Source organism: Thalassophryne amazonica, chromosome 8 (genome assembly GCF_902500255.1).
Source record: "Thalassophryne amazonica chromosome 8, fThaAma1.1, whole genome shotgun sequence".
NCBI lineage: Eukaryota > Metazoa > Chordata > Actinopteri > Batrachoidiformes > Batrachoididae > Thalassophryne > Thalassophryne amazonica.
In genome coordinates this window covers 16631607-16851606 of record NC_047110.1, presented here as the reverse complement: position 1 = coordinate 16851606, position 220000 = coordinate 16631607, and the positions used below count along the sequence as shown (strand labels likewise).

Genomic DNA, 220000 nt, shown 5'->3' with positions numbered 1-220000 from the left:
CACACAGTACACACATTATACAGACACACAGTACACACATTATACAGACACACAGTACACACATTATACAGACACAGTACACACATTATACAAACACACAGTACACACATTATACAAACACACAGTACACACATTATACAGACACACAGTACAAACATTATACAGACACACAGTACAAACATTATACAGACACAGTACACACATTATACAAACACACAGTACACACATTATACAGACACACAGTACACACATTATACAAACACACAGTACACACATTATGCAAACACACAGTACAAACATTATACAGACACACAGTACACACATTATACAGACACAGTACACACATTATACAGACACACAGTACACACATTATACAAACACACAGTACACACATTATGCAAACACACAGTACAAACATTATACAGACACACAGTACACACATTATACAGACACAGTACAAACATTATACAGACACACAGTACACACATTATACAGACACACAGTACACACATTATACAGACACACAGTACACACATTATGCAAACACACAGTACACACATTATACAGACACAGTACAAACATTATACAGACACACAGTACACACATTATACAGACACACAGTACACACATTATGCAAACACACATTACACACATTATACAGACACACAGTACAAACATTATACAGACACACAGTACACACATTATACAGACACACAGTACACACATTATACAGACACACAGTACACACATTATGCAAACACACAGTACACACATTATACAGACACACAGTACACACATTATACAGACACAGACACAGCACACAGACACACAGTACACACATTATACAGACACACAGTACACACATTATACAAACACACAGTACAAACATTATACAGACACACAGTACACACATTATACAGACACACAGTACAAACATTATACAGACACACAGTACACACATTATACAGACACAGACACAGCACACAGACACACAGTACACACATTATACAGACACACAGTACACACATTATACAAACACACAGTACACACATTATACAGACACACAGTACACACATTATACAGACACACAGTACACACATTATACAAACACACAGTACACACATTATACAGACACACAGTACACACATTATACAGACACACAGTACACACATTATACAAACACACAGTACACACATTATACAGACACACAGTACACACATTATACAGACACAGACACAGCACACACATTATACAGACACAGACACAGCACACACATTATACAGACACAGACACAGCACATAGACACACAGTACACACATTATACAGACACACAGTACACACATTATACAAACACACAGTACACACATTATACAGACACAGACACACAGTACAAACAGACAGACACACAGTACACACATTATACAGACACACAATACACACATTATACAGACACACAGTACACACATTATACAAACACACAGTACACACATTATACAGACACACAGTACACACATTATACAGACACAGTACACACATTATACAAACACACAGTACACACATTATACAGACACACAGTACACACATTATACAGACACAGTACACACATTATACAGACACACAGTACAAACATTATACAGACACACAGTACACACATTATACAGACACACAGTACAAACATTATACAGACACACAGTACACACATTATACAAACACACAGTACACACATTATACAGACACAGTACACACATTATACAAACACACAGTACACACATTATACAGACACACAGTACACACATTATACAAACACACAGTACAAACATTATACAGACACACAGTACAAACATTATACAGACACACAGTACACAGATTATACAGACACACAGTACAAACATTATACAGACACACAGTACACACATTATACAGACACACAGTACAAACATTATACAGACACACAGTACAAACATTATACAGACACACAGTACACAGATTATACAGACACACAGTACAAACATTATACAGACACACAGTACACACATTATACAGACACAGCACACAGACACACAGTACACACATTATACAGACACACAGTACACACATTATACAGACACAGCACACAGACACACAGTACACACATTATACAGACACACAGTACAAACATTATACAGACACACAGTACACACATTATACAGACACACAGTACAAACATTATACAGACACACAGTACAAACATTATACAGACACACAGTACACAGATTATACAGACACACAGTACAAACATTATACAGACACACAGTACACACATTATACAGACACAGCACACAGACACACAGTACACACATTATACAGACACACAGTACACACATTATACAGACACAGACACAGCACACAGACACACAGTACACACATTATACAGACACAGACACAGCACACACATTATACAGACACAAACACAGCACACAGACACACAGTACACACATTATACAGACACAGACACAGCACACACATTATACAGACACAGACACAGCACACAGACACAGTACACACATTATACAGACACAGCACACAGTACACACATTATACAGACACAGACACAGCACACAGACACACAGTACACACATTATACAGACACACAGTACACACATTATACAGACACAGACACAGCACACACATTATACAGACACAGACACAGCACACAGACACACAGTACACACATTATACAGACACAGCACACAGACACACAGTACACACATTATACAGACACACAGTACACACATTATACAGACACAGCACACACATTATACAGACACAGTACACACATTATACAGACACAGTACACACATTATACAGACACAGCACACAGTACACACATTATACAGACACACAGTACACACATTATACAGACACGGCACACACATTATACAGACACAGTACACACATTATACAGACACAGCACACAGTACACACATTATACAGACACACAGTACACACATTATACAGACACAGCACACACATTATACAGACACAGTACACACATTATACAGACACAGCACACAGTACACACATTATACAGACACACAGTACACACATTATACAGACACACAGTACACACATTATACAGACACAGACACAGCACACACATTATACAGACACAGACACAGCACACACATTATACAGACACAGACACAGCACACAGACACACAGTACACACATTATACAGACACAGACACAGCACACACATTATACAGACACAGACACAGCACACACATTATACAGACACAGACACAGCACACAGACACACAGTACACACATTATACAGACACACAGTACACACATTATACAAACACACAGTACACACATTATACAAACACACAGTACACACATTATACAGACACAGTACACACATTATACAAACACACAGTACACACATTATACAAACACACAGTACACACATTATACAGACACACAGTACAAACAGACAGACACACAATACACACATCCAGACACAGACACAGCACACAGACACACAGTACAAACAGACAGACACACAATACACACATTATACAGACACACAATACACACATTATACAGACACACAGTACACACATTATACAAACACACAGTACACACATTATACAGACACACAGTACACACATTATACAGACACACAGTACACACATTATACAAACACACAGTACACACATTATACAGACACACAGTACACACATTATACAGACACACAGTACACACATTATACAGACACAGTACACACATTATACAAACACACAGTACACACATTATACAGACACACAGTACACACATTATACAAACACACAGTACACACATTATACAGACACACAGTACACACATTATACAGACACACATTATACAGACACAGACACACAGTACACACATTATGCAAACACACAGTACACACATTATACAGACACACAGTACACACATTATACAAACACACAGTACAAACAGACAGACACACAATACACACATTATACAGACACACAATACACACATTATACAGACACACAGTACACACATTATACAAACACACAGTACACACATTATACAGACACACAGTACACACATTATACAGACACACAGTACACACATTATACAGACACAGTACACACATTATACAAACACACAGTACACACATTATACAGACACACAGTACACACATTATACAAACACACAGTACACACATTATACAGACACACAGTACACACATTATACAGACACACATTATACAGACACAGACACACAGTACACACATTATGCAAACACACAGTACACACATTATACAGACACACAGTACACACATTATACAGACACAGTACACACATTATACAGACACACAGTACACACATTATACAGACACAGTACACACATTATACAGACACACAATACACACATTATACAGACACACAATACACACATTATACAGACACACAGTACACACATTATACAAACACACAGTACACACATTATACAGACACACAGTACACACATTATACAGACACAGTACACACATTATACAAACACACAGTACACACATTATACAGACACACAGTACACACATTATACAGACACAGTACACACATTATACAAACACACAGTACACACATTATACAGACACAGTACACACATTATACAAACACACAGTACACACATTATACAGACACACAATACACACATTATACAGACACACAGTACACACATTATACAAACACACAGTACACACATTATACAAACACAGACACACATTATACAAACACAGACACACAGTACACACACACAGACACACAGTACACACATTATACAAACACACAGTACACACATTATACAGACACACAATACACACATTATACAGACACACAGTACACACATTATACAAACACACAGTACACACATTATACAAACACAGACACACATTATACAAACACAGACACACAGTACACACATTATACAAACACAGACACACAGTACACACATTATACAAACACACAGTACACACATTATACAGACACAGTACACACAGACAGACACACAGTACAAACAGACAGACACACAGTACACACAGACAGACACACAGTACACACAGTACACACATTATACAGACACACAGTACACACAGACAGACACACAATACACACATTATACAGACACACAGTACAAACAGACAGACACACAATACACACATTATACAGACACACAGTACAAACAGACAGACACACAATACACACATTACACAGACACACAGTACAAACAGACAGACACACAATACACACATTATACAGACATAGACACACAGTACAAACAGACAGACACACAATACACACATTATACAGACATAGACACACAGTACAAACAGACAGACACACAATACACACATTATACAGACACAGACACACAGTACAAACAGACAGACACACAATACACACATTATACAGACATAGACACACAGTACAAACAGACAGACACACAATACACACATTATACAGACATAGACACACAGTACAAACAGACAGACACAGTACAGACACAGTGCTACAGACATAACATATACAGAGTATCCACACAGACGTTTTTGTAGTATGTAAGGTTTCATCATACAGTAAGTATGTATATATGTAGTATCCATGGGAAACTGACAAAATCTGAATACTCTAAGACTACATCAAACCTTGCACAGTACACACACACACACTTTTGGTCATCATGCATGACCAAAAGAAGCGGATCACGCACGACCAGGAGAAGGGGCTCACGCACGTCCATGAGAAACGGATCACGCACCACCAGGAGAAGGGGATCATGCATGACCACGAGAAGCGGATCACGCACGACCACGAGAGGCGGATCACGCACGACCACGAGAAGCGGATCATGCATGACCAGGAGAGGCGGATCACGCACGACCAGGAGAGGCGGATCACGCATGACCAGGAGAGGCGGATCATGCATGTCCACGAGAAACGGATCAAGCACGACCAGGAGAAGGGGATCAAGCACGACCAGGAGAAGGGGATCAAGCACGACCAGGAGAAGGGGATCAAGCATGACCAGGAGAAGGGGATCATGCATGACCAGGAGAAGGGGATCATGCACGGCCAGGAGAAGCGGATCATGCACGGCCAGGAGAAGTGGATCGTGCACGGCCAGGAGAAGCGGATCGCGCATGACCAGGAGAAGTGGATCATGCATGACCAGGAGAAGTGGATCATGCACAAACGGGGGGAGGGGACCATGCATGACTAGGAGAAGCAGATCATGTAGGACCAGGAGAAATGGATCACGCACGACCAGGAGAACAGGATGGGACTGGATTGAAAGGTTAAAACTTTAATGGTCTTTTGTAAATCCAGTAGCACCAGCAAGTGGAGAAGAGCTTTGTGGGCGATATCGAGAGGTGTTCAAACCTAGCTAGGGTAAGGTGAAAGACATCAAAGCAAAACTACATGTTGCACTGAGAGCCAGTCCCATGTTTGCAAACCTCGCCCTGTGCACTAAACCCACTAAACCCAAGGGGTTACTACACCTGTTAGCTAGCGAATGGGCTGCACCTACTGTAAAGATACCAAAAATGGATCATTCTGTCAGGATCTGTGGAGATTACAAAGTTTCCATAAACCCTCGGTTGGAGGTAGATCAGTACCCCAATCTAAAACCACAAGACCTGTTCACAAAGTTTGCAGGAAGTGACAGATTCACAAAACTAGATTTGTCACAAGGTTATCAACAAGTGGAACTGAGTTCAAAACAGTACTTGACAATTAACAGGCATAAAGGCCTGAATAAGGTTAACAAACAACCCTATGGAGCTGCCAGTGCACCTGCCATCTTCCAGAAACTGATGGATCACGTTCTACAGGGGTTAGATGGAGTAATATGTTATTTAGATGACATATTAGTCACTGAACAGAACAGAGAACACCACGTGAAAAACTTGGAAGAAGTTCTAAAAATCGTAAAAACCCCAATGGTCAAAACGACCCCCTGTGAGCAAGCACTTGGCAACAGTGGGAAGGAAAAACTCCCTTTTAACAGGAAGAAACCTCCAGCAGAACCAGGCTCAGGGAGGGGCAGTCTTCTGCTGGGACTGGTTGGGGCTGAGGGAGAGAACCAGGAAAAAGACATGCTGTGGAGGGGAGCAGAGATCAATCACTAATGATTAAATGCAGAGTGGTGCATACAGAGCAAAAAGAGAAAGAAACACTCAGTGCATCATGGGAACCCCCCAGCAGTCTAAGTCTATAGCAGCATAACTAAGGGATGGTTCAGGGTCACCCGATCCAGTCCTAACTATAAGCTTTAGCAAAAAGGAAAGTTTTAAGCCTAATCTTAAAAGTAGATAGGGTGTCTGTCTCCCTGATCCGAATTGGGAGCTGGTTCCACAGGAGAGGAACCTGAAAGCTGAAGGCTCTGCCTCCCATTCTACTCTTACAAACCCTAGGAACTACAAGTAAGCCTGCAGTCTGAGAGCGAAGCGCTCTATTGGGGTGATATGGTACTATGAGGTCCCTAAGATAAGATGGGACCTGATTATTCAAAACCTTATAAGTAAGAAGAAGAATTTTAAATTTTATTCTAGAATTAACAGGAAGCCAATGAAGAGAGGCCAATATGGGTGAGATATGCTCTCTCCTTCTAGTCCCCGTCAGTACTCTAGCTGCAGCATTTTGAATTAACTGAAGGCTTTTCAGGGAACTTTTAGGACAACCTGATAATAATGAATTACAATAGTCCAGCCTAGAGGAAATAAATGCATGAATTAGTTTTTCAGCATCACTCTGAGACAAGACCTTTCTAATTTTAGAGATATTGCGTAAATGCAAAAAAGCAGTCTTACATATTTGTTTAATATGCGCTTTGAATGACATATCCTGATCAAAAATGACTCCAAGATTTCTCACAGTATTACTAGAGGTCAGGGTAATGCCATCCAGAGTAAGGATCTGGTTAGACACCATGTTTCTAAGATTTGTGGGGCCAAGTACAATAACTTCAGTTTTATCTGAGTTTAAAAGCAGGAAATTAGAGGTCATCCATGTCCTTATGTCTGTAAGACAATCCTGCAGTTTAGCTAATTGGTGTGTGTCTTCTGGCTTCATGGATAGATAAAGCTGGGTATCATCTGCGTAACAATGAAAATTTAACCAATACCGTCTAATAATACTGCCTAAGGGAAGCATGTATAAAGTGAATAAAATTGGTCCTAGCACAGAACCTTGTGGAACTCCATAATTAACCTTAGTCTGTGAAGAAGATTCCCCATTTACATGAACAAATTGTAATCTATTAGATAAATATGATTCAAACCACCGCAGCGCAGTGCCTTTAATACCTATGGCATGCTCTAATCTCTGTAATAAAATTTTATGGTCAACAGTATCAAAAGCAGCACTGAGGTCTAACAGAACAAGCACAGAGATGAGTCCACTGTCTGAGGCCATAAGAAAATCATTTGTAACCTTCACTAATGCTGTTTCTGTACTATGATGAATTCTAAAACCTGACTGAAACTTTTCAAATAGACCATTCCTCTGCAGATGATCAGTTAGCTGTTTTACAACTACCCTTTCAAGAATTTTTGAGAGAAAAGGAAGGTTGGAGATTGGCCTATAATTAGCTAAGATAGCTGGGTCAAGTGATGGCTTTTTAAGTAATGGTTTAATTACTGCCACCTTAAAAGCCTGTGGTACATAGCCAACTAATAAAGATAGATTGATCATATTTAAGATCGAAGCAGTAAATAATGGTAGGGCTTCCTTGAGCAGCCTGGTAGGAATGGGGTCTAATAGACATGTTGATGGTTTGGATGAAGTAACTAATGAAAATAACTCAGACAGAACAATCGGAGAGAAAGAGTCTAACCAAATACCGGCATCACTGAAAGCAGCCAAAGATAACGATACGTCTTTGGGATGGTTATGAGTAATTTTTTCTCTAATAGTTAAAATTTTATTAGCAAAGAAAGTCATGAAGTCATTACTAGTTAAAGTTAAAGGAATACTCAGCTCAATAGAGCTCTGACTCTTTGTCAGCCTGGCTACAGTGCTGAAAAGAAACCTGGGGTTGTTCTTATTTTCTTTAATTAGTGATGAGTAGTAAGATGTCCTAGCTTTACGGGCTTTTTTATAGAGCAGACTCTTTTTCCAGGCTAAGTGAAGATCTTCTAAATTAGTGAGACACCATTTCCTCTCCAACTTACGGGTTATCTGCTTTAAGCTGCGAGTTTGAGAGTTATACCACGGAGTCAGGCACTTCTGATTTAAAGCTCTCTTTTCAGAGGAGCTACAGCATCCAAAGTTGTCTTCAATGAGGATGTAAAATTATTGACGAGATACTCTATCCCACTTACAGAGTTTAGGTAGCTACTCTGCACTGTGTTGGTTTATGGCATTAGAGAACATAAAGAAGGAATCATATCCTTAAACCTAGTTACAGCGCTTTCTGAAAGACTTCTAGTGTAATGAAACTTATTCACCACTGCTGGGTAGTCCATCAGAGTAAATGTAAATGTTATTAAGAAATGATCAGACAGAAGGGAGTTTTCAGGGAATACTGTTAAGTCTTCAATTTCCATACCATAAGTCAGAACAAGATCTAAGATATGATTAAAGTGGTGGGTGGACTCATTTACATTTTGAGCAAAGCCAATTGAGTCTAATAATAGATTAAATGCCGTGTTGAGGCTGTCATTCTCAGCATCTGTGTGGATGTTAAAATCGCCCACTATAATTATCTTATCTGAGCTAAGCACTAAGTCAGACAAAAGTTCTGAAAATTCACAGAGAAACTCACAGTAACGACCAGGACGACGATAGATAACAACAAATAAAACTGGTTTTGGGACTTCCAATTTGGATGGACAAGACTAAGAGACAAGCTTTCAAATGAATTAAAGCTCTGTCTGGGTTTTGGATTAATTAATAAGCTGGAATGGAAGATTGCTGCTAATCCTCCGCCTCGGCCCGTGCTACGAGCATTCTGGCAGTTAGTTAGATTTTTACTGGTTATTGGTGGTCTGGGAGCAGGCACCGTCTCTACGGGGATGAGGTAATGAGGGGATGGCAGGGGGAGAGAAGCTGCAGAGAGGTGTGTAAGACTACAACTCTGCTTCCTGGTCCCAACCCTGGATAGTCACGGTTTGGAGGATTTAAGAAAATTGGCCAGATTTCTAGAAATGAGAGCTGCTCCATCCAAAGTGGGATGGATGCCGTCTCTCCTAACAAGACCAGGTTTTCCCCAGAAGCTTTGCCAATTATCTATGAAGCCCACCTCATTTTTTTGGACACCACTCAGACAGCCAGCAATTCAAGGAGAACATGCGGCTAAACATGTCACTCCCGGTCCGATTGGGGAGGGGCCCAGAGAAAACTACAGAGTCCGACATTGTTTTTTGCAACGTTACACACCGATTCAATGTTAATTTTAGTGACCTCCGATTGGCGTAACCGGGTGTCATTACTGCCGACGTGAATTACAATCTTACCAAATTTATGCTTAGCCTTAGCCAGCAGTTTCAAATTTCCTTCAATGTCGCCTGCTCTGGCCCCCGGAAGACAATTGACTATGGTTGCTGGTGTCGCTAACTTCACATTTCTCAAAACAGAGTCGCCAATAACCAGAGTTTGTTCCTCGGCGGGTGTGTCGCCGAGTGGGGAAAAAACGGTTAGAAATGTGAACGGGTTGGCGATGTACACGGGGCTTCTGTTTAGGGCTACGCTTCCTCCTCACAGTCACCCAGTCGGCCTGCTTTCCCGGCTGCTCGGGATCTGCCAGAGGGAAACTAACGGCGGCTAAGCTACCTTGGTCTGCACCGACTACAGGGGCCTGGCTAGCTGTAGAATTTTCCACGGTGCGGAGCCGAGTCTCCAATTTGCCCAGCCTGGCCTCCAAAGCTACGAATAAGCTACACTTATTACAAGTACCATTACTGCTAAAGGTGGCCGAGGAATAACTAAACATTTCACACCCAGAGCAGAAAAGTGCGGGAGAGACAGGAGAAGCCGCCATGCTAAACCGGCTAAGAGCTAGTAGCTGCGCTAAGCTAGCGGATTCCTAAAAACACACAAAGTGAATAATGTGTAAATAATTTAGAGGTGATTCAGCAGAGGGAGTGCTTTAGTTAAGGCACGTGAAGATTACACTGTGAAACAAATCGTTATCTAGGTAACTAGATCAATCTAACTGCGCAGATTAAACAGCTAACAGATACAGCAAAACACCGCTGTGCTCCGGAACAGTAAGTGATACAATACCGCAGTGAGAGCCAACCACCAGTAGAGGCAAGCAAGAGCAAAAAAGCAAGAGCAATATCGACCCTGTCAAACAAAGTGCTACGACACTTTAATCCAGATGTGCCACCACGTGATGCTTCACCAGTAGGTGTTGGGGCAGTGATTTTCTCACCACTTTTTTGGAGTGATGAAATTTTATTTGAGTATTTGTTTGGATGTAAGTTTACTTTGATCAGTGATCACAAGCCATTGCTAAGAATCTTAGATCTAAAGACGGGAGGCCCATAGAATTAAAAAGGAACATTTGACAAAACATAATGCAGTGGGAGGTTTGTCATTACCTAATTTTATGTATTACTATTGGGCTTCCAGTATCTGGACGATCTCCCTTCTGCTTGATGATTCAGCCGTTCTTCCTAAAGGGCTGCAAATGGAATGGGAGGAATGTCTCCCTTATTCAGTTGGAGCTGTATTGTTTTCATCTATGCCTCTAACTAGCGCCCATTTTAACAATAATTCAGTATTGTAATTCAGAGCACTATAAAAATTGTGAAACAAATTATTAGTAATTTCAAACTCAAATCACTCTCATTGTGCCTGCCTATTACATACGAGGTCTGTTAGAAAAGTATCCGACCTTTTTATTTTTTTCAAAAACCATATGGATTTGAATCACGTGTGATTGCATCAGACAAGCTTGAACCTTCGTGCGCATGCATGAGTTTTTTCACGCCTGTCGGTTGCATCATGCCTGTGAGCAGGCTTTGTGTGAGCACTGGTCCACCCCTCTCATCGTTTTTTTATTGCGAATGTCTGAACGATTTGGAGCTGTGCTGCATCAATTTTTTTCCAGAAACTGTGAGAGACCTCCAGGTGGACACCATTTGGAAAATTAATATGGCTTTCAGGGACGATTTTATGGGGATTACACAGATTAAGGAGTGATCCAGACGGTTTTTCCTTCCCCATGTCGCCAAGTGCTTGCTCATAGGGGTCGTTTTGACCGTTGGGGTTTTTCTGTAATTATTGTATGGCTTTTGCCTTGCAATATAAAGCGCCTTGGGGCAACTGTTGCTGTGATTTGGCGCTATATAAATCAAATTGATTTGATTTGATTTGATCAGGGAGGCCAAAACATGTGTCAGATGACGCTTTTCAGCCATATGTGAGGCGAAAATTGGATTTGTCTGTGGAAGACGATTGCCTGCTTTAGGGATGCAGAGGAGTTATTCCAGAAAATGTGAAAAATGTTCATTTCAGAGCTAGATGACAGCCACTGGGGCATGGTAAAAATAAAGTCTTTAGCAAGAAGCTTAATGTGGTGGCTTTCATTAGATCAGGATATTGAAATGGAAGTAAACCAGTGTGACATCTGCAAACATCAGTGGAGTGTTCCTGCTGCAGCACCAATACACACATGGAAGTGGGCATTAGGTCCATAGGAAAGAAGACACCTTGATTTTGCAGAGTCCAACAAGCAAATATTTCTTGTTGTGATGGATGGATACACCCGGTGGCCTGACATCATACACATGCAGAATACTACCACATGCAAAACAACTGAAGTCTTGAGAAACGAGTTTTCTGTTTATGGGTTGCCCAAAGAGGTAGTAATTGATAACGGACCTCAATTCATTGCAAGTGAATTTGAGACATTTCTGAAGTTGAACGCTGTAAAGTATATCAAAACTCAATCCTACCATCCAGCCTCAAACAGTTTGGCAGAAAGGCTGGTGCAAAATTTTAAAAGGTCCTTAGCTGAAAGCAGAGGACTTGGTGGTATGTTGTTGCAACACTGCATTGCAAATTTCTTGTTTGGTTACCGAAATATGCCACAGGTGACAACTGGGAAGACACCAGCAGCACTCTTTTTGAAAAGACAGATCTGCACCAGGTTGTCTTTGCTGAAAACAAATTTCTCTCAAACTATCCAGGATTGACGTGCAAAAACGGTGCAATAAAAAGGGTGGACTCCAGAGTTTCTCTGTGGGACAAGCAGTCCTGGTTCAAAACTACAGGGGAGGGGAGAAATGGGTGAATGGTAAAATTACCCAGGTTTTGGGTCCTGTCACGTACTTGGTGTCAGTAAATAGAAATTGCATCAAATGACATGTGAACCAATTATTGGAAGAAAAAGAAAATTCTGATGATGTCAATGTCAATAATGATGCCTGTATGATTTTGACACTGAACTGGATGTTGCAGAAAATGAGTCAGAGGACATTACAAGTGCACTGATAACTAATAGTCCTCAGAATGATGTAACTCAGGTCTGGGTGAAAATGGACCAAACATTGCAGAATCCTGTGGATACACAGAGGTTGGAGCATCCAAAAAGAAATGTGAGTCCTCCAACAATGCTTGAACTGGTAATGGAATGTAAATAAGAGTGTGTGTAAAGAACTGCACATGTAATGGTTGTAAAAAGAAAAGAAACAAGTGCAGTTAAGGTCTACAGGGGAGTACTGTGGTATTCTAGAAGATTCTGATACTGCAGTAACCAGAGTTACCTGCAAGGGCACTAAGTGCCAATAGGAAAGGTTGTGACAGCAGTGCAGCCAGTCGCAGAGGTGAAGTGAATAGAAGGAGACAAGACGATTGTTTGATTAATTGCTGTAAATAAATGTTGATAGTTCCTGTGCAGCATCATTGTTTCTTCAAGCTTACTGAACCTAAACTGAGCGGTACATGACGCTAATGACTAGTGATGTTACGTCTGACACTGAAGCCATGAGGTTTGTGTCGAGCAGAGGGGGCGTGTCCAAATGAAGCCGTATCATATTGCATTTGATCACGTGACCAAAGGTAAAAGAGGCCCCATTTCAGTGGAAGCACATGACTGTCTCCTTCCATGTTTTGATTCGCTAGGACATACAGGATACTTCCTGCTTTGATCTGTGGAGCATCACTGACAGTAGATTGGACAGCATCGTTTTGGATATGGAACCACCAAAAAGCAAAGGACATCTTCAATTTGGGAGCATTTTGAAATGACATTTCCCAATAATGTCAAACATGAATAAGTCCATCAGATGAAATGATGGACTTAATATGTATAGTATGTCGCGGGCATGAACGCGCAAAGCTCTTCAGCATCTCACCATGTAATTAGGTCTAGGGATGGGTATTGATATGATTTTATTGATATCGGTGCCATTATTGATTCCGCTTATCGATGTTTTTCCTTATCGATTCCCTTATCAATATCTCATGTGAATTTTCTGTATACTAAAAGTAGGCTTTACAGGTTTTCTATGTCAACAACATTTTATTGAGTCTTAAAGTAAATAAATATCTATTCTGTTTTAATGCTTTCGGAAACAGGAAAAGCAGTAATTAGAGGGAAAATTATTTCATGTTCTTCTTATAAAAATAAAACGGTACATAAATTAGAAAATGACCTTGAAGAAACAAATTAAACATTTAACAAATAAATATGCTGTGGACACAAGTGATCAAACTTTGTCTGAATTAAATAATGCAAAATTCCAACTTGACAATATTATATTGAAAAAAAAAACAGAGTTCCTCATTCAACAACTTAGATATAATAATTTCGAACATAATAATAAATCAGGTACATTTTTGGCAAATCAACTACAACGCAATAAGGAAAAATCAAGGATAACATCTATCAGGGATCAAGCTGGAAACTATACACAGTCGCCACAGGAAATTAATCAGATATTTAAGAACATACTACAGTAATCTATATTCATCAGAGAATACACCTAATCCAGTAGATATCCAGTCATTCCTCGACAATCTAAATCTACCTCAGCTATCTGAAGAGTGCACAGATACATTAGATACACCTGTAACTATCACAGCTTTGAACAAAATGCCTAATGGTGTTGTGTGTTGGGGGGTGTGGCTGGACATTTTGGTGTTCTTTTCTTTTCTTTGCTCTCCAGGTGGCATGAAAACTGATTTGTCTGTGGAGAAGGTGCTGGCTGAAGAGTTCTTCACCCTCATCAACATCATGTGCAGCACCTGTGAATGGTGCTCACGTGCAGCCTTAAAGACTTTCAGCTGAAGCAGATAATTGGATGGCGTTCTGCATTTAAGTCATGTGTGATTCAAGCAGAATTGCCGGGAACTCGACCTTGTGATGTTCGTTTGTGAGACGCTGAGGACCGCGCCTGGGTTTGACACATCGAGCCCGTGAAGCAGGAAGGGTGAGGGACACATGCTGTCAGCACACATCAGAGGTGATTAAGTGTTTGACTAATTGTTGATAGTAACTTGGTATTTTGTTACGCAGTATACTTGAATTGTGATGAGAATTGTGCAGCTTGCTTCTCACTGCTGTGGCGTGCGGACAAGTGATCCTCCACCTGTTGTGAGAAGCTGCTCATTTGCATAAAGCTTAAAATACAGACCTGAATGTGTTGCTGATAGTGTGTGTCTTTTGAAGGATATTAGTTGTAACTGCTGACGTACCTCACCTCTTCTATGCTTCGCAGAGAGTCGGTTTGTCGTGTCCACCTGGGGGGGTGTTTGGCAGTGGTAGTGGGTCCAGGAGCGCCGGGCTTCAATCCTTTTGGGCGCTGGAGAGCGTGCCAGCCTTCACTCCACCAGAAGGACGCTATTTTGGTTTTTACACTTTGTTGTGCACCAGCGGGTGAAATAAATAAATTGTTTTTGTTATTGGAACCGCTTTCTGGTTATTTTTAGCGCTGGGTTCCGTCTGACGCAGGTCCGCTCCTCAACCCGCGTCGACACATAACAGTAGTTCCCGGCCATTCCATAATAGACCCAGCGGCAGAGGCGGTTCCTTTTGCCGAAAAAGTTCAAGAACACTTGGAGAAAATATGGGAGCAATTACAGCATCTCGCAAACCAAATTAAACAAACAGATGCCCGTGTTATGGAGCTTGCAGCGCAAGCCATTCCGCTTCCTGCTGCTCCAGCTGCGGAACCATCGATACCGGTGCAGATAACTCCGTCACCCAGAGATTCGGCGTCCGAACCGATTATTTGTCATCCGGAGCCTTATGCGGGAGATGTCGAAGCCTGTGCTTCGTTTTTGATGCAATGTTCTCTGGTTTTTGCTCAGCGACCGGCTTCCCTCTTTTCTGATGGGAGCCGTGTTTCATATGTGACAAATTTGCTCCGAGGTGACGCCTTAGCTTGGGTCACAGCGTTGTGGAGTAACAACTTGTTAGGATCCTTTAAGGATTTCTCCCGGGAGTTCCGACTGGTTTTTGACCATCCGGTGAAGACGAATACCGTTGCCCAACGGTTGCTGAATCTCAGGCAGGGGAGGCGGAGTGCGGCGGAGTATTCCGTGGACTTCCGGATTTTTTCTGCTCAGTCAGGTTGGAACGCCGCAGCTTTACGAGGAGTGTTTGTAGATGGGTTAAATGAGTCATTAAAAGATGAGCTGGCAGTCCGTGACGAGCCAAACGATTTAGATGAGCTAATATCGTTGGTGATTTGTCTAGATGATCGGATGAAGGAGCGTGGACGCGAGAGAGGGCGGCCATCAGAGCGGGTTTCTTCGTCTCGGGGCTTTCCCCGACACAGATCTGGGCCGCCTCTTCTTCGCCCCACTGAGGCTCCTCCGATGGGACCTCTGGCTTCTCTTGCTGACGAGCCCATGCAGCTCGGACGAGCGGAGATCACTGTATTGCCCCAACATATAAGCGTCAAGAAAAATAATGGTGACGTATCTCCAGGTGTTCTGGGACAGGCAAAATAACACACACACACACACAAAAAAAAAAAAATCTTGTATGGGTTAATGTTTTGTTTTCTTTAAATAGGGGTTATAATTTGTTTGGGGAGTCAGTGGCGTGTCTGGTGGAGTGAATGTTAGGCGGTTAGAAGCCCGTCTGGGCTCACTTGATTGTTGTTTTTTATGTGTTTTTAGGTATTTTCTGTTTGGGTTGTTGGGTCGTTTTATTTTGTTGTTTTTTATTTCCCTACATTCCTAACCCCAACCTCACTTGCCCCAAGACCGTTTGGGTTGTGGGGTGGTGCAGGTTGGTCACGCTGAGCGTTCTCAGAAGACCTCTGCACCTGGGGGGGGGGGGGGGGGGGGGGGGGGGGGGGTGTTAGGGGCATTTTTCTTGATTTGGTTAGGGCCCGGTTCCACTCCAGCCTCGGTGAGCCTTTGTACCGTTCGTCATTGGTGTTGCCGGGGTGTGGTGCAGCGGGAACATACCTCAGTCGGAGGGGTGGGCCGATCTGTTGCCGTTCGCCATTTCGGTAGTTCCACCCCTCCCGAGAGGCTGGGGTATGGTCGAGTTGGGGCACCGGACGTATTTCCGGTTTTCCGCTGCGCCTTGGGGTTGGGGCTGGGTTAGTTTTTCCTGTTCCCTTCCCCGGCTTAATGTTTTGAGCCGTTCGCCAAAATTGAGCCACAGAGGGGCTCTGGGAGGGACCTGGGGTCTTTCGGGGTGCCGGGGAAGGTGACAGGGTTTACGGTTGTTTTATTTGCCCCCGGGGTTGTTTTTGGTAGTCCTCCGGGGGTTGGATTTTGATTTTGTTTTGTTTCCTTCCGGGTTCCACCTCCAGGGTTGATGGGACGGTCCTCTGGGGGGGGAATTGGCTTGGGGCCGACTAGCCAAGTGTGGCCGGGTCTGGGGTTCCGGGGTTGTGGGGAGGGTACCTCCTGGGGTTGATGGTACGGTCCTCTGGGGGGCGCCGTTTGCTCCATGTACACCTGGGGACCTTTGTGGGATTCTGGTTCTGGCTGTTCCTCCTGGAACTGGCGGTAAAGGCCTTCTGGGGGGGGTTGGGCTCTGCAGGTCGTTCTGGGGGGGTTGTTTGTTATTTTTCTTTTATGCATTTATGTTTGTATTGTGTTTGTGGGGCTGTGTTGGGTTTTTGCATTTGGGTGTTTTTCTTTTCTTCCCGGGGTTGGATGGGACGGTCCCCTGGGGAGGTTTTGGGTGGGTTTTGTGTTTTTTCTTGTGTGTTGGATTGTACTGGGGACTGTTTTTGGGTTTTTGTTGATGCCAGCCGGCCTTCCAGCTGCGGTGCCCTGTCCTGCTGTCTGTGATGGACCTTGGGAGCGTTGTGCTGTCTGCTTCCTGACGAGGACCCCGGAGGGAGGTGCTGTTCTCGGGCCTGGTCTGTTCGGTCGCCGGGAGGCTTCCCGTTAAAGGGGGGGTACTGTTGTGTGTTGGGGGGTGTGGCTGGACATTTTGGTGTTCTTTTCTTTGCTCTCCAGGTGGCATGAAAACTGATTTGTCTGTGGAGAAGGTGCTGACTGAAGAGTTCTTCACCCTCATCAACATCATGTGCAGCACCTGTGAATGGTGCTCACGTGCAGCCTTAAAGACTTTCAGCTGAAGCAGATAATTGGATGGCGTTCTGCATTTAAGTCATGTGTGATTCAAGCAGAATTGCCGGGAACTCGACCTTGTGATGTTCATTTGTGAGACGCTGAGGACCGCGCCTGGGTTTGACACATCGAGCCCGTGAAGCAGGAAGGGTGAGGGACACATGCTGTCAGCACACATCAGAGGTGATTAAGTGTTTGACTAATTGTTGATAGTAACTTGGTATTTTGTTACGCAGTATACTTGAATTGTGATGAGAATTGTGCAGCTTGCTTCTCACTGCTGTGGCGTGCGGACAAGTGATCCTCCACCTGTTGTGAGAAGCTGCTCATTTGCATAAAGCTTAAAATACAGACCTGAATGTGTTGCTGATAGTGTGTGTCTTTTGACGGATATTAGTTGTAACTGCTGACTTACCTCACCTCTTCTATGCTTCGCAGAGAGTCGGTTTGTCGTGTCCACCTGGGGGGTGTTTGGTGGTGGTAGTGGGTCCAGGAGCGCCGGGCTTCGATCCTTTTGGGCGCTGGAGAGCGTGCCAGCCTTCACTCCACCAGAAGGACGCTATTTTGGTTTTTACACTTTGTTGTGCACCAGCGGGTGAAATAAATAAATTGTTTTTGTTATTGGAACCGCTTTCTGGTTATTTTTAGCGCTGGGTTCCGTCTGACGCAGGTCCGCTCCTCAACCCGCGTCGACACATAACAAATGGCAGGGCTCCGGGCCCAGATGGCATTCCTCATGAATTCCTGAAACATTTTTGGCAGATACTGGCTCCACTATTCTTTAGAACTGTTTCAGAAATTTGGGCTAAGGGCCCTGTCCCACTGGGGAGAGGATTAATTGCGCATGAATTGAGTATACAAATTGCAGGCGTTTGTTGTCGTCCACAACAAAAATGGCCAAAAATGACAAATGTCCCAGTATGAATTACGGATATATTAATAATATATAGTGAATATATGATGAACAATCACGATTATATAACGCATGTAGTGAGGAAACTGATCCGACGGCAGTATTACAGGTGTATTATGAATGCATCGCGCACGTGTTGCGTGTGCACGGCATCTGCATTGCGGTCATAAAATAACCGCACTCGCTCTTTTCAGCATCACTATTCACATCAACAATACAGCCTCTGGAGCAAGTGCTGGACTTGGTCAAGATGATCACAGAGTTGTTCTTGTTGTCATGCGAGGGTTAACTGTTCATGAATTTGGGGAGCGGGAGGGGGGAAGCCGCTCGGGGTGTGAGACAGTGTTTTTTTTTTTTTTTGAGAGTGTCACAGAAAACAGATTTCAGCGTGAGCTGTGGCTAAACAGGAACTCTTCCTTTTATTGGTGTTAAATAAAAGTCCTGGAGGAGACGTGATTGCAGCAGCTACGTCTTTGTGGATTTACACAGCCGGACCGGCACTGACTGGCAGGTATGTCGCTTTCTGCCACATATAGTACTTTGGGTTTACATGATGCGTTTCTTATGCATTCACAGATTGTCCGCAAATCAGCTGCAAAGCAGATGTAATAAAAATGCTTTATTCATGGCCAATTTGTATGCATTCACTGCAACATATTTTAATTTGTGATGTGGACATGATAGGCACGATATATATCTGTTTTTATATATATCTGTTTTACACACTGTCCCGGTTCACTGCCAAGCTGCAAATCCCCATCAGTTGTGGATATCAGTGGTTAACGGCAGATATACAGCGCATAGAGTGAGTATGTACTGTGTATGAATTGAGCATATATGGAGTATGTAAGGCAGATGTCATCTGCATCCAGATTTTTGAGCTACTCAAAAATCCTGGCTGCAGACATGCGTGCCTCTGCGGATGATCACGGGCGTGTTCGAATGACGGCCGACTCATATAGGCATGTTACACGGATATTGCGGATGTTTGGCGAATATGGGCCAATTTTGTGTGCAATCCATATGCAAATCCTCCTAAACGCCAGTGGGACAGGGCCCTAAAGGTCAAATTCCCACTCATATGAATACTGCAGCAATAAAAGTTGTATTGAAACCAGAAAAAGACCCTACTTTGACCTCAAATTGGACGCAGAAAAAGATCAGGAAGGGCAGAAGGGGTCACACATGCACACCAAGTTCACTCACGCACTACATACCTACTGTCTTGCAAGAATCAATTGCATATATGTGTAATAATGTACATAAATGGTTCTGCCAGTGTGGCATTTACCATTACTATATATGCAGACTGAGGGTAAAAAAAAAAAGTAAATAAATATGAAATTGGTCACTGGATCCTTGATCTCTGTACTTAAATAAAATCTACATCGTGGATCCTTGATCTCTGGACATAAATAGAAATAAACAAAATCTGTAGTTTTTGTCAAAGGCATTTCCTTTCAGACATTAATGGCAGGAATGTCACTCCATACCGCTGAGCTGAACTCAGCTGGCTGCACATCAGCATCAATGACGTCTCATTTTGGGAGGAAAAACAGGTTTTAGTCGATTGTAGTTTATTGTTTGTATTACAAGGTTTGGAAAGAGGTGTCATTTGATTTAAAGGCAATTCCCTTTGAAGTTATTAATTCCGACTGGACTCTATCGTTCTAACTTGACTCGGCAGAGAGTGGCGCAGCGTTTGGAGCCGTGCGAACGGAACACAGGACGATTCTCGTTTCTTGCCTGCAACAAGACAAGAGTCCCAGTTAGTGACTTTAATCCACACAAAAGAGAATCAGAATTGTCATTTTTAAATGGCTTTGAGAGGGGTTAAGAAGGGGACTTGCCGCTTCAAAAAAGCAGCGAAGCAATGAACCAACGAAGCAGTGAGTCAGAGCACTTGCTACCTACAGTAAAATTTGGAGGTGGTTCCATCATGCTGTGGGGCTCTGTGGCTAGTGCAGGTACTGGGAAGCTTGTTAAACCTCTGGGGCCGATGCCGTAGTATACGACGGCTAAGACCAAGCTTTACTAAATTATAAATAACTTTTGAATGATATGAGATATAAACTTACTTTTTTTTGCTGAAAAGTTAACTCCACGGACTTTCAAGCCAGCCATCTTTGTACTCCTCATAGAAGCTGTGTGATATATGCGCAATGTGAGTGTCCAATCGGAATTGGTTCACCGTCACATGGTTTTCCAAAATCCAATTGTAGGGCAGATTTACCTCACGTGAAAAGCCAAAGATTGTTTTCAGGAGTGATATGTTAATAGCTGGCCCATTTGAATAGCCCCCCTGGGTGCTCCAATGAGTACATACTATTCCAATGCACCCTGCGCCATTAGGTACAGCAAAAGTGAAAGCAGACGGAGAGCCTCTGATGACAATCTCACATGCTCAAACAAAGAGTGTGGAACTATCAGGATTGCTCCACTAGTTTGCATGTGAATGTTATAGGATAACTCTGTTGCTTTCTCGGCGTAATGCACTGTTTACCATATCAATGGAGCGAGGGGGAGGGCCGCTCCTCAGACTGTAAGGAGCCAAAGTGGGCCAAAGTGTGAATGAAAGCAGCACAGAACAGTCCAAAACATAGTAGAAGTAGACGTTTGTGATGTAACCTTTGTGTAATAACAGACAGAAAACAAACAAAACACATAGACCATTTTGTATATATTGTTCAAAATGTGCATTTGTGTTTATTGTTTGAACCTTTTAGTTGTACAGTCTTTCACACAATACCTCAAATTACCTTTATGAAGTGTCAAAACAGCTGTTTATTATAGTTTGATGTGTGTGGAAAATTATTTTTCGCTTTATTTTTTCCTTTCTTATTTCTGATTGTAAACCTTTATTACACTTATAAAACAAAACAAAAACATATATATTCTGAAAGCACAGGTTGTCCTGAAAAAAGGAGACATAAAACTTGATTGTGGGATACAGGGAGAGCTGTTAACAGCAATAATAAAACATTTATGCCAGGCGAGTGAACTGTCCAAAAATGCGCTCATACCCCAGAGGGTTAAAGTTGAGGGTAACATGGATTCCAGTCAACATCAGCAGATTCTTGAGAACAATGTTTATGAATTAGTGACAAAGTTGAAGTTGCACTGGGGCTGGATCTTTCAACAAGACAGCAACCCTAAACACTGCTCAAAATCTACTAAGGCATTCATGCAGAGCAACAAGTACAACATTCTGTAATGACCATCTCAGTCCCCAGACCTGAATATTATTGAAAATCTGTGGTGTGATTTTAAGCGGGCTGTCCATGCTCGGAAACCAACAAACCCAACTGAACTGGAGATGTTTTGTAAAGAAGAATGGTCCAAAACCTTCAACCAGACTCTCATTGGAAGCGTTTAGAGACTATTTCTGCAAAAGGAGGATCTACTAAATATTGATGTATTTTTTCTGTTGGGGTGCCCAAAGTTATGTACCTGCCTAATTTTGTTTAAAGAATTATTGCACACTTTCTGTAAATCCTGCAAACTTCATTTCACTTCTCAAATATCACTGTGTTTGTCTGCTATATGGTATATTTAACTGAAATTGCTGATCTAAACAACCAATGATTTATAAAGGAAAATCCTGAAAATCATCGGGGTGCCCAAACATTTGCGTACAACTGTATGTTGATTTTCTAAAATTAACCAGTCAATGAAATGAGTGGAATGGAGGATGGTTGGGGTTTTTTGTGTGTGCACATGTATGTATATAAAAATCTATAAATTGACAACATAAACACCAAGGAAACGTCTTGCACATACAATATAAATACTCCACAAACTAGCATTTTCCTAATGTTTTTATTGGTGAAGCTTCTGTCAGAGAGAGTGTTTTCAAAGTCTGGAGGAATTATATCGAGGAATCGCCTGAGCTCCAACATTGTCAAGATACTTTTATTCCTGAATAACAAAATCAATAAAACATGCCCCTCCCACTTGCCCAATATCAATCACTTTCCAATCATAGAAGCACTTCCTGTCACTACAAAAAATGTCACACAGCCCTGGAATAGCATTTATGTTATGGACATTACATTCATGTGTGTGTTTGTATATATATATATTTTTTTTGGGGGGGGGGGGGTGTTTCCAATAATTCACGTAACATTTTCAGTATCATTCATTCATTCATTCATTCATCTTCTACCGCTTAGTCCATTTAAGGGTCGCGGGGGGCTGGAGCCTATCCCAGCAGCCATAGAGCGCAAGGCGGGGTACACCCAGGACAGGACGCCAGTCTGTCGCAGGTTTTCAGTATCATTGAATTTCAAATTTATTAACCATACCTAATTTAAATATTCTGCCATACTGCTTGCATCACTTTATCACGATCAGTGGTATAGCCTGCGTGTAATATCGCAGTAGGGCTGCTGTACATCACATGATCATATGATGTCATTAGTCTGTAATAGGCTCTTAAACAAAGCCTTGAGTAACGAACCTCCCAGTGAAGTAATTGGCTGGGAAGCTTCGACACATCGACGAGGCTTCATCATTTCACCATCACTATTAATGACTTCTAACACGTCTTAAAAAAAAAAACATGTGAACGATTAAATCCAGCAAGAATCACTGCTTTAAGGCATTCGTCTTGGTTAGATCATCAACCGCAGTCTGAAAATAAGCTTAAAGCTCATAAATAATAAAAATAAAATCTTTGTGTTTATTGGCAGATCACAAACCAGGTTTAGAAGTCCATACTGCCACCTACTGTATTGAAGTGAGTGGAATCAAGGCATTATTTATTTTAAGTCAATACAACACAAAACGTGACAAAATAAAATGTTCAAAAAATATCTATTAGGAAACAAACAAAAGTTTGATCTTTTTAGCACAATCGTATAGCATCTCTTAAAGACTGACGTTATACAAATGCTGACTAATGACTGAACCTGAGGCTGTGCTACGAGTGTAAAACTTATTTTCTCAAACCTTAAATGGCAGAATCTAACAACTTCAGTAATTATTTTACTTTCTGCATTTATAAAAGGCATGTTTTGTTGGGTGGCTGAAACACATAAGTTGGGAACTACTGGAAGAAAAAAATTGAGCACACAGCTCCAATCGGTGCATTTAGGCTCTAAGTAAACGACAGCATGCACAGAGTGCATAAGTCCATCAAGAAAAAACTCTTAAAACTTGAAACCCCACAAAACAACAACAGGGCCTAAGAAAAAACAAACAAACAAAACAAATCAAGACAGACTGGTTAAGGGCTATAAATAAGAAGGTTTCTTGATTTTCACCTGGGCGAAGCCAGGTACCACTGCTGGGTATGAAAGGAGAAGAAAAAAAATAATATAAACTATGAATTTTATCTTGTGTAGTTTGCATTTTTTTTTTTTTTTTTTGTAATTTAATATTTTAAAGCACTACATATATTTTACAAGAACATTACCACCCTTGAAACATAAAAAACCCAGTAAATATTATTGTGGTAAATGAGGACATAGTTAAATACAGACTTTTGTTGCACAGGAGTCGGTGTTTGGACAAAAAATAGGTGCTACTTTATATGTGTATTTTTAAGTGAACATTTCTGCAGGACTGCAACTGTTATCATTTTTAATAAACATGTTCTTTGATTCATCAGTTAATCTGTAATGAAAAACTAAACAGAAATATAAATCTAGTTCACAGTGACGAAACACAAAGCACGAAAGTGGAACAAGAGAATTTTTGACATTTTTTCAATCCGAATCCAAATGTTCTGTCAGCCTTCAGACGTCAGTAAATGTGTCTCACACACACACACACACACACACACACACACACACACACACACACACACACACACACACACACACACACACACACACACACACACACACACACACACACACACACACACACACACACACACACACACACACACACCAGTGAAAGCAGTTGTACAACTTACTTGTCGGCCTCTCAGGAACAGCCAGTCGAGCTGCAGAGTCGTTGCCTTCTGTGGTCTCCTGTCTAAAGCAGCCCGTACAGAAACCCCGGCCCCGCCCACCCCCACCCTCCAGTGGCCCCCCCAGCAGCCCAAGAGGAGGCCGGCCAGCATTGTGACCTCGGGAGCTTTGATCCACCCCCTGAGGTAGGAGCTCCTCGCTGTGGGTCTTTAGGTGTGTCGCACCAACAGGATGGGAATATTTACTCAAAGGTGACTTTAGTTCTCCATGTCGGCCAAAGGTTCACACTGTTCTCCTCCGAGCTGCTCCTCACAGCCAATAGAAACAGAGGAGGAGGAGGAGATCTGGTGCGATGGCTCAGTCATGCGTTGAAGCCATTGTTGAGCCTGGAGGCCGGCCTGAAAAGGAAAAGGACCACACCACTCATTCTGGTGTTTGAGTCCAAAGTACAGAAGCATCTACACACTTGTGTCAACAAACCGAGAACAGGCCTTAAAGCGGCGTGACGCGCTTTTCCTGGGTGCCATCGGCTTCAGTTCATTTGTTGATACCTTTAAGTCTCCTGAAGGCATCAGTGAACTGTAGGACCATTCTGGGTTTTTTTTTTTAAATCTTCTGATTCAGAAAATGACAGACAGTAACAAAAACGTTGAGAAGTCGACTCCTCGGTGTGTAACAACTGATCGAATCACTCGCTGAGCATCACAACCTGCACTGCAGCTCAAACACATGCTCGGTGTGGAGTCAGGGCTGATTCTGGACTGTGTCTTGAGACCACACAGCACCAGACTCCACGCGTAGTCAAATCGTCTCGGCGTCCTTTCACCAAGGCGTCATCGCGGCTGGAGGAGCCGTTGTTCGGACACGTCTCTGCGACTCAAAGAGGCTCTGTGTGTCCACACATCTGTAGACTCAGCTGGTGCTTCTTTGTGCTACTTCAGCAGCACCAAGATGGGAACAATTTCCAACATCTGGGTGTCTGTAGATTTCAGCAAAATTACACAAAAGTTGTTTGGCTGATTTTCAGGAAACTTGGAGGATCATATGATGAAGGGGAAAAAAAATAAAAATAAATGAATATTTGCTTAACTTTCATGCACCAGATCAACATTTAAAAACTATTTTGTTTTGCTTATATATTCTAACATATATATGAATGTAACCTGCTGAACAAGTTGCAGGGACTAATCTTATCATCACATGCATGATGGGAATTAAGAGCAGGTGCGGTTGACGTTACATGTAGCTTGAAATGAGCCGGTTTGGCAGTTTCTTTCATTCCCAAAGTCGAGGTCTGGCAGCCAAAAAGGCTGCCACTTCTGTCAGCAGGACCTCTCAAAATTCAGTTCACATTGTGCCGGAGCTAGGTGGTGGTCGGAGATAACAGCTCTGACCACTTGCCATGATGGAAACACGTTTGTTTTTTGTCTTGCGAACGCTTCGCTAAGGAAATGAGGTTAGTCTGATGATTTAGCCAGACTGACAACAAATATGAGTAAAGCAAGTGCTTTTATGCACTTTTTTTACGCATTTTGTGAATGCAGAAACGCGCACCCGATATTAAACAAATGAACCCTCGTGCACGCTCCGCTGCGGAAACGAGATTATCTTCACGATCAGTGGGTCAGAGTCTGATGATTTAGCCAGACTGACAACAAATATGAGTAAAGTAAGTACTTTTATACATTTTTGTGGTTTCTTGAGGCATTTAGTGAATGCAGAAATGTACTAAACCCTCTCAAAAGCCAACACTTCCCCCTCCCACTTTAATTTAATCTTTATTTATCCAGGTTAGTCCCACTGAGATCAAGATCTCTTTCACAAGCGAGACCTGGACAATGATAATGTTTCCAATTCACCTAACCTGCTAATCCTATATGTAAAATACTTCCAACAGAAACTTCTTTCAGGCCTAATATGGCAATATGTTTTATGTTTTTTGGTCATCTTTTATGTCATCTTTAAAATTAATCCAGAATATGCCAATGTCACTTAAATGGACTCATTTTCTTTCTTTAAAGAAGCAGCTACCAATTAAGTTAGGCCACCAAAGTCTGCCAATAAAAATGTTTATTCTAAGAGGAGTTGAATTGGTTGATCATTAAACTGACTTATTTTCTATGTCAGGTATTAGTTAAATTAAGCTTAAGTAAATTAATAAAATTAATGTTTTTATCCAATTACTCGATTAATCTCCAGAATAATTGATAGAATGCTCGATTACTAAAATAACCGATAGCTGCAGCCCTAATATTAATAATGTTATCATGGCCTGTCAACACAGTTCCACGTCATCCCTCCTACAGAGTTAGATGGTGATCAAGTAATAATATGTATATTACAGCGGTGAGATCCGTTCAGCTCTGAGCCTCTGATGCGTGCAATCACTCATTACTGCCCATGAGACCACGGAGAGGCGCAGCTACCTGTGGTGTCACAGATATGATGGGCATAATAGTTCACATTATTTATGTCACTCATGGGAAGAAATGCAAATGTATCTGTATTGTAAAGTCTTTTATGGCTATAAATGCCTGTTCAGATCTGCAGGTGCGTGCGCTGCACAGTGGCACACGGTGCTTTTGGTTTGGTTGCACTCTTCACCCACTGCACATGATGAATGCTTGTCACATACTCGTACGTTATTACATATCAACATTTCCTTTGCCCTCCCTGGCTGAGGTCCAGTGGAGGTGGACTTACGTGGCACAACATGTCGGCAGGCTTTGCCGTGACTGATCCATCTCAGAGCTCAATCAACCGGGATCAGATTGTTTCAAATGCTGTTATGACACCGTCAGAATATGTACACTCAACAAAAATATAAACGCAACACTTTTGGTTTTGCTCCCATTTTGTATGAGATGAACTCAAAGATCTAAAACTTTTTCCACATACACAATATCACCATTTCCCTCAAATATTGCTCACAAACCAGTCTAAATCTGTGATAGTGAGCACTTCTCCTTTGCTGAGATAATCCATCCCACCTCACAGGTGTGCCATATCAAGATGCTGATTAGACACCATGATTAGTGCACAGGTGTGCCTTAGACTGCCCACAATAAAAGGCCACTCTGAAAGGTGCAGTTTTATCACACAGCACAATGCCACAGATGTCGCAAGATTTGAGGGAGCGTGCAATTGGCATGCTGACAGCAGGTATGTCAACCAGAGCTGTTGCTCATGTATTGAATGTTCATGTCTCTACCATAAGCCGTCTCCAAAAGTGTTTGAGAATTTGGCAGTACATCCAACCAGCCTCACAACCGCAGACCACAGGTAACCATACCAGCCCAGCACCTCCACATCCAGCATGTTCACCTCCAAGATCGTCTGAGACCAGCCACTCAGACAGCTGCTGAAACAATCGGTTTGCATAACCAAAGAATTTCTGCACAAACTGTCAGAAACCGTCTCAGGGAAGCTCATCTGTATGCTCGTCGTCCTCATCGGGGTCTCGACCTGACTCCAGTTCGTCGTCGTAACCGACTTGAGTGGGCAAATGCTCTCATTCGCTGGTGTTTGGCACGTTGGAGAGGTGTTCTCTTCACGGATAAATCCCGGTTCACACTGTTCAGGGCAGATGGCAGACAGCATGTGTGGCGTCGTGTGGGTGAGCGGTTTTCTGATGTCAATGTTGTGGATCGTGCTGGCGGTGGGGTTATGGTATGGGCAGGCGTCTGTTATGAACGAAGAACACAGGTGCATTTTATTGATGGCATTTTAAATGCACAGAGATACCGCGACGAGATCCTGAGTCCCATTGTTGTGCCATACAAGAACATCACCTCATGTTGCAGCAGGATAATGCACGGCCCCATGTTGCAAGGATCTGTACACAATTCTTGGAAGCTGAAAATGTCCCAGTTCTTGCATGGCCGGCATACTTACCGGACATGTCACCCATTGAGCATGTTTGGGATGCTCTGGACCGGCGTATACGACAGCATGTACCAGTTCCTGCCAATATCCAGCAACTTCGCACAGCCATTGAAGGAGTGGACCAACATTCCACAGGCCACAACCTGATCAACTCTATGCAAAGGAGATGTGTTGCACTGCATGAGGCAAATGGTGGTCACACCAGATACTGACTGGCATCCCCCCCAATAAAACAAAACTGCACCTTTCAGAGTGGCCTTTTATTGTGGACAGTCTAAGGCACACCTGTGCACTAACCATGGTGTCTAATCAGCATCTTGGTATGGCACACCTGTGAGGTGGGATGGATTATCTCAGCAAAGGAGAAATAATCACTATCACAGATTTAGACTGGTTTGTGAACAATATTTGAGGGAAATGGTGATATTGTGTATGTGGAAAAAGTTTTAGATCTTTGAGTTCATCTCATACAAAATGGGAGCAAAACCAAAAGTGTTACGTTTATATTTTTGAGTGTAGATTGTGATCAGATGACACGAACTGCACATAGACCGCCGTCAGATGTGCGTCCCATCTCGACAGTGCCAACAGTATTTTGAACTGTGCAACACACTCAGGACAGCTGAGTGAATGGGACCAACTATGTAGACTGCTTAGAGACTTCCGTCCGTCCGTCTTCAGACCGCACCTCAATACTTCCCCATTGAGGCCGGATGTGTAATTCCGGCGCCATCCAGCCTCAATCGGTGTATGTGTGACGGGGATAAAAGTGCAAAATAATTCAAGCACTACTCTTTAACTTGGCACCACGGTGGCTTAGTGGTTAACACTGTTGCCTCACAGCAAGAAGGTCCTGGGATCGCTTCCCACCTGTTCCCTTCTGTGTGGAGTTTCTTCCCACATCCAAAGACATGCAGGCTAGGTGAATTGGAAACTTTAAACAGACCACAGGTGTATGAATGATACAATATGACTGCCACCCCCCTCCCCCTATGACCCTTAATGAATGAACACTTTAATTTTTTTAACATTAATTTATTAATTTGCAGAGAGTTTGTCAGTTGCCACAGTGGGTCAAAACAAAGGGAGTGGGGGTAAAATGTGGCCCGCAGGCCCAAACTCAAGTCCTACTTCATTCAGACACTTACGGTTTACACAAAACTGATCAAACCAACATGGGGACACTGAGTGGACAGTGGTGCCTCTGTTTTGACAGCCAATTAAAGCCAAAAATTAAAGCTAGCAAATCACCAAACATGTCGTCATGTTATGCTGGTTTTGGCGCACCATGCTGCTGTTGATATTGTTTTTCCGCCTCTGAGTTAGCCAAATTTAGCTGACCTACAGGCACGGTTATAGCTTCAAAATGAGATTGACGAGCTAGGTTGCAAACAAATACTGGATTCTGCTATTTAATCAGGTATATGTTTGAGCCTCTTCCCAGTTTCTGATTTTCCAAAATAATTTAACCTTGTGGTGGCAAAATATTCACAAGGCGCGGCACAAAGTCAATGAATCACTCCAACTGTTCAACAGTGAAAAATCCTACTACAACCAAACAAATGAGTGACAAAAGAGAAGATTACTATGTCTAAAACTAATAAAACATTTCCTGGTAAAGGTCACAGCTGTACACAACAAATTATTACATAAATCCCAGTTTTAGTGCATGTGCTCCATTCAAATAAAGCTTCTTGTTTTTACCTGTTTAATTTCTTCAGAGAGACTAGTTAAATGTGCTTTTATTACAGGTCAGAAATGATCAAACCATACAAGTTATCCAGCTGTAAGTCATATTTTTAAAGACATTCAAATGCTTTGGCAGAATGTGGCTTTAACTTCCAACACTGGTAAGCCGACCACACAGTTCATCTATTTACACAGTAGACACGCATCACAATTAAAGCAACTCCTTAAGCACTTTTCTGTACAATTAACAGAAAACTATGTTTAACAAAACGAAAGAAAAACAGTCTATGTAGATCTATACTGAAAGCTGTGACTGAAATCTAAAAGTGAAACCAGAACATTGCGAGAAACTGCAGACGCCAAAATATTTGCTTCACTGTTTTTGTTCACAAGCAAGTTTCACACCTAAAAATAAATTATAAATAGCTAAATTCATTGGTAAGTAATTTAAATATGTGACATTTGAGCAATTAATTTTGAGCAAACAAATACATCCACAAGGTCACTATAAGCCTGACAGAAAACATATTTTCGAGTTTATCTCTGTGAGCTGGCAAAACAAACAAAAAAAAGTTCTTTAAGCTCCTGTATGATCATTTATCGTTGCAGTCATCGTTTGGTCAAAGCAGCCGATCTTCAGTCCAACAGCACTTTATCTACAAATGGGGGAAGAGGTAAAAACGCTGACACGTCATCACTGAACAGCATCTTTCTGGCCTCAAAGCAGTTAAAATTCTCCCAAAGTGTCTGCTCACTTCTATGTTCTGGAGCTTGGACCCGAGTAGCAGACACAGATGTCCTTAGGCACCCACAAACCGTTTTGCTCTTGATTTACTCTTGTTTTTTAGTCATTTAGAGAAGGTGGGGCAAAAAGTAAATGCCATACACTTACAATGGGATCCAACAGTTTCCTTTTTCTCCTCCCTTCCTCCTCACAGCAGGGGAGCAATCACTCGACTTCATCAACCTGCCTGATACTTTAATTACAAAGGTGTTGTTTCTCTTCAAAGTCATTGTGGGACATACGCAACTAAACTGAAAACAAAGACGGTCAGGCAGGTTCGGACAGACGTGGTCACACAGCCGTCTCCTGGTCTTCTCGCTGGATCATCTGATAATGTTGCCGGTTCTCCAGGTAGGCAGCCAGTTCCTGGTCATCAGCCTTCTCAGCACATTGTTTAGGTGTCTCACCCTGACAGAAAGGCAATTAGTATGTTAGCATGCTAAACAAACTGAAAAGCACTTTTATTAGTAAGTAAGTCCCTTCGGCTGCTCCCTTGTTTGCACTCAGGGTCGCCACAGCAAATCCAAGGTGGATCTGCATGTTGAATTGGCACAGGTTTTACGCCGGATGCCCTTCCTGACGCAACTCCACATTACATGGAGAAATGTGGCAGGAGTGGGATTTGAACCCGGAGCCTTCTGAACTGAAACCAAGCGCATGAACCACTTGGCCACCACTCCTGCTGAAAAGCACTTTTATTATTATTATTATTGTTATTATTACTACAACCTACTACTCAAAAAGAAACGCAAATAAATAAAACTGAGAAACCAAAAACAAAACAAAATCCACATATTACAAGATATTAGAATATTGTGTTTCATTTCAAGATTGACAATTTCTGCAGCATAAACACCATGAATCTCTGTCTGGTTGAGTACAGCCAACTACAGTACATCCAGAAAGTATTCACAGTGCTTCACTTTTTCCATATTTTGTTATGTTACAGCCTGATTTAAAAAATTGAATAAATTCATTTTTTCCCCTCAAAATTGTACTCACAACACCCCCTAATGACAACATGAAAAAAGTTTTTTGGAGGGGGAAATTTATTAAAAATAAAGTAAGGAATCCCATGTACATAAGTATTCACATCCTTTGTTCAGTACTTTGTTGATGCACTTATAGCAGCAATTACTGTTATGTGGGCCGCTGAAGAGGAGGTACTGCTGGCCCACCACCACCAGAGGGCGCCCTGCTTGGAGTGCGGGCTCCAAGCACGAGAGGGCGCCAGACCCAGAAGAAGTGACAGCTGTCACTCATCACACCAGCTGTCACTCATCACACCACCTACATAAGCCGGACTGCAACTCCACCTCCCCGCCGAGAAATCAACTACCGAAGAGGTAATTTTCTCTGCTGACTTAAATCGTTGAGTATTAATCTGAACTTCTTTTGCAGCCGTTATCCTGTGGTGTCTGCCTTATCTGTGGGATTGGCGTTTGGTGTGATCAGCGACGGCTTCGCTTCACACTCCAATCAGATAAGTGGTAACAGGAGCTGCTAGTGTGTTCCTACTTGGAGGTGGAGGTTCTCCCTCCTAACTGTGTACAGACTGTGGGATTACTGAGTGTGCGAATTCACACTCATCCATCCTGTCTTTGTTTCTGCCAGCAGTACCAGGGTCGACAGCCGAAGACAGAGGCCACCTGGGGACTCGGGACTTGGCGGCTCCGGTGTTCTTCAGGCCGTTGGTGGTGGAAGCCGTGTGGGACGCGGCTCATCTCTCGTCGGGGGTCTTCTATCTTCGAGCCTGCCCACACGTCACCTGGTGTTAATTGTCTATTTATATTTTGTGTGAATTTAGTTGTGTGTTGTCACAACATTAAATTGTTACTTATTGGCTTATTCATTGTCCGTTCCTTTGCGCCCCCTGTTGTGGGTCCGTGCTACGACACCTTCCCAACAAATTACAGCCTCAAGTCTTCTTGAATATGATGCCGTAAGCTTGCTGCACCTATCTTTTGGCAGTTTTGCGCATTCCTCTTTGCAGCACCTCTCAAGCTCCATCAGGTTGGATGGGCCGCATAAATAGAACTGATTATTTACAATTGTGTGTTTTGTGAAAAATAAATACATGGAACAGGTTAACATTGTTGAATGTTTGGTCTCCAAAGTAAAGGCCAAACAAGGTTGACACCCATTGGATTTTATGACATACGCGTATGTTACCCCATAACGTGATAAAGCATGACAGATGGTGCAAACTATTCCTTTTTCAAACCCTATTAACTAAACCAAGAATTTGTATCACTTTTTACCAAAATTGGAGTAACTGACTTTTGACCCCTGTACAAACTGGAATTGATCTTTGTCATCATTGTCCTGTTTTTCCAACATAACTCCATAACACTCACTTGTAGATAGTCCAAACTATACCTTTTTGCAATCTTTATGACCAGAGAAATAATGTGGTGTAATTTTCAATACGATTGGAGCATTTTTCAATATTCATCTTGAAAAATGGTTGCCGTGCCAACCATAATGAAACTTCACAATGGCTCAACATCCAGTTTTAAATATCTTTGGCTACATCTGTGCCAAATTTGATGCTTTCAGCACAAAATGTATAATTGTTATGGAAAGTTTACCTAAGCTGCACCCCTCTATGAGTGTACTCAATAAAACACTTGTTTTCACTCCCATTTCTCATTAACTGTAATGAAAGATCTAACTCCATTTGAGTAGGACTTTACCACCGAGCAGTGTGTTTGGGATCACTGTCATGCTGGAAGACCCAGTCACGTTGCATCTTCAATGCCCTCACTGATGGAAGGAGGTTTTGGCTTAAAATCTCACGATACATGGCCACGTTCATTGTTCCCTTAACACGGATCAGTTGTCCTGTCCCCTTTGCAGAAAAACAACCCCAAAGCATTGAGCGCCTTGGGGCAACTGTTTGTTGTGATTTGGCGCTATATAAGAAAAAAGTTGATTGATTGATTGATTGATGTTTCCACTCCCATGCTTCACAGTAGATATGGTGTTCTTGGGATGCAACTCAGCATTCGTCTTCCTCCAAACATGACAAGTTGAGTTTTTACAAAAATGTTCTATTTTGGTTTCATCTGACCACATGATATTCTCCCAATCCACTTCTGGATCAGCCATATGCTCTCTGGCAAACTTCAGATGGCCTGGACACGTACTGGCTTAAGCAGGGGGACACGCCTGGCACTGCAGGATTTGAGTCCCTCTCTGTGTAGTGTGTAGCCTTTGTTACTTTGGTCAAAGCTCTCTGCAGGTCATTCATCAGGTCCCTCCATGTAGTTCTGGGATTTTTGTTCACCGTTTCCATGATCATTTTGACCCCACGAGATGACACTGTGTGGAGCCACAGATCAAGGGTGATTATCAATGGTGTTGTATGTCTTCCATTTTCTTACAATTGCTCCCAGAGTTGATTTATTCACACCAACCTGCTTGACAACTGTGGAATCACACTTCCCAGCCTGGTGCACATCTACAATTTTCTTCCTGGTGTCCTTCGACAGCTCTTTGGTCTTCGCCATGGTTGAGTTTGGAGTCTGACTGTTTGAGGTTGTGGACAGGTGTCTTTTATACAGATAACAACTTCAAAAAGGTGCCATTAATGCAGGTAACAGGTGGAGGACAGAAGAGCCTCTTAAAGAAGAAGTTACAGGTCGATGAGAGCCAGAAATCTTGCTTGTTTGTGGGTGACCAAATGCTTATTTTCCACCATAATTTACAAATAAATTCTTTAAAAATCCTACAATGTGATTTCCTGGAATTTTTTTTCTCATTTTGTCTCTCATAGAGTGTACCTACAATGAAAATTACAGACTGATCTCATCTTTCTAAATCAGAGAACTTGCACAATCAGGAGACTGACTAAATACTTTTTTACCCCACTGTATCCATCCTCTGACTTGTCTTCCTATCAGGCTGTGAAAGTGATGATTTATATTAACAATAATACTTAGATTTTGTTTGTCCATTTACTTATAGGCTCTGAACATGGATGCACTGAATATTAAAAAAATATCAGTTCATGTCAGTTCATGATTCCTAAGTGGTTTATGTGATGCTTTTGTTGTGCTGCATTTTCACGACAATAAGTCACGAATGCCATGAATCTAAATTCACAACCAAGGGTCATATTTGGGCCGAAGTGTCACGTGCCGTCACGAACTCTTGCGACCTGTTACCACATGTTACGATTAATGGCACAAATCACTCGCGCATCATTGAGAATCATCACGTGAAAGCGTGTGCCAATTCGTATCAGTTCTTGACAGCCCTGTGTCGATTTGTGACAGTTTGGGCTCCAAGAACCATCAAGAATACACTACGAATGCTGTCACGGTCTATTGCAAATCACCACTAATCAACACGTATCGACACGCTCAGTTGTGAACTCCACGAACTGAGGGTGATTCGTGACATTCGTGGAAGATTTTTTGGCAGTCTCCACGGATATGCTCCACGGATATCACAAACTGACACGCACTGTTAAGAACTCTATTCAGAGCATTAAGTCACATTACGAATGTCACAAATGACGGAAATATGACATTCGTAACGCATCATGCCTATGTGTAAACGCAGTATTAAAGAACTTGAATTCAAGTTGAAAGTTGACACAAGTACCGAGGAGGTGATGGTCTAGTGGTTAAGCCTTGGGCTTTGGACCAGAGGATCCTGGGTTCAAATCCCAGCCTGACCGGAAAATCACTAAGGGCCCTTGGGCAAGGTCCTTAATCCCCTAGTTGCGCCCGGTGTGTAGTGGGCGCCTTGCATGGCAGCAGCCTGACATCGGGGTGAATGTGAGGCATTGATGTGTAGAGCGCTTTGAGTGTCTGATGAAGATGGAAAAGCGGTATATAAATGCAGTCTGTTTACATTTACAGGTTGATTGCATTATTTCAGTTCCACCATAAAACGGTAAAAAAAACCAAAAAACAAAAAAAAAAACACTACAGTTTTGTTTTCAGTATCAGATGAACAAACATCTTTAAAATCTTGTATAAAGAAACCTATTTTTAAAATATCAGCTTGATGCTAACAATGTCTCTAACTTCTATGACATAGCAAGTTTCATAATAATGATGATCAATTGTGACTGGAGTGTTGTCTGACTTTAGATGGTATGGACGGATGAATGGAGAGACAGAGTAAGACTGTGAGGAGCAGAGAAGGAAAGACAGGAAGCTTCAGCGCTTTTCTAATAATGAAGTGAAGCTCGGCACCACACCAACACTGGACACACTAAATAACACATGAACTCTTTTCATTGCTGGAGAGGGGGGGGGGGGGGGGACACACTCAGATTACGGGCTGCTTCCTGTTACCATCGGCTTCACCATGGTAACGGTGAGCCACAGCTATTGTGTGCGTCGGAGCGAGGCCGGGGATCCTGTGGTGCTTCGGTTCTCAATGACACACAAGATTAATCACTTTATAGAAGTGGGTCAAATCATGTGGAGATCCATTTAAAATGCGGTGGGACGGTGCAGGCTGGTGGCGAGCACTGTGCATGAGAACACCAGAGAGAGGAAGCAGCCGCTTTACAGATCCAAGCCATCACCCAACAAGGACGACACACGTTCGAGAGCCTTCCACCACCAACGCACACAGGTCTCATCCCACAAGAACAAACTCTGCTCCTTTGTTAATCCACACCAAAACCCTTTCACCGTGTTTATGAATGCTGTTTCATGAGTTTTTGAGTGAGACGTGGATCAAATCATAACCTCATTAGCATCGCCTAAATAACAAACAAATAAACAAACAAACAAAGCAGCAGGTTTGGGTTAGTCCCTCATATCAAAGAGGGACAGTGTGTTTTGTCAACAAACACAAACAAACCAAAAGTGTAAACACATGCTGTGTTTGTCTCAAGGTTGAAACTCCAACCAGGAATGGTGAGGAAACGCCCCCTGTAGGATGGTGTGGGTACGACGTAACTCCAGGTGATATCCGGTGTGTCTGTGATGTGGAGGTTTTGAAATTTGGAGCAAAGCTTCTCCTTGGTGTTGGACTCTACATACCCAACACTGCCTGGGATCAGAATATTTGCTGTGGTTATAAAAAAATAAACAACTTTCTGAATGGGCCAGATTTGAAACACAGCTTCACTTCAGTCTTTGTCAATTCATACTGAAGGTTTGTGGCAGTTATAATTCATACTTAAAACAACATCCTTGCATTGCTGATCATGTCTAAGGCATTCAGACAGCGTGTTCACTGTCATCCCTCAAACATGTTAAATTTTTTTCTGCATCAAGTACAGGACGCAGAACGGAAGTGGTTTCAACATAAGTCAGGGCAAAGCAATGGTACTCAACGTGACTAGAAGCCACACCCTCACAATACAACATTACCCAATGCCAATTTATGATTCCTGCTGTGTTCCATTCTTCCAGAAGTATAAATCACGCAGGATTGTTTTTATAGCATGTACACAATGCAGTGAAACTACACGCTCAAAGAGCTGCAGGTCCTCCCTCTAATTGCCAGAGACTCTGAGAGACCCTCAGAGAGACCCTCTAATTGCTCCTCTCAGACTAATTGCCAGAGACAGGACATGTCCACATCCAGTAAAACGTCCGGACATCTCCAGTCCAGTCACAGACAATTCGTTTGCAGACGCACATGTGAACAATAAAAAAAAAAACTGGCTGGCTGCAGGCAGTTCCTCGCTCTCCCCTCAAACTCTCTCATAATTGTGTTAAATAAAAGGACAAAAAAAGGACATAAGTCCTGCTCACAGACTGATTGCCAGAGACAGGACATGTCCACAACTCCAGATATCTCCACATTTACTCACGGACGGTTCACTGCACGCGCGCGAATGCAGCTTGCGGTCAAAGGAAGAAAGATAAGCTATAATAGAAATCAGAGCGCAGACCTGCAGGTCAGCACAAGAACAAATATAAACTAGGAGAGAAATCAGAGTGTCGTCATGATGCCACATGAAGCAACTTGAGGCAGACCCGGTGTGAAAGGGACTTTAGCAAAAAACATTTTATTCACCTGTTTAAGAGTTGGAAGGATTGGCACCTCCGAGTAGTAATACATATAAAAATAATAACATATATTTAAAAATATTAAAAAATTTCAGGAAAATTAGCCCCTTTTCAGGTTGAACAATGATTAAAGACAGATTATTTCAGCAAGCAGAGGATTTATGTTGTTACATATTTTTCCAAAAAGGCTTCTTCAGGAACTCAAGCCGGTTCTTTGGGTTAACTTTTGTTCCATTGCTAATTACATAAACTCTCATCTACTTCAGGCAATGGAATCCAGGGATAGGACCCGACCTGATGGACCTCATGGCAGACTTACTTCTCATTCTGGTTTTCTATTATGTCTGACTTCCCAACAGCTGAATATGGAATTCTTTTGTTAGTTATTTTCTGCAGCACATTAACAAAAATAAAACTGATGCGAGACTTCTTGTGATTGGCTGAATGTGTTGTGCAGAGGTTTGACTTGACTGATCGCATCATGTTTACCTGAAGATCGGTCTTCATTAGCGATGCACCAGCCTCCACCAGGAAGTGACAGATAGTCCTCTGACAGCAGGAGGCTGCTTTGTGGAGCACCGTCTCTCCTCTACAACATAAAACACACAAAACATTCAGCTTTCAAATCTCCACAACAGCTGATATGGAGATGAATGTCTTCTGGCTTCTTGGGTCAGAAGACAAAATTATAAAAAAAGATGCAGAATTTCACTTACGTCTCTTTTTCTGTTACATCCAAATGAGATGTGGGCACTGAATGCAAAAAGATAAAAAGAAAAAACAGAGTTTACAGAGAAGAAAGTGAAAACTGATCAATGACTTGGAGAAATGGGTGGAACCAGGAAGTTCATGGTTTTCCAGATGCTTCCATTAGGAGTCGCCACAGCAGATCATCTGTCTCCATCTCACCCTGTCCTCTGCAGCTTCCTCTGACACACAAATCACCTGCATATCCTCCCTCAGTACATCTGTAAACCTCCTCTTTGACCTCCCTCTTCTCCTCCTGCCTGGTGGCTCCATCCTCAACACTGTTCTCCCTATATACCTTGTGTCCCTCCTCTGTACATGTCCAAACCATCTCAATCTCACCGCTCCGACTTTGTGTCCAAACCTGAGCTGTTCCACTGATATGTTTTTCCTAATGCTGTCCATCCTCATCACTCCCAAAGAAAATCATAGCATGTTCAGCTGTGCCACCTCCAGCTCTGGTTCCTGCTTTTTCGTTAGTGTGTCTAAGCGGTACAACATAGCTGATCACACTACTGATGTCACCTACTGCCACCTTTCTCCACCCACTACAACCTGCCTACACTCTCTTCACGTCTGTATTATACTCTCCATTACTTTGAAGTGTTGACCTTATATATTTACATCCATCTATCTTAACTACCTCTACTCTTTGTAACCGCCTATTCCACCAAGCTCTGTCAGACTGACATACACATGTACTCCGTCTCATCTTGCTTCTACGGACTTTCATTCCCCTTCTCTCCAGAGAAGGTCTCCACTTCTCCGTGCTTGTCCCAACATATTCTCTGCTCTCACTACAGATCAGTGTCATCTGCAAACTCATATTCTGTGCAAATAGGACTATTACCAACAAGAAAGGGCTCAAAGCTTGCCCTTGATGTAATCCCATCTCCACCTTGAATGCATCTATCCTTCCTACTGCACATCTCATTGTTGTCACATTGTCCTTACAGATATCCTGCACCACCCTCACAGACCTCTCTGCCACTCCAGACCTCTCATACAATACCACAACTCATCTCTTTTCATCTCTTCACAAGTTTTCTCTAGATTCACAAACACACAATGCATCCCCTTCTGTCCTTCTCCATACTCCATCTGTAGTACTCTTTCTTGCCATGAAACCATATGGCTGCTTGCAAATCTTTATCTCTTTTCTCACCCTAATTTCCACTACTCTTCCCCATAACATGTTGTGACTGAACAACTCTACACCTCTGTAGTTAGTGCAGCTCTGCACATTATGCTTACTCTTGAAAATTGGAACCAGTATATTTCTCCTCCAATCCGCAAGCATCCTCTCACTTTCCAAGAATAAAGATAGGTTAAAACATATATATCAGGGATATACGAGGGCTGTCAATAAAGTAACGGTCCTTTTTATTTTTTTCAAAAACTATATGGATTTCATTCATATGTTTTTACGTCAGACATGCTTGAACCCTCGTGCGCATGCGTGAGTTTTTCCACGCCTGTCGGTGACGTCATTCGCCTGTGAGTACTCCTTGTGGGAGGAGTCGTCCAGCCCCTCGTCGGAATTCCTTTGTCTGAGAAGTTGCTGAGAGACTGGCGCTTTGTTTGATCAAAATTTTTTCTAAACCTGTGAGACACATCGAAGTGGACACGGTTCGAAAAATTAAGCTGGTTTTCAGTGAAAATTTTAACGGCTGATGAGAGATTTTGAGGTGATACTGTCGCTTTAAGGACTTTTCACGGTGCGAGACGTCATGCAGCGCTCTCAGGCGGCGTCATCAGCCTGTTCAAGCTGAAAACCTCCACATTTCAGGCTCTATTGATCCAGGACGTCGTGAGAGAACAGAGAAGTTTCAGAAGAAGTCGGTTTCAGCATTTTATCCGGATATTCCACTGTTAAAGGAGATTTTTTTAATGAAAGACGTGCGGAGGGGTCCGCGCGTCGGGACGCAGCCGCCGCGACGCTCCGCCACAGGAAAAACACCTCTGTTGAAAGCCTTAAGGACAAGTTGGAACATGTCCTGCCTGTTAAACAATTTCTCATATACTCACTCCACTGAAAGCCATCAAAAGCCGCCTGGATTTTACAAATGGTTATCAACACGGAGGTGTTTTTCCTGTGCCGCCGCACCGCGTCTGCTGCGTCCCGACGCGCGGACCCGTCCGCACGTCTTTCATTAAAAAACCTCCTTTAACAGTGGAATATCCGGATAAAATGCTGAAACCGACTTCTTCTGAAACTTCTCTGTTCTCTCACGACGTCCTGGATCAATAGAGCCTGAAATGTGGAGGTTTTCAGCTTGAACAGGCTGATGACGCCGCCTGAGAGCGCTGCACGACGTCTCGCACCGTGAAAAGTCCTTAAAGCGACAGAATCACCTCAAAATCTCTCATCAGCCGTTAAAATTTTCACTGAAAACCAGCTTAATTTTTCGAACCGTGTCCACTTCGATGTGTCTCACAGGTTTAGAAAAAATTTTTGATCAAACAAAGCGCCAGTCTCTCAGCAACTTCTCAGACAAAGGAATTCCGACGAGGGGCTGGACGACTCCTCCCACAAGGAGTGCTCACAGGCGAATGACGTCACCGACAGGCGTGGAAAAACTCACGCATGCGCACGAGGGTTCAAGCATGTCTGACGTAAAAACATATGAATGAAATCCATGTAGTTTTTGAAAAAAATAAAAAGGACCGTTACTTTATTGACAGCCCTCGTATATGGGTTCCCTCCAGGTGTTCTGGCTTCCTCCCATCTGTAAAGATACAGTGTACCCAGAAAGCATTCACCGGGCTTTAGTTTTCCATATTTTGTTATGTTCCAGCCTTATTCCACAATGGATGAATTTTTTTATTTTTATTTTTTTTTAACCTCAGACAATACCCCATAATAACAATGTCAAAACGTTTTCTTGAGATTTTTTTTCAAATGTATAAAGAAACCAAATCTAAGAAATCACATGTACATAAATATTCACAGCCTTTGCCATGAAGCTCAAAACTGAGCTCAGGTGCATCCTATTTCCACTGACCATCCTTGGTATGTTTCTGCAGCTTAATTGGAGTCCAAGAACCCAATGGTCACTCTGGCAGAACTCCAGCATTCCTCTGTGGAGAGAGGAGAACCTTCCAGATGTTTTTCAGTGGCATTAACTGGGAGACTAGTCAGGATTGAGGGAAAGATGAATGCAGCAATGTACAGAGACATCCTGGATGAAAACCTGCTGCAGAGCGTTCTTAACCACTTAACCGCACAGCCATCACCTCCCCTAAATAATATGATATGACAAATATCTAACAGAGACCAATCAGAATTTGAATTACCCTCCTGTGACTGATGTAATAGTAATAGTTGGGATTCATCTAGCTCAGGGGTGGCCAAGTTCGGTCCTCGAGAGCCACATTCCTGACACTCTTAGTTGTCTCCCTGCTCCAACACACCTGAATCCAATGAAAGGCTCATTAAAGGTCTGCTAAAGGCCACAGGTGGGCATCGAACCCATGACCTATTGGTGTGAGGCAACAGTGCTAACCCTAAGCCACTGTGCTGCCCAACCACTGTCCAGCTTAAAACCACTGACTAGTGTGATGCAATAGCCTCATTCCATCACGGCACAACACCAGTATGACAATGTACAACTGTAATTTCTCATCCTTAACTTGATCAGATTCTAATTCCCCTGGAGGTATGCACCCTCCAAGTGCACCTTCTTAAGAATCAGGCAGAAAGTAGCTGAAGCCTTTCTTTAGGAAAACAAACAGGAACAAATCTTCCAAAATGAACAACCTGTCCACAATCTACACCTGCTCTTATAAATAATGATCATTTTTAATTCTGAAAGGCTTTCAAGTAATGTTTCAAACTATGTAACTGTATCAAATTTCTGCATCTGACCTAAGAAAGAGATATTTCGGGGTTTATTCTTCTGTCCATCGCTTGCCAAACTCTGATGTAAGTCAATGTTTTGTGAATGGAGAAAACATGCTCTCACCATTATCGATGAGGTACTTGACTATATCCTTGTTGCCGGTCTCCACAGCGTGGTGCAGCAGCGTGCAGCCTGCACTGTCCTGTAGTAAAATGTCTGCTCCCTGCTGGTGGAGCTCCATTAGCTGCAGGCAAACACAGAAAACCACAGTGGGCAGTGTCCAAGAACGAACACTTAACGAAGACTTTTGGGTTTTTGTGGATTAGTTATAAAATGTCATGATATTCATATCAGCACCAAATAACACCACAGTCACCACATGGTTATAGACTCACTCTGCTCAGGTCTTCAGTCTTGACACAGTTGACCAACTCTGACTCTGTCAAACACAGAGGTCCAGATGTCAGTACTACAACAGACTGCAGATACAGAGCAGTTCAGTCACATCTACAAATGTTATGCAGAGATTATGAAAAGAACAACCAGCCATCGTCCTGTGACTAACTGCTCCTCTGTATACCGTGCCCTCCAAAAGTATTGAGACACTTTAGTATAATACCTGTAAATAATCTCTTTTATTGCCAGTTTCTTCACACAAGTCAGGGGATGGATACATGAACATTTCCAAGTCACTGAATGCGTTTTGAACTTTATTTACATCAAATATGAAGAAATACAAACAGTATGACACTCTATGGTAAATCTGGATGGAGGAGACCGTTCTCAAAAACTGAGTGATGAAAGCCACCAAGGCACCCAGACAACTCAGAAGAAGTTATAGGCTTCTCTGGCTGTGACTGGAGAAATTGTGCATAGTGCATGTTTTGCATTTTGTATCCGCAGTTATACAGCTTCATGATAAAGTGGTATAGAGGAGGATTTTCTTTCACCAAAACATCAAATCTAGGCTTGCGTCTCAGATGTAGCCTTCAGTTAATTCAAAATGCTGCAGCTAGAGTACTGACAGGGACTAGAAGGAGAGAGCATATTTCACCCATATTGGCCTCTCTTCATTGGCTTCCTGTTAATTCCAGAATAGAATTTAAAATTCTTCTTCTTACTTATAAGGTTTTGAATAATCAGGTCCCATCTTATCTTAGGGACCTCATAGTACCATATCACCCCAATAGAGCACTTCGCTCTCAGATTGCAGGCTTAGTTGTAGTTCCTAGGGTTTGTAAGAGTAGAATGGGAGGCAGAGCCTTCAGCTTTCAGGCTCCTCTCCTGTGGAACCAGCTCCCAATTCGGATTAGGGAGACAGACACCCTCTCTACTTTTAAGATTAAGCTTAAAACTTTCCTTTTTGAAAAAGCTTATAGTTAGGGCTGGATCAGGTGACCCTGAACCATTCCTTAGTTATGCTGCTATAGACTTTGACTGCTGGGGGGTTCCCATGATGCACCCAGTGTTTCTTTTTATTCACCTCTTTTTGCTCTGTATGCACCACTCTGCTTTTAATCATTAGTGATTGATCTCTGCTCTCTTCTACAGCATGTGTTTTTCCTGATTCTCTCCCCTCAGCCCCAACCAGTCCCAGCAGAAGACTGCCCCTCCCTGAGCCTGGCTCTGCTGGAGGTTTCTTCCTGTTAAAAGGGAGTTTTCCTTCCCACTGTCGCCAAGTGCTTGCTCATAGGGGGTCATTTTGACTGTTGGGGTTTTTCTGTAATTATTGTATGGCTTTTGCCTTACAATATAAAGTGCCTTGGGGCGACTGTTTGCTGTGATTTGGCGCTATATAAATAAAATTGATTTGATTTGAGATGTACCTTCAGGCAAATTGTAGCTGAACTCTAAGGTCTTCTTTTTAAGAAAATCCTGTGCAGTCTGAATAGTGCTCCCTGTCTGACAGATTGACAGTGGTTGCAAATAACTGCAAATAACTGGCAGACACATTGCAGACACACTGGAATCAGTTGGTGGTACACGTGTTGTCGGGGGAGCCACGCCACGTGCAACTTCACAGTCATGGGGCACTTAGACAAATTTCACATCCAGCTCGACAATGATTGTCTCCTGACTGTTGTCATGTTAATAGTGGGAATGGTCACACATTTTCTAAGTGCCAAACAAGCGATGTTAAGCCCCTTTCACACTGGGCCCACTTTGAGTTGCATTGTGTGGCGTCATGACGACGTCACGTGGATGCAACCTAGTGCCGAGATGATGTACCTCAATGCCAGAACACCGTGACGGACGCAAAGGACGAAGCGAATCAGACGCCAAAAATTAAACATGTTTAATTTTTTCTGCATCAAGCACAGGACACAGAAAGGAAGTGGTTTCAACGCAAGTCAGGGCAAAGCAACGGTACTCAACGTGACTGGAAGCCACACACTCACAGTACAACGTTACCTGATGTCAATTTATGATTCCTACTGTGTTCCATTGTTCCCGAAGTATAAATCACGCAGGATCGTTTTTGTAACGTGTACACAATGCAGTAAAACTACACGCTCAAAAAGCACAGAAAAAAAAAATGCTCAGCCTGGCTGCTGCTGCAGCTCCTCGCTCTGAAGTTCTCTCACAACTGTGTTTAAATAAAGTCCATAAAGGTCCTGCTCACAGACTGACTGCCAGAGACAGGACATGTCCACATCCAGTAAAAGTCTGGACATCTCCAGTCCACTCATGGACGATATGTTTGCGCACGCACATGAACAATTAAAGGAAAAAAACTGGCTGGCTGCATCAAGCACAGGAAGCAGAAAGGAAGTGGTTTCAACATAAGTCAGGGCAAAACTAACCCTAACCCTAAACCCTAACCCTCACACACTCTCATAATTGTGTTAAATAAAGGACAAAAAATGACATAAGTCCTGCTCACAGACTGATTGCCAGAGACAGGACATGTCCACATCAAGTATAACTCCAGACATCTCCACATTTACTCACGGACGGTTCGTTCGCACGTGCGCACGCACGCAGCTTCACGGTCAAAGGAAGAAAGATAAACTATAACAGAAATCAGAGCACAGACCTGCAGCCATGCACAAGAACAAATACAAACTAGAAGAGAAATCAGAGTGCACAGACATTCCTGCTTCGTCATGACACCACATGAAGCAACTCGAACCAGGCCCGGTGTGAAAGGGGCTTTAGATGTTTGTGTGTGTCACCTGGAATTTGGCCGACACCTGCCACGAGAGGGTTCGATGGGTTCGCACAGCGCCCACTCTGTCATTCAGCTGCTGGTGTGTGCAAATAGTTGTAGCAACAGGTGTACGATGAGGCAGCTACAATTTTACACGTTTTTGCACACGATTCCTGCTTCATGCGCTTTTTATGCGCAAAACAACCAAATTCGCACTACGTGTGAAGGGGCCCTAAGGTGAGTGACCACACCTGTTTTTGACCCAAATGTTGCTGAATCAACCGAAGACTGTATTACCCAAGTAGCAATAATAACAGTAAAGTAAATCCTGCGCTGTTTTTGCTACAGTATGTGCGGCTGGTCAGAGTCAGTTCTGTGCCACAGACAGCAACAAATCTGCACTGTTACAGAAACGATGTTACAGTCATTTGTTGTATTACTGCGTATCTAATTTCCCTTTTGGCCCCAGTTTACATTTATAGCAGGCGATGCCATTTAACGGCTGTTTATCACTGTGTGACTGTGCAACTGACTGCAGATGGCGGCAGACCTGGTCGTCATCTTTGACATGCCCATTTCAAGCATTTGTGGTTGGAATGTGAAAGCAAGGTGACTGCACACGGTTGTGCTGCTGTCTCTCACTACTGTTTTTCCAGGTGTGACTGAGCCATTATGGAGTCGTGTTTCCAATAAAAATCACTTCATTGTTATTAATATACAAACAGAAACACCAAACAACTATAAAATATCAGACACACACACACACACACACATATACAGTCTGTAGATAGTGGCGGGATGAGTATATGGGACATTACACAAAGTGAAGAAGAAACCCTTTACCTTGTGCTGTGTCACGTGAGGTAGAGCTGCAGGAACAGGAAAAAAACAAAAGGTGACAAAATGTCAAATACTTCACTTTATGATGGATTATTAGCGTCCCTGTCAGGTGTTGGAATGTGATATGCAGCTCTTTAGTAATGAGGGTCCGACTGTGACAGTCATTTCAAAAAAATTACAGCCAAAATAAATCTCCATTTTTTATTTGTTAGTTTTCTCATACAATATGGCTCTTTCCATTTCTTTCTCTTAATGTGAGTTTTCCCTAAAATTGCTACGAAAGTCAGATTGTTGTGTCTTCTTCAAGCTTCCTGTAAGGTTTAACACAGAAAGACGACCACAGGGACAAAAACACCAACAGCAACAGACGACTGGCTCACACACAGATGAGGTCCTACCTAATCATGGGGCTGAAATCAGGAAGGGTTGTATTGGAGCGGTGCACATTCAGAATCTTTGCCCCTCTCCTTTGAATCACAGACACAGCAAGGACAACATGGATCAGTACCAACTTCAGCACACGGTACCCGCAGTAACACAGTGTAGCAGCTGCTGCTCCTTCACGCTTCACTCTGACCTTTAAACCCACGTGATCTCTTAAACCTGAGCTCTCACCCTAACCCAGATATGGAAGATCCTTGAACAGCAGTTCTCAAACCGTGGGGCAGGTGTGCATGCATCCGATGCAGGTGGAGCATAGATAAATTTGGGGGAAAGTAACATGAAAAATACAACATCACGAGCATTTATCCATGTGTTCAGTGGTGGGCACAGCTAACCAAAAAGTTAGCTTCGATAACAGTTAATCTGCTGACTGAAAAGTTATCTTTTATAAAGCTAAACCGATAAACCCCTAAAATAATTTGCCTCTGCCTGCAGAGGATAGAGCTATACCTCTCACAGCTGTCTGTCTGCTACAAAACATGGAACAGGCAAGCACTAAAACCTTTGATTTCAGACATCACAAATGTAAATTTATCAGAAATTTATCAGAAGCTAATTGGTCCGCTGATGGCTTTCAAAGTTATCTCAAAAAGCTAATCCGCTCATGAAAACATTAGCTTTGATAATTAGCGGATTAGCAGAACTGTGCCCACTACTGCATGTGTTTGAGGTTTACACCCTTTTTAGGAAACTTGCATCAGTCACTAGGTTTTGGTGCATGTGAAAACAAGTAGCACTAAGAGAGGATCGCTTTCTGAACGTGTCACTTTAAATGTATTTTCTCACTCACTCACAGACAGCATGAGAATGTTGGACTGACTGTGGACCTGTGGGCGTGTCTCACACCAAGCACAGCTGAGATATGGCCTTCTGCGACTTATGTTACAGAACTCAAACAATTTCAGGCCTGAATTTTACTTTGAAATGAGCACTTTCTACTTGCACAGGTGCAGAATTGTGAAACTTTATGGAATTTTAGTATGACTCCTGAACCACATTTACAACGCCTTTAATTTTAGAACTTTAAATGCAGGTCTAAGACCCACTGCTGTGTTTTAAAAATGTTTGGTACAGCTGTGATCATTTTTAGGAGTTTTCATATTTCACCGTCTGGGCAGCACTCGTTTCAAGTTAATTGCACAGAATCACTGCAGCATTCTTAAACTGATGTGACGTACATTTGTTCACTCACTCACCGATTTGACTAGATCACAAAGGGTGAATAACCGCTGCTCATCCAGATCAGGGGTCTCGAACCCTGATCCTGCAGAGCTCCTTCATGCTATGTTTCCCACATCTACCTGCTCAATTCACAGCTGGTTAATTACCTCTGGTGCTTTCATGCTCTTGATTGGCTGAGCACATCTCTGAGTAATTTAGCTGTGGCTAAAAACACGCAGGTCATGTGATCTTCAGGATTGGTGATCCCTGGATGAGATCAGTATTTGTGGACTGCTTGCACCAGAGGTCCGACTGTGGTTTAGCTGAGCCTGACGCGTTGGCACTGTAATCTGTTTTTCGGTGTAAATCCCTGAGAACTCGTCTTATTGTTTCAGTGACGCAGCAGCAGCTCCGTCATGTTTAAAGAAGCTGAAATCTTTACCTGCCTTTGTCTGCAGAAGCTAACAGCATGCGAAAACACACAATAACCAATACAACACGGTAACAGGCAATATGAGCACACACAACATGATGGCATCACACATATGTGCACACTAACAGTAAGCTCACACATGCAACAGTAGTGCAGTAGTTTTGCCTATCCACTGCGTCCAAAAAAAAACAGCACATAATGGAGCTACTTACATGTTTTATTTTAAAATTGGCTTCTTGTTATCAAACAAATCTGCTTTTAATCATGAAGTGTGTCCCTTTTGTTGCCCCCGTGTTCTTTCACCAGAAAGAGCCTCTACCGAGGCATTGCCATAATAACCGTAGTAAGTGCTTGATGACCTAAATTTAATGGGTTATTTTTTGTCCCAATGCCCACAACCTGTGCAGAATATCATAAAAATGAACCATGTGTTTTTGCATAGTGCTGATGACAAACAGACAAGAACACAAACATGATCTCCTTGGTGGAGTTAAGAATGTGAGTGTGTGTTGTTACCTGCAGAGGACGGTCTTCGGAGATTCCTGGGACAGAGTGTCGGTCACCGAACTGTCACTAGAGTTCCTCTTCCTCTGGAGCTCTCTCCCCCTGCTGACAGACAGACAAAAGGAGAAGATGTGATTTGGAAAGGTGCTTGATTAGGGATTTCACTACAATAACCAAAATTCCATATAGGTACTCAGCGTGTGTGCCTCTACGTAATGAACGCAATGAAGCACTTTAAGACACACAATAGTAAATTTTGATTGATTTACATACTGTAAGCCTAAAACTGAACGAATGATGTCTGCAATTTTTTTAAAGCAATATCTTCACTCCTTGTTTTGAGCCTTGAGCAACTACAAACTGTCACGGTTCACATTTCTGGTGTCAGTTTTTTTTTGCTCATATGATTCTTTGACTATCCTTGTGTAAAACTTCTAACCAATTCCTTGCGATTTCTAGAGTTTCACCTTCCTGTTAATTTCTCTCTCTCTCTCTCTCCCCTCCCTCTCCCTCCCTCTCTCTCTGTGTGTGTGTGTGTGAATCCTCCTCCGTGTTGGTTTCTTTGCACTCTTATTTTCAGTGGCTTTACTTCCTGTCACTTGGCCGTACGAGTTCAGGTACATTGTGGTTTCCGCATTGATTGTTTTATGCACTATGTAACTGTCCACAGACCATCACACCAGTGCCAGATTGTCTCACTTCTATGCTTGCTCCCTCGTGTTCATTCCTTGTGTTTGATCTACAGTTACCAACCCATGCTGCTATCCTATGTTTCTCAAGTTTAGCCTGTCATCTTCTGGACTTCCTATGTGATTCCCTCCTCTGTTTTGACCCCCTGCCTGATCCACTGGTTAGTCTGTTTTCTAATTCCCACATATAAACTGTTATTATTATTATTATTTTCTAATTTCCTGGTGTACCCTGACCCATCGCCTGTTTCAACCATTGACCAATCTATTTGTTTTCAGGTTGGGGGAGTGGCTGAGGAGGAAAACTTTGTTTCTACCCTCAAGTGGCAGATAATTCATAGCACCTTTAAGTATAGACATTTTTGTGACAAATATGGCATGTGCCTCAAACAATGTAGTTATTCCTGCTCTTTAAGACAAAACAATGACAAAAGTGGAACACAAAAGGAGCTTCTGGATGGAATGCATCAAACAGGTTTCATCTCACCCCACTTTACACGGGACAATTTGTGGTTTCTGAATAGTGCTTTTCATTCACTTAAAAACTCTGACATGACAATTTTAACAATTAATTCTTTGGTTAACATTCTTGCTTGCTAGTGAGTATCAGCTGATGATGATGACTTAATTTTAACTTCATTAATGTCAAATGGCACAAGTGCAATATTATAATTGCAATATCACAATATATTGATATTATATTGACACTGGAGACTCTGACACTATATTGATATTACATTGACACTGAAGAAACTAGCAAAAACTCTCAAGCCACAATTGAGTATCTGTTCTGGATGTCTTCAGAATATGAACTCCAGCATGCACAGTTTGCAGGTTAATGTGATGCTAAACTAACCAGGATATTTTGATGGTTGAAGAAAACTGGAATTCCAATAGGAATTCCACACAGACACAGGAAGGCATGCTAATTCCACTAAGGAAGGAACTGGACTGATTTTATGTTACTTTTATTTATTCTTTTGCCGTCTCACTGTTCCAGGAGTAAAGATTCTGACAAAACGCTCTGACAGCAGCAGAAGTTGCACTTTTGTAGTTAAGTGGTTCCTGCTCTGGCCTCACCTCGGTGTGGTTGAGGTGGTTAGAGAGGAGGGAAAGGCAAACTGCTCATCCTGGTGCTCCTCAGGATCCACCAGGTCAGGCATCCCGGGAGAAGTGCCGACCGTTTCCTTGACGACCATCTCCGGGTCCAAGATGTTACAGCTCCTCCTGAGAGATGTCAGTCACGTAGTGCAGATGTTCCTGGAAAAAGACGAAGAAAGCTCTGCAGTCAGGTTCTCCAAACGCGGGTTATACGTAGACCAGTACAGGCACTGTCAACTCAAATGTTAAATATTTATCATTCATAAAATTATGAACATAAAATTAGCTAAAATGTTATTCTTTTAATTTCATCACCATACCTGAGCTCGGTCTATCCTGTAGAAGCGGTCAGCGGTTGTACCTGAAAGACGAGAATCAGGGCTTTGTCTATGAAGCAGAGTCCACAATAAAAAGGAGCTTGTACTTACAGTCAAGGAAACACCACTTTTTGGAAAGTTTCTGAGTGGACGGACAGTCTCCCTTCATCTCATCACCATTCTGAGAGAGCAGGAAGAAAGAAGCGGGATGGTAACAGCTCAGTATCAATAAAGCCTCTCTTTTGACTTGTGAAGGTGATGCAGCTCCACATTTTAGGCAATAAACAGCTGGATTTACGATGGACTACAGTCAGACTACATTTCATAAGCTCTAGCTTTCTGTATACATCCAATCAACTGAAGTCCTGCAGCTGGAGGTTGCACAGTTCAGACTGAAGATGTTTGACCAACCACACAGCCTGTTTCCCTTCTCTGATGTTGAATCTATGTTATTACACCTGCCACTCACACATACACACACACACCTGGTCCACGCTGTCCTGCAGGCGCTCGATGAGGAGGCGGCATGTCTCCAGGTCGCTTTCTCCGGGGATGGTTATGGTTCCCAGCGGCGTGGCTGCAGAAACAGTGATGATTAAATTGACACTGATCTTTAGATCAATGCTACACTAGTAAAATTTCATTCCGGACGTGTCAGCAGAGTATCGAAAACTGTGAGGTTTCTTTATGAAAGTACTGATACACGGTCAATACGTGTCACTGACAAGAAGGTGCAAAAACACAGTGTGCTGTTGAGAAAAAAGAATCCAATCATAAATTTTTTTCATGTGCAATTTTTAAAATATCTTGTAATTGCTATCTAATAAGATTTAAATCTGTATTTTTCAGAGGGTTTAATATACATCTTTAATATGAATATGTATTTTTATTACAACACTAAATCAGAAAAAGTTGTGACGTATGGAAAATGCAAACTTAAAAAAAAAAAAAACAGCAATTAACCCTACATGCACTCTGACTGCTATTTCACTGCAGACAGTATAATCCAAAAATATTTCATGTTCAGTCATTTCAAATATTCATTTGTCAGTATACATCCATTTCTCCATTTAAGGCCTGTAAGAAATTCCCAAAAAAAAAGTTGGGCTGGGGCAATTTATGGTGACTAATGAGGTTAAAAAAGTTTAATGTTATTTCAAACAGGTGATATCTACAGGTAAAGTAATCAAGATTTGGTGCAAAAGCACCGAACACAAAAGGCTTGAGTCTGAGGAGCAAAGACAGGCAGAGGATCTCCAGACTGTCAACAAATGTGCAAGGAAATTGTTGAAATGTTTTAAAATAGTGTCACTCAAGACACAATCTTCGACTCCTATTTAGAGTTCATGTTGGACTGTTGACATCGAAGCACCAGTGACGAACACCAAAATGTAAGTCCCTTTCTGTTGTTTATACATTTATAAAATAACAAATGACAAGGATCTATTTTGCTGTAATATAAACACAAATACTACATTTTTTTTTTTCCATTTCTTTCAATGGAAGGAATATTTCATGAGGTGGAAAGTACCATCTTTTACTCATAAACAGTCATTATTTGTATATTAACAAATTAAGTTGATTAAAACATGAAATGTCTTGAGTTCATACGGTCTGCAAACAAAGTGTAAGAATCCTTGCATTTCTAATTTATTTTTGTACTTTTCATTGTCTATACCATTCCAACGTTTTCTGATTTGGGGCTGTAGTTTTATAAATATATATGAGTACAAAGTGGATGCAATACATTGAGTAGGGAACCTGTCAGTATGAAGGTGATATTTTTTATTGACTTAGGAAAGGTGACCTGTGCTGATGTTTTTCCCCACATGGACAGACAGACTGACTTTGAACAGTGAACTCCTTGCTGACTTACAGGCTTCCTTCAGCTGGTCCTTTTCATAATGCAGAGCCTCATACGCTGCCATGCTGATCCTGTTCACTTGAATCTGCAGCTTCTCTGGAACCGGCTGCTGACTGGACACAAAACGGAGAAAGTTTACATGAAGTTGAACGTACAAACAAGAGAGATGCGTAGAGGAAAAAGTTAGCTTGTTGCTACTGTGATCAAAGCTTTCCTCTTGTGAAATCTAAACAGGATTTTTTTGTCAATTCCAAGTTATTTTAAATTTGTTTTAAAGTGATGCCATTTAGTTACAGCAGTTTGGTCATCCTTGGCGGAGGAGCTAACTGATTGGCCTCACTCGTTCAGATGGGGCATGGAGATCCTCCTCTTGGCCTTCTCCACCATGTTGGCCTGGTTCCTCAGGCTGATGTGGATGATCGATGGCGCCAGTTTGCAAGGCTCACCGTCCACCTGCATGGGGATGGACTTGAAGGTGGTGAGGGTCACTTCTTTACACTGATGGAGTCGCTCGCCGTGGCCCCCCACCTGCAGCGTGGCCTGGGGAGGAACGCGTCCACATCACACGTACATGTATGTAACTGTAACACTGCAAATCCACAATGTCTCTGTTGCTTCATTTTAGAAACTATTCCCAGTCAGATGCCAACTCAGGCTCAGAGGGCCAAGTGGTTTTCTCCTCCAACCCACAAAGGGTCAGGGGTCAAATTCCCAGTTACTCCTTTTGGGCCAATATGTGCATGAGCAAGACAGAGATAGCCTGGTTTCCAAAATGGGCTCAAACTCCATTGCACTCACACATACACCTGCAAGCTGAGTTACTAACAGTGTGCAGTGAGTACTGCATCTGTAAAATGTACGTATGTAGCATAGCATGTATTGTCGATTTAACACGTTTGCATTCATGCATGTGTAATTTGGGGTTTGTCCACCCCAGTGTAGCAAAATTGTGGGAGGAAACATGTAAACACGACTTATCAAGGTCAAAAGGAAGTTTAGCAGCTGCTGATAGCTTCTGTATTTTCAATTTTGAAACCTTGGCTTTAACTGAAGGTGCTTGACAGATTGCTATTCCAGCACAGAGGCTGCACAGAATAAGACAAAAAATTCATTGTAAACCTGACGTATATTTAACTTCATTTCGTACTTGTTTCTTTAAGAATAAATATCTCCATGTGTAACAGGTAGACCTGATGGCACTAGAGGTCAGGGCTATGACGCCCACCCCCTCCCCCACCAAAGCAGCACAGTGGCATGAAATCTAAGAGAAAGAGGGTTCACTGGCTGTTCTTACCGACTCCCCACTGATCATCTGAAATAGACTTATTGCATATTTAAAGTGAAGCAGTCAATCAATCAATCAATCAATCAGTTTTATTTATATAGCGCCAAATCACAACAAACAGTTGCCCCAAGGCGCTTCTATATTGTAAGGCAAGGCCATACAATAATTACGTAAAACCCCAACGGTCAAACGACCCCCTGTGAGCAAGCACTTGGCGACAGTGGGAAGGAAAAAAAACTCCCTTTTAACAGAAAGAAACCTCCAGCAGAACCAGGCTCAGGGAGGGGCAGTCTTCTGCTGGGACTGGTTGGGGCTGAGGGAGAGAACAGGAAAAGACATGCTGTGGAGGGGAGCAGAGATCAATCACTAATGATTAAATGCAGAGTGGTGCATACAGAGCAAAGGAGAAGAACACTCAGTGCATCATGGGAACCCCCAGCAGTCTAAGTCTATAGCAGCATAACTAAGGGCTGGTTCAGGGTCACCTGATCCAGCCCTAACTATACGCTTTAGCAAAAAGGAAAGTTTTAAGCCTAATCTTAAAGTAGAGAGGGTGTCTGTCTCCCTGATCTGAATTGGGAGCTGGTTCCACAGGAGAGGAGCCTGAAGCTGAAGGCTCTGCCTCCCATTCTACTCTTACAAACCCTAGGAACTACAAGTAAGCCTGCAGTCTGAGAGCGAAGCGCTCTATTGGGGTGATATGGTACTATGAGGTCCCTAAGATAAGATGGGACCTGATTATTCAAAACCTTATAAGTAAGAAGAAGAATTTTAAATTCTATTCTAGAATTAACAGGAAGCCAATGAAGAGAGGCCAATAGGGTGAGATATGCTCTCTCCTTCTAGTCCCTGTCAGTACTCTAGCTGCAGCATTTTGAATTAACTGAAGGCTTTTCAGGGAACTTTTAGGACAACCTGATAATAATGAATTACAATAGTCCAGCTAGAGGAAATAAATGCATGAATTAGATTTTCAGCATCACTCTGAGACAAGACCTTTCTAATTTTAGAGATATTGCGTAAATGCAAAAAAGCAGTCCTACATATTTGTTTTAATATGCGCTTTGAATGACATATCCTGATCAAAAATGACTCCAAGATTTCTCACAGTATTACTAGAGGTCAGGGTAATGCCATCCAGAGTAGGATCTGGTTAGACACATGTTTCTAAGATTTGTGGGGCCAAGTACAATAACTTCAGTTTTATCTGAGTTTAAAAGCACAAAATTAGAGGTCATCCATTGCTTTATGTCTGTAAGACAATCCTGCAGTTTAGCTAATTGGTGTGTGTCCTCTGGCTTCATGGATAGATAAAGCTGGGTATCATCTGCGTAACAATGAAAATTTAAGCAATGCTGTCTAATAATACTGCTAAGGGAAGCATGTATAAAGTGAATAAAATTGGTCCTAGCACAGAACCTTGTGGAACTCCATAATTAACCTTAGTCTGTGAAGAAGATTCCCATTTACATGAACAAATTGTAATCTATTAGATAAATATGATTCAAACCACCGCAGTCGCAGTGCCTTTAATACCTATGGCATGCTCTAATCTCTGTAATAAAATTTTATGGTCAACAGTATCAAAGCAGCACTGAGGTCTAACAGAACAAGCACAGAGATGAGTCCACTGTCTGAGGCATACGATCATTTGAACCTTCACTAATGCTGTTTCGTACTATGATGAATTCTAAAACCTGACTAGAAACCTTCAAATAGACCATTCTCTGCAGATGATCAGTTAGCTGTTTTACAACTACCCTTTCAAGAATTTTTGAGAGAAAAGTAAGGTTGGAGATTGGCCTATAATTAGCTAGATAGCTGGGTCAAGTGGATGGCTTTTTAAGTAATGTTTAATTACTGCCACCCTTAAAAGCCTGTGGTACATAGCCAACTAATAAAGATAGATGATCATCTTTAAGATCGAAGCATTAAATACTGGTAGGGCTTCCTTGAGCAGCCTGGTAGAATGGGGTCTAATAGACATGTTGATGGTTGGATGAAGTAACTAATGAAAATAACTCGACAGAACCAATCGGGAGAGAAGCAGTCAACCAATACCGGCTATCACTGAAAGGCAGCCAAAGATAACGATACGTACTCTGGGAGGTTATGAGTAATTTTTTCTCTAATAGTTAAAATTTTATTAGCAAAGAAAGTCATGAAGTCATTACTAGTTAAACTTAAAGGAATACTCGGCTCAATAGAGCTCTGACTCTGTCAGCCTGGCTACAGTGCTGAAAAGAAACCTGGGGTTGTTCTTATTTTCTTCAATTAGTGATGAGTAGTAAGATGTCCTAGCTTTATGGAGGGCTTTTTTTATAGAGCAACAGACTCTTTTTCCAGGCTAAGTGAAGATCTTCTACATTAGTGAGGCGCCATTTCCTCTCCAACTTACGGGTTATCTGCTTTAAGCTGCGAGTTTGTGAGTTACACCACGGAGTCAGGCACTTCTGATTTAAAGCTCTCTTTTTCAGAGGAGCTACAGCATCCAGAGTTGTCTTCAATGAGGATGTAAAACTATTGATGAGATACTCTATCTCACTTACAGAGTTTAGGTAGCTACTCTGCACTGTGCTGGTATATGGCATTAGAGAACATAAAAAAGGAATCATATCCTTAAACCTAGTTACAGCGCTTTCTGAAAGACTTCTAGTGTAATGAAACTTATTCCCCACTGCTGGGTAGTCCATCAGAGTAAATGTAAATGTTATTAAGAAATGATCAGACAGAAGGGAGTTTTCAGGGAATACTGTTAAGTCTTCAATTTCCATACCATAAGTCAGAACAAGATCTAAGATATGATTAAAGTGGTGGGTGGACTCATTTACATTTTGAGCAAAGCCAATTGAGTCTAATAATAGATTAAATGCAGTGTTGAGGCTGTCATTCTCAGCATCTGTGTGGATGTTAAAATCGCCCACTATAATTATCTTATCTGAGCTAAGCACTAAGTCAGACAAAAGGTCTGAAAATTCACAGAGAAACTCACAGTAACGACCAGGTGGACGATAGATAATAACAAATAAAACTGGTTTTTGGGACTTCCAATTTGGATGGACAAGACTAAGAGTCAAGCTTTCAAATTAATTAAAGCTCTGTCTGGGTTTTTGATTAATTAATAAGCTGGAATGGAAGCTTGCTGCTAATCCTCCGCCTCAGCCCGTGCTACGAGCATTCTGGCAGTTAGTGTGACTCGGGGTGTTGACTCATTTAAACTAACATATTCATCCTGCTGTAACCAGGTTTCTGTAAGGCAGAATAAATCAATATGTTGATCAATTATATCATTTACTAACAGGGACTTAGAAAGAGAGACCTAATGTTTAATAGACCACATTTAACTGTTTTAGTCTGTGGTGCAGTTGAAGGTGCTATATTATTTTTTCTTTTTGAATTTTTATGCTTAAATATATTTTTGCTGGTTATTGGTGGTCTGGGAGCAGGCACCGTCTCTACGGGGATGGGGTAATGAGGGGATGGCAGGGGGATAGAAGCTGCAGAGAGGTGTAAGACTACAACTCTGCTTCCTGGTCCCAACCCTGGATAGTCACGGTTTGGAGGATTTAAGAAAATTGGCCAGATTTCTAGAATGAGAGCTGCTCCATCCAAAGTGGGATGGATGCCGTCTCTCCTAACAAGACCAGGTTTTCCCCAGAAGCTTTGCCAATTATCTATGAAGCCCACCTCATTTTTGGACACCACTCAGACAGCCAGCAATTCAAGGAGAACATGCGGCTAAACGTGTGTTTGTGTATTTTAAAAACACACAGCGCTGTGTATTGATCCACTGATTGCTCTCCACCTGTTGTGGTTTGCCCCGTGTTAATGGTCTGTGTTCTTTTTGTTGGTTATCTTTGTTCTAACCCCTGTCTGTGTCCCTCTGTTTATGGTCATTGTATTTCAGTTCTGTGCCCTCTTCTGTTGGTCATATTGTATTCTTGTTTGTACTCTGCACACTTTTGAGTTCCATGTTATGTTATTTTGTGGTTTTCCTTTTAGTTGGATCATGATTCTGAGATTTTTCAGTTCTACTCACCCCTCCCAGTATTCTTTTGCAATTTGAGTTACTTTGTGTGTGTTAGGCTGTGTGTGTGTTGTGTTCCGGCCTCCCTTATTCCCGCGCACCTGTCACTCGTTTGTTCATTTGTCTTCCTGTATTTAAGACCGCACTGTTCCCTGTTTGAGTTGCCGGATTCTTCTTTGTCTTCCTCTGTGATGTACTGTGAGTTTTTGGATCATCTTTGGTTCCTTCTTCGGTGTTGTGAAAGTGTGATTATCCTTGTCTCTTCTATGAGTACCCGTATGCTGTTTAATTATTCCTTGACACCTCCCTGAGTTTTGCCGTTGCGTTTTTTTTTCTGTGTTCAGTGCCCTTTGGTTAATTCAGCTTGTACACTGCCACCCCCTGCTGCATTTTTGGTTTTGTGTTTTGTTATGGACTCCTGTTTGAACCTTTTTTGAACTCTCACCGTTTATTGGACTTTTGGAAAATAAATCACCTTTGTAATCACCTTACCTCCTGTTTTGGTTACTGTCTGCATTTTGGGTTCTCTCAGAAACTGCAAACACAAGACCATCTCACATATGAAGTGAAAGTGAATCAAGTTTAGCTATTCCAAAGAGTTTTCAACTATTCGGCAACTGGGTGCAGAGCGGATTCATAAATGCGTTTTGTGCAAATGCTGCACTCTGCAGTCCAACTGCAGCCCCTCCACTGACTGAGGATTTCACATACCATCGGCGCTTACGGTCTGAAAAAGCTCTGAAACCTTGTAATGATGTGAAAAAATAAATAATTAACTGGGAAAACAGAGAAGAAACACCCTAAATTTGAAAATCTGCATGATGGCACTGATGGCGCAGCCCCATTGTTTAGCGACAGCCAGTCTTCAGCATGTGTTGCTTTTGATACAAACTCCAGAATAAAGTTCTGCAACATGAGTGTCATGAGTTTCCATCACTAATTTACAATACTGACAAAAAGCTTCGGTATCATATTGCCATAAGTTAAATTCAGATGAGACAGGTCATTTTAAGATGCTGTGACATATGTCTGACAGGGATGCCCACTGAACAGGTTTACACGGTCTGCACACACCCACACAGAGTGTGAACAGAGATTTAAAGACTGGACAACTTCTAAAGTGATGTCTGTTCAGTTGTGATAAATAGCCAAAAGCTCACCAGAGAGGTCATGGTAAAGCCGATGACCTCGATATACCCATCGTCATGGCGCTGTCTCTCAAAGTCATGATGTTCACTGGGGTTACCCCACGGCATGGTGCCTGCACAGTACCTGCAGTGTGGTCAGACATCAACAGCTCGTTATGTTTTTTGTTCTACGTGGCAGATCTGACACAGGAATGACTGTAAATCACAGAGGTCTTGAGGACGGGACGAGTGAGTGGTGAGAAACACTGAGGGTATCTGACTGTACCTGGGGATGTTGAGGAAGAGGAGACACTGTAGCTTCAGCTCCTGGACTTTGGCTGTCAGGTCTGCGCCATCACACTGAGGGCACACAAACATTACAAACTCCTAGATGAAATGCACACACGTTATCAGGCACTGCCAGTGTGCTGATATCGATTAAAATGTGGAAAATCAGCAAGAAAAAGATCAAAGCTGACAATTTTACAACATTTTTCACATTATTTACAAAGTGACATTTATTCAAGTCACATTAACTTGACTGTTCTTTGTCTTTGATGGATGTACTTCCTGCAGCAGCTGAAGAAGGCCAAGCTGCCTGTCCAGCTGATGGTGCAGTTCTACACGGCCATCATCGAGTCCATCCTCTGCTCCTCCATCACGGTGTGGTACGCCGGGGCCACAGCCAGGGACAGACACAGACTGCAGCGCATTGTGGCCTCTGCTGAGGTGATTGCTGTAGCCTTCCATCTCTCCACGACCTACACGTCTCCAGGACTCTGGGCCGAGCAGGTCGGATCACAGCTGACCCTTCTCACCCTGCACACGGTCTGTTCAAACCACTACCCTCGGGCAGGAGGCTACGGCCCATCCGGACCAGAACCTCCCGCCATAAGAACAGTTTCTTCCCCTCTGCCGTTAGACTCATGAACTCCTCATAACTCAGTCACCTTAAGCTTAACTCTGTCACTTTATCATCTTATCACGGGTCACTTTAGACAGTGTACTTTGGTTTTTAATTGCACTCCTCCCACTGCACTGTTTTTTCTGTTTCTCTGTTTTTTTCTGTTGCACACAGCCTTTCATATTTTTTTTTTTTATCTTAGATTTTATCTTATTTTGACACATATGTTATTTTATCTTAGCATTTTATCTCTTCTTAATGTTGCACCATTGTACCGAAGCAAATTCCTAGTCTGTGAATCCTGTTCACTGGCAATGGCAATAAACTTCTTCTGATTCTGATTCTTTGCTTGCTCAGATGTTAATCTGTAACAGTGCTGCCACCTAGTGGTTTTGTGGTGCATTTATGTGTAAACCTGAGGAGAAAATATAAATGTAGCACAATTAGTTCTGTGAAGTCAAATACTGTCCTCTGCATTTCACCTCCACCTCCACCTTCATGCACCTCATGGAGCCGTTCTCCTGCAGCACCGACCACTGCACTGGTCGTAGGATTACATTTATCATTTCTGTTGTGAGACAAACTCAGACCAATCTGACAAGGTAAAAGCAGAAGGTTGTTTTAACTTCATTTGGTTTTAAATGCAGGACTTTGTCTTTGTAAAGGTGCCTTGATACTTGCACAAATTTGATCCGCGCACTGGTACACAATCTGCTGTGCCAGACAGTAAACTCGTAAATTTGTTGTAAACCATGCAAGTGCATTGCAAGCTGAAGATGCTGTGATTTTCTTTTTGAGTGATGAAGATGGACAGGATTAGAAATGAGCATAGCAGAGGGACAGCACAAGTAACACGGTTTGGAAACAAGGTCAAAGAGGCGAGGCTGAGATGGTTTGGAAATGGGACCCAGGATATATCAGGAGAAGGATGCTGAGGATGGAGCCACCAGGCAGGAGGAGAAGATGGAAGCCAAAGAGGAGTTTTATGGAAGTGGTGAGGGAGGACATGCAGGTGGTTGGACAGAGGCAGCTGCAGAGAAAAGGGTGATGATCTGCAGTTGCGACCCCCAACAGGAGCAGCCAAATGAAGAAGACAAAATAGATTCTGAATTTAATTTGATACAGTAATTGTTGTTGATGTTCTTCAAATGAGGTCTTACCATGCCATTGCCATCTAATTATATATAAACACTTTTAAAATACAGATTTGGCAAAAAGTGTAAAAATTCAGAGGCTTCAGGAAGACTTTTACAATGTTAAACTAGAGCAGTGGTTCCCAAATTTTCTTGTAGATAAGAATATTTTTGAGACCCTGACTCAGACACCATGGACACAACTTTTCCTTCTAACCTCCTGGGGAATTTCTTTTAAACATTGTAATTTGTATGTAATTTACAACTTCATATTGTACAAAATAAAAAATTATCTAATTATCTTTCCAGATGAATTATTGAAGCAAACCTACAAATCTTACAGCATCAAACGATGCCCCATTCATTTACCTTGCATTGCTTCCACCCACCGCTTTGAAAACCATTGAACTAGAGGTGGCCGGGTGGTTAATGCGCTTGTTTTCAGTGCAGAAGGTTCCGGGTTCAAATCCCACCCCTGCCACATTTCTCCATGTAATGTTGAGTTGCGTCAGGAAGGGCATCCGGCATAAAACCTGTGCCAATTCAACATGCAGATCCACCCTGGATTTGCTGTGGCGGCCCCGAGTGCAAACAAGGGAGCAGCTGGAGGGACTTACTTCTGTCACCTCCAGAGTCTGTCCTCTAACTGGGTTTAAAGTGCACACTGGCTCTTAAAGGGAGTGACAGACAACAAACTGGTTGGTTAATTTCATATTATGCCCAAAATACACCCATGATGAAAGACATGCCACAAATAAAATCCTTTGTGCCCTACACCTTACATGGTGCGTAATCTGAGGACAGATTAAGGACATAGCACAAAAGGGCTGTATTTAGTCAAGTATACATGGGACACGCCCCAAATGCACTATGCACTTTAAACTGTGCACTGTCGATTTGTCAGAGGAGGGTCTGACTGTCAGTCAGAGCTTTTGGAAAGTGTGGGTTCGAATCCCATGGGTGGCATGTATTTTTTTAATTTTCACAGCACTGTACTCGCACTGTGTTCCCACGTGCACAAAACCGTTGCAACATGTATTTTTTTTTTCTTCACAGCAGCTGCACGATGTAACCACATCGTGCAGCTGCTGGAACTGTGTTCCCGCATGCACGAACTGTCGCACAGGCATTGTGCACGCCTGCCCATTGGCGCAATGTTTCGTGGTGCGGTCATTCGAGCTGTTCTGACGGGAGTTGCTCTGAGTTGTACATATTCGTACTATGTGTGATGGGGCCCATAGAGAGACAAAAACAAATAAAAATAAACTGTTGGAATCTCAAAATGTGTTTTATCTCTTAGTTTGAAAGACTGATTACACATCTACAATACAAAAAGTCGATGTCGAGGGAGTATTGTAGTAACATTAATATTAGTGCTTGTTCTCTTCACTGTGCAAATGCTTTTATTGATTTTATGTGTTTTACTCACCACAACCTTGATGTGCTTGGCGAGGTCTTTAGAACTCCCACTCAGGAAGTCCGAGAAGGCCGTCTGAGAGAAACATTCAAGCATACATGAAGAACACATGCTCTTTAGTTAACGTGCAGCATCAGGACACTTACCCCTGCATAGAAGATCTTATTCCGAAAGCGGCTGCTGAACTTCTCTGGGTTTGCCTCTAAAAGAAAAAGCACAACATGAGCATTTGGCCTTCTCAGGAGGATGAACTGATTCTGATTTTGCATTTAAGTCATTCGTGAGTCACTGCTTGAACCAAACAACAAATCAGATGAGTTGTACAGTATTTAATCTGGCAAAGCAGAGGAAGAAATGTGGCCTGCTCAAACACAACCTGCTTGTTCATCCATCGGCTGCTTTCTTTTTGCGTTTAATAACCACAACAAAACATTCATCGTTCAAATCTCCACAACAGCTGATATGGAGATGAATGTCTTCTGGCTTCTTGGGTCAGAAGACAAATTATAAAAAAAGATGCAGAATTTCACTTACGTCTCTTTTTCTGTTACATCCAAATGAGATGTGGGCACTGAATGCAAAAAGATAAAAGAAAAACAGAGTTTACAGAGAAGAAAGTGAAAACTGATCAATGACTTGGAGAAATGGGTGGAACCAGGAAGTTCATGGTTTTCCAGATGCTTCCATTAGGAGTCGCCACAGCAGATCATCTGTCTCCATCTCACCCTGTCCTCTGCAGCTTCCTCTGACACAAATCACCTGCATATCCTCCCTCAGTACATCTGTAAACCTCCTCTTTGACCTCCCTCTTCTCCTCCTGCCTGGTGGCTCCATCCTCAACACTGTTCTCCCTATATACCTTGTGTCCCTCCTCTGTACATGTCCAAACCATCTCAATCTCACCGCTCCGACTTGTGTCCAAACCTGAGCTGTTCCACTGATATGTTTTTCCTAATGCTGTCCATCCTCATCACTCCCAAAGAAAATCATAGCATGTTCAGCTGTGCCACCTCCAGCTCTGGTTCCTGCTTTTTCGTTAGTGTGTCTAAGCGGTACAACATAGCTGATCACACTACTGATGTCACCTACTGCCACCTTTCTCCACCCACTACAACCTGCCTACACTCTCTTCACGTCTGTATTATACTCTCCATTACTTTGAAGTGTTGACCTTATATATTTACATCCATCTATCTTAACTACCTCTACTCTTTGTAACCGCCTATTCCACCAAGCTCTGTCAGACTGACATACACATGTACTCCGTCTCATCTTGCTTCTACGGACTTTCATTCCCCTTCTCTCCAGAGAAGGTCTCCACTTCTCCGTGCTTGTCCCAACATATTCTCTGCTCTCACTACAGATCAGTGTCATCTGCAAACTCATATTCTGTGCAAATAGGACTATTACCAACAAGAAAGGGCTCAAAGCTTGCCCTTGATGTAATCCCATCTCCACCTTGAATGCATCTATCCTTCCTACTGCACATCTCATTGTTGTCACATTGTCCTTACAGATATCCTGCACCACCCTCACAGACCTCTCTGCCACTCCAGACCTCTCATACAATACCACAACTCATCTCTTTTCATCTCTTCACAAGTTTTCTCTAGATTCACAACACACAATGCATCCCCTTCTGTCCTTCTCCATACTCCATCTGTAGTACCTTTCTTGCCATGAAACCATATGGCTGCTTGCAAATCTTTATCTCTTTTCTCACCCTAATTTCCACTACTCTTCCCATAACATGTTGTGACTGAACAACTCTACACCTCTGTAGTTAGTGCAGCTCTGCACATTATGCTTACTCTTGAAAATTGGAACCAGTATTTCTCCTCCAATCCGCAAGCATCCTCTCACTTTCCAAGAATAAAGATAGGTTAAAACATATATATCAGGGATATACGAGGGCTGTCAATAAAGTTACGGTCCTTTTATTTTTTTCAAAAACTATATGGATTTCATTCATGTTTTTACGTCAGACATGCTTGAACCCTCGTGCGCATGCGTGAGTTTTTCCACGCCTGTCGGTGACGTCATTCGCCTGTGAGTACTCCTTGTGGGAGGAGTCGTCCAGCCCCTCGTCGGAATTCCTTTGTCTGAGTGCTGAGAGACTGGCGCTTTGTTTGATCAAAATTTTTTCTAAACCTGTGAGACACATCGAATGGACACGGTTCGAAAAATTAAGCTGGTTTTCAGTGAAAATTTTAACGGCTGATGAGAGATTTTGAGGTGATACTGTCGCTTTAAGGACTTTTCACGGTGCGAGACGTCGTGCAGCGCTCTCAGGCGGCGTCATCAGCCTGTTCAAGCTGAAAACCTCCACATTTCAGGCTCTATTGATCCAGGACATCGTGAGAGAACAGAGAAGTTTCAGAAGAAGTCGGTTTCAGCATTTTATCCGGATATTCCACAGTTAAGGAGATTTTTTTAATGAAAGACGTGCGGACGGGTCCGCGCGTCGGGACGCAGCCGCCGCGACGCTCCGCCACAGGAAAAACACCTCTGTTGAAAGCATTAAGGACAAGTTGGAACATGTCCTGCCTGTTAAACAATTTCTCATATACTCACTCCACTGAAAGCCATCAAAAGCCGCCTGGATTTTACAAATGGTTATCAACACGGAGGTGTTTTTCCTGTGCCGCCGCACCGCGTCTGCTGCGTCCCGACGTGCGGAAAAAACCTCCTTTAACAGTGGAATATCCGGATAAAATGCTGAAACCGACTTCTTCTGAAACTTCTCTGTTCTCTCACGACGTCCTGGATCAATAGAGCCTGAAATGTGGAGGTTTTCAGCTTGAACAGGCTGATGACGCCGCCTGAGAGCGCTGCACGACGTCTCGCACCGTGAAAAGTCCTTAAAGCGACAGAATCACCTCAAAATCTCTCATCAGCCGTTAAAATTTTCACTGAAACCAGCTTAATTTTTCGAACCGTGTCCACTTCGATGTGTCTCACAGGTTTAGAAAAAATTTTTGATCAAACAAAGCGCCAGTCTCTCAGCAACTTCTCAGACAAAGGAATTCCGACGAGGGGCTGGACGACTCCTCCCACAAGGAGTGCTCACAGGCGAATGACGTCACCGACAGGCGTGGAAAAACTCACGCATGCGCACGAGGGTTCAAGCATGTCTGACGTAAAAACATATGAATGAATCCATGTAGTTTTTGAAAAAAATAAAAAGGACCGTTACTTTATTGACAGCCCTCGTATATGGGTTCCCTCCAGGTGTTCTGGCTTCCTCCCATCTGTAAAGATACAGTGTACCCAGAAAGCATTCACCGGGCTTTAGTTTTCCATATTTTGTTATGTTCCAGCCTTATTCCACAATGGATGAATTTTTTATTTTTATTTTTTTTTAACCTCAGACAATACCCCATAATAACAATGTCAAAACGTTTTCTTGAGATTTTTTTTCAAATGTATAAAGAAACCAAATCTAAGAAATCACATGTACATAAATATTCACAGCCTTGCCATGAAGCTCAAACTGAGCTCAGGTGCATCCTATTTCCACTGACCATCCTTGGTATGTTTCTGCAGCTTAATTGGAGTCCAAGAACCCAATGGTCACTCTGGCAGAACTCCAGCATTCCTCTGTGGAGAGAGGAGAACCTTCCAGATGTTTTTCAGTGGCATTAACTGGGAGACTAGTATTGAGGGAAAGATGAATGCAGCAATGTACAGAGACATCCTGGATGAAAACCTGCTGCAGAGCGTTCTTAACCACTTAACTGCACAGCCATCACCTCCCCTAAATAATATGATATGACAAATATCTAACAGAGACCAATCAGAATTTGAATTACCCTCCTGTGACTGATGTAATAGTAATAGTTGGGATTCATCTAGCTCAGGGGTGGCCAAGTTCGGTCCTCGAGAGCCACATTCCTGACACTCTTTTGTCTCCCTGCTCCAACACACCTGAATCCAATGAAAGGCTCATTAAAGGTCTGCTAAAGGCCACAGGTGGGCATCGAACCCATGACCTATTGGTGTGAGGCAACAGTGCTAACCCTAAGCCACTGTGCTGCCCAACCACTGTCCAGCTTAAAACCACTGACTAGTGTGATGCAATAGCCTCATTCCATCACGGCACAACACCAGTATGACAATGTACAACTGTAATTTCTCATCCTTAACTTGATCAGATTCTAATTCCCCTGGAGGTATGCACCCTCCAAGTGCACCTTCTTAAGAATCAGGCAGAAAGTAGCTGAAGCCTTTCTTTAGGAAAACAAACAGGAACAAATCTTCCAAATGAACAACCTGTCCACAATCTACACCTGCTCTTATAAATAATGATCATTTTTAATTCTGAAAGGCTTTCAAGTAATGTTTCAAACTATGTAACTGTATCAAATTTCTGCATCTGACCTAAGAAAGAGATATTTCGGGGTTTATTCTTCTGTCCATCGCTTGCCAAACTCTGATGTAAGTCAATGTTTTGTGAATGGAGAAAACATGCTCTCACCATTATCGATGAGGTACTTGACTATATCCTTGTTGCCGGTCTCCACAGCGTGGTGCAGCAGCGTGCAGCCTGCACTGTCCTGTAGTAAAATGTCTGCTCCCTGCTGGTGGAGCTCCATTAGCTGCAGGCAAACACAGAAAACCACAGTGGGCAGTGTCCAAGAACGAACCTTAACGAAGACTTTTGGGTTTTTGTGGATTAGTTATAAAATGTCATGATATTCATATCAGCACCAAATAACACCACAGTCACCACATGGTTATAGACTCACTCTGCTCAGGTCTTCAGTCTTGACACAGTTGACCAACTCTGACTCTGTCAAACACAGAGGTCCAGATGTCAGTACTACAACAGACTGCAGATACAGAGCAGTTCAGTCACATCTACAAATGTTATGCAGAGATTATGAAAAGAACAACCAGCCATCGTCCTGTGACTACTGCTCCTCTGTATACCGTGCCCTCCAAAAGTATTGAGACACTTTAGTAATACCTGTAAATAATCTCTTTTATTGCCAGTTTCTTCACACAAGTCAGGGGATGGATACATGAACATTTCCAAGTCACTGAATGCGTTTGAACTTTATTTACATCAAATATGAAGAAATACAAACAGTATGACACTCTATGGTAAATCTGGATAGGAGACCGTTCTCAAAAACTGAGTGATGAAAGCCACCAAGGCACCCAGACAACTCAGAAGAAGTTATAGGCTTCTCTGGCTGTGACTGGAGAAATTGTGCATAGTGCATGTTTTGCATTTTGTATCCGCAGTTATACAGCATTCATGATAAAGTGTTATAGAGTAGGATTTTCGTTCACCAAAACATCAAATCTAGGCTTGCGCTCAGATGTAGCGTCAGTTAATTCAAAATGCTGCAGCTAGAGTACTGACAGGGACATAGAGAGGAGCATATTTCACCCATATTGGCCGCATCTGCATTGGCTTCCTGTTAATTCCAGAATAGAATTTAAAATTCTTCTTCTTACTTATAAGGTTTGAATAATCAGGTCCCATCTATCTTAGGGACCTCATAGTACCATATCACCCCAATAGAGCACTTCGCTCTCAGATTGCAGGCTTAGTTGTAGTTCCTAGGGTTTGTAAGAGTAGAATGGGAGGCAGAGCCTTCAGCTTTCAGGCTCCTCTCCTGTGGAACCAGCTCCCAATTCGATTAGGGAGACAGACACCCTCTCTACTTTTAAGATTAAGCTTAAAACTTTCCTTTTTGAAAAAGCTATAGTTAGGGCTGGATCAGGTGACCCTGAACCATTCCTTAGTTATGCTGCTATAGACTTTGACTGCTGGGGGGTTCCCATGATGCACCCAGTGTTTCTTTTTATTCACCTCTTTTTGCTCTGTATGCACCACTCTGCTTTTAATCATTAGTGATTGATCTCTGCTCTCTTCTACAGCATGTGTTTTCCTGATTCTCTCCCCTCAAGCCCAACCAGTCCCAGCAGAAGACTGCCCCTCCCTGAGCCTGGCTCTGCTGGAGGTTTCTTCCTGTTAAAAGGGAGTTTTCCTTCCCACTGTCGCCAAGTGCTTGCTCATAGGGGGTCATTTGACTGTTGGGGTTTTTCTGTAATTATTGTATGGCTTTTGCCTTACAATATAAAGTGCCTTGGGGCGACTGTTTGCTGTGATTTGGCGCTATATAAATAAAATTGATTTGATTTGAGATGTACCTTCAGGCAAATTGTAGCTGAACTCTAAGGTCTTCTTTTTAAGAAAATCCTGTGCAGTCTGAATAGTGCTCCCTGTCTGACAGATTGACAGTGGTTGCAAATAACTGCAAATAACTGGCAGACACATTGCAGACACACTGGAATCAGTTGGTGGTACACGTGTTGTCGGGGGAGCCACGCCACGTGCAACTTCACAGTCGTGGGGCACTTAGACAAATTTCACATCCAGCTCGACAATGATTGTCTCCTGACTGTTGTCATGTTAATAGTGGGAATGGTCACACATTTTCTAAGTGCCAAACAAGCGATGTTAAGCCCCTTCACACTGGGCCCACTTTGAGTTGCATTGTGTGGCGTCATGACGACGTCACGTGGATGCAACCTAGTGCCGAGATGATGTACCTCAATGCCAGAACACCGTGACGGACGCAAAGGACGAAACGAATCAGACGCCAAAAATTAAACATGTTTAATTTTTTCTGCAATCAAGCACAGGACACAGAAGGAAGTGGTTTCAACGCAAGTCAGGGCAAGCAACGGTACCTCAACGTGACTGGAAGGCCACACACTCACAGTACAACGTTACCTGATGTCAATTTATGAATTCCTACTGTGTTCCATTGTTCCCGAAGTATAATATCACGCAGGATCGTTTTTGTAACGTGTACACAATGCAGTAAAACTACACTCTCAAAAAGCACAGAAAAAAAAAAATGCTCAGCCTGGCTGCTGCTGCAGCTCCTCGCTCTGAAGTTCTCTCACAACTGTGTTTAAATAAAGTCCATAAAGGTCCTGCTCACAGACTGACTGCCAGAGACAGGACATGTCCACATCCAGTAAAAAGTCTGGACATCTCCAGTCCACTCATGGACGATATGTTTGCGCACGCACATGAACAATTAAAGGAAAAAAACTGGCTGGCTGCATCAAGCACAGGAAGCAGAAAGGAGTGGTTTCAACATAAGTCAGGGCAAAAACTAACCCTAACCCTAAACCCTAACCCTCACACACTCTCATAATTGGTGTTAAATAAAGGACAAAAAATGACATAAGTCCGCTCACAGACTGATTGCCAGAGACAGGACATGTCCACATCAAGTAATAACTCCAGAACAAGTCTCCACATTTACTCACGGACGGTTCGTTCGCAACGTGCGCACGCACGCAGCTTCACGGTCAAAGGAAGAAAGATAAACTATAACAGAAATCAGAGCACAGACCTGCAGCCATGCACAAGAACAAATACAAACTAGAAGAGAAATCAGAGTGCACAGACATTCCTGCTTCGTCATGACACCACATGAAGCAACTCGAACCAGGCCCGGTGTGAAAGGGGCTTTAGATGTTGTGTGTGTCACCTGGAATTTGGCCGACACTGCCACGAGAGGGTTCGATGGGTTCGCACAGCGCCCACTCTGTCATTCAGCTGCTGGTGTGTGCAAATAGTTGTAGCAACAGGTGTACGATGAGGCAGCTACAATTTTACACGTTTTTGCACACGATTCCTGCTTCATGCGCTTTTTATGCGCAAAACAACCAAATTCGCACTACGTGTGAAGGGGCCCTAAGGTGAGTGACCACACCTGTTTTTGACCCAAATGTTGCTGAATCAACCGAAGACTGTATTACCCCAAGTAGCAATAATAACAGTAAAGTAAATCCTGCGCTGTTTTTGCTACAGTATGTGCGGCTGGTCAGAGTCAGTTCTGTGCCACAGACAGCAACAAATCTGCACTGTTACAGAAACGATGTTACAGTCATTTGTTGTATTACTGCGTATCTAATTTCCCTTTTGGCCCCATTTACATTTATAGCAGGCGATGCCATTTAACGGCTGTTTATCACTGTGTGACTGTGCAACTGACTGCAGATGGCGGCAGACCTGGTCGTCATCTTTGACATGCCCATTTCAAGCATTTGTGGTTGGAATGTGAAAGCAAGGTGACTGCACACGGTTGTGCTGCTGTCTCTCACTACTGTTTTTCCAGGTGTGACTGAGCCATTATGGAGTCGTGTTTCCAATAAAAATCACTTCATTGTTATTAATATACAAACAGAAACACCAAACAACTATAAAATATCAGACACACACACACACACACACACATATATACAGTCTGTAGATAGTGGCGGGATGAGTATATGGGACATTACACAAAGTGAAGAAGAAACCCTTTACCTTGTGCTGTGTCACGTGAGGTAGAGCTGCAGGAACAGGAAAAAAACAAAAGGTGACAAATGTCAAATACTTCATTTTATGATGGATTATTAGCGTCCCTGTCAGGTGTTGGAATGTGATATGCAGCTCTTTAGTAATGAGGGTCCGACTGTGACAAAGTCATTTCAAAAAAATTACAGCCAAAATAAATCTCCATTTTTTATTTGTTAGTTTTCTCATACAATATGGCTCTTTCCATTTCTTTCTCTTAATGTGAGTTTTCCCTAAAATTGCTACGAAAGTCAGATTGTTGTGTCTTCTTCAAGCTTCCTGTAAGGTTTAACACAGAAAGACGACCACAGGGACAAAAACACCAACAGCAACAGACGACTGGCTCACACACAGATGAGGTCCTACCTAATCATGGGGCTGAAATCAGGAAGGGTTGTATTGGAGCGGTGCACATTCAGAATCTTTGCCCCTCTCCTTTGAATCACAGACACAGCAAGGACAACATGGATCAGTACCAACTTCAGCACACGGTACCCGCAGTAACACAGTGTAGCAGCTGCTGCTCCTTCACGCTTCACTCTGACCTTTAAACCCACGTGATCTCTTAAACCTGAGCTCTCACCCTAACCCAGATATGGAAGATCCTTGAACAGCAGTTCTCAAACCGTGGGGCAGGTGTGCATGCATCCGTTGCAGGTGGAGCATAGATAAATTTGGGGAAAGTAACATGAAAAATACAACATCACGAGCATTTATCCATGTGTTCAGTGGTGGGCACAGCTAACCAAAAAGTTAGCTTCGATAACAGTTAATCTGCTGACTGAAAAGTTATCTTTATAAAGCTAAACCGATAAACCCCTAAAATAATTTGCCTCTGCCTGCAGAGGATAGAGCTATACCTCTCACAGCTGTCTGTCTGCTACAAAACATGGAACAGGCAAGCACTAAAACCTTTGATGTTCAGACATCACAAATGTAAATTTATCAGAAATTTATCAGAAGCTAATTGGTCCGCTGATGGCTTTCAAAGTTATCTCAAAAAGCTAATCCGCTCATGAAAACATTAGCTTTGATAATTAGCGTATTAGCAGAACTGTGCCCACTACTGCATGTGTTTGAGGTTTACAACCCTTTTTAGGAAACTTGCATCAGTCACTAGGTTTTGGTGCATGTGAAAACAAGTAGCACTAAGAGAGGATCGCTTTCTGAACGTGTCACTTTAAATGTATTTTCTCACTCACTCACAGACAGCATGAGAATGTTGGACTGACTGTGGACCTGTGGGCGTGTCTCACACCAAGCACAGCTGAGATATGGCCTTCTTGCGACTTATGTTACAGAACTCAAACAATTTCAGGCCTGAATTTTACTTTGAAATGAGCACTTTCTACTTGCACAGGTGCAGAATTGTGAAACTTTATGGAATTTTAGTATGACTCCTGAACCACATTTACAACGCCTTTAATTTTAGAACTTTAAATGCAGGTCTAAGACCCACTGCTGTGTTTAAAAATGTTTGGTACAGCTGTGATCATTTTTAGGAGTTTTCATATTTCACCGTCTGGGCAGCACTCGTTTCAAGTTAATTGCACAGAATCACTGCAGCATTCTTAAACTGATGTGACGTACATTTGTTCACTCACTCACCGATTTGACTAGATCACAAAGGGTGAATAACCGCTGCTCATACCAGATCAGGGGTCTCGAACCCTGATCCTGCAGAGCTCCTTCATGCTATGTTTCCCACATCTACCTGCTCAATTCACAGCTGGTTAATTACCTCTGGTGCTTTCATGCTCTTGATTGGCTGAGCACATCTCTGAGTAATTAGCTGTGGCTAAAACACGCAGGTCATGTGATCTTCAGGATTGGTGATCCCTGGATGAGATCAGTATTTGTGGACTGCTTGCACCAGAGGTCCGACTGTGGTTTAGCTGAGCCTGACGCGTTGGCACTGTAATCTGTTTTTCGGTGTAATCCCTGAGAACTCGTCTTATTGTTTCAGTGACGCAGCAGCAGCTCCGTCATGTTTAAAGAAGCTGAAATCTTTACCTGCCTTTGTCTGCAGAAGCTAACAGCATGCGAAAACACACAATAACCAATACAACACGGTAACAGGCAATATGAGCACACACAACATGATGGCATCACACATATGTGCACACTAACAGTAAGCTCACACATGCAACAGTAGTGCAGTAGTTTTGCCTATCCACTGCGTCCAAAAAAAAACAGCACATAATGGAGCTACTTACATGTTTTATTTAAAATTGGCTTCTTGTTATCAACAAATCTGCTTTTAATCATGAAGTGTGTCCCTTTTGTTGCCCCCGTGTTCTTTCACCAGAAAAGAGCCTCTACCGAGGCATTGCCATAATAACCGTAGTAAGTGCTTGATGACCTAAATTTAATGGGTTATTTTTTGTCCCAATGCCCACACCTGTGCAGAATATCATAAAAATGAACCATGTGTTTTTGCATAGTGCTGATGACAAACAGACAAGAACACAAACATGATCTCCTTGGTGGAGTTAAGAATGTGAGTGTGTGTTGTTACCTGCAGAGGACGGTCTTTCGGAGATTCCTGGACAGAGTGTCGGTCACCGAACTGTCACTAGAGTTCCTCTTCCTCTGGAGCTCTCTCCCCCTGCTGACAGACAGACAAAAGGAGAAGATGTGATTTGGAAAGGTGCTTGATTAGGGATTTCACTACAATAACCAAAATTCCATATAGGTACTCAGCGTGTGTGCCTCTACGTAATGAACGCAATGAAGCACTTTAAGACACACAATAGTAAATTTTGATTGATTTACATACTGTAAGCCTAAAACTGAACGAATGATGTCTGCAATTTTTTTAAAGCAATATCTTCACTCCTTGTTTTGAGCCTTGAGCAACTACAAACTGTCACGGTTCACATTTCTGGTGTCAGTTTTTTTTTGCTCATATGATTCTTTGACTATCCTTGTGTAAAACTTCTAACCAATTCCTTGCGATTTCTAGAGTTTCACCTTCCTGTTAATTTCTCTCTCTCTCTCTCTCCCCTCCCTCTCCCTCCCTCTCTCTCTGTGTGTGTGTGTGTGAATCCTCCTCCGTGTTGGTTTTCTTTGCACTCTTATTTTCAGTGGCTTTACTTCCTGTCACTTGGCCGTACGAGTTCAGGTACATTGTGGTTTCCGCATTGATTGTTTTATGCACTATGTAACTGTCCACAGACCATCACACCAGTGCCAGATTGTCTCACTTCTATGCTTGCTCCCTCGTGTTCATTCCTTGTGTTTGATCTACAGTTACCAACCCATGCTGCTATCCTATGTTTCTCAAGTTTAGCCTGTCATCTTCTGGACTTCCTATGTGATTCCCTCCTCTGTTTTGACCCCCTGCCTGATCCACTGGTTAGTCTGTTTTCTAATTCCCACATATAAACTGTTATTATTATTATTATTATTATTTTCTAATTTCCTGGTGTACCCTGACCCATCGCCTGTTTCAACCATTGACCAATCTATTTGTTTTCAGGTTGGGGGAGTGGCTGAGGAGGAAAACTTTGTTTCTACCCTCAAGTGGCAGATAATTCATAGCACCTTTAAGTATAGACATTTTTGTGACAAATATGGCATGTGCCTCAAACAATGTAGTTATTCCTGCTCTTTAAGACAAAACAATGACAAAAGTGGAACACAAAAGGAGCTTCTGGATGGAATGCATCAAACAGGTTTCATCTCACCCCACTTTACACGGGACAATTTGTGGTTTCTGAATAGTGCTTTTCATTCACTTAAAAACTCTGACATGACAATTTTAACAATTAATTCTTTGGTTAACATTCTTGCTTGCTAGTGAGTATCAGCTGATGATGATGACTTCATTTTAACTTCATTAATGTCAAATGGCACAAGTGCAATATTATAATTGCAATATCACAATATATTGATATTATATTGACACTGGAGACTCTGACACTATATTGATATTACATTGACACTGAAGAAACTAGCAAAAACTCTCAAGCCACAATTGAGTATCTGTTCTGGATGTCTTCAGAATATGAACTCCAGCATGCACAGTTTGCAGGTTAATGTGATGCTAAACTAACCAGGATATTTTGATGGTTGAAGAAAACTGGAATTCCAATAGGAATTCCACACAGACACAGGAAGGCATGCTAATTCCACTAAGGAAGGAACTGGACTGATTTTATGTTACTTTTATTTATTCTTTTGGCCGTCTCACTGTTCCAGGAGTAAAGATTCTGACAAAACGCTCTGACAGCAGCAGAAGTTGCACTTTTGTAGTTAAGTGGTTCCTGCTCTGGCCTCACCTCGGTGTGGTTGAGGTGGTTAGAGAGGAGGGAAAGGCAAACTGCTCATCCTGGTGCTCCTCAGGATCCACCAGGTCAGGCATCCCGGGAGAAGTGCCGACCGTTTCCTTGACGACCATCTCCGGGTCCAAGATGTACAGCTCCTCCTGAGAGATGTCAGTCACGTAGTGCAGATGTTCCTGGAAAAAGACGAAGAAAGCTCTGCAGTCAGGTTCTCCAAACGCGGGTTATACGTAGACCAGTACAGGCACTGTCAACTCAAATGTTAAATATTTATCATTCATAAAATTATGAACATAAAATTAGCTAAAATGTTATTCTTTTAATTTCATCAACCATACCTGAGCTCGGTCTATCCTGTAGAAGCGGTCAGCGGTTGTACCTGAAAGACGAGAATCAGGGCTTTGTCTATGAAGCAGAGTCCACAATAAAAAGGAGCTTGTACTTACAGTCAAGGAAACACCACTTTTTGGAAAGTTTCTGAGTGGACGGACAGTCTCCCTTCATCTCATCACCATTCTGAGAGAGCAGGAAGAAAGAAGCGGGATGGTAACAGCTCAGTATCAATAAAGCCTCTCTTTTGACTTGTGAAGGTGATGCAGCTCCACATTTTAGGCAATAAACAGCTGGATTTACGATGGACTACAGTCAGACTACATTTCATAAGCTCTAGCTTTCTGTATACATCCAATCAACTGAAGTCCTGCAGCTGGAGGTTGCACCAGTTCAGACTGAAGATGTTTGAACAACCACACAGCCTGTTTCCCTTCTCTGATGTTGAATCTATGTTATTACACCTGCCACTCACACATACACACACACACCTGGTCCACGCTGTCCTGCAGGCGCTCGATGAGGAGGCGGCATGTCTCCAGGTCGCTTTCTCCGGGGATGGTTATGGTTCCCAGCGGCGTGGCTGCAGAAACAGTGATGATTAAATTGACACTGACCTTTAGATCAATGCTACACTAGTAAAATTTCATTCCGGACGTGTCAGCAGAGTATCGAAAACTGTGAGGTTTCTTTATGAAAGTACTGATACACGGTCAATACGTGTCACTGACAAGAAGGTGCAAAAACACAGTGTGCTGTTGAGAAAAAAGAATCCAATCATAAATTTTTTTCATGTGCAATTTTTAAAATATCTTGTAATTGCTATCTAATAAGATTTAAATCTGTATTTTTCAGAGGGTTTAATATACATCTTTAATATGAATATGTATTTTTATTACAACACTAAATCAGAAAAAGTTGTGACGTATGGAAAATGCAAACTTAAAAAAAAAAAAAAAAACAGCAATTAACCCTACATGCACTCTGACTGCTATTTCACTGCAGACAGTATAATCCAAAAATATTTCATGTTCAGTCATTTCAAATATTAATTTGTCAGTATACATCCATTTCTCCATTTAAGGCCTGTAAGAAATTCCAAAAAAAAAAGTTGGGCTGGGGCAATTTATGGTGACTAATGAGGTTAAAAAAGTTTAATGTTATTTCAAACAGGTGATATCTACAGGTAAAGTAATCAAGATTTGGTGCAAAAGCACCAAACACAAAAGGCTCGAGTCTGAGGAGCAAAGACAGGCAGAGGATCTCCAGACTGTCAACAAATGTGCAAGGAAATTGTTGAAATGTTTTAAAATAGTGTCACTCAAAGAACAATCTTCGACTCCTATTTAGAGTTCATGTTGGACTGTTGACATCGAAGCACCAGTGACGAACACCAAAATGTAAGTCCCTTTTCTGTTGTTTATACATTTATAAAATAACAAATGACAAGGATCTATTTTTGCTGTAATATAAAACAAATAATACATTTTTTTTTCCATTCTTTCAATGGAAGGAATATTTCATGAGGTGGAAAGTACCATCTTTTACTCATAAACAGTCATTATTTGTATATTAACAAATTAAGTTGATAAAACATGAAATGTCGAGTTCATACGGTCTGCAAACAAAGTGTAAGAATCCTTGCATTTCCTAATTTATTTTTTGTACTTTTCATTGTCTATACCATTCCAACGTTTTCTGATTTGGGGCTGTAGTTTATAAATATATATGAGTACAAAGTGGATGCAATACATTGAGTAGGGAACCTGTCAGTATGAAGGTGATATTTTTTATTGACTTAGGAAAGGTGACCTGTGCTGATGTTTTTCCCCACATGGACAGACAGACTGACTTTGAACAGTGAACTCCTTGCTGACTTACAGGCTTCCTTCAGCTGGTCCTTTTCATAATGCAGAGCCTCATACGCTGCCATGCTGATCCTGTTCACTTGAATCTGCAGCTTCTCTGGAACCGGCTGCTGACTGGACACAAACGGAGAAAGTTTACATGAAGTTGAACGTACAAACAAGAGAGATGCGTAGAGGAAAAAGTTAGCTTGTTGCTACTGTGATCAAAGCTTTCCTCTTGTGAAATCTAAACAGGATTTTTTTGTCAATTCCAAGTTTATTTTAAATTTGTTTTAAAGTGATGCCATTTAGTTACAGCAGTTGGTCATCCTTGGCGGAGGAGCTAACTGATTGGCCTCACTCGTTCAGATGGGGCATGGAGATCCTCCTCTTGGCCTTCTCCACCATGTTGGCCTGGTTCCTCAGGCTGATGTGGATGATCGATGGCGCCAGTTTGCAAGGCTCACCGTCCACCTGCATGGGGATGGACTTGAAGGTGGTGAGGGTCACTTCTTTACACTGATGGAGTCGCTCGCCGTGGCCCCCCACCTGCAGCGTGGCCTGGGGAGGAACGCGTCCACATCACACGTACATGTATGTAACTGTAACACTGCAAATCCACAATGTCTCTGTTGCTTCATTTTAGAAACTATTCCCAGTCAGATGCCAACTCAGGCTCAGAGGGCCAAGTGGTTTCTCCTCCAACCACAAAGGGTCAGGGGTCAAATCCCAGTTACTCCTTTTGGGCCAATATGTGCATGAGCAAGACAGAGATAGCCTGGTTTCCAAAATGGGCTCAAACTCCATTGCACTCACACATACACCTGCAAGCTGAGTTACTAACAGTGTGCAGTGAGTACTGCATCTGTAAAATGTACGTATGTAGCATAGCATGTATTGTCGATTTAACACGTTTGCATTCATGCATGTGTAATTTGGGGTTTGTCCACCCCAGTGTAGCAAAATTGTGGGAGGAAACATGTAAACACGACTTATCAAGGTCAAAAGGAAGTTTAGCAGCTGCTGATAGCTTCTGTATTTTTCAATTTTGAAACCTTGGCTTTAACTGAAGGTGCTTGACAGATTGCTATTCCAGCACAGAGGCTGCACAGAATAAGACAAAAAATTCATTGTAAACCTGACGTATATTTAACTTCATTTCGTACTTGTTTCTTTAAGAATAAATATCTCCATGTGTAACAGGTAGACCTGATGGCACTAGAGGTCAGGTCTATGACGCCCACCCCCTCCCCCACCAAAGCAGCACAGTGGCATGAAATCTAAGAGAAAGAGGGTTCACTGGCTGTTCTTACCAACTCCCCACTGATCATCTGAAATAGACTTATTGCATATTTAAAGTGAAGCAGTCAATCAATCAATCAATCAATCAGTTTTATTTATATAGCGCCAAATCACAACAAACAGTTGCCCCAAGGCGCTTTATATTGTAAGGCAAGGCCATACAATAATTACGTAAAAACCCCAACGGTCAAAACGACCCCCTGTGAGCAAGCACTTGGCGACAGTGGGAAGGAAAAACTCCCTTTTAACAGAAAGAAACCTCCAGCAGAACCAGGCTCAGGGAGGGGCAGTCTTCTGCTGGGACTGGTTGGGGCTGAGGGAGAGAACCAGGAAAAAGACATGCTGTGGAGGGGAGCAGAGATCAATCACTAATGATTAAATGCAGAGTGGTGCATACAGAGCAAAAGGAGAAAGAAACACTCAGTGCATCATGGGAACCCCCCAGCAGTCTAAGTCTATAGCAGCATAACTAAGGGATGGTTCAGGGTCACCTGATCCAGCCCTAACTATAAGCTTTAGCAAAAGGAAAGTTTTAAGCATAATCTTAAAAGTAGAGAGGGTGTCTGTCTCCCTGATCTGAATTGGGAGCTGGTTCCACAGGAGAGGAGCCTGAAAGCTGAAGGCTCTGCCTCCCATTCTACTCTTACAAACCCTAGGAACTACAAGTAAACCTGCAGTCTGAGAGCGAAGCGCTCTATTGGGTGATATGGTACTATGAGGTCCCTAAGATAAGATGGGACCTGATTATTCAAAACCTTATAAGTAAGAAGAAGAATTTTAAATTCTATTCTAGAATTAACAGGAAGCCAATGAAGAGAGGCCAATATGGGTGAGATATGCTCTCTCCTTCTAGTCCCTGTCAGTACTCTAGCTGCAGCATTTTGAATTAACTGAAGGCTTTTAGGGAACTTTTAGGACAACCTGATAATAATGAATTACAATAGTCCAGCCTAGAGGAAATAAATGCATGAATTAGTTTTTCAGCATCACTCTGAGACAAGACCTTTCTAATTTTAGAGATATTGCGTAAATGCAAAAAAGCAGTCCTACATATTTGTTTAATATGCGCTTTGAATGACATATCCTGATCAAAAATGACTCCAAGATTTCTCACAGTATTACTAGAGGTCAGGGTAATGCCATCCAGAGTAAGGATCTGGTTAGACACCATGTTTCTAAGATTTGTGGGGCCAAGTACAATAACTTCAGTTTTATCTGAGTTTAAAAGCACAAAATTAGAGGTCATCCATGTCTTTATGTCTGTAAGACAATCCTGCAGTTTAGCTAATTGGTGTGTGTCCTCTGGCTTCATGGATAGATAAAGCTGGGTATCATCTGCGTAACAATGAAAATTTAAGCAATGCTGTCTAATAATACTGCCTAAGGGAAGCATGTATAAAGTGAATAAAATTGGTCCTAGCACAGAACCTTGTGGAACTCCATAATTAACCTTAGTCTGTGAAGAAGATTCCCCATTTACATGAACAAATTGTAATCTATTAGATAAATATGATTCAAACCACCGCAGCGCAGTGCCTTTAATACCTATGGCATGCTCTAATCTCTGTAATAAAATTTTATGGTCAACAGTATCAAAAGCAGCACTGAGGTCTAACAGAACAAGCACAGAGATGAGTCCACTGTCTGAGGCCATAAGATCATTTGTAACCTTCACTAATGCTGTTTCTGTACTATGATGAATTCTAAAACCTGACTGAAACTCTTCAAATAGACCATTCCTCTGCAGATGATCAGTTAGCTGTTTTACAACTACCCTTTCAAGAATTTTTGAGAGAAAAGTAAGGTTGGAGATTGGCCTATAATTAGCTAAGATAGCTGGGTCAAGTGATGGCTTTTTAAGTAATGGTTTAATTACTGCCACCTTAAAAGCCTGTGGTACATAGCCAACTAATAAAGATAGATTGATCATATTTAAGATCGAAGCATTAAATAATGGTAGGGCTTCCTTGAGCAGCCTGGTAGGAATGGGGTCTAATAGACATGTTGATGGTTTGGATGAAGTAACTAATGAAAATAACTCAGACAGAACAATCGGAGAGAAAGAGTCTAACCAAATACCGGCATCACTGAAAGCAGCCAAAGATAACGATACGTCTTTGGGATGGTTATGAGTAATTTTTTCTCTAATAGTTAAAATTTTATTAGCAAAGAAAGTCATGAAGTCATTACTAGTTAAACTTAAAGGAATACTCGGCTCAATAGAGCTCTGACTCTGTCAGCCTGGCTACAGTGCTGAAAAGAAACCTGGGGTTGTTCTTATTTTCTTCAATTAGTGATGAGTAGTAAGATGTCCTAGCTTTATGGAGGGCTTTTTTTATAGAGCAACAGACTCTTTTTCCAGGCTAAGTGAAGATCTTCTACATTAGTGAGGCGCCATTTCCTCTCCAACTTACGGGTTATCTGCTTTAAGCTGCGAGTTTGTGAGTTACACCACGGAGTCAGGCACTTCTGATTTAAAGCTCTCTTTTTCAGAGGAGCTACAGCATCCAGAGTTGTCTTCAATGAGGATGTAAACTATTGATGAGATACTCTATCTCACTTACAGAGTTTAGGTAGCTACTCTGCACTGTGCTGGTATATGGCATTAGAGAACATAAAAAAGGAATCATATCCTTAAACCTAGTTACAGCGCTTTCTGAAAGACTTCTAGTGTAATGAAACTTATTCCCCACTGCTGGGTAGTCCATCAGAGTAAATGTAAATGTTATTAAGAAATGATCAGACAGAAGGGAGTTTTCAGGGAATACTGTTAAGTCTTCAATTTCCATACCATAAGTCAGAACAAGATCTAAGATATGATTAAAGTGGTGGGTGGACTCATTTACATTTTGAGCAAAGCCAATTGAGTCTAATAATAGATTAAATGCAGTGTTGAGGCTGTCATTCTCAGCATCTGTGTGGATGTTAAAATCGCCCACTATAATTATCTTATCTGAGCTAAGCACTAAGTCAGACAAAAGGTCTGAAAATTCACAGAGAAACTCACAGTAACGACCAGGTGGACGATAGATAATAACAAATAAAACTGGTTTTTGGGACTTCCAATTTGGATGGACAAGACTAAGAGTCAAGCTTTCAAATTAATTAAAGCTCTGTCTGGGTTTTTGATTAATTAATAAGCTGGAATGGAAGATTGCTGCTAATCCTCCGCCTCAGCCCGTGCTACGAGCATTCTGGCAGTTAGTGTGACTCGGGGGTGTTGACTCATTTAAACTAACATATTCATCCTGCTGTAACCAGGTTTCTGTAAGGCAGAATAAATCAATATGTTGATCAATTATTATATCATTTACTAACAGGGACTTAGAAGAGAGAGACCTAATGTTTAATAGACCACATTTAACTGTTTTAGTCTGTGGTGCAGTTGAAGGTGCTATATTATTTTTTCTTTTTGAATTTTTATGCTTAAATATATTTTTGCTGGTTATTGGTGGTCTGGGAGCAGGCACCGTCTCTACGGGGATGGGGTAATGAGGGGATGGCAGGGGGATAGAAGCTGCAGAGAGGTGTGTAAGACTACAACTCTGCTTCCTGGTCCCAACCCTGGATAGTCACGGTTTGGAGGATTTAAGAAAATTGGCCAGATTTCTAGAAATGAGAGCTGCTCCATCCAAAGTGGGATGGATGCCGTCTCTCCTAACAAGACCAGGTTTTCCCCAGAAGCTTTGCCAATTATCTATGAAGCCCACCTCATTTTTTGGACACCACTCAGACAGCCAGCAATTCAAGGAGAACATGCGGCTAAACGTGTGTTTGTGTATTTTAAAAACACACAGCGCTGTGTATTGATCCACTGATTGCTCTCCACCTGTTGTGGTTTGCCCCGTGTTAATGGTCTGTGTTCTTTTTGTTGGTTATCTTTGTTATCTAACCCCTGTCTGTGTCCCTCTGTTTATGGTCATTGTATTTCAGTTCTGTGCCCTCTTCTGTTGGTCATATTGTATTCTTGTTTGTACTCTGCACACTTTTGAGTTCCATGTTATGTTATTTTGTGGTTTTCCTTTTAGTTGGATCATGATTCTGAGATTTTTCAGTTCTACTCACCCCTCCCAGTATTCTTTTGCAATTTGAGTTACTTTGTGTGTGTTAGGCTGTGTGTGTGTGTTGTGTTCCGGCCTCCCTTATTCCCGCGCACCTGTCACTCGTTTGTTCATTTGTCTTCCTGTATTTAAGACTGCACTGTTCCCTGTTTGAGTTGCCGGATTCTTCTTTGTCTTCCTCTGTGATGTACTGTGAGTTTTTGGATCATCTTTGGTTCCTTCTTCGGTGTTGTGAAAGTGTGATTATCCTTGTCTCTTCTATGAGTACCCGTATGCTGTTTAATTATTCCTTGACACCTCCCTGAGTTTTGCCGTTGCGTTTTTTTTTTCTGTGTTCAGTGCCCTTTGGTTAATTCAGCTTGTACACTGCCACCCCCTGCTTGCATTTTTGGTTTTGTGTTTTGTTATGGACTCCTGTTTGAACCTTTTTTGAACTCTCACCGTTTATTGGACTTTTGGAAAATAAATCACCTTTGTAATCACCTTACCTCCTGTTTTGGTTACTGTCTGCATTTTGGGTTCTCTCAGAAACTGCAAACACAAGACCATCTCACATATGAAGTGAAAGTGAATCAAGTTTAGCTATTCCAAAGAGTTTTCAACTATTCGGCAACTGGGTGCAGAGCGGATTCATAAATGCGTTTTGTGCAAATGCTGCACTCTGCAGTCCAACTGCAGCCCCTCCACTGACTGAGGATTTCACATACCATCGGCGCTTAAGGTCTGAAAAAGCTCTGAAACCTTGTAATGATGTGAAAAAATAAAGAATTAACTGGGAAAACAGAGAAGAAACACCCTAAATTTGAAAATCTGCATGATGGCACTGATGGCGCAGCCCCATTGTTTAGCGACAGCCAGTCTTCAGCATGTGTTGCTTTTGATACAAACTCCAGAATAAAGTTCTGCAACATGAGTGTCATGAGTTTCCATCACTAATTTACAATACTGACAAAAAGCTTCGGTATCATATTGCCATAAGTTAAATTCAGATGAGACAGGTCATTTTAAGATGCTGTGACATATGTCTGACAGGGATGCCCACTGAACAGGTTTACACGGTCTGCACACACCCACACAGAGTGTGAACAGAGATTTAAAGACTGGACAACTTCTAAAGTGATGTCTGTTCAGTTGTGATAAATAGCCAAAAGCTCACCAGAGAGGTCATGGTAAAGCCGATGACCTCGATATACCCATCGTCATGGCGCTGTCTCTCAAAGTCATGATGTTCACTGGGGTTACCCCACGGCATGGTGCCTGCACAGTACCTGCAGTGTGGTCAGACATCAACAGCTCGTTATGTTTTTATTGTTCTACGTGGCAGATCTGACACAGGAATGACTGTAAATCACAGAGGTCTTGAGGACGGGACGAGTGAGTGGTGAGAAACACTGAGGGTATCTGACTGTACCTGGGGATGTTGAGGAAGAGGAGACACTGTAGCTTCAGCTCCTGGACTTTGGCTGTCAGGTCTGTGCCATCACACTGAGGGCACACAAACATTACAAACTCCTAGATGAAATGCACACACGTTATCAGGCACTGCCAGTGTGCTGATATCGATTAAAATGTGGAAAATCAGCAAGAAAAAGATCAAAGCTGACAATTTTACAACATTTTTCACATTATTTACAAAGTGACATTTATTCAAGTCACATTAACTTGACTGTTCTTTGTCTTTGATGGATGTACTTCCTGCAGCAGCTGAAGAAGGCCAAGCTGCCTGTCCAGCTGATGGTGCAGTTCTACACGGCCATCATCGAGTCCATCCTCTGCTCCTCCATCACGGTGTGGTACGCCGGGGCCACAGCCAGGGACAGACACAGACTGCAGCGCATTGTGGCCTCTGCTGAGGTGATTGGCTGTAGCCTTCCATCTCTCCACGACCTACACGTCTCCAGGACTCTGGGCCGAGCAGGTCGGATCACAGCTGACCCTTCTCACCCTGCACACGGTCTGTTCAAACCACTACCCTCGGGCAGGAGGCTACGGCCCATCCGGACCAGAACCTCCCGCCATAAGAACAGTTTCTTCCCCTCTGCCGTTAGACTCATGAACTCCTCATAACTCAGTCACCTTAAGCTTAACTCTGTCACTTTATCATCTTATCACGGGTCACTTTAGACAGTGTACTTTGGTTTTTAATTGCACTCCTCCCACTGCACTGTTTTTTCTGTTTCTCTGTTTTTCTGTTGCACACAGCCTTTCATATTTTTTTTTTTTTATCTTAGATTTTATCTTATTTTGACACATATGTTATATTTTATCTTAGCATTTTATCTCTTCTTAATGTTGCACCATTGTACCGAAGCAAATTCCTAGTCTGTGAATCCTGTTCACTGGCAATGGCAATAAACTTCTTCTGATTCTGATTCTTTGCTTGCTCAGATGTTAATCTGTAACAGTGCTGCCACCTAGTGGTTTTGTGGTGCATTTATGTGTAAACCTGAGGAGAAAATATAAATGTAGCACAATTAGTTCTGTGAAGTCAAATACTGTCCTCTGCATTTCACCTCCACCTCCACCTTCATGCACCTCATGGAGCCGTTCTCCTGCAGCACGCAGACCACTGCACTGGTCGTAGGATTACATTTATCATTTCTGTTGTGAGAACAAACTCAGACCAATCTGACAAGGTAAAAGCAGAAGGTTGTTTTAACTTCATTTGGTTTTAAATGCAGGACTTTGTCTTTGTAAAGGTGCCTTGATACTTGCACAAATTTGATCCGCGCACTGGTACACAATCTGCTGTGCCAGACAGTAAACTCGTAAATTTGTTGTAAACCATGCAAGTGCATTGCAAGCTGAAGATGCTGTGATTTTCTTTTTGAGTGATGAAGATGGACAGGATTAGAAATGAGCATAGCAGAGGGACAGCACAAGTAACACGGTTTGGAAACAAGGTCAAAGAGGCGAGGCTGAGATGGTTTGGAAATGGGACCCAGGATATATCAGGAGAAGGATGCTGAGGATGGAGCCACCAGGCAGGAGGAGAAGATGGAAGCCAAAGAGGAGTTTTATGGAAGTGGTGAGGGAGGACATGCAGGTGGTTGGACAGAGGCAGCTGCAGAGAAAAGGGTGATGATCTGCAGTTGCGACCCCCAACAGGAGCAGCCAAATGAAGAAGACAAAATAGATTCTGAATTTAATTTGATACAGTAATTGTTGTTGATGTTCTTCAAATGAGGTCTTACCATGCCATTGCCATCTAATTATATATATAAACACTTTTAAAATACAGATTTGGCAAAAAGTGTAAAAATTCAGAGGCTTCAGGAAGACTTTTACAATGTTAAACTAGAGCAGTGGTTCCCAAATTTTCTTGTAGATAAGAATATTTTTGAGACCCTGACTCAGACACACATGGACACAACTTTTCCTTCTAACCTCCTGGGGAATTTCTTTTAAACATTGTAATTTGTATGTAATTTACAACTTCATATTGTACAAAATAAAATAAATTATCTAATTATCTTTCCAGATGAATTATTGAAGCAAACCTACAAATCTTACAGCATCAAACGATGCCCCATTCATTTACCTTGCATTGCTTCCACCCACCGCTTTGAAAACCATTGAACTAGAGGTGGCCGGGTGGTTAATGCGCTTGTTTTCAGTGCAGAAGGTTCCGGGTTCAAATCCCACCCCTGCCACATTTCTCCATGTAATGTTGAGTTGCGTCAGGAAGGGCATCCGGCATAAAACCTGTGCCAATTCAACATGCAGATCCACCCTGGATTTGCTGTGGCGGCCCCGAGTGCAAACAAGGGAGCAGCTGGAGGGACTTACTTCTGTCACCTCCAGAGTCTGTCCTCTAACTGGGTTTAAAGTGCACACTGGCTCTTAAAGGGAGTGACAGACAACAAACTGGTTGGTTAATTTCATATTATGCCCAAAATACACCCATGATGAAAGACATGCCACAAATAAAATCCTTTGTGCCCTACACCTTACATGGTGCGTAATCTGAGGACAGATTAAGGACATAGCACAAAAGGGCTGTATTTAGTCAAGTATACATGGGACACGCCCCAAATGCACTATGCACTTTAAACTGTGCACTGTCGATTTGTCAGAGGAGGGTCTGACTGTCAGTCAGAGCTTTTGGAAAGTGTGGGTTCGAATCCCATGGGTGGCATGTATTTTTTTAATTTTCACAGCACTGTACTCGCACTGTGTTCCCACGTGCACAAAACCGTTGCAACATGTATTTTTTTTTTCTTCACAGCAGCTGCACGATGTAACCACATCGTGCAGCTGCTGGAACTGTGTTCCCGCATGCACGAACTGTCGCACAGGCATTGTGCACGCCTGCCCATTGGCGCAATGTTTCGTGGTGCGGTCATTCGAGCTGTTCTGACGGGAGTTGCTCTGAGTTGTACATATTCGTACTATGTGTGATGGGGCACATAGAGAGACAAAAACAAATAAAAATAAACTGTTGGAATCTCAAAATGTGTTTTATCTCTTAGTTTGAAAGACTGATTACACATCTACAATACAAAAAGTCGATGTCGAGGGAGTATTGTAGTAACATTAATATTAGTGCTTGTTCTCTTCACTGTGCAAATGCTTTTATTGATTTTATGTGTTTTACTCACCACAACCTTGATGTGCTTGGCGAGGTCTTTAGAACTCCCACTCAGGAAGTCCGAGAAGGCCGTCTGAGAGAAACATTCAAGCATCAATACATGAAGAACACATGCTCTTTAGTTAACGTGCAGCATCAGGACACTTACCCCTGCATAGAAGATCTTATTCCGAAAGCGGCTGCTGAACTTCTCTGGGTTTGCCTCTAAAAGAAAAAGCACAACATGAGCATTTGGCCTTCTCAGGAGGATGAACTGATTCTGATTTTGCATTTAAGTCATTCGTGAGTCACTGCTTGAACCAAACAACAAATCAGATGAGTTGTACAGTATTTAATCTGGCAAAGCAGAGGAAGAAATGTGGCCTGCTCAAACACAACCTGCTTGTTCATCCATCGGCTGCTTTCTGCGTTTAATTACAGCAAGTTTTAATTTGATTAGATCAATTTTATTGAGGCCCTGTGAGGAAATCAGCAGCAGAGAAACGGATGTAGATAAGACCAGAACAAATAAATTAAGTGAAGATATAATATCTCAGATAATTACAACACAAGAGCATAAACATACAAATCAGCATGACAGGAAATGTTAATTATTCCAAAGCCCCAAACCAGTTTGTAAAAAAATAGGTAGTTTTCTGCAGGATGGAAAGAATTATTATAACTATAATCGGACAGCTGGGTAATTACACCTGAAAGACACAAAGAAAAAATAAACAGTACATTCATTCATTCATTTTCTGCTGCTTATCCGGGTCACGGTGGGAGTAGACCAAGCAGCTCATCCCACACTTTCCTATCCTTGGCCAAGTCCTTTAACTCTTCCTAGGGATCCCGAGGCATTCCTAAGTTATCTGGGAAATATAGTCTCTCCAGGATGTCCTGGGTCTTCCCCAGGGCCTCCTCTTATCTGGACACAACTGCAAGACCTCCCTAGGGAGATGACTGGGGAGCATCCTTCTCACCAGATGCCTGAACCACCTCAGCTGGCTCCTTCTGATGAGAAAAAGCAGCAGGTCTATTCAGTCACTCCCGAATATTCAAGCTATTCCCAAGTGTTAGCCCAGATGACTGATGGAGGAATCTGATTACCGCCAGTATTATCCATGACCTTGTACTTTTGGTCATCACTAACAGTTCATGCACATAGGTGAGGATAGGGGTGTACATAGAGTGTAAATCGAGAGTCTTGCCTTTTGGCTCAACTCTTTCTTCGACACCATGAACTGATACACCATCAAACCCTTCTGTCAATCTTTATCTCATACTTTGAGGATGATGTTCAGAGGAGGTGATGGTCTAGTGGTTAAGGGTTGGGCTGGAGACTAAAGGATCCTCGGTTCAAATCCCAGCCTGACGGGAAAATCACTAAGGGCCCTTGGGCAAGGTCCTTAATTCCCTACTTGCTCCCGGTGTGTAGTGAGCATCTTGTATGGCAGCACCCTGACATTTGGGTGAATGTAAGGCCATTTACCATTTACTGGCGTGCCCTCCTTAGAGGGGACTGGAATGGAAGACACAGGCGAATTTGGTGCCATCTCCTTCGCTGAAGATGCTGAGGTAAACCAAAAAGTCCTCATTGCAAAGTCGCCGGTGTCACATACTAAGATTACCTTGTAGCAGATTTGTATGTGCACTATCTGCACATACACGAGAAATGGGAAGTTTGTTCTGTACTGAGTTTACCCTTTCTGTGTGCAGAAAAAAACACTGTCCAGACATAGTAGTGCTAAATCAGTCCAGCGAAGCAATATCATTAAGAGATAAGAACTTATTCACATTAAACCTGATTTTGGTCCACACACAAAGGTTAAACTCAGTACAGTACAAACTTCCCATTTTCGTGCATGTGCAGATAGCGAATATACAAATCTGATATGGGGTAATCTCAGTATGTGACACTGGGAGCAGACAAAGTTTATCCTGAGATGATTAAGTATCTGGACGTTGTTGGTAGGGGTGTCGGAAAAAACAAATTCACGTCCAAATCGCGATTCTTATTTATTATGATTCTGAACTGATCCAAAATGTCCAAGAATCCATCCATTTTCTTCCGCTTTATCCGGAGTCGGGTCGCGGGGGCAGCAGCTCAAGCAAAGCCGCCCAGACCTCCCGATCCACACACACCTCCCCCAGCTCCTCCGGGGGAACCCCAAGGCGTTCCCAAGCCAGCCGAGAGATGTAGTCCCTCCAGCGTGTCCTGGGTCTTCCCCGAGCTCGGGAGGAGCTCGGAGTCGAGCCGCTGCTCCTCCACGTCGAATGGAGTCAGTTGAGGTGGCTCGGGCATCTTTTCCAGATGCCCCCTGGACGCCTCGCTGGAGAGGTGTTCCGGGCACGTCCCACTGGGAGGAGACCACGGGGAAGACCCAGGATGTCCAAGAATCGATTTTTAAAAAGCATTTTTTTAAACATTTTCTTGCTTACCTGCTGCGTGTACTGTCTGTCAGGCAACGGCTTCTGTACTGCAGCGTCCCCACAAGGGGAGGGTCCGGCGTGCCTCAAATATTCGTGAGCTGCAGCTTAGCATGGCGGACAAAGAGCTAATTCAGCCAGCACCGTCTTTGCTGAAGGCAAATGTTTGGACGCATTTTGGATTTTATTATTTGCTGCGTAAGAAGGAGCTTGACACGACTTATACAGTGTGCAAAATCTGCAAAATGAAAGTCAAGTACTTCGGAAACACTTCAAATCCGCAAGCACACATGCGACGCCATCACCCGAAGCTAAAAGAGGGGAGCAGCGGTCTCTGCCGACTACTGACCAGCGCTAAACTGCCAGCCAACTCTGAACGAGCAAAGCAGATAAGTAAATTTACATCTAGAATCACTTGATTAACCTTGTAAAGCTGAATTTTCTTAAACATTTTTAAGTAATAACTATTTCTCAGAGCTCTTTGAATCGAAAATCGATTCTGAATGGAATCGTCACACCAAGAATCGGAATCGAATTTGTGAGTTGTTGTAAGATTCACATCCCTAGTTGTTGGGCTGTTGTGGCTGACATGTCTACACAATGTTGTATGGAAGTTGGAGACAGTAGTTCTGGAGTGGTAAAGTGAGGTGATGGGGGCCATATTTAAAAAAAAAGGGGAGCAGAGAGTGTGTTTCAATTATAGAGGAATCACACCTCTCGGGCTCCAGTGGAAAGCCTATGTCAGGGTGCCAGAGAGGAGACAGTTGAACAGTAAACACTGGATTCAGGAGGAGCAATGCAAGTTCTGTCCTAGTTGTGGAACAGTGGACCAGTTCTTCACCCTTGCACAGATATTAGAAGGTGCTTTGCAGTATGAGCAACTAATCTACATGTGGACTTGGAAAAGCCATACAATCCTTAAGGTGTCCTGCAGGGGTTGCTGCAGGAGTATGGGGTCCATGAACTGCTGCAAGGTGTGATCAGGTCTCTCTACAGCCAAAGTAGAAGTTGTGTGTGCATTCTGTCCGTTATATCAGACCTGTTCACACTGGCTGTTTGGCTCCGCCAGGGCTGCCCCTTGTCATCAACCCTGTTTATGATGCTCATAGACATGATTTCAAACCTCAGTCAGGGACTGGAAGGTCTCCAGTTCAGTGCCCTCGAATTACATCTCTTTCTGCAGATGATGTAATTCTGTTGGTTTCATCAAACGCTGACCCCCGGTATACACTGGGTAGGTTTGTGGACGGGTGCGCAGACACTAGTATGAGGATCAGCAGCTCCAAATCTGAGATCATGGTCCTGTGTTGGAAAAGTGTGGATTGGTCCCTTTGGGTTTGGAGAGAAATATTTTACCAAGTGGAGATGTTCAAGTATCTCAGGGTCTTGTTCACAGACAATTCAGTGCATTTATTGTTAATTAAATGTTGAGGATTTATCTATTATTTATCAAGTGATTCTTGTTAGGTCTGTGAGTTTGTTTTTGTTTTGTTTTTAATTTTATTTAAAAAAAAAACCATGTTTTAATGTTGTTAAAGCTATAATATTTAGAATTACGTAAACAGAAGTCAGTGCATCTGTCCGTCTATCTGTCCGTCAGTCAAAGGGTTTAACAAAAATACAGCACAAACCAGACAAACAGTATGGAACTGTGTGATAAATCTGTCTGGAGTAGGTGGTTCTGGAAAAATGATTGGCTTTGCAAGGAGACTAGTAAGAGAAGCCATCAAGACACACATGACAACTCTGAAGGTGTTATCAGCTTATATGGCTGTGCCTGGAGAAGCTGTGCATCATGCAACTTTCGCCTGTTGCATCACCAGTTATACGGCGACATGTGAAGTGGAAAAGACAGCTACAGTTTGACAGAGAGACTGTAGTCTGGATTTGATCTGGGTTTTATTTGTTTGAAAATCTGCCTCAGATCCAAAGTTATAAAAATTTGTGTCACCGTCCAAATACTTATGGACCTGACTGTACAGTATATGGTTGACTGCAATGCCAGAATCTCAAAAGCTGTAGTGTGTACAGAGTACGAGCCACCGTGTCTGTGTTGTTAGAATCCGTGGTGCGTTAATCTGTTTTGTTCATCATGAAGTGTTGGTGTGTCAGTGAACTGACCTCGGGATTCGTGAAAGCCCAGCGTGACGTGCGCATCGAAACCGAGGCTGAAGTAGTTGTTGAAGACATCGATAGGAAGCTGAGAAACAGCAGAAATACTGAATGTGTTCAAAATGACCAATAAAGTATTCACAAAAGAACTATTACCTTTAAAAAATAATAATAAATTATTTAATAGAGCTGTGGTAACTGTTTTTTTTTACATTTAAATTAAAAAATACTCATTTATGTAGCAAAAAACACATTCTTATAACAACAACAAAACAAGGAAAAACAACCAAACAACAACAAAAAAATTAACAAGTACAAACTTGACTTAATATCTCAATTTTCGTGCAAATTGCAGTAAACAGTCTACAACCCCTGGCAAAAATTATGGAATCACCGGCCTCGGAGGATGTTCATTCAGTTGTTTAATTTTGTAGAAAAAAAGCAGATCACAGACATGACACAAAACTAAAGTCATTTCAAATGGCAACTTTCTGGCTTTAAGAAACACTATAAGAAATCAAGAAAAAAAGATTGTGGTAGTCAGTAACGGTTACTTTTTTAGACCAAGCAGAGGAAAAAAATATGGACTCACTCAATTCTGAGGAATAAATTATGGAATCACCCTGTAAATTTTCATCCCCAAAACTAACACCTGCATCAAATCACATCTGCTTGTTAGTCTGCATCTAAAAAGGAGTGATCACACCTTGGAGAGCTGTTGCACCAAGTGGACTGACATGAATCATGGCTCCAACACGAGAGATGTCAGTTGAAACAAAGGAGAGGATTAGCAAACTCTTGAAAGAGGGTAAATCATCACGCGATGTTGCAAAAGATGTTGGTTGTTCACAGTCAGCTGTGTCTAAACTCTGGACCAAATACAAACAACATGGGAAGGTTGTTAAAGGCAAACATACTGGTAGACCAAGGAAGACATCAAAGCGTCAAGACAGAAAACTTAAAGCAATATATCTCAAAAATCGAAAATGCACAACAAAACAAATGAGGAACGAATGGGAGGAAACTGGAGTCAACGTCTGTGACCGAACTGTAAGAAACCGCCTAAAGGAAATGGGATTTACATACAGAAAAGCTAAACGAAAGCCATCATTAACACCTAAACAGAAAAAAACAAGGTTACAATGGGCTAAAGAAAAGCAATCGTGGACTGTGGATGACTGGATGAAAGTCATATTCAGTGATGAATCTCAAATCTGCATTGGGCAAGGTGATGATGCTGGAACTTTTGTTTGGTGCCGTTCCAATGAGATTTATAAAGATGACTGCCTGAAGACAACATGTAAATTTCCACAGTCATTGATGATATGGGGCTGCATGTCATGACACTTTTCTGATGTTTAAGGATGATGAAATCATTTTTCAAGAAGATAATGCATCTTGCCAGAGCAAAAACTGTGAAAACATTCCTTGCAAAAAGACACAGAGTCAATTTCATGACATAGGGTTAATGTCAACGAGCAGATGTGATTTGATGCAGGTGTTAGGTTTGGGGATGGAAATTTACAGGGTGATTCCATAATTTTTTCCTCAGAATTGAGTGAGTCCATATTTTTTTCCTCTGCTTGGTCTAAAAAAGTAACCGTTACTGACTGCCACAATCTTTTTTTCTTGATTTCTTATAGTGTTTCTTAAAGCCAGAAAGTTGCCATTTGAAATGACTTTAGTTTTGTGTCATGTCTGTGATCTGCTTTTTTTCTACAAAATTAAACAACTGAATGAACATCCTCCGAGGCCGGTGATTCCATAATTTTTTGCCAGGGGTTGTAAAAGAATGATGCAGTTTTATCAGGTGCAACCAGGTATGTGACCAATGCAGGTTCTGGTTCTGCACATCACTGTATCCACCACATTACAAAACCACCCAGGCAGACAACCGCAACCATCTATGTGGTGCAGCCACGTAAACTGTTGCCGTCCTCTCGGCTTTTTCTAGTTGCTGGGGTCTTCAGCACTGAGGCACCTACGTGTTGGATCACAGAGAAACAAACCACATGGCCAAAATGTTGTAGTGGACACTTCATCATGTAACTGATATTCCTCATCTGTGTCTCCCTCAGTTACCATCCATTTGACACAAAGTCATTCCAGTAGTACCAAGGATCCTTTAGAGAGACTATGGGCCTCATTTCTAATCATTGCACGTGCACAAAACAGCACCTAAAAGATGCCCACAACAATATTAACACAATATTAATCCCTATGTTGCGATTTATAAAAACAATGTAGGCAGCAAAATATTCACATATGTATGAAAACTCTGTGTACCATATTTTGAACAGGGCATGAAACATAAAATGATGTCAAGATATTTGCAGAGTATCTCTCCTATCTGTGAGAAATGTGCCATATATAGCATAGATGTTGCTACATTAAGCCACAGTTTTATTAAGCCACAGTTTTATTCTCTGCTCTAAAGTTCAGAAGTATTGGACTGACATCTTTGACCATATGGCTCAGATCCTCCATATCCATATAAAACCCGACCCTTTATTAATTATCTTGGGCATCTATGATAATATTGTGGGACTAAACAACACACAGAAATGTTTTATATCATATTACATAATTATTGCTAAGAAACTTATTCTGACCCATTGGAAAAACAGTGATGCCCCTCCTCTAAAACTGTGGCTTAATGACCTTGTAAATACATTACATCTGGGAAAAAAATACGGTATAATCTCTCTGACAGGCTCTCTTTGTTTGACAAAAGATGGACACCTCTCTCTACATGTTTTCAGTCATAAAAAGTATTATTCGACTTGTGCTCTTTATCATTTTATCATTTATCATCATAACAACAGTTGGGTTGCGGGGGGGGGGGGGGGGGGGTGTTGAGTAGGTATCAGGTTTCTTGTGTTATTTTATGTTAAGTGTCATGTTTTGTCTTCATTTGTTGTCTTTATAATATAAAAAATGAGCAATTTCTGTATATCACTGTAACAAATGTATCTCAGTCTGCTCAAAAAAAAAAAAAAAAAAAAAAAAGATATTTGCAGAGTAAAGGCTTACAAAATTGGAATGATGGACTTATCTGACAACAGCCCAATCTATATGGACTTAGACCTGAAAAATACAGCAAACACTTACTCATGGAGATTACACTTAAATATTCTTAAAGGACCTATGAAACAAGAATTAGTAAGAGAAATCCACACATATATGGAAGCAAATGATAAAGGAGAAGTCTCTCCTCTTATACTTCAGGATGCCTGCAAAGCAGTGTTGAGAGGGAAAATTATAGTAAAATTGGCACTTCAAAAGAAGCAAAGCCTTAACTTGAACTAGAAGCACAGTTAAATTTAGAAAGAAAACATAAAGAGAGCACAAAATAAAGTATAATTAAAAAGATCACAGAAATAAAAAGTCAAATAAATTATTTATATTCTGCGGACAACCAGGAGAAGTTATTATTTTTGAAACAGAGGTATTATGAAACAGGAAATAACTCGGCTAAATGTCTTGCCTATAAATTAAGGAAATCATGTTAAACAAGTAATCAAGTTAAACATAAAACTGAAGAAAATCACCAGTATTGAAAATTATGATAAAAACCTCCATGCCCAAAGGTCACACAAAGGAAACGGAGCGCCAGACTCTCTCCTGAACTCATCAACTCTCCCTGAAGTCAGTGATGACCAGAATAGAGCTCTACTGGCCAACATAACAAGGGCAGACAAAGTAATATCAAGACTCAAAACTAATTAACTTCCAGGTTCTGATGGTTATACTGCTGAATGGTGCAAAACTCCCAAGGAATCACCACCATCAGTTTTACTAAGGACTTTTAACTGTGCTCTCCAGTGTGGTGAAATTCCCCCATCATGGTGAGAATCAGTAACTGCAGTATTACCAAAGAGGGGAAAAACAGAATGAACTGTTCCACCTGCAGGCCCATTAGTGTATTAAACCTGGACGATAAATTTTTGCTTCAATTTTGGCCAAGAGACTAGATAAGATCCTTCCAAACATAATTAATCTGGACCGAACCAGTTTTGTTAGACAGAGCCAAACTCCGTATAAGATCAGACAAGTTACATGTAATCAGCCATACTGATATGTATGTGTCACGGACATGAACGAGTGAAGCTCTTCAGCATCTCACCATGTCATGTAGGTCCTTCAGACTTTTTTTCAGGAAATGTTTCAGGGGAGCATTAGCATGGCTAAAACCCTTCAGTCACATCCTCCTGACTACCAGGATATATATATATATATATGTGTGTGTGTGTGTGTGTGTGTGTGTGTGTGTGTGTGTGTGTGTTCAATATGCACAGTCACAGCAATTACGCAAACCACACCAAACTTGGTATGGTGATGGAGGGCATCAAGGGGGAGGTCACTGTGGCTCTTAGGTTGAAAGTGTACGTGCGTGAACACACACACACACACACACACACACACACACACACACACACACACACACACACACACACACACACACACACACACACACACACACACACACACACACACACACACACACACACACACACACACACAAAAAAAGAGTGTTGGCTAACCTTGTCAGTTTGGTGCTCGTCCCGGTCCTCCGGCTGAGCTTCAGGGTTGGCTTCTACGTTCAGGTTCCATCTGTCCAGCTGCACGACGTTTCCGTCCTCAACATGCGAGAGGATCTTCGTTATTGGTTCATCAGTGTAACCCTGCAAGAGGACAAGCAGCAGGAATTTACTCCGATCTACTTTAAAGCGCAACAGAATTTAAAAACTCCACAAACACACCTTTTTTCCACCCATGTGCACTCAGCAACTTCACAGTCGTGCAGAGCCGGCCCAACGCATACTCCAACTACGCGGTCGCTTAGGGCCTCCACACCACCAGGGGGCCACAAGAGCATCGAGACGTTGTGATAAAGTAAATGTATACAAGAAATTAAAATAATATTTAATAATTTAAACGAAATTGTATTACACCCGAAAAAAATAAATTCATTTTGACAAAATACCAATACTAGGTTAATTGATATCTCCTGTTGGCTGCTGCCACCGTTGGGCAAATTTAGATGCACAGCTTGGGTCAGGTGGTCGATGACTAATCATGAGGAACGAAGTGAGTGCAAGTCATGTCTCAGAAAAGAAATTATCCCTCTGGAGCGGAGAAAAGAAAAAAGAAGTTGGAAGATGAGAAAAAACAACAAGACAAAGGTAGGTTTGCATGTCCAATATTACAATTTTTGTTGTCATTATTTGCGAAATGCTCCGTTCGTTTAGTGTAAAGTGCTTTAGGTGTCTTAAAGTCAGAGGCGATTGCTCTAAGACAGCAGGCCCCTAAAATGTCAAAAAATAAGTGATCAAATATATACTGTTGTGTGTACGTCATTGACTAAATATGCGCTACAACCATTTGTACATACAAGCCATTTGATAGTCTTCCTTACGAAGAAAAACTTAGAGTTAAACAGCAGGGCAGATCAGCTCCTCAGATTAATTTGGTGCAAAAGGTGGGGAAAAGTAGCTCAGCTCTCAATGGTTTGCAGGCCAAAGTTAAAGCAATAGCCCCCAGTGCGATGTTTGTGCATTGCTATGCACACACATTGCTGTTATGTTGTGGATTTCTATGTTCATTTTGGAGATTATTTAAGTATTTATTATTTAAGTATTTTGATTACAACTTTATTTTTCTGTAAGATGTGAATTTCATTTGATTATACGAGTATTTTGTATTTGGATATTGAACATTTTGCACACCATTGCACATCTGAAAGAAATTAAACTATTTAACGTGTTTACTATAAATGCAGTCTCCTGCCTGCTGATGTAACTTTCAAATAGTTAAATTCATGAGCCATACTTATACATCACTCTGTATGTAGAAGTTAATTAAAACATATTTATGAGTTTGCTACCCCTTTAAGGTTAAAAACAAGAATGACACCTGTATGATGTAAGATAATTACAAATAATGCTAATGACTGTGGGTATGTTACACACATAACAGTGTAGCCTATGGAATAATGAGGCATCTGGTGCTGAGGTGATGGTAGGGGGGCCCCCAAATGAAATTCTGCTTAAGGCCCCATAAAGGCTTGGGCCGGCCCTGCAGTCGTGAGACACTTAGAAAAATTTCACTACCAGCTTGACAGTGATCGTCTGCTAACTGTTTTCGTGATGATAGTGCGAATGGCCACACATTTTCTAAGTGCCAAACGAGCGGTTTTAGATGTTCGTGTGTTTCACCTGGAATTTGGCCGACATCTGCTACGAGAGGGTTCGATGGGTTCACACAGCACACACTGTCTTTCAGCCACTGGTGTGCGCAAATAGTTGTAGCAACAGGTGTACGAGGCAGCTATGATTTTACACATTCTGCACACAATTCCTGCTTCATGCGCACTTTATGAGCAAATCGACCAAATTCGCACCATGTGTGAAGGGGCCCCAACAATACCTCCAGAGGTGAACCATGACTGACTCCAAATGACGTCTTCTTCATTTCAGTGTTCATTCATTTCAGAGTTAATTTGACAAGTCAGTGAATCAGATTATTTTGAAGGACTGCAGAAGAGCTCAAACCGAGCTACAGTGGACCCCGATTAGAGATCTGGTACAACTCACGAGAGTTCAGGGCAACTATAACTCACCCCTCCCCAGTTGAGAGTTCTCGCCAGGTCATTGCCAGTTCCCAGAGGCAGAATGGCTACAGGAGGCTGTGGGCGGAGATTCAACTGATCCAACACAGACAAAATCCAGCCCACCTGAACACACACACAAACATGACAGCTTTATACCCATTATTACTTATTTTAGCATAGCCATATTGCTTCTCTCACATCACAATTATTTTATTAACTGATAATTTGTAACTGTTTTTGTGATGTCACATGGCAGGCATCACACCTACAAAGAACCTTTATTTAATGAAATAAAACTTATTCAATTTTGTTTTTAATTGGGAATGTTTGGATATTTCAAACTCAATTTTCTACTGAACGACAAATGAAAAAAAATTAAATGAATGACTGATCTGGCATCAACACAATCTATCATGGGGACTCTACTCCTCGTCTCATTGTCTTTTCACCTGTCTCACTGCTGTGAACAAGGGACAGCAGCATATGGCTGTTTAGCTGCAACATTCCTGTCAATTCTATGCAATGCTTTTTGGTTTATGTGTTAGTATGGCAAAAGCAGATGGTCACCCCACTGAGTCTGGGCTGCTAGAGATTTTTTCCAATAATTAAAAAACACTGACAGAGTTTTTTCCCCATACCACTGTCATCAATGTGCCTGCACACAGTTTAGATAAGATCTAGAGTCTAGACCATAATCATCTATAGTGCTGTTTAGGTGACATGTTCTGATTTGGTGTTGTATAAATAAATTGATATGAAATGCACCATACAGATATAAAATTATTAGCCTCCCTATGAAATTTAATGTTTTCTTCAAAATTTTCCTGATTGTTTTTTTAACACAGCAATGAATTTTCAACACAGCATTATTACATTACATCATTTTACTTTACACAGAGAAACCAAAATCTACCGGGGTCAACATTTAGGGCAATTCTACGGCAACGGAATTACAATCTGAGCTAATCTGTCGTGGTTAGATGCCATATGTCCAGATTTTGCTGCTGTTGTAATTCCATTACTATAGAATTGCCCATTAGCCCTCCTGATGCTAATAATCAATTGTTTATCCTTTTTATTGGATAACAGCCTGCAGCTGTGGCAGCAGGTGACTTAGTGGTTAGTACTGATGCCTCACATGGGTTCGATTCCCTGGGCTTTCTGCGTGGAGTTTGCATGTTCTCCCCGTGCTTGCGTGGGTTCCCTCCGCGTGCTCCAGCTTCCTCTCACATCCAAAGACATGCAAATTAGGTGGAATGGAAACTTTAAATTGCCTATAGGTGTGCGTGCGGGTATGACCGTATTTGTTTGTCTGTATGTGGCCCTGCAACAGACTGGCATCCTGTCCAGGATGTACCCTGCCTCATACCTTGTGACTGCTCAGATAGGCTCCAGCCCCCCACCTCCCCTTAATTGAAGTAAGTAGTTGAAATTGAGTGAGTGAACCTCCAGTTGTTTACTTTAGTTTTTAACAAGTCTCAGATATGCCTCCTGAGGAATCCCAGCTCATTCTTCTTTGGTGCTGCTGACTGCTTGAGGTTTTCTTTTAAAATCTTCACATATCGTTCTTTGCTCATGCTTCCTTCCACATCGAGGAGATTCTCAGTTAAAGAGGCACTGAAGTATCCCCACAGCATAATACGCTCACCGCCGTGTTTCACTGTGGGGACGGTGTTCTTTGGATGGCACGGTGGATTAGTGGTTAGCACTGGTGCCTCACAGTAAGAAGGTTGTGGGATCACTTTCCGGCCTTTCTGTGTGGAGTTTGCATGTTCTCCCTGTGTCTGTGTGGGTTTCCTCCGGGCACTCTGGATTCCTCCTACAATCAAAAACATGCTTATTTGAGTTCTGCTCCTTTCTCTGACCAAGGCAGCATCTCTACATCTGGAGTTGATCCCCGGGCGCTGGACTGTGGCTGCTCACTGCTCCAAGTGTTTGGATTGTGTCTAACTGTAATTAGGATGGATTAAATGGAACTGACACATTCCATATTTACAATGACAATAAAAAAGGCTCTTCTTCTTAATCTTCAACACTGCTTCCTTCTTTCACCAAACAAAAGGTGTAATTTAATCTCATCTAACCAAAGGACATGCTTCCAGTATGCATAATCTTTCTCGAGGTTGTCCTTAGCATGAGACTACATTTCCCAGCTTGGTTAGGTTATTCACAAGTGTCTTGGCAGCTGTTCTGGAGTCTTTAGACATCTCTCACTAGTTTTATTTCCAGAGTCTTTGAGATCTTTCACTTTCTACCAGGGGTGAAAGTAAGCTGGTGTAGTCCAGAATAATGTACTCGTAAAAGATTACTTACCACAAGTACATACTGGTGGTATGTAGTTGTGGTAAGACCAGATGGCTGCTGTCGGCCAAAAACCCACATTCAAAACCAGAACTGCAGTTTAACCATAAACACATCTACTACTATCAATGTGTCATCTGAAACACATATTATCCTCCTCACCGAATCATGAATACTTCCTCTGAAGTGTCCGTGCAAGTGAATTTAATTGGTATGTGGCCGACGTTAACATCTGTTATTTAAGGTTACCGTCAGATTTTGCCAGGAGGACGTTTGATGCCAAAAATCTCCCAAATAAAACGTGTGGCTCTTTCACAATATTGTGTATCTTTATTCCAAAATCACAGAACAAAGCGTAGGCATTTTCTGCCAGGAGATGATTGACACAACTTAAATGTGCGCAGCATGAATGCACCCCTGCGCAACTTGTGAAAGAGTGTGCTTGATTTTCTCACCACTACATAGATCACGGCCTGTGGGCTGTTAGTGGTGGCTGCACTGGGATAAATAATAAGATTCCTACAAAATTGTAAACATTTTTTCTGGTTTCCTGGTTAGTTTACACCTGTTATATTAAACAGCCAAACTGTGAACTAACAAATTATTGTTAGACGTTGTTTCAGGGAAAAAAAGCGAAGGGAAAAATGTCAAACAGTGTAAAAAATAAATAGTTGAGTCAACTTAAAAATGCAGCGAGGTGTGAAAGGTTTTTAAGTTTTCTCAGTTCAGGCCTGACACTTGTGCTGACTTGTTCTCAGTAAAGATGCCTCCATACTTTCACAAATTTGATTCCCGCACTGGCACGCAATCTGGCATGCCAGCGAGTAAACTCCTTGTAAACTGCGCATGAGCTGTGCGCAGCTGCGTGCAAGTGCGCAAAGAAAACTTTGAAATGTTCAGAACTTCTGGCATGCATTAATTTTGTGAACTAGTCGTGAACATTGCGCAACCGATTCAAAAACAGTGCGTGTCAATGCGTCCGACTGCCGCAGCGCACTGCATCTGAACGATTATGATGAGATGTTACATCCATAATAAACATAATTTTACAGATATATTATCAAACTCATAAGAAGGAATGAAAATTCAACTGTTTTACCAATCCATTACAGGATATATATTATAAATAATTACCTTTGAGACAGTTCCAAATGCGTTCTCTGCCGCACGACACGCACAAGACAACTTGGAGCTGCAGAAAATTTCTGTGATTCTGGGAGCGATGAGAGATGGTCTCATCAACCAAGTTCTGAGAGCAAATGCGTCATCAGCTATAAAATAATTATTTTATATAATGTGGTGTCAAACGGGACAAAGTGTGGCAACGAGTGGAACAAAGCGGGCCGCATTGGCATGACGGATGAAGCCTTTGAGTTCACACAGAAGAGGAGGTTAAGTTGACTCAACGTTGCATTAAAATGAGCAGCTCAGACTTGGTTTTAATAAAATCATCTTATGATTGAACTAATAACTCAGAAAAGAAAGCTGATTTAACTGCATGTTTAACTCAATCTAAGTGTTTCTTTAATTTAGCTATAATTAAACAATATGCAAGGTAGCAACTATTCTAGATTTCTTCATTGTTGTCAGTGACTAAGAGTCAACTAGAATCTGTTTATAATAATCTCATTAAGTGTTGAATGTGATGTTCTAAATGTTTTGACTACTATATTTATTATATACTATTATATTATATTTATTATATTATATATTATATTATTATGCTATCATATAGTATTATATATTACTATATACTATTATATTTGCACATAAGCATATTTAATGTTGCCTCTCATAGTAAAATATTTGAAGTCATATGTCAAGTGTTTCAAATTTCTTTTTTGTCCATACACATACTAAAATATTGAAATGTTTGTTTTTTTCAAGGATGCGAAAGAGCGATGAACACTATAAAGCTATAAAGAAATGTAATCAAACCAAATCAATTTTATTTATATAGCGCCAAATCACAACAAACAGTTGCCCCAAGGCACTTTATATTGTAAGGCAAAAGCCATACAATAATTACAGAAAAACCCCAATGGTCAAAACGACCCCCTGTGAGCAAGCACTTGGCGATAGTGGGAAGGAAAAACTCCCTTTTAACAGGAAGAAACCTCCAGCAGAACCAGGCTCAGGGAGGGGCAGTCTTCTGCTGGAACTGGTTGGGGCTGAGGGGAGAGAATCAGGAAAAAGACATGCTGTGGAAGAGAGCAGAGATCAATCACTAATGATTAAATGCAGAGTGGTGCATACAGAGCAAAAAGAGAAAGAAACATTGGGTGCATCATGGGAAACCCCCCAGCAGTCTAAGTCTATAGTAGCATAACTAAGGGATGGTTCAGGGTCACCTGATCCAGCCCTAACTATAAGCTTTAGCAAAAAGGAAAGTTTTAAGCCTAATCTTAAAAGTAGAGAGGGTGTCTGTCTCCCTGATCCGAATTGGGAGCTGGTTCCACAGGAGAGGAGCCTGAAAGTTGAAGGCTCTGCCTCCCATTCTACTCTTAAAAACCCTAGGAACTACAAGTAAGCCTGCAGTCTGAGAGCGAAGCGCTCTATTAGGGTGATATGGTAATATGAGGTCTCTAAGATAAGATGGGACCTGATTATTCAAAACCTTATAAGTAAGAAGAAGAATTTTAAACTCTGTTCTAGAATTAACAGGAAGCCAATGAAGAGAGGCCAATATGGGTGAAATATGCTCTCTTCTTCTAGTCCCCGTCAGTACTCTAGCTGCAGCATTTTGAATTAACTGAAGGCTTTTCAGGGAACTTTTAGGACAACCTGATAATAATGAATTACAATAGTCCAGCCTAGAGGAAATAAATGCATGAATTAGTTTTTCCAGAATCACTCTGAGACAAGACCTTTCTAATTTTAGAGATATTGCGCAAATGCAAAAAAGCAGTCCTACATATTTGCTTAATATGCGCATTGAAGGACATATCCTGATCAAAAATGACTCCAAGATTTCTCACAGTACTACTAGAGGTTAGGGTAATGCCATCCAGAGTAAGGATCTGGTTACACACCATGTTTCTAAGATTTGTGGGGCCAAGTACAATAACGTCAGTAATTGTGATAGTACCGGCAAAAAATTCAAACTACTTTCACCCCTGCTTTCTACCTCTGCCAGGCTTGTTCTGTTAAGATGCCTTGACACTTGCACAAATTTTGGCTCCACACTCTTGCGCACTTCGTCGTTACAATGTCACCCGCTGTGTTCCCAGCTGGATGCCGCGGTTTGTGCGCTGGATGCTGCGTAGATAAAATAATTATTTCGTAGTGGATTAACCATGTTCTCTCAGATTTTGGCTGTTGAAAACACCTCTAATCAATTCCGGAATCACAGAGGACTGTTTCAGCTGCAGCTTTTTTTTCTCTCTCCTTCCTGCGCTTCATGAGGTGGAGAATGCATTTGGAACAGTCTAAAAGGTAAATATTTGTAATGTTTATATTGTAATAGCTTGGTAAAACAGTTGCATGTTCATTCCTTCGAATGAGCACCTGTAAAAATATGTTTATGATAGATTTAACATCTCATTCTAATCGTTCAGATGAGCTGCGATGTGATGCAATGCGCTGACGGAATGACTCGCACTGACACGCAGTGTTTTTTAATTGCTTGCACAATGTTCACGTGAAGTTCACATAATTAACGTGTGACAGATTTTGAACATTTCAAGATTTTCTTTGCACACTTGAACGAAGCCACGCAGTTTACAAGTTTACAACGGTTTGCAACAAGTTTACTCTGATTTTACGAGCTTTAAGCATTACAAAGTTAAAGCACATCATTAGCATGTTGCCCATGGGGATCCACAGGCTCTATATTGGCTAGTGCTTAAAAATATACTCAACAAAAATATAAACGCAACACTTTTGATTTTGCTCCCATTTTGTATGAGATGAACTCAAAGATCTAAAACTTTTTCCACATACACAATATCACCATTTCCCTCAAATATTGTTCACAAACAAGTCTAAATCTGTGATAGTGAGCACTTCTCCTTTGCTGAGATAATCCATCCCACCTCACAGGTGTGCCATATCAAGATGCTGATTAGACACCATGATTAGTGCACAGGTGTGCCTTAGACTGTCCACAATAAAAGGCCACTCTGAAAGGTGCAGTTTTGTTTTATTGGGGGGGATACCAGTCAGTATCTGGTGTGACCACCATTTGCCTCATGCAGTGCAACACATCTCCTTCGCATAGAGTTGATCAGGTTGTCAATTGTGGCCTGTGGAATGTTGGTCCATTCCTCTTCAATGGCTGTGCGAAGTTGCTGGATATTGGCAGGAACTGGTACACGCTGTTGTATACGCCGGTCCAGAGCATCCCAAACATGCTCAATGGGTGACATGTCCGGTGAGTATGCCATTTTCAGCTTCCAAGAATTGTGTACAGATCCTTGCGACATGGGGCTGTGCATTATCCTGCTGCAACATGAGGTGATGTTCTTGGATGTATGGCACAACAATGGGCCTTAGGATCTCGTCACGGTATCTCTGTGCATTCAAAATGCCATCAATAAAATGCACCTGTGTTCTTCGTCCATAACAGACGCCTGCCCATACCATAACCCCACCGCCACCATGGGCCACTCGATCCACAACATTGACATCAGAAAACCGCTCACCCACACGATGCCACACATGTCTGCCATCTGCCCTGAACAGTGTGAACCGGGATTCATCCGTGAAGAGAACACCTCTCCAACGTGCCAAACGCCAGCGAATGTGAGCATTTGCCCACTCAAGTCGGTTACGACGACGAACTGGAGTCAGGTCGAGACCCCTATGAGGACGACGAGCATGCAGATGAGCTTCCCTGAGACGGTTTCTGACAGTTTGTGCAGAAATTCTTTGGTTATGCAAACCGATTGTTTCAGCAGCTGTCCGAGTGGCTGGTCTCAGACGATCTTGGAGGTGAACATGCTGGATGTGGAGGTCCTGGGCTGGTGTGGTTACACGTGGTCTGTGGTTGTGAGGCTGGTTGGATGTACTGCCAAATTCTCTGAAACGCCTTTGGAAACGGCTTATGGTAGAGAAATGAACATTCAATACACGAGCAACAACTCTGGTTGACATTCCTGCTGTCAGCATGCCAACTGCACACTCCCTCAAATCTTGCGACATCTGTGGCATTGTGCTGTGTGATAAAACTGCACCTTTCAGAGTGGCCTTTTATTGTGGGCAGTCTAAGGAACACCTGTGCACTAATCATGGTGTCTAATCAGCATCTTGGTATGGCACACCTGTGAGGTGGGATGGATTATCTCAGCAAAGGAGAAGTGCTCACTATCACAGATTTAGACTGGCTTGTGAACAATATTTGAGGGAAATGGTGATATTGTGTATGTGGAAAAAGTTTTAGATCTTTGAGTTCATCTCATATAAAATGGGAGCAAAACCAAAAGTGTTGCATTTATATTTTTGTTGAGTGTAGGTAGCTGATGTTTTTCAAGGGTGGTAATAAATTATAACGTAAAATTTCTAAAAATGAGTTGGAATACTGCATGACTCCAGAATGTTTTAGGACCATAGACCTCAACAGTTTTTAGAAGAAGAACTAGACCTTTTTAATTTCCTGTTAATTCCATATTTTTTAAAATGTTAAATTAATATGTTAATGTGTTTATAAAATTGTTAAGGTTCTTGTTATCATATACACATTATTATTATTATTATTATTATTATATAATTACTTCTAAGTTGTTATTTGATTTTTAAAGAGACCACAATGGAAATAAGTGTTTTCATGTTCTTGTCATCCATGTATTTTTAACAATTACAATTATATTATGTACTAACAATGAACTTTCTAAAAAAAAATTAGAAATAAATCTCATACACACACACACGCACGCACACTTTTAATATATAGATGATTTACTGCCCCCTGTTGGAATGGCGTGTGAGACCAGAATGTAATTAGCAATGTCCCTTGTTCAGTGTCTCCTATCAACATTCCATTTTGGTGGCATTTATCCTTGACCCAAAATGCAGAAGCATATGAAACAGGAAATGTCAGCTCTCTCCAGGTTATCTGTGATCAAAGTTATACACATGCATGCACGCAGAGCTTTTTGTCTTTTCTGCATTTTGCCGCAAGCAGGGTGCTTTTATTTTTACACACCCACAAACAAAGATGTGCCGGAACACATCCAACGTAGTACACTTCTCACTCATCAAACCAACTGAACTACAAAAACACAATAAATCAATAACAATAATGACACTGTTAAACTAAGATAAACTAACATAAACCACAATAACATTTAAAACCCCCAAACTGTATTGCAGCACAACATGCAGTGCTCACTGTTAGCTAATTTCGCTAATTACTCCAAAAATATTAGTCCTATCAACTTTCCATTTTCGCAGCATTCGTCCTTGACCCAAAATACGTAAGCATACCAAACGGCAAAATGTCAGAACTCCCCAGTTTCTCCATGATCAAAACCATACACATACATGCACACAGAGGCCACTTTTGCTATTATAATATAAATTCACAACAGGGGTTTGGTGCTATGGTTCAACAAAAAGGTTAGTTTGTAAGGAGGCTAATAATTTTTACCCTGGTAATTTTTGTTTTTGGTTAAATAATTTTGTTTCTGTTTGCAAAGTAAAATCATGTACTCATCCAAAAAACAAAAAAAAACTAGGATGTATAGAATTGCTGTCTTGAAAATTCTTTGCTCTGTTAAAAAAATTGTTAAATCTCATAGGAGGCCTAATAATTTTGTCCTCATCTGTACAGCAGTGGTTGTTTTCAGTTGAATCATGTTGTACTCACTGTCCCATCACCCCCACAGGCCAGGATCCTAAGGTTGGGAACTTTGGCATATAACTCCAACCTGGAGGCAAAATACAAATCATCAATTCTACCAAGACACTCTCCAAACCTGGACAACTGAAGAGAACACTGAGGAAGAGTTTTAGAAGACCTTGAAGACTGGACAGACCTTGAGGTAGCTGATGCCTGCAAGCATGAGAAAGGTCAGTAAAGATACTAAAAGTAACTGAACACCAGGTGCCCTATCTCTAACCCTTGTGGATGTCCAAAATGAGACTTCAAAGAAGCATAAACAACTTCCCTGTATCTAAATAAAATTCCATTGCTCCTTCCTTACAAAATATGATGTGGTTTATCCACATCAGGTTTGCTATTTTCACCAACTTTCATGAGAATCACTTCATCACTCAAATGGCCTATGAACTAAATTAAATATTTTAAAATATACTTCATCACTCAAATGGCCTATGAACTAAATTAAATATTTTAAAATATTGTGGTTCTGCCCTTTATTAAGATCTGTCCTGAAACTGTTGTGGAACCACTGCAGTAGAGAACCAACCTTTTCAAAAAGTGTCAGAAATATCAGCGTATTAACATGTTATCTCACAAATAAAGGTTTCACAATTTCTGGCTATGTCCCTTTATAACTGTTCTGCCTCTAAATTGAGCAGTTTCCTTTCCAAATCAAAGGCAATCACCTCACCAGGGGCCTCATGTACAAAGCGTGTGTATGCATAAAAACATGTCATATGTCTCCACGCCAACGTTCAGATGTGTCAAAAGTGAAATGACCGTGGAAATGTGCGGTGCATAACTCAAAAATCCTGGCTGGCATACAGACGTTTCTACAGCTATTGTTCCACTGCCGACACGTAGAGGTGATGCTGGGAACCGTTAATAGTGTGAAAACAAGAAGTCAGAGTGATGTGCACATCAGAGACACACTGATGAACAATTAACACACCCACGTTTTTGAAAATATATGGGTGGATATAAAAGCATGCGTAAAGTGAGGCATACAATGGCATAAACAATGGCTTCGTTAGCATTGTTAGAAAATCTTGCAAATGGTGCAATCTGACATTAGCGTGTATTCAGGGAACGCAAGGATTTACTTGCAAATGATGATACAGTAACTGGCTCATAAGCCAATTTCATTTACCAAGTCACCATTACTGGAGCTGCACACAGAACTGCGGCCAGCACAGAATGCAGTACGGTGAGGAAACAGGTTGTTTGTGCCCACACAGATGCTGACCACGCTGGGATTCCTGGCAACAGGGGCATTCCAGCGGGAGCTGGTCGATCGGTCAGGAGTGTGCCGGTCAACCTTGCGCAGAGCCACCAGCTGTGTGGAACCCAATCATCCGAATGTCATCCAGGTGCATCACATTCCAACATTACAGCGCAATTTGCAGTGGAAGCTAGTTTAGGTGTCATCATATGATGAATTTGTTTTTGTTAATAGGAAACATTTTCATTCTGTTAATGTTGAAATCACATGATGCGCAAATGCATAACAAAGATGGTGACTGGGTGTCCTGGTTCCGCGGTTATTTTCATGCTCCTGTCAAAGAGATTAGAGCCATTTTCGTGATACATATTTTTTATTTTACTATTCTAACCGTAATCCCATCTCCTAACCATGATCATAACTGTCTCCCTTCCCCTAACCTTAGCCATAACCCCCGTCACCCTGCATTTCATGCCTCGTCTGGCACATGCGCAATGAGTAAATAGTTTATTCATGCAATTGTTCCAAATGAACACCAGCATGGACACATTTGGGCATGTGCACATTCAAATATGTATTTTGTTATTCGTAATATTATTATTATTACTCTGTATTAATACTGCACTCGGTATAATTTCTTTTCTGTGTTCATGTTGTCTGATGTGACGGCGTGGGGAATTCTCAGCTCCCAGGGTCTAGTTAGATGGATTTGCATATTTAAATAGGGGTGTGGAAAGGGAGGCGCATGGTGCATGTGCAAGTGCACTCAATTCCACGTTCAGTGGGAAGTACAAACGGAACGTCTGTGGATCCATGCGTATGGACACTTTGATCCATCTGAATATTTTTGTGCCTACGCCAGTTTCTGGGTTTTGGCGTACGTCATGTGTCAGTCGGAAATCCATGCAAGTCTTTGTATACTCAACAAAAATATAAACGTAACACTTTTGGTTTTGCTCCCATTTTGTGTGAGATGAACTCAAAGATCTAAAACTTTTTCCACATACACAATATCACCATTTCCCTCAAATATTGTTCACAAACCAGTCTAAATCTGTGATAGTGAACACTTCTCCTTTGCTGAGATAATCCATCCCACCTCACAGGTGTGCCATATCAAGATGCTGATTAGACACCATGATCAGTGCACAGGTGTGCCTTAGATTGCCCACAATAAAAGGCCACTCTGAAAGGTGCAGTTTTGTTTTATTGGGGGGGATACCAGTCAGTATCTGGTGTGACCACCATTTGCCTCATGCAGTGCAACACATCTCCTTCGCATAGAGTTGATCAGGTTGTCAATTGTGGCCTGTGGAATGTTGGTCCACTCCTCTTCAATGGCTGTGCAAAGTTGCTGGATACTGGCAGGAACTGGTACACGCTGTCGTATACGCCGGTCCAGAGCATCCCAAACATGCTCAATGGGTGACATGTCCGGTGAGTATGCCGGCCATGCAAGAACTGGGACATTTTCAGCTTCCAAGAATTGTGTACAGATCCTTGCAACATGGGGCTGTGTATTATCCTGCTGCAACATGAGGTGATGTTCTTGGATGTATGGCACAACAATGGGCCTCAGGATCTCATCACGGTATCTCTGTGCATTCAAAATGCCATCAATAAAATGCACCTGTGTTCTTCGTCCATTTTCCTGGTTCTCTCCCTCAGCCCCAACCAGTCCCAGCAGAAGACTGCCCCTCCCTGAGCCTGGTTCTGCTGGAGGTTTCTTCCTGTTAAAAGGGAGTTTTTCCTTCCCACTGTAGCCAAGTGCTTGCTCACAGGGGGTCGTTTTGACCGTTGGGGTTTTACATCATTATTGTATGGCCTTGCCTTACAATATAAAGCGCCTTGGGGCAACTGTTTGTTGTGATTTGGCGCTATATAAAAAAAAATTGATTGATTGATAACAGACGCCTGCCCATACCATAACCCCACCGCCACCATGGGCCACTCGATCCACAACATTGACATCAGAAAACCACTCACCCACACGACGCCACACACGCTGTCTGACATCTGCCCTGAACAGTGTGAACCGGGATTCATCCGTGAAGAGAACACCTCTCCAACATGCCAAACGCCAGCGAATGTGAGCATTTGCCCACTCAAGTTGGTTACGACGATGAACTGGAGTCAGGTCGAGACCCCGATGAGGACAACGAGCATGCAGATGAGCTTCTCTGAGACAGTTTCTGACAGTTTGTGCAGAAATTCTTTGGTTATGCAAACCGATTGTTTCAGCAGCTGTCCGAGTGGCTGGTCTCAGACGATCTTGGAGGTGAACATGCTGGATGTGGAGGTCCTGGGCTGGTGTGGTTACACGTGGTCTGCGATTGTGAGGCTGGTTGGATGTACTGCCAAATTCTCTGAAACGCCTTTGGAGACGGCTTATGGTAGAGAAATGAACATTCAATACACGAGCAATAGCTCTGGTTGACATTCCTACTGTCAGCATGCCAATTGCACGCTCCCTCAAATCTTGCGACATCTGTGGCATTGTGCTGTGTGATAAAACTGCACCTTTCAGAGTGGCCTTTTATTGTGGGCAGTCTAAGGAACACCTGTGCACTAATCATGGTGTCTAATCAGCATCTTGGTATGGCACACCTGTGAGGTGGGATGATTATCTCAGCAAAGGAGAAATGCTCACTATCACAGATTTAGACTGGTTTGTGAACAATATTTGAGGGAAATGGTGATACTGTGTATGTGGAAAAAGTTTTAGATCTTTGAGCTCATCTCATACAAAATGGGAGCAAAACCAAAAGTGTTGCGTTTATATTTTTGTTGAGTGTACATGAGGCTCCAGATTTTCTGAAAACCAATTCATTAGTTTCTGACTAATCCTGCCAACAGACCAACAAACAGCTCCAAGTATTTTGTTCTGCCTGTTTACTTGGTTAAGCCCCACAATGTAAAGATATTGATTCCAGGACATGACCAAACCCTCAAGGATATCATCAGACATTAGAGCCTGTCGTAAAACAAGCTGCCAAACAAATGCAAGTGCAAAAATGAGACGTGTGGTCTCACCCCTCTTTGGGCCCGCCTTTTGTCAGGTCAAACACTTGGCGAGGGTTCAGGTACCACATGAAAGACTGGACAATCTTAGTTCCCTGAAGCAAAAAGAAAGAAGCCCTCTTAAAAATTCAAATGGGAAAATAATTTAATTAGGTGCATTTTATTGTTTAGTTTTCTAGGGAATTTTGCACTTATGAACTTTTTTTTAAGGTAACCCTATTGAATGCCACCAAGTTGTTCTGTTGTCAGCAGAAGAATGAGCCTCATTAACAGTCAACTCATATGGTATTAGTGGGTCATCACCAAACAGGAAGAAGACTAAGGTAAGTAGCTGCCTGTATAATTACAGATCCACTCCATGCTACCACACAACTGTAATGACAAATTTGCCTATTCAGTGGTGACAATAAGCAGTTTTTGAGTTTGCTTAATAGGCTTACACTGTTTACCTGTTTTTTTTTGGGTGGATTGTGGGTGGGTGGATTATGAAGTAATAAATTATTTTCAAAACCAAATGTTTCAAGTAATGCTTTATAACGGAGCATCCTTCTCTGAATCAATGGGGCAGCACAGTCTCGTTTGAGGGGGGGCACTAAAGGGGTAAAATATGACGCATATGACAATTTCTCTACTTCCAAGGGAAAAAAAAAACACGGCATTTTCTCTGAGATTTTGGGCAAATACATTCAAACAAAAAGAAAATGTAAAAAAATGACAATGCAGTGGAAAGTGGACATGTGTTGTGGTTTGTTTATGACCCGGAGTTCAAACATGTCAAGGTGGTTTTGCAAGCGAGAGAACGGAGCTACTCTGGTTAGCTGTGCAGGCTAACACTTATCGACATGACGTCTCCCATTTTCTTCCTCGTCCCTTCTCCAATGGAAACCAAAAAAAAAAACTCTTTTCGCGACTGCTTCAGTGATTTCAGCCGAAAACAAAACAGGACACCATTTTTCCGTGTGAAGTTATGCTGTGTATATATTACACAACGGGGCTGGCTGTCCCCATAAGTGGTCAAATCCTGCGATATCACGCAGGGTTCAAATGAGACTGCGCTGCCCTATCGGTTTGTTGGTTCAAATTTAAAAAGAAAAAAAAATTCCTGCAGTGTTGAATATTTTAGGATGAAACCCAGAATGCAGTCCTTAGAGATGACTTTGACTGTGCATGAGGAGCAGGAACATCCATCTACCTGGTTTCCACCGCTCTTTGGGTTCACGAAAACCAGCAGAGGCTTCATTAGTTGGGAAGGGAGGGGCTTAATCAGGAAGGGCTTCCAGCGGCCATCTTGATGCTAAAAGAGAGAATTGAGCAAAAATGCTTAGCAGAACAACAAATTTACACGACGTGCGTGCACCAAAGTCGTGCAAGTGTCAGGGCACCCTATCTCTCATTCTTACCTCTGTCCCCTTCTTGCTGGCTTTGTTACATTTCAATGATGTCCTTTTCTTCTTCTTACTGGACTTTAAAGATGACTACAGAAAGGAAAGCAAATGTATCAGCACAAGTTAACAGGTATTTATGTTTTTTTCAAACCTTAATCACATCCTCACACTGTGGACAAACCACTTAAACACAAACCAGGTTTTGTGTAAGGTTTTGTCACAGTAATTATATAAGACACACTTCTGTGCTTTATTTAATTTAAATGTCTTTAATAGAATAATTTTTAATAAAATCAACATTTTCACCTGCAGGTGGTGCTATAATGATGAAAAATGCACTCTTTTCTTTTTTGCCCACAACAAAACGGTACATCGCACAATCAAAAGTCATACATCCTCAGATTCCGTGGAGTGTGACAAATCTTCTGATATTGGCCACACCCATTTCTGTTTTTTCCATTTTTACACAGTGTTGTAAAATATGTAAAACCTTTCAAATCTATCTCATCCAGAGCTGTCACTTTAGTCGACACCAGTCTTTGAAAGTGGAATCTATGGACCATTAGGAGCTTGCAGTGCATTCGGAAAGTATTTAAGTATGCGGATGACACCACAGTGGTAGGATGCATCACTGGAGGAGATGAGTACGCCTACCGGGGTGAGATGGAACAGCTGACGGTGTGGTGTAGAGAAAATAACCTGCTCCTGAACACATCCAAAACCAAGGAGCTAATCACAGACTTCAGAAGAAACAAAACAGACATTCAGCCAATTATCACTGAGTGGATCTGTGTGGAAAGGGTCAGGGACTTTGTTTCCTGGGAGACCACATGGAGGAGAAACTGACCTGGGACAGGAACACCACACACTTGGTAAAGAAGGCACAGCAAAGACTCCACTTTCTGAGAATTCTCAGGAAAAATAACATAAACCAGAGATTGCTCGTGTCTTTTTACCGTTCCACCATGGAGAGCATCCTCACATACTGCCTCTGTATGTGGTTTGCCAGCTGCACGGTGGCAAACAGGAAAGCGCTCCAGAGGGTTACCAAAATGGCAGAGCAGATCATTAAGCGCCCTCCACTCACACTGGGGAACCTTCATGGCTCTTACTGTCTCAGAAGAGCCAATATCCATCCTAAAGGACTCATCCCACCCTGGTCACTCTCTGTTTGAGCTTCTGCCATCAGGCAGACGGTACAGGGACATTAAAACAAGTACAAATAGATTGAAAAACAGTTTCTACCCAACTACTGTTAGAGTTCTGAATGCTACTGGAACCAAATAGCCATATGACATGCCACACTTGAAATGAGTGCAATATTTGTTTATGTGCAATATCCACAGTTTTGTACATACTTTTCTTTTGTTTTATATGCAATCTATTTTTTGTTAATATGTACTTATATTTTTTTCTTTTTTAATTTTGTGACATACCTTTTTCATTCTGTTAAATTTTATGCTTATTTTCTTTCCTTCCCCAGACCTTTCAGGTCTACGTGTGGTATATCTGCACTGAAAGGCTTGCCCATTACCTTTAGTTGTACCTGTTACAATGACAAAGAATCTGTATCTGTATTCACAGCACTTCACTTTTTCCACATTTTGTAATGTTATAGCCTTATTCCAAAATGGAGTAAATTCATTTTTTCCCTCAAAATTCTACTCACAACACCCCATAATGACAACATGTAAAAGTTTATTTTTTAATTTTTGCTAATTGATTCAAATTAAATAACTACAAAATCACATGTACATAGTATTCACACATTTTGCAAAATACTTTGTTCATGTAGTTTTGTCCATTCCTCTTTGCAGCACCTCTCAAGCTCCACCAGGTTGGATGGGAAGCGTTGCTGCACAGCCATTTTCAGATCTCCACAGAAATCTTCAATCGCATTCAGGTCTGGGCTCTGGCTGGGCCATTCAAGGACATTCACAGAGTTGTCCTAAAGCCACTTCTTTGATATTTTGGCTGTTTGCTTAGGGTCACTGTCCTGCTGAAAGATGAAATGTTGCAACAGTCTGAGGTCAAGAGCGCTCTGGACTCTGGAGCAGGTTTTCATCCAGGATGTCTCTGTACATTGCTGCATTGATCTTTCCCTCAATCCTGACTAGTCTCCCAGTTCCTGCCACTGAAAAACATCCCCACAGTATGATGCTGTCACCGCCATGCTTCACTTGTAGGGATGGTACCTGGTTTCCGCTAAACATGACGTCTGGCATTCAAGCCAAAGAGTTCAATATTTGTCACATCAGACCAGAGAATTTTGTTTCTCATGGTCTGAGAGTCCTTCAGGTGCCTTTTTGGCAAACTCCAGGTGGGCTGCCATGTGCCTTTTTCTAAGGAGCGGCTTCAGTCTGGCCAATCTACCAAACAGGCCTGATTGGTGGATTGCTGCAGAGATGGTTGTCCTTCTGGAAGGTTCTCCTCTCTCTTCAGAGGAATGCTGAACCTCTGACAGAGTGACCATTGGGCTCTTGGTCACCTCCCTGACTAAGGCCTTTCTCCCCCAATCACTCAGTTTAGATGGGTGGCCATCCAGGAAGAGCCCTGGTGGAGCCTAACTTCTTCCACTTATGGATGTTTGAGGCCACTATGCTCACTGGGACCTTTAAAGCAGTAGAAATGTTTCTGTATCTTTCCCCAGATTTGTGACTCGAAACAATCCTGTCTCACAGGTCTACTGATGATTCCTTTGACTTCATGCTTGGTTTGTGCTCTGACATGCACTGTCAACTGTAGGACCTTATATGCAGACAGGTGTGTCTTTCCAAATCATGTCCAATCAGCTGTATCCACCCCACATGGACTCCAATTAAGCTGCAGAAACATCTCAAGGATGATCAGTGGAAACAGGATGCACCTGAGCTCAATTTTGAGCTTCATGGCAAAGGCTGTGAACACTTACATACATGCAATATCTTAGTTTTTTTATATTAACAAATTAAAAAAAAATCACATTATCATTATGAGGTATTGTGTGTGAATTTTGAGCAAAAAATTAATTTATCCCATTTTGGAATAAGGCTGTAACATAACAAAATGTGGAAAACGTGAAACACTGAATACTTTCCAGATGCACTGTAAGTTATCAAAAATGAGCTTGGTAGGTCAAAAGTTGCAATTTCATAAAGGAGAACAGAAAACCTTGCATATTTTCCCAACTTTACTTGAGAGAAACATGAAATATGTACAATGATACATAACAATGTTCAAAGGCTGTCATTTGGTAGGTGTAGGTTTCCGACGTACTGTGTGCTGAATTGACACCCGTCTAATCACTGCAAGGTTGTATTCATTTCTTCTATTTCAGTTTAAGACGTCTTAGTTTTTAAGTGCATCTATTGTGAATCTTATTTAACTAAATTTCTCCTGTTGTGAATCAGGAGTGGTTAGCATTTCGTTAGCGATTAGCTAGCTAGGTCGGCTGCACTTTTTTTTGTAATTGTTCCTTTTATTACTGTTACCAGTCCAATACTTCTGTTAGTTTTTCAGTGTAACTGCTGTGAACTGTAGCTCATTTATTCCTGTGTGAATCTTAGGGCCCCATTACACACAGTGTGAAATTTGGTCAAATTACGCATGAAGTGAGCATGAAGCAGGAATCGCATGCAATACGTGTAAAATCGCAGCTGTTTCCAACACCTCGTACACCTGTTGCTACAAGTATTTGTGCACACCAGCAGCTGAAAGACAGAGTGTCTCCTCTCACGGCAGGTGTCTTCCAAATTCCAGCTGACACACACAAACAACTAACGCCGCTCATTAGGCACTAAGAAAATGTATGGCCATTCGCGCTATCATCACGAAAACAGTCAGCAGACGATCACTGTCAAGCTGGATGTGAAATTTGTCTAAGTGCCCCCACAAGTGTGGAGTTGCAAAAAGCCACACACATGTGGTGCATGTGTCTCACATATGTGCGCATGTGTCTGGCAGGCCAGATGTGTTGGGGGAATCACAAATCACAAAGATAATTCATTTGAACATCTGATTCTCTGCTCTGCCCACAATGCTATGTATTGCCAAGATCACAAGAATAAAAATCAGCCATATTACTTTGTCACTGTATATAGGCCCCCTGCCCATACTATGAATTTTTAGATGAATTTAGTGAGTTTATCTCTAACTTGCCAACTAGCGCAGATAACATTCTGATTATTGGTGACTTCAACATTCATATAAATAAGCTTTCTGATCCCCTCTGCAAATCATTTATGGAAATTATGGATGTATTAAGATTCCAGCAATGCATTGAGGATTCAACGCACGTCAGTGGAAATACCCTGGATTTGGTTCTCACACGTGGTATTGCTGTCACGAATACTGACATCATGCCTCTTGCTTCAGTGGTCTCTGATCAATGACTTATTAAGTTTACTGTTTCACTGCTGTGTTTGGTAGAACAACAACCTTATTTATCACTACGGCGACGCATCAATTCTTCAACTGAACTTGAAACTAGACTGCCTGATACCTTAGTGTCACGTTTGGAAAATGCCCAATCAGTAAACAGTCTTGTGGACAGTTTAAACTCAGTGCTCAAAAGTACATTTGATATGATTGCTCTACCTATATTAAAACCACGCCCCCCCAAAACACAGTCACTTTGTTTCAATGATTACTTGTGTGACCTCAAGCATAAGGCTAGAGGTCTAGAATGAAAATGGTGCCATTCAAAATTAGAGATATTCCACCTCGCGTGGCGTGATGCTATGTTACAATATAAGCATGCACTACTGGCTACAAAGTGAACCTATTACTCTGATTTGATCAACAAAAACAAGCATAACTGAAAGTTCTTGTTCTTGTCCACCTGTAAGTCACTCTCCTTTTACAGCACGAGATTTCTGAGATTACTTTGAGAAGAAAATGTGTGCTGACGAAACTTGTAACGTCTACAAAAAGCACAACCTGCTTATTTGATCCTATCCCAACAAAACTGTTTAAGGACCTGTGGCCCACTCTTGGGCCGACTGTGCCTGAAATTATAAATCTGCCATTAACCTCTGGATCTGTTCCTAAATGTTTCAAATCTGCAGTGATTAAACCATAACTCAAGAAATCTAATCTTATATAGAGGCCGATATCAAATCTCTCATTCTGCTTTAAAATTCTGCAAAAGGTGGTTTCACAGCAGCTCTTGGGCCACTGTACTAGGAATAATCATTCCACAGAGACAGCTATCACTAAAGTGGTGAATGATCTTCTGCTTGCAATGGATTCAGACACCACTACGGTTCTGGTGCTATTAGATCTTAGTGCTGCGTTTGATACCGTGGATCATCATATTCTACTCGAGAGGCTGGAGAATCATTTTAGGATTACTAAGAATGCCCTTGCATGGTTGACATCTTACTTGACGAGTCCTTCTCACTGTGTTTTGAACAATAACACTCCCTCTAACCTTAGTGACACGAAATTTGGGGTTACACAGGGGTCCGTCTTAGGCCCCCTGCTTTTCTCCCTTTATATAGCACCCCTTGGGCACATATTGCGCCATTTTGGGTTACCTTTCATTGCTATGCTGATAATACTCAGGTATACATGCCGATAACTGCAATCTTATCCAGTTAAAATCCTTAGAGGATTGCTTTGCATCAGTGAAAAGATGGATGTCTAGCAATTTCCTACTTTTAAACTCTGACAAGACTGAAATGATAGTTCTTGGTCCAGTGAGACATCGACATCAATTTAACCAGCTAACGTTTAGCCTAGGCTTGTGTGTCATAATCACACTGACAAAGTGAGGAACCTTGGGGTAATTTTTGATCCTACGTTGTCTGACCTCCACATTAGAGATAGTATGAGGACTGCTTTCTTCCACGTACGAAATATAGCGAAGATTCGTCTCATCCTGTCTATGGCTGATAGTGAGACCCTGATTCATGCATATGTTTCTTCTAGATTGGACTACTGCAATGTTATATTTTCTGATTTACCGCAGTCCAGCATTAGGGTCACCAATTGGTTCAAAATGCTGCTGCCAGACTTTTGACAGGAAGCAGAAAGTTTGACCACATTACACCCATTTTGGTGTCTCTTCACTGGCTTCCTGACCCTGTGAGATCAGATTTTAAGGTTCTGCTGTGAACCTTTAAAATTATTCACGGACTAGCACCTCCATACTTAGCTGACCTAATTAAACCATACGTACCGGCCCGGGCTCCAAATAAAAAGTCTGTGGGTCACAAAGCTTTCTCTTATCGTGCACCTGCTCTGTGGAATGATCTCCCTGCATCACTAAAACAATAAGATTCTGTAAAGACTTTCAAGTCCAGACTTAAGACGCACCTATTTTCCCTTTTGTATGGCTAGCATACTGGCATAGTATGTTACTTTGCTTTTTACCCTTTTAACTTTATTGTGAAACAGAACGGGTCGTAGCCTCAACTTTATCTAAAGTCTGGGTCTTTTAGTGAAGCTTAGGGCTAGTGGCCGGTAATCACTTTAGTATTTCTTCTGTTTTTCTTGTTGCTTAATGCTGACAAATTATACTGTATTTGTTGTCTCTCAACCGCCTGATTGTTTTTTTTCTCTCTCTGTTTGAGGTGCGGCTCCATCCAGAGATGGGAGTGGGTGTCTTCTTCTGCAGGCTTCCCAGCCTGTGCACCAGCATGGACTCCCAAAATTTTGTGTATATTTGTATTGTCAATTGTGTCTGTAGCATGGCCCAAGCAGAGGGTTTTTTCTTTACCACTGTGTGCTTGCTCCTGGGGTTGGTAAGGTTAAACCTTACTTGTGTGAAGCACCTTGAGGCAAGTCTGCTGTGATTTGGTGCTATTTAAATGAAATAAATTAAATTGAAATTCTGGGTCACTAAGGGACATCACAAATGGGGAAAAAAGATTTCAAATACAAGCACCAAATTGCATTCAGTTCACTCTTGTAATTGTGGATCACATTTGTGTTGAATCCGACAAATTGGTGATGACTGCATAAAAATGGACATGCATCCTCATACAAATGACACTCAGTTAGCACACCTCTTTTATACTGTTGTATGCTGCCAAGACAGCATAAAGAAAAGTGACACTGGAAGAGTGGACAGGCTTGGGAGGAAGGCGGGCTGTTCTGTTGACACTGAACTGGAGTGTCTCATAAGAGTGGCAGAGAGCAGGACCCTCCGCAGGATGCTCACATGGTGGCAGTCACAGCTGTTATTCAGTGGATGTGCTGAAAAAAATTACATCTTGGTTGAAGTTTGTCCTCTTGACATTAAACTTGAGTGATAGCATGACTGCTCCTGTGGATCTATAAGTCAGGCCCACATCCCAACATGTGAAATGTTGGGACTCGCATGGCTCTCGCAGGGTCTTGGAAGTCGGTCTACGTATGTACTTCATCCTGCACATACATTCAATGGACACTCACGTGTTGTTATTAAGATGATTAAGTCCAATATACATGAAACATGGTCCAATGACACAGAAAAATGAACAAAAAGCTGCCTGCCAAATGTCGTAGTAGTCGGTCACAAGTTGGTGCCACAAGTGGGGAAGTAATAATATTAAATTATATGCATAGAAAAGCATGAAATTTGTATCAACAACTTATCTATCAAAGACCAGGAATGTTCAAAGAAGACTTTTCCATAGTTTTCAGTATGAGTAGCTTTAAATTGCACAGAATAAGCACTGCAGCTGCAATGTTTGCTCTGAGAGTGCTGATGAAGAAGGGTATAGAAGGCCAGAAGGAGTTGCATAGTTTATTTGTGGACTTAAAGCTTTTGAGAGAGTGCAAAGAGAAAAGATGTAGTCTTGTATGAGTCTTTTGTGGCAGAGAAGTATATGAGGGAGGTGCAGGATATGTGCAAGGACAGTCACCCCACTGAGTCTGGTATGCTTGAGGTTCCTTGCTATAATCAAAATTCCTGAGGAAGGTTTTTCTTAACACTATTTCCAATGTGCTTGCTCAGGGGATGGGTCAGGTGAAACCTCATTGTGATTGCCATATTTCTAAAAAAATATTCATTCCAATCTCCTTTGACCTTTATGTATACAATAAAGAGAATATTTCTATCAGAGTTGTTGCTATTTGGTAGAGCACTGACAATGAACAGATATAAAGGAAAATTAGAATTTGAATATTGGTAAATAAAGCCTGACAGACTGCATTACAGCATTGTTATATGCATGTACAATCCTTCATACATATGGTGGGAGCAAAGGCTGTGATTCAGTCTGCCATACTGAAAAAGTATAGATCTCTTATAGTAGAGAAGCTTGAATCTTCGACTGGACTGGGTTGCTTCAAATCGCAGAAGCTTCCTCAGCTAAAATTCTTGCTCTGGTAGTCTAACTTCTGTCTGACCCTTCTGAACCTTTTCGACAAGGGTCAGACAGAAGTCTATGGAAACCACCTAGACAACTGAGAGCCTACACAGAAATATAGACCTCTTAGTAAAATTTAGTGCACTTGATGGAAAAGCTGGCATGACAGCACCATCACCCAAGTGCCTCTGTGGGTCAGGCCCACATCTTGCAGCTGCATCGTGACACATCACATGGTCCTTGCGGGGACTCGGGAGGCGGTCCACATAAGGGGCTTGAACTCCAAGTACAGCTGCTAGCAGGTCTAGTATATCTTTATTTATAAACAGATAGTAAAGTTTGTGGCCAAAAATTCACCATGAACATGAGGTAATGCATCCTCAAATGAAATGACTTGCAGACATCTTTCATATCTGTGTTTCATATCATATCTGTCCTCCAGATGGCGCAGCTGTGTTGCAAATTCAGGAGTCTACATCAGTGAAGTCTAAATGAGTTTTTTTTAACCTAAAGTTTGCTTCTAGCATGGTTATTTCTATATGTACTGTCACACAAACGTGGGACTTTGAGAATTTATCAGTTTGACAAAATCACAGCTTTCTGTGGAAATGGTCTGTGTGTCACGAACGTATGTGGGTCTTGCAAGTCTATTTTATGCACACACCAGATTGTCCATTCCAGTTATCAGCAGTCAATGGCAAAAGTTCAATTTACTTGACCTCAACCACATCAGCTGTCTTCTTCTGTTAATTACATGCTAATCATTTCAATTAAAAACAGAAAATGCCTTGTGCAGTGTGTGCAGTAGCACCCTGCTCTGTATCAGAAAAACAGAAAATATTCCTAACACAGCAACATCATCAACAACATCATGTTTGGAAAGATGTTGATGCCAAGACAAATGTTTTAGGTAATTCATTTTCTGTCATGAGTGATGTCTCTTACAAAGTGTTCTTATGACGTGTTGCAACTTAGCAAACTAGTTACTATGGAAACATGTTGTCATATTAGAGGTTTCCTGTCTGCCATCAGAAAAAAGTAGAAGTCCGAAAAGCAAAAACCTCTGCACATTTGCAACTTTGCACAGTCCATGAAAATAACAAATAACAAACAACATGCACAAAGTGCATTTCAGGACCACATCATCACCAATTTTGCTTAGCATTAGCTGTGTTGGTTTCTGCATTCGCCCAGAACAGTGCCCACAATTAGCGTGTACATGTGTACCTGAGGTCTGCGGACCCTGATGATCCAGGTAGGTGGGACAATGATGGCAGCATGAACTCCCAGAGAGCAACACTCCTCAATCTGCTGCAGCATGAAGCACGTCACCTTGTTGTGATACTGAAACACACACACACACACACACACACACACACACACACACACACACACACACACACACACACACACACACACACACACACACACACACACACACACACACACACACACACACACACACACACACACACACACACACACACACACATTACCAGAGAGCTGCATTCAACATCTGAACCAAGAAACTGGAAAAACTCGCTTTGACAATCTAGGAAACAAAACAAAAACAAAGACAATAATAATCATGAGGAAATGTCAGCTTTTAGAGTGAAAGACTGACTCATATATATCTGTTGCCTGATATAGTTCTTTCTTTTTTCCCTTTTATCTACAGAATATTAAAGTTGAACGCAAAAAAATACGCTCATAATGGAGATAGTTAGCTTACATTTGAGGATCATTCCATCTAAATCAGGTGAGCGCGTAGGAGTTACACAGCACAGTGTGCGCGTGTGTCTGTGCGCAAGTTCCCCCATTGTAAAGGACCACAAGTACTGTTTCTATTGTTTAATGGCTGATATTGTCATGCATTGTGTTTTGGCTTATATTGTACTATTAGGTTTTGTTTTTGGATTATGTCATTTTTCTGGCTGGGTGTGTCTTGCTTGGGTTTTCTGGTCCCCATTTCTCTTGTCTACCTTTCTTCGAGCTTGGTGGGGGCGTTTCACTCCGACTGGGTCACGCCCTGTTCTGGATCTTTCCACACGGGTTTCCTATCTACAGCTTGTCACTGGGAGTATTTAAGCACCACTGGTTGCACTGGTTTTTGGCCTGATCGTTATGCCCGGTGCCATCGCTTCTAGCTCTGTTCCTTGTTCATTCTAAGTTCTGTTTCCACGTTGTGTTTTGACCACCTGCCTGTTATATCGACCACGCCATTGCCTGATGTTTTTGGTTTGTTGGCTTTTCTTGGACTGCCTCTCCGTGTACCAAACCCTGCTGAACCATTCAGTAAATGCCTCACTGAACCAGAGCTATGTTGTTGAGTCCTGCATTTGTCTCCAATCTTCTTTGTCTGACAGCCTTGATATAAGTGATCTGACCACCAGGTCCTTGACAGAGCAGATCATCTCTGAACACCAACTCTAAGCCATCGCTGGTGCTTTAAGATCAGTTCCTGCACAGCACATAACTTGACCGTACTGCTCAGGGCTGCTAATCCCTGAGCAGATTGTGTCAATAAATGGATGAATCAAACCAGAAGCAACATATGTCTGGCCGGCAATTACATGATACAGAGCTGTGAACTGTGCAGGTGAATATATATAACGACTGTGTGTCACTATTGGTGAACTGACCAATTTGTGTAGTGTAAGAAAACCTTCCACTGTAATTATCATCATAGTGGCCTTCCTTGACTCTACAGTCCTGGATGGAACAGAGTCAGTCTCAATTCAATCTTTTGAAAACATTTTTTCATGTGCTACTACCACTACTACTTGCACTACTACCATGACGACTAATAATAATAATAATGATAATAACAATAGTAATAATACGAGGTCTGTCCAAAAAGTAATGGACCTTTTTATTTTTTTCAAAAACTATATGGATTTGAATCACGTGTGATTACATCAGCCAAGCTTGAACCTTTGTGCACATGTGTGAGTTTTTTCACGCCTGTCGGTTGCGTCATTCGCCTGTGAGCAGGCTTTGTGTGAGCAGTGGTCCACCCCTCTCGTCGGATTTTTATTGCGAATAAAATGTCTGAACGATTTGGAGCTTTGCTGCGTCAAATTTTTCCAGAAACTGTGAGAGACCTCCAGGTGGACACCATTCGGAAAATTCAGATGGCTTTCAGGGACGATTTTATGGGGATTACACAGATTAAGGAGTGCTCCAGCCGGTTTAAAGACCGCCCACAGCGTCTGAGAGCGCGGCGCACACTGAGCGCCGATCGATAGGCTGAAACCCCGCTCTTTGAAACAACCAGATCATTTCCAAAGTGAAGGCTTTGTTGATCCGGGACGTCGTCTGACTTCCACAGAAATGGCAGAAGACGTGGACATCAATACTTTTTCGGCACATTCCACTGTTACAGGAGTTTTTGTCATGGAAAGAGAAGCGGAGGGATGCGCCACGGAGCCGCTCATGGCGCGGACAAAAGCACCTCCGTGTTGGTCTAACAGGACGGCTTTCAGATGGCTTTCAGTGGCTTTTCAGTCGTGTGACTATCATGTCCTGTGAGGCTTCATCACGGTGTTGCTTTGCCCCAGTGCGGCATGACAAAAACTCCTGTAACAGTGGAATGTGCCGTTCATTTCCAAAGTGAAGGCTTTGTTGATCCGGGACATTGTCCGACTTTCACAGAAATTGCAGAAGACGTGGACATCAGCACTTTTTCGGCACATTTAGACAGACATGCGGAGAAATCTGCGCGTCGGGACGGAGCCGCAGGTCCGTTACTTTTTGGACAGACCTCGTATTATAATAGTAAGTCCCTTCGGCTGCTCCCTTGCTTGCACTCGGGGTCGCCACAGCCAATCCAAGATGGATCTGCATGTTGAATTGGCACAGATTTTACACCGGATGCCCTTCCTGACGCATCTCCACATTACATGGAGAAATGTGGCAGGGGTGGGATTTGAACCCGGAGCCTTCTGCACTGAAACCAAGCGCATTAACCACTTGGCCACTAAAATAGGGGTTCTAGCAATAAAATCAGGTCTGTTAGGCTTCAGGAAGCCATAAATATAAAAATGCTTAATGCTCTTGGTTTTTAATAATCTTATCAAACAAACGCAGGTTGTCATGTCAATTTGGGATAGAGTAAAGGCAAAGAAAATGTAAAGAAATTGCAAAAGACAATACTAATACAACACACATTAAGCAGTATAACTAAAGCATTATGAAGCTGGGCTACAGACCAACAACATACACTATAAATTACAACTCCAATTCCAATGAAGTTGGGACGTTGTGTGAAATGTAAATAAAAACAGAATACAATGATTTGCAAATCCTCTTCAACCTATATTCAATTGAATACACCACAAAGACAAGATATTTAATGTTCAAACTGACAGACTTTTTTGTTTTTGTGCAAATATTTGCTCATTTTGAAATGGATGCCTGCAACACATTTCAAAAAAGTTGGGACAGGGCAACAAAAGACTTGGAAAGTTGATGAATGATCAAAGAATACCAAATTGGAAACAGGTGAGTGTCATGATTGGGTATAAAAGGAGCATTCCCAAAAGGCTCAGCCGTTCACAAGCAAAGATAAGGTAAGGATCACTACTTTGTAAACAGTTGCGTGAAAAAATAGTACAACAGTTTAAGAACAATGTTTCTCAATGTTCAATTGCAAGGAATTAAGGGATTCCATCATCTACAGTCCATAATATAATCAGAAGATTCAGAGAATCTGGAGAACTTTCTACACGTAAGCGGCAAGGCTGAAAACCAGCATTGAATGCCCATGACCTTCGATCCCTCAAGCGGCACTGCATTAAAAACCAACATATTTGTGTAAAGGATCTTATTGTGTGGGCTCAGGAACACTTCAGAAAACCATTGTCAGTTATTACAGTTGATCGCTACATCTACAAGTGCAAGTTAAAACTCCTCCATGCAAAGTGAAAGCCATACATCAACAGCATCCAGAAACGCTGCCACCTTTTCTGGGCCTGAGCTCTTGAAATGGACAAACACAAAGTGGAAAAGTGTGGTGTGGTCTGATGAGTCCACATTTCAAATTGTTTTTGGAAAACATGGACATCGTGTCCTCCAGACAAAAGAGGAAAAAGACCATCCAGATTGTTACCAGCGCAAAGTTCCAAAGCCAGCATCTGTGATGGTATGGGGGTGTGTTAGTGCCCATGGCATGGACAACTTACGGGTGATTTTTTAACTACGGGCACTATTGGCCTTGTAAATGTAATTTCCACCACACGATTGCCTTACAATATAAAGCGCCTTGGGGCAACTGTTTGTTGTGATTTGGCGCTATATACAATCTTTCATACAAACTGTTACTGGACATTACAGTGTTGAGGTGGAAATTACGGCAATAGTGTGGGACAACTACATTTTGTTTAAAAAAAAAATCACAACAGTTGTATGACATTGAATACCCCAATTATGTTTTGATTATTTTACTGATATTTTATTCAGAGATATTTTAAAACATTAGAAAAAACGTTTCTTTACCATTCATTTTTATCATTGAAGATCAAAAGTCTGGGTGTGGGACAAGCACAAAACGGCAATATTTGCATATAATGATGCTGAAAAAAGGTGAAAAAGTCATCATAGACTACTAGAACAAATTTCTTAACACACATTCATTGTAAAGATAAAAGATAAAAGTGTGAAATTTCCCCTTTTTTCTGTTTTTCATACAATATGATCAAAGGACATAATAAGTCCCCGTAGTCTAAGAATCACCCTTACACATCTGTGATGGCACCATCACAGATGAAAGGTACATCCAGGTTTTGGAGCAACACATGCTGCCATCCAAGCAACGTCTTTTTCAGGGACATCCCTGCTTATTTCAGCAAGACAATGCCAAGCCACATTCTGCACGTGTTACAACAGCGTGGCTTCGTAGTAAAAGAGTGCGGGTACTAGACTGGCCTGCCTGCGGTCCAGACCTGTCGCCCATTGAAAATGTGTGGCGCATTATGAAGCGTAAAATACAACAACGGAGACCCCGGACTGTTGAACAATTGAAGTCGTACATCAAGCAAGAATGGGAAAGAATTCCACCTACAAAGCTTCAACAACTAGTGTCCTCGGTTCCCAAACACTTGAGTGTTGTCAGAAGGAAAGGTGATGGTTTTCCTCAAAATTCTACACATAATACCCCCCGCTGCAGCTTTTCTCTCCCTCACTCTCTCTCGCATGCTCCATGAGGAGGAGAACGCATTTGGAATAGTCCAAAAGGTAATTATATATATATATATATATATATATATATATATATTTTTTTTTTTTTTTTTAATAGCTTGGTAAAACTGTTGCATGTTCTTTCCTTCTTATGGGTATCTGTAAAAGTATGTTTATGATGATTTAACATCTCATTACAATTCAGATGAGCTGCACTGACGCAATCACTAATTAATATGTGACAGAAATTTTGAACATTAAAAAATTTTCTTTGTGCACTTACATGAAGCCGTGCACAGTTTACAGCGAGTTTATTCTCCTACATGGCAGATTGCGTACCGGTGCGCGGATCAAATTCATGCAAGTGTCAAGGCACCGTCACACTGTGACTTACCGCCTGTTTGCACCATGAGCAGCTGATGGCAACGATATCCTTGCTGTGGAATGAAAACTTCTGTTGAAATCCCTGTTGGTGGTAAAAGAGGAAATTAAGTAACATTTGGCCTCAGGCTCTGAATGAAGAATTTAAAAAGTGTCATGTTTGATTAAAGAATTGAGTTAGAGACTTTGCAGTGACAGATAGCAGCTCACCTTCCCACACTGTCGACACTTCCCCGTCTGACGCCTCCTGTGGACCCAGTGGTGTCGAACCATGTTAGACTGAAATACAATAATACATTCACGATTTGACACAATCTTTTGTGAAATATTTTTTTTCTGCTTGTGGATTATAGCATATCTGCAGAAATGAAACAATCAGATTTAGACCACGAAAAATCAGACTGACCTCTCGAACGGCTCGAGATCCTGTCTCCCTAAATGAAGGTTTGCACCTGAAATTAATCTTTACAGAAAGAGAGGAGCATGTGAGGAAAAACATCCCTGAGGAAAGCTGGCCATATGGAGACGCTCCAGACTTTACCTTTTCTAGCTGCTCCATACACATTGTGTGGACTGATATCTTGCAACCAGCACATTTCTTCCGTGGAACCGACTTTTGCTGTAAAAAAAAACATAACAGATGGACTACATAATGGTAACTATTCATAAATGCATGTTCTATGAAATTTTTCCAGCGCCACCACAGGGGGGCACTCTAACTCACAAGTGTTTTTGCGATGCAGTACTGCTCTCCTACATAACAGAAGTCTCCAGATCCACTGGCTTCAAACCAGATGTGGTCCCCAAACTGCGCATTTTCCTGCAACACATTAAGATATCTTTAAAACAACAGTCTGAATGTTGAGCACATTTACAGTAGTGTTCAGAATAATAGTAGTGCTATGTGACTAAAAAGATTAATCCAGGTTTTGAGTATATTTCTTACTGTTACATGGGAAACAAGGTACCAGTAGATTCAGTAGATTCTCACAAATCCAACAAGACCAAACATTCATGATATGCACACTCTTAAGACTATGAAATTGGGCTATTAGTAAAAAAAGTAGAAAAGGGGGTGTTCACAATAATAGTAGTGTGGCATTCAGTCAGTGAGTTTGTCAGTTTTGTGGAAAAAACAGGTGTGAATCAGGTGTCCCCTATTTAAGGATGAAGCCAGCACCTGTTGAACATGCTTTTCTCTTTGAAAGTCTGAGGAAAATGGGATGTTCAAGACATTGTTCAGAAGAACAGTGTAGTTTGATTAAAAAGTTGATTGGAGAGGGGAAAACTTATATGCAGGTGCAAAAAATTACAGGCTGTTCATCTACAATGATTTCCAATGCTTTAAAATGGACCAAAAAACAGAGACGCATGGAAGAAAACGAAAAACAACCATCAAAATGGATAGAAGAATAACCAGAATGGCAAAGGCTCACCCATTGATCAGCTCCAGGATGATCAAAGACAGTCTGGAGTTACCTGTAAGTGCTGTGACAGTTAGAAGACGCCTGTGTGAAACTAATTTATTTGCAAGAATCCCCCGCAAAGTCCCTCTGTTAAATAAAAGACGTGCAGAAGAGGTTACAATTTGCCAAAGAACACATCAACTGGCCTAAAGAGAAATGGAGGAATATTTTGTGGACTGATGAGAGTAAAATTGTTCTTTTTGAGTCCAAGGGCCGCAGACAGTTTGTGAGATGACCCCCAAACTCTGAATTCAAGCCACAGTTCACAATGAAGACAGTGAAACATGGTGGTGCAAACATGATATGGGCATGTTTCTCCTACTATGGTGTTGGGCCTATATATCGCATACCAGGTATCATGGATCAGTTTGGATATGTCAGAATACTTGAAGAGGTCATGTTGCCTTATGCTGAAGAGGACATGCCCTTGAAATGGGTGTTTCAACAAGACAATGACCCCAAGCACACTAGTAAATGAGCAAAATCTTGGTTCCAAACCAACAAAATTAATGCCTTGCAGATGTGAAGAAATCATGAAAAACTGTGGTCATACAACTAAATCATGGGTTAACGCAATAAATTTTCATCTGACTGAAATTTTTTCCTGGCAAAAATCAATGCCAGCAATTCCCTAAAATGTGGCGTAGTGGGGGCACATACTCTTTTTTCCTCAATAAATACAATAAACACATTATACAGCATACAAATCTATTATAAATAGCCTCTAAGGGGAGCCAGACAAAGCATTAAAAAATGCAAAACTTGAACATAAAAAGGTACATAAAAGGGTGGTGGGCGCAGGGTGTAGTCTTGATTGTGGGGGGTCTGGGGGTGCTCCCCCAGAACATTTGTTAAAGACCAAGTAAAATTTTGTGTATTCTGGTGAATTTTAACAGGTATGAAGCCCTCTGAAACAAATAAAAGTCACTTCAATCTGTGAAGTAAAAACACAGTATTGATTATGGGGGGGGGGTCTAGGGGATCTCCCCCACAATTTTTTTTTTAAAAGAGCAAGTTAAATTTTCTATATTCTGGTGAATTTTAATGGGTATGAAGCCCTCTGAAACAAAGAAAACTCACTTCAAACTGTCAAGTAAAAATTCTTTGTCTTCTGTAGTATTTTGATCGGTTCTAATCCGGTGAATGCACCAAATGGGTGCTGTGTCGCTGTACAGTCAATAAAATACAAAATTAGGTCCTAAAGCAACTGACAACGTTGTTCTGCTGTGCACAAAGTAACACTGTCACCAGTTTTGAAAACGCATGCGCACTGAGAAACTTAAAATTGGCTTATGCGAACAGCTTAATGCCAAGTTTAACATTGAAAACGCCATAGACATGCTAACGCGTTAGCATCGGTCCCGTTTTTAAGTTATAAAATACATCTATCAACTGTTTTAGAAGACCATAACGGGTCGGTTTAATATAAAAAAGGTAAATATTACTCACAGACATATGCTCTTTAGGGTTTTAGCGGGGAAAATTAAGATAAAGCGACAAACCATCGAAGCAGAGTCGGATCATTGCTTCATTGGTTCAAAGCAAAGCCACGCCTCGTCTACTTGGGGAGTGTCTGCTAATGTATCCCACGAAGACAGGGAGGAGAAGGACCGCGGCTCATGGCAAGCAGTAAACAGAGCGGAGAGGAGTGGAAATTCACACAGTCCCTTCCTCCACAGTCCACGCTGACATTGCTGCTGTTTTGATTAGCGCAGAATGGGATGTTGCTTTGACAGTGAGACTATCATATTTCGGCCCCAAAACACACATGACACCACGTGCGCACGCCTATGTGTGGTTAAATTTTCCAAATGACGGAAATCCGTCGTGGTGACGGAGAACTTTAGTGATTCACAGGATTGCTAAAAAAGCAGTTTGAACATAATAGTTTTGAGTTTGTAGCGTCAACAGCAGATGCTACTATTATTGTGAACACCCCCTTTTCTACTTTTTTTTTTACTAATAGCCCAATCTCATAGCCTTAAGAGTGTGCATATCATGAATGCTTGGTCTTGCTGGATTGGGGAGAATCTACTGGTACCTTGTTTCCTATGTAACAATAAGAAATATATTTTCAAAACCTGGATTAATCTTTTTAGTCACATAGCACTACTATTATTCTGAACACTACTGTATATAAAGAGTAGGAGAAGGCTTTAAGAAGTATTTATGAAGCTTCATGAACTACGTTTGCATTGGCATTTGTACAATTAAAACTAGGATCTGCCACATTTTTTATTTTCTCCTGAATCAGATCATATGGACAAGCAGATAACCTGGTTTCACATTTAGCAGCTCTGCCTGTGAGATAACAAGTCATGGGTGTGATGAAATGCACAATTTGATGAGGGAAAAAAGTCATAATACCACCATTGTGAGAAATATTGTGATAAAAATGAAAAGTTAACAAAAAGGTTGGTGAGAAAAAATTCTAGGGGAAACACTCTGGCTGTGAGATGGGAAGCTGGTTATTAACAGGATGTGGTCGCTCACACTCCAGTCAACAGAACTGCTGGGCTCCTGTAGCGGGTCACTCCGTCCTGCAGACGCCAAGACGTCGGACTGATGTGCCACATGCTGCAGACCCGACTTCGCAATGGCTTTTCTGAAATCAGAGCAGGAGAAAAGGCGTTTAATTAGTAAAGAAAACCTTTCGTGTTCACCGGATGATATACGGCTGTGTGTCATGAAAGACATGCGTGCTGAAGGAGGTGAAGGTGCGCTCAACCTCCTCAAGCTCTCAAAAGGCTGCTTTGAAATGCAGATAAAGTGTTGCAAGAATATTCATGTTCCTACACCACAAAAAGATGATGTCACTGCAGCACAAAGATTAGCACCATGTGTGAAGCGTTCACTGTAATCAGACAGTACGAGGTGGTTTCACTCACAGTTTGCCTCAGACGGCCCCTTTGCTTTTACCCACAAATGTCAATGAGTAAAACAGTAATTATTTATTAGAAATTTTAAAGCTACACTGTTTAGACTTTGGGAGCATTTAATAGAAATGGAACATAGTATTCAAAACCATCGCTCATTAGTGCATAATTACTACTTGCAACAACAACAACAAAAAAAATTTACATGAAATTCATCCTAAATGTGTGAGGAGTTGATTTCAGAATGCAAGCACCAACTCATGAAATTGGCAGTATCTAGATTTGTTAATCAAGGGCCATAACTTTGCCAAAACGTGTCAATCTTGTACAATATTACAATATGCGTATTATCAACCTACAACAAAGATTTGAATCAAGTTACACGAACTTCCATGTAAAAGTGTGAGAGGAGTTGATATCAGAATGCAGGCACCCACTTATGAAAATGACAGTCTTGATTTGTTAATCAAGCGCCATAACTCTGGTAAAAAGGGCCCAACTTGAATGATATGATAATATGCATATTACCAATCCTTAACAAGGACTTGTACCAAGTTGATTACAGAATGCTTATACCCTTTTTGGGACGGACAGACGGACATCGCCACGACATAATTCCCCTTTGGGGATTCAGCCAGCGGGGGATGAAAAACCAGACTCAGTGAACAGAGTCAAAAATAAGGACTTTACTGCTGTGAGAGCAGCCTCCATAAAGACCTAACTTGAGAAGTGAAAGCCAAACATTCTGACCTAATAAAATCTTGGAACAACAAAAATGTAGAGCAGCACGCTGAAGACCAACAGCCTACAAACGCTCCGGAGAACGGCAAACGCCATCAAAGCACTCTTTAGTAAACTCTGACCAAAAATAATCTCATTTGCCACACCTGGATCAGGATCCCAAACCAGATTGTTTTCATGAACCAGCAGTTTGGCAACACACACCTCATCCAAACACGCACATTCCGTTTTTAAAATGGTTACAGAGAACAATCTCAGTGTTAAAAGTCACACTGAACAGAAGCGCTATCTGTCTGTACATGTACACTTTACCTCCTCTCACAGGAGCAGAGAACTGGAGGAAAAATGCAAAAGAGGCGTGGTAACTAAATGGAACACATCCCAGCTGAAATGGGACACTTTTCTTCAGCCCATTTTCAAGAATTAAGTGTTCAACTTCAGATTTTCCAGCTGCTGAAATAGAACAAAGCTGTGGCACATTTTTTTTTTCCTTTTCATCACCACTGATTAATACACAATGGCTGCAACAGCCACACTCAATATTTATTTATAATATCATCAGAATGAATGAAGACACATTGGAACAAAGGCCGACATCAAAACCGGTAATTGGACAAAACAAAACAACGGAAAAATAAACTGAGCCAACCCAAAGCATGCACACGCAGAGACTCATAAATATGATACAATGTTAAAAAAGCTTTCATAATGTTGACTCTTAACCACTGTTTGTACATTTAAATCAAATCAACCTGTAACTTCAATTCATATTCAGAATATTTTAGAATTTATCATCTCTATTTCTTTTCAATAAAAGGGTTAATATCTTGCTTAATCATTCATTAAACCTTTAAAGTTGAAGTATTAGCAATAATTACTTCACCTTACTTCCCCATATCAAGACATAAAGCCGCTCACATCTGATTAAATTATGTAATGACAGATTTATCATTCAATCATACTGCATGCATGGAAAGCTTTGTACGTTGAAGAGGAAATATCGTGCAGGTCTGTGCACTGCCCATGATTCATGTTATTCAGTAAGGTAAGAAACCAGACGTTTTTAACCCAAATGTTGACTGAAGACTGCCAAATCCAAATGCCGTGTTGTCTGGAGTCTAAGTTCCCCCCCGAGTTTTTTTTTTTTTTTTTTTACAAGTTTGGGAGTTCCTGTGTTAAAACACACCTTGAGACTTGCACAAATTTGATCCTTGCACTGACACGCAATCTAGTGTGCCAATGAATGCGCAAAGAAAATTTTGAAATGTTCAAAACTTCTGGCACGCATTATTTTCGTGAACTAGTCGTGAACATTGCACAACCTATTCAAAAACACTGCATGTCAATGCGCACAGAGCATCTGAACGATTATGATAAAATGTTACATCTATAATAAACTTAACTTTACAGATAGATTATCTAACTCATAAGGAGTGAAAATGCAACTGTTTGACCAATCCATTACAATATGAATTATAAATAATTACCTTTGAGACAAGATTACAAATGAGTTATCCGCCGCACAACACGCACAAGACAATCTGTAGCTGTACGTACACAATGTCTCTGATTCTGGGAGCAATGAGAGGATGGTTTCATCAGCCAAGTTCTGAGAGCAAATGCCTCATCTGCTACAAAATTATTATTTTATACAGCGTGATGTCAAGCAGGACATAGCGGGACATATTGGCACAACGAATTACACGGCAGTGCAGGGGTCAAATTCGTGCAAGTGTCAAAGGTGCCTTTACACTCTAGCGTGAGTTATATACCAAAAAGTTGCACATTTGCTAATAATAATTATAATTACTATTTATGTAGAACTTTCCAGGTAATCAAAGCACTAAACAAAAACTAACAATAAAAGAATACCAATATTAAAAAGTACACTACAACAATGCACTGAAATCCCGAATTAAAGAGTTGGTACTACAGAAAAACTTCTACTCTGGAAAAGTAGTATAATATTACTGATATAATATACTAATATTAATAATATTAGTAGTAATAGTTAAAGTGAACAGTTGTGTCAGTGCTGTGAGGTCGGTGCTCCTGCCTTGTTTGTCGTCACGCTATGTGGCCGTGGCAGTCCTGCTGAATCGTGCCCCGTTTTTTTTTTTTTATTATAGTTGTTGTTTATATTTTACATAGTGTTTAAAACATCTAATTTCCATCATAGATTAGATTAATATCAATAATATCATACCCTCCTAAAAGTCAGCTTCAACCGGGGGGAATTTTGCCGCATTGGTTGAGAAACATTACGTTAAAGTCCCTCATTATCAGAACCTTATCAGTACATAAAAGCAGGTCTGTGATAAATTCACCAAATTCTTCTTGGAATCTGCCATATGACTCAGAGTGCATGAATAATGTAACAAGCCAAGATGTGTGCTCACAACGTGAACAACACGATGTTTCAGACATCGGTATCAATGGCATAAATCATATGTTCTACACAGCTGGCTCTTTCGATTTGTTCACTTGAACAAAGTGTTCCATCTGCTCTTCAATCAGATTTCTGGGTTATTTATTTACTCCACCACTGGCTCACAGGTCAGCTAGGTCACTTCTACTTCCTGGAATAACAACATTCTGGCTTTTCATTGCATCTGTTGTTCATTATGTGTTTCATTATGTGGTTCATTATGACCATCAGCTTCTTGATGTACTTAATTTTATTTTGGGTTTGTTTCTGCTTAATTTAAATTCTGGCTCCCTGAAACATGTTTCACTACAAATTCTAGTTCTTCAAACCATTTTCGTGCATTCACTGTTCACTGCGCTCATCAGCTCCTCAGAACAGTTCACGTGCTCCTCCGGCTGTTCCAGCTTCAAGCTCTTTGGGAGAGTTTTTTTGTGTTTAGTGTTCATTGTGACGTCTGTCCTCACAACACTTCATTACCCTCCTCAGGACTTCCTGCTTGTGTGGTGGAACTGTGGAACTGTCTATCTTGGCATTTCCTGGAGAGACATCCACTTTTTTGTAGTTGGGCTGACTCTGTCCTGTTGGCATCTGTTGCTTTCAAAAACAACAAATCCACTCTCTATTAATCTGTACTCTCAGTACATCTGCAAACTGAAGCCTATCAAAGGAATGGGGACGATGCGATTAGAGCAAATAAGTTTATTTCAATTTGTGCTTTTGTTCCTTGGCATGTGAAGTACCTTGTGTACCCTTTAAAATGTAAGGACTGGACAGATGACTCGATAGATATATTTGAGTTCATCTCCTCCCATTAGTTAACACGGTATTTCAAAACCAATGAATGCTATCATCTTGTATGTCTCCAAATTAAACAGGCTTATAAAGAGGATAGATTAATTAAAATTGGTTAATTTTGATGCACCAGCTCAATCCCCAAACCAAGTTTGTTTTACTTATGTAACATACCATATACCTATCTGCCTCCTGTTGGGCATGTCTGGGATTGCTGCGTGGAATAACCTTTTTAACATGCATGATGGAAACATGCAGGAGGTGTAGTTGAAGTTACATGTACATGTAAATGAGAATATTGATCAGTTTGTTTCATTTTCAAACCCCAGGTTTGATGGCTGCCAGGGCCACCTGTCATTGTAAATCAGAATTAAATTGTGGAGGAAGTTGTGCTGAATACATGTCCTGCATGATTACAATGCAGTCAATGGATTTGAGTCAGCGGCACTGGTTCTTCTCGTGCGACAGAGAGTACCATACCACATTTTGAGGCACACTATTCGAAGCTTAGTTGTAGGATTTGCTGTACTTTGGATGTTACACTGAATGTTAAGTCTACAAAATACCAAGAACGACCTCAACATTGCTCATCTCACTGTTTCATTATCCCAGTTTGCTGAAAGTGTCTGTCATATGTTGGAGATTCTTTTGATCAATGGCCTCAATCTGGAACCCAGAAAGGGCAGAAATGATGCGGGTTTTAATTTCTACAAGCCACATCACAGATGTTTCACTGACCAAGTCCTTCCCTCTCTATAAAGTGGAGTTAATCGGTGAGATCATGTGGGTTAGTTTATGGTGACAATGAAAAACCTGTACGATCTCTGCACCCTGTTTTCCATCAAAATTAATGAATTCTGGCAAACGTTTTTTGCATTGCCTGCCAGTCAACAGTGTTGGACACGTTACTTTAAAAAATTAATTTGTGACAGTTCCTTCTTCCAAAAAGTAACTGATTTAGAGCATTATAAAAGTAATTAGTTCTTATGCCGCATTCACACTGGGCGCGATCAGATGCTACAAATTCGCAGGGGTCGCGTGGCGATGGACGCGCCATCATCGCCCGGTGTGTCGCTCTGCTTTTCCTGCGAAAATTCACCCCGGTGCGTCAAACAGGAGGAGCTTCCATTCCACTCCAGCTCCGGTTGTCAGTCAAGTTAACATGACGGACCTTGATCACATGGAGCGAGTTGTTGTGGAAAGCTGACAAATGTCATGAGACGTTCCCAATTCAGGAAGTATCACTATTTGCTGCAGGAGCTGCGTCTGGATGACGGCTGCTTTCAGTGGTCCTTCTGCCTCTGCAGGACCCAGTTTGAGGACCCCCTGTCCCGTTCACACGCGCACATGTAAACAATAAAAAAAAAAAAAAGAAACTCTGCCGCCTGCTGTGGGGCTGCTCCTCGCTCTTCCCACAAAAACTGTCATAATTGTGTTTAGAAACCAGTCACCATTTGTTTTATTATACATCTGTGTAGTTAATTAATAAAATATTCTCCACAGACAATTCACTCGCACTCGCATGTAAAAGAAAAAAAAAAAAAGAAGAAACTTCGCTCCCCCTCCTGCGGGGCTGCTGCTCACTCCCAAAACTCTGTCATAATTGTGTTTAAAAACCAGTCACCATTTGTTTTATTATACATCTGTGTAGTTAATAAGTAAAATAATCTCCATGGACAATTCGTTCGCGTGCGCACGTAAAATAAAAATCAATCAATCAATTTTACTTATATAGCGCCAAATCACAACAAACAGTTGCCCCAAGGCGCTTTATATTGTAAGGCAAGGCCATACAATAATTACGTAAAAACCCCAACGGTCAAAACGACCCCCTGTGAGCAAGCACTTGGCGACAGTGGGAAGGAAAAACTCCCTTTTAACAGGAAGAAACCTCCAACAGAACCAGGCTCAGGGAGGGGCAGTCTTCTGCTGGGACTGGTTGGGGCTGAGGGAGAGAACCAGGAAAAAGACATGCTGTGGAGGGGAGCAGAGATCAATCACTAATGATTAAATGCAGAGTGGTGCATACAGAGCAAAAAGAGAAAGAAACACTCAGTGCATCATGGGAACCCCCCAGCAGTCTAAGTCTATAGCAGCATAACTAAGGGATGGTTCAGGGTCACCTGATCCAGCCCTAACTATAAGCTTTAGCAAAAAGGAAAGTTTTAAGCCTAATCTTAAAAGTAGAGAGGGTGTCTGTCTCCCTGATCTGAATTGGGAGCTGGTTCCACAGGAGAGGAGCCTGAAAGCTGAAGGCTCTGCCTCCCATTCTACTCTTACAAACCCTAGGAACTACAAGTAAGCCTGCAGTCTGAGAGCGAAGCGCTCTATTGGGGTGATATGGTACTATGAGGTCCCTAAGATAAGATGGGACCTGATTATTCAAAACCTTATAAGTAAGAAGAAGAATTTTAATTCTAGAATTAACAGGAAGCCAATGAAGAGAGGCCAATATGGGTGAGATATGCTCTCTCCTTCTAGTCCCTGTCAGTACTCTAGCTGCAGCATTTTGAATTAACTGAAGGCTTTTCAGGGAACTTTTAGGACAACCTGATAATAATGAATTACAATAGTCCAGCCTAGAGGAAATAAATGCATGAATTAGTTTTTCAGCATCACTCTGAGACAAGACCTTTCTAATTTTAGAGATATTGCGTAAATGCAAAAAAGCAGTCCTACATATTTGTTTAATATGCGCATTGAATGACATATCCTGATCAAAAATGACTCCAAGATTTCTCACAGTATTACTAGAGGTCAGGGTAATGCCATCCAGATTAAGGATCTGGTTAGACACCATGTTTCTAAGATTTGTGGGGCCAAGTACAATAACTTCAGTTTTATCTGTGTTTAAAAGCAGGAAATTAGAGGTCATCCATGTCTTTATGTCTGTAAGACAATCCTGCAGTTTGGCTAATTGGTGTGTGTCCTCTGGCTTCATGGATAGATAAAGCTGGGTATCATCTGCGTAACAATGAAAATTTAAGCAATACCGTCTAATAATACTGCCTAAGGGAAGCATGTATAAAGTGAATAAAATTGGTCCTAGCACAGAACCTTGTGGAACTCCATAATTAACCTTAGTCTGTGAAGAAGATTCCCCATTTACATGAACAAATTGTAATCTATTAGATAAATATGATTCAAACCACCGCAGCGCAGTGCCTTTAATACCTATGGCATGCTCTAATCTCTGTAATAAAATTTTATGGTCAACAGTATCAAAAGCAGCACTGAGGTCTAACAGAACAAGCACAGAGATGAGTCCACTGTCTGAGGCCATAAGAAGATCATTTGTAACCTTCACTAATGCTGTTTCTGTACTATGATGAATTCTAAAAAAAAGAGAAAGAAACTCCACTCCCCCTGCTGTGGGGCTGCATAATTGTGAGATAAAGGACAAAAGAGACATAAGTCCTGCTCACAGGCTGCTACCAGATACAGGACATGTTCCCATCTTCAGTCAAACTCCAGACATCTCCACGTCACCAAATATTCAGTCCCTGATTGGTCATCGCGGCGCGCTGAGACAAAAAAGTTCAGATTTTTCAACTTGGGGAGGAGGGCATTGTTATCCATCGCATCGCGCTGCATGACTTGGCGCCAAAACGCGTAGTTCCAGAGGGATTACATGGGAACCTGTCGCTGCTGTCGCTCACGTCGCACCCGGTGTGAATGCAGCATTAGAGAAATTGACTATTGCATTACTTTTTAAAAAATGTTCAAATATTTGGATCCCCCTTTTTAATGTTACTTTAAATTCAACTGTATTCGCCCTATTGACATATCCCATAATTCCTTGCGCGCCAGAGAGTCACTGCAGTCAAACAACATATAGAGAATCCACATGATGACAATTGTAAATGAATATTATACTACAAAAGTGTAATTTATGTTTTTCATCACGTTAAGACACTCCTGCATGATACCTTGAAAACTTGCTAAAACAATTATAACAAATAATCCGTGTCTGTTACGTTTAATCTGCGTGGAATTTAATAAACGGACCCGGAATTTCAGACAGATTATATATATTAGTCTGGAACAAAGAGGACAAACAGTGGTGTAAAGGACAATAATCAAGACGTTAAAGAGCAAACTTCACTTTCTCCCAGAACAACATGATTAGGAAGCGATTGTACTTGTAGCTCACAGCAGCTCCCATTGAAAATAACGGCGAGACAGTCTGTGATTCTCACATGTTTACATAAAACAAATGCAATAACAACATCTATAAACCCAGCGAATATATTCAAGAGAGTTTTAGGCACGATATAAAAATAGTTTTATGTTGCGATGTTAATGGTGTTGTCCGTGTGCAGCGGTTAAAGTGCAGCCCAATCAGAGCGTCACAATGTTACTGAGATCTCGCAGAGCAGCGACCTCTCCGAGGTTTTGCTGGATTTGAAACGTCAATAGAGCGAATGTTCAATTATTTCTAGTAAAATTGAATATTAAATGTGTTTAATGAATTAAATGGCCACTTAATAAAATAAATTATTAACCAAAAACATTGTATATTAATCTACACTATTTTAAAGTTGCTGTGGGACAATGTGAGACAAAACACCCATCAAATTTAATGTATGATTGTAGATATTATCATTACTATGTTTATATAGTTGAACAATCAAACACAATAGATATTTTAGAAATTTTTGATATTTATTACATTGCAGCCTGCACCTGGATAAGCAACCCAGTCTCACGTATTGTCGTGATTCAGCAGCATGAAATATACATTAATCTATTGGTTCGTCATATTGTCATGAAAAGTGCTAAATTTTCGTCATGGAAAATTGCACGGAATTAAAACTGCAGTGGGGTGGTTATGGTTAGGGTTGTGGGTAGGAGTAGTGTTAGTAATAGTGAGTTAAAAAAAAAAAAAATTGCCACGAAAATTTGAATCATTCCGTGATGGGAGGGCAAAAAAAACCCCATGAGACTGGGCTGGGATAAGCAGGCTTACTACGGAATTTTACTCTTCCTTAGCCAATCACGATCACTTATGCAGTTGTCTCAGAAAAGAAAAGAAAAAAACTCTGCAGCTCAGCTGAGAGTCTGCAAAGGAAAACCGGTTCAATAAGCTTAATTATAGTCCTGACATATTTTACTGTCAGTAACGATAACAGCATTGTAATGATGGAAACAGTAATTAGTTAGATTACCAGTTATTGAAAAAAAAAACAGCTTTATTTTAACAGAAGTAGAATTCAGCGTCAGTCAAGAATGGCAGAAAATCTCTCTCTAGCATCAAGACAATCACATTCTAAGCCTCTACAGCATGGAAGGTGTCACGGTCTACGTACAGCAGGAAGGAACTCCAACTCTCCAGACGGGAGTCGTAGTTGTGGACCCCCAGTGGACTGAGGGCTCCGGGGCCTCTGTGGAAGGCTGGGTGGTTCAGGTAGTAGACTGAACTCCTGCGGTTGGGGAGTGGAGCGCCTTTTCCTGGCCAGGGGCTTCCAGCCCTGGAAATTGTAGAAATCTTTCTTCTCTTCCTCTGGCTGGAAACACAATACCAGTTGGAGGGCTTGGAGTCTCCCAGCAAAACCTGAGAAGAGTTTCTCCTTAAGCAGCGTGGTGCACGAATAATGGGTCTTGAAGTTGACGGTGGAGGAGGAGGTGGAGGATGGGGAGAAGGGGAGAAAGCAGCACACGGATCAGGGTGCCAGGCGTCCGCATCAGGCAGCTGCTCAGGCTCAAACACCTGACTACTCTCTGATGTGCTGCCGTCACTGGTGGAGCAATTACTCATCTCATCATCTCCATCTGAGTGGAGACTGCTGGAAGGCGAGAACATCCTCTTGTTGGTAGCACTGCCTCTCACCTCCACCTGCTGCTCTGTAGCTGGTAGGCTCACACCCAGGCCTTCCTCCTCCTCCTCAGCCATCTGGATCAGGCTGGCGAGCAGCATGGACGGACCCAGCAAGTGGGGGTCAATCATACGTAGCTTTCCTACTTTCTTCCGGCTAACCGCAAATCGTGGGTTGTGACTGGGGGTGGTGGTGCTGGAGCGTCTGCGTGTATGACCTACCCACCTACTGTTCCTGGGCATCTTTTTCATCTGTTCACCCCCTGCACCTGGCACATCACCTTGCAGCTGGAGGCTGGAGCGTCGCTGCTGGGTCAGGCTGGAGGAAGGCAGACCCGCACCAGACCTACGACGGGCCTTGCTGGTTGGGAAGGCTATGCTGGGTCTCCGTTGGTGGAATGATGCGCCTTCTGCATCAACGTGCAGAGCAGCCTCTTTCCTCTTAAAATGGCGCCGGAAGAAAGTGTCCATGTTGGACGACCTGATGCAGAAAGCTGAAATGCTCCTCTGTGGTTGTTGGAAAGAGCAGTCAGTCTATTAAAACTAGCACAAGAACATTTAGGAGGTCATCAAAAGGAGAAATGAAACAAAACTGTAGCCTTTTAACCAACTTTTTGCTATGAGGTAAGAAAGTTAAATGTGAGGACTTGGTCTTCTCAAAGCACAAGTTGTGCTTTGAGAAGACCAAATCCTCACAGGATTTATAGTTGTTCAAACCGAGTTTATTAGAGGGAAAATGGCACCAGGAAATTAAACTCAACTCAGTGCTAGTAGGTTTTTTTTTAAACCAACTAGTAAGTCCCTTCGGCTGCTCCCTTGTTTGCACTCGGGGTCGCCACAGCAAATCCAAGGTGGATCTGCATGTTGAACTGGTACAGGTTTTGCGCCGGATGCCCTTCCTGATGCAACTCCACATTAACATGGAGAAATGTGGCAGGGGTGGGATTTGAACCTGGAATCTTCTGCACTGAAACAAAGCACATTAAGCACTTGGCCACCACCCCTGCCTAAACTGCTTTAATATGTACCCTGAGAAAAGTTCAGCATATTTTGCATTACTGTGATCTAATTTTTGCTGTTGTTATTGAATTAAGATTTGGTTACTCACAGCTGTGTGGGAATAAAATGAACGTGTTGTGCTTTAATGTCTAGGCAGATACGTAGATGCTTGTTTTTATGTTGTTAATTTTATGCCTTATTTATTTTGTTCTTGTAGTTCTTTAATGTTCCATGCTTTTTTATACTGCTTGTATCTTGTGATTTTTTTTCCTCCTGTGTCTTATATGTTATATAGTCACTTGCTTGGGGAATTGCAGCATGAAGTCCAAAGAAAATGTCCCACTGGAGACAAAGTACATCCTGACTTTGGTCTCAAGTGTAAAGTTTAATAGTGGCGTGGAAGGAAGAAAAAAAAAATGCAGCAAGCTGACTGACGCCACTGCACAGCTGGTAAATCAATACACTGGTGCCTCTGTCAAAAGAAAGACTTGTCCAGCAGACACATTAAGGGCCCTATCTTCTATTGGGTGCAAAGTCACGTACAACATAATACCCCCATCACACATACGCCAATTGAGGCTGAACTGCATCAGAATGACACATGCCGATGTGTCAATACTTCCCGTCACAATCGGGAAGTATTGTGGTGCAGTCCAAAGACCAACGGACAGCAGTCTGTGAGCATCTACATATTTGGTCCCATTCGCTCGGCTGTCCCGAGTGTGCTGCACATGTTCAAAACACTCTTGGCGCCATCGAGGTGGAGCGCACATCTGAAGGCGGTCTATATGCAGTTTTTGCATCATCTGATCACAGTCTACCAATTCTGATGGCATCAACACAGCATTTGAAATCATCTGATCGCGGCTGATTGAGTTCTGAGATCGATCGGTCACAGCAAAGCCTGCCGACATGTTGTGCCACAGATGTCCACCTCCAATGGACTCCAGCCAGGGAGGGCAAAGGAAATGTTGATATGTAATAACATGTATGTGGCACACATTCAGTGAATGTGAAGAGTGCACAATCAAACCAAAAGTACTGTGTGCCGCTGCACTTCTCCGTGGTCTCATGCGCAGTAATGCGTAATAGCGCACGTCAGACATGAAGCTGAACGGATCTCACTGCTGCAATATATATATTATTACCTGATCACCATCTAAACTCTGAAGGAGGTGTGATGTGGAACTGTATGCCAGGCCGTGACAACATTATTAAATATGAGACTCGCCATCAGCACGGCACCATGATTCGTTCACAGCAAGAGCGCACAGAAACCAAACCACAGCCTGTGATGAAAAGCCTCACCCGGCTGCAAAAATTAAATCCTGTGTGATAATCCAACAGATATCACGGTGTAGAGAGTTGCGTTGTGCTCCTGAAGTGACCAAGAAAGAAGAAAAATTAAAGTTCGCTGGAAAGGCTGCGTCTGATGCATGATGTGACTGCTTTGCCCACGGCCAGCAACGTTTCAGCAAAGGTGTCCAGTGGCACAGGCGCACGCACATTTAGTGGCTCATGCAGCCCTTATGAACACACACACACACACACACACACACACACACACACACACACACACACACACACACACACACACACACACACACACACACACACACACACACACACACACACACACACACAGCTGACTGATAATTTCAGCCCCACATGTGTACATGGGGCACATGTGCATGTACAGCGCTGCATCCCACTACCGTCCCGTGTCTGCCATCCAGACGTGTGGACATCGGGCAGTCTTCAGCGCCTTTTATGGCCATCTGACAGCAGTCTGTGTCATCTAAACTGTTGTCTACATGTTTTGGATGCCATCGTGCAGGTGTGGACGTGGTAATCTGGATGCGTTCTGACACTTCTGACCACACCTCTTTCCCTCCCGACTGTGTCCAATGAAGGTAATATTTGTCATTTTGGCCTGGTTCCTGCACATTCTTACTATGTGTGATGGGGGCTTTAGTGTCATTGCTAGTTTCCACTAAACATCAGGGCTCCAGACCAACTTTGTTCAGTAGGAACACTGCTGCCCCTTACTGAAGAGTATTATTACCTCTGCCAGTGAAGTTGGAGGAGATAGTTTTCGCCCATTTCTTCATCTGTTTGTGAGCAGCCTGGAACCCACATTTTTCATATACTGTTGTGAGGTTTTTACTGAGGATTCATATCCTGATAGGCAAGAGGTGATTCAATTTTCAAAGTCATAGGTCAAAGGTCAGTGAGGAAAAATCTTGGGAAATTGAAAAAAATCCCTATCTTTAACATTGATCAAATTTTCAAAAATTCATACTCTGTCAAAAAAGATGTAATTTCTTTCATATTTGAGAGTATTATGTAGGAAGATATGCTTTATTGACTGACAAAGTTTGATCCGGATTTGACCCAGATAACAGATTTTGTGGCCATTTAAATTAAACACTGAAAATCCCATTTAATGTATATTTTACATCATATGTTAATCAAACGTGCCCCAATCACACTCATATTTGAAAGTGAGGTACAGACTGGCACTCATTATCGCCTGACAAAGTTTGCTCCGGATCTGATGAGGATTGTGGATTTTGTGGACTTTTGAATTTAATACTGAAAAGCCCATTTGGTGTACATTTTGCATTATACCTCAATCAAAAGTGCCTCAATCACTCATTTGTGACAATGAGGTGCAAACTGGCACTCTCAGTGAATCGCCTAGGTTTGATCCGTATCTGATCTGTATTGTGGATTTAGCGAATATTTGATATTAACACTGAAAAGCCCTTTGGATCTATATTTTGTATTATAGTTTAGCTTATGAAAAGGCACTTCCAACAGGACTTTGATACTGAAAATTTTTACAAGGTAAAAATTTGTGGAATTGGAAACTAGTGTTGACAGAGGTTTGCACTCTACGAGCGCAGTGCTCTAGTTATCATTATTATTATTATTATTAGTAGTAGTAGTAGTAGTAGTATTTCTAAACAGTTGTATGATTCAAACTAGGCTGTTTGACATTTTAACCAGGGATTGGAACCAGAATTTTTTCCCAATTGGTTTGTTCCGAACCAAAACAGTTTTTTTTTTAACATTTCCAGTTTTGGGTTCTACGCCAAAATTGGTGTTCCTCACTGGTTAGAACAAAAAATATTCTTCCTGAACCGGTTAATAACGTTCCATGTCAGCTGTGGGACACTGAAAACAATGTATATGCCAGACCTGTATGTGACGCTGTAACGCTCCCATGAAAAAAATGGAGAAGACAATACAGTGAATTGTAGCAGGCAACAGAAGCTCAAATTTTTCAAAACGGGACACTGAGTAAAATAAAGCCTTTTAAGAGAAAGAGGGTCTGTGCTGGTCACCTGACATAGACTTATTGTGTATTTAAAGCAAAGCCGTGTGCTTGTTATATTTTTAAAAGACAAGGCACTGTGTTGCTCTCTGCAGCTACAGTTCTTGCACAACCACAACCACAACAATAACCCCTAACAAGGCTGAGCTATGTATGAATGTTATTCATTGGGGTACGTGGGAATAGCCACTTCCTAAAACCATTCACACACTGAGTAAGACGTTTTGGAAGATGACGCCTGGGAAATACTTTAATTCCTTATTGTGGAAATTACTGAAGAAATGCAGTGTTTTTAAAGAAGTCCCTCAGTGTTTGTCTGCTCTGGGTGCATTTCATAGCCTGAACTAGAGAACTCCAGCACTTTGTCCCATCACCAAGAAAAATAAGCTATTTTAAAAGTTGAAATATATTCCGGCCAGCGTTCAGCCATCTGACGTATCTTCAGTGTTCTGCTCGCGATGAAAATAAATCCCATTTGATCCACAAAGACAAAAAAACAAACAAAAAGCATAATACTGATCCGAATAAATGCACTGTTTTTAAAGAAGTCTGTCGACATTTGTCTTCTCCAGGTGCATTGAAATATGGGACACCAGCACGTTGTCCCAACAACAGCCAAAATATACCACAGGCAGAAGTGAACCCCACTGTCACATTTATTGGTGGTTTGCAAACTGACACGGTGCATTACTGCCACCACCTGGTTGGGTGTAGAAAAGGGTGGTCCCAAAAAACAAACTTCAACTTTTTCAAAGTGCTTCTTCATTTTTTGGTTCCTTTAGGGGTAAAAATAAATTGGGTGAAATTTCATGAGATTTGAAGAATATTAACCATTGCTGCCCGGCCCTTGTTTTTCGTGATGTGCAAGTGACAGTTTGAGTTATGGACTGGATACATTAGTTCATTAGCAGCACCAGTGGCAGATTTTGTTACATCTGCCTCAGGTCACATTTTTGAGGCATTCAATATCAACATGGACTTCCTCATCAAGAACTCCTCAGAGTTGGAGGATGACCCATCATTGTAATCATTACAGCAGGTCCTTTATAACATCGCTGCTGTCAATGATTTTGCTGAGGGAGGAGTTGCACTTATCCAGGATTACAATCAGATCCTAACAAAGGAAGAACAGCAGCTCCAATACCTGCTGGAAGTTGTTGAGTGGCATCGATGTCAGTTCCTGGAGGCGAAGAAAATGGGAACCAAACACCACTCCCCACGACTGCTTTCACCATATAGGTGGACTGTGACATGTAATACTTTTCTATCTCTCCTGTATGGTCAGTTTAAAAAGAAAGGATTGTTGTTTCAATTGGTATTTCATTTGTGAACAGGTATGTTACTATTGCTGGTTTGCACTAATATGCTCAACCACTGCAATTTCCACCCCATGTGCAGCAGTGGTTAGAATACAGTCATATCAGAATAAAATTTTGCACAAAACATTTTCTCATCAAGATGAACAGTTTTATCAGGAAGCACCTTAAAGTCACATTTTTAATTTTGGCATGCTGTAGAGGACCATCCTAGTGTAGAGCATTAATGGAGTTTGATGTCCTCACCAGGTCATTGTAAACAGAAACCTTTTCAAGAACAAAATAAATAAGTGTTCTGTTCCAGGAACATAAAAAAAATTAAGTTTGTTTTTGTGCTATGAACCGGTTCAAAGCCTTGATTTTAACAAAAGACCCTGGTCAGATTTGGATGGAGATTAATCAATCTCACTGTTTCATTTAATACTTTATTAATAACAAGTTATGAAACAATGTTTTAATAAAGCCTAGATTTTCTTTTCAGCATTGTAAATTCTCATTTCAGAGTATAATTCAAACAAAAACCATCTGCTTCAAATTCATAGTTTAAAGTATTAGTATTATATTAGAAGTTGCATTTATTTTAAAACTCATTTGATGTTTCAATATTTTAAAAAACCTAAAGAGTTACGCCATTTTTTAAAAATCACGTTTTATTCTTAAGTGACACCTCATTGACAAAAGTGTGACAGCAGACCACAGTCTCCCCTGTTTGGCCTGCAGAGGAGCACACAGAACATGCAGACAAGGAACGGGCCGCTCTTCAGCATCGGTAAACATTATTGGAATTTTGGATAGAAATCTGTGAGCGATGGCAGACTGCAGTTTTTTTTTTTGACCGACCCTGCTCTCTGTTCACAGAGCAGCAGGCAGTGTGACGGAGCTAAAAGCTAAACACACCCGCAACACACCAGCGCAAGAAAAAGAAACCACACTCATCAACTGTACAATCCTACGCAGCTACTTAAATTCACTTCCTTTTTTTATATTATTTGTATTTTTCTATATATTAAAAGTGAAGTGGCCTCTGTGTGCATGTGTGTACCTTCGATCACAGAAAAACTGGGGGGAGCTGACATTTCCTGTTTGATATGTTTATGTATTTTGGGTCAACGATGAACGCCACGAAAATGGAACGTTGATAAGACTAATACTTTTGGAGAAATTAGGGATATTAGGTAACAACGGTGAGCAATGGACGTTGATATCACCATTAATCGTTCGCTAGTAACCAGATAAGCTCTGAACAAAGGAAATAGCTCAACCTTGCCAGTTGTAATACATGACATCAACTAAATGTGCCAAATAATAAATAAAATTATTCATAAAACTCATTTTAATTTTCTGCACTTTCAGTTAAAATCATTATCGAAACTTTGAATAAATTATTACCACCCTTGAAAAATGTCAGCTACCTATTTTATAAACACTACCCAATCAAGAGCCCATGGATCCCCACGGGTGACACCCTAGTTTTGTTGTTGTTTTTAAGAGGGGCAGCATCTAAATGGAATCCTGAGTTGACTCATCACTCTCAGACTCTCCCCTGCTCTCTCTAACACACAAACACACACATTACACTGTCATACTCACACAAGAAAGAAAGAAAGAAAGAAAGAAAGAAAGAAAGAAAGAAAGAAAGAAAGAAAGAAAGAAAGAAAGAAAGAAAGAAAGAAAGAAAGAAAGAAAAAAGCTCTGCAAATTTGCAGGTCACCCATACACGAGTGGTTGTAATAAATATTTGCTCTGTCTCAAAAGGTGGTCAAGAAATGCAAGCATTTGCTCTCAGTGTGGAGATCTGAAGGCAGCTGTCATTCTCACTCCCAGCAGCCATTATCCTTTGATATCAAATGTGCATGCGCTCATTTGTGCCCCCATGGATGGCCAAAGCCAAAGCTGGTGTGTTCCATTCATCCATCACAAGAAACCATTTGTGCTCTTGTCCACCTAAAAGCAGGTTTAAAGTCTAACTAGCGCATTGTGCGTCTGGATCCACGGGCTCTAGATCAGGTAGTGTTTTTAAAAATAGATAGTTGACATTTTTCAAGGGTGGCAATAAATTGTGCAAAGTGTTTATAATGAGCTGAAATGGCATCCAGAATGTTTTCAGAACTTTAGACCACAACAGTTTTTAGAAGAACTCAACACTTATTTCCTGTTAATTATGCAATTTTTTTAAAATGCTTATTTACTGTCTTAATATATTTATAAATTGTTTAGGATCTTTTTTTTTATCATATACACACTATTATTATCGTCATTATTATTATTAGTAGTAGTAATTATCAATGTTCATTGTTGTTAGCTATTATCTGTAGTTTCTCCAAAATATTAGTCTTATCAACAGTCAGTTTTGGCGGCACTTATCCTTGTCCAAATATACATAAGCATACCAAACGGCAAATGTTAGCTCTCCTCAGTTAGTCTGCGATCAAACTTACACACACACACACACACACACACACACACACACACACACACACACACACACACACACACACACACACACACACACACACACACACACACACACACACACACACACACACACACACACACACACACACACACACAGTTCTGTCTTTCTCGCAGTATGCTGCAAGCAGGTGCCTTTTAATTTTTACACACCCACAAACAGAGACGAGGCGGATGACATCAAATGCACCACACTTCTCACTCATGTTAACAGCACCATGATACTTAACTCGCTCATGGTAATGGCAACATGACACTTAACTAAACTGACTAAATCAATAGAACTACAAAAACAATAAATCTTTAACACTAACAACACTGTTAAACCACCTACAAATCTAATACATATACTATATTTTTACTTCAAAAAAAAGCTATAAGAAACCATATCGTGAGCCAACAAATCCATTGTTTGTCCATTTGCATATTTTGAAATTTTGGGATTTGACTGATTATCTCAATACAAACTATGTTCAAAGTACAAAACAAATTTCTACCACATGTCCAGGACCTGTTTAAAATGAGGGACTCCAGTTATAATCTACGAGGAACATTGTTATTCAAAGATATCAAAGATTCGAGCTACCGTAAAAAGTCACTGTCTTTCTGTTAAAGGTGTTAACACTTGGAATAATTGCCCAGATAACATAAAATCACTTGGTACTCTGGTCGGCTTTAAAAGGCTCTAAAAAACTATTTGATTACTCGCTATTTTTATTCACTATTAGGTTTACTGATTTTGTTTTGTTTTTGGTGTACTGCTGCTTGCATGTTTGTGTTGTGAAATTGTAGTTCAGGGATCAATTTATACTTGCAATTAGGTATATGTATAATTTTATATACAGTGAGGAAAATAAGTATTTGAACACCCTGCGATTTTGCAAGTTCTCCCACTTAGAAATCATGGAGGGGTCTGAAATTTTCATCTTAGGTGCATATCCACTGTGAGAGACATAATTTTAAAAAAAAAATCCGGAAATCACAATGTATGATTTTTTTTAATAATTTATTTGTATGTTACTCCTGCAAATAAGTATTTGAATACTTGTGAAAATCAGCATTAATATTTGGTACAGCTTTGTTTGCAATTACAGAGGTCAAACATTTCCTGTAGTTTTTCACCAGGTTTGCACACACTGCAGAAGGGATTTTGGTCCACTCCTCCATACAGATCTTCTCCAAATCTTTCAGGTTTGGAGTTTCAGCTCCCTCCAAAGATTTTCTATTGAGTTCAGGTCTGGAGACTGGCCAGGCCACTCCAGGACCTTGAAATGCTTCTTACGGAGTCCCTCCTTAGTTGCCCTGGCTGTGTGTTTGGGGTCATTGTCATGCTGGAAGACCCAGCCATGACCCATCTTCAATGCTCTTACTGAGAGAAGGAGGTTGTTTGCCAAAATCTCACAATACATGACCCCATCCATCCTCCCTTCAATACGGTGCAGTCATCCTGTCCCCTTTGCAGAAGAGCACCACCAGAGTATGATGTTTCCACCCCCATGCTTCACGGTTGGGATGGTTTTCTTGGGGTTGTTCTCATCCTCTAAACATGGTAAGTGGAGTTGATTCCAAAACGCTCTATTCTGGTCTCATCTGACCACATGACCTTCTCCCATGCCTCCTCTGGATCATCCAGATGGTCACTGGTGAACTTCAAATGGGCCTGGACATGTGCTGGCTTGAGCAGGGGACCTTGCTGCCCTGCAGGATTTTAAACCATGACAGCATCATGTGTTACTAATGTAATCTTTGTGACTGTGGTCCAGCTCTCTTCAAGTCATTGACCAGGTCCTCCTGTGTAGTTCTGAGCTTTCTCAGAATCATCCTTACCCCACAAAGTGAGAGCTTGCATGGAATCCCAGACCGAGGGAGATTGACAGTCATCTTGTGTTTCTTCCACTTTCTAATAAATAATCATAACAGTTGTTGTCTTCTACCAAGCTGCTTGCCTGTTGTCCTGTAGTCCATCCCAGCCTTGTGCAGGTCTACAGTTTTGTCCCTGGTGTCCTTAGACAGCTCTTTGGTCTTGGCTATGGTGGACAGGTTGGAGTGTGATTGATTGAGTGTGTGAACAGGTGTCTTTTATACAGGTAACAAGTTGAAACAGGTGCAATTAATACAGGTAAAGAGTGCAGAATAAGAGGGCTTCTTAAAGAAAAATTAACAGGTCTGTGTGAGCCAGAATTCTTGCTGTTTGGTAGGTGTTCAAATACTTATTTGCAGCAGTAACATACAAATAAATTATTAAAAAAAATCATACATTGTGATTTCCGGATTTATTTATTTTTTTTAGATTATGTCTCTCACAGTGGACATGCACCTAAGATGAAAATTTCAGACCCCTCCATGATTTCTAAGTGGGAGAACTTGCAAAACCGCAGGGTGTTCAAATACTTATTTTCCTCACTGTACATATGTATAATTTTTTTTTTTTTTTGGCTAAAGGGGTAGGTGTTTACAAGCTTTTGCTTCTGCCTACACCCTTTCAGGTGCATGGGTGCATTGTTGGACTACTTTCTTTCTTTCTTTGTATGTTTTGTTGTTTGGGATCTGTATGTGCCAAATTCATTCATTCAAACTAACATGAACCAATAGTGCATTGCAGCACAATGTCCATTGCTCACTGTTAGCTAATATCACTAATTTCTCCAAAAATATTAGTCCTATCAACTTTCTGTTTTCGCAGCATTCATCCTTGACCCAAAATACATAAGCGTAACAAAGGACAAATGTCAGCTCTTCCCAGTTTCTCTGTAATCAAAGCCATACACACACCCATACAGAGGTCACATGGCTATTATAATATAGATGACTTGTCCCGTATTTCACTCGGCATCACCGCAGCAGAGCCTAGGTGGCACTGCATGTTGATTTGACGCGTTTTATGACAGATGCCGTTCCTGATGCAACGCCACATTACATGGAGAGTGGGCAGATGTGGCCTTGAAACGGGACCTTTCTGCACTGATAACAAGCACACTAACCTCTGGGTCACCACCTTAAAGTCTAATGCAGTGACTGTGGTATTAAGAACGCAGCACTCTGACACACATTAGGCACATTCATGCTACACATGGCAAAAAGCACATAAAAAGAACATTAATCTGAATTGAAGACCAAAATAATAATGAAATAAAACGCATCAGAGGGCTGATGCAAACCCTGTGCATTCTGAACAAACATTCCTTTTATGACTTCATCATGATATGATTTATAGCAAACAACCATAAATATTTTGTTGATTAATATAAGCTTTCAATCATCTGTCTAGCCCTAATGGTTGTGGAGATATAGCAGAAAATGTTTTTTTTGTTGATGTTAACTTTTGCCTGATCCTCTCCAAACATTAATCATCTCCAGATATCTGCCCAAGTAATATCCTCATCAACTTTGGTGAAAATGCATCCAGCTGTTTTTAGATATCTTGTTAACAGACAGACACACAAACTCAGGACTAATTACAACACCCTGCTTCACCAGCGTGCAGGATATTAAATAGAAAAACACACAACTTTAATAACTGGTTTGTACGATGTTTTAACACCATTTTAGGGTAGGATTCAGTTTTCACAGTGGTTAACCCTTGAAATGTAAGAATATCTGTTGATAATGTCATTAAGATGCAAAAACACACTACGAGCATTAAGGGCCTTTCACACTGAATAGTTTAGCGTGACGCTTTAACGCTTCCCAACACGTCAACGCCAGGCCGATGCGTTTTCAACACATCGTGACGTTAGACGCGTTGCTTCAGAAGCGGCAAGGGGGCAGAGATTGCGACTACATCACACTCTAGCTGTTTCCACAATCTGAAAAAATTTCAGTGATCGCCATCTTGAATTTGCGTCGCCTGAACCACAAAAAAGCTTTAAAAAACAGCAGTAGAACGATTCTCCCATCACCCTGCTTCGAGAAGCTTTTTTTTTTTCCTTTTTTTTTACTTTTCGGAGTGACGCTGACCGAGGGAGGACTGACGACTTGGTGGGATATCAATCGAACCGCGACAGCGGGCCGACCCGCATGGAGAAGCCGGCCTTAAAAATTTAAAAATGCTCCAATCATATTGAAAGCTATACCACATTATGTGTCTGATCATAACTATTCCAAAAAGGTATAGTTTGGACTATCTATGACTGAATGTTATGGAGTTATGGGGTAAAAACAGCAAGAATGGTGACAAAGGTCAGTTTCAGTTTGTACAGGGGTCAGAAGTTAAAGTTGCTCCAATTATTGTAAAATATGATGCAAATTATTGGTTGAGTTAATAGGGTTTTAAAAAGGAATAGTTTGCACCATGTGCCATATTTAGTTATCATGTTACGGGGTAACATATGTCACATGCATAGAATCCAATAGACGTCAACATTGTTTGACCTTTACCTTACAGACAAAGCATTCAGCACAGTCAAAACTATTCAATTTGTTAATCCTATCAATGCAACCAATAATTTGCACCACTTTTTCTTTTTTCTTTTTTTTTTTTTTTACCAAAATTGCAGCAACTTTAACTTTTGACCCCTGTGCAAACTGAAATTGATCTTTGTCACCATTCTTGCTGTTTTTACCCCATAATTCCATAATATTCAGTCACAGATAGTCCAAACTATACGCCTTCTGGGCGTATATTGGGCAAAGCTCTCGATTTACCGATCGATCTACGTTTCAATCCTCACCTATGGTCATGAGATTTGGCTCATGACCGAAAGAACGAGATCGCGAGTACAAGCGGCCGAGATGAGTTTCCTCCACAGGGTGGCTGGGCGCTCCCTTAGAGATAGGGTGAGGAGCTCGGTCACTCAGGAAGAGCTCGGAGACGAGCCGCTGCTCCACGTCGAAAGGAGTCAGTTGAGGTGGCTCGGGCATCTTTTCCGGATGCCCCCTGGACGCCTCGCTAGAGAGGTGTTCCGGGCACGTCCCACTGGGAGGAGGCCCTGGGGAAGACCCAGGACACGCTGGAGGGACTACATCTCTCGGCTGGCTTGGGAACGCATTGGGGTTCCCCTGGAGGAGCTGGGGGAGGTGTGTGTGGATCGGGAGGTCTGGGCGGCTTTGCTTGAGCTGCTGCCCCCGTGACCCGACTCTGGATAAAACGGAAGAAAATGGATGGATGGATGGATACGCCTTCTGAATCTTCAAGATCAAACAAATAATGTGGTATAGTTTTCTATATGATTGGAGCATCTTTTAAATTTTGACCCCTGTGTAATTCTTCAATTAACCCCTACCTGGCTGCTTATTGGAAATTTAGATGGCTAATGTGCTTTTACAAAAGAGTAATGTCTAAGGTGTACGGGTGCCGGAAAAAAATCGATTCACGTCTGAATCGCGATTCTTATTTATTACGATTCTGAATCAATCCAAAATGTCCAAGAATAGATTTTTAAAAAGCATTTTTTTAAACATTTTCTTGCTTACTCGCTGTACTGTTTGTCAGGCAATGGCTTCAGAATTACAGCGTCTCCGCGAGGGGAGGGTCTGGCATGCTTCAAACATTCGTGAGCCGCAGCTTAGCATGGCAGACAAAGAGCTAATTTAGCCAGCACCGTCTTTGCTGAAGGCAAATGTTTGGGCACATTTTGGATTTTATTATTTGCTGCATAAGAAGGAGCTTGACATGACTTATGCAGTGTGCAAAATCTGCAAAATGAAAGTCAAGTACTTCGGAAACACTTCCAATCTGCAAGCCCACATGCGATGCCATCACCCAGAGCTAAAAAGGGGGAGCAGCGGTATCTGCCGACTACTGACCAGCGCTTCGCTAAACTGCCAGCCAACTCTGAACGAGCAAAGCAGATAAGTAAATTTACATCTAGAATCACTTGATTAACCTTGTAAAGCTGCATTTTCTTAAACAAACATTTTTTAAGAAATATAATTATTTCTCAGAGCTCTCTGAATCGAAAATCGATTCTGAATCGAATCGTCACCCTAAGAATCGGAATCGAATTGAATCGTGAGTTGTTGTACGATTCACATCCCTACTAAGGTGTATGTGTGCCAACTTTGGTGCTTGTTTCCAGAAATGAACAATTGTTACAGTTATCTGCTCCACTAAAAACAAACTGATACACTGTAAAATCAAACATCAAAAATATGAGTGAAAAGGCTGCCTTAAAATTCTAAGTGAAGTGCAAAAACAAAATTTGTCCTTCCAACATGAATTTGCGTATCTTGATTAAGAAACAAGGAATTTTTTAAATTAAAAATTCCTTGTTAACAAGGTCAACAAAGAATTAAAAAAAAAATCAAAATAAACTCAGTGGACTGTTCGTAGAAAAAATATTGAAAAACAAGCCACTTCAAAAGTGCTGTCAGTCCATAAATACTAATAATTTGCATACATCAGTAACTGTTAAAAAACTACAGTGTTAGAGCAGATATAGTACCAGGATAATGTTGGGACATATTTTCCCATTCAGAGAAGGGGAAAATATGTCCCAACTTTTGACTGATACTGTATATTTTTCTAAATCTGCAGCAAAGGTTTATATTCCAAACAAGGCTCAAACCATTTTTTGTATTTTTTAAAAAAGAGGAAATAAAAAAATAAGAGTTTTTGGCATTTCTGCTCTAAAACCAACAAAAACACCTGTAGTCACACATGAAAATATGACTTACTTTGTAAACGTAACGCACTGTAAGAGTAATACCAATACCAGTGAGTTGGTAGCACGGTGGCTTAGCGGGTAGCACTGGTGCCTCACAGCAAGAAGGTCATGGGATTGCGTCCCACCTGGGTCCTTTCTGTGTGGAGTTTGCATGTTCTCCCTGTGCTTGTGTGGGCTCCCTCCCACATTCAAAGACATGCAGATTAGGTGAATTGGAAAATTTAAATTGTCCATAGGTGTGAATGTGTATGTTTGTGTTTATTTATTTGGCGTAAGCGGGTATAGAAAATGGATGGAGTTACAGGTGAAGACAGTTGCATCAATGGATGTAATAAGTCCTGAAACCTTTTTCCAGCAGTCACAGACACACATAGCCGTGCTGTGAAAGCTGAGCAGGCCATCAACGCGCTTTGTAAAAAATCTTTATTTTCTTTGCATTTTCTAGAGCACCGTGTGTCATTTACAGTCTGTTTACAGTCTGATATCACGCAGAATTACAAGTGGCACAGAATCACTGCTTTAACCTGACAGAAGCAGGCAGCATGAATAATGCAACACTTAGCTTTTCTCTTCACAGTATGACAACAGCCAGCCAACATCACTGTTGACACTGCTGACAACAACAGTAATCAAGATCCAGGCTGCACACTGGTGTCACTCTCAAACCACATATCAAACCAGCAATTACACTCTACCAATTTCACTGATCTTGTTATGGTAAATCAGACAAGAAGGCACATGAATGTACCAAGCATCCGGTAATTTTTACCACAACATTCAGCTGGTTCAATGTTGGCTTGCAATGTTGGCACAGGGGTGTGCCAACTACAGGGGCATCACACTACTCCGCCTCCCTGGTCAAGTCTACTCCAGGGTGCTGGAAAGGAGGATTCGGCTGATAGTCACACCTCTGATTGAAGAGGAACAATGCGGGTTCCGACCTGGTCGTGGAACAACCGACCAGCTCTTCACTCACAAGGATCCTGGAGGGTGCCTGGGAGTATGCCCATCCAGTCTACATGTATTTTGTGGACTTAGAGAAGGTGCATGATCAAGTATCCCGGGAGATACTGGGGGAGGTGCTGTGGGAGTATGGAGTGAGGGGGGTCCCCTCTCAGGGCCATCTAATCTCTGTGCTCACAAAGCAAGAGCTGTGTTCAGGTGCTCGGCAGTAAGTTGGACTTCTTTCCGGTGGGGGTCGGCCTCCACTAGGGCTGCGCCTTGTCACCAATCCTGTTTGAGATATTCATGGACAGGATATTGAGGCGTAGTCATGTGAGAAGAGGGTTTCCAGTTTGATGGGCTCAGGGTCTCATCACTGCTTTTTGCAGATGATGTGGTCCTGTTGGCTTCATCGGTCTGTGACCTCCAACACTCACTGGATCGGTTCGCAGCCGAGTGTGAAGCGGCTGGGATGAGGATCAGCACTTCTAAGTCTGAGGCCATGGTTCTCAGCAGGAAACCGATGGATTGCCTACTCTGGGTAGGAAATACAGTCTTGCCCCAAGTGAAGGAGTTCAAGTACCTCAGGGTCTTGTTCACGAGTGAGGGGATAATGGAGAGTGAGACTGGCAGGAGAATCGGCGCAGCAGGGGCGGTACTGCATTCACTCTACCGTACTGTTGTGACAAAAAGGGAGCTGAGCCAAAAGGCGAAGCTCTCCATCTACTGGTCAATCTTCATTCCTACTCTCACCTATGGTCATGAGGGTTGGGTCATGACCGAAAGAACTAGATCACAGGTACAAGCGGCCGAAATGGTCTTTTTCAGGAGGGTGGCTGGTGTCTCCCTTAGAGATAGGATGAGAAGTTCAGTCTGGCATTTCCAGTTTAAATATGGTGAAAATTCAATAACTGTTGTTCAAGGTATCATGGCCACCAGGAGTGTTTCTCTTTGCCTGATCCAGCATGTAGCTGCCTCAGAAAAAATGCTAATTAATCAATTTTGGAAAAATTTAATATTTAATAAATTTAGTCAGCCACAAAAAAATATCAGTTTGCTTGCTCCACTTTCCCACACCAGGGTAGGACCACGTCACACCATGTGTCTGAAGCATGACTGACCCAGAGTGGGTGAGTGTGTGTGTATTTACAAGTTAGTTTGGGCTTTTGTGTGTGTGTGTGCGTTTTCTCTCTCACCCTCTCCCGCCTTCTCTCTCACACTCACTCTGCTCTTCAGCACGTTCCTGCAAACGCATTTGATGTCAAATGTTACGTTTCTTTTTTTAGAATAAGTACTGAGACATTTTATTGGAGCACGGTGAAAATTGACGAGAGCAGAGAGGGACAGTGAAGTGCCACTGACTGCTTGCTGTTTTGAGAGTGTACATTTCTCAGCACAGCTCTTGCCACAGCTCCACCACTCTGAGCTCACCCCATGGCTTGAAAAGTCACAACACAGACACAATCCAACCACTAGGAGCAGTAGGCAGCCATAGGCTGGCACCCGGGGACCAACTCCAGATGTAGAAATGTTGCCTTGCAGACCCCAAGGGGCATGTTTTTGATAGTGGAAGGAAACCCACACAGACACGCATGCAAACTCTGCAAAGAAAGGAACTGGGCATGGATGGAATTGAACCTCAGACCTTCTGTGAGGCAAGGGTGCTCACCCCTAAGCCACCGTGCTGAGAAGGGTTTTAATAAAAGAAATCATCAGGTTCTTCCATGTGCCTTTTGGCAAACTGTGGCTGAAATTTCACACCTTTAAATAAAATCCTTCATGACATTTATATTTATTAGTAACTGATGTAAATGAAGTTGAAGACATATTCATCCACCCATCCATTTCCTAAAGAAGTTAAGGGTCACTGAGTGAGAGGCGGGGTACACCCTGGACAGGCTGCCAGTCTATCGCAGGGCTACATGGACAAACACTCACCTACAGTCAACGAAAATGAAGTGACTTTGCATAAAAATGGCTGTACTTCCTAAATGGTTAATTCAATATTTCAGTTAAACCTCTTAATTAATCTGAAAGTCTGCACGAGAAGCACATCTTGGTGGTTTCATTGAAATCTGAGTATTATGAAGTGATGCTGCACTGACACATTAACAGCAGAAAAACATCCATTGTAAAACTATCGCTGTCTGCAGCAGTTGTAGATAATGTAATTAGATGGAAATAATTATACTTAACTGAAAGATGCTGCAGAGTTCAAGTATTTTGCATAACACTAAAAAGGAAGCTTTGGCTGTGATTGTTGTTTAAAAAACACTTTTGTGATGTTACAGCTTAAGTGCAGTGTGTAATTTCAGGCAAAGACATTCCTGATTATCTGATAGAAAACAAAGTATCTCTGCACTCAAAGAATTAATTTCTTTCTGTCCACATTTGACACTAAATCAAGGCCCAGTCTGTTCTTGCTGCTGTGACAAGCAGAGAGCTGGACATTTTCCATTTTCCCTTAGAACATCTGGTCCATAATATAATCAGAAGATTCAGAGAATGTGGAGAACTTTCTACATGTAAGCGGCAAGGCCGAAAACCAACACTGAATGCCGGTGACCTTCGATCCCTCAGGCAGCACAGCATTAAAAACAGACATCATTGTGTAAAGGAGCTTACCGTGTGGGCTCAGGAACACTTCAGAAAACCACTGTGAGTTAACACAGTTCGTCGCTACATCTACAAGTGCAAGTTAAAACTCTACCATGCAAAGCGAAAGCCAGAAACGCCGCCGCCTTCTCTGGGCCCGGGCTCATTTGAAATGGACAGACGCAGAGTGGAAAAGTGTGCTGTAGTCTGATGAGTCCATGTTTCAAATTGTTTTTGGAAATCATGGACATCGTGTCCTCCAGACAAAAGAGGAAGAAGATCATCCAGATTGTTACTAGCGCTAAGTTCAAAAGCCAGCATCTGTGATGGTATGGGGGTGTGTTAGTGCCCATGGCATGGGCAACTTATACATCTGTGATGGCACCAAAAATGCTGAAAGGTACATCCAGGTTTTGGAGCAACACATGCTGCCATCCAAGCAACGTCTTTTTCAGGGACGTCCCTGCTTATTTCAGCAAGACAATGCCAAGCCACTTTCTGCACGTGTTACAACAGCGTGGCTTCGTAGTAAAAGAGTGTGGGTACTAGACTGGCCTGCCTGCAGTCCAGACCTGTCGCCCATTGAAAATGTGTGGCGCATTATGAAGCGTAAAATACAACAACGGACACCCCGGACTGTTGAACAACTGAAGTCGTACATCAAGCAAGAATGGGAAAGAATTCCACCTACAAAGCTTCAACAACTAGTGTCCTTGGTTCCCAAACACTTATTGAGTGTTGTCAGAAGGAAAGGTGATGTAACACAGTGGTAAACATACCACTGTCCCAGCTTTTTTTAAACGTGTTGCAGGCATCCATTTCAAAATGAGCAAATATTTGCACAAAAACAATAAAGTTTTATCAGTTTTAACATTAAATATCTTGTCTTTGTGGTGTATTCTATTGAATATAGGTTGAAGAGGATTTGCAAATCATTGTCTTCTGTTTTTATTTACATTTTACACAACGTCCCAACTTCATTGGAATTGGGGTTGTACACAGGTCAGGCATTTCCTGTAGTTCTTGACAAAGTTTTCACACTGCAGCAGGGCTGTTGATCCACTCCTCCATACAGACCTTCTCCAGATCTTTCAGGTTTTGAGTTTCAGCTCACTCCAAAGATTTTCAGGCACGTTCTGTTGTATTTTCTGTATCAGCGTAGCCACAGACATGAGCTTAGCTGTAGGTCACGGCGTGAGCGGCACTTCAGAGAATGAGACGAGCCGACGCTGCTTCTCTAACTGATTATCACCACGGAGACTGGCCAGCAGCACCAGGAGATTAGTGACACACAATGACCTGCCTGGAACTGGGAAACCTCTCTATATATAGATCTTCCTCCTCACTTTCACTCAGCGGCGTCACCTGCTGCCTGGCTGAGCGTCAATGTGTCAACGTTATGATGTTAACCTGTACACCTAATCACAGCGAGATCTACTGTACCTTTATCATGACCGAATCCTGAACTGTGATCACTAAACATTATAGTACCACTATGAGTCTTCCTAACGTAACTTTCTTTTTTTAAACAAAACAGATCAAACCTAGACAGGAATCTCCCATGTACCATCTGGCAAACTGTACCTGTAACTTTGCATCACCTTTTAAACAAATTCTGTATGTATTCAACTCCAGCATGAAGCTGTATAACTGAGTAAACAGAAAGAATCTGCACTATGCAGAGTGACTTCACAGCCAGAGAAGTCTGTAGTGCCTTAAGAATGGTCATGGGTGTTTTCCCTCTCTGGTCTCCTTCATGTATACACAGTTTTTGAAAACTGCCTACTCCTGACACATTTACCATACAGTACCAAATTGTTTGTGTTTATTAAAGATGGATGGAAATAAAGTCCAAGACACATTCAGTACCTTGGAAATGTTCACATAGCCATCCCCTGACTTGTCCAAAGAAAACTGGCTGTAAAAGTGATGATTCCCGGCAATATCATCAAATGCATTTTGTTGCTGTTGTTAAATAACTCTGAACATTTTATTAATAATTCTGATTATACAAAATTGGTTCATTTATTTCTGAGTATTATTTTAAAATTGGCACCTCAATTTCATGGGTGTCAATGATAATGGCTAGAACAATAAAAGAATGAATCTAAAATTCGTAGGATTTAGACCTTTTTTACTATGGATTTTTTTTTAAGCAGACCTTTTCAAATGAAGAACAATCTCATTATTTTCTAAGTTTAATATCAAATGCTTGATTTGATGAAATATAGCACAAAGGGAATTGTTGTTGTTGTCCATTCAGCTGCTCCCGTTTTTGTTCGGGGGTTGCCAGTTCTGCACTGGTATTTGGCACAAGTTTTATGCCGGATGCCCTTCCTGACAACTCCAGTTTTACCCGGAGAAACACACACACAGCCGCTTGTGTTCGAAGAGGTCTCCCATCCAAGTACTAACCAGATGCCGCACTGCTTAGCTTCTGAGATCTGACGGGATCAGGCTGACACAGAGCAGACTGGCTCCTTAGCACATCTAATATTTACTCAATATTTTCAATTATTTATCAATTTATTTTGGTATTTAGTATTGTCTGAGCTTTAGGCAATTCAGTAGGATACAGTCAGAGTTGGACTACTAACTGTCAGTGGTGCTACTTGTTTAAACAGCATTGTCCCAGTACCTCCAGCAGCAAATGTATACTGGCCTTGGCTGGAGAAGTAACCTGTGTCCAATCCAGGGGCACTTGAAAACTCATCCGCTTCATGCTATAGAATCTCTAAATAAGTATCGGCAGCAATGAGCCTCAGAACTAATACAGGAACTACATCTCATTATTTTTGCAGAATTTGTGGTTAATACAATATTATTTTAAATCCTTCCAGGGTTGTGTATGTATGTTTTGTTGAGTTGCATAACCATACCACAATCTCCACAATATAGAAGTCAGCATAATTTTACCTTCAGTTTGATTTATTTATATTTAACGGAGCACAGTTTTACTGCAGTGTTGAGCAATAGTTACAGTAATGGCAAGAATCTGGACATGTAGCTTCATATGTGCTTTGTTTTCTGTAACAAAAGCACCACGAAAATATCCTCACAGCTGACCTCCCGTGTCACCTGTTTGCCTTGTTTCCTGTCGCTCTAAACTGTATGATCGATTAAAAATTTAAAAAATACCAATGTTTATAACACCCAAGTGAGGTCTTAGAGAGGAGTCTTCTGGACTTGGATAAGCTTGGGAACTGCTTTTAATTTTAAAGTAACAACTCATCTTACATCTGAAATTTAGGATTGGCAGATCCTTAGTTTTTTTGTTTTGTTTTTTAACAGGTACATTTCTTCAGAATCAGCTAATTCAAATTTACTTTTCACGTTAAGATGTTTTACAGTACAGCACTTAACAGCTAGAACCTCTAAAATATAAATTACCATAACATTCATACCCATGATGAGTGAACGTGTACTTCCGACCTCAACTGTAGCTATCTGGTCTGTCAGAATGTTCTCATTTGTCACTTTAAAATAATATAAAAAAGGCATCTTCTTCTAAACCTTCCTGTCACTTAGCGACTGCAGCAGTCTGATTTTATGTCCAAAGAGACAACCACAGACCACATTCTAGAACATAAGTGTGAATATCCACATTGTATCTTTGCAGCCTATATCAATTTTCCCAAAGAATTCAATTGGGATGATTGGGGTGCTCTGTGGAACATCATGAGAATTCAGGGGATCCCCAATGTGCTGTTGGATATTATAGCCAGCCTACACACTGGTACTGTGAATGTTATATGGCATGGGGGCAAGACCTCTGACTTCTTCCCAGTGAATTCTGGTATTTATCAGAGATGTGTTCTGCTTCCTACTCTGTTCAGTGGATGCAAGTTGGGTAATAAGATTTTGTAGTTCAGCAACTTTGATGGCTTTGTCAGCAAGGAAAGGTTGACTGAAAATGACTTTGCAGACAACATGGAATCAAGAGATACCCTGATTCTAGTGGCTGAGAGAGGAGTTAGAGTGTCTGGGTTAGAAACATTCCTTGATCAGTAGTAAGACAACGACTTTCAATGACTTCCTAAACTCAACCATCACAAATGTCTTCTTTAGAGAATGAACACTGAAGTGTTGATGTGCTTACAGTCTTACGATATGGTTGTGTGACTTGGATGCAAGCCAGTGATCGATCCCTCTCTCTCTCTCTCTCTCTCTCTCTCTCTCAGATTGTTAGGTACTGCTAGAACAAAGCTTACAAAGACTCAAGTGTAATGTACCACTTGCACTCAGCTATGACGTCAGGGCCACATGGGATACGTTACTGTCAGGATCTCAAGGGTTGTTTGGTGCTTTAGATAGTTGTCCCCTGTGCAAATGAGTCTGAACACAGGCTTCTTAACTTTCCACTAACTGAGGAAGAGTTATATGGCGCGAGAAATAAAGCTGAAACATATAACAAAGCCAACACAAGCACAAGCGGAACACTCAAAGTGAAAAATCAACTTTAGAAGAACTCTGGATAAACAAAAGAAAATTGTCTTAACCAGAAAGCAGTCACCAGCTGTAATTAAAGCAAACACAATGGTCTAATCCATGCGTTACACTGGGTCACAAGTAATCCACAAAACTTAGAACAGTAATGATATCAGTCCGAATAACAACATGACTGTGTACAAGAGGGCAGGCAGAATCAGGGTCAAAGGGCAAACAGAGTTCAGACACGGCTAAGATCATCACTCTGAAATCCCATATGAAGATATTCACAGGAAAACTCAGATAAAACTAAATTCATGAATGAAAATACTCTGATACTCTGACAACAAATGGTGGCAACTTGGCATCAGAACAATCTGAACTTCACTGAGCTTCACCAGAGACGCAAGAGCAACCAGGAGACACAGTCACATAACAACAAAGAACAAAAATAAAAAACACTCAGGATCGCATGCCAACAGTGCAAACGGAAATTCCAGAAACAGGGAGGGAAAGAGACAGTGAGGAAAAAAAAAAAGAAACCCTGCACACAACAACACAAATCAATCGAGGGGTGACAAGACATTAGGAGCAACCCTTTACAAAAAAAACGTGTAAAACTGCGTGCACGTGTGGACCTGTGAAGAAACAAGGGGACACAATAACACTCACTGCCATGGACAATGTAAACAGGAGACTAGGACAACCAGGAGGGACACCTATCACCATGGCAACATAATATAGAAATGTGAGGTAAATTTATACGCTGTGAAAAACTGACTAAAACGGGGGGGGACAAAAATAAACGGAAGCTGTGCCAAACGGACATGCAGCAGGTTCGTGATAATTACTCCAATTAAATAAGGTCAAGGGTCACCTAATTTTCTCATGGCTGTGAGACAGATGGACAGGTGGTCAGCCTGGGTACTTGTCAACCAGGACCCAAGATGGTTCTATTGTGGTGGATATAATACACACCTCCAGTGCATACATGCTCCCAAACCTGACCTTCATTCACGAGAAGATGGCTTAACTGATTCTAGCATAGTCCTGGAACAGAGTCGATTCATTTTTAAGGTAGCCCTGGATAAGGGGGCGGAGCCAGGAAGTGTAATGTTTTTAAAATGACAAAGATGGTGCATGCTACTACAACCCTGTTTCACATTTTCAATATAACCTGGAACATTGTCAGATGGATTCACTGAAAGCCCAAAGTAAGACTCAAAAGACCTTTGACATTGCTGGATGAGACGGCTCACAAATTTGGGTAAGTAAACACTGTCAGCATCATTTCGGTCATTATCCTGTGCCCAGTGAAGCGGCAAAACAGTCTCTGAACAACATTAAAAAAAACTCAGCTGCAAGAATTTTTACCAAATATTGTATCTCTAGATCAGGGGTGCCCAAGTTCGGCCCTCAAGATCTACCTTCCTGACACTCTTAGTTGTCTCCCTGCTCCAACACACCTGAATCCAATGAAAGACTCGTTAGCAGACTTTTAATTAGCCTTTCATTGGATTCTGGTGTGTTGGAGCAGGGAGACAACTAAGTATCAGGAAGGTGGCTCTCGAGGACCGAACTTGGCCACCCCTGATCTAGATGATTAATTTTTGGAGAGGAACGTAAAAAGTTTCAATGTCAACAAAAACACATTTTCTGATATATCTCCACAACTAATATGGCTATAGAGATGATCTAAACTTTATACTAATCAACAAAATATTTGTGATTGATTATGAACTAACCGTGTGCAGAGTGCACAGTGTTTGTATCTGCCCCCTGATGCCTTTCATTCATTATTGTTTTTGTGATTTGGTCCTATATTGTATATATATAGCAAATAAAATATTCACTTGGAGCTGATAATTGGGAGCTCCGCCATCTGGCACTGATGGCCAGACTGCCAGCTCACTGTGACTATGCAGACATTTACAACTCACACAATATTCAGAAATTACTCAGGTGACACAGAATGTGTTTGTTTCAAAAGTTTCAAAGGCAAACTTCCCAGAAACTCAGCAACATTATTTTTCCCACTGGGACAATGAGACTTTCCTTTTTTGTCCATAATTTGTTCTTACTGACCTTTTAATCTGCAGCTAGTGATAAACGGTTTTCTTAAAATGTAACAAACAGGGAAAAGAACGTACAAAGAAATACAAAGTGAAAAGTCCCAAGATATGTATTGGACAGAGGAAATATGGGAAAATATATGCACAGAAAACATGTAACGGAGGGAAAACATTATCAATCAATTCAATCAATTTTTTTATATAGCGCCAAATCACAACAAACAGTTGCCCCAAGGCGCTTTATATTGTAAGGCAAGGCCATACAATAATTATGTAAAACCCCAACGGTCAAAACGACCCCCTGTGAGCAAGCACTTGGCTACAGTGGGAAGGAAAAACTCCCTTTTAACAGGAAGAAACCTCCAGCAGAACCAGGCTCAGGGAGGGGCAGTCTTCTGCTGGGACTGGTTGGGGCTGAGGGAGAGAACCAGGAAAAAGACATGCTGTGGAGGGGAGCAGAGATCGATCACTAATGATTAAATGCAGAGTGGTGCATACAGAGCAAAAAGAGAAAGAAACAGTGCATCATGGGAACCCCCCAGCAGTCTACGTCTATAGCAGCATAACTAAGGGATGGTTCAGGGTCACCTGATCCAGCCCTAACTATAAGCTTTAGCAAAAAGGAAAGTTTTAAGCCTAATCTTAAAAGTAGAGAGGGTGTCTGTCTCCCTGATCTGAATTGGGAGCTGGTTCCACAGGAGAGGAGCCTGAAAGCTGAAGGCTCTGCCTCCCATTCTACTCTTACAAACCCTAGGAACTACAAGTAAGCCTGCAGTCTGAGAGCGAAGCGCTCTATTGGGGTGATATGGTACTACGAGGTCCCTAAGATAAGATGGGACCTGATTATTCAAAACCTTATAAGTAAGAAGAAGAATTTTAAATTCTATTCTAGAATTAACAGGAAGCCAATAAGAGAGGCCAATATGGGTGAGATATGCTCTCTCCTTCTAGTCCCCGTCAGTACTCTAGCTGCAGCATTTTGAATTAACTGAAGGCTTTTTAGGGAACTTTTAGGACAACCTGATAATAATGAATTACAATAGTCCAGCCTAGAGGAAATAAATGCATGAATTAGTTTTTCAGCATCACTCTGAGACAAGACCTTTCTGATTTTAGAGATATTGCGTAAATGCAAAAAAGCAGTCCTACATATTTGTTTAATATGCGCTTTGAATGACATATCCTGATCAAAAATGACTCCAAGATTTCTCACAGTATTACTAGAGGTCAGGGTAATGCCATCCAGAGTAAGGATCTGGTTAGACACCATGTTTCTAAGATTTGTGGGGCCAAGTACAATAACTTCAGTTTTATCTGAGTTTAAAAGCAGGAAATTAGAGGTCATCCATGTCTTTATGTCTGTAAGACAATCCTGCAGTTTAGCTAATTGGTGTGTGTCCTCTGGCTTCATGGATAGATAAAGCTGGGTATCATCTGCGTAACAATGAAAATTTAAGCAATACCGTCTAATAATACTGCCTAAGGGAAGCATGTATAAAGTGAATTATAACTGGTGTTCATTAAGGAAATTGGATTAATTACCTCCAACCTCTGCAGCTTTGCTTCATAGAAATAAAATTTGGATTCATGTTTGCTGCCTCTGTTGACTTCAGCATAAATCCAAATAACATTATCAAAGAGTAAATAAAAGTTGGGGGTGGAGGGTGGGGGGAATCAGGGTGCTCACTAATTATGATTCTATTGTTGGCTTGCCAAACAGGGCCAGGCGTGCTTTTTATTTGGCTGTAATATCCAGAATGTTGATAAGGTGAGACAGGTCATAAGCAGTGGTGGTGTACTTCATTTTACACAGCACTGAGGCCACGAGAAGTCGAAACAACCTTAAAAAAAAGTCACTGAAAGGGAAATTATATATATATATATATATATATATATATATATATATATATATTTGACTGCGGGGTGGGCATGCTCCACAAGAAAATGTTTAAAATTTTGGTTTGATTTAGTGGATTTTGATGAATTTTCAATCAATTCAAAGCAGGAATCTTGGGAAGGTTCATAGTAGTCATTAATAGTCAATTAATAGTCATTAATTAATAGTCATTAATTACTATTATTAATAAACTTGTAAATTTTTAGTATACAAGGGCTGTCAAAGTATAGGTCCTTTTTATTTTTTTCAAAAACTATATGGATTTCATTCATATGTTTTTACGTCAGACATGCTTGAACTCTCGTGCGCATGCGTGAGTTTTTCCATGCCTGTCGGTGACGTCATCTGAGAGACTGGCACTTTGTTTGATCAAAATTTTTTCTAAACCTGTGAGGCACATCGAAGTGGACACGATTTGAAAAATTAAGCTGGTTTTCGGTGAAAATTTTAACAGCTGATGAGAGATTTTGAGGTGATACTGTCGCTTTAAGGACTTCCCACGCAGCGGGACGTCGCGCAGCGCTCCCAGGCGCCGTCGTCAGCCTGTTTCAAGCTGAAAACCTCCACATTTCAGGCTCTATTGATCCAGGACTTCGTGAGAGAACAGAGAAGTTTCAGAAGAAGTCGGTTTCAGCATTTTATCCAGATATTCCACTGTTAAAGGAGATTTTTTTTAATGAAAGACGTGCGGATGGGTCCGCGCATCGGGACGCAGCTGGCGCGGTGCGGCGGCACAGGAAAAACACCTCCGTGTTGATAACCATTTGTAAAATCAAGGCGGCTTTTGATGGCTTTCAGTGGAGTGAGTATATGAGAAATTGTTTAACAGTTGGACATGTTCAAACTTGTCCTTAAGGCTTCCAACAGAGGTGTTTTTCCTGTGGCGGAGCGTCGTGGCGGCTGTGAGCCAACGCTGCAATCTGTCCGCACGTCTTTGTGCAGTGCTCACAGGCGAATGACGTCACCGACAGGCGTGGAAAAACTCACGCATGCGCACGAGGGTTCAAGCATGTCTGACGTAAAAACATATGAATGAAATCCATATAGTTTTTGAAAAAAATAAAAAGGACCTATACTTTACTGACAGACCTCGAATAAGTCACAGGACCTTCCAAACTAGTAAAAAAAAAAAAAAAAGTGAGTTATACTCCAAAAAAATACAGTATGTTCAAAATATTAGAATATCTCATTTCAAGTAACTATTTATACAGTATAAATACGATGAATCTCTCAGTTTGGTTCAGTACACAACCACAAACACGGTAAAGACTGATGAAGTGACAGTTGTCCTCAAAAAACGCATTGATGCCCTTCAGAATGTAATGCTGAAAAGGCTGCTTGTTGACAGAGTGCTGTACCAAAGCATATTCATATATTCATGGGAAGTTGACTGGAAGAGAAAAGTGTGCTTAGCAAAGCTGCACAACCAACAGAGATGACTGCAGCCTTGAAAAGACTCAAGCAAAACCAATTGAAGAACTTTGTGGTGCGTCACAAGGAGTGGACTGAGGCTGGAGACATTGACTGAAGAGCCAGCATGCATTGATGTGTCCAAAAAATGGGCTTCAAGAGTCTCCTTCCTAGGGTCAAGCCACTCCTGAATCAGAGACAATGTCAGAAGCGTTTAACCTGAACTTAATTTTGCGCAGTGGTCCAAAGTCCATTTTTCATTCCATTTGGAAATCAAGGTGCCAGAGTCTGGAGGAAGAGTGGAAAGACACAGAATCCAAGCTGCTTAAAGGTCAGGGTGACGTTTCCAGTCAGTGATCATTTTTGGGGCCTTATCTGTTGGTGCTGGTCCACTGTGTTTTATCAAGTCCAAAGTGAACACAGGTATCTACCAGAAGATTTTAGAGAATTTCATGATTTATTCTGCCAACAAGCTGATCTAAGTTTATTACTTCAAAAAGATGAGGATGTCTACATTGTTTGGTGAGAGAGAAACAATAACTTTACTTATCACCCTTTCGAGATAAATACATTAGTTCTACCCACTGGTCCCACTTTATTCAGAACAGTGGTCCTGCAAAGCAGATGCTCAGAAAAAGTCCGGAGTACTTGTTATGTCCTGGAGCTGTGGGCTTTCTTATTGCCAGACTGAGCAGTGTTGAATTTTATTTTTTGGGTTAAAATGTAATTAGGCAAACAAACAAAATCTGGGCAGGGTTTGGGACTATTTTAGCTTTTTTAAAAATACATTTTATAGCTAAGATGAAACAAAATCTTGCAATCCACACAACTTAGTCACAGATTGTTGCACTCAGCTGAAGCACTTTTTGCTCCCTTTGATCTGGAAACCATAGGCTGTTTTGACAACAAAGCTTGCACCCGCATATTGAGCACAGTTAGTGAGCTCAGACAACAGACACTTCATCCTCAACTTCTCCAGTTTGACAGATTCTTTCTGTGTTTGGAACTAGAAGTATACGTTAAGCCTGCAGACAGCAAACATTATCTAGTGGAGCATAAAAAAAGCTTTTACAGGCTACGTTCTGGACTGCATGGCATGAACATGCATTGCATGCCTCCACTCGCAGTGTGATCTCATTGCAACCGGACTGAAATTAACAGTAATCACTTTAAAAAGAAGTCACCATGACATGAACTCACACTTTTGTAAACTCTGTAATTAATCCACAGTACACCTGGGTGCATATCCTTGGAGGGGGGTCAGTACAGATCACAGATCAAATGTGATCTCTTATACATTCAGACACAGGGTGTGAACCGGTCCCCAGTAGCAATATATTCTGGAATGCAAAAGTAGAGGGAGATGGAGCGAGAGACAACACTGCAGTTTATTTCAAACATGCTGTTTCACCTTCTGACCAAAATCCTTCTGCTCCACTCACATATGCCAACAGATGCTGTGATCCTGCTCAGTCTTACAGATTTTTTTAAGACTTTTTAAAAATTTGCAGGAGTGTCTTATTATAAGCACTGGTCCCTCACAGAGTCAAGATCCCAGGTTCACTCCCAACTTGGTCCGTTCTATGTGGCGTTTGCGTCTTCTCCCTGTGTTTGCATGGGTTCCAACCAGGTACTCCAGCTTCCTCCCTGTTCCAAAAACATGCAAGGTAGGTGAACTGGTGACTCTAAATCAGAGGTATCAAAGTGATTCCTGAAAGGGCCAAGAGGGCGCAGGTTTTCTTTGAGCACTTTGAGCAGGTAGAACCAGTTTATCAGCGGGTGGTGGAGACCTCTGCTCTAAATGGGCCGTAGGTGTGAGGGAGTGTGTGAAAGTGTTTGTCTCTGTGTCGGCCTTGTGACAGACTGGAAGTATGTCTAAGGTGAACCCCGCCTCCCCCCCAATGACTGCTGGGATAGGATCCAGTCCCTGTTACCCTCAAATGGAGTAACCAGATTTAGAAAGTAAATGGATATGATCTTTACAGGAAATAAAATCATATTCTGATGATACTTTGACACCGTTTAAATGTATTAAAAGTTCAATTCCCTCTGATATACTGTCCAAAAACATTTCAAATTATCATTTGTTTGCATTTTGTGTTTAAGTTTCAACAGCAAAACTGACCACAGGTCAGTTGTAGTTGTTCCATAATTATGCTCCATAAACACTCATTATGACTCCCCCCCCCCGTTAGATATATATAGATCGACTGCAGTTGTAGGTTAGCTCATCTCATTTTAAAATGTAATATAATAAAGTTCAGAAATTAGATGATAAATGTTAGAAACATCATATCCATGTATTGACAGTTCCATCTACTGTGGCAATATTTAGTTTTCCCTCAAGACATCAATAAAGTTTTATCTCATCTAATAAAGCAGCATCTCCCACCTGCAACATTGCATTTTGCTTCAAGTTTGTTTTTGTCTTGTTTTGTTTTGTTTTTTTTGGGGGGGGGGTCCCCTGTGATCAGTATTGCTCAGCTTTGGTGGAACATTCTGCAGATTCTTATGTAAAGACAGTTCAGTAATATATAAAATGAGAACACTGTCAAACGTTAAAGTTAGTCTCCTGTCCTTTACCTTTTGTGATTTTCTTTGAAAGAATTTGCAAACAAAATTTTGCGTTAGTGTTTTTTTAAGAATTGGACTAGGATTTTATGGAAATGGTAATCCTTTGATGCTGTAGCACCTTAAATAAAGGCCAAAATTAGCACGGGAGCTCTGAAAATATTCAAATTAATAACACCACTCAGGTATGATGAGCAGCATTTCATTGTCATTGCAACACTTGAAATCACAGCACGGATTAGATGGTTATTCATTCATTTATTCATCTTCTATATCCCCTCACCCCAATGGTTACTGATTGCTAACTGTAAATTAACTGTATTGTCATGTGAAATGTATGTTTTTTTACAAAGAATAAAATAAAACTTAACTTTTCTCAAAAATATAAAACAAATATAATGTGCAAGGACAGGAAGTGTCTTTAAGGAAATGGGCAAACAAGCATTTTTGCAGCAATAATTTTGTACAAAGTGGATTTAATGTCAATATATTTTAGGACAATGTATACAGAGGTAAAATAATCCATCCATTTTCAAAACCCACTTATTTTAGTTAAACGTATAGGGACACTGAGCTTTTTAAGACTTACAGCATGAAAATAATTTTCTTTGGCACCGTTTAATTTTATTTATTAGCCTTTAAATAGAGGATTCATAATATGACATTACCAATACAATCAAATTCGCAACTAGAAAAAAAAAAATCCCTTGAAGTGTAAATTTTTTTAAAGAACAGACGACCTTGAACTACAGCGATGGCTGAGACGAGAGCCCTGCGCGGGACTAATTTCTTTATCCCACCCCTGCCTGTACCCACTGAAATTCAGACCAGTACCGCCCGCACCCACAACGTGTGTTAGACTCCCAACCATTCCCGCACCAGCAAGACTGAGAATTTATGCCTGCACAGAAATAGAGATGCATTGATTTTGTGTCTCCTCCCTTCCCGCAGGAGAAAACACTTACTCACTCATCTTCAACCGTTTAGTCCAATTAAAAGGTCATGAGGGGCTGGAGCATATCCCAGTAGTCAGAGTGCAAGGCGGACAGGACGCCAGTCTGTCGCAGGGCCACATTTGGACAAACAAACACAGTCACACCTGCACGCACACCTACAGACAATTTTAAAGTTTCCAATCCACCTAACCTACATGTCTTTGGATGTGGGAGGAAGCTGGAGCACATGGAGAGAACCCACACAAACACGGGGAGAACATACATACTCCACATAGAAAGACCACAGGTGGGAATCGAACCCATGACCTTCTCGCTGTGAGGCAACAGTGCTAACCACTAATTCACCATGCTGCCTGGAGAAAACACATTTAGGCTATTAATACAGAGATTCACGGGGCTATTTGTTTCATTTCTTAAAGAGTGCTTCTTATAAGTGTGCCCTATATGGGCATGCAGTGTTGCTATGGTAACTCTCACTGTGTCTGTTGGTGTACCTGCTCTGGTCTGCTGCGCTTCCTGTGCGCTGCTCCTGTTAAATTAAAGACACTGTACTTAAGCTGAAAGTATTGTATGGACGCCAAATACTTTTACATTATTCTCCTTTGTTGATTCAGTCATCCTGTTGTTTCGGATCACGCAGTGTTTTTCAGCTGCTCCTTACCACTCGCGAAGTTCTAACCGCCCACTCCCATGAGACTTGTGTTGGGTCCTGCAGGACCTGGTAGGACCCAATCCCAATACAGGACCCTAGTTGAGACCAATACAGTCTGTGACAGTGACACCATAGATCACGTGGGGGCTTCCTCAGACTTGCACAAGAGATTTTGGGAAGGACATGGTGACAGCCAATCAGAGTAGAGAGGTTCCATGACATCAATGGCTGGTCTCTCTCTGGCTGCTAATCCAATATGGTGAAAATGCTCAGAAGCCGCTGTGTTTCTGTGTAAATCTAACATGGTTCTCATATATTATGTAAAAGTTAGCAAGAAATAAACTCTTCTACACTTCTTACAGGCATCTTTTCAAAAGCTCATGTATGTGCACACGCACATCCTCCTGCAGACAGTGTTAAAAGGTAAGTAAAATATTCTCTATGGAATTCCCCTAGGTTAAATATGTTGACTTCAAAAAAAAAAAGAGCTGTAATTTTACAAGACATTTCTAAAATAAACCAGCATTACAGTAAAGCTCACATATAATGGATTCAGGTGGACCAGAAATCAGTTATATGTGTAAAACGGCCAAAATCTGTTATATGTATAAAACGAACAAAATCTGTGATATCTATGTAATGGATTAGTCATAGTCAGGAGGTGCCGAACAATCCTCCAAGAATCCTGAATCAGGACCTGCCTCATTTAATGGCCGGATCAAAACTTGTTCTGAAAAATAAACAAAACAAAAACAAATGCCTGCCTTAAATAACCATCATTATGTGCATTAAAAAGATTACATTTGGTCCCATCACCCTTTTTTCTAAGTCCGCTGCGGAATGGTACTTTAACAGCCTGATATATGCTTCTGCAACTGTAATTCCGTGGCCATGCAATGACAGATGAGCGCGTTAATCTTTTAAACTTCTCCGTCGCATCTTTATGAAATCTGCTACAGGAAGAGTTTTTTTTCTGGATTAATTTGTCCTTCAATGACCTTCTTTATACAATTATCAACCTCCAAACCAAAGGTAAGGTGTACAATTTCTCTCCATGAATTGCGGGTCATTTGAGCATCTTTGTCCAACTTCACAACGTGGAGTTGGACATATTTGGTCATATTTTATGGATCAAACATATTTTAGCCATGATCAAAATCAAATCAGCGTGTGTACTGGGGGGGAGCAGAGCCTATCTCAGCAGTCATTGGGTGAGAAGCAGGATACATCCTGGACAGGCTGCCAGTCTATCTAGGGCAAGTCAAATAATAATAATAATAATAATAATAATAAAATAAATTATACTCCATAATTATAAGAAATTCACAATCTTATAATCAGTAAAGGAATATTTTAATAGTTGAATCACTGGTGAAGTCTGAAAGGTGAATTTGCTTCAGTGCTCAATCGCAAGTTGTCTTTATGTAATTGACCTTTGTGGTATCAGAAATGAGTCTTGTCAAAACTGTTGATGATGGCTACCATTAACCACGTGAGACATCCGCTTCACAGTCACGAAGAAGTACAGCCTTGCAGGCGCCATATCTGTACTGGATAACAGCGGGGTAGACTGTCCTCAGCACAGTCACACAAGGACAATATTTTCTACCAATCAAGAGGAAATAAACAAGCGCAAACATAGTTTTATTCTTGCTTGTATTACAAAACAGGACCTTATGTTCTGTTTGCTATCAGTTTGTGGAAGTACAGGAAGGAAGTGCTTCAAAACCACAGCAAAGTGTGTTTTCAAAAACGTAACTACACTTATGTTTGTGGAAGGCATTTTGTTACAAGTAATGCTTTTAGGAAATAATCCTGTGTAAGCAGCATACACTGGTGAAGGCCTTTTACTACTCGTGAGGATTTGTGTCTTTGTGCAGTGACATTAGGGCTGTTGAAGAAAAAACAGCTGATGAAGAGAAGAGGTTAATATTCTGAAAGGGAGGGGAGATCTTAATTTACAAAATTTAAATTACAAGAAAAATAAGTGTGTGTGTGTGTTGGGAAAGGGGGGATAGGGGTTGTGTTTTGTCCTGAAACCACATTACTTCACTTCTTTCGGGCATATGGGTGCATTATGCACACAAACATGCACACTGCACCTCACTGCCTCCATGACAAACCCTCCCCACATTTCTAAGACATCTCTCCCCCAGACAAAGTTTCAAAACCAAACTTCTCCCAACAGATTATTAAAATGCAGGACTCTGATCCTCTGTTTCAAAAACACTGTGATATAGTTTCTCATCCATTTTAAGAAATAGTTATGGCAGTAATCTCTCATTAGATCCTGTGTGATTATCAGTGATGGCGTAACGCGTTACCTAGTAACATGTTACTCTAATCTGACCACTTTTTTCAGTAACGAGTACTCTAACGCACTAATCTTTCCAAATCAGAACTCAGATTAAAGTTACTTCTCCAAGTCACTGTGTGTTACTATTATTTTTGCATTTCAGGTCGATCGCAGCATTAAACTTGGCCCGTGGGCAGGGGGGTCAGGGTTCGACTGAACTGCCTGCTTTGCTCACTGAAAGTGGGCAAAGCAATTCATTAATTGCAATTGCTGCTCCAAGTTGAAGAAAAAAAACAAAAAAAAACAGTCATCTCTCAAAACCCCAATGCACCTTAACTCTCTTTCTGAGGACAACATGACACAAAACGCAGATAAAACTTTCTTGCCTCTCAATCTGGTCGTGTTTTCTGCATAAAGGGGGCATGGAGTGGGACAGGGACACGCCCCCCCACAACACCCCTAGATTAAAGGTTCACTTTTGAAGCATTTTTTTTTTTACTACTACTATGAACACTACTTTTAATAGATATAGATACTTTACTGATCTCACAATGGAAAAATTACATTTACACTCCAGTTATCTCAGACAGCAATTAGTCCACAATTATTACTTGTTTACCATAATAATGGCACACAACAATAATAATAATTTCAACAACTAAAATGTTTAGAGAGAATTTAAATGTTAGAAAGAATTTAATAGTTACATTTATAAACAATGTAGGTTAGAAATTGTAAGTTTTACCATTACAAGAAAGATGTCTTTATTTTATTTTTTATAAAACAAGTATTTATGTTCATTGAAGTCAAGAAAGGGTGACTATAAAGTGAGTATTGGCTAACGGATTATCATTTTCATGTTGAGGTGGCGGGGGGGATGTTGTCGGCAGTTGCTGAAAGTAACTAATAAAGTAACTAGTAATCTAACTTAGTTACTTTTAAAACTGAGTAATCAGTAATTGGATTACTTTGTCAAAGTAACTGTGGCCACACTGGTGATTATATACTCTTGTGCAATTTTTTTCTGTTTAACTGCACACATGGATGTGTGTGGAAAATCATGAAGACTTCATTAACAGCGACGCTTAAATAATGTATTTACACATCACAGATCTTAGAGTTTCCCAAGTAGCAAGTAAAAAGCTGTCAGAGCTGTGAGTCAAATAAATACTGAAACAACCAGGAAGCAGCACGGGGCTGGATTGAAGCACAGGTGTGGTGCCAAATCACTTTTTATGTTACATTTTCATGTGTTTGATATTTAATGATCAACATCCCCAATGCCCCACAGTTTTATGAGTACTTTCACTGGTATTTTCCTGATTTAAGCAGAATTTATGGCTGACAGCTTGTTTAACACTTCTGTGACATATGTAACTGAAATTATCTGCCCCCTCAAATCCTCTAATTTTACTTCAGATGACCATCAATAAGGTCAGCACAGTGTTGTAGTGGTTAGCACTGTTGCCTCACAGCAAGAAGGTCATGGGACTGATTCCCACCTGTGGCCTTTCTGTGTGGAGTTTGCGTGTTCTTTCCATGTTTGTGTGGGTTCTCTCCAGCTTCCTCCCACATCCAAAGACATGCAGGTTAGATCATAAAAGTAGAGAGATGGAATGCCAACTCCTGACCTCGAAGGCTGAGGTCACATGCGCGAGAGGAGTCTGAGTTCTTCATTTCTGGTCTGTTGCTCTGCGGCCAGCTTCATTCACAGGTATTATAAACTCCAATTTAAGACGGGAATCGATGATATCAAACATCACAAAATAAGGTTAAAGGTTTTGATCAATTAATCTGAATAATTTACCGAGCCTTACATTTTGTACTTGCCCCAATTATCATTCCCAAAGTCACGCTGCTCTCAAAATAAAAATGCTTCGGTACCGTGCTGTTACTGCTGCAAAGGTTTGGAAACAACCGGTTAGGTTGAAAGGGGATTTATTCAGCTAAAATATATCTTATATAAAATACAGATCTTGCAGGCAAATTTTAAAAGACAGTTAAAGTTAAGTTTATTCAGTCAGCTAAGGGAAGAGGATCACGCCACTGTTTTATTTATTTTTATTTTTTTAATGTAATTTCTCGTCCAAAAGACGAGCTTATCTTCTAGTCCATTATTTTCTTGTCCAAAACATGGTGCTAAATTTGTTGTCTACACTTCTACAGGGATACAGTTGCTATTTATTTTAATTTATTGAGATCTTATTGTTCTCTGTTCAATTTATACTTATTTAATTTTAATAATTAATAGTACTATGTATAAATAATAGTATAAGCTAGTGCTTATACTATTATTTAAATAATAGTAGTGCTATGTGACTAAAAAGATTAATCCAGGTTTTGAGTACGACAGTCTCGTATCCACAGAGCCATCAGCTTAGAAATGATCTGGCGTTTTCCGCCTCGTCGTCGCAGCTCGGAGCGCGGCGCGCCGAGCGACCTTAAGGCCGTCCTTAAAGCTGTAGTAACAGTCCTTATTCTCTGTGAAGCCCGTAAAATTTTCAACGAAAGCCAGATAAATTTTTCAAATGGTTTCCAGGTGCCAGTCTCTAAGAGTTTCTGAAAAAATTCTGATGGAAAAAAAAGTCCAAATCATTCCGCCATTTCCAGACAAAGAAAATCCGACCAGGGGGCGGGACCACTCCTTCCACAAGGCGTGCTCACAGGCGAATGACGTCACCGACAGGCGTGGAAAAACTCACGCATGCGCACGAGGGTTCAAGCTTATCTGACGTAAAACATATGAATGAAATCCATATAGTTTAAAAAAAAAATAAAAAGGTCTGTTACTTTATTGACAGACCTCGTATTTCTTATTGTTACATGGGAAACAAGGTACCAGTAGATTCAGTAGATTCTCACAAATCCAACAAGACCAAGCATTCATGATATGCACACTCTTAAGGCTATGAAATTGGTCTATTAGTAAAAAAAAAAGTAGAAAAGGGGGTGTTCACAATAATAGTAGTGTGGCATTCAGTCAGTGAGTTCGTGGAACGCATGGAAGAAAACGTGGAAGAAAACAGAAAACAACCATCAAAATGGATAGAAGAATAACCAGAACGGCAAAGGCTCACCCACTGATCAGCTCCAGGATGATCAAAGGCAGTCTGGAGTTACCTGTAAGTGCTGTGACAGAAGACGCCTGTGTGAAGCTAATTTATTTGCAAAAATCCCCTGCAAAGTCCCTCTGTTGAATTAAAGACATGTGCAGAAGAGGTTACAATTTGCCAAAGAACATCAACTGGCCTAAAGAGAAATACAGGAATATTTTGTGGACTGATGAGATTAAAATTGTTCTTTTTGGGTCCAAGGGCCGCAGACAGTTTGTGAGATGACCCCCAAACTCTGAATTCAAGCCACAGTTCACAGTGAAGACAGTGAAGCATGGTGGTGCAAGCACCATGATATGGTCATGTTTCTCCTACTATGGTGTTGGGCCTATATATCGCATACCAGGTATCATGGATCAGTTTGGATATGTCAAAATACTTGAAGAGGTCATGTTGCCTTATGCTGAAGAGGACATGCCCTTGAAATGGGTGTTTCAACAAGACAATGACCCCAAGCACACTAGTAAACAAGCAAAATCTTGGTTCCAAACCAACAAAATTAATGCCTCGCCGATGTGAGGAAATGATGAAAAACTGTGGTTATACAACTAAATACTAGTTTAATGATTCACAGGATTGCTTAAAAAGCAGTTTGAACATAAGTTTTGAGTTTGTAGCGTCAACAGTAGATGCTACTATTATTGTGAACACCCCCTTTTCTACTTTTTTTTTTACTAGTAGCCCAATTTCATAGCCTTAAGAGTGTGCATATCATGAATGCTTGGTCTTGTTGGATTTGTGAGAATCTACTGGTACCTTGTTTCCCATGTAACAATAAGAAATATACTCAAAAACCTGGATTAATCCTTTTAGTCACATAGCACTACTATTATTCTGAACACTACTGTATATCTATCTAGGCCAGCATTTTTCCCCCCAAAGTAAAGTTTATGTTTGAGAGATCAATCTCACATTTTTGAGGTGTAAATATGCAGATGTGACTCAAGAAAATATTTTATATTTAGTTGTAACTTTGTGGAACAGCCTCCCTCATCATGTGGTAAATGTTCCAAGTGTTATTACTTCAAAGGAATATTATGATTATTTTTTTGTGTTTGATTTTTGATTGACAATTTTAATATGGTGTTTGATGACTTATTATACAATTTATGAGTTTTAAACGGTTATATTTATGAGTTTTACTATAATGCTTTTTAAACGATGAATGATGTGTGCTTTTATTGTATTTCTATACACGTTTTATGAATAATTAATGATTATTGACCATGATTTTCTGCATCATTTGCTAACAGTCTGCATGCTCTTATCAATAATACAACCCCAATTCCAAAGAAGTTTGAAATGTAAATAAAAACAGAATACAATGATTTGCAAATCCTCTTCAACCTATATTCAATTCTAACAACACTCAATAAGCATTTGGGAGCTGAGGACACTAACTGAGTGTCATGATTGGGTATAAAAGGAATGAAAAGGTTCAGCCGTTCACAAGCAAAGATGGGGCGAAGATCACAACTTTGTGAAAAACTGCATGAAAAATAGTCCAACAGTTTAAGAACAATGTTTCTCAATGTTCAATTGCAAGGACGTTAGGGATTCCATCATCTACAGTCCATAATATAATCAGAAGATTCAGAGAATCTGGAGAACTTTCTACATGTAAGCGGCAAGGCCAAAAACCAACATTGAATGCCGGTGACCTTCAATCCTTCAGGCAGCACTGCATTAAAGACCGACATCATTGTGTTAAGGATCTTGCCTCGTGGGCTCAGGAACACTTCAGAAAACCATTGTCAGTTAACACAGTTCGTCGCTACATCTACAAGTGCAAGTTAAAACTCTACCATGCAAAGCAAAAGCCATACATCAACAACATCCAGAAATGCCACCGCCTTCTCTGGGCTCAAGCTCATTTGAAATGGTCACATGCAAACCCACGTCCCTGTTTATTTCTGCAGGACAATGCCAAGCCACATTCTGCACGTGTTACAACAGCGTGGCTTTGTCGTAAAAGAGTGCGGGTACTAGACTGGCCTGCCTGCAGTCCAGACCAGTTGCCCACTGAAAACCTATGGTGCATTATGAAGCGCACAATATGACAACGGAGACCCTAGCCTGTTGAACAACTGAAGTCGTACATCAAGCAAGAATGGGAAAGAATTCCACCTACAAAGCTTCAACAATTAGTGTCCTCAGTTCCTAAAAACTTACTGAGTGTTGTTAGAAGGAAAGGTGATGTAACACAGTGGTAAACACACCACTGTCCAAGCTTTTTTGAAATGTGTTGCAGGCATCCATTTCAAAATGAGCAAATATTTGCACAAAAACAATAAAGTTCATCAGTTTGAACATTAAATATCTTGTCTTTGTGGTGTATTCAATTGAATATAGGTTGAAGAAGATTTGCAAATCATTGTATTCTGTTTTTATTTACATTTTACACAACAACCCAATTTCATTGGAATTGGGGCTGTATTAGCACGTTTTGTTCTGAATACGATTTAAAATCAACAAGAATTTCATTCAAGCTACACTTTGAACATACTTCAAGGGGATAACTTGCTGAAGCCACAGCAGAAAACTAAAAAAAACATGCAGAAACTGTGCTTTAAAAGCGCATCTGGTGTTATTGCTGGCAGACGACAGGAAGTGAATTACCCCAACTCTCGCGGCTGAGTGGCTGAAATCTCGGAGTTGCAAGCTCACAAACAGAATTCAATGGAACAAGATCTTGAGTTGGCATTCCAGTCTCTCTACTTCTATGGTTAGATGAAGCGGAAACTTTAAATTGCCTGTAAGTGTGAATGTGTTTGTTTGTTTCTATGTGGCCCTGCGACAGACTGCCGTCCTATCCAGGGTATACCCTGCCTCACGCCCCATGACTGCTGGGATATACTCCAGTCCCACCGTGACCCCCAATTGGAGAAAGTGGGTATAGAAAATGGATAGATGGATTAATATCAATAAATTTAAATTTCCACCTGTCACATACTGAAGTAAAGAGTTCAGGTAACTGAAAAGATCTACTGAGGTTTTCATTCAGAATTTAATGTGTAAATGATAATCGTATTAAAATGGCCACATTGTGTAAAATCAGTTTTTAGTGTTTAAGGCATTAAACACTATCCTGTCATAAGTGTAATTTAGGCCTGACACAGCTGGTTTGAGACTTCTACAACATATGAAACAGAAATACCGGTACGCCCAAAACGTGTTAATTTACCTCAGGTTATTAAAAGATTAACACACACACACACACACATTCTCAATTACCACTCTATTCCAAAGTAAACAAATTAAAGATTTCTCCATTTTAGTTGCAAGCTAAATATCAACTATGTTATAAGCGTTATCTCTGGTAAACAGGTTTTTGTAATATTGTAATATAAACTGTTATTTGGATTGTATCCTTATCTGGATTTCTTCTTTAAATATTAACATATTAACATTGAAACATGTTTCAATTAAAGGAGGAGGCACTTGTAAACGTCTATTTTTTTTTTTAATCAAGGTTGGGGGGGGGGAGTGTGACCACAAAGAAATGGCTGTAACCACCTCTGTAACTGTCAATTAATGATTAATCTAGTAGTTATTTAGAGAAATAACTGATTAATCGAGAGTGTAAACTAAAATGTTTAACTCACAGTTCACCACACAGATTGTCACTTAAATTTTTTCATTAATAAATGACTCAAATATTTGAAACGCTGGAATCAGTTCGCTCCCCATCCCCCTCCCCGAAGACAATTATCAATTGTATTTTTTGGCAAATGCCTACTCTATTCAAGAAAGACAAACAGCACACTGGGAAAGAATTTGACGAAACATCTGACCTGGTGACCAGATGATTCTGTTGACTGTTTGGGACCATTTTCCCTCTAATTCACACCTGAACACATCAAAACTAAGCATTATTTTAAAAATACTCACACATCAGGACATAGAAAACCATAAAAGGAAATGCTTCTGGAGCTCATAATTAAAAATACAAATGTGTGCCCTCGACCGGGTGAGTTTAGCAGCAGGTTGAAAGCAGGACACAGAAAAAGGATCTAAACTGTGCAGCAGATAAAGTTTCCACCGTCAAAAAGCAACAACACACCATCAAACATTAACCAAACATCACCTCACATTCCAGTTAGAAACGCCACAGAGAACTGGACTGGATTTCTACCAGTCGTATACAACCTGAGACGAAGCGTTCAGTGGGTCCTGGAAGGATGAAGAGCAAAAACACACTGAGAGGAAGCACAAGAGAAGGACAGAGACAGAGAGAGAGAGAGAGAGAGAGAGAGAGAGAGAGAGAGAGAGATGTGAGACAGATCAAGAGAGAGGGCGCGAGTGTGAGGGAGAGAGCGTGAGAGACACTAAGCTTCTTTCAAAGTGTTTAACTTTGGAGGCTGCAGACTGTAAACACAGTTACTGTAGCCCCGTCCACTGTTTGCTGTTACAACAGTGTCATAAGTTTCACTTTGGAAAAGTCTGGGCATGAACCCTGTAAACTGCAGTGAATGAAGCTGTTAAAAGGATACGGAAAACAGGAAAACAGTCTGATCTTGTAAAAGAAGCAGCTGCTCTGCTCTGTGTCAGCACGAAGCCCTCAGGTCTCAGCTGCTAAAGGCCCTTTCACACCGGAGTTGCGCATTGTCTTGTACCTACTACGCTGACTTATGCAGCTCGATGCAGCATACTCAGTTTTTGCTTTTTTCTGCGTAGCGCATTGGACGATTAAAGCACGCCATTTTAAGCAAGTCTGTGCTTCTGCACGTAATTCTGCGCTACACTGAGCTACTGTCTGCAAATCTACACAACTGTACACTGTCTGTGCAACACGGTGCTCCTCTACACATCTAAAAACTGAGTACGTGCATCCAGAGTGAATCAGCTGGAGAGCATGATCACGCAGCCCACAGCACCTCTGTGTGCTCAGAACACGTGTGTGCTCAGAACAGGTAATCGAACCGCAACTCATAAATCCAGGTCTTGGGGGAAAAAAAAGTGGAGACACAGTGCTGGCTCGCTGTCTCTCTCTGTCTGTCTGTTTTATGCTGTTTACACATAGGCAGTATGCGTTACGAATGTCATTTGTGTCATTCTTGGCACATTCCTGACATTTCTTGTTCCACCTGCTGTTGTAACCGATGATGTAAACCCTGCTGCACCGCATTCAGTTTGATTGCTGACACCAAGTCGGCTAAAAGTCTCATTTCAGTGCTCCTCAGCGCGCTCCTGCAGGTGTTCCACCTGCTGCATGTGCCTGATGTTTGGGAAAACGCGCCAGACGAGAGCCGTATGAAGACACACATTGGCTCTGTCCGTCTCCTCCTCCTCTCTGCGCCACTCCATGGCACAGAGCACAACTACGCATGCAGTCACAAAGATTTTAGGAAAATGAGGGGCTGTGTGTGTGTTTCTCCAGGTTAGAGTGGAGTCATGCCAGGGAGGGTATCCGGTGTACTTGTGCCAAATTCCAATGCGGATCTGCACTGACTCTGTTGTAGCAACACTGAAGAAAAACAGGGGCAACCAAAGGACTAATAACTCATCAATAACAGGTTTAGGTGAGCCCCAGAAGATTTTCAGATTTTACAGTGGGCCCTGGCATTCCTAAGTTTGGGAATTGCTGATCAATTCCATCACTTGTGCCCATAGACTGTACATATACTGGACAAAAGCTGTGTGACATCGCCCACAGGTTTTCTATAGTTACCTGGACGAGCCGATATGAAGCCCAATATTTGTTGTTTTGCGTGTCACCATTTTGAGTGCCGCATGTGGGTGAAATACTACATGACCTGGGTGTGACAAGTCCGCTACCCCCCCGGGCAATCTTTGAGCTAAGCTAACAGGTTAACCTCAGCTCAGGTGTTTATAAAATATTTTTGGGGACTGCGTGGTTTATTTTCTCTCTTTATTTTCTCAGTAACTGTAGATTAACTAACTGAACAGATCAAGCTACTGATAGCTGGTAGAACTGATAACGGCATTAGCATCCAATATTAAATCCATTCATCCATTTTCTATACCTGGATTGCCTCCTGCGGGTAGGGAATGTGGTCTTGCCCCAAGTGAAGGAGTTCAAATGCCTCGAGATCTTGTTCACAAGTGATGGGACAATGGAGCGTGAGATTGGCCGGAGAATCAGCGCAGCAGGGATGGTATTGCATTTACTCTACTGTACTGTTGTGACGAAAGGGGAGCTGAGCCAAAAGGCGAAGCTCTTGATCTACTGGTCAACCTTTGTTCCTACTCTCACCTATGGTCATGAGGGTTGGATCATGACCGAAAGAAGTAGATCACGGGTACAAGCAGCTGAAATGGGCTTCCTTAGGAGGGTGACTGGTGTCTCCCTTAGAGATCGGGAAAGAAGTTCGGTCAACCGTGGGAAGCTCGGAGTAGAGCCGCAGCTGAGGTGGTTCGGGCATCTGGTAAGGATGCCTCCTGGGCGCCTCCCTAGGGAGGTGTTCCAGGCACATCCAGCTGAAAAGAGACCCAGAGGAAGACCAAGGACTAGGTGGAGAGATTATATCTCCACAATGGCTGGGAATACCTCGGGGTCCACCAGTCAGAGGTGGTCAATATGGTCTGGGAAAGGGAAGTTTGGGATCCCCTACTAGAGCTGTTGCCCCTGCGACCCGATCCCGGATAAGCGGTTGAAGATGACTGAGTGTGATTTTCTATATCCGCTTACTCCAATTAAGGGTCACGGGGTTGGAGCCTATACCAGCAGTTCAATATTAAATCACATGACAATTTAACGTGACTGAAATAGTGGAACCCAGTTATGTAGACTATCCATTAGGAGAAGTAACTGCACAAGAAGACACACATATTTACAATTACATGCTTAAATCAATAGACACAGTCCCCACAACAGCAAGCATTAAACTTAAATTAAGAAGGTAGGAAAAGAAATTTCACTCCCGTACAGTTGTCATCAATAGAAACCAAAAGCGCTTTTTGTATCAGGGTGTAAACATGCTTTTTCTTTCCTCGAAAGTTGGACATTTTAACATGGACTCCTATGGGAACTGGCTCACTTCTGGAGCTAGCATCAAATGGCCAGTCAAGGAACTGCATCATCTGGGTGGGCTTCTTTTGAGACCATACAAAGTTACTGCTTGCTTGGGACATAGACAGGGTGGTGTAAGATTACCTAACACTGAAACAATAGCCATCAAAATGTCATTATAGAGATCTAAAATTGGAGATATGGATGTTAAAGCAACAGAGTAAAGACGCCGCATGACAAGTCTCTGAATTCCTTCAGAGGTGTTATGAGTTTCCTCACTTTTTACACAGTTTTGTGAGATTTACCACACTGTCACACTCTATGTCCTCCTACCAGTGTTCACCTGATCTGGATTTAAATTCAGATACAGATTCTTTATTATTGTGCAAGCCTTTCAGTGCAAATATAAATAAATATAAACGTGAGTAACCACGCGCTGACTTGAAAGATCTGGAGAAGAAAGGAAAAATAAACATAAAATTTAAACAGAATGAAAGAGGTATGTCCAGAGTGAGAATATAGGTTGAAGAGGATTTGCAAATCATTGTATTCTGTTTTTATTTACATTTTACACAACGTCCCAACTTCACTGGAATTTGAGGTTGTATTTTGCAAACTGTTTTTCTTTTGTACTTTCACTTTTGATATTCTGTGTGCTTCTTACTCTGTGTGCTGATATACATTGCTGCTGGAACCTCAATTTCCCTGAGGGAGTCTTCCCAAGGGATCAATAAAGTTCTGTCTAATCTAATTTAATCTGTTGGCCTTGTAAGTGAAATGGTATGGTTCTGAAGTGGGGGTTATAAATGACATGATGTGACTTCTAACCAGTTTTTCAAAACACTTCATCACCGGTGTGAGTGCAACAGGCCAGGTAGTCATTGAGGGTGGTTATGGGGGAGGTCTTCAGCTATGACGGGACAGCAGACTGTGTCAGGTATGGTTGAAGATTTTGGTGAAAATCCCAGCAAGCTGGTCTGCACAGTCTTTCAGCACCTGTCTGGAGACGCCATCAGGGCCCGTTGCCCTGATCAGTGTGCGCCTCACCTCATGCTCCCCATCCGTAAAGTTGCTCCCGGCCGCTGGCGGCTGCTTCTGGTGTCACAGTCTCAAAGCAGGCAAAGAAGAGATTTAACTCTTCTGCCAACGTCACCTTCAGCAGCTTTAATGCCGGGTTTGCAGTTGGTGAGGTGCTGGACCACCATCCATGCCTGCCTGCTATTGTTGCTGGTCAGGTGGTCATCAATCCTCTTCCTGAAATCCTTCTTGGCCTTCCTGATGCTTCTCTTCAGCTTGGCGCGGGCTGTGCTGTAGAGAGCCCTGTCACCAGCATTGAAGGCAGAGTTTCTCTCCCTCAGCAGCTGCTTCACCTCCCTGGTCACCCAGGGTTTCTGACTGGGGTTGACCCGGATGCATTTCTCCATTGTGACCTCATCTACACAGTTCCTAATGTAACACAGTACAGTGTCTGTAAACACACCCAGGTCCTCATTATCAAAGATGTCCCAGACAGTGCTGTTGAAGGAGTCCTGCCCGGTTATATCAGACAGTTGTTGCTGCCTGGCTGAATCACAACTTAACAGAATTTTCTGTTTTTTAACAAATGAAAATAAAAATTTGTAAAATATGTCATATTTGACATGACATATTTTACAAATACACATTTATTTGTAAAAACCAACACCCACGTTAAGTTTTGTGTTGGTTAAATGAATCAGTGATAGCAGACTCAGTTTACCCACAATACAGTTTGGCATCTGTGTGTATTAATGTTCAAAACTTCATAATTTGTGCATTATTTTAAAATGAAGATATGTGTTATATTTTCACTTTGTACCAATGACAGAGGTGACATTAATGTAGTTAAACTATCCAGATTATTTTGGTTTCTAAATCAAAACCATAAGTCAAATCTGCTTTCCGTTTGAGGACATCGGCCTCATGACTGGACTGCTGTATGTGGTAAAGGGTAATAACGTTTGTTTTTTTTGTAGCAGCTTGGTGACCAGGCCCCTTGTGGTGGGGTAGAGTTGAGCTCAGCTCCTCTTAGCTGCAAAATGCATAGCAGAGAGGAGCCAACAGGGTTTATAATTGTTTTCCACCATTACTTAGTAAGTCCCTTCAGCTGCTCCCATGTTTGCACTCGGGGTCACCACAGCAAATCCAATTTATTGGAAGCTAATTGGTCCGCTGATGGATTTTGAAGTTATCTGAAAAGCTAATCCGTTAACAAAAAAGTTACCTGAACTGTGCCCAGCACTGGCCATCATTAGCAGAGATAAATTATGGCCTCTTTTAACAAAAATTTAAAATGACAAGTCAATCATAGATTTGACAATATAAAAATGAACATTTTTTTCACAATACCACTTTCTATTCAATGTACTTCCAGTAGAAATGCCCTGAAAACAGTTTTCTGAATTGAACAAGATCATTTCTTGATTCACTTGGCAGTGAAAGAAACTGAAGGTTAAACTTGAAACACAGCCACTCTTAAAAGAGGACCGGGGGGGGGGGGGGGGGGGGGGGGGAGCACTACTGCATTTTAAGGATTAACACTAAATCACCCAGATTAAACCCTTAATTAACATGTGGATCCTGACGTTCCATTCCAGATGGAAAGCCAACAAAATTTCCATTAGGAATGATTCTCCTCTACATGCAGTATTGGCCCACAAAGTTTAGGAAGGTTTATAAATAATTTCCCGATTCCACAGATTAAAGTATAAAAAAAAAAAAAAAAAAAAAAAACAGAACATGTGAAGAGGTGAATATAAATTAAAGGATAAATTACAAATAATGTATCTTTGACCTAGAGTTTAAACCTCATAAAATGGATCCCAGGCTTTCAAAAAGCAGCCAGTCTGCTCTGTGTGAGCCTGATCCCATCAGATCTCAGAAGATCAGCAGTATGGGGCCTGGGTAGTACTTGGATGGGAGACCTCTTCAGAACACCAGGGACTGCGAGGGTTTCCTCAGGTAAAACTGGAGTTGCATCAGGAAAGGCATCTAGAGTAAAAACTGTACCAAATGCGGATCTGGCTGTATCTGCTGTGGCAACACCGAACAAACAGGATTAGCGGAAAGGACAACAGCAACTATTCACTTCTAAAAAAAAAATTAAAGACTTTGAAGAAGGAATATCATCATCTTGAACAATTGGACGTCTTCAAAATACTGGCAATAAAACAGAACTTGATGATCAGAGAGTGAAAATATTTCTGACCAAAATGACTCAACTGGTGCCATTTCTATAATTTATAAAGGCTTTTTGACCAAAAAATAAACTCTACAATACAAAATAAATAAAAAAAAAAGTAAACTGGGAGAGGGAGGGTAAATTTTCAGTGTTAGATGAGGACTGGCTCAATGTATGTACATTTCAATATACGAGGTCTGTCCAAAAAGTATCGGACCTTTTTATTTTTTTTCAAAAACCATATGGATTTGAATCACGTGTGATTGCATCAGCCAAGCTTGAACCTTCGTGCGCATGCGTGAGTTTTTTCACGCCTGTCGGTTGCGTCATTCGCCTGTGAGCAGGCTTTGTGTGAGCAGTGGTCCACCCCTCTCGTCGTTTTTTTATTGCGAATAAATGTCTGAACGATTTAGAGCTTTGCTGCATCAATTTTTTTCCAGAAACTGTGAGAGACCTCCAGGTGGACACCGTTCGGAAAATTAATATGGCTTTCAGGGATGATTTTATGGGGATTACACAGATTAAGGAGTGATCCAGACGGTTTAAAGACCACCCACAACTGCTGAGAGCGCGCTGCGCTCCGAGCGCCGATCGACAGGCTCCAACCCCGCTGGAACAACCAGATCATTTCCAACGTGAAGGCTTTGTTGATCCGGGACGTCATCTGACTTTCACAAAAAGGCAGAAGGCGTGGACATCCGCACGTCGGTCTCAATGTGCCATAAAAGTGCTGATGTCCACGTCTTTTCACAATTCCTGTGCTAGTCAGACGACATACCGGATCAACAATGTTTAGAAATGAACGGCACATTCCACTGTTGCAGGAGTTTTTGTCATGGAAAGAGGAGCGGAGTTCCGCGCGTCACGGTGGAGCCGCATGGCGCAAAGCAATGCCATGATGAAGCCTCACAGGACATGTTGGGGCATGTCCAGCTCATGCTCAATTTCTCGGATAATCACACGACTGAAAAGCAACCGACAGCCGTCTGAAATCCACCTGAAAGCCATCCTGTGAGACCAACACGGAGGTGGTTTTGTGCCGCGTAATGAACGGCTCCGTGGCGCATCCCTCCGCTTTTCTTTCCATGAAAAAAACTCCTGTAACAGTGGAATGTGCCGAGAAACTGCTGATGTCCACGCCTTCTGCCTTTCTGTGAAAGTCAGACGACGTATCAACAAAGCCTTCACGTTGGAAATGATCTGGTTGTTCCAGCGGGGTTGGAGCCTGTCGATCGGTGCTCGGAGCGCAGTGCGCTCTCAGCAGTTGTGGGCGTTCTTTAAACCGTCTGGATCACTCCTTAATCTGTGTAATCCCCATAAAATTGTCCCTGAAAGCCATATTAATTTTCCGAATGGTGTCCACCTGGAGGTCTCTCACAGTTTCTGGAAAAAAATTGATGCAGCAAAGCTCCAAATCATTCAGACATTTATTCGCAATAAAAAACGACAAGAGGGGTGGACCACTGCTCACAGGCGAATGGCGCAACCGACAGGCGTGAAAAAACTCACGCATGCGCACGAAGGTTCAAGCTTGGCTGATGCAATCACACGTGATTCAAATCCATATGGTTTTTGAACAAAATAAAAAGGTCTGATACTTTTTGGACAGACCTCGTAAATGTACAAACTTTCAAGCATAGCAGGAGTTTGGGTCAAAATATTTAATGTGATTCGTCATTACACCTCTGCAGAAAGTACATTTGAAGCAGGAGACACCAAATGCTGGAGACAAAGTAGGTTTCAGGAAGTCCATCACTGGCATATATTCTGTGAATGGCCAGTGATAAATCCTTTTGGAGCGAATTTCACAAGATGCTAAAAACATATTCTAATCCAATTACATTTTTTTCCGCAAATCTGATTGGTTAAGCATATGAGATTTCAGACCTTATAATATCGGGTAACAGTTGCAAAATATTCAACCGTGTCACATTTGGATGTATTACTTCACGCCCTGACCGGTGTTCTGATAAGATGTCATTCCTGACCTCCGCGCAACTGTGCATGCGCATTATTGTCGGGAGGCCGAAGTGTCGATTTATGCGACGAGATGCACAATTCAACAGAACACCGGCTGCGCGCTGCTAGCTGTTAGCTGAGAGTGAGAGAAAGTTGTGTACCGACACCGCTTCCTAAATGGGTGAATTTAAGCTACCATACGGAAGTATTGACGTGGATTCTGATTGTTGGGACTCGGAGCTGTTGATTTATGAGACGAGATGCACAATTTGACAGAACACCAGCTGTGCACGCTGCTAGCTGAGAATGAGAGAAAGTCACGTACGGCCACCTAAATGGGTGAATTTAAGCAACCATACGAAAGTATTGATGTGGATTCTGATACGAAATTACTGTTTCACGTTTGACAGATTACTCCGCACCCTGACCGCTGTTGGAGCAACACTGCCTAGGCTCAACAGTAATCCTTGCTGACCGAATTACCTGCAGAAAAATAAACTGTGCAAACGATGGAATTGAATTAAAATGGGAATAACCCCCTTGTGTTTGATGATTTGCGGATGTTCATGCTGTTATACGGTCGCAAACAGCTGTTTTAAAACTCCTTTTTACCGGTTCCGCTACGCGTCGCTGGTAAAGCTCTACGTATTTGCAACCATATAACCAGCATGAACACCTGCAAATCATCAGTGGTGGGCACAGTTCAGCTAATCCGATAACATAATTATCGAAGCTAATTTATTTTTTGCTGGAGGATTAGCTTTTCAGATAAGTTTTAAAGCCATCATTGGACCAATTATCTTCCCATAAATTTAGTTCTGATAACTTTAGTCCGATAACATTTTTTTTGCTGGTAAAGTGAGCAAAGTTTAATGGTCAAAAACAATTGTAAACCCTAAAATCAAACATTTTAGTTGGTCTGTTGTGTGTTTGTAGCAGACTGGCTGCCTGCCGCTTGCTGATGATGTCATCATTAAGTGCAAAACGTGATTGTGCGGTCAAGACATGGAGCATTGTGGGTAGTGTAGTTCCAGTGAGTGAGTCCGCTTAACACAAAAACAAAATGGACTAATTTTACCATTATTTTATTTTATTTCTTTGTGGCTGTAATTTAATCGTTAAGACTCTGTGGGGGAGAGGAGCTCTCACAGAGCAGCTGTGTGTACAGAGGGACTCTTACGTTTAGACACCGTTTGGGATTTTTTTTAAAAATGGCACTTTACTTGGATTATTTATCCAGATGAATCCCACTGAAACTAACAGGTAAGAATTTATATTTATTACATGTATTTTACTCTGCCAATCAATGCATTAATGGACGTACGTATTTCAGTTGTTTAAGCCGCAGGGTTGAAAGCGTCTGAAAAAAGCATTCTTGTGATCCTTGAATTTACCCAGCAGTGAAAAGTGAAAGTGAAACTGGTTTATCAGAAGCTGACAGTGTAATCTGATGTGGCCATGTCCGAATCAATACTAAAAGTTATCGTTATCTGTAATAAAGATAATTTTTTTTAGCAGTTTATCGGTTCAGCGTCATAAAAGATAACTTTTCAGTTATTGCATTAATGGTTATCGAAGCTAACTCTTTGGTTAGGTGTGCCCACCACTGCAAATCATCAGACATCATTTAATACTGATCTGCCCTTGCAGTTTTCCATCTTTTTTTTTCTTTTTTCTTTTTTTTTTAAAGAAAATGTTTATTTTCAGGCAAGATATTATGATGAATATATGTTTGGCATCCTTACATTTTCATCCTTACTGAAAATAAAGAATTAAAAAAATTCTAATGTGCTTCATCAGAAAATATTTGTGGCAGTGTCCAAATGTTGCCAGATTCTGCTCGCTGCTGGTGGATGGATACATCAGCTCAACTTCAGGTTCTGATCCGGGATCAGTGTTTCAACCAGCCACTCAAAGCTGACTCAGAAGCAGCCGGATGTTTTCCCTGGCATCAGCGCAGCGCCTCTGGAGTTGAATGGAGCCGCTGAGCCACTCCAACATCCCAGAATAATCCTCATTAACACTTCAAGGCTCTACCACTGCCACAGTATGGATCCAATTAAAAACATAACAAGAAACGAGCTGGCGTGTCCTCACTGTCAGGGTTATCAGGTAACTATGCCAAAGCTCTTGACTAATGAAGGGTGTTACCAAACAACCTGCTTCTCCATCACGAAGCCTGAGCGCCATGGCAACCAGGCTGTCTTCTTAACAAAACCCAATTATCCAGCTTCTCTGGATTGGTTAAAAATATAATCTATATAAATAAACACACATTAAATTTGTTTTCATGTGAAAGTCCTCACAACACTGGGAGCAGCAGCTCCTCACGACTATAGAATGTTTACTCCAGCTACGTCAAACTGGGCTGATGATTGGACAAAGTGTGGTAATTATTTGTACGCAGTACCAATAATTACCTCCACTAAGGCGGTGATGGTTTGTCAATGAGATTACTTAAAATCAAACTTAAATTCCTTAAAGCGTGATTCAAGGGCGGAGCTTCTAGTCAACGTCATCACAGATGCTGGATTGAACAAACGAGGCACAAAAACAGATGTAGAGAGAATATGAATGTAAATTATTTATCTACTGGGCTGGTCTACAAATGAGTAATGGCAGACTGAAAACATGGTGTACTGGAACACATGGGGAAAGTCACACAGAACACAGGACATCAGCAGACGTGCTGACAAATATGACCTGAAAACCCCCCAGTTTAGAAGCTCTAATGACAGCATACTATGAGACAGGTGCACTGATGGTGAACGTGAAACAGCTCTGTCAAGACAAGAACCTTTGAACCCCGACAGACACACAAGATGCCCTGGAGGGCAGAAAAGTATTCCACCATCAATCTGCTGCTGCCAGATGACATTTGGGTATCTCCTTGGTCTTCTCCAGTGGCTGGGGCCCTCAACGCAGAGCCACTTGCACACTAAATCATGCACAGAGAAATGCACCAAAAATGACTAAAGTTTCACAACTGACTCTCCTTTAAAAGGCAATACTCATCAAGTCTCCCTAAAGAACCGCTTGTGTGACACAAAGGTTTTCCAGCAGTCTCCAAGGATGGAGTTGGAGTTCATGTGGCCGAAGAACCCATTGGACATGGCTGAGTGCTCCTTTGCTTTGGCACCACACTGAATAAATGTGCATTTTGGAAACAAAAAGTACAAAGGTAGGATGTAAACTAAAATTTTCCAAAATTCTATTCACAAACTATTTTTCAACAGTGGTCCATAACAAAGATTTTTCTCCTTTTTACTGACAGAAAAAGCTTTTTAATGTGCATCGAACAATATGGCTTGGATGGGTTGAATGGATTGGGTAATTTGGGGGTGCTGAATCTGGTGTTACTTTTTGCCAATCACGATTTTGAGATATGAAAACATACGAGGTCTGTCCGTAAAGTATCGTACCTTTTTATTTTTTTCAAAAACTATATGGATTTCATTCATATGTTTTTACGTCAGACATGCTTGAACCCTCGTGCGCATGCGTGAGTTTTTCCACGCCTGTTGGTGACGTCATTCGCCTGTGAGCACGCCTTGTGGAAGGAGTGGTCCCGCCCCCTCGTCGGATTTTCATTGTCTGGAAATGGCGGAATGAAAAGGACTTTTTTTCCATCAGAATTTTTTCAGAAGCTGTTAGAGACTGGCACCTGGAAACCATTCGAAAAATTTATCTGGCTTTCAGTGAAAATTTTACGGGCTTCACAGAGAATAAGGACTAACTACAGGTTTAAGGACCCCTTTAAAGGACGGTCGGTGCACCGCGCTGCGAGCTGCGACACAAACCACTGGATCATTTCTAAGCTGATGGCTCTGTGGATATGAGACCGTCGTGTGCTCTTTCTCTGGTTATCACAAGACCTGGACATCAGCCATTTTCCGGCAGATTTCACTTTTAACAAGAGATTTTGTCATGGAAAGCCGCGCGGAGGCTTCGCGCGTCACAACCGATTCGCTGATGAAGCGAGACAAAGGAACACCTCCGTTTCGGAGTGTTAGAGGCCAAGTTGGGACATGTCCAGCTCTCCACAAGTTCTTTTATACTCACTGGGCTGGTAAGCACTGAAAGCCGAGATACACATGTCCCAACTTGAAAATTTCAGACCCCTCCATGATTTGTAAGTGGGAGAACTTGCAAAACTGCAGGGTGTTCAAATACTTCCTCACTGTAAGATTATAAATGACAGACCCACAAAATAAACAGATGAAGAAAATAGTGGGTTTTAAATTTGTAACAGCACAATCAAAGCTTCCTCATCAACAAACTATAACTATACAACTATAACCCCATGAGTTCCTAGCAAAATCAACTGCACCCTATTGTACACCCTACTGTGCATCAGCTGGCCACCCCATTGGCCAGCTGAAGCATCACCCTTTTCATGACACTCAGAGTGCTTTGCACCACTTGAGGTAGATGAGATGGACCTGGAATAAAGTGTTTTAGTCGTTATCACACTGCAATCTTCAGATCAGTCATTGAAGCCTGATGGCAAATTCAGTCAACAGATATATTCGAAATAGGTTTACAAAGAAGCTCACATCTACATGATGATTGTGGAGGAAAAGCTGGATGCTTATATATGAATGGTGCTTTTGTTGGGATGTTTTAATTATGAGATTAGCTTTTTAAGAGAACAACAGCGTGCAGCTGCCGGCCCTGTCAGCTGTGTGTTTGAAGACAAACAGCAATAATTCCAACATCTGACCTAAAGTCAAAAGAGCAGGGGCATAAAACCACAGTTCCAGGTTTGTTTTGTCACATTACCTCTACATAGCCTCTACATATTCAGGCTTCCAAAGTAAAGACAGAAAATCTTTTTTTTCTGCATTTGTTGTTTAAAATATCAATTAGCTGCTACTTTCCACGCCCCATCTCACACTCAAATATCTTCCCCTCTCTCACACAAACCGAACAGGTGTGGCACAGAGATCAGAGGCCAGTTACAGAGGAAGTTAATAAGTTTACTTTACACAGATAATTAGGCACTTTGGAGATGTTTGAAATGAAGCCACACCTATATATCAAGGATTTGCATTAAGGTAAGGACTCTGTAGTTTTCTCTGGGCCCCTCCCCAATCAGACCGGGAGTGACATGTTTAGCCGCATGTTCTCCTTGAATTGCTGGCTGTCTGAGTGGTGTCCAAAAAATGAGGTGGGCTTCATAGATAATTGGCAAAGCTTCTGGGGAAAACCTGGTCTTGTTAGGAGAGACGGCATCCATCCCACTTTGGATGGAGCAGCTCTCATTTCTAGAAATCTGGCTAATTTTCTTAAATCCTCCAAACCGTGACTATCCAGGGTTGGGACCAGGAAGCAGAGTTGTAGTCTTACACACCTCTCTGCAGCTTCACTCCCCCTGCCATCCCCTCATTACCCCATCCCCGTAGAGACGGTGCCTGCTCCCAGACTACCAATAACCAGCAAAAATCTATTAAGCATAAAAATTCAAAAAGAAAAAATAATATAGCACCTTCAACTGCACCACAGACTAAAACAGTTAAATGTGGTCTATTAAACATTAGGTCTCTCTCTTCTAAGTCCCTGTTGGTAAATGATATAATAATTGATCAACATATTGATTTATTCTGCCTAACAGAAACCTGGTTACAGCAGGATGAATATGTTAGTTTAAATGAGTCAACACCCCCGAGTCACACTAACTGTCAGAATGCTCGTAGCACGGGCCAGGGCGGTGGATTAGCAGCAATCTTCCATTCCAGCTTATTAATTAATCAAAAACCCAGACAGAGCTTTAATTCATTTGAAAGCTTGTCTCTTAGTCTTGTCCATCCAAATTGGAAGTCCCAAAAACCAGTTTATTTGTTATTATCTATCGTCCACCTGGTCGTTACTGTGAGTTTCTCTGTGAATTTTCAGACCTTTTGTCTGACTTAGTGCTTAGCTCAGATAAGATAATTATAGTGGGCGATTTTAACATCCACACAGATGCTGAGAATGACAGCCTCAACACTGCATTTAATCTATTATTAGACTCTATTGGCTTTGCTCAAAAAGTAAATGAGTCCACCCACCACTTTAATCATATCTTAGATCTTGTTCTGACTTATGGTATGGAAATAGAAGACTTAACAGTATTCCCTGAAAACTCCCTTCTGTCTGATCATTTTTAATAACATTTACATTTACTCTGATGGACTACCCAGCAGTAGGGAATAAGTTTCATTACACTAGAAGTCTTTCAGAAAGCGCTGTAACTAGGTTTAAGGATATGATTCCTTCTTTATGTTCTCTAATGCCATATAACAACACAGTGCAGAATAGCTACCTAAACTCTGTAAGGGAGATAGAGTATCTCGTCAATAGTTTTACATCCTCATTGAAGACAGCTTTGGATGCTGTAGCTCCTCTGAAAAAGAGAGCTTTAAATCAGAAGTGTCTGACTCCATGGTATAACTCTCAAACTCGTAGCTTAAAGCAGATAACCCGTAAGTTGGAGAGGAAATGGCGTCTCACTAATTTAGAAGATCTTCACTTAGCCTGGAAAAAGAGTCTGTTGCTCTATAAAAAAGCCCTCCGTAAAGCTAGGACATCTTTCTACTCATCACTAATTGAAGAAAATAAGAACAACCCCAGGTTTCTTTTCAGCACTGTAGCCAGGCTGACAAAGAGTCAGAGCTCTATTGAGCTGAGTATTCCATTAACTTTAACTAGTAATGAGTTCATGACTTTCTTTGCTAACAAAATTTTAACTATTAGAGAAAAAATTACTCATAACCATCCCAAAGACGTATCGTTATCTTTGGCTGCTTTCAGTGATGCCGGTATTTGGTTAGACTCTTTCTCTCCGATTGTTCTGTCTGAGTTATTTTCATTAGTTACTTCATCCAAACCATCAACATGTTTATTAGACCCCATTCCTACCAGGCTGCTCAAGGAAGCCCTACCATTATTTAATGCTTCGATCTTAAATATGATCAATCTATCTTTGTTAGTTGGCTATGTACCACAGGCTTTTAAGGTGGCAGTAATTAAACCATTACTTAAAAAGCCATCACTTGACCCAGCTATCTTAGCTAATTATAGGCCAATCTCCAACCTTCCTTTTCTCTCAAAAATTCTTGAAAGGGTAGTTGTAAAACAGCTAACTGATCATCTGCAGAGGAATGGTCTATTTGAAGAGTTTCAGTCAGGTTTTAGAATTCATCATAGTACAGAAACAGCATTAGTGAAGGTTACAAATGATCTTCTTATGGCCTCGGACAGTGGACTCATCTCTGTGCTTGTTCTGTTAGACCTCAGTGCTGCTTTTGATACTGTTGACCATAAAATTTTATTACAGAGATTAGAGCATGCCATAGGTATTAAAGGCACTGCGCTGCGGTGGTTTGAATCATATTTGTCTAATAGATTACAATTTGTTCATGTAAATGGGGAATCTTCTTCACAGACTAAAGTTAATTATGGAGTTCCACAAGGTTCTGTGCTAGGACCAATTTTATTCACTTTATATATGCTTCCCTTAGGCAGTATTGACGGTATTGCTTAAATTTTCATTGTTACGCAGATGATACCCAGCTTTATCTATCCATGAAGCCAGACGACACACACCAATTAGCTAAACTGCAGGATTGTCTTACAGACATAAAGACATGGATGACCTCTAATTTCCTGCTTTTAAACTCAGATAAAACTGAAGTTATTGTACTTGGCCCCACAAATCTTAGAAACATGGTGTCTAACCAGATCCTTACTCTGGATGGCATTACCCTGACCTCTAGTAATACTGTGAGAAATCTTGGAGTCATTTTTGATCAGGATATGTCATTCAAAGCGCATATTAAACAAATATGTAGGACTGCTTTTTTGCATTTACGCAATATCTCTAAAATCAGAAAGGTCTTGTCTCAGAGTGATGCTGAAAAACTAATTCATGCATTTATTTCCTCTAGGCTGGACTATTGTAATTCATTATTATCAGGTTGTCCTAAAAGTTCCCTAAAAAGCCTTCAGTTAATTCAAAATGCTGCAGCTAGAGTGCTGACGGGGACTAGAAGGAGAGAGCATATCTCACCCATATTGGCCTCTCTTCATTGGCTTCCTGTTAATTCTAGAATAGAATTTAAAATTCTTCTTCTTACTTATAAGGTTTTGAATAATCAGGTCCCATCTTATCTTAGGGACCTCGTAGTACCATATCACCCCAATAGAGCGCTTCGCTCTCAGACTGCAGGCTTACTTGTAGTTCCTAGGGTTTGTAAGAGTAGAATGGGAGGCAGAGCCTTCAGCTTTCAGGCTCCTCTCCTGTGGAACCAGCTCCCAATTCAGATCAGGGAGACAGACACCCTCTCTACTTTTAAGATTAGGCTTAAAACTTTCCTTTTTGCTAAAGCTTATAGTTAGGGCTGGATCAGGTGACCCTGAACCATCCCTTAGTTATGCTGCTATAGACGTAGACTGCTGGGGGGTTCCCATGATGCACTGTTTCTTTCTCTTTTTGCTCTGTATGCACCACTCTGCATTTAATCATTAGTGATCGATCTCTGCTCCCCTCCACAGCATGTCTTTTTCCTGGTTCTCTCCCTCAGCCCCAACCAGTCCCAGCAGAAGACTGCCCCTCCCTGAGCCTGGTTCTGCTGGAGGTTTCTTCCTGTTAAAAGGGAGTTTTTCCTTCCCACTGTAGCCAAGTGCTTGCTCACAGGGGGTCGTTTTGACCGTTGGGGTTTTACATCATTATTGTATGGCCTTGCCTTACAATATAAAGCGCCTTGGGGCAACTGTTTGTTGTGATTTGGCGCTATATAAAAAAAAAATTGATTGATTGATTGATTGATTAACGTCATACCTGAAAATGTCAAGGGACTTGGGCCAAATTTCAGCATATTAGTGATCAAGCTCAATAATAATAATAATAATAATAATAATAATAATAATAAAACATTACCATGTAGGCCGTGAATTACTAAGATTCCAGATAACGAGTGCTAAAGAATCCAAACCTTTGTGCATTACAGTCAAGACAGTTTTGCGATTGATTGACTAAGAAACTATGCATTTGATAGTGTGGGTGTTAGAGTGATATAGACAGCAGTATGTAAATGAGGATTTTTTATGTTAACCCTCTGGGGGTCCGAGGGCATTTTTTGGACAGTTAACTTGCCTGGCATAAATGTTTTATTATTGCTGTTAAAAGCTCACCCTGCATCCCACAATCAAGTGGTGTGTCTCTTTTTTCAGGACAACCTGTACTTTCAGAATATATATGCTGTAGTGGTGTTTTGTAAGTGTAATAAAGGTTTACAATCAGAAATAAGAAAGAAAAAAATTAAACGGAAAATAATTTTCACACACATTTATTCAAAACACAGCAAACTCTACTAACTGTTGTGTGGGCCGCTGAAGAGGAGGTACTGCTGGCCCACCACCACCAGAGGGCGCCCTGCCTGGAGTGCGGGCTCCAGGCACCAGAGGGCGTCGCCACCTGAGATGAGCAGCCAGGGTGACAGCTGTCACCCATTATTGGACACAGCTGTTTCTACTCGGCACCAAGGTATATCAGGAGGACGGCGTCTCCACCTCAGTGCCGAGATATCGCCTAAGACTGAGGTAGTATCTCTGCATTCTTATTCTGATTAACCAGCTAATCATTTGTTAAACCTTTTCAGGATTGTTGACTGCTAAAAGCTATATTGCTTGGATAAGTACTCACCTTCCTGTTGTGCATTGACAAGAGGTGGAGGCGGCTTCTCCCCTCTTCGTTACTGGGTGCTGTCGCATCACACCTGTGTGTTGTTGCTCTCTCCTGCCAGCAGTACCGGATCCGACGAGCGGAGGCAGTGGCCACCTGGGAATTCGGGACTTGGCGGTTCCAGTATTTCCAGGGTTCGGTGGCAGAGGAGATCGGGGTGGTTCCGGTTCGACTGAGACGGGCGTCTCCTACCTTCGAGCCTGCCCACACGACACCAGCAAATTCGACCCCAAATTGTGATTGTTGTACTTATTGTGCTTGTTTCACAATAGTAAACCTTGTTATTTATCTTCCTCCATTGTCCATTCATTGCGCCCCCTGTTGTGGGTCCGTGTTCCTACACTTTCACAACAGGATATCTCGGCCAGCGTCATGGACCCCGAGGGGCGTCAACCGGCTGTTGAACGGCCAATGGAAGACCAAGGCGCGGCGGAGGCTTCGGGAGGGGTAATCGGTGAGTTGCAGCGGATCCTCACCGCTTTCACCTCTCGGATCGACTTAATGACCGAGCAGCACGTACTCCTAAACCGCAGGGTGGAGGCTCTCGCCGCACAAGTGGAGGCGCGCCCTTCGGGCGCCGCTGCGGCTCTCCCTCCTGAGGACCCTGCGCGCGAAAGCAACGTTCCTCTGGTCGTTCAACGGTCCCTTCCTCCGTCCCCAGAAGCCTACATAAGCCCTCCAGAACCGTACGGCGGCTGTGTGGAGACGTGCGCGGACTTTCTTATGCAATGTTCGCTCGTCTTCGCTCAGCGTCCCGTGATGTACGCAACTGATGCTAGCAGGGTAGCTTATGTGATAAATCTGCTTCGCGGGGAGGCACGCGCTTGGGCTACAGCGCTCTGGGAGCAGAACTCACGGCTCCTTCAGTCATACGACGGGTTTGTACGGGAGCTCAGAACGGTGTTCGATCATCCCAACAGAGGAGAGTCCGCTTCAACCGCATTACTGTCCATACGACAGGGACGTCGGAGCGCAGCTGCCTATGCAGTCGCCTTCCGCATCGCGGCTGCGAGATCCGGCTGGAATAGCACTGCCCTCCGCGCTGCCTTTGTAAACGGACTGTCTCTGGTCCTAAAAGAGCACCTGGTGGCTAAGGACGAACCGCGGGATCTAGATGGGCTCATTGATCTAGTCATACGGCTTGACAACCGGTTAGAAGAACGCCGTCGGGAACGAGGCGAAGGGCGTGGCCAGGCACGGGTCGTCCCTCTCCCTTCCGGGTCCGATCGAGTTCCGCCGTCCCCACGCTCCTCTGTTCCGGCGCTCCGTGCGCTTACGGCTCCCCCTGCTGACGAAGCTATGGACACGAGCAGGGCAACATTTAGGGCACCTGGAGCACAAAGGAGGCGGGCCCACGGAGCTTGTTACGTTTGTGGCTCGAGTGAGCATATGGCAAACGAATGCCCCGAGCGGTTAAACTCCAACGCCCGCCCCTAGAGACTGGGCCAGGGGTGGGCCAAAACATTCACGTGGGACACACCCACATTGCTACACGACTCCCAGTCACGATCCTGTTTGAGGATTCGACCCTGAAGGCCCCAGCACTGGTGGACACGGGCTCTGAGGGGAATCTGCTTGACAGTAGATGGGCCAGGGAGATAGGGCTCCCTCTGGTGGCTCTTACCTCGCCTGTGCAGGTTCGAGCACTAGATGGCTCCCTACTCCCACCAATCACACACAAGACACCTCCAGTAACTCTGGTAGTGTCAGGCAACCACCGGGAGGTGATCGAGTTCTTCGTGACTCAGGCCACCTCCCGTGTGGTTTTAGGTTTTCCATGGATGCTTAAGCACAATCCCCGGATTGATTGGCCGTCCGGGGTGGTGGTTCAGTGGAGCGAAACCTGCCATCGGGAGTGTCTCGGTTCCTCGGTTCCTCCCGGCTCCCAAGCTAAGGAGGAGGTCCGAGTCCCGCCCAATCTGAAGGCGGTGCCAGCGGAGTACCATGACCTTGCGGACGTGTTCAGCAAGGATCTGGCTCTCACGCTTCCTCCCCACCGCCCGTACGATTGTGCCATTGATTTGGTTCCAGGCAGTGAGTTCCCGTCCAGTAGGCTGTACAACCTCTCACGGCCGGAACGCGAATCAATGGAGACCTACATCCGGGACTCATTAGCCGCCGGGTTGATCCGGAATTCCACCTCACCGATGGGCGCTGGTTTCTTTTTTGTGGGTAAAAAAGATGGCGGACTTCGTCCATGCATTGATTACAGGGGGTTGAACGAGATCACGGTTCGCAACCGATACCCGTTGCCCTTGTTGGATTCAGTGTTCACCCCCTTGCATGGAGCCAGAATCTTCACCAAGCTGGATCTTAGGAACGCGTACCATTTGGTTCGGATTCGGAAGGGAGACGAATGGAAGACGGCATTTAACACCCCCTTGGGTCATTTTGAGTACCTGGTCATGCCGTTCGGTCTCACTAATGCTCCCGCGACCTTCCAAGCGTTGGTAAACGATGTCTTGCGGGACTTCCTGCACCGGTTCGTCTTCGTATATCTAGACGATATACTCATCTTTTCTCCGGATCCTGAGACTCATGTCCAGCATGTCCATCAGGTCCTGCAGCGGTTGTTGGAGAACCGTCTGTTTGTGAAGGGCGAGAAGTGTGAGTTCCACCGCACTTCTTTGTCCTTCCTGGGGTTTATCATCTCCTCTAACTCCGTCGCCCCGGACCCGGCCAAGGTTGCGGCGGTGAGAGACTGGCCCCAACCCACAAGCCGTAGGAAGCTGCAACAGTTCCTCGGCTTTGCTAATTTCTATAGGAGGTTCATCAAGGGCTACAGTCAGGTAGTTAGCCCCCTGACAGCCCTGACCTCTCCAAAAGTTCCCTTCACCTGGTCGGACCGGTGCGAGGCCGCGTTCAAGGAGTTGAAACGGCGCTTCTCGTCTGCACCAGTTCTGGTGCAGCCCGATCCTAGCCGCCAGTTAGTGGTTGAAGTGGATGCCTCGGACTCAGGGATAGGAGCGGTGCTCTCCCAGAGCGGGAAGACCGATAAGGTCCTTCACCCGTGTGCCTATTTTTCCCGCAGGTTGACCCCCGCTGAACGGAACTATGACGTCGGCAATCGGGAACTCCTTGCTGTGAAAGAGGCCCTCGAAGAGTGGAGACATCTGTTGGAGGGAACAGCCGTGCCATTCACGGTTTTCACTGACCATCGGAACCTGGAGTACATCAGGACCGCTAAGCGTCTGAACCCCAGGCAAGCCCGCTGGTCACTGTTCTTTGGCCGTTTTGACTTCCGGATTACCTACCGCCCCGGGACCAAGAACCAGAGATCGGATGCATTGTCCCGGGTGCACGAAGATGAGGTCAAAACGGAACCGTCGGATCCCCCGGATCCCATCATCCCGGAGTCCGCTATCGTGGCCGCCCTCACCTGGGACGTGGAGAAGACCGTCCGGGAGGCCCTGACCCGTGTCCCGGACCCCGGAAACGGACCAAAGAACAAACTATACGTCCCACCAGAGGCCAGGGCCGCAGTCCTAGACTTCTGTCACGGTTCTAAGCTCTCCTGTCACCCGGGGGTGCGAAGGACCGTGACAGTCGTCCGGCAACGCTTCTGGTGGGCATCCCTGGAGGCCGATGTCCGGGATTACGTCCAGGCCTGTACCACCTGCGCCAGGGGCAAGGCCAACCACCAGAAGACCTCAGGGCAGCTACAGCCACTGCCCGTGCCTCATCGCCCCTGGTCCCACATCGGCCTGGACTTCGTCACGGGTCTCCCGCCGTCCCAGGGAAACACCGTCGTCCTCACGATAGTGGACCGTTTCTCCAAGGCGGCCCACTTCGTGGCCCTCCCGAAGCTTCCAACGGCCCAGGAGACAGCGGACCTCCTGGTCCACCACGTCGTCCGTCTGCATGGTATACCATCAGACATCGTCTCCGATCGCGGTCCCCAGTTCACCTCACACGTCTGGAGGAGCTTCTGCCGGGAACTGGGGGCCACGGTCAGCCTCTCGTCTGGGTATCATCCCCAGACCAACGGGCAAGCAGAGCGGGCGAACCAGGACTTGGAGCAGACACTACGCTGTGTGACAGCCGCGCACCCGACGGCCTGGAGTACCCACCTGGCCTGGATCGAGTACGCTCACAACAGCCAAGTGTCATCAGCCACCGGCCTCTCCCCGTTTGAGGTGTGCTTGGGGTATCAACCACCCTTGTTTCCGGTGGTCGAGGGAGAGGTCGGTGTGCCCTCGGTCCAGGCCCACCTACGGAGGTGCCGTCGGGTGTGGCGTGCCGCCCGCTCTGCCTTGTTGAAGGCCCGGACGAGAGCGAAGACACATGCAGACCGGCGGCGGGCCCCGGCTCCCACGTATCGTCCTGGGCAGGAGGTATGGTTGTCCACCAAGGACATTCCCCTTCAAGTGGACTCCCCCAAGCTCCAAGACCGATACATCGGCCCCTTCAAGGTCCTCAAAATCATCAATCCCGCCGCAGTGAGGCTTCAGTTGCCGGCCTCGCTGCGGATTCACCCAGTATTCCACGTCTCCCGGATAAAGCCCCATCACACCTCACCCCTCTGCACCCCGGGTCCGGCACCACTTCCTGCCCGGATCATCGACGGGGAACCGGCTTGGACCGTGCGTCGGCTCCTCGATGTCCGTCGAATGGGTCGGGGTCTTCAGTACCTGGTGGACTGGGAGGGGTACGGCCCCGAAGAACGCTCCTGGGTGAAGAGGAGCTTCATCCTGGACCCGGCCCTCCTGGCCGACTTCTACCGTCGCCATCCGGACAAGCCCGGTCGTGCGCCAGGAGGCGCCCGTTGAGGGGGGGGTCCTGTTGTGTGGGCCGCTGAAGAGGAGGTACTGCTGGCCCACCACCACCAGAGGGCGCCCTGCCTGGAGTGCGGGCTCCAGGCACCAGAGGGCGTCGCCACCTGAGATGAGCAGCCAGGGTGACAGCTGTCACCCATTATTGGACACAGCTGTTTCTACTCGGCACCAAGGTATATCAGGAGGACGGCGTCTCCACCTCAGTGCCGAGATATCGCCTAAGACTGAGGTAGTATCTCTGCATTCTTATTCTGATTAACCAGCTAATCATTTGTTAAACCTTTTCAGGATTGTTGACTGCTAAAAGCTATATTGCTTGGATAAGTACTCACCTTCCTGTTGTGCATTGACAAGAGGTGGAGGCGGCTTCTCCCCTCTTCGTTACTGGGTGCTGTCGCATCACACCTGTGTGTTGTTGCTCTCTCCTGCCAGCAGTACCGGATCCGACGAGCGGAGGCAGTGGCCACCTGGGAATTCGGGACTTGGCGGTTCCAGTATTTCCAGGGTTCGGTGGCAGAGGAGATCGGGGTGGTTCCGGTTCGACTGAGACGGGCGTCTCCTACCTTCGAGCCTGCCCACACGACACCAGCAAATTCGACCCCAAATTGTGATTGTTGTACTTATTGTGCTTGTTTCACAATAGTAAACCTTGTTATTTATCTTCCTCCATTGTCCGTTCATTGCGCCCCCTGTTGTGGGTCCGTGTTCCTACACTTTCACAACACTAACAACTATTTTGACACTTTATAAAGGTAGTTTGGGATCTTGTACAAAATAAAGGTTCTAACAATAAACACGTATGCACATTTTGAACAATATATACAAAATGGCCTATGCATTTTGTTTGTCTTTATGCCACATCTCAAAGCAATTTCTGTCTGCTATTACACAAAGGCCTAAATCACAAACTTTTTACTTCCATGGACTTTGACTCCCTCTTGGAATGTGTTCCTGCACTGTAAAGCCCCTTTCTCACTGTATACACACATATTCGTAGAGCTGCGTATTGCGGCATTGTGTTTCATTTAAGTACACCCGAAATGCGCACATACTCAGCCTTTTTCCGTGTTCGTAGATCTGCTTGCAGCTGTGTGTGTTCACTTTTTAATGCGTGCACACAGTCGCGTGTAGCCCTTGCCGCTATTTAAAACCAGTTCACGCCTGCCGGCTGTGCAGAACACATCGCTGCACATGGAAAACAGTAGACTGTATCATGAGGGTTTAATAGTTGCGTTACTGCCACGTATGTAGCCAAAGATGCTATTTTCTGCCTCTGTGGAAGTGCGCTCTGTTCTCTACTGCACGGTGTGGTGTGGCTCAGAAACAGTCATTTAACATTATTATTATTTTTTATTATTATTAATTATCATCATTATTATTATTATTATTATTTTGTCTTAGTGGATCATTTTCATTGTGTACAGATGCTGCCGAGTCTGGCTGTGGTAAAGGCTGCTGTGAATGAAGCACTGTGATTCTAAACTTTCAAAGCTCTGGTTGCTCCGATCAGGTCCGCTGATTTGATCAGACCTGACTGATCATGGCATCTGATGATCGCACCGAGATGCAGCGAGTGTGCCTTTTTTTTATTCTTTATTTATGAGTTTTCAACAATCAATGGGTACATTAAACATGTACAGATATACGTAGTATGTACACTCCTCAACAGTGTATAAAATTCTTAATTCACATTCCCATCATATGAAGTAAAAGGGAAAAAAAAAAAGCAAAAACAAATAACATAGAAGGGAGTGACCATTACTCACACCTCATACATTAATCAATTTAGTCACCTTTTCCAAATACAATTGTGCCTTTTAAAGTTTATGTATTCAACCCACTTTTCCCAACATGTCGTAAACCATCCCTGTCTGTCTGAGAGAGAGACAGAGAGAGAGAGAGACAGAGAGACAGAGAGAGAGAGAGGCAAATACCAGATTTAGACCCATTGTGGTTTCTTCTTTACATTAATACCTTGTTTTTCAAAATCAGACCAGTGGTTGCTGAGTTACAGCAGTTTTAAATTTGGTAGCCACACTTGTTTTTTGCAAAAAAGTGAAAAATTGGAATTGCGATATCTCAAAAACCATTGGTCCGAGAAAGATGAAATGTGAAATTCTGGCTTTTCTGGCCAAGAATTACAGATAAACTAAAGTAACTTGCTTTAATAATTGATATCTGCCATAAAAATATTTAAAATGTGTTGTGTGCGTTAAGTTGTGGAGTTTTGTACAGAAACACTGGTGGCTTTAAACGTGTGAACTGTGTAAAAATGTTTGATTCCCCTTTTTCTCCCCATACATATTATAATGTTTAAGAATCAGATAGAAGCAGGTGATACATAAAGATGCATGATTTATATCGTCTTTCATTAATAATAAACTAAAACAAACTCGCAAATGCACTTTCTTTCCAACTTAAATGTCAAATTATGTAAATGAGATTTCAAATATGTTTTCTAGATCTAAATTAACAGTGTTTAGTGGCAATACGAAAAGTATGGAGTTTTCATGGATAAACACATTAAATCCAGCGTCCAGTTGATCGAGCTAGGAAACAATATGGTGTCAAAATAGGGTTGGGGCCGATCCGATACCGGCGTAATTCACGGATCGGAATTCCCGATCAAACCAGCAGGATTTTCCGATACCACAGAGAAACGACATCTGTGAAACTTCTCGTGCGGCCTGCTCTTGGTTCTGTTTACTGCTGAACGGGGGGGGGGGGTTCTGAGCTGGGGAGGTTTCTTGTGCGTACCGCAGCCGAGAGTAGACAGAGTAGACAGTAACGCTCTTGGGTTCAAATGTCTGTGCCGCCGAGCACAGATTTTCCAAAAAATGAACTGAACTGTTACTGAAACATCAGTCCCGAGGCTGTTTAACAGCAGCTCAGAGCACAGCTGAGGAGGACAGCCGAACAGAGATTCACTTTCTCTCCGCTGAATAGTAAAAACGCCACCAAAATCCATCAGTGTTTACCCAGAGTTACTCAAGTGAGCTCCGCTGATGATACATTTAGAAATTTAGAGTTTATTTCACAGTTGAAAGGCTTCGTGTTTGCTCAGCAGGAAAATTGCGAGTGACGGAGAGACAGAGAGAGCAAGCGAGGGAGAGAGCGCGACAGAGAGAGGGAGAGACAGAGAGAGAGGGAGAGGACTTTTTCTTTTTTCTCCAACATTTGCCTTGAAAATGTAAATGTACCTCAACAAAAATATAAACGCAACACTTTTGGTTTTGCTCCCATTTTGTATGAGATGAACTCAAAGATCTAAAACTTTTTCCACATACACAATATCACCATTTCCCTCAAATATTGTTCACAAACCAGTCTAAATCTGTGATAGTGAGCACTTCTCCTTTACTGAGATAATCCATCCCACCTCACAGGTGTGCCATATCAAGATGCTGATTAGACACCATGATTAGTGCACAGGTGTGCCTTAGACTGCCCACAATAAAAGGCCACTCTGAAAGGTGCAGTTTTGTTTTACTGGGGGGGGGATACCAGTCAGTATCTGGTGTGACCACCATTTGCCTCATGCAGTGCAACACATCTCCTTCGCATCATCCGTGAAGAGAACACCTCTCCAACGTGCCAAACGCCAGCGAATGTGAGCATTTGCCCACTCAAGTCGGTTACGACGACGAACTGGAGTCAGGTCGAGACCCTGATGAGGACGACGAGCATGCAGATGAGCTTCCCTGAGACGGTTTCTGACAGTTTGTGCAGAAATTCTTTGGTTATGCAAACCGATTGTTTCAGCAGCTGCCCGAGTGGCTGGTCTCAGACAATCTTGGAGGTGAACATGCTGGATGTGGAGGTCCTGGGCTGGTGTGGTTACACGTGGTCTGCGGTTGTGAGGCTGGTTGGATGTACTGCCAAATTCTCTGAAACGCCTTTGGAGACGGCTTATGGTAGAGAAATGAACATTCAATACACGAGCAACAGCTCTGGTTGACATTCCTGCTGTCAGCATGCCAACTGCACGCTCCCTCAAATCTTGCGACATCTGTGGCATTGTGCTGTGTGATAAAACTGCACCTTTCAGAGTGGCCTTTTATTGTGGGCAGTCTAAGGCACACCTGTGCACTAATCATGGTGTCTAATCAGCATCTTGGTATGGCACACCTGTGAGGTGGGATGGATTATCTCAGCAAAGGAGAAGTGCTCACTATCACAGATTTAGACTGGTTTGTGAACAATATTTGAGGGAAATGGTGATATTGTGTATGTGGAAAAAGTTTTAAATCTTTGAGTTCATCTCATACAAAATGGGAGCAAAACCAAAAGTGTTGCGTTTATATTTTTGTTGAGTGTATGTTTCAAGTGAAATTAAATTGAGAGAGACAGAGGAAGAGGACTTAATTTTAAATTTTTACTGTAACATCTGTTTTGACAATGTAAACATATGTTTCGCATGTCAATAAAGCTCCAGAGAGAGAGAGAGAGAGAGAGAGGATTTTACTCCTCTCATTTGCTTTGACAATGTAAACATATGTCTCCCATATCAATAAAGCTCCAATGAAATAGAAAATTGAGAAGGAGAGACAGACAGGCACAGCGAGAGAGAGAGAGAGAGAGAGAGAGAGAGAGAGAGAGAGAGAGAGAGAGAGAGAGAGAGAGGAGAGAGAGAGAGAGAGAGAGAGAGAGAGAGAGAGAGAGAGAGAGAGAGAGAGAGAGAGAGAGAGAGAGAGAGAGAGAGCTGTCTTTTCTCTTTAAGTCTATAAAAATAAGGCTGTAAAAGTCTATAAACAAATAAAAGTACTAAATTCTTTCACCAAAACATCAAATCTAGGTTTTCATCTTAGATGCACCTTCTGGCAAATTGTAGCTGAACTTTCAGGTCTCCTTTTTAAGAAAACCCTCATATAAAATCAAAAATAATGATAATATTAAAGCAGACACAGCTCTGGTATTGGATTGGAAAAGTATCGGTATCAGCAGATATCCAAATTCAGGTATCAGGATCAGATTGGAAGTGAAAAATTGTGGATCGGTGCATCCCTACTTCAAATCACTAGCTGTTGCCTCTCTCTGTAGTTTAGACCAGTGTTTCCCAATGCTGGTCCTCCGGACCCACAGCACACCACAGGCCCTGGACTAGGCAGAGCAGGTCAGGGCCAAATGGAAACTGTGCAGTACCCTTCCCACGAGTACTGGGAAACATAGGTTCGGACCAACACGCTCATATGAGCACGAGAGGTGATGGAGAGGATGCTACTGCTGGGCGCAAATATGACGAGCAGCGAGGGGTTTGTGCCCGCCGTAATACAGAGCCCAAAGACATTTTGGTAGCCATCACTACACACCGAAACGCGGAACCACTAACAGATCTCTCTCCAGGGCTCAGGGCGGGGCAAGTTTAACAACAAAGCTGACTCATGCACTGTCTCACTGTAAGAGAGCATGCTGGGAAAACAAAGTGAAATCTGGACCGTGACGACCTTTCAGAGGAGAAGCGCTGTGTTTTAAATAGTTAATTCTAACGTATTGGCTTTCCCTTAAATAATGCCGGTATCCGGCATTATTGCAGGATACCGGCAGCTGATCTGGTTTCACAGCGGTGAAACCTGACCATGGTCCAGGCGAGAGTGAGATTGTCTTTCTGAACCAGAGCTCTGGAGCACAGATGATGGAAAAAACTAAATAGATTTAATCTCTCAGCCAGTCACTTTATTAAAATTAATCAGGACTGCTTTCTGTTTTCCTGCCAGAAACCCTGTTCTACCTCTGATACCACACAATAATACTTAATACTTTTATACATCTGAAACATGAACACAGCAGTTTGAGATCCAGCCTGTAGGAAATGTGTCAGTGCTGCCACCTGGTGGCCTGATGCAGACGCAACTTTGATTCTTTTTAAAATAACATTCAAAATAACCTTTTTAAAAATAATTACTTTATATACACCAATATTTACTACATTTGTACACAGTTGAGTCTATAAAATGTAACAGCAGCTGTGACAGAAGTAGTTAAACATCTACATATTCAAAGAAATTATTGTGATTATGGGATACACCCATAAATACAACACCTGAAACATGTTTTATTTGATGCTGTAAAATTTACAAGATCAATTCAAAAATTTAAATAAAAAAAAATCTAGCTTTTTTTATTCAGCATCTTTAAAAATCATCCTACTTTGTGATCTTAAAGTAAACAAATCTCTACCACATGACATAAATATAAACAAAATAATGGACACTGACATATTTAAATCAACACAAATAGAAACATTTGCAGACAGTTGCAACCAGATTAGAACTTGAGCTAATTATTATTATTATTATTAACTGAAATAAAAAAAAAATGACATTTTGCGTCACCAAGCCTCGACCAGACATGAATTGTTGAATTTATTAAAGGGATGTCTGGCAGACAGGGTGTATGCTGACAATGTGACCTCTGAAGTATGAGTTCATGTTGTCTTAGTCTTCCTTGAAGCGCAACTTCAGGATTTTCAGCTTGGCCTCTATAATGCTTTTGGGTTCAACTTTTCACTCAGGACAAAAACAGCGATGATTAGTCCAGCACAGAATGTTAACACTGTTACAGGCTAAACAGCCAGATGGAAGCCCATGGGGCATGCAAAAAAAACAACTGCTTCCTGTTGCTACTGAACAAGCAAAGTTGTCATTAGAAGTGTGTGATAGCGTGGAGACAATCCCTGCTGAGGTACACAGTGTCCATGCTTACCTCAGTAAATCTCAAGAAACCGGTTAAAAGGACCAGTGAGGCAGTGACTTACTTTCACCTGAACACATTTAGTAACACTGCTCTTATCAATCCATACCAGCTGATTATCAATAAGGAGGTCATTGTTGTAACGTGTCAGAGCAAGTCCTTCATCAATAATCCACTGGTATAGACTTCACAGAGCAGGAATGGCATTGCCGAACAAGAAGAAGGCTAAGGTAAGCCACTGCCTGCTTAATCTGTCATATTTAAAAGGTTATTTACATTTACTGAGGTACATGTACACAACTACATGCCTGACGTGTACATGTATACACATACATACATACATACATGTATGACGGAAAACTATTACATTTCTTATTAGGTCCCCTTCACACAGTGCGAATACGTACAACTCCAGGGCGACTCATGGCAAGACAGCGCGTATGATCGAACCATGAAACATCGCACCAACAGGCAGGCACGATGCCAGTGCAAGGGTCTGTGCATGCGGGAACACACTGCCAGCAAGTGTGTAACCATATCGTGCAGCTGCTGTGAAGAAAAAATTAATAAAAAATAAAAAATACATGCTGTGATGGTTTTGTGCACACAGGAACACAGCAGCTTTTCACAGCAGCTGCACAATGTGGTTACACATCGCTCAGCTGCTGAAAATAAAAATGTAAAAATGACATGCTACCCACGGGACTCGAACCCGCACCTTCCACCTCTGACTGCCAGTTAGAACTTTACCACTGAGCTACGATCATAGTCCTGTGAAAGTTGCGGGAACCTGCCTGATATGAGGAAGGAGATGGAAGTATTTAAAATAAAATAAACCCACACACCATAATAAAAACACTGCATTTATCAAGTGGGCAATACAAATATGATCTGTCTGTTCCTCTGTAGATGACCCATGGTCACAAACATACAGTCATGAAGGGGCCATTAAGTAACCCTGGTTAAATAAAAAGAAAAAAATACCACAGGATTTGAACCCACACGCTCTGATTACCAGACAGAAACTTTACCACTGCACTACAATCACTGTCTTATAATAGGAGTGTGAAATGGGTAAAATCAACAAGCAGATAAATGTATTTTCAAAAAAAAAAAAAAAAGCGCTGTGATACTAACTGATCAAACATTGTTTGGTACGGTGTATTTCTGCTGATACGTGACTGAAAGTGGTACATTTGTCATACTGTTGGCTTGTCCTGGTCCTGCGGTGCGCCACTCAACTGTGTTGTGTGTGTGTGGGGGGGGGGGGGGGGGGCGCGAAACACATGCACACGTGCTGTGGGGGGAGCCAACACTGGCACGCCACATGTGCACTCTGCAACTTTGACAAATTTCACATACAGCTCAACAGTGACTGTCTGCAGACTGTTTTCGTGATGATAGTATGAATGGCCACACATTTTCTAAGTGCCATGCGAGCGGTGTTAGATGTTTGTGCGTGTCAGCTGGAATTTGGCTGACACTTGCCGCGAGACGGTGCGATGGGTTCGCACAGCGCACACTCTGTCTTTCAGCTGCTGGTGTGTGCAAATAGCTGTAGCAACAGGTTTACGAGGTGTTGGAGGCAGCTACGAAATTACAAGTTTTTCAGACGATTCCTGCTTCATGCACACTTTCTGTGCAAATCTACCAAATTCCCACTATGTATGAAGGGGCCCTAACGTTTAGCAGGGGTATGTGCTGCTGTTCTCAGTTTTAGGTGTTGGTAAATACATTTTCCATCTACACATTACACTACCTCAAGCAAGAGTAAAAACTTTTTTGTGATATCTCAGACACTTTACAATTGTATTTCAAATTGTGCAGTTTGGAGGAGAATGGAAACCTGTTTAAGAGATGGAAGGGTGGGAGGTGGCGTCAGAAGTGTTCATTTAAAGTAGTGGAAACATGACAGATCTGAAAAAAGAAAAAAAAACAATAAAACATTTTTCAGTGTCTCTGCAGGATTTGTGGCTCCTAACGTCACTGTTTTGAGACCTGATGTGTTAATTTGACCTCAAATCATTAACATTTGACTTTTATTCTTCTCTTCATTCCAGTCCACTTTTTACTTCTCCATTATGCCTCCTCCACACTCATCTTTTTCTTGTATTTGTATGTAACAGAAAACGTTTGGCACCTCCCATTCACGTCGACTCCTCCTGATTAAAGGAGGAAGATCTTCACTCTGTCTTCTCCCAATCCCACCTTTATTCTCTTTTGTGCTTTTTCCATGTTCTCTGTTACATCTCCACGTCTTCATGATAGTCTTCTTCACTTATCCTTTTTTATTGCCCTGCTCCTCCTGCTCCACTTTTACTTGTTTGTGTTAAATTTTCTCCCCTCCTCTACCTCCTCATCCTCCAACTGACCCTCTATCTTCTCTTCTTCCGTCTCTGGTCATCTCACTCCTCTTCTACCTCCTCTTCCTTCTCCCTGAGAGCCACAGTGCTCCTCCTGAACCAGACTATACATAGAAACAGGGCCAGTAAGTGACAAAGATAGCCCAGAAAATGGGTCTGTGCGATCCCTGGCTCCCAGTAGCAGAAAAACGCAGCTTTAACCTCCTGAAAACGTGCACACAGGGCCCCTGGAGGTAAACACACCTGATGTCTGGTTGTCGTGAGGAATCACCTGCTCCTATTTCTCTTGATATTGTGTTGATCTGGGACACACGTGTCATCGCCTCTCTGTCTAAATGTGACCAATGCAGTAACCTAGTTCCTTCCAAAAGCTGTAAAACCCCCCAACATCACAAACCATCCTGCTGCTATCATGTGACACTATCTCCGTGTCAAAACCAAGACACAGGACAGAACTACGTGAACAATGAATTTTTAAACCAAACTCAAACACCTGGGTCAACTGCAGTTACACATAAAGTGTGTGCACATCTCATTTAAGGGCAACAGCATCTAAACATCTGAAGTGTCACATTACGGAGAACTGATGAACAATTCAATTTTTCAATTGAAATTTTTTTTTTCAATTTATTTTCATTTATATAGCACCAAATCACAACAAAGTTGCATCAAGGCGCTTCACAGAAGTAAGGTCTAAGCTTACCAACCCCCAGAGCAAGCACACAGTCAACAGTGGTAAGGAAAAACTCCCTCTGAGGAAGAAACCTCAAGCAGACCAGACTCAAAGGGATGACCCTCTGCTTGGGCCATGCTACTGACACAAATTACAAAACAAATATACAGGAAATGTTGCCGGTGCACAGGATAGGAGGGTTGCAGAAACAGACACCACACCCACCTCTGGATAGAGCCGCACCGCAAAGAGAGAGAGAGAGAAAAAAAAAAAAAAAATTCAGAATCAGGAATCAGAAAGACAACAAATATAGTATAATTTGTCAGCAAAAAGAAAAACAAAAGAAATCCTAAGGTGATCGCCGGCTACTAGCCCTAAGCTTCACTAAAAGACCCAGAATTTAGATAAAGTTGAGGCCGTGCACGCTCCATTTCCCAATAAAATGAATTAAAAGAGTAAAAAGCGTATTAACATACTATGCCAGTATGCTAGCCATACGGAAGGGAAAAGAGGTGTGTCTTAAGTCTGGACTTGAAATAATTAATTTAATAAACAATTTAACTATAAAGTGACAAATCACAACAAAGCCTTCCTCAAGGGGTTTCACAGGGGTAAGGTCTAACCTGACCAACCCCCCTGAACAAGTAGACATAGGTGACAGTGGTAAGGAAAAACTCTCTGCTGTTTTTGAGAAAGAAACCTCAAGCAGACCAGACTCAGAGGAGTGACCCACTGCTTAGGCCATTCTAACAGTTAAAGTTACAAGCAGTCACAAAAAAGAGCAATCTGATATTTCTGACGTCCGCCAATCCGGATCCGAAGCACCTCCAAACTTCAGTGGAGTCTTCCATGCCCTAATACCTATCTGGTGAAAATTTTGTAAAAATCCATGCAGTAGTTTTGACGTAAGCCTGCTAACAGTCAGACAAATAAATAAATGCAGATTTTATTATGTCCTTGGCGGACGTAAAAAGAACATAAGGGTGCAAAGTCCATCTTAAGGCCAAGACTAAAGTCCAAGGCAGAGAGTTGGATGAGATGTTTCATGATAACTGAAACATATCAAAAGACGCCATTCATCTTTTTTTTTTTTTTTTTTAAACAAAAGTGTGTGTTTTAGCCTGAGACTGACTCCAAAAGAGAGGACATTCCCAAAGAAGCTTAAGCTGTAATGGCCAACTGCACAGGAGAAATAAACATGCTGACAGAATGGCACTGACTGCGTCTGTCCTTTCTAAGCATTTTATTGCAAAGCTCAGTCAGCTTCTCAAGTGCTGCAACCAGAGCATCTGTTGATTCCACAAAGATCACAGATCGTCCATGAAGTCAAGGCCAGTAAACCTTTCCTTGCCAACAAAAGCGCCAAAGTCAGTGGTTTCCACAACCCTGCCCAACATCCAGTCCATGCAAGCATTATGTATAGCTGTGTGACAGTACATTTAATATGTCAAATGCATACGAGATATGGAAAATAACAGTAGTTGGGATGTCTGTGCGTGACACCGCTATATTTTTGTGGGCCCGAACATTAAAACAGCCAGTCTATTGACCAACAGGGACAAAATGCACAGCATCACAGAAACTGCAAACATTATCTCTCCAAATCAAGTCAAGGCTGGGAGCATGTACTGGTGTCATGTTTCACCGTATCCATGACACCACAGGCCACCCTGTGGTCCATCTCCAACTCTTGAAAGTAGCCATCTATCTGCTGCCGGCTGGTGAACTGTAGGCATCTTTTGGGACTTTTCCACCCACTGAGGTCCTCAACACTCAGGCATCTATGCACTTGGTTCATGAACAGAGGAATGCACTACATGGCCAAAATGTCAAAGCTGATGTTCCCTCACAATGCAAGTGATACTCCTCATCTTGATCTCTCTACGTAACTGCTTGTTTGATATGAAGGCATTCCAACAGTGCCAAAGACGCTCTAAAGAGACCTGGTACTAAAGACAACTAGATATCTTCTGAAGTCACTGGTTAGCATCCAAGTCTCATAACCATATGGTAACGTATCTCCCCATCTACCAAGAAAACAAAACAAAACCTCAACAAATTCCAGTGCCTCAAATGCAGTCACAAACACATGACCAGCACAAAGAGCATTCTGTTAACAATGCAACTTGTGTTATGTGAGGAATGATGAGAAAATATTCCCATGGAAGCCCACAGCTGAGATTGACTGGCCTTATCACCTATCACTGGACCCTGTAGTGGAGAAACAGATGAAGGGTGACAGCATTACCTGTAGGTAAGAAAAACCTCAGGATAGCGCTGGCTATGTTATGAATGGATGAAAAAAAACCTGTTGAAGTCACTCATCAAAACATTTATAAAAACACCATGTATAAAAATGTTAAATATGATGATTTAGCCATTAGCTGTATGTCAATTCAAGCGAAATACGTATGTGTGGGTTTTGGACTGTTTGGAAACAACAAGACATTTAAAAATATTACAACAGGATGTAGAAAGAAAAATTTCTCGACCGAAAACCAAACGGTGACCATGCCAGGAGTCATCAAAGGCAAAAATATGCAAAAACTGATATTTCATTAAATTCTCATCTTTCAAGTGGTGTAACATTCAGCACCATCAAGTCGCCAAGGTAGTTTATCTATCAAATGACAGTGAGG

The 220000-nt window shown here is 41.9% G+C and overlaps 1 protein-coding gene and 1 long non-coding RNA gene across 2 annotated transcripts in view; one reads left to right on the top strand and one right to left on the bottom strand.

Annotated features, from left to right (window-relative positions):
* LOC117515036 overlaps positions 1-6289 on the top strand; it is an 18742-nt gene extending 12453 nt beyond the window's left edge. The window contains exon 3 of the long non-coding RNA XR_004562008.1: positions 6280-6289. This is a non-coding gene — a long non-coding RNA (uncharacterized LOC117515036). The remainder of the gene's footprint in view (positions 1-6279) is intronic.
* A 24000-nt stretch (positions 6290-30289) lies between these two features.
* Positions 30290-185222, bottom strand: dgkzb (diacylglycerol kinase, zeta b). Its single transcript, XM_034175777.1, has 35 exons — positions 185155-185222; positions 142836-143848; positions 133183-133294; positions 129948-130043; positions 129765-129842; positions 129630-129686; positions 129434-129502; positions 129237-129308; positions 123893-124009; positions 114405-114479; positions 114197-114298; positions 113017-113099; positions 108747-108807; positions 99650-99763; positions 97572-97712; positions 93037-93115; positions 88655-88710; positions 88517-88579; positions 85327-85400; positions 85072-85183; positions 78914-79113; positions 78587-78687; positions 77197-77288; positions 76822-76891; positions 76714-76754; positions 76373-76551; positions 74608-74697; positions 72456-72524; positions 63189-63210; positions 48432-48444; positions 43714-43757; positions 43442-43562; positions 39446-39482; positions 39219-39318; positions 30290-32148 (listed from the first exon to the last, which is right to left on the bottom strand). Exons 2-35 carry the CDS (start codon positions 143810-143812, stop codon positions 32032-32034), a joined length of 3834 nt encoding a protein of 1277 aa, XP_034031668.1. The 5' UTR covers positions 143813-143848; positions 185155-185222; the 3' UTR covers positions 30290-32031.
* Between the last annotated feature and the right edge of the window lie 34778 nt (positions 185223-220000).

What these genes read in the sequence shown, in the direction of transcription:
- dgkzb (XM_034175777.1), bottom strand. Translation starts at nt 143,812, where the DNA reads ATGGACACTTTCTTCCGGCGCCATTTTAAGAGGAAAGAGGCTGCTCTG. An exon ending in ACAGGATAGACCGAGCTCAG is followed by an intron (nt 76,552 to 76,713) that starts GTATGGTTGATG and finishes GTCTTTTTCCAG; the next exon opens with GAACATCTGCACTACGTGAC. An exon ending in CAAGTACCTCATCGATAATG is followed by an intron (nt 39,483 to 43,441) that starts GTGAGAGCATGT and finishes TTTTGCATTCAG; the next exon opens with TGCCCACATCTCATTTGGAT.